We start from the raw sequence: 261,764 nt of genomic DNA on the forward strand, positions 1-261,764 counted from the left end.
ACCTTCTGGATTCAAGGGATTCTCCCACCTCAGCCTCTCAAGTAGCTGGGATTACAGGCACGCGCCACCACACCCAGCTAATTTTTTGTATTTTTAGTAAAGACAGGCTTTCACCATGTTGGCCAGGTTGGTCTTGAACTCCTGACCTCAGGTGATCCACCTGCCTCGGCCTCCTAAAGTGCTGGCATTATAGGTGTGAGCCACCACGCTCGGCCACATTTTGCTTAATTAAAATGAATCAAATTAGACACTGCAGTGTACTTGTTATCTAGGTCCAAGAATTATTAAAAACCTTTCTGTTTCTTTTATATATACACATACATATCTCAAAACATAGTTATTTTTACTTTTTAAGTTATATAAATAATATACATTTTCAATATAGGAAAATGGGAAGATACAGATAAGCAGTGGTCTTATATATATCCTTGCAGCTTTTTCCCTTCGGACATACATATTTTGTTACAGTAATTCCTGCATCTCAAAAATAATACAAAAAGTGAAAATAAGTTTAGACCAGCCTTAACCTTAGCTCAGGTGCTAATTTATATATAAATCTATGTGCATTCATTTCAATTTTGACTTACAAAATCTAAAGTGATGCTGTTATAATACTAAAAGATTCCACTTTAAACAGCAGCAGTTTCAGAATAATTAAAAATTTGATTCAGGCATGCGGCTGATAAAGAACGAAGTTTTACTTTTTTTCATTAAAATAAGTAGCTTTCTACTATTGCATCCTTTGAAGAGAAGAATGTTCTGCTGGTTTGGCCACAAGCTCTTTAGATGGTTACTTTTAGTAAACTCTTCATTCATCCTGGCATTCTTGAAAATATTCGTCAAACATAGAGGAAGACTCATCTTCACGTTCCTGACACAATGGAAACACAAAATAGAAAATATATTCATTTCCCCTCAGTCAGAACTAGTATGTGTTTATATATTTTTCAGGTAATACCCTATGTGGAACTAATTACCCAGCACCAGCTCCAGGTGCTGCTTATAGGTAACTGTTAATAGTAAGAAAAGGCATGATTGACAGATTTTTTTCCAGATATGTAGTAAATTAATGTGCTTCTATCCCAGAAGCATTTCTTATTTGAATTTACATTCAAGACGATTCTTGGCTAATTTCCTGTGATAGTGCTTTACTTCGCTGGTAGTCTAGTGGTCAGGAAAATAAAAAATAAAAAAATAAAAAAATGCTTAGCTGATACTATCATTAGTCTTCTCAATGACATACGTGAGGGCAGCCCAATTTCACCTCCTCTTTACACATACACCCAAGCTCTAAGTACACACAGGCTTCATCATACTGCTTCAACAAAAGTAGAGTAAAAGTGATACTGCTTGTGGAGTACAGTGTTAATTTCAGAGATCACCCAGAAAAGCCCAGTTAACTGCCATCAATAAGACAAAAAACTAATTTAAGGAGTCGCCTGGATTATGCAAGAGTCCAGTGAGTGCTGGCAAATATTTTTATCAAAAGCTAACAAACACCCCAAACAAGAAATTACCTTTGGTTCTTTAAATTCTAGGTCTTCTCCATATTGAATGGCAAAATCAATATGCTGCAATACAATGTTCATGCTTTCTTCATCTGACTGATCGTAAGGTAAAAATCGAACCATGCTGTAGTCATCAATCTACAAGTTGTGGATTTCAAGAAAAGTTCATTCTGAAGTTGTGCAAAATACATAATTTTCAACTTATATTTGAGTTTTATAACCATTTGTACTTCTGAATAAAAACACTGATGTGTTTACAGGAAGAGGAGGAGAAGGGATAGCTAGACACAGAGAGTAAATCATTGATTTTTCTGACTTCTGATCTGCTAGAACACTTGTTAGCTTATTACTTTAACTAGACACTGTTTCACGGCTATTTATCTGAATTCAACAACCACTGGAAATTTCACAGGAGAACAAACAGTCCTGAACTCTCCAAATGGCTTGAAATAATAAGATGTTAGTTAATTTATTGGCCACTACCAATAACTACTTCTAAATTAAACTGCTGACTGACCAGCCCATAGCCCTTTTCCCTCCTCCACTTTGCAGAAAATAGGGTTGAACTGTGCTTTTTATATGGCAAATGACTGGACACAGGCAAACACTTGACCAGGTGTTTAGGAAAAAAACCCAAAAAACTTCATCTTTTTTTTTTCTTTTTTTTTTTTTTCGGGGAGACAGAGTTTCGCTCTTGTTGCTCAACCTCCACCTCCAGGTTCAAGCGATTCTCCTGCCTCAGCCTCCTGAGTAGCTGGGATTACAGGCGTGCCCTACCATGCCCAGCTAATTTTGTATTTTTAGTACAGACGGGGTTTCACCATGTTGGTCAGCCTGGTCTTGAACTCCTGACCTCAAGTGACCCACCTGCCTTGGCCTCCCAAAGTGCTGGGATTATAGGCGTGAGCCACTGCGCACCTGGCCCCCTTTTTGTTTTTGTTTTTTTTGAGATAGGGTCTCTCTGCTGCCTAGGCTAGAGCACAGTGACATGATCTGATCATGGCTCACTACAGCCTTGACCTCCCAGGCTCAAGGGATCCTCCCACCTCAGCCTCCACAGTAGCTGAGACTACAGGCGTGCAGCACCATGCCTGGCTTTTTTTTTTTTTTGAGACAGAGTCTTGCTGTTGTTGGACCGGGCTGGAGTGCAATGACAAGATCTCGGCTCACTGCAACCTCTGCCTCCTGGGTTCCAGCAACTCTCCTGCCTCAGCCTCCCAAATAGCTGGGATTATAGGCATGCACCACCACGCCTGGCTAATTTTTGTATTTTTTAGTAGAGATGGGGTTTCACCATCTTGGCCAGGCTGGTCTCAAACTCCTGACCTCAGGTGATCCACCCACCTCGGCCTCCCAAAGAGCTGGGATTACAGGCGTAAGTCACCGTGCCTGGCCTAATTTTTTTTTGTTTTTGAGACAAAGTCTTACTCTGTCGCCCAGGCTGGACTCCAGTGGCATGATCTCAACTCACTGCAACCTCCGCCTCCCGAGTTCAAGTGATTCTCCTGTCTCAGGCTCCCGAGTACTAGGATTACAGGTGCACACCACCATGCCCAGCTAATTTTTTTTTGTATTTTTAGTAGAGACAGGGTTTCACCATGTTGGCCAGGCTTGGTCTTGAACTCCTGACCTCAAATGATCAGCCTGCCTTGGCCTCCTAAAGTGCTAGGATTACAGGTGTGAGCCACTGCGCCTGGCCTAATTTAAAAAATTTTTTTAGAGATAGGGTGTCACTATGTTGCCCAGGCTGGTCTTGAACTCCTGGACTCAATCTTGCTGCCTTGGCCTGCCAAAGTGCTAGGGTTACAGGCATTAGCCACTGCACCTGGCCAAAAAATCCAAACTTTAAAAGCTTACCAGTCCACATATAGCTTTAGTCAGTTTCTTGAATTTTTTGCTTCTTAAGTCACTTGTAGAATCTTCTAATAAAGAATACATGTCTGGATCTAAAAATCTTTAAAAGACAGAAAGACTGATGAATTCAGGAGACTAGGTTTATAAACCAGCCAAACTTCCCATCTAAATAAAACAGAAGGTTCATCTCTGCAACTGAGATCTGATAATAATGGAAGAACAGTGAACTCACTTCTCAATTTCCTTTTTTGCTTTTTTATTCAGCAGATCCATTTTTGTCATGATGTTGACTTGCGGAATTTCTAGAGAGATCATGGCACTCAGGGCTGCCAAGATGCCAGAAATAAACTGAAGGAGGAAACAGAAAAGGGAAGATGAACTGACTGTTGCCAACAAAATTACCTGGTCTGCATAAAGAGTCTTCTATTCCTCACTGGAACAGAACTGGCCTAAATAAAAGAAATGCAAGCTGGACGTGGTGGCTCATGCCTGTAATCCCAACACTTGGGGAGGCTGAGGCGGGCAGATCACCTCAGGTCAGGAGTTCAAGACCAGCCTGGCCAACGTGGTGAAACCTTGTCTCTACTAAAAATACAAAATTAGCCAGGCATGGTGGCATGTGCCTGTAATCCCAGCTACTCAAGAGTCTGAGGCAGGAGAATCACTTGAACCCAGGAGGCGGAGGTTCCCGTGAGCCAAGATTGCACCACCACATTCCAGCCTGGGCAACAACGGCAAAACTCGGTCTCAAAAAAAAAAAAAAAAAACAGAAATGCCAGTTCAGAACATGTGGAAAAGGCAAAATTATTTATATTTTATTAAAAGTAATGCTAGCCATATAGAAAAAAATGTTCCCAAATCATTGGGAATCAAATGCTTGATTCTTGGTTCCCAAAGGTGAGGGAAGATATAGATAACATACAGTGATCACAAATTTCAATTTAGTCAGCATTTTAATTTCCTTTCCCATCTAATATTCCTTAAGAGCTATTAATAAAAAATTTGATCTTGGTAGTTCATAAACTGGACAAGAGGTCCTCAGAAAATTAAAAATAGACTATTTTATAAAATAGCCATCTGCTTCAGTTTTTTCTCCCCCGCTACTTCCTCTTTTTTTTTTTTTGAGACAGAGTCTCACTCTGTCACTCAGGCTGGTGTGCAATGGTGCGATCTTGGTGATCTCGGCTCACTGCAACCTCTGCTTCCTGTACTCAAGCGATCCTCCCACTTCAGCTTCCCAAGTAGCTGGGACTACAGGCACGTGCCACAACGTCTAGCTAATTTTTATATTTTTTGTAGAGACAGGGTCTCACTCTGTTGCCCAAGCAGGTCCGAAACTCCTGGGCTCAAGCAATCCTCCTGCCTTGGCCTCCCAAAGTGCTAAGATTATAGCTGTGAACCACTTCACCCAGCAACCTCAGTTTTTTTCTTGGTAAGCAGTTCCTCCTAAATCTCTATGATATAATAATTTACTATTTTTGATTAACAACATGTTATAATTTAATAACAAAAGGGATAAAGTAACTCTGGAATCATTTGTGAAATGTTCAGAATCACACAATAATTAAAGGAACTGTCATCTGCTTGAACTCATAGTTTAAAAATCTTTAAGAGACTTTGGGAGGCCAAGGCAGGTGGATCACTTGATGTTTGAGGTCAGGAGTTCGAGACCAGCCTGGCCAACATGGTAAAACCCCGTCTCTACTAAAAATACAAAAATTAGCCAGGCATGATGGCACACACCTGTAATTCCAGCTACTCAGGAGGCTGAGGCCCAAGAATCACTTGAACTGGGAGGCGGAGGTTGCAGTGAGCTGAGATCACGCCACTGCGCTCCAGCCTAGGCAACAGAGTAAGACTCTGTCACACACACACAAAAAAATCTGTAAGAGATTTAGCTTCAGACCTTGAATGACTCCACCATGAACTGAGAATCAACAAGAAAAACTCCACAGACTCGGAACTCCCACTGCTCGAGCTGCTGGACCAGCTGTTTCATCACAGGCAGGTGAGTGTACAACTCAATCTGACCTACATGAAGAGTATTGCAAGAATTTTAGAAATAGCAAGTATGTTAAATCATCAAGTTAGAGGAAACAAATTTTCCCCATAAGATGGATAAAAATAAAAGCCAACACATTTTTAAGGGGCCCACAGCCTCTCAAAGCAATCATAAAACCTAAGGTACTGCCACCATAGGAATCCCTAACTATTAAGTTTTATGTAGAAAATGAGGTTCTCTGGTTGGGCAGGGTGGCTCATGCCTGTAATCCCAGCACTTTGGGAGGCTGTGGCAGGTGGATCACTTGAGGCCAGGAGTTCAAGACCAGCCTGACCAACATAGTGAAACCCCATCTCTACTAAAAATACAAAAAAATTAGCCAGGCGTGGTGGTGCGCGCCTGTGGGATGCTGAGGCACAAGAATTGCTGAAACCCGGGAGGAGGAGGCTGCAGTGAGCCAAGATCACGCCACTGCACTCCAGCCTGGACAACAGAGTAAGACTCTGTCTTTAAAAATAAAAAGAAAGAAAGAAAGAAAATGAGGTTCTTCACACTTTAGTTTTCTGCCAATCAATGTGAGTGTTATTGGCCAGATGCCATGGTTCACACACCTGTAATCCCAGCACTTTGGGAGGCTAAGGTGGGAGGATAGCTTGAGCCCAGGACTTTGAGAGCAGCCTGAGCAATATAGTGAGATCCTATCTCTACAAAAATAAATAAATAAGTGCTACAAAGATATCTATAGTTTGGGAATATTCATCAAGCTGTATACTTATGACATATATACTTTTCTGTGGGTATATGTATGGTCAATTAAAAGCAAGGGGAAAAAAGTGAGGGCCATAAATGGTCAAAGCCAGGTTAGGCTCAATTGAAAATTCACAATTTGGGCTGGAGGCGGTGGCTCACACCAGTAATCCCAGCATTTGGGAGGCCGAGGCAGGTGAATCACCTAAGGTCCAGAGTTTGAGACCAGCCTGGCCAACACAGTGAAACCCTGTCTCTACTAAAAATATAAAAATAGCCGGGTGTGGTGGTGGGTGCCTGTAATCCCAGCTACTTGGGAGACTGAGACAGGAGAATCACTTGAACCCAGGAAGTGGAGGCTGGAGTGAGCCAAGATGGCGCCATCGTACTCCAGCCTGGGTGACAGGAATGAAACTCAGTCTCAAAAAAAAAAAAAAAAAAAAAAAAAAAAGAAAATTCACGATTTGGCTTCAGAAGCCTTGATGTGCTATTATCTGTCTCCTACCAGTCACACCTCATGACAATTGCCTCTTTGTTTATTATGCTCCAGCCACACTGGCCTTTTCAGTGCCTTAAAACAGCTTTGTTCCTTCCTCCTGGGAGGTGTTCAGCAGGCTGTGCCCTCTGCCTTCCTCACCCTCAGCCTCCAGCCCAGCTGAAAGGCCGCCTCAGATGCCTCTCTAACCGCCATTATCTGTGTGATGATCTGTGCTACTCCTGTGGAATACTCAATGACAACTGAATATTAAATAATCATTTGGATGCTTTTTGTTTGTACTGTCTCGAGTTCTGCCAAATGTGAGCTCCATGAGGCCAGAGACCATGGCCATCTGTGCTCTATGGTATTCCCAGTGTACAAAGCAAGCACTTAATAGATATACTTTTTTTTGTTTTTTTTTTGTTTTTGAGACAGAGTCTCATTCTGTTGCCCAGGCTGGAGTGTAGTGGTGCAATCTTGGCTCACTGCAAGCTCCACCTCCCAGGTTCACGCCATTCTCTTGCCTCAGCCTCCCAAGCAGCTGGGACTACAGGTGCCCGCCACCACGCCCAGCTAATTTTTTGTATTTTTAGTAGAGACAGGGTTTCACCATGTTAGCCAGGACGGTCTCGATCTCCTGACCTCGTGATCCACCTGCCTCGGCCTCCCAAAGTGATGGGATTACAGGCGTGAGCCACTGCGCCCGGCCTCAACAGATATACTTAGTAAGTGACAGCCATTGAATAAGCTTGGTACTTTACTGCAGTATAGTTTAGAGCTACAAATACTCACTCTCCTTTCTCCTACTAAGGATGGAACTATCAAGACTTTAAGGAAGACAATGCATTCAAATTGTTGATTCACCTGGACAATCAAAAAGGATATAGTCATCCTCTACATGGCCAAGACAGTTCTCCAGCCAGTCAAAATTATTGGCAAAGTACTCCATGCAAAATACCAATCCTCCGTTGGGACCGAATCGCAGAGAATCATCCTCCATTACATCATCCACCTCGATCAGTTCCCGGATGTCTGAAAAGGACAGATAGGGCCCAGAATATATGTGTCCCTTCAAAAATTGTTATCCTTACTAGAAATAGAACATAAAAGTTAATAATTACATAAAAAACCCATATGCAGGAAATTATTTATGTACATGGCTTTTCCCTGTAGCAGTGTCCATCAATAGAGAACTGAGCAAATAAATTATTGTACAGCCCAACAATGGAATACTACACAGCCACAAATGGGGAAAATCTCTTTAAGTATTAATAATAATACAATCTCCTAGGCATATTGTTCAGTGAAAAATGCAAGGTGCAGAACTGTGTAAGAATGCTATCATTGGTGTTAATAAAAGACAAAAATTCACTACATAGACATAATACATATACATCTTGAATTTTATGTGCACAGGCTATGAAAGAACACACCAGAAACTGGTAACACTGGCTGCTGCCAGGGAGGGGAGCTGATTGCTGGGATGCAGAGCTGAGAGGAAGATGTTTTCCTGTATACTTACTCTTTAGTACTTTTACATTATGAACCATGTGAATATGTATTACCTATTCCAAAAAAGTACAAAACCAAAAAAAGAAAACAGATTACCATTTCTTAACACAATGACACTAAGGAAACTATTTCACCTCCTTGAGCCTCACTTTCCTTATCCTGGGTTAGAAGGATGAGAACTATGAGATAATATATCATAATCACCATCAGGGGCTGGGCGCGGTGACTCGTGCCTGTAATCCCAGCACTTTGGATGAGGCAGGCGGATCACTTGAGGTCAGGAGTTCAAGACTAGCCTGGCCAACATGCTGAAACCTGTCTCTACTAAAAATATAGAAATTAGGCTGGGCATGGTGGCTCATGCCTGTAATCCCAGCACTTTGGGAGGCCGAGGTGGGGGGATCATGAGATCAGGAGTTCGAGACCAGCCTGGCCAACATGGTGAAGCCCCATCTCTACTAAAAATACAAAAATTAGCAGGCATGGTGGCGCACGCCTGTAGTTCTAGCCACTCCAGAGGCTGAGGCAGGAGAATCACTTGAACCCAGCAGGCAGAGGTTGCAGTGAGCCAAGATCACGCCACTGCTCTCAAGCCCAGGCGACAGAGCAAGACTCCATCTCACTTTCCAACTTGGACCCAGCAGAATGGCTCCTGCAAAGAAGGGTGGCGAGAAGAAAAAGGGCCATTCTGCCATCAACGAAGTGGTAACCCGAGAATACACCATGAACATTCACAAGCACATTTATGGAGTAGGCTTCAAGAAGCGTGCCCCTCGGGCACTCAAAGAGATTCAGAAATTTGCCATGAAGGAGATGGGAACTCCAGATGTGCGCATTGATACCAGGCTCAACAAAGCTGTCTGGGCCAAAGGAATAAGGAATGTCCCATACCGAATCCGTGTGCAGCTGTCCAGAAAACGTAATGAGGATGAAGATTCACCAAATAAGCCATATACTTTGGTTACCTATGTACCTGTCACCACTTTCAAAAATCTACAGACAGTCAATGTCGATGAGAACTAATCACTGATCGTCAAATACATCAAATAAAGTTATAAAATTGAAAAAAAAAAGACTCCATCTCAAACAAAAACAAACAAAAATAGAAAAATTAGTCAGGTGTGCTGGCATGTGCCTGTAATCCCAGCTGCTCGGGAGGCTGAGGCAGGAGAATCACTTGAACCCAGGAGGCAGAGGATGTAGTGAGATGACATGGTACCACTGCACTCCAGCCTGGGTGGCAGAGAGAGACTCTGTCTCAGGAAAAAAAAAAATCACCAACAGGAGAGGCTTAAAAAATTCTGGTATGGTTACCTTACTAATTTTGGGGAATCAGTATATAGAATCTTCTACCTTAGGTTTTTACTTACTTTTGTGCTGAAACCTACATTCTCCATTCACAAAGGACTGAGCTTCATTCACAGTCACATTTATACTGACAACACCTTCCTACCCCCTCCCTCAGCAATCAATAACAGATAACTGATCCAAATTGGGACAATCAATCTGGCTTTCTTTCTTTTTAGACAGGGTCTCACTCTGCTGCCCAGGCTGGAGTGCAGTGGCATAATCATGGCTCACTGCAACCTTGACCTCGTAGGCTCAAGTGATCCTCCCACCTCAGCCTCCTGAGTGGCTGGGAATAAAGGCGCCCGCCAGCATGCCAGGCTAATCTTTGTATTGACTTGTAGAGATGGGGTTTCACCATGCTTCCCAGGCTGGTCTTGAACTCCTGGGTTCAAGCCATCCATCTGCTTTGGCCTCCCAAAGTGCTGGGATTACAGATGTGAGTCATAGCGCCCATCCTAAGTCCTCTTTTTAACTAAGCTAGCTTAGAGTGGTTTCTGTTTGCTGCAGCCAAATGGTTCCAAAGTAATACAATGCCTTTTTTCTCAAAGAAAAGCATTTGACATCTCCTCCTCTCCCTTCAATCTGCCTCCCCGCAACCTGCTCACTCATTAACAGAAATCAGAAGTTTCCCTTTGCACTTAGTGAGTACAAAGAGAACGTCCCCAAACCTAAAACGACCTGTCTCCCTCCACAGGAAATTATATCATACACTGAACAAAGCTGTAAGAGTCACCCTTGATTCCTTACTTTGCTATGCCTTCTTGGTTCAATCCCCCACAAAATGCTGTTAATTCAACTTGCAAAAAATATATTGAATCTGTCTGCTTCCTTACATCTCCACCATGACCACCCTAGTCCTGGTGTACACCTGGCTAACTACAACAGCGGCAGTGCAGGTTGTACTTCTTTTTTTAATTTTAAAATGGAGTTTTGCTCTTGTTGCCCAGGCTGGAGTGCAATGGTGCGATCTCGGCTCACCAGAACCTCTGCCTCCCGGGTTCAAGCGATTCCCCTGTCTCAGCCTCCAGAGTAGCTGGGATTACAGGCATGTGTCACCACACCCAGCTAATTTTGTTTTTTTTTTTTTTTTTTTTGAGACGGAGTCTCGCTCTGTCGCCCAGGCTGGAGTTCAGTGGCGCGATCTCGGCTCACTGCAAGCTCCGCCTCCCGGGTTCACGCCATTCTCCTGCCTCAGCCTCCCCAGTAGCTGGGACCACAGGCGCCCGCCACCATGCCCGGCTAGTTTTTTGTATTTTTAGTAGAGACGGGGTTTCACCGTGTTAGCCAGGATGGTCTTGATCTCCTGACCTTGTGATCCGCCTGCCTCGGCCTCCCAAAGTGCTGGGATTACAGGCGTGAGCCACCATGCCCAGCCATGCAGGTTGTACTTCTACTCTCAACCCACTAGAGTCCATTTTTCATCTGAGCACCTGAGTTATTTTTTAAAACATAAATCAGGCCAAGTGCGGTGGCTCATGCCTATTATCCCAGCACTTTCGGAAGTCAAGCTGGGTGAGTCGCTTGAGCCCAGGAGTTTGAGACCAGCCTGGAAATCGAGACCAGCCTGGGCAATGAGACCAGCCTGGGCAACATGGAGAAACCCCGCCTCTACAAAAAATACAAAAATTACCCAGGCATGATAGTGTGTGCCTGTAGTCCCAGCTACTTGGGAGGTAGGAGGATTGCTTGAGTCCAGGAGGTTGAGACTGCAATGAGCTGTGATCAGGCTACTATACTATAGCCTGGGTGACAGAGTGAGACCTTGTCTCAAAAACAAAACAACAACAACAACAAAAACAAAAAAAGGCCGGATGCAGTGGCTCACGCCTCTAATCCCAGCACTTTGGGAGACTGAGGCCAGCAGATTGCTTGAGCTCAGGAGTTTGAGACCAGCCTGGGCAGCATGGTGAAACCCTGTCTCTACAAAAAAAAAAAAAAAAAAAGTATAAAAATTAGCCAGGCATGGTGGCATGCATCTGTAGTCCCAGCTACTTGGGAGGCTGAGATGGGAGGATGGCTTGAGCTCAGGAGGCAGAGGTTGTGTCACTGCACTCTAGCCTGGGCGACAGAGCTGGACCCTGTCTCAAAAAAAACAAAAAAACCCCAAAACGTGTATCAAATGTCAATCCTTTCCTCTTCTTAAAACCCTCTAGTGGCACCCCACTGACAACAGGATAAAATCCCATCTTCTCATGTCCTGTTAGCCCCTACCCACTTCTTTCTTTCAGTCATTACGCTTTAGCTCACTGACATCTTGGCTTTCCTGGAGAATACCATATCCTTTCTCACCTCCAGGCTATTTATTTATTTATTTTATTTTTCAGAGATGGATCTTGCAATGTTGCCCAGGCTGGACTTGAACTCCTGGGCTCAAGTGATCCTCCCACATCAGCCTCCCAAGTAGCTGGGACTACAGGCACATGTCCCTGCACCCAGCTTGGCATATTTATTGATCTAAATGTTCTCTCATTTTGGAAGGACTTTCCTCAGCCTGAGGAGCATATTACCATCCTTCAGGTCTAGGCTCAAAGATCCCCTCCTCAGAGTCACCATTCTCCCTGACAATCCTAGCTAAAGCAACCTCTCCCAATGAGTACTTCTCATGAGCCTGTCTGCAGTCATCACATTCTGTAACATGTTCATCATGTTGTTTATTGCCTATTTCCTAAAGGGTTGGTGTGGGCAGGGATAATGTCTGTATTATTCTCTGCTATAACTCCGGTGTCTGGCGTAAAACAGGTGTTCAACAGACACTTGAATGAACAAATTAAAAGAATTTAAAAAAACAAACCCAGGCTCCTGACTTATAGTGATCAGCAATATACCACATGATTCACTACAGCAGGACTAAGGACAAAAGGGACAGAATGAAAGGGTGCTGAGGGAAGTGTCCATTTACTTTTTTTTTTTTTTTTTTTTTGAGATGGAGTCTCGCTCTGTTGCCCAGGCTGGAGTGCAGTGGCGCAATCTCGGCTCACTGCAACCTCTGTCTCCTGGGTTCAAGCGATTCTCCTTTCTCAGCCTCCTGAGTAGCTGGGATTACAGTCACATGCCACCACGCCCAGCTAATTTTTTTGTGTTTTTAGTAGAGACAGGGTTTCACCATGTTGGTCAGGCTGGTCTCAAATTCCTGACCTCGTGATCCACCCGCCTCGGCCTCCCAAAGTGCTGGAATTACAGGCGTGAGCCTCCGCGCCCGGCCCCATTTACTTTTAAATCTTACATCAAAGACCAAGAAAGGATACTGTCACACATATCACCATGAACAGATGTGACCAAATGACAAGCTCATGCTATTTACCATAAAACCAGGGATCCAGACTATAATAAGTATCTGTGCTAAGCAGCTAGTACTCACTGCCTCCCCAGCCCTTACTGTTCCTGAAGGTGGGGGGAGCCTTTGCTCAGGACTTACCAGCCATCACGGAGTAGTTGAAGTGTTCTGCTGCTGGATCCAGGTTTACAACTTGGACAGACCGGTTGAGGGCTTCACAGTGCTGGACCATGGTGGCACAGTAGGTGCTCTGTAATGTCACAAGGCATGAGAGATTAAAGCAACAGGTAGTGTAGTGCTACCTTCCATACTCTGGAATACTATCCACTAAGGTCAAAACTATGCCTTCATCAACCAAGAGGCTGACTGACAACAAGGGAAAACGATACCTCACTGGGCTGCAGATTCAAACCTGACTTAGACTCATGGGTACCTCTGGGGAATTTACTTCTCCACTCTGCCCCTCAATTTTCTTGTTTCTAACTAGGATGTCCTCCATAATCACTAAGGCTCCTTACTGTTCTAAATGTGACAAGTGGTATTTAAAGGGAAGAGTTCTGGTTACATAGTGTAACACCTAACACAGTGTCTCTACCAGGACTTGTACAGTCCAAACAAAGCTTTAGGTAGGATGGTCAGGGATGATGTCTCTGAGTAGGGGAGATCTGAGTATATGAGAAGGAGTTTGCCAACCTAAGGGGAAGAGCATTCCAAGATGAAAGAACGCCAAGATCAATAAATAGTCTGGAGGTGGCTATCAGTTTGTAACTTTTGGTTTAGATAATTCTTTATCCATTATATAGTTGTTACCATACTATGTTAACATCTGGGGCTGGGTGCAGTGTCTCACATCTGTAATCCCAGTACTTTGGGAGGCTGAGGTCAACGGATCACCTGAGATCAGGAGTTGGAGACCAGCCTGGCCGACATGGTGAAACCTCGTCTCTACTAAAAATACAAAAATTAGCTGGGCGTGGTGGCGTATGCCTGTAATCTCAGATACTCAGGAGGCTGAGGCAGGAGAATCGCTTGAACCCGGGAGGCAGAGGTCGCAGTGAGCTGCGATCACACCACTGCACTCTAGCCTGGATGACAGAACAAGACTCCTGGCTCAGAAAAAAAAAAAAGTCTCTAGGCTACTTGTCTGTGTCATACTCTGTTTAAAGGCAGAGATGTGTCTTATTCAGTTTCCCAAGCACAGGGACTAGCACAATACCTAGTACATAATAAATACTTGATAATTGTTTCTAATTGACTTATTATGTTTAAAGATAAGCTCCACAAGGGCACGGATTTTGTGTGTGCGTGTTTTTTTCCCCACACAACCCCCAGGGCCCAAAACAGTGCTTGGGATAAAGAACGTACTCAAGGAATGTTTCTGATAGTAGGCATCAAAAGCTTATAAAGATACTTGTTTAACACAATCAGCCCAAAAATTAAAATAGACTATAGAAAAAACATCCATCATGCTGTCCTCTCAGTGCCTTTACACATACTGTTGTCTCTGTCTGGAATGCCCTCTCCATACATCACACACTGTATCTTTTTTTTTTTTTGCAAAGGGTCTCACTGTCACCCAGGCTGGAGTGCAGTGGCACCATCATAGCTCACTGCAGCTTTGACCCAGGCTCAAGCGATTCTCCAGCCTTAGCCCCCCGAGTAGGTGGGACTATAGGCTCTCGCCACCATGCCCAGCTAATTTTTGTATTTTTGGTAGAGACAGGGCTTCACCATGTTGCCCAGGCTGACCCTGAACTCCTGGGCTCAAGTGATCTGCTGGCCTCAGCCTCCCAAAGTGCGAGGATTACAGGCTTAAGCCACCACACCTGGCCACATCACACTGTATCTTAATTGACAGGTCATCTATTTGTCTTCCCCAAAAGACTACAGACTCTGGGTAAGTTAAAGGCCATAGGTATCTTAGTTACATGTACATGTTTTTACCCAGAATAAGTCAACAGCTTAGAACAATGTGTTTGTTAAAGACTGAGGCCACACAACACCTCCACAGACTCTAGTGTTTCCACACTTTTTTTTTTTTTTTTTTTTTTTGCGACAGTACCTCTGTCACCCAGGCTGGAGTGCAGTGGCACGATCACCACTCACCACAGCCTCAACCTCCTGGGTTCAGGTAATCCTCCCACTTCAGCTTCCCGAGAAGCTGGGACTACAGGTACCTGCCACCAGGCCTGGCTAATTTTTGCATTTTTTTTGTAGAGACAGAGTTTCGCCGTGTTGCCAAGGCTGGTCCCAAACTCCTGGGCTCAGGCGATCCGTCCACCTCCATCTCCCAAAGTGATAGGATTACAGACGTGAGCCACCACGCCTGGCTATGTTTCCCACACATATGTTATTTGATCCATATCTTCACCATTCTCACTGTATTTGAATGTTCCTAACATTCCCTTAATATTTGTTTACAAGAAAAAATTTTATCCCTACTGTAAACTGAAAACCACTTATATTTGACATAACGTGAAATTAGACATAAAATTATATAAAATCTTTAAATGTTCTTATTTTTAGCTAAATACAGGTGCCTACTAAAAGCTCTGAGACTAAGAACTGCTCTCTGAAAACACTTGGGGATTAAAGAAGTGCTGAAGATACATACTAGCACCGAGCACAATTTCTCCTAAATGCGAAGTTGAGAACTGAAAGAGAAATGAAAAGGGAACAATTTCCCCAATACATTATCTGATGCTCCTTAATGTGGGGTCCATGTACCACCTAAAAGCACCTTAAATACCAAAAGTCCATGTCCCAAGTTCTGAGAAACAGTAATTAATGAGACCCTACTTTACCCTCCTGGGAGCGAGACAGGGCCGGATTCTGGAGTTGAGACAAAACTGGATTTATATTTTTTTGCTGGGCAAAGAACTTAATTAACCTTTCTGTGTCTCGTTTTCTGTAAAATGAGAAAAATGAGATCTCTCTCACAGGGTTGTTGTAGAAATAAGCGAGACGTTTCATCTGCTGCCTGGGGCTTAAGTATACAATAAATATTAACAACTACCATTATTTCCCTTTCAAAACAACAACAAAAAAGAACGTGAAGCCAGACAGCAGAAATGAGTTGCGTGGGGTCTCAGGGTTCCCAATACACACACCCGCCGGCTCACTCCCTCAGGACCCAATCTCCCGCCTTCCACGAACTCCTACTTTTCTCTCCTTGTCCCCGCAGATCCTCACCTTCCCGCTGCCCGCGGGGCCCATGACCAGCTGCGCATACCGAGGCATGTTGGCTCCTGGAGCCGCCCGCCACACTCCCTTAGCCTTCGCGCGACGCCCACCGAGCTCCGGGAAAGTGAAGTGCGAACCAATCGCAATCCACATTCTTTCTACGCCTCCAGTTCTACCACACCTCCTACTACGGGGCAGCCCGCGGGCCAAATCCCGTGAGAAACGCGTCCTGAGAAAAAAGGGGAGGGGTGAGGGAGAGGATATGCGCGTGCGCAGAAGTAGTTGTTGGAAATCGGCCGTTGGGATGCTAAGCTTGGATACCTGAGTAATAACGGACAACAGATAAAGCTCCGCATCCTTGCGCCGCGTGCTTCGGTCCGTGGTTTGCGTGCAGACGTTTGACCTGTATGGTGACCCTCGCGATTTGCGAATGTGCTGAGGATCTGGAATACTGAAGTGGAAGGCACCTCTTGTTTTGGGGAGCATGTATATTTCCCTCCTGTGACGCACTGCTTCCACAGAGAGGTGCAAACGTGCAAACGCTCAGCGACCGCAGCGCTCCTGCCCCTCCCCCACCGTAACTCCGGGGTCGCGGATCTGCCCGCCCCGCTCTCCCGAAGCTGTTCGGGCAGTGTCCGAACGGCTTCGGAGGGGCGAGAAGCCGGCATCTGAGCGGCCTCTCTGGAATACCAGCAGCCTGACGCACGCGTGCTGTCGGCGGAGGGACGCTGGGACAGCTGCTCCCGCACACGGCTCGCGGTCTCGGCGCCGCGGAGATGCCCGGCCAGGGTCCAGGGTCCGACTGGACGGAGCGTAGCTCTTCTGCAGAGCCGCCCGCAGTGGCCGGGACCGAGGGTGGCGGCGGCGGGTGAGGTTGGGGGCCCCGGGGTAAGGGTGGCAGCATGGGGCCCCCGGGTCGTGGGGCCCCCGGGTCGTGAGGCCCCCGGGTCGTGAGCCCTGTGGAGGAGGGCTGCGGCCGACCTCTCGTCTCGGGGGCTGGCCCCGGTGCCCTCAAGTGAGAGGCGGGGAGCAGTTGTGTTGTGGACAGGAGGGCAGAGGGGAGGACTGCCTCGCGGTTGAGGGAGGGTCTCTGAGGGAAGCTTCGGAGGAGCGTTTGGTGCAGTGGCCACGAGGTGACTGCGACAGTCGCCCGCGTGCATCTCTCTGCCCCGAGGGGGCGCTGCGAGCCCTGCTGGGACGTTTGCTGTCTGGCACAGGACTGTGTGTCCACCGAAAGGCGAGGCGGCGGGGACAGAGGAGGAAGATGTCCCCCGGTTCAACTGGGGGCATCCAGGCCCATAAACCAGTTCCTTCCCTCTAGTGATATGAGCCACCTTCCTGTCAAACGGGGATTTCTTTTTCTTTTTTTTTCTTTTCTTTCTTGTTTTTTGAGAGCGAGACAGTCTCGCTCTGTTGCCTAGGCTGGAATGCAGTGGTGCGATCTCAGCTCACTGCAACCTCAGCCTCCCAGGTTCAAGTGATTCTCCTGCCTCAGCCTCCCGAGTAGCTGGGATTACAGGCGCCTGCCACCACGCCCGGCTAATTTTTGTATTTTTAGTAGAGAGGTGGTTTCACCATGTTGGCTAGGCTTGTGTCGAACCCCTGACCTCAAGTGAGCCGCCCGCCTCGGCCTCCCAAATTGCTGGGATTACAGGGTGAACCATTGCGCCCGACCTCAAACGAGGGTTTCTAATCGCCAATGAGACCAATGACTGAATATCCGAGGTGCCTTGATCTTGACATTTTCTTCACACTGAAGTTCCTTTTTTCACAAATCTATTTCGTTTTGAGCAGGTTTTTACACCTATTTCCTAGATAGTGAAGACAGCGAGCTGTTGAAGTCACTGCTGGAGACTCTACCTCCTCTTCCTCTCCCTACTTTATTCCCTAAAAGCAAGAACTGCGATATGTTTGCCGTTCAGTGCAACCCGCAGTCAGGGCCCCTGTTGCACCCATGGCCATCCTTTTTGTTTTTTTTTTGAGACAGAGTCTCGTTCTGTTGCCCAGACTGGAGTGCAGTGGTGCCATCTCAGCTCACTGCAAGCTCCGCCTCCCGGGTTCACGCCATTCTTCTCCCTCAGCCTCTGGAGTAGCTGGGATTACAAGCGCCTGCCACCACGCCCGGCTACTTTTTTGTATTTTTAGTAGAGACGGGGCTTCACCGTGTTAGCCAGGATGGTCTCGATCTCCTGACCTCGTGATCCGCCCGCATGGCCGTCCTTTTTGTCTCTGGTGCTACTGAAGACTTCTTAAAGATGGGATGGAGTCTTGGGTTTCTTTTCTGTTCTTCACAGTCCTTGACCGACTGCAGGATCCTGGTGTATCAGGAGATACGTGAATTTTTTTTTTTTTTTTTTTTTTTTTTTATTGAGACAGAGTCTCTCTCTGTCACCCAGGCTGGAGTGCAGTGTCACGATCTCAGCTAACTGCAACCTCCGCCTCCTGGGTTCAAGCAATTCTCCTGCCTCAGCCTCCCAAGTAGCTGGGACTACAGGTGTGCGCCACCACGTACCTGGCTAATTTTTGTATTTTTAGTAGAGATGGGCGTGAGCCTGTAATCCTAGAAGGTTCTATTATGATCCCCACTTTATGGATGACAAAACAGGCACAAAGAGGTTGTTTGTCCTTTCATCTCCGCCTGTCGTTCATCTCCATGCTTCCTTTAGTTTATCCAAACTCTTAAAAATACAATAAAAAAAAAAGACAGTATGCCCTTCATTTTGGTTTAAGGAACCCCATTAAAAAACACAAACCAAGACTAATTTATGAAAAGCTTATATTCCCAGAAATACAAAATAAAATTTTCAAACTAGAATCAGGTTTATTATGCTACATGATACAATGTTGGCACTGGCAGGGGTCTTAAAAATCATCAATTCCAGTCATATTTACTAATCTGAGAGGGGAAGTAATCTGCCAAAAATCCCATTATTAACTAATGGGAACTCCGGAACTCCTTACTTTTTTTCTTCTTTTTTTTTGAGACGGAGTCTCGCTCTGTCACCCAGGCTGGAGTGCAGTGGTGTGATCTTGGCTCACTGCAACCTCCGCCTCCCAGGTTCAAGCGATTCTCCTGCCTCCTGAGTAGCTGGGACTACAGGCACGTGCCACTACGCCTGGCTAAGTTTTTGCATTTTTAGTAGAGAACGGGGTTTCACCATGTTAGCCAGGATGGTCTCGATTTCCTGACCTCGTGATCCACCCGCCTCGGCCTCCCAGAGTGCTGGGATTACAGGCGGGAGCCACCGTGCCCAGCACTTTTTTTCTTTAAAGTCAGGTTTATTGAGGCATAATTTACACAAATTAAAGTCTTACTTTTTCATGTATAATATGATGGGTTTTGACAAATGCACATGGCTATGTAAGCACTGCCACACTAAAGATACAGAGCAGCTCTATCACTCCTTCAAAACTCCCTCATACCCTATAAAGTCAACCTTTGAGAAAGGAAGCCACAGGAGGGTTGCCAGCAGAGAAGTGATGTGATCTTACTTTACTTAAAAAGGATCACGCTGGTTGCTAGTTGGAGAATAAACTAGAAGGAGCAAGCGTAGAATTAAGAAGTTGGAATACAAGAAAACGATATGGTGGCTTGGAATAAAATAGCAAAGGAAGCGGCGGTGAAAAGTTCATAACAAAAACTTTATAAACTTGGCGCCTGGCCCATGAACTCTTGGTCATTGAATAAATTGCAGGATGAGGATCAGTTGTTTTGTCTTAAGTTTAGAAAAGAAAAAGAATTTGTACGAAATTAGAAACATTACAGACCAACTTATTAGTTCTAGCACACCTTAATTACTATTCAAAGAACAGTCTTTCGGCATGGCGTGGTGGCTCACACCTGTAATCCCAGCACTTTGGGAGGCTGAGGCGGGCGAATCAGTTGAGGTCAGGAGTTTGAGACCGGCCTGGCCAACATGGCGAAAACTTGTCTGTACTAAAGATGGAAAAATTAGCCGGGCGTGGTGGCGGGCACCTGTAATCCCAGCTACCGGGAGGCTGAAGTGGGAGAATTGCTTGGACCTGGAAGGCGGAGGTTGCAGTGAACGGAGATCACGCCATTGCACTCCAGCCTGGGCAACAGAGGAAGACTCTACCTCAAAAAAGAAAAAAGAAAAAAAAAAAAAAAAAAAAAGAACAGTCTTTTCAATACCCAAATCACTTCATTAAAAATAAAGACAGCAAGATAATCACATGGATAGCCCAGGAGCCCCAACTACTTTATTGAGCTCACTGTAGGAATGAGATTAGGCAGCTATAAAATTAAGACCCAGGATAGGCATGGTGGCTCACATCTGTACAAAAATTAGGCGTTGTGGTGCACGCCTGTGGTCCTGGCTACTTGGGTGGCTGAGGATCGTTTGAGCCCAGGATTTTGAGGCTGCGGTGAGCTATGATCGCGACACTGTACTCTAGCCTGGGTGAAGGAGGGAGACCCCATCTCTAAAAAAGGAAAGAAAAAAATCTTGGAGCCATTAGGATTTAACCAGAATTATAGGAAAAAATTTGTAAGACATTATTTCTGATGGAAACATGAAAAGTAAAAATAATATGCAACACTATCGTTTTTTAAAATTTGAAATATGTTGGCTGGGTGCAGTGGCTCACACCTTTAATCCCATCACTTTGGGAGGCTGAGGCAGGCAGATCATCTGAGGTCAGGAGTTTGAGACCAGCCTGGCCAATATGGTGAAACCGTCTGTACTAAAAATACAAAAATTAGCTGGGTGTAGCAGTGCTAGTCCCAGCTACCTGGGAGGCTGAGGTGGGAGAATCACTTGAAACTGGGAGGCAGAGGTTCCAATGACCTGAGATCATGCCACTGCACTCCAGCCTGGGTGACAAAGTGAGACCCTGTCTCAAAAAAAAAAAAAAAAAAAAAATTGAAATATGTTGTTCAGTGCTTGTAACATTGTAATTATTACATATTATTTATATGCTTTATTTTTTCAACAGATCAGCTGGATACTCTTGTTACCAGAATTCCAAAGGTTCTGGTGAGTAGTGCATATAAAGCAGATAATACTTATAAGTAACATGGTTCTGAGAAGCCTATTTGTCTGTAACTACTTACACAATAGAGTTTTTTTCTTTTTTCTTTTTTTTTTTGAGACGGAGTCTCACTCTGTTGCCTGGGCTGGAGTGCAGTAGTGCGATCTGGGCTCATTGCAACCTCTGCCTCCTGGGTTCAAGCGATTCTCCTGCCTCAGCCTCCTGAGTAGCTGGGACTACAGGTGCATGCCACCATGCCTGGCTAATTTTTCTATTTTTAGTAGAGACAGGGTTTCGCCATGTTGGCCAGGCTGGTCTGGAACTCCTGACCTCAGGTGATCCACCTGCCTCCGCCTCCCAAAGTGCTGGGATTACAGGCATGAGCCACCACACCCAGCCCACAATAGAGTTAAAAATAGATTGTATTAACATCCTTGGTGAACTTAGTCTTTAAGATTTCAAAGAGCAATCAGGGAGGTTTTTCTTGTCTGTTGGTACAGTATATTTTACATCAAGCATTTTTAAAATTAGCAGTGAATCCTAAAAGAACTGTATTTATAGCTGACGTTGGTTGAAAAGCACAGAGCACAGCCTGGGGTTTATACATGGATAGAAGAAAAAAATTCTAAATTGAATAGCTTCAAAGAATACAAAATATTTCTCAGGGCTGATGTTTTCCTCTCACTTGAAATAAAGAATAGAGCTTTCAAAGTATTCACCTCTTCTCTGCTGGAGTTAAGAGAGTAGGTTAAACAATCCCCCAAAGGTCTCTCACTAATTGCTTTTTTTCCCTTGGGAGAGGAGCTGGAATTAACTGACTGTAGGAGTGTGTGTGTATGTATATATATTTTAAGTATAGTAGTTATAATAGGTTTTAAATGTTTCATTTAAATTCAGCGATACATAAACCTGGGTTCACTTTGCTTTTCCTTGGTAAATATATAGTCATTACAGTTACCCGGGAAAAAAATATACAGACATATATGTGTGCATATATACATATATAAATAAATAATATGGCCATTTAAAAAATGTGTTGCAGTCTGGGTTCATTAATTTAGATTCCTCACCAAAATTCTTACTGAATTATAGTTCAGTGTAAAAAAGAAAGGAAACACAAAACAATATAATTATTAGTAATATATTCCAGATGTGGAGGGAAATAAAGAAATATTAACAATTATCAGTATATTAGATTGACTTAGTTATATAAAAGAAAAATTTCTAAACAAATATATGCCTAGTAAAAACTCTGAAAGGCAATATGTCAAAGTGTTTTAAAATAATTACTACTAGGCTGGGCACGGTGGCTCACACCTGTAATCCCAGTACTTTGGGAGGCCGAGGTAGGTGGATCACCTGAGGTCAGGAGTTCAAGACCAGCCTGACCAACATGGTGAAACCCCGTCTCTGCTAAATATACAAAAAAATTAGCCAGGTGTGGTGGTGCACGTCCGTAGTCCCAGCTACTCGGAAGGCTGAGGGAGGAGAATCACTTCAACTCAGGAGGCGGAGGTTGCAGTGAGCTAAGATCATGCCACTGCACTTGAGCCTGGGCGACAGAGCGAGACTCTGTCTCAAAAAAAAAAAAAAAAAAAAAAGCTGGGCGCCGTGGCTCACGCCTGTAATCCCAGCACTTTGGGAAGCTGAGGCGGGCGGATCACCTGAGGTCAGAAATTCGAGACCAGCCTGACCAACATAGAGAAACCCCGTCTCTACTAAAATAAAAAATCAGCTGGGTGTGGTGGCGCATCCCTATAATCCCAGCTACTCGGGAGGCTGAGGCAGGAGAATCGCTTGAACCTGGGAGGCAGAGGTTGCGGTGAGCCGAGATTGCGCCATTGAACTCCAGCCTGGGCAACAAGAGTGAAACTCCATCTCAAAAAAAATAAATTAATTAAAAAAAATTACTACTAGATTGTGGAATTAAAAGTTTTTATTTTCTTTTTATACACTTAGTTTACTTCACTAATCTGCAGTGAACAATGTGTATTGCTGTTTATAATTGGAGGGGAAAAGGGCCAGTATTCAGCAAGTGCTTGATTGTCTTCCTCTATAGTTGAACTTAAGGATTCATTCTATTATTTAAAATAAACACGATAGCCAACTACTGGCAGTGACTCTAGATATTACTGTTATTATTATTTTTGAGACGGAGTCTCACTCTGTCGCCCAGGCTGGAGTGCAGTGGTGTAATCTTGGCTTATTGCAACCTCGGTCTCCCAGGTTCAAGCGATTCTCATGCCTCAGCCTCCCAAGTAGGTGGGATTACAGGCACACGCCACCATGCCTGGCTGATTTTTGTATTTTTAGTGGAGACGGGGTTTCACCATGTTGGCCAGGCTGGTCTTTAACTCCTGACCTCAGGTTATCCTCCCGCCTTGGCCTCCCAAAGTGCTGGGCAGGCATGAGCCACAGCGCCTGGCCCTCTTTATTCTTAAATACTTCCAAGTATGTATTTCCTTTATTTATTTATTGTAAGACAAGGTTTCACTTTGTCTCCCAGGCTGGAATGCAGTGGTGCAATCTCAGCTAACTGCAGCCTTGACCTCCCTGGCTCAAGTGATCCTCTCGCCTCAGCTTCCCAAGTAACTGGGACTTCACCCCTGGCAAAAAAAAAAAAAAAAAAAAAAAAAGTGGGGGTATTTATCTTAGCTATATTTTTTACTCTATCCCCCAGGCAGGAGTGCGGGGATACAATCGGCTCACTGCAGCCTCCACCTCCTGGGCTCAAGTGATCCTCCCACCTTACCCTCCAGAGTAGCTGGGACCACAGGCATGCGCCACCACACCCAGCTAATTTTTATATTTTTAGTAGAGATAGGAGTCTTGCCAAGTTGCCCAGGCTGGTCTCAAACTCCTGGGCTCAAGCAATCTGAACACCTCGGCCTCCCAAAGTGCTGGGATTACAGGCATGAGCCACCACGCCTGGCCTATCTTAACTACATTTATTTATCTCACAAAATAATTATCCAAATCAAGAACTTGAAATACTGTTATCTATAGACCTTATTAAGATATCGTTTATTGTTTCAATAATATCCTTTATAGCCAAAAATTAAAAAAATCCAAGTTTATGAATAGCATTCAGTTGTCAATGTTTTTTTTTTTTTTTGAGACGGAGTTTTGCCCTGTCACCCAGGCTGGAGTCCAGTGGCGCGATCTCAGCTCACTGCAAGCTCTGCCTCCCAGGTTCACGCCATTCTCCTGCCTCAGCCTCCCGGGTAGCTGGGACTACAGTCGCCCGCCACCACGCCCCGCTAATTGTTTGAATTTTTTTTCTTTTTAGTAGACATGGGGTTTCACCATGTTAGCCAGGATGGTCTCAATCTCCTGACCTCGTGATCTACCCGCCTCGGCCTCCCAAAGTGCTGGGATTACAGGTGTGAGCCACCGTGCCTGGCCTAATGTTTTTATGTTTCTTAGCTTTTTTCTTTTTTTTTGAGACGAAGTCTCACTCTGTCGCCCAGGCTGGAGTGTTGTTGCACAATCTTGGCTCACCGCAACCTCTGCCCCACCAGGTTCAAGCAGTTCTTGTGTCTCAGCCTCTCGAGTAGCTGGGATTATAGGCACATGCCACCATGCCTGGCTAATTTTTGTATTTTTAGTAGAGACAGGGTTTCACCATATTGGCCAGGCTGGTCTCAAACTCCTGACCTAAAGGATTTGCCCACCTCAGCCTCCCAAACTGCTGGGATTACAGGTGTGAGCCACCGCGCCTGGCCGACATTGATATTTTTGAAGAATACAGGCCTGTGGGGTTTTGCTTGTTTGAGACAGGTTCTCACCCTGTTGCCCAGGCTGGAGTGCAGTGGCACAATTACAGCACACTGCAGCCTCAACCTCCTGGGCTCAGGTGATCCTCCCACCTAAGCCTTCAAGTAGTTGGGACTACAGGTGTGAGCCACTACATCTGGCCCAGGCCTGTTCTTTTGTAGAATTTCCCTAAATTTGGGTTTGTTTGATGTTTCCTCCGATGAGATTCAGCTTATGTCCTTCTAGCAGGAATAGCACAGAAGTGGTGCTGAGTTTGTCCTGGTTAATCATATCAGGAGAACCCTGCTGTGCATTAGTCCCTTACTGACAATGTTGTCATGGTTTGGTTCAGGCAATGTCTGCCAGCTTTCACCACTGTAAAGTTATGATTCTTACCCTTTGTAAAGGTAAAAGTATATGGGGATATACTTTGAGACTTTGTATATAGCCTATTACTTCTCAAACTTTCATCCATTAGTTTTATCATCCATTCTTTTATTTATTTATTTATTTATTTATTTATTTATTTATTTATTTTGAGACGGAGTCTCGCACTGTCTCCTAGGCTGGAGTGCAGTGGTGCAATCTCGGCTCACTGCAAGCTCCGCCTCCCGGGTTCACGCCATTCTCCTGCCTCAGCCTCCTGAGTAGCTGGGACTACAGGCGCCCGCCACCACACTCGCCTAATTTTTTTCTATTTTTTTTAGTAGAGACGGGGTCTCACTGTGTTAGCCAGGATGGTGTCTATCTCCTGACCTCGTGATCACCTGCCTCGGCCTCCCAAAGTGCTGGGATTACAGGCGTGAGTCAACACGCCCAGTCTTGTCATCCATTCTTGACTAAATCCATTATGATTAAGATGGCTAGAAATATGTGCTTTTTCTTTTTTTTTTGAGACAGAGTCTCCCTCTGTGGCCCAGGCTGGAGTGCAGTGGTGCAATCTCGGCTCACTGCAAGCTCCGCCTCCCGGGTTTATGCCATTCTCCTGCCTCAGCCTCCCGAGTAGCTGGGACCACAGGCCCCCGCCACCACGCCCACCTAATTTTTTTGTATTTTTTTAGTAGAGACGGGGTCTCACTGTGTGTTAGCCAGGATGGTGTCGATTTCCGGACCTCGTGATCCACCCGCCTCGGCCTCCCAAAGTGCTGGGATTACAGGCGTGAGTCGCCGTGCCCGGTCTTGTCATTCATTCTTGACTAAATCCATTATGATTAAGATGGCTAGAAATATGTGCTTTTTCTTTTTCTTTTCTTTTTTTTTTGAGACGGAGTCTCCCTCTGTCGCCCAGGCTGGAGTGCAGTGGTGCAATCTCGGCTCACTGCAAGCTCCGCCTCCCGGGTTCATGCCATTCTCCTGCCTCAGCCTCCCGAGTAGCTGGGACCGCAGGTGCCTGCCACCATGCCCGGCTAATTTTTTGTATTTTTAGTAGAGACGGGGTTTCACCATGTTAGCCAAGATGGTCTCGATCTCCTGACCTTGTGATCTGCCCACCTCTGCCTCCCAAAGTGCTGGGATTACAGGCGTGAGCCCCCGTGCCCAGCCATATGGACTTTTTCTAATTCCATCATTGATTCTACATTTTTCAGATGGCTTTCTAATGAAGAGCTTCCCTTTCTCTACCATTTTTCAATTTATATATTAATTATATAATTGTCAACACATGGATTCTTATACCATCTAATAGGTTAAATACTTTACTTTAAATCTGTTATTTATTTTGATGCTCAAATTATCCCAGATTTGGCCAGTGGGAGCCCTTTAAAGATGGCTCTTGTTCTCTGTCTCCATTATCCTTTGAAAACTTTTATCTTTTAGCACAAAACGTTGTACTGTCCCTGTTCTACCCTTGATGTCTGCCATTTCTCCAAAGAGCCTGTGGTAGGCAGCATGGTCCCCAAAGATGTTCACACTCTAATCTCTCTAACCTGTAAATATGTTATGTTACATGGCAGGAGCAATTTTGCAGGTAAAATTAAGTTATAACCCTCAAAAGAGATGTTATTTTGAATTTTCTGGGTGGGCCCAGCCTAGCCCAAGGCAGAGGAGTTTCTCTGGCTGAAGTCAGACAGATGTGGGGAAGAGGAGCAGTTAGATGTGAAAGGAGAGATCTTAACACCCCATTGTTGGCTTGAAGATGAAGAGAGCCACATGTCAAGGAAATAGGGACTTTGGTTTTGTAAGGAACTGAATTCTGCCAACAACCTGAATGAACCACTACAGGCTCCAGGCATCCCAGTCCAGCCCAGGCACCCCGATGCCTTGATTTTGGCCTTGTGAGATTCTAAGCAGAGAACCCAGTGGATTCATGTTATACTCAGTCTTTTGAGCTATAGAACTATGAGACAATACGTGAGTGTTGTTTTAAGCCGCTAAAGTTGTGTTGTTATGGCAGCAAAATGAAACTAACATAGAGCCCCTTTTTAAAAAATTTTATATATTTAAGGCCGGGCGCGGTGGCTCACGCCTGTAATCCCAGCACTTTGGGAGGCCGAGGCGGGTGGATCACGAGGTTAAGAGATCGAGACCATCCTGGCTAACACGGTGAAACCCTGTCTCTACTAAAAATACAAAAAATTAGCCGGGCGTCGTGGCTGGCGCCTGTAGTCCCAGCTACTCGGGAGGCTGAGGCTGGAGAATGGCGTGAACCTGGGAGGCGGAGCTTGCAGTGAGCCTGGGCAACAGAGCGAGACTCTGTCTCAAAAAAAAAAAAAAAAAATTATATATTTAAAGTAGAGAAGAGTACGTAGAAACCAAGATCTGGGTGCTAAGTGTGCTTATTTATAATATATTTTCATTGCTTCTAGACTTTCTCCGAGGACAGTGCTGGGAAAGAAATGTGTGTGCATTTACCTGTGAGCACATACATACCCATACATATCTATTTCAATATTTCTACTAACTCCAAATTCCAATCCAACAAACAGGGTTTATTCTGTGCTTTCCTCTTTCCATATTAATAGGTAACTCGTCTCCAAAAGTGTGAGACCTGCTTCTTATTAACTACAATATATTATTTGCTTCGTCCTAAGATGTATAAAAAAGTAGTTTCTAAAGTGCTAACACATGCTTCTGAAAAAAAAAAAAAAAAAAAAAAGAAGCTAGTAGGCTGGGCGCGGTGGCTCATGAAGGTCAGGAGATCAAGACCATCCTGGCTAACACAGTGAAACGCCGTCTCTACTAAAAATACAAAAACTAGCCGGGCGTGGTGGCGGGCACCTGTAGTCCCAGCTACTCGGGAGGCTGAGGCAGGAGAATGGCGTGAACCCGGGAGGTGGAGCTTGCAGCTTGCAATGAGCCGAGATGGTGCCACTGCACTCCAGCCTGGGCGACAGAGCGAGACTCCTTCTCAAACAAAAACAAAAACAAAAACAAAAAAAAAGAGGCATTTCATGATTTAATTGTCAGAGACTATTTTTCCCAAAACTGCTAGTGAAGCTTATACCCTAAATTACTAGTCTCAGTATGTCTGAAACTGAAAACCAGTTCCCATTCTTCTGGGAATATGTTTCAACTTTTATTTTTTACTAAAAGGTTATTCTTTTATGCTGTCCACAACTGTTTTTAAAACAATGAAATACGCTGGGCATGGTGGCTCATGCCTGTAATCCCAGCACTTTGGGAGGCCAACGCAGGCGGATCACCTGAGGTCAGGTGTTTGGGACCAGCCTAGCCATCATGGTAAAACCCCATCTCTACTAAAAATACAAAAATTAGCTGGTAGTGCATGCTTGCAATCCCAGCTACTTGGGGTGCTGAGGCAGGAGAATCGCTTGAACCTGGGAGGTGGAGGTTGCAGTGAGCTGAGATTGTGCCAGCGCTCTAGCCTGGGCAATAGAGTGAGACCCCATCTCAAAAACAAACAAAAATCAACAACAAAAAATGAAATAACTGAAACTATGTAAAAATAAATTTTGATAAATTTCTGCAGTCTTTCATGTTAATACTACATCTCCAAAGGGATAAAATTTGTGTTACTCTAGTCTAATACAGAATAGAATTTTAAGGCTGAGTGCAGTGGCTCACACCTATAATCCCAGCTACTTGAGAGGATTATTATCTCTTGAGCCCAGGAGTTTGAGGCTGCAGTGAGCTATGATTATGCCACTGCACTCCAGCCTGGGCGTCAGAGATCCCATCTCTTAAAAAAAGATTTAAAAAACTATATACTAAAGTTAGGCCGGGCGCCGTGGCTCACGCCTGTAATCCCAGCACTTTGGGAGGCTGAGGCGGAGGATCATGAGGTCAGGAGATCGAGACCATCCTGGCTAACACGGTGAAACCCCATCTCTACTAAAAATACAAAAAATTAGCCGGGCATGGTGGCAGGTGCCTGTAGTCCCAGCTACTCGGGAGACTGAGACAGAAGAATGGCATGAACCGGGGAGGCGGAGCTTGCAGTGAGCCGAGATCGCGCTACTGCACTCCAGCCTGGGGGACACAGCGAGACTCCGTCTCAAAAAAAAACAAAAAACAAAACTATATAGTAAAGTTAAATGATAATAAAATATTACTGTAAATCATTAAAGCACAAATCCTGCGTGTATATTTTCTCTTTAGTATGTTTCTGACATGATAATGTTACTGTCAACACTTTGCATCTTAGCTGAGTTCAAAATAATGTATTATATATACATAAAATATTTATTTACAAGTATCTTTGATGTTGTTTGTGTGCTCTAAAACCAAATGGCATATCATACAGTCTCTTCAAATTTAAGTCTGAGTGAAGATATTCAGTACTACTCCAGGATAATCACTGACACATGTAAATATCTAGATCTTTTTTTTTTTTTTTTTAGACGGAGTCTCACTCTTTCGCCCAGGCTGGACTGCAGTGGCGCTATCCTGGCTCACTGCAAGCTCCGCCTCCCGGGTTCACGCCATTATCCTAAATTTTTTGTATTTTTAGTAGAGACAGGGTTTCACCGTGTTAGCCAGGATGGTCTCGATCTCCTGACCTTGTGATCCACCCGCCTCGGCCTCCCAAAGTGCTGGGATTACAGGCGTGAGCCACCACACCCGGCCTAAATATCTACATCTTAATAATTCAGTTTGTTGAACTGATCTTTGCCTCTGAAATTCACATGATGTCTTTGCCTACAGATAGAATCAAAGATGGATACAAAGTGAACTCACACATAGCTAAGCTGCAAGAGTTATGGAAAACTCCCCAAAATCAAACAATCCACCTCCCTAAATCAATGATGGAGGCGTCCTTTTTCAAGGTATGCTAACAGGGACATATTTAAATACCAATACTCTTTGTATTCAGAGCCGAACTTTTTACTGAAGATCAGCTGCTTAGAGGGTGAGATACTGCAGATGACAAGGCATATGCAGTATAATTGTCTAGGAGTCAATAAATATCTTTGAGTAAACTCATGAATGAATGTAAAGATTATACATTCTTTATCATAAGAGTTATTTCATGGTTTTATGATACTTCATATCTAATGTATCTTTACTGAGGGGAAGCTTAATGCCCCAACCACAGAGATGCTCAAGAAAAGTTCCATCTTTTCTTGAAAATAGAAACCCAACTTCACACATATTTTACTCAAGGACTACAAAATTAAGAAGAAAGCAGGTAAAGAAAATGGCAGTAATTAGCTTGCAAGTAGGATTTAAAAAAAGAAAAATAAATAAAAGAAAATGGCAATAAGGATTTTACAATGATTACCTGTATCCCATTAATGATCGTAACTGCTAAAAGTATCTCTAGAGCAATGTGAATTAGGGTAAATTTTTCTAACATTTTGCATTTTCTTTGAACTTACCATGTATTCAGTAAAGTAAATCTTGTATATATAGTGGAATCATACATCTTAAGTGAACATTAACTTCTAAATCAGCAAGTGCAATGAAAATCTCAAGTCAAAATTACTTAGAGACTAACATACTATCCCTCAGAATATCCAACACAGTCAGTTATTCTTCTGGTGCTGGAAAAGAATGTTTCTTCAGTTGAGACTAAGTAGAGTAATTGGGTTGATTTTAGGTACCATGTTATACCTCAAAAATCATTTTGAGAAGGCAAGATGCCCACACTGAGAGGCGCACAGCAAGTAACACTTGACAGAACAGCAGATTCACTCTTTCCTTGTTCATCTAGAGCAATGGGTTCTCAGACTTCAAAGGGCATCTGAATCACCTGAGTGGAATGGCAAGCAGAGCCACTTGCACTGTTTAATTGGCCATTTCTTTCTCTTTTGTCAAGTTAACGTAGTTGAATTTGCTAAAGTAAAATACAGTTGGCACAACTCTCTTGAACATTCATCTCTTCAGATAAGGAATATTGCCAACTTCTCTAATACAATGCAGACTATAAATCCTCTTATTCTGTCTTTTAGCATCCAGACCTCACCACAGGCCAGAAGCGTTACCTGTGCAGCATTGCTAAAATCTATAATGCAAACTATCTGAAGATGTTAATGAAGAGGCAGTACATGCACGTACTTCAGCACAGCTCACAAAAGCCAGGCAGGTGCACCTCCAGTTGTCTTTTCACTAGTTTTTACAATTAGTGAGAGGGTCTTTTAACAGGTGATTTGTATCACAGGTGTCCTCACTCATCACAGAAGCCGCCTTAGCTCCCGTTACTCACAGAAACAGCATTACCCTTGCACTACATGGCGACATCAACTGGAGAGAGAGGACTCGGGGTCTTCTGATATCGCAGCTGCATCTGCACCTGAAATGCTCATACAGCATTCCCTTTGGCGGCCAGTGAGAAACAAAGAAGGGTCTGTTTCTTAGTGTAAAAGGGGGCAAATGCATCTCAGTTTAATTTTTTTTTTTCTCAGACAGGGTCTTGTTCTCTCACCCAGGCTGGAGTGTAGTGGTGTGATATAGTTTACTGTATTCTCAAACTCCTGGGCTCAAGCAATGCTCCTGCCTCAGACTCCCAAGTAGCTAGGGCTAAAGGCACAAACCACCATGCCCTGCTAGTTAAAAAAAATTGTTTGTACAGAAAGCATCTCACTATGTTGGCCAAGGTACTCTCACCTCCGCCTCCCAAAGCACTGGGATTACAGGCGTGAGCTACTGTGCCCAGCCTTCCCCATCTCTTTTGAAGGGTAGCTAAGTGATATTAATGCTTGTGTTCCCTAATATATTCACTTTGCTAAATTCAGAATAGGCTGGACTTTTAAAAAGCAGAGATACTTTTTTTTTTTGAGACCGAGTTTCGCTCTTGTTGCCCAGGCTAAAGTGCACTGGCGCGATCTCGGCTCACCGCAACCTCCACTTCCCGGGTTCAAGCGATTCTCCTGCCTCAGCCTTCCTGAGTAGCTGAGATTACGGGCATGCGCCACCATGCCCGGCTAATTTTGTATTTTTAATAGAGACGGGGTTTCTCCATGTTGGTCAGGCTGGTCTTGAACCCCCAACCTCAGATGATCCACCCGCCTTGGCCTCCCAAAGTGCTGGGATTACAGGCATGAGCCACCATGCCTAGCCGAGAGATATTTTCATACTTTTTCTTTACTGCACTGATAAGAATATGCCACTTCTTTTAGAATATATTTTGTGGAATTATAAAAATTTATCAGATAGAGTTATGGATGACTGCCCTTTTCAATGTAATTCCCACTCAACCTCAAAATAATGCAAATACTTTCAAAAGGAGAAGAATATGGTTGGTTATGCACAGGGGAATACTATATAACAGGGAGAGGAAAAAGATTAAGCAGCATGAGTATTGAAATTGCACTGCAGCAGCTTTACATGTCAGGGTTAAGAAATTACAGGAGAATCTGGGTGCTGAAAGGGTCTTTTTGGTGATGTTGGCAGCTAATAAAACAAATTTGTGTGGTCTTCTACATGCCCTAGGCAGCTGTTCACTTTGCTGGCTCCAACTAAGATACTTCCCTTTCTTATAGGATAAAAACTGGATATGCATCTAAAACAAGATGTAAGTCACTGAAGATTTTTAGAAGACCAAGGAAACTGTTCATGCAAACAGGTAAATGTGGAAATTTAACAATATGCATTTTTTAAGATCTTATGCTTAAAAATACTATACCAAATACAATTTCATTTCTATTATGAAGATATTAACAAATTTAGAATATGATTTGCTTTTATTGTCACAAACAAAAAACCAAACATAAAATATAGTTTATGCTTGCAATTAAAAGAACATACTGGGCCAGGCGCCACGGCTCACGCCTGTAATCCCAGCACTTTGGGAGGCCGAGGCAGGCAGATCACCTGAGGTCAAGAGTTCGAGACCCGCCTGGCCAACATGGCGAAACTCCCATCTCTATTAAAAATACAAAACTTAGCTGGGCGTGATGGCAGGCGCCTGTAATCCCAGCTACTTGGGAGACTGAGGCAGGAGAATCGATTGAACCTGGGAGGCGGAGGTTGAAGTGAGCTGAGATTGCGCCACTGTACTCCAGCCTGGGTGACAGAGTGAGACTCCATCTCAAAAAAAAAAAGAAAAGAAAAGAAAAAAAGAACATACTGCTCAAAAGAGTAAGATTCAAGGTATTTCTAATGCTAAAGATACTTACAATATCAAGGTCAAAGACTTAGTAGAGAATGAATTCGTCTGAACCCAGAACCACAAACATGACTTTCTCAAGCAACAGCACTTCTTTTATGAGTTAGTGCTATTTTTGGATGAACATATTTTGTATAGCATCTATTAGTTTACAAAGTGCTACATCTCTTATAGTAGGCCCTTCTTATCCATGGGGACTATGTTCCAAGACCCCCAGTGGACGGCTGAAATCTTGGATACTACTGAACCCTATACTTTGTTATTTCCTAAAAAACACATATCTATGATAAAGTTTTAATTTATAAATTAGGCACATAAAGAGATTAACAACAATAAAAGAACAATTTTATAACAATATACTGTAATAAAAGTTATGTGAATGTGGTCTCTCTCAAAATATCTTATACTGTACCTTGGAAAGCAAAACTGTGGATAAGGAGGGACTTCTGTATACCATTTTGTTTGATATTCAACAAAACAGTGGAGGCAAGCCAAGCAGGTGATATTATCAAAATTTTACAGCTGCAACTCAGACAAATCCAGACTTTGGAAGGATCAGCATAAAGGATCCTTCTACCACAAGAACAAAATACTGCAAAATGAAAAAGGGAAGACAGACCGAATGATCAGAAGTATTCCTCAGAACTGATAATGTTAAATCATGTTAAGTAGTTTCCTAGTTATCAGCATAGTGAAGTAGGGAGGTGGGTAAGAAGTAGGGAAGTTGGCCAGGCGCAGTGGCTCATGCCTGTAATCTCAGCATTTTGGGAGGCCAAGGCTGGCAGATCACCTGAGGTCAGGAGTTCAAGAGCAGCCTGACCAACATGGAGAAACCCTGTCTCTACTAAAAATACAAAATTAGCCGGGTGTGGTGGCACATGCCTGTAATCCCAGCTACTCGGGAGGCTGAGGCAGGAGAATGGCGTGAACCTGGGAGGCGGAGCTTACAGTGAGCCAAGATCACGCCACTGCACTCTAGTCTCCAAAAAAAAAAAAAAAAAAACCAGAAGTAGGGAAGTTAGGCCTTCTGAATTGATATCCCATCACTGTATGACAGTGTTAGCCAGCTTTGCTGTAAATATCGTACCATGCCTATCCAAGAAATGAGGGAAAGGGCAGGAGAGAAGGGGTAAGTCAGGTTCCAAAAGGTACAGTTAGCGGAAACTGTAGGGGGGAGAGTCCCTGTGGTCCCCAATAGAAGAGATGAGAAGGAACTAAATGAAAATGCAGAGATTCTGAAGATGTAACTGACCACTTTAATTTCCCCCAACTGAAAGATTTTGAAAATCAATGGTAAAACAGGACTTAGTAACAAGAGAATTTGCTGTACAGTAACTTGGCTAGAATACAGTATTGTGTATCTTAAAGAGTAAGAAACTTGGGGGAAGGATGAGGTGACTAAGAGCCTTGAAAATTGCAGGCAATTTGTCTTTACTACAGGCTTATTAATAAGCCAGGTCATTTTGAAAGTTGTACTTAGAGCTTTATTTCCAAAACAGACAATTGTAAATTCTTATTTTTCCTTCAGTTTCTTCAGATGATTCTGAATCATACATGAGTGAAGAAAAAAAGGAAGAAGATTTACTAAATAAGTTTATGCAATCAATGTCAATTGAAGAACAGGGAGAACATCTGATGTTAACTTGACAGTCTTGTCTCGTGTATTGAATTCGTGCCAAAGGTGAGGGTAAGGGGTTGTGAGTTGTGTCCTGTATGTTTAGGATGGTATTGTTATTTATTAAATCATTAAGTAATTTTGGTTTGTTCAGAAACTTAAAACAATGTAATTGGTCTGATGTAGTTCCATGTACCAATGACAGTTATGTACGAAAATTTACATGTAACATATACTTGTACTTCTAGCTAGATACAATTAAAACTTTTCTTGCATTCAATATTGAATTACTTTTCTTTAAATCTGACAAATGCATCGTATTTCTTCTTTCTGTGTTCACAGTAAGTCCTAAAACAGCAATATTAGAATATCCTACAAGGGCCAGGCGCAGTGGCTCATGCCTGTAATCCCAGCACTTTGGGAGGCCGAGGCGGGTGGATCATGAGGTCAGGAGTTCGAGACCAGCCTGACCAACATGGTGAAACCCCCGTCTCTACTGAAAATACAAAAATTAGCTGGGCATGTTGGTGTGTGCCTATAGTCCCAGCTACTTGGGAGATTGAGGCAGGAGAATTAGAATTGCTTGAACCTGGGAGGCGGAGGTTGCAGTGAACCGAGATCACACCACTGCACTCCAGCCTGGCAACACAGCGAGACTCCGTCTCAAAAAAAAAAAGAATATCCTACAAGTATTTTTTTGATTGGGCTAAGGGAAGCTTGGAAATATCCAGATACAGAATAGCATTTGACAGAGATAATGCTCTGACTTACAAAGTAGGTGATCAATAAATATTTGCTATTTGAATACAACTTTAAAATGTAAATACACATTTTCCCTATCTTATGAAATTACCACATAAATAACTTGGGACTCTCGGACTAGATTAGGTTGGGAGTAGTTACACTAACAAGAGGATTCTTTACGTTATATATTACTCTAGCATGCTTCCTTGCTAAATTTGTTTTTTTTTTTTTTGAGATGGAGTTATGCTCTTGTTAACCAGGCTGGAGTGCAATGGTGTGATCTCGGCTCACTGCAACCTCCAACTCCAAGATTCAAGTGATTCTACTGCCTCAGCCTCCCGAGTAGCTGGGAATACAGGCATGTAGCACCATGCTGGCTAATTTTGTATTTTTAGTACAGACAGGGTTTCACCATGTTGGACAGGCTGGTCTTGAACTCCTGACCTCAGGTGATCCACCTGCCTCGGCCTCCCAAAGTGTTGGGATTAGGGTGTGAGCCACTGTGCCCGGCCCCTAAACTTGTATTTTTAAAACTTTTATTAAACCTTGAAAAATGGAAATAGCAACAGTTTGAAGAATCACTGTTAATGTCGGCATGGTATATTATTTAGCAAATAAAATCTGAGTCCAACATTATGACACAATATAAGAGAAGAGCTCTGAAAGGTCATCTCGTCCACTTTAATATTTATATCCGTAGTTTCACTTGGTTCCTCATTTTTATGTTTTTTTTTAAATTAAATACAGGTTATCAAGAAAGTATAAATGAAAGGTAATTGTTTATTACTGGAGAAGAGAAAAATGTATACAAGAAAGTCTAGATTCTTTCTCCACATGCACTACTTTTGGAATAAAGTTCCAAATATCAACTTTGAAGATACTTACAAGGATAAATTTTTCTTAACAAGTGACCAATTACTGTGTTGTGGACATTTTTTCATAGAATCCATATACTGTAAACTAAATATATTCTTATAGTTTACAGGAAGCTTGGAGCAATTATGTATTAACAGAGAAGATGGTATATTTTACTGCAAAATATTATAAAAGTGATACAATTTTGTGGCTCTTAAATGTTTAATTACTTGATTTCAACAGGACAATGAAAAAAAAACAAAAATCATCAAGACAGGCCTGGCTTTAAGATTTTTTGTATTCGATTCGTTCTACTTTCACATCATCTCCAATTAGCTGATACACATAGGTGACCACTGTAGAAGCCTGGATATCCATCAACACAAATGATGGAATAATGTTTCTAGAAGAAAAAATAAATAATGTCAGTGTTTTGTAGCACAAAGCAGCAGCACTATAAATTTCAATTTAAGATGACTATTTGGATTCAGAGAAATCTGTTACATATCACATGAACAGTTACCAAAAGATTGCCAAAATGGCTAGATTTATTTAAATGGTCACGTGGCTGGGCACAGTGGCTTACACCTATAATCCCAGCACTCTGGGAGGCTGAGGTGGGTGGATCACCTGAGGTCAGGAGTTCAATACCAGCCTGGCTAACATGGTGAAACCCCATCTCTACTAAAAATACAAGAATTAGCTAGGCGTGGTGGTGGGTACCTATAATCCCGGCTACTTGGGAGACTGAGGCACAAGAATCACTTGAACCCGGGAGACAGAGGTTGCAGTGAGCCAAGATTGCAACACTACACTCCAGCCTAGGTGACAGAGCAAGACTCTGTCTCAAAAAAAAAAAAAAAAAGTCACATTTATTTTTATTTATTTATTTATTTATTTATTGAGTCTCCTTCTGTCACCCTGGCTGGAGTACAGAGCCTCAAACGTGGCTCACTGCAGTCTCAACCTCCTAGGCTCAAGTGATCATCCCACCTCAGCCTCCTGTGTAGCTGGGATCACAGGTATGCACCACCACACCCAGCTAATTTTTAAAATTTTTTTGTAGAGACAGGGTCTCACCATATTGTCTAGGCTGGTCTCAAACTCCTGGGCTCAAGCAACCCGCCCTGGTCTCCCGAAGTGCTGGTATTACAGGCATGAGCCACTGTGCCCAGCCACATTTCTTTTACGAAATGTCACACATGCAATTATTTTACTAAAACCCCCAAATTCCCAAATTCTATACTACTCACGTTTCCAAGGCATTATATGCCCCAGTGGCAGAACCTGGATTAATGTAGAATTTATTTTCATGCTCAAATGCTTCAAATTTGTGTGTGTGTCCCGAGATAAGAATGTCCACATCAAATTGCCTCTGCAACAGGGCTAAGCTGGCCATATCTCCCCATGGAATAACTTGATGTCCATGGATCAGACCAATTTTGAACTGTCCAACAGTCACAACTTTCTGTTCTGGATAATTCAGATTCTAACATAAGAAAAAGACATAAGAAAATATGTATTTTAGAGATACTGATGTTTAAAAAAATCAGTTTGCTTAAATATTCAATCTCCTATGGATGTTTTGATGTAGTACCCCACGACACACACATTTATACATTTTTTTTTTTTTTTTTGAGACAGAGTGTTGCTGCGTTGCCCAGGCTGGAGTGCAGTGGTACCATCTTGGTTCACTGTAACCTCCGCCTGCCAGGTTCAAGCAATTCTCCTGTCTCAGCCTCCCAAGTAGCTGGGATTACAGGCACCCGCCACCACGTCCACCTAATTTTTTTGTATTTTTAGTAGAGACAGAGTCTCACCATGTTGGCCAGGCTGGTTTCAAACTCCTAACCTCAAATGATCCACCTGCCTTGGCCTCCCAAAGCGCTAGGATTACAGGCCTGAGCCACTGTGCCCACCCCACATTTATAAATATTTTATTTCTTCTTGGTCTCTAAGGCTGCATCTATATTTTAAAACATAACTTACTCAATATAAACTGGAATTTATCATGCAACCCCTTTATTGTGTTTATTCCTATAGAATATGGGTTCTTCTGTGCATGCTGTAAATAATTATTCCCCCCAAACTTGTGATTTTCCTTTACCTAAGGCATGTAAGTTAGGGTGTGTTCAAATTATAGCTTAATGTAGCCTTAATACTTTTATAGATAGCTTAAAATAATGAGAGCTAACACTTACATAGTACTTAGTATGAGCCAGGCACTACTGTAGGGGTTTTACAAATATCAACTTAATTAATACAAACAATCCTAGAAGGTTCTATTATGATCCCCACTTTATGGATGATGAAACAGGCAAAGAGGTTGTTTGTCCTTTCATCTCCCCGTCTTTCACCTCCATGCCACCTTTAAATTTATCCAAACTCTTTTTAAAATACAATAAAAAGACAGTATGCCCCTTCAGTTTGGTTTAAGGAACCCCATTAAATAACACAAACCAAGATTAATTGATGAAAATCTTATATTCCCAGAAATACTATATGTATAAACTTTTTTTTTTTTTTTTTTTTTTTTTTTTGAGACAGAGTCTCACTCTGTCGCCCAGGATGGAGTGCAGTGGCGCCATCTCGGCTCACTGCAAACTCTGCCTCCCAGGTTCACGCCATTCTCCTGCCTCAGCTTCCCGAGTAGCTGGGACTACAGGCGCCCACCACCATGCCCAGCTAATTTTTTTTGTATTTTTAGTGGAGACGGGGGTTCACCGTGTTAGCCAGGATGGTCTCGATCTCCTGACCTCGTGATCCACCTGCCTCGGCCTCCCAAAGTGCGGGATTACAGGCGTGAGCCACCGCACCCGGCCTAAAATAAAATTTTCAAACTAGAATCAGGTTTATTATGCTACACCATACAATGTTGGCACTGGCAGGGGTTTTAAAAATCATCCATTCCAGTCATATTTACTAAGGATCAGAAAGGGGAAGTGATCTGCCAAAAATCCCATTATTAACTAACGGGAACTCCAGAACTCCTTACTTTTTTTTTTTGAGATAGAGTTTCACTCTGTCGCCCAGGCTGGAGTGCAGTGGCACAATCTCAGCTCACTGCTAGCTCCGCCTCCCAGGTTCACACCATTCTCCTGCCTCAGCCTCCCAAGTAGCTGGGACGACAGGCGCCCAGCACCACACCTGGCTAATTTTTTTGTATTTTTAGTAGAGATGGGGTTTCACCGTATCAGCCAGGATGGTCTTGATCTTCTGACCTCATGATCCACCCACCTAGGCCTCCCAAAGTGCTGGGATTACAGGCGTGAGCCACCGTACCCGGCCCAGAACTCCTTACTTTTTTTCTTTAAAGTCAGGTTTATTGAGGCGTAATTTACACAAAGTAAAATCTTACTTTTTCATGTATAATATGATGGGTTTTGACAAATGCACATGGCTGTGTAAGCACTGCCACACTAAAGATACAGAGCAGCTCTATCACTCCTTCAAAACTCCCTCATGCCCTATAAAGTCAACCTTTGAGAAAGGAAGCCACAGGAGGGTTGCCAGCAGAGAAGTGACGTGATCTTACTTTACTTAAAAAGGATCACGCTGGTTGCTAGTTGGAGAATAAACTGGAAGGAGCAAGGGTAGAATTAGGAAGTTGGAATACAAGAAAATGATACGGTGGCTTGGAATAAAGTTAGTAGAGGTAGCGGCGGTGAAAAGTTCATAATAAAAACTTTATAAACTTGGCTGAGTGTGGTGGCTCATGCCTGTAATCCCAGCACTTTAGGAGGCTGAGGCGGGAGGATCACCTGAGGTCACGAGTTCGAGACCAGCCTTGCCAACACGGCAAAACGCCATCTCTACTAAAAAAAAAATAGCTGGATGTGATGGTGTGCGCCTGTAGTCTCAGCTACTTGGGAGGTTAGGCAGGAGAATCGGTTGAACCTGAGAGGCAGAGGTTTCAGGGAGCCAAGATTGTGCCACTGCATTCCAGCCTGGGCGACAGAGCAAGACTCCATCTCAAAAAAAACAAAAACAAACAAAAAAAACTTTATAAATTAAACGACAGCATAAAACAGTAACAAAGCCACTTTTATTCAGTATCTATTTAGTTAGAATAAGTATTTAATGTTTACTAGGTGATCTAAATCAGTGATTTTCAAATAGTAAGGGAGGGGCATGATGTATAGTAATTTTACATTTGGAAAAGAAAAAGGGAAAAAAAAAAAACCTTACCAGTTGAGAAACCCTGGTCTAAAGATAAAGCTTATGTAAGTAATAATCAAGAAAGGGAGATACTTGAGAAGGGAAAGGGAAATACATCACCTCATCGAAGTCTCCTCTCACAATATGAACATCACCAGCCAGAGTCTTGAGATAGTCATAACTCTCTTTGGTGCAAAGGTTTCCTGTGCAGAGAATGTGCTGAATTTTTCCTGGCACCAGGAGTTTTTTGAATTTAGCTGGCAAACTGTTGCACCGGTGTGGGATGTGCAGATCTCCTAATACCAACACCAACTTTAAAGTGTCAAGGTGAGATAAAGCATAATGTTAAACACAATATCAAAACAAAATAGTCTCCTCTTGTAAGCCCCCTTTTAAGTCTCGTAAGAGATCCCGAATCCCAGAAATTATTCATAGGGTTCCTATCATGACTATTTAATCTCAGAAGCTGAATCTGTACGTATTTTTCTTCAGGTCATCAGCTTTGGGATAGGTTTCATCATTGATTGTATCATGACAATTTAAACAGACATACTTATGGTAATGTACTTTGTTCTAAATCAATCTTATTTTGGTTGTAAACAGTTGCATATATAAAATACAGGTAATCATTCTATTTACCAAGAGTGAAATCAAGCATTCTAAAGTGATTCATTTAGAGACCTGTAAATACACTGAATTTTAAAAATTACAAAATGTAAAGTATACTACTGGGCCCTATAGAATTTGGCATTTTTAAAGACTGATATGATAATTCATATTTCTGCAGTTGTAACATGAAATGATATATTAATCCCAGAAATATTTAAGGAAATTGTTAATAGAGAAAAAAGTTAATTATGTAATTTATCTGTACTAGACTGACAACTATGTGCAAGCATAATAGCCAAAATTTGATATTTTTGTTACTTCAAACTATTAGGTGTACGTTACAGAGATATACAACAGCCTTCAGTTTCATCAGGTAAATGTGTGCTTTTGAATTATAATCTTTGATATCTTCACTTTCCTTCATTATTAGAAGTCCTCACTGTCATATTTTTATGGTCTGGATTAAATTGCTCATATATCCTCGGTATAGTTCCCCAACTTAAAAAAAAGAAAACATTTTCACAATCTTTCATGTATATTAGAGCATTAAAACAAAAAAGAGATCAGCTAAATAAGTGATAAATTTAGCATAAGGTGGTTTAGAGCTGCAACATAGTCTCAGATGACAAAAGTAAATTTTGCTTTTAAATATAAAAGAATATAAACCCCAATCCTGTAAAATTTTAATTTAAAAATTTCTTTCTTTCTTTTTTTTTTTTTTTTTGAGACGGAGTCTCACTCTGTCGCCCAGGCTGGAGTGCAGTGGTGCGATCTCGGCTCACTGCAACCTCCGCCTCCTGGGTTCAAATGATTCTCCTGCCTCAGCTTCCCAAGTAGCTGGGACTACAGGCGTGTGCCACCATGCCCAGCTAATTTTTGTATTTTTAGTAAAGATAGGGTTTCACCATGTTGGCCAGGCTGGTCTGGAACTCCTGACCTCAGGTGATCCACCCACCTCCGCCTCCCAAAGTGCTAGGATTACAGGCATGAGTCACCACGCCTGGCCTAATTTAAAAATTTCAAGATTTGAGAAACAACATTAATTTAGCCATTTAACAGAATACTGTTAGAAAGATCATTTAAAAATAGTATCTGTCTGGCCGAGTGCGGTGGCTCACACCTGTAATCCCAGCACTTTGGGAGGCCGAGGTGGGCAGAATACTTGAGGTCAGGAGTTCGAGACCAGCCTGGCCAACATGGTAAAACACTGTCTTTACTAAAAAGAAAAATACAAAAGTTAGCCAGGCACGGTGGCAGGCGCCTGTAATCCCAGCTACTTGGGAGGTTGAGGCAGGAGAATTGCTTGAACTCAGGAGGCGGAGGTTGCAGTGAGCTGAGATGGCACTGGCACTGGATGCCACTGGCACTCCAGCCTGGGCAGCAGAGTGAGACTCTGTCTCAAAACAAACAAACAAAAAATTAGTATCTATCCTCCAAAGGACAACAGAATCAATTTTTTTTTTTTTTTTGAGACGGAATTTTGCTCTCGTCGCCCAGGCTGGAGTGCAATGGTGCAATCTCGGCTCACTGCAACCTCTGCCTCCCAGGTTCATGCAGTTCTCCTGCCTCAGCCTCCCGAGTAGCTGGGATTACAAGCGCTCTCCACTACACCCAGCTAATTTTTGTATTTTTAGTAGAGACAGGGTTTCACCGTGTTGGCCAGGCTGGTCTCCAACATCTGACCTCAGGTGACCCACCTGCCCTGGCCTCCCAAACTGCTAGGATTATAGGCGTGAGCCACTGCGCCCAGCCCAACAGAATCAATTTCTTCATGTTGATCAGTATAAGCACCTTCATTCTATACAAAATGTTTTCCTTTACAGATATTGCATGCATAAATGTACATGCCCTTTAACTGCTTTTAAAGGCATGACTATTCTTTAATATTATCAAAGAAAACATTAAATAGCTAATAGGATAAAACAAAATAGTTTTGCCACTGCAGACTTTGTAAATGAAAATTAATCAAACAAACAAAATGTGTGAAATTAAAATGATTACCAAAAGAAGCTTGATTCATCTTGCAACAAAAATTAAAATTATTGCAAAGAAAAGGAACTGTTACCAGGACACAGAGTTATCGGGACATAGTTTGTAATCTCAAAGTAACACAAGGTTATGAAATTAGCACACTTTAAATTGTTAAGTAAGATTCTTCTTTATAAAGACTAGTTTCAGCAGGTATTTGTTGTATGACCTATATTAATTGTTTCAATGCAGATCTCAGTGGACAAAACATCTGTAAAACTAAAAACCACTATGAAGTTTCCACCCTCACTGGTAATCAACATAAAAGTACCTGGATATAGAACAATCTTCATTTTAGAGGGGGATTCCTTCTGATATGGATTGAAGTACATAGTTAGTATGGGAATCTTGCTTTGAGAAAAAGGTAAAAATAATAGATTTCTATATTTAAAAGAAGAAGAAGAACAACAACAACAACCACCACCCCAAACTCATAAAAGGGTATATGTCTACAACAGGTTGAAATGTTTGGTACTAATAATGAATGAGCTGTTCAATCTGAATGTACCAGAAAGAACATTAGTAAGACATGGTACTTTATAATGCTTTATGACCTAATTCTATAAAGTACTGTGGATTATCTCCAAGACTCAAGACTATTAGCAGTCTAAAGATATAACTGTATGAATGACCACACAATCATTTCAAATTAGTAGGGATCCTTACTAGGACAGAATCCTCTGGTTTCCTGCTGATGACAAAGTTATGGGGAAATAGTGTTACATAACACGGGTCATACTTTGAAACATGTTCCCACCCAAATTCCACACTTTGACAAATCGGGATAGACATAGATGATAGAGTCCTTTAAGAAAGCAAAAGATCCTGGAAATGGTAGTCTTATTAAATTGAAATAAAGAGCCAACCCAATCAAAGCATGGGAATTCGGTTACTTCCTTTCAACAGACCTTAAAAGGGTAAGAAATCCAGTCAGTAAACAGCCACCCAACCACCACTGTTAGTAGGAGCTAAGTGAAGAAACTTACTCTGTGCCCAGCCTTAGTGGAATGAAGAAGTTGATTGCAGACAGGGGGGATGAAAAAAAAAGGGTGAAACATGACCAATGTTAAAAGAAAGCAACAAAAAGAAACCCAAAAAAAAAAAAAGAGAACAAAAAACCCATACCAAATGAGCAAACAATTGTTAATGATTTCTGAGTGTTATGAAAGAAAATGTTAAAAATCAGCTGTGCTCAAAACAATACCAAAATAAATATTTGCTTTATTTTTGAACATGACACACACACTTTTTAATAAATTTGTCTTGTCAGTTTCTCCTACTTTTCCTAATCTTGTTCTGTACATCGACTTCCATCTCTGTTTTCCATTCTGTTTAGATTTTTATAAGATTTTATAAAATAATGAATTTAGATTTCTACAAGACACTGGAAAATTTATCATCAGTAATAGCTGAAAGGCTAACATTTTCTGGATTCTTAGGGTTTAATTATTCAAGTATATGGATCTTAATTATCTTACATTCAAAATTCTTGTAGCTGGAAAATTATGCTGCGGCTAGGTGATTTTTTGTAGCTGATGCAACACAGCACCATGAATACATTATCAAGTGTTGAACAAATCAACTAAAGGTGAAGACAAAATAATAAAAACAAACACATTTATTCAGGTAAAACTGGACCTTTCCCACACCTGAATTTGCTGCCCACAGACTCTGGACACTGTACTGAGTGTTGAACGTCTGTATCCTTTGCCAAATAAAATGCTTTTAATCATGAAAGAACTGGCTAATGTTAAATTTTTCCCAGTTCTATTTCATATGAAAAATGATGTTCCAGTACAACTACCCTAAATAAGAGGGATCACTTCTCAAACAACTTGAGAAACATTAATATTTTGAAACCATGGCAAGTAATTATGTCTTCTCCCATGGATAGGTGTCTCGAAATTACTGTAAACGGATTACTTTAAATTGGAGTCTGTTTAGAAGCAAAAATTAAAAGTGAGATTAAAGATTTTAAAGAAGCATGCACCATAAATCTCTGGCTGCCATGTCTGTAAGTCCCCCTCTTGAAAAGGCTGTTTGTCATGCAATAGTAAATCTTAAAAATGCATAGCTTCTTTGGTTTCCTTGTAAAAATAAAAAAGAATGCAATAAATGCCTGTCAGAGGTAGACGTCCCTTTACAGCCAACCTCCATCAACACAAATATGAAGATAATCACAGCTCCATTTCAAACAATTGATTTTTTTTTTTTTTTTGAGCAGCAGCAAGATTTATTGTGAAGAGCGAAAGAACAAAGCTTACACAGGGTGGAAGGGGACCCGAGTGGGTTGCCCCAAACAATTGACTTTTTAAGAGTCAAAGGCACCTTTGAAAATATGATTACAGGCCGGGCGCGGTGGCTCACGCCTGTAACCCCAGCACTTTGGGAGGCCGAGGCGGGTGGATCACCTGAGGTCGGGAGGTAGAGACCAGCCTGACCAACATGGTGAAACCCCGTGTCTACTAAAAATACAAAAATTTAGACGGGCTTGGTGGCGGGCGCCTGTAATCCCAGCTACTCGGGAGGCTGAGGCAGGAGCTGAGGCTTGAACCCGGGCGGCATTGCAGTGAGCCGAGATCGCGGCATTGCACTCCAGCCTGGGCGACAGAGCGAGACTCCATCTCAAAAAGAAAGAAAGAAAATATGATTACAGCTCTGAGTCCTCTCTAGTAGAGGCCCCCAGTTTTTATGTAGGAAGGTCTGAGGGGCACCAAACTACTGGGGGTGAAGGGGTGATTGCTTGAAGGTGGCTGGGGGAGACTAGGCAAGTCTCCAACACCGGCACTCTCCCCAGAAAAATGTGTATATTCACAAAAATTTCCCAACAGTTTCAATGAGTTCACACATCATTAAGGAATCCTACCCTAAAGAGGCGTAGCAACCCGTGGAAAGAAATAGTTCCAGCAATTGCAAGTGCCAAATCCCGCCCTCTGAGAGCACACCTGCTCATCTCAATGGCAGCTAGATGTTATTTCAGGAGCGAGGAGGGTGGTTTATTCCCTTTCCCTAGATGGCAAACTTAAACGGGTACGAAATTCTGCTCGCTACTTCCTGTTCTGCATCCGAGAGGCCAGCTTCCACCACTACACCCCAACCAGCGGGAGGTACTTTTTGCGGGAAACGAGTAGGAAACGTCTGGAAACGGAGGACCGTGCCCCTATCCCCGGAACATTCGAGGTAGAGGACCAAAGGCCTTCCCTGGCTCGGGCGTGCGTGTCTCGTGACAGGTCGGGCTGCTTAGAGGGGCCTTTTTACCTCTTGGATGGCCTCTGGCCCCTTGGGGCCGGGATACGAGACCTAGGCCAGCCGCACCCAGAGGTGGCCGCTCCCTTCCTTCCCTAGACCTCTTCTGGGCCTTTCCCAGGCCAGCGCCTGGGCCCTGACGCCGAGGCCTCCGGGATTTCCCAATTCCTCGCCCTGGGCCTCCCTACGGCTCCCAACAACGCAGCACCCCACCCGAGAGCCAGGCCTTGGTCGCCGCAGCTGCAGCCCTCACCATCCTGTCACCAGACTCCGCTCAGTCACCACCACCGTCGCCGCCCTCTTCCTCAGGCTCCTCGGCGACCCGCCCACTTAACCGCAACCAATGAGAGCAGAGGGAGACAGAAATTGCCGTACGGAGGCCCGCACGGACCCTTCTCCGCCGTAAAGCCGTTTGGGAACTTGTGGAGACGGGGTGGTAGAGTGCAGAGACGAGATCGCGAAGCTTTGAAAAGCGCGGGCAACATCCGGGCACCTGGGCCGTCGAGCTGAGGCGCGCCTTCTGAGCCTGCTTTTTAGGGCGGATGGCAGCCATGCTGAAGTGCGTGATGAGCGGCAGTCAGGTGAAAGGTGGAGCGGCCTTTGTTGTCTTCCCATTTAGCAGAGAGAAAAGCAGACGTTAATAGGTCGTCCCTACCATTGTCTAATTTTTCCTCTTTGCCTTTATGCGCAAGGACTGAGGACGCACGCCCTGGCCACAGCCCCACCCACTCAAGTCCCTGTTAACTTCTGAGGGGAGGATGAGGACCCATCTCGTGTTACTTAGAGGCAGATGTAATATGGGTGGTATCCGGGAAATAGAGTTGTACCATCGGGCCACAAACTCGGGATGCTGAGGACTGCATGGGGTAGAGTTGAGAGAAAAAAATAATGCTTGGACAGTAAAAGTATTTTTGTGCCAAGAGAACAGCATTAACCTGTTTTTTTTCCCCCCAGATTCTACCATTTTTAAAAATGTATGAACTTGGAAAAGTCACTAAATCTCTTTGGGGCTCAGTTTCTAAAACGGCAACAGGGGTAATGACAGCACCTTCGTCACAGAGTTTGTTTGGAGGCAATGAAATGGAAATGCGTGTAAAGAGCCCAGTAATAGATGGAATGTACAAGAACTATTAGTGTTGTAAACGGCGCTTTCAAAATGGAAGTTAGGCCGGGTGCAGTGCCTCACGCCTGTAATCCTAGCACTTTGGGAGGCCAAGGCGGGTGGATCACCTTAGGTCGGGAGTTCGAGACTATCCTGACCAACATGATGAAACCCCAACATGATGAAACCCCGTCTCTACTAAACATACAAAAATTAGCCGGGCTTAGTGGTGGGCGCCTGGAATCCCAAGCTACTGGGAAGGCTGAGGCGAGAGGATCGATTGAGCCCGGGAGGTTGAGGCTGCAGTGAGTTGAGCTCGCGCCACTGCACTCCAGCCTGAGTGTCAGAGTGAGACTCTGTCTCAAAAAAAATAAAAATAAAAAGAACATTAACAGTGTCATACGGGATCAGACTAGTGTGTTTTCCAGCCCTAAATGTGTTCTGTGGTGGGGAAATCTGGCTGCCCTCAAACATCAGAGATGTATGCTGAATATCCCTAATTTCTCTCTCATGACTTGTTGTGACTTGGCTATCAAGCTATTAAAACCACTTCAGATTATCTTCTCCATGCACTGTTTTCACAGTTTTTGGGGGGTCAAATACATTTATCTAAATCAAGTTGTAAAATACATTAGTATGGAAATTGGTTTGCCACAGTAGCTCCATGCAACACTGTAAACATATAGAAGGACAAATTTCGGTCAATTTTATCATTTCACACACTACAAATTTATTGAGCCCTGACTATGTGTCTGGCATTTTGCCAAGGGTATTATACTGTATTAAAGTAATATAGCATTAGTCTGTAAGATACTGTTATTTTTGAATTTCTCTTGAGTCCTCTGAATGCTGAACTAGTCTTGTGATTTGTTTTTATTGTTAGAGGGAAAGAATATAAGCATCACCTTTCTTTTTCTCCATAGTATTTGGGAAAGCAGTTCAAGCTCTATCACGAATTAGTGACGAGTTCTGGCTAGACCCATCTAAAAAAGGTGTAAGTAAGAAAGTTAACAGATCACGTATCAAGGCAAGAGGAGATGTTTAAAGATCCCAGTCCAGATTGAATGTTAACTAGGAAATCCAGAAATTGTAATTATCCCTTTCACTGTTTATCTTTATTTTACATATCTGAATACACTTAGAGCATGGTAAAGTTGAAAATATGCAGATAAGCTTGATTGATTTAAACTGGAAGTCACAAACTGGTAGTTAAGAGACTAGCTACGGTCTGCAGGAATGTTTGTTGGCCTGCACTGTTTTTGTTTTTTTTTTTTTATTTGAAATAATTTCCAACATTTAAAAATTGAGGCCAGGCGCGATGGCTCACGCCTGTAATCCCAGCACTTTGGGAGGCCGAGGTGGGTGGATCACCTGAGGTCAGGAGTTCGAGACTAGCCTGGTCCACATGGTGAAACTCCTTCTCTACTAAAAATATAAAAATTAGCCTGGCATGGTGGTGGGCACCTGTAATCCCAGCTACTCGGGAGGCTGAGGTGGGAGAATTGCTTGAATTTAGCAGATGGAGGTTGCAGTGAGTGAGCCGACATGGTGCCACTGCACTCCAGCCTGGGCAACAGAGTGAGAGTGAGACTCCGTCCCCCAAAAAAAAAAAATTGAGTCAAATTTTTCCTGCTTCTCTTGAAAATTCAGAAGACCTGACAGTTTTGGGACTGCATTCATTCCCAAGTGGAAGTAGTTGGCTGAAACTGAGTAATGGTTTCCCCCCTTAGACAAGGTGTGAGACCGCCAATATGCTGTAACTCCCTTATATATTGCAACTCCCTTATATATTGCCTTTTGCCATTTCACACATTAAGGTTAAGGCTCATGACTGGGTGTGGTACTTCACAAATGTAATCCCAGCACTTTGGGAGGCTGAGACAGGAGGATCACTTGAGCCCAGGAGTTCGAGACCAGCCTGAGCAACAAAGCAAGACACTACCTGTCTCTACAAAAAAATTTTAAAAATTAGTCGGGTGTTGTGTTGTGTGCCTGTAGTCCCAGCTACTTGGAAGGCTGAGAGGAGGGAGGATTGGTTGAGGCCAGGGGTTTGGAGGCTGCAGTGAGCTGCGATGGTACCATTGCACTCCAGCCTGGCCAACAGGCTGGTTTTTTGAAAAAAAGTAAAAAAGAAATTAAAGTTAAGGCCCCTGTAGGCATTTACTATTTTATGTTTTCAACATGTAAACTTTTAGATTTAACACATATATGTATTCAATATAATATACATATATGTATACACCTATATATACGTACATGCATGTATATATACATGTATGTACACCTATATGTATGTGTATATATAGGTGTATAATAAATTAACAGACTTGTCCTGAATGCCATTTAAACTATCAAGTATAGAATACAGGTTATGTCTTGTATATATTATAGGTGTACCTATATGTATATATATGCAAATTCAATACAGACTATATAGGGCAGTCCATAATTAACATCCCATGTTCTTATTTGAACACATTTAACTGTGATGTTAAACATAATGACGTTTTCTGAATCAAGCTATTATGTAAAGAAAGTTTATTTTCTCCTAAATTTTTTTAAAATAAAAAAATAGAGGTGGGGTCTTGCTCTGTTGGCCAGGCTGGTCTCAGACTCCTGGCTTCCATCCATCCTCCTGCCTTGGCTTCCCAAAGTGCTTGGATTACAGGTTCATGGGAGCCACCATGCGCAACCTCTCCTAAATAGTTTTTATCTTATTTTTCTAGCTTGCTCTAAGATGTGTGAATTCTTCTCGGTCAGCATATGGATGTGTCCTGTTCTCTCCTGTGTTTTTTCAACATTATCAATGGTCAGCTTTAGTGAAAATGAGTGAAAATGAACTTGACACAACACTGAATTTAAAATGCAAATTGGGAATGAAGGTAAATATAAGTGGCCCTGGTTTTCTCTTATTCTGTAGAAATATTCATTATATAGGACATAACCTGTATTCTATACTTAATAGTTTAAATGGCATTCAGGACAAATCTGTTCATTATTATTATTATTTTTGAGACAGAGTCTCGCTTTCTTACCCAGGCTGGAGTGCAGTGGTGCAATCTTGGCTCACTGCAACCTCCGCCTCCCAGTTTCAAGTGATTTTCGTGCCTCAGCCTCCCAAGTAGCTGGGATTATAGGCGTGTGCCACCATGCCTGGCTAATTTTTGTGTTTTTAATAGAGATGAGGGTTTCGCCATGTTGGCCAGGCTGGTCTTGAACTCCTGACCTCAAGTGATCTGCCCACCTCGGCCTCCCAAAGTGCTGGGATTACAGGCGTGAGCCAGTGCACCTGGCCAAGTCTGTTCATTTTTTTTTTGAGACGGAGTCTCGCTTTGTTGCCCAGGCTGGAGTGCAGTGGCACAATCTCGGCTCACTGCAAGCTCTGCCTCCCAGGTTCACGCCATTCTCCTGCCTCAGCCTCCCGAGTAGCTGGGACTTACAGGCGCCCGCCACCACGCCTGGCTAATTTTTTGTATTTTTAGTAGAGACGGGGTTTCACTGTGTTAGCCAGGATGGTCTCGATCTCCTGACCTCGTGATCCGCCCGCCTCTGCCTCCCAAAGTGCTGGGATTACAGGCGTGAGCCACCGCGCCTGGCCAAGTCTGTTCATTTATGAATGCATATACTTTTGTTTCTAAAATGAATCAACCATGTTAAGTATGTGCTTAATATGTATATTTCTGTTACAGTCAATTTTGCCCATCTTTAGATGTCTGAATTCCCTTGAAAGAAATATAGAGAAGTGCAGAATATTCACCAGATCTGATAAATGCAAAGTAGTTATTCAATTCTTCTACAGACATGGTAGGTACAATTAAAAGTGGTTTAAAATACTGTGTTTTTTTCTCAATAGTTTTCATGTTTAGAACATTGATATTTCATGTCAAGATTTCTCGTTACATTATTGCTTAGAGTGTGTGTAGTTAAGTGGTAGGGCAGTTTGAAGTACTATCCTTTTTTTTTTTTTTGAGATGGAGTCTTGCTCTGTCGCCAAGGCTGGAGTGCAATGCCGCCATCTCAGCTCACTGCGACCTCCACCTCGTGGGTTCAAGCAGTTCTCCCGCCTCAGCCTCCCAAGTAGCTGGGATTACAGGCACCTGCCATCATGCCCAGCTAATTTTTGTATTTTTAGTAGAGACGGGGTTTCACTGTGTTGGCCAGGCTGATCTCGAACTCCTGACCTCAGGTGATCTGCCCACCTGCCTCGGCCTCCCAAAGTGCTGGGATGAGCCACTGCACCTGGCCTGAGCCAGGCATGAGCCACTGCACCTGGCCTGAAGTATTATCTTACCTGTCACTGTAGAAGTATTGTAAGATGATCGGTATTATTTCTTTTTTTGACTTGTCAGTGGCACAAGCTTTGCCTGCATACAGCCTAATTTTTTTCAAATATCCGTATGAATTCAAGCAATTGGTTGTTCTAAAATTTACTAGCTGCTTGATTATATATATGTATATTATATATAATATACATATATTATATATAATATAATATGTATATATAATATATAATATATGTATTATATATAATATATAATATATGTATTATATATAATATATAATATATGTATTATATATAATATATAATATATGTATTATATATAATATATAATATATGTATTATATATAATATATAATATATGTATTATATATAATATATAATATATGTATTATATATAATATATAATATATGTATTATATATAATATATAATATATGTATTATATATAATATATAATATATGTATTATATATAATATATAATATATGTATTATATATAATATATATGTATTAAGTATAATATATATGTGTTAAATATATTATATATGTATTATATATAATATGTATAATATATACATAATACATATTATGTATACATATATACATAATATTATATACATAATGTATAATATATATACATATATATATTCATTTTGAGATGGAGTTTCGCTCTTGTTGCCCAGGCTGGAGTGCAATGGCATGATCTTGGCTCACTGCAACCTCTACCTCCTGGGTTCAAGCAATTCTCCTGCCTCAGCCTCCTGAGTAGCTAGGATTACAGGCATGCTCCACCATGCCCGGCTAATTTTGTATTTTTAGTAGAGATGGGGTTTTACCATGTTGGTCAGGCTGGTCTGAAACTCCTGACCTCAGGTGATCTGCCGGCCTTGACCTCCCAAAGTGCTGGGATTGCAGGTGTGAACTACCGCGCCTGGCTGTATTTCTTAATTTAATCTTACATTTATTATAATATATTTTTATTTCAGCATATATTTATAGTCTTTAAATTGTTTCCTATAAAATACTAATAATTTAACATTATTTTTTCCTTCTTTGAACTTCAGTTCATTTAATAGCAGAATGATTCAAAGAGCATGATTAAAAGCATAGCAAGCCTTGACATCACAAAGATGTGGGTGTAAATTCTTCTCCACTTCTTATTAGTTTTGGGACAGTGCATAAGCTCTCTGAATCTTCATTCCTTACTGTGAAGTGGAGATGATCATGCCTACCCACAAGTTACGGGGTGATTGTGAGGATGAAGTGAGATCACATATGTAAAGTACATACCGCAGTACCTGCCCCAGGGGAAGTACTTGTTAGTGATTGCTGTTACTATAATTATCCTCTTTCCTTATCTCCAACTAGATTTTAGACAGAAAGTGAATACTTGGTATTCAGTATCTCTCAAGTAGCTTACTTGAATCATGTCCAGTAAGTATTTGTGATTGGTTAATTATTTAATGGTTTTTATAGGGTAGTTATATGATACTATGCTTTAGGTTACAAGTAACAAATAAAAACAGACGGTCCAACTCAAACTAGCTTAAAAAATAAAGTATTGGCTCATGTAAACAAAAAATTCAAAATTAAGTCACAGGCATGGTTGTTTTTGTTTTTGTTCTTAATTTTTGTAGAGTCAGGGTCTTGTCATGTTGCCCAGGCTGGTCTCAAACTCCTGGGCTCAAGCAATTCTCCTGCCTTGGCCTCCCAGAGTGCTGGGATTACAGGCATGAGCCACCGCCATGGTTTGATCCAGGGTGCAGCTTCTTTTCTTTTCTTTTCTTTTTTTTGAAACAAAGTCTCACTCTGTCACCCAGGATGGAGCAGGATGGAGTGCAGTGGCGTGATCTTGGCTCACTGCAGCCTTGACTTCCCAGACTCAGTGATCCTCCTACCTCAGCCTCCAGAGTAGCTGGGATCACAGGAGCGTGCCACCATACCTGGCTAATTTTTTTATTTTAATTTTTTTGAGACGGAGTCTGGTTCTGTCGCCCAGGCTGGAGTGCAGTGGTGCGATCTCAGCTCACTGCAAGCTCTGCCTCCTGGGTTCACGCCATTCTCCTGCCTCAGCCTCTCGAGTAGTTGGGACTACAGGTGCCTGCCACCATGCCCGACTAACTTTTTTTTTGTATTTTTAGTAGAGACGGGGTTTCAACATCTTAGCCAGGATGATCTCGATCTCCTGACCTCGTGATCTGCCCTCCTTGGCCTTCCAAAGTGCTGGAATTACAGGCATAAGCCACCATGCCCAGCCCTAATTTTTTATATTGTTTGTAGAGATGGGGTTTCACCATGTTGCCCAGGCTGGTCTTGAACTCTTGGGCTCAAGTGATCTGCTTGCCTCAGCCTCCCAAGTGCTGGGATTACAGGAATGAGCAACCACGCCCACCACACCTGGCTAATTTTTTTTTCACACCTGGCTAATTTTTTAAAAACTTTTAATAGATAACAAGGTCTCACTGTGTTTTGGAAGCTGGTCTCAAACTCCTGAGCCAGGCAGTCCTCTTGCCTCAGCCTCCTAATGTGCTGGAATTACAGGTGTGAGCCACCATGCCCAGCCTGGGATGGCAGTCTAAGATGAAGGAGAAGTGTGAAAAAATACCGGTTGAGGGTGTCTAGTGTGTGCTTATAAGAAAAAAGGAAGAAAACAAGTAGCAAGAATAGAGCATTGCGGATGACAAAGAAAAGACACTTCTCAGCTTGCACATCCTCAGCAATACCAATATTCACTTGATTCAAATATTTGTTATACAGGTATAAACACACTTATATATGCATAGGTTATTTCTAAAGAACACCTAAGAAACTGGTAGCAGTAGTTGCTTCTGTGTAGGTTCTAGGTTGGCAGGAGTCAGGGATGGAGGGTGACTCACTCTCACTGTTCTTTTATATCTTTTGCATTTTGTCCCATGTGCATCTATTACCTATTCCACCAAAAGTAACTTGAAAATATTTTTTAAATACGTAAAATATGTCATCTTTTGAGCTTTGTGTCTTCTCAAAACAGCAGTCACAGTGATCCCTTTAAAATAGGTCATATTATGTCACTTCGGTGCTCAAAACTCTCCCAGTAGCTCCCCATTTTACCCAGGGTAAAAGCCAAAGATCTCAGAATGGCCTATAAGGTCCTCCATGATTCAGAAGCCCTGGCATGTTTCCTCCTCAGGGTGTATGCCCTGCTCCCTTGCCTACTGTTTTATTCATTTATTTTCTTGCTATCTATCTCCCCTCTGTAAAATGTTAGCCCTGTGAAGATAGATTTTTGTCTGATTTGTTCTCTGCTAGTTCCAGCTCCTAAAATAGTCCCTTATGTGGTAGATCACAAAAAAAATTGTCACCAATTATCTGCAGCCCCTCCCTTCAATACCTGGAGTATGTTTCCTCATTTTGAATTTCACCCGGCCTTAGATTTGCTTTGATACCGGTAGAATGCACCATAAGTGTTATTGTGTGAGTTCCGAGCTGAGTCCTGTCAGCTTCCACTGTTGCCCTAAGAACCTTTCCACCAGCATGAGAACAAGCATGGAATAGCTTTCTGGAGGATTAAAGAATAGGTGAGAGGCCTTAGCCATCTCAGTTGTCCCAGTTGAGGCCCCAGACATGAAAGTGAGGCCATCCTAGCTACCCCACAGGGATATTGTGAGGATCAGAGAGAATGTATGTAATATGTATGCTACAGTTCCTGGCACATAGGTTCATACTCATTATTGCTACCTCTCCTCTTCCTCTAAAAGGACAATAATTCAGCCTCGGCAACATGGAGAAACCTTGTCTCTACCAAAAATACAAAAATTAGCCAGGTGTGGTAGAGTGTGCCTCTAGTCCCAGCTACTGGGGAGGTTGAGATGGGAGGATCACTTGAGCCCAGGAGTTGGAGGTTGCAGTGAGTTGAGATCACACCACAACAGTCTAGCCTTGGCAACAGGTTGAGACCCTGTCCAAAAAAAAAAAAAAAAGAAAGAAAGAGAGAAAGGAAGAAGGAGGGAAGGAGGAGAGAAGAGGAGAGAAAAGAAAAGAAAAGAATTAACAAACCAGATGTTGAAATCTGTCAAAAGTCCTGTTTAGAAATATCAGTCCTGGATGGAGGGTACTGAAAGAGAGTAATAGAGATATGATCTGTAGTCTGCAATCACTATTTTACACGCAATTTAAGAAACTACCTGTATTTTGGAGATTTCTTAAAAAACTAAAAATAGAAGTACCACATGATCCAGCAATCCCACTACTGAGTCTTTATCCAAAGGAAAAAAATATATATCAAAGAAATACCTACATCCCTGTGTTTATTGCAGCACCATTTATAATAGCAAAGTTACGGAATCAAGCTAAGTGTCTATTAGTGGACTAATGGATAAAGAAAATGTAGTATATATACACAATGGAATACTATTTGGCCATAAAAATAATGAAATCTTGTCATTTGCAGCAACGTGGATGGAACTAGAGGTCACTATGTTAAGTGAAATAAGCCAGGCATGGAAAGTCAAGTATTGCATGTTCTCACAATGTGGACGCTAAAAAGTTGATCTCATGGAGGTAGAGAGTAGAATGGTAGATACCAGAGGCTGGTAATGGTGTGTGGGTGAGTATGAAGAGAGGTTGGTCAGTAGGTACAAACATACAGTTAGGTAGAAGGAATAAGTTCTAATGTGGGGTAGCAGAGTAGGGTGACTATAAGTTAGCAGCGGTGTATTCTGTGTTTCAATGTAGCTAAAAGAGAGGACTTAAAATGTTCTTAACACATAGAAATGATAAATACTTGAGGTGATGGACACCCCAGATATCCTGGCTTGATAATTACACAGTCTGTGCATGTAACAAAATATCTGTCACATGTACCCCATACATTTTTTCTTTTTTTTTGAGACAGAGTCTCGCTCTGTTGTCAGGCTGGAGTGCAGTGGCACGATCTCGGCTCACTGCAACCTCCACCTCCTGGGTTCAAGTGATTCTCCTGCCTCAGCCTCCCAAGTAGCTGGGATTACAGGCGCATGCCACCACGCCCGGCTAGTTTTTTATATTTTAGTAGAGACGGAGTTTCACCATGTTGGCCAGGATTGTGTCTATCTCCTGACCTCATGATCCGCCCGCCTCAGCCTCCCAAAGTGCTGGGATTACATGCGTGAGCCACCGTGCCTGGCCTTTTTTTTTTTTTTTCTTTTTGAGACAGAGTCTCACTCTGTCACCCAGGCTGGAGTATACAGTGGCACAATCTTGGCTCATGGCAACCTCTGCTTCCCAGGTTCAAGTGATTCTTGTGCCTCAGCCTCCCAGGTAGCTGGGATTACAGGCATGCACCACCATGCCCGACTGATTTTTGTATTTTTAGTAGAGACAGGGTTATGCCATGTTGACCAGGCTGGTTTTGAACTCCTGGCCTCAAGCGATCCACCTGCCTTGGCCTCCCAAAGTGCTGGGATTACAGGCATGAACCACCGTGCCTGGCCACATGTACCCCATAAATATTTTAAAATACCATGTATCAATAAAAATATATTAACAAAAAAAGAAGAAGAAGAAGAAGAAGGAAACTGCCTGTATTTCAAAGGAATCTGGGAACTCTCCTGCCTGATTGGTCAGAAGGTATGACATATTGCTTGGTGTCCACTAGGGAGCGATAAACACATTTAATTAAGGAATAGTGCTTCTCCAAGGTATATGCACTTGCCAGATAGTAAATGTTACTTTATTACTTTAATTTGGCTGTGAAACTTAAAGACTTCTTTAATTTGTTAGTTTTGTACTTAAAATTATTAAGAGGTGGCTTTATTCTTTTTAAGGTATTAAAAGAACTCATAATATATGTTTTCAAGAAAGTCAGCCTTTGCAAGTTATTTTTGACAAGAATGTTTGTACTAATACGCTAATGATTCAACCAAGGTAATGAGTTGTCTGTTGTCAGTTTTTTTCACCTGAATACAGTATGATCATGGAGTGAAGAATCAATGCCCTAGAGCTTTTCAGTCAGCACATTTTTTTTTTTTTTTTGATATGGAGTCCCGCTGTGTCGCCCAGGCTGGAGTGCAGTGGCGCGATCTTGGCTCATTGCCAGCTCCGCCTCCCGGGTTGACACCAGTCTCCTGCCTCAGCCTCCCGAGTAGCTGGGACTACAGGCGCCCACCACCACTCCCGGCTAATTTTTTTGTATTTTTAATAGAGACGGGGGGGGTTTACCGTGTTAGCCAGGATGGTCTTGATCTCTTGACCTCGTGATCCACCTGCCTTGGCCCCCTAAAGTGCTGGTATTACAGGCGTGAGCCACCACGCCCTGCCAGTACATTTTTTTTTAAGCTGAAATTTGACTTGGAGAAATCACCATACAGGGACAAGAGGAAACTTTGTTAAAGATAATAGTGGATAATAACTAATGGTAGCTATAATAATTTAGTGACCCAAGAAAGTTCTAAAAACACCCCATCAGTGGCTTTCTATATCAAGTTGCATTTATATGGTTCTTGTCTGAATCTTAAAACACAGAGCTTGAGGAAATTTTAACATTTTTTATGTGAAATGATTTTGGCCCTAAGTATTAACAGTGTTTTCCTCTAGATAATGAGTAAGGCATATATGTCTTGAAATTTGAAACTTGAAACCTGTTATTTGAAAGTGCATCCAGTTTTCAGTTCAGCTGTAGCATTAAACATTAATTAACATTACTTTGTGAGCCAAATGATATTTTATCCATATTGTTTTTATATTATTATTATTATTATTATTATTATTATTATTATTATTTTTGAGACAGAGTCTCCCTCTGTTGCTCAGGCTGGAGTGCAGTGATGTGATCTTGGCTCACTGTAACCTCCACCTCCTGGGTTCAAACAATTCTTGTGCCTCAGCTTCCCGAGTAGCTGGGACTACAAGTGCAAGCCACCATGCCTGGCTAATTTTTGTATTTTTTTGTAGAGACGGGGTTTCGTCATGTTGCTCAGGCTGATTGAGACAAACTTCTGAGTTCAAGTGATCCATCTGCCTTAGCCTCCCAAAGTACTGGGATTACAGGCGTGAGCTACCACATCTGGTCCCTTCCTTCCTTCCTTGCTTCCTTCCTTGCTTCCTTGCTTCCTTGCTTCCTTCCTTCCTCCCTTCCTTTTTGAATTGCACATTCATGTTGCCATTTTTTTTGTATCAAATTATTTGGTATCTTGTATAACTGCCCCCACTTAACACTGGAAAAGTTCCCAAATGAATTTTGTAGGTGTTCCTGACATTTTGATATCAAGAAACACCGTTAAACCAATGTCTAACATCAGATTAACACCAAGATTACATAAATTCTAAGAATTTTATTTTTATCTTAATAATATCTCAATGTCAAAAGGAGTGCAGAATTTATAATACAATAATAAAAAGACAACCCAGCTGTAAAAAATAAGTAAAGGATTTTAATAGTCATTTCTTCAAAGAAAATGTCAGTAAGCACCTGAAAAGATGCCCAACATCATTAGTCATTAGGGAAATGCAAATCAAACAATTTTCAATCTGTGAATTATGTCATATGGGAATTATATCTCAATAAAACTGTTTTTGAAAAAAGCCAGAATAAAAGGGCATTTGGGATGTCAAGAGAACCTTGAAAGCAACAGGTAACAGTCGAGGAAAGGAGCAAAGGGAAAGAATATAGGCAGCAGGCTGCTTAGAAACCTCTGCCCCCACATCTAGGTCTCCAGCATAATTCACCTGAGTTGTTTTTGAACAGCTTCACTTTCCAGTATCTCTCTTTACAGTATGATCTAGGGCATAAGTAACTGGGCATACAAAAACATATAATTAAAGATATTTTATTCTGGAATTTTGTTTGTACTGCAGAGTTCATGTGTTTTACTAAGGATATATTTTGCTATTCTCTTGGCCTTCAAATGAAGTTATAATTTTAAAATATGCTGAAAATATAGCAGCTATGTATAAGAAAGAAGGTAGGAGTTTGGGTAAATTTTTCTAAACCCAGGCCAAGTAATTATTTATTTCCAGATTAGAGATTTGAGTCCCAGTTAATAAGGTATGTCTTTCTGTTTGTTTTTCAAATAATGTTAATACTGTTCTTTACATTTTATAGATTGCTTGCTGATGCCATTGTTCTTTTTACATCAAGTCAAGAGGAAGTTACTCTTGCTGTTACTCCACTGAATTTTTGCCTCAAGAGTTCTAATGAGGAATCAATGGGTAAAGATTGTATCTGAAATGGTGTTTTGATGGGTTATTACTTCCTGTCTCTCAATTACTAACCATACTGCAAATATTAGTGACATAATTTTATTCCTGTCTAAAAAGCAGTAAGATGTAGAAAGGTTGGAAAAAGCTTTAAGAGATCCAACAAGTTTAACACAATCAGCAATTAAAATATTTGGCTTTGAAATTCAGGGTGTTTTAAAATTAGGAGAATGGGGCCAGGTGCTGTGGCTCACGCCTGTAATCCCAGCACTTTGGGAGGCTGAGGCAGGTGGATTACCTGAGGTCGGGAGTTCGAGACCAGCCTGGCCAACATGGCGAAAACCCATCTCTACTAAAAATAAAAAAATTAGCTGGGTGTGGTGGCTCAGGCCTGTAATCCCAGCTACTCAGGAGGCTGAGGCAGGAGAATCGCATGAACCCGGGAGGTGGAGGTTGCAATGAGCCAAGATTGCACCATTGCACTCCATTGCCTGGGCGACAGAGACTCTGTCTCAAATAAAAGAAAAAAGAAAATTTGCTACGGTCTTTTGGCACAACAAGCTGTTTGAGACTGACCTTAGATAATATGTTTTTGGTGACAGCAGTAAGGAGAGGATACAAAGGAAAGAACTATTATTTTAAAGTGAAAAACCAGGGCTTAAGTTGGGTCACATGACTTTTGTAGTGTTTGTGCCAGGTTCTGTTCTAAATAGTTTGCATTTATGAAGTCATTTGATCTTCATAACAACTCTAAGATGTATGTAGGTACTATTATTATCCCCATTTTACATATGAAGAAATTGAAAGCACATATAAAGCACATATGAAGCAGTTGGACACTTTGGGAGGCTGAGGCAGAAGGATCACTTGAGGGGAGTTACCAGCCTTGGCAACATAGTGACACCTCATCTTTACAAAACATAAGAAAAATAGCCAGGCATGGTGGTGCACACCTGTAGTGTCAGCTACTTGGTAGGCTAAGGTGGAAGGATTGCTTGAGCCCGTGAGTTTGAGGCTGCAGTGAGCCATGATTGTGCCACTGCACTCCAGCCCAGGCAAGACAGCAAGATCTTGTCTCAAAAAAAAAAAAAATTGAAGCACAGAGAAACTGTGGCTTGCCTGGTGTCACAAATTGCCTAGTGAAAGGGTCTGTTTTATGTACCATCATGCCATCTCTGAATAAAGATGGCCATTTAGTAGCCAGGAGAAACTGTCCCTTGTGAGTAGCTTTCTAATGAAGTTATAGTTACAGTTGACTGGCAATCTAGTTGTTTAATCTTATTATTAAACTTCTTCTATGCTAGTATATTAGGAGTGACATGAGCCTTCTTGTTGGAGATGAATGTATATTTAAGACATTGTTTGATCCTTTAAAAAATATATCATTTGGCCGGGCGTGGTGGCTCACGCCTGTAATCCCAGCACTTTGGGAGGCTGAGGCAGGCGGATCATGAGGTCAGAAGATCGAGACCATCCTGGCCAACATGGTGAAACCCCGTCTCTATTAAAATACAAGAAATTAGTGGGGTGTGGTGGTGTGCACCTATAGTCCCAGCTACTTGGGAGGCTGAGACGGGGGATTAATCACTTGAACCTGGGAGGCGGTGGTTGCAGTGAGCCAAGATCACGCCACTGCACTCCAGCCTGGCGACAGAGCAAGACTCTGTCTAAAATAATAATAATAATAAATATGTATATATATATCACTCAATCTTTGTTCTTACTACTTATATAATTGATATTCATTGAAGAAAATTAAAAATACAAAAAAAATTTTTTAAGTCACCTGATATCCCACTATACAGAGATAAGCACTTTTAATAGTTGGGTATATCTCCTTCTATACTTTAGATCTCACAACAGGAGATTGAGTGAAGATAATGAAATACTATGAAACTATTAAAAGTAACATTGGCCAGGTACAATGGCTCACCCCTGTAATCCTAGTGCTTTGGGAGGCTGAGGCAGGATTGCTTGAGGCCAGGAGTTCAGACCAGCCTGGCCAACACAGCAAGATCCCATCTCTACAAAAATAAAAAATTAGCCAGGTATGGTGGCATGCACCTGTAGTCCATGCTGCAGCAGCTGAGGCAAGGGGATCACTTGAGCTCAAGATTTCAAGGTTGCAGGTGAGCTATGATCATGCCACTGTATTACAGCCTGGGCAACAGAGTGAGACCCAGTCTCAAAAAAAATTAATGGGCCGGGCGTGGTGGCTCATGCCTGTAATCCCAGAACTTTGGGAGGCCGAGGAGGGCTGATCACCTGAGGTCAGGGGTTTGAGACCAGCCTGGCCAACATGGTGAAACCCTTTCTCTACTAAAGATACAAAATTAGCTGGACGTGGTGGTGTGTGCCTGTAGTCCCAGTTACTCAGGGGGCTGAGGCAGGAGAATCGCTAGAATCTGGCAGGTGGACCTTGCACTGAGTCGAGATCACACCACTGGACTCCAGCTTGGGCAACAGAGTGAGACTCCATCTCAAAAAAATAATAATAAAAACATTAAAGTAATGTTATATGTGTATGTATAAATACATTCCTCTCTCTCTGAGGGTATGTATCAGAGAGGTTTAATGAAGCAATTTTGTAGTGGAAAACACAAAACATTGACACACACACACACACACAAATAATTATAAAAATGTGCTTATTGACATGGAAAAATAGCCAAGATATATTGATATATTATTGGGTAGATTATGAAATGGTATGTAGGGTAAGATTGTACTTTCATTTAAAAATATGGCCAGGCGCAGTGGCTCACGCCTGTAATCCCAGTACTTTGGGAGGCTGAGGCGGGTGGATCACGAGGTCAGGAGATCGAGACCATCCTGGCTAACACAGTGAAACCCCATCTCTACTAAAAGAAATACAAAAAATTAGCCGAGTGTGGTGGTGGGTGCCTGTAGTCCCAGCTACTCGGGAGGCTGAGGCAGGAGAATGGCGTGAACCCGGGAGGCAGAGCTTGCAGTGAGCCGAGATTGTGCCACTGCACTCCAGCCTGGGCAACAGAGTGAGACTCTGTCTCAAAAGAAAAAAAAAAAGTTAAAAATGTGCATGTAAGTGGCACATGCCTGTAGTCCCGGCTATTCAGAAGACTGAGGCAGAGGATCACTTGAGCCCAGGAGGTCAAGGCTGCAGTGAGCTGTGATCATGCCACTGCACTCCAGCCTGGGCAACACAGTAAGACCGTGTCTCAAAAAGAAGAAAACAAAAAATTTATTAATTAACTTAGATAAGAAATCTGGTATTTAAACATAAACAGTTTAATTTATGTGAAATGGACTTATAGACCCTGAATCATTGGGTAGTTTAAGAGAAATGTAAAATATTAAATTTCTCTTTTGAACAAAGGCATTTAAAAATAGCATACAGATATCAGGTGGGGAAGTTAGGGTACGTAGGGCAGGAGGAAATGGGATGGGATTTGGGAGACCAGAAAAATTCTTTTTTCCTCTAAATTCATCTCTGGAACTAATTTTATTCTTTATTTTCCCATAATATTAAACAGATTTGAGCAATGCTGTATACAGTGAGATGTTTGTTGGCTCAGATGAGTTTGACTTCTTTCAAATTGGAATGGACACTGAGATAACATTTTGTTTCAAAGAATTGAAGGTAAATAAAGATTTGTATCAATTTAAAATTCAAATTTTCACTGTAAGTTTTTATAAGGATTTTAAGTTTTTTTCTTCTTTTCTTTTTTCAGGGAATACTGACATTTTCAGAAGCTACACATGCTCCTATATCCATTTATTTTGATTTCCCTGGGAAGTAGGTCCTTGAGAATTTTTCTGAGCTTGTTTCTTTTGTTTTATATCAATAACAAAACCTTTTGGATCACTTTGAAATTAATTAACACCTCAGGAATACCTAAACTTTACTATTAATACTTATCAAACTAAAATTTTGAAAGATGCTAAAACATGGCATTTAAAATTTTATTTTTTCTTTTTTCAGACGGAGTCTCACTCTGTCGCCCAGGCTGGAGTGCAGTGGCATGATCTCGGCTTACTGCAGGCTCTGCCTCCCGGGTTCAAGCAATTCTACTGCCTCAGCCTCCCAAGTAGCTGGGATTACGGGCGTCTACCACCATGCCTGGCTAATTTTTGTATTTTTGGTAGAGACGGGGTTTCCCCATGTTGGCCAGGCTGGCCTTGAACTCCTGATTTCAAGAGATCCACCAGCCTCGGCCTCCCAAAGTGCTGGGATTACAGGCGTGAGCCACAGCACCCGGCCTACTGTTTCTTTTTTGTTTTTTGTTTTTTTTTGTTGTTGTTGTTGTTGTTGTTTTTGAGATGGAGTTTTGCTTTTGTTGCCCAGGCTGGAGTGCCATGGTGCAATCTCAGCTCACTGCAACCTCTGCCTCCCAGGTTCAAGTGATTCTTCTGCCTCAGCCTCTTGAGTAGCTGGGATTACAGGCATGCACCATCATGCCCGGCTAATTTTTTTTTTGTATTTTTAGTAGAGACGGGGTTTCTCCATGTTGGTCAGGCTGGTCTCAAACTCGCAACCTCAGATGATCCACCCGCCTTGGCCTCCCCTGTTTCTTTTTAGTCCAGAATTAAGTATCATTTCTAATGTGTTTCTAATGTCCATCAGAAAATGAGTGTCACTGTTGCTCTGACTTGGCTTTTTTAGACCTCTGGCTTTGAGTATTGATGATATGTTAGTGGAAGCTAACTTTATTTTGGCCACATTAGCTGATGAACAAAGTAGAGCATCTTCACCACAGTCACTGTGTCTTTCACAGAAACGAAAAAGGTAAGACTGTGTTTTAACTTCTTTATTACTTGGGACAAGCCATCATAATCTTATTTTGAAATAATTCACTTGCATTCACTTAGGAAACAATTGAGGAGTGAAATATTAGTTAACAAATTTTGACTGAATACAGAAGAGCTGTAGTGAAACTTACCTGTAGCATAGAAACATCACCAATCTCGTGTCAGATATTTGCTTTTTCTGTTCTGTCCAGAATTGAACAAGACTGTCTGGTTTATCTGTGTTGTTTCCCAGAACTCAATTCCAATTTTTAGTTTTTGTTGTTGTTGTTGTTGTTGTTGTTGTTATTGTTTTAGACAAGGTCTCACTCCCATTGCCCAGGCTTGAGTGCTCTGGCACAATCTCAAGTCACTGCAGCCTCCATTTCCCTGGCTCAAGTGGTCCTCCCACCTCAGCCTCCCAAGTAGCTGGGACTATAGGCATGTGCCACCACACCCAGCTAATTTTTTGTATTTTTTTTTGTAGAGACAGGGTTTCACCATGTTGCCCAGGCTGGTCTCAAACTTCTGGGCTGAAGCCATCCACCTGCCTCAGCCTCCCAAAGTGCTGGGATTACAGGTGTGAGTCACCACATCGGGCCTTTAGTTTTTTTTTTTGTTTTTTTTTAGGGGTAATATAGTGTTTTCACAGGAAAGTCTATATTCACTTCCTAGAACTTTTGCTCAGATATAGGGATAGCCATTGCTTTCTTGCTTTCTTTTTTTTTTTTTGTTTTTTTGTTTTTTTGAGACAGAATCTCACTCTGTTGCCCAGGCTGGAGTGCAGTGGCATGATCTCAGCTCACTAAAACCTCCACCCCCTGGGTTCAAGCAATTCTCCTGCCTCAGTCGCTGGGATGACATGTGTGCACTAACACACCTGGCTAATTTTTGTGTTTTTAGTAGAGACGGGGTTTCACTATGTTGGTCAGGCTGGTCTCGAACTCCCGCGTCAGCCTCCCAAAGCGCTGGGATTACAAGCATGAGCCACTGCGCCTGGCTTTTTTTTCTTTCTTAATTTCTTTTCTTTTGGGGGAAGAATGATGCTTTATTGTAAAAGTTATTTCAGGAAATTTGGAAAATAGAGAAAAGTACAAAGAAGAAAATAAAACTTACTCATAATTGCATCACCCAGAGATAGCCACTGTAACATTCTGGCTCACTGCATTTTCTTTCAGACTTAATTTTGTGTATACTTGTATTTTCAAATTTAAAAAAAAATTTTTTTGAGACAGGGTCTCACTCTGTCACCCAGGCTGGAGTGCAGTAGCACAGTCATAGCTCATCATAGTCTCAACCTCCCAGGCTGAAGCATTCCACCTCAGCCTCCTGAGTAACCAGGACTACAGGCACCTGCCACCACACCCAGCTAATTTTTGTGTTTTTTGTAGAGATCGGGTTTTACCATGTTGCCTAGGCTGGTCTCTTAACTCCTGGGCTCAAGCAGTCTACCTGCCTCGGCCTCCCAGAGTGCTAGGATTACAGATGTGAGCCACTGCACCCGGCCTATCCTTGTATTTTAAAACAAGATTAGGATCATAGAGCATATACAGTTTTGGTATTGTGGGTATGTTTCAATATCACTGATAATGACTTGAAAACATGATTCTTTTTTTTTTTTTTTTTTTTTTTTTGAGTCAGAGTCTCGCTTTGTCACCCAGGCTGGAGTGCAGTGGCGCCATCTCAGCTCATTGCAACCTCCGTCTCCTGGGTTCAAGCAGTTTTCTGCCTCAGCCTCCAGAGTAGCTGGGATTACAGGTGCCTGCCACCACGCCCGGCTAATTTTTTTGTATTTTTAGTAGAGACGAGGTTTCACCATCTTGGCCCTGCTGGTCTTGGACTCCTGACCTCGTGATCCACCCCCCTTGACCTCCCAAAGTGTTGGGATTACAGGCGTGAGCCACCGTGCCCGGCCGAAAACATGATTCTTAATGACTGTACACAATTTTATCATATAGATGTATAGTAATTTACTTGGCTTTTCCCCTAACTTGCTCCTGTTACCATATCACAAGATATTCTATGCACAGTGAGTTGCTTTACTGAAAGATTGTCTGTCAAGAGAATTTATAAATGATCATATATATAAATTTTAACTTGCAACAATTTAGTTCCATGTATTTCAATATATTCCCTAATCCAGTGCTATAATTGTCATCCCACATTGTCCATTAGTTATATAAAAATATATTTCACAATAAACAGTTCATTCATTTAATGCCTATTAATACCTCAGGTCAGATTTGATTGAAAAAAAGGCTGGCAAAAATGTAACTGGCCAGGCCCTGGAATGTATTTCAAGAAAAGCAGCACCAAGAAGGCTTTATCCTAAGGAGACTCTCACAAACATATCTGCATTGGAAAACTGTGGCAGCCCTGCAATGAAAAGAGTGGATGGAGATGTCAGTGAAGTATCAGAAAGCAGTGTCAGCAACACAGAGGAAGTGCCAGGGTCTCTGTGTCTCAGAAAGGTAAAAGCATTGAGATTCAACCACATCTCAGTCAAGAATTCTCATCTGTCTCCCTTTGCAGTCTTCCTCCCCAATCCCCACCCAGCCATGTTCTGAAAATTGATTTTCTTATTTTTTGATAGGGGAAAAGTGAAGCTAGTCTGAATTATAGAATGAAGAAAAGTCTGATAGAGAAAAGTCTGATTTACAGAATATCAATAGAAAATAGTTAAATTGTTCAGTCAGTAATTTCTAACAAAGCATATTCAAGTAGAGGTTTGGGTCACTTGTTTCCAAGAATAAATTATGATTTTTTATGGTATATTCTATCTTGAATAGCGATAATATGCTGAGGTCATATAAATAATTTGTTTCCTAAAATGTTTCCTTCTAATTTTACTTTTCAAATTTGTTTGGTAAATCTTGTATTCATAATAGTACAAACATAAATTTCATCCCAACAAATATCACAAATTCCTTCATAGTGGAGTCCCAGTTAATAATATCTTATTCTATAAGATAGATGATAAGCTTCACAGAATGCTGTAGTGTTAAACCTTACGAAATCTACTGAACTGAAGGTAAGCAATGTATTAGAAACTGAAGTATCTCAAATATTGATAATCCTAATTTTACTTGTTTAATGTTTTGTTCAAGCTTGTTTTGCTGTTGTTATTGTTGGTTTGGAGATATGAGTTTCTTAGTTAGAATTAGAAATTTGAAAGCAAAAATAATATTTTTGAAAGTTACCATCACCATCTTGGCTGGGTGCAGTGACTCACGCCTGTAACCCCGGCCCTTTAGAAGGCCAAGGAGGGAAGATCTCTTGAGGCCACGAGTTCAAGACCAGCCTAAGCGACAGAGTGAGACCCCATCTCAACAAAAATTTAAATATTAGCCAGATGTGGTGGCTGTAGACCTAGCTGCTGAGGAGGTTGAAGTGGGAGGATCTCTTGAGCCCAGTAGTTCAAGGCTTCAGTGAGCTATGATCGCACAACTGCACTCCAGCCTGGGCAACAGAGTGAGACACTGTTTCTTAAAAAAATAAAAAATTCACCATATTACGCTGTATATGACTTTTAGGGCAGAATTTGATTAGCAAACTGGACTTAGTTTGATACCATAGGTGTTTATTGAGTACTTGTTATATTCCCAACACTTAGGGCAATTTTCTCTTCCTATATGTTACTAAGTTGGCCATAAAATGAAAACTGAAATCTGTGTTCTCATTGTACAAAAGCATTGTCCCCTCCTATTTTTCTAGTCACACATATTGTACTTACTTTTTCACAGGCAACAACAGAAATCATCTTCCTGCTGCTTCAGGTCCCTGAAATTCACTAAGATTGCCAGTTTCTTTGCTAGAGAAAATGACATTTAGAACTTTAATCTCCATGAGCACCATTACAGCACTCTTTACTCCAAATTTCCTATTGTGTCACCAAATTCTTGAAAGAAGGCTCTATTTTTAAAGGGAATTATTTGCCTTAATGTGGCAAACTCCTGCAAAGCTGAAATTACATTATGGGTAAATGATGTAGACCCTTATCATGTTCTGCCTGAAATTCCATGGGCTTCCTGCCATCCTCTGTGCCTCTGTTCTCCTTCACCCTGCTTCTCTTCCACAGTGTACTCATAGATTTTTGTCCAAACCTGAGGTCTACAGTGAGGCCCAGGGGTTCAGAGCCCTGGCTCTAGAGTTCAAATGCCAAGGTTCAAACCTCTCTCTTACCACGTATTAACTGCGTAACTTGGACAGGTTATTTATTTTGCCTTCAGTTTCCTTAGTAAAATGGGGGTAATAATAATTATGCCCACTAAATGGAATTGTAAAGATTGAGCTAAAGATGCAACAGGCACATGGTCAGTGCTTGATAAAATTTAGTTATTGGCTGGGCACAGTGTCTCATGCCTGTAATCCCAGCACTTTGGGAGGCAGAGGCGGGCGGATCACGAGGTCAGGAGTTCAAGACCAGCCTGGCCAAGATGGTGAAACCCTGTCTCTACTAAAAATACAAAAATAAGCTGGGCATGGTGGCGGGCGCCTGTAATCCCAGCTACTCAGGAGGCTGAGGCAGGAGAATTGCTTGAATCCGGGAGGCGGAGGTTGCAGTGAGCTGAGATCGTGCCATTGCACTCTAGCCTGGGCGACAGAGCAAGACTCCGTCTCAAAAAGAAAAAAATTATTGTTGTTACTTATCACTCTCTTGCTTTTAAAACTCTTAGATTGGCCGGGCGTGGTGGCTCATGCCTGTAATCCCAGCATTTTGGGAGGCCGAGGTGGGCAGATCACAAGGTCAAGAGATCGAGACCATCCTGGCCAACATGGTGAAACCCCGTCTCTACTGCGAATACAAAAATTAGCCGGATATGGTTGGCCAGGCTGGTCTCAAACTTCTGGCCTCAAGTGATCTGCCTGCCTTGGCCTCCCAAAGTGCTGGGATTACAGGCATGAGTCACTGTGCCTGGCCTCCACATTTAATATTCAGTATAACAGTACAATGATCATTTCATTGAACAAAAATCAGAAAATACAAATAAGAGATAATCACTTCAAATATTTTGATTATTACTCTGCCTTTAAGACTTTCTTCTTTTTATTTATTTGGTTTTTTTTAGACGGAGTTTCATTTTCGCCCAGGCTAGATTGCAATGGTGCAATCTGGTTCACTGCAACCTCCACCTCCCGGGTTCAAGTGATTCTCCTGCCTCAGCCTCCTGAGTAGCTGGGAATACAGGTGCCCACCACCACGCCCAGCTAATTTTTTTGTATTTTTTTTAGTAGAGACGGGGTTTTACCATGTTGGCCAGGATGGTCTCGATCTCCCAACCTCAGGTGATCCACTCGCCTTGGCCTCCCAAAGTGCTGGGGTTACAGGTGTGAGCCACTGTGTCTGGCCAATTTTTGTATTTTTAGTAGAGACGGGGTTTCACCATGTTGCCCAGGCTGGTCTCAAACTCCTGACCTCAAGTGATCCGCCCTCCTTGGCTTCTGAAAGTGCTGGGATTACAGGTATGAGCCACTGCACCCAGCCCGCTTTGTCCTTTACTTTGACATTTTAGTAGAATGTCCTAACTTTGGGTTTTTTCTGTGTTTCCTCATGATTCAATTTAAACTATGTATTTTCAGTAAGAATTCAACAGAGTAATAATGTTGGGTTCTCTTTGTACATTGTATCTGGAGGCACAGGTTGGTTTTTCTCCATATTGGTGGTGTTAATTTCCATCATATGGTCAAGGTGGTGTCTGCCGGCTCTCTACTATATAGTTACTGTTTTTCTTTTAGCAACTAGTAAGTATTTTGTGGAGAGATACTTTGATACTATGTCTCACTCTGTTGCCTAGGCTGGAGTGCAGTGGCATGATCTTGGCTCACTGCAACCTCTGCCACTCGGGTTCAAGTGATTCTCCTGCCTCAGCCTCTCGAGTAGCTGGGATTACAGGCGCCTGTCACCACACCTGGCTAATTTTTGTAGTTTTTAGTAGAGACAGGGTTTCACCATCTTGGCCAGGCTGGTCTTGAACTCCTGACCTCGTGATCCACCCGCCTTGGCCTCCCAAAGTGCTGGGATTACAGGCGTGAGCCACTGCACCTGGCCACACCCAGCTAATTTTTGTATTTTTTTGGTAGAGCCAGGGTTTCACTGTGTTGGCCAGGCTGGTCTCGGACACCTGACCTCAGGTGATCCACCTGCCTTGGCCTCCCAAAGTCTGGGATTACAGGCATGAGCCACCGCGCCTGGCCTGCTGTGGATTTTTTATTAAGTTTAAACTAGAAGTTATACACAGCTCTCAGGGGCATCAAAATAGGGACAATATGTATATTAGTAAAAAAAAAAAAAGATTTTATAATTCTCTTCCTACCCAACTCATATTAGACTTGAAGTTAATTTCTGGTTGCATGGGTGTTCTCAAGCTTCCTCCATTAGATTACTAGACATGGAGAAGGGCCCCATTATCCAGCCATATGAGACTTACAGGCTGAAGGTGGGGACAAGGGAGGGTAGCAAATAGCATTTACTCTAAGCCAGTAGCAAATTCAGGGCAGCTCTCAAAGATTAAAGAAAACCTCAGCTTTCAAGTCTCATATAGCACCACAAACATTATCAAGAGCTATTTGCACGTGATGATATACACTGAACAGACACAGGTGCTATATTTAGGTCTTTTCTAGCCTTAGGTTCTTGACCTTGGTGAAGACTAGACTCTTTAGAGGCAATTGAAACCATGCCTCCAATTGGTCGGGCATGGTGGCTCATGCCTGTAATCCCAGCACTTTGGGAGACCGAGACAGGCAGATCACGAGGTCAGGAGATCAAGACCATCCTAGCTAACATGGTGAAACCCCGTCTCTACTAAAAATACAAAAAACTAGCTGGGTGTGGTGGTGGGCGCCTGTAGTCCCAGCTACTTGGGAGGCTGAGGCAGGAGAATGGCATGAACCCAGGAGGTGGAGCTTGCAGTGAGCCGAGATCATGCCACTGCACTCCAGCCTAGGTGACAGAACGAGACTCCATCTCAAAAAAAAAAAAAAAAAAAAGAAACCATGCCTCCAATTATGGCCAGATCAGTATGTTAGTTTCCCAATGACCCTTTAACAAATTGCCACAAATTTAGTGGCTTGAAACAACATGAATTGAGTATCTTACAGTTCCGAAGGTCAGAAGTCCTAATTGGGTCTCAATGGGCTAAAATCAAGGTGTCATCAGAGCTTTGTTCCCTTCAGGAGACTCTGGGGGAGAATCTGCTTTCTTGCTCTTTCCAGCTTCTAGAGACCACTTCCATTCTTTGCTTTGTAGTTCTTTTCCAGCTTAAAATCAGCAACGGCCGTTTTTTCCACACAGCCGCACTCTGACCTTAAGTCTTCTCCCTCTTCCATTTCTATGGATCGCTGTGATTACATTGGGCCCACCTGGCTATTCCACATCAGCAATTAGAAACCTTAATTCCAACTGCTACTTAATTCCTCTTTGCAGTGTGACATAACATCTTCAGAGGTTCATGGGCTTAGTACATGGACCTCTGGGAACCATTTTCCTGCCTGCCACAGCCAATATCACGGCTATCTGGAGAGCAGGTTCAACAGCTGCAAGGCAAGCCTTGCAGAGGGCATCTTCACCTTCTGAGACGTGAGGATGACCCAAGAACAGGGCTCATTCATTTGTTGTCTTGTGGTACTGTGCAGCTCCAAGTATTTCTTGAGAGCTGTGTCCTAGACAGCCATGCGAGGGATACTACAGTGAACAAAATAAACAAGCTTCCTCAACTTGTTTAGAGACTAGAGCGGGTATCACGTATCGGGACTAGGGTATAGGTATAACATGACCAAATATATAATTTTTAAAAGGCTGTGTTTAGTTCAATAAAGGAGAAGTTCAGGGTGCTTGGAGAAGATTTAATGGTATGTACTGCCTTAATCCAGGTCAGAACGTCTTCCCCTTGAAACTGGTGTTTGAGCTGAGCTGGAAAGGATGAGGACACGGGGGTGGGAGTAGAGCTCAGGGAGGGCGGCCTGTGCAAAAGCCCCAGCAGGGGAGGGAGCCTGGGGGCTTGAAGGAGCTGAGGGATGGCCACTGTGGTTGGAGATCAGAGCCAGAGGGAGACAGTGGCACAAGGGAAGGCTAGAGTGCTTGGTAAGAGCCAGATCATGCTGGAGAGTCCTGGAAGCTGTGCAAGCGGCCAAAGTACCTGGGTATTTAAAATATTTGAATGGCTTTACCTGGGAGGGCTGACAGACTCAATGTTGACTGGATGACTTTAGCCGCTAGTGTTATATGAAAAACGGGCTTCAGTGAGGCAATAGTCACCCAATTGTAGCATCTGAGAGATGGTGATTACTTAGATGAGAAGTGGAGAGAGGCGGCTGAGATAGTTCATTTAGGAGCCAAAACCAGCAGGACTTGGTGATGGATTGGTTATGGGGGTTAAGGAAAAAGGTATCCAGGGAGGTCTTAGGTTTGGAGAAGTAGATTCAGGGCTTAGTAAGATCATGAATTCAGTTTTGGATATGTTAAGGGAATGCTAATTGCATGTAGCGGGTAAAGACCCGCAGTGCCGCCCACCATCTTCCTCCCTGCAGGACAGCTCTACACCAAAGACTCATAAGGCCTCAAATGGCAGCAGCGCTGAGGTTAAGAAACCCAAGTTCAGAGGCTGCTTAGAAGAGGGCAAGCTGGCTGAGCTGAGATTAGCCAGGAGAGTGCGGCATGAGAAAGATGTCAGAGTGAATATCAAGTGGGGAGGACTGAAAATGGGTCCTGACTTTAAGGATGTGGTAAATTCTGTTGACCATAAGTTTCTGTGATATGGGGGTCAGTGAGGGAGAAGCTTTTTTTGTTGTTTTTGTTTGTTTGAGACAGTCTTGCTCTGTTGCCCAGGCTGGAGTCCAGGGGCACAATCTTGGCTCACTACAACCTCCACCTCCCGGGTTCAAGTGATTTTTGTGCCTCAGACTCCCAAGTAGCTGGGATTACAGGCATGCATCACCACACCCAGCTAATTTTTTGTATTTCAGTGGAGACAGGGTTTCACCATCTTGCTCAGGCTGGTCTCGAACTCCTGAGCTCAGGTGATCCACCCGCCTTGGCCTCCCAAAGTGCTGGGATTACAGGCGTGAGCTACCGCGCCGGGCCTGGAGAAGCTTTTTTTAAGTAAAGAGTAGGAGAATGAGAAGATGGAGACAGTGGGTGTAGACAGCTCTACAATTAGAGATAAAGCAGTAACTGAAGGGGGAAATGGGATGAGGTTAGGCTATTTGTTTGTTTGTTTAGAGATGGAGTTTCGCTCTTGTTGCCCAGGCTGGCAGTGGCTCAATCTCAGCTCACTGCAACCTCTGCCTCCCAGGTTCAAGTGATTCTCCTGCCCCAGCCTCCCTAGTAGCTGGGATTACAGGTGCCTGCCACCATGCCCAGCTAATTTTTTGTATTTTTAGTAGAGACGGGGTTTCACTATGTTGGCCAGGCTGGTCTCGATCTCCTGACCTCAGGCGATCCACCTGCCTCAGCCTCCTAAAGTGCTGGGATTACAGGCGTGGGCCACCGTGCCTGGCTATTTCTGTATTTTAAAGATAAGAAGACTGAGCACAGTGGCTCATGCCTGTAATTCTAGCACTTTGGGAGGTGAAGGCGGGAGGATTGCTTGAAGCCAGGAGTTTGAGACCAGCCTGGGCCACGTAGCAAGACCTGGTCTTTATGGAAAAAAAAAAAAAAAAAAAGGCTGCGCATGGTGGTGCGTACCTGTAGTTACAGCTACTCCAGAGGCTGAGGTGGGAGGATTGCCCAGGAGTTTGAGGCTGCGGTGAGACGTGATCACACAGCTGCACTGCAACCTGGGCAATAGGGCAAGACCTGATAACAAATAAAAAGGTAAAGATGAGAGGCATTTGAGCATTTGAAAATGCTAACATTCCGAGGGTGCTGGGATGCAGAGATAGGGAGGAAAGGACTGGCTTTAACTTGGAAGGGTGGCTTCTGCCGTAGCAGGAGGGGAAGGGAGGAAGATGGATTAATTAATCCAGTGGCTTATGGAGGCTTCCTTGACCTCTGCCTCTCAGTTCTGGTGGAAGCTTTGATGGCTCAGGAGGGGAGTCAGCAGCAGACCATTGATCCCAAACTGAAGATTGTCATGTGCCTTTGAAGTCAGGGAAAGGTTTGGTTTTTTTGTTTTGTTTAATTTTTTGAGATGGAGTCTTGCTCTGTCCCCAGGCTGTAGTGCAGTGGCACGATCTCGGCTCACTGCAAGCTCCGCCTCCCGGGTTCACGCCATTCTCCTGCCTCAGCCTCCCGAGTAGCTGGGACTACAGGCGCCTGCCACCCACGCTCGGCTAATTTTTTTGTATTTTTAGTAGAGACGGGGTTTCACCATGTTAGTCAGGATGGTCTCGATCTCCTGACCTCGTGATCTGCCCACCTTGGCCTCTCAAAGTACTGGGATTACAGGCGTGAGCCACCGTGCGCGGCCAAGGTTTGGTTTTAGGACGTGTTGGACCAATAATGAAGGTTCTGGGTGTTCTGTGAACCATCACCAGCAAAGACAGGGATGTAATACTGGTCAGGTTTCTGAGGAGGGCTGTCACCTGGAGCATATAATGAGCAAACTTTCTCTTTGGAATCAACAGTGCAGTTCCTTTTTTCCCTCCAGTTTTCTTGCATGTTCTTTGGAGCAGTTTCTTCTGACCAGCAAGAACACTTCAACCACCCTTTCGACAGTCTGGCAAGAGCAAGTGACAGTGAAGAGGACATGAATAATGGCAGTTTCTCTATATTCTAATGCTTAATGATGGCTGAGCTGGCCCCCAGCCCAGTGACTGGCTCATTTGCCCCTCAAGCACGAGTTTGCATGTTTAGTGTCTAAAAGAGGTTGTCCAGGACTTCCTTTTAATGGAGGATGGGCTTTTAAACCACATCATCTTGTACAACAACCATATCTAGAAATAGCTGTTTGTCAAGTGTATGTAACTTGCTTTAAATCCATTATGCTACTTGTGAGGCAGAAGAGTTTTCTGTGAAGGAAAAGCCCATTAGAGTTCTTCAATTCAATGCACGTTCACCCTAGAGCTTTTAACATCTTTGCTAGTTTTATAAAGGTATTTAAACTTTATTCAACAGCCATTTAGAGTGCCATCAAGATGGCTTGAAATGGAATTTTGTGATTTGTAGTCAGGTATCTTTTGTATGTGATTGCAAACATTTGGATTTTAGTTTTCTCATGTAATACCATGGCCTTTTTTGTGCATTGTTTTTTATATTTTAAGACTTTAAGTAGAATAAACCCTGGAAAAAAGATCAAGAGTAAAAATATATAGTCACCTTCACTTGGTTTTTTTAGACGGAGTCTCACTTTGTCACTCAGGCTCAAGTGCAGTGGTGCGATCTCTGCTCACTGCAACATCTGCCTCCCAGGTCCAAGTGATTCTCCTGCCTCAGCCTCCCGTGCAGCTGGGATTGCAGGTGCGTGCCACCATGCCTGGCTAATTTTTGGTATTTTGTAGAGACAGGGTTTCGCCATGTTGGCCAGGCTGGTCTTGAACTCCTGGCCTCAAGTGATCTGCCCACCTCGGCCTCCCAAAGTGCTGGGATTACAGACTTGAGCCACCGCGCCCAACCTGGAGTGTTTTTACGTATTGTAAAATTTTATTTCCTAACCTCAAATTGTTCTGATTTTCAGATGTGATTTTTTATTTTGCAGTGTGCTGCAGGAAAGAATTTAATGGAAGCGATGCCAAATATTTCTGTATTATCTGACATAGAACAGTATCCTCCACTGCCAAGACAGCCTGAGTTTGGAGTGGAATAAGGTGGAAGACAAATGTCTCTGTTCTTTGGCCCTTTAAGAGTTAGCTTTTTACCTGCACAAATGGACTAAAAAATCTGGCACAAAACATTGTTATGTAATGTCTTATGATGTGTGCCTCTCCCTCCCCCAAACCTGTTTACAGTCAATTATAACCTGACAAACAAGACTTTTATAACATATTATTGTTACATCTTTCTGAAACCTTCAAACCGTAAGGAAGTGTTAACTGGCAAGCAATTGTACTTTAGACTTTGTGAGAAATTCATAAAGGTGGCTGAGTGGATTTGCATGCTTTAGAACTGTGAATAGAGTTCTAACTGAAACCAGAATTAATTTGGCTCTTGTAGCTTAGTAATGAGTCACAGCTACCCACAATAACCTAATAAAAACTCAAGTTCATCCCAAGATGTTCCTTAGTGAATGAAAATGGGCCTTAACCAAGCTTTTTGTGGTAACTGGCAATGCCCACATAATTTCAACTAAGTCCTTTCATCACATGGTAGGGGAAGATATATGTATCTTATGCTTACACTGATGATTAACACTGAATTTCTGGTATTTCTAACAAATGCAGATGCCTACACAGGGAGCTTTTATACACAAAAGTAACTCTGTAGGTCTCTTTGCTGAGGATAACATTTCTGGTTCATTCATTGAAGTAGGCAGAGGGGTTTAGGTCTTGAAGGCATCATCATCAGTAATAGCCTGGATGCAGCATTGGACTATTATAGTTAATACTGGCGGGGCGTAGTGGCTCATGCCTGTAATCCCAGCACTTTGGGAGGCCCAGGTGGGCGGATCAGTTGAGCCCAGCAGTTCAAGACTAGCCTGGGCAACATGGTGAGATCCCATCTCTACAAAAAATACAAAAATTAGCCGGGCACTTTGGATTTTAGAATTTGGATACAGAGTGCTAAGCTGAAATACAGTCATGTGCTGCATAACGTTTTGGTCAACGATGGACTGCACAGACAGTGGTGGTCCCATAAGATAATGGAGCTGCCCTATACAGGTGTACCATTTTTTTGTCTTTCATACCATAGTTTTGCTGAAACATTTCTATGTTTAGATATACAGATGCTTACTGTTGTGTTACAACTGCCTACAGTATTCAGTACAGTAACATGTTATACAGGTTTGTCGCCTAGGAGCAACAGGCTATCCATATAGCCCAGATGTGTAGTAGGCTAGACCATCTAGGCTTGTGTCAGTACACAATGATGAAATTGCTAAGGATGCATCTGTCAGAACATCTCTGTTAAACACGACTGACTGTACAGCAGGTTTTTTTTGTAGCTTCCCTCTATACTATATGGAAGGTGCAAAGCCTCAGCTGGGAAAATGTTCTATAATTTACATTTAATTGTCAGTCCATTTTGATGAATTTCTGAGGAAGCTAAACTGATGTAGTGAAGCAGCTGGAGCCAGTTAAAGTAGCAGCATATAATCAGTGCTAGAATGACTAGGAGGCTTGGAAATGAGGACCTGATAGTGACCAACAAACTCAATGTCAAGGGCTGGTGTCTCATTTAGTTACTATTCAAACCAAAAGAAGTACACAGATTAGTATAAATACTATATTTATTAAATATCTTTACAGTTTATTTAAATGTATTTACAGAACTATTCCTGCATAAGTTATAATTCAGACATCCAAATTCAGGTAATTGCCTCTTGGGTAATAAGACAAATAATGATAGTCTCAACAGAAAAAAAGCAGCTCATTAGTATACACACAGATTCTAATTTGCTTCATTATTTAGCCATCTTTGCCACAAACTACCTGCTAACAGTTAAAATTCTGACATGGACACGTTTTAGTTGAGAAGTTCAATTTTGCAAATAATTTAATTTTAAATAAATAGAATCCAAATATGTCCTGCTTCATGTTTTGTTTCCTAAGCAGATTTTGGTTTTTTGATACTGTAAAATTTTTAAAATGCAAAAATGTGATACAGTTTCCAGAGAAACTGAATGCTGTAGCTTCTACCAAAGATAGCTGGTATTAAGGTGACCTAAAGAACCATGAACTCATCCAAAGTACAATTTACAATTCGAGCCAATCTTGTTTACATTCTCTCAAACACTCAAAGCTGACTCAATAAATTCCCACGATTCCTGCCTAACTTGTTACTTGGTATGGTGGGCTAATGGTACTGAAGGTGGTTTCCATCTCCGGGCTACTGTCCTATCCAGAACACACGCAGCTGATATAGGAGAGGACGCTCTCCCATCATGCAAAGCTTGAAACCCAGTTTCTAATCTAGACACAGCCCAACCCCCAGACATGCATACCTGGAATGGATTCTTTTGTGATTTAGTACCCATCAACCATGTCAAGCAAGTACAGTAACTCAGGACAAATAACTTGTTCCCCCTGCATCCCATTTCTTTTAGTTTTTAGAGCCTATGGACTCTACTGCATCTCCATTTGGTAAATTTTTTTTTTTTTTGTGCGCAGGCAGCTTAAGTTCATAGGAAGAAATAAGGTTCTGATATGTTTAGAGTGCACATTTTAAAACAACAAAATAAAAATTTCAAGCATGTGATAAAAATATTGATTTTTATAATACAGTATTGCTTTATAAATATAGATGGAAAAGCTATAAACTTTACTGGTCTTTGGTGCATCCAGAGAGGGATAAATAATTTGCCATTTGTAAATTAGAAATCCAAATTTTTTCTTTTGTTATAAAAGTCCATTACATGAGGCGTGTGTGTGTGTGTGTTGCTTAAAATATAATTAACACACACACATCAGGTTCAGAATCAGACCCACCAAGTGGTACAGCACAGTAACAACCCATGGAAGCTTGGGTCTGTGACCTGGAAAATTCTACTATGGGTCCAACACAGCCTCTGACCACTGAGAGTAGGAGAGATACTTGTTAAGCAGCACTCCAGCTGACCCCCCGGCAGTCATAAAATTAAGTGCATAACACAAAAAGAACAGGGGAAAATAGAGAAAATATTTTATGTCACTAATCTATAGGCCAGATCCAAAGCCAATTCCACTGTGAAACTCAATTCTTGCCCCCACTACTTTCAGTATCACTGGAACAAACACATCGTCAATTTCTAACAATCGTTTCTCAAAAAGGTAAGCTGAGTAAATAAGTTGTATAAAACACCACCAATCTAGCTTTACAAAGATTGTGTTTGACTGGTTAAATGAGAGCAGAGAAAAACCAGAAACTTGACGAGCACTGCTCTTACCAGGAATTAAATGTAGGCGTTGGAAAATGAATGCAAAATATATCCAGATCATAAGGCTACATACTCTTACCAAAAATAATTGAAAACCTAAACAAAAGAGCTGAAGTTGTCAATCCTAATATAAATGTATTCATTCTAACAAAACCCTTCTGGATGCAACTTTCTTTACTTTTTAAATACACAGAGACTGCAAATAGTTTGTGCAAAATAAATACCCCGCCACTTGCCACTCATGCTTCTGTGTTTTATCATAGCATGATGATTTCTCCTTAAATAGAGACTCCGTCCAGACCCCCCACCCCGCCCCCACCGCGTCTACCAAAGAATTCTGTTTTGTCAAGTTAGGGTAGTTAAGGCATTCTGACATGTAATTAAAGGTGATTCAAAATAGATTATCTAACATTATGCCAATTTAGGAATAGTAGATAAATTACTGAACGGCTTACAAATGAATAACTCATTCTTATTATAAATGAAATGCCTGTTACAAGCATGATGCATTGAAATATAGTAATGACATGTACATGGTACATGTTAAACAATTTTAAATAAAAGCCTGACAGTTACTCAAATATACAGTACAAATTCACAAAACAAAATCTTTTAAAACAAGTTGAGGTAACCTCAAACATAAATTTTAATGCAATAAACCAGGGAGTCAGTATCTCCTTTAGAGAAAGACTTTCTATATTCTCAAGTAGATTCTCATCAGGTTTAATTGCATTCTCATCTATACACCAATGTTACCTGACTTATATATAAAACATGGCTTTAATTTAAGGATTTCTAAGTATATATTTTTTTCTACCACCAAGTTAATGAAGGAAAAAAACTGACCCAAAAATATATATCTTTACAGCAGTCAACTTGTACACAAAACTTAAAAATAAGTTTCAGCTTGCAGATAATGGGAAAACTGAATGCGGGGTAGTTTTGTAAGGAAACTATATACTGCAAAATGGCTATTTGGAAACTGTAAACATTAAGCTTGATTCAGAAACCCCTAAATTTCCGTGTGGGGTAATTGTAAATGTCAGATCATCACTGGGAGTTTTCCTCATGGACGTCTGTGCTGCTGCCGCTGCACACAGTGCTCTCTCCACATGGACTCACTGGATTTGGTGCATGCTCTATAGAAAGCAAGGCTACTAATAAAAGGTCTGAGAGTACAAGTATGGGTAGGTAGCATGACCACTGAAAGCCAACAAAATTCAAAGTTACAGCTGTCTGTTCTCAACCCTTCAGGCCTTGGGACCTGGAGTTCCCATTCAGGGGCATTCTATCAGACAACTAGGAGGAATTTCAGCCATAACAATTAAATTTCTAGGCTTTGAGGGGTTTTACAACCTTGAGTATTATTTCCATAAAAAAATACTGGTAAAGTGTCTCCCCTACCCCTCCTGGAGATCAGGCCTTAGCCTGTGATTTGGACTAATCAATAAACTGCCAAAACTTTAACCACAGGAACACAAACATCTTTTTAAAAGCATGAAATATTTCCATCCATAGAACTAAAATGGATTTTTCTCCCGATTTGTAACAAAAAAGCTTTGGGGATCAAAACTGTATAACCCAGAGCAATGTTTTAGAGCAGAATCATAAGCCCCTGAAAAATAGGAGTTTATAACAAAGACATAAAGCCACACCAATCATCATAACAAAGACTATGCCTGTGGAGTACACATGTAACATTTCTTTTGATGAATAATGTATGTTTCTAGTAGATGTATCATTACGTACAATTTGTGTTAGACTTGTACCATCCCTTTAGCATACTAGGGTTTTGAATTCACTTTACCAACATTACTCATTTTCAATACTTCAACTACTTTGAAAAGTAACAGCCACGGTGGCACTGAACACCTCCATTCCCATCATGGAAAGAACATCGAGAAATGAAGGCCAATCTTCAAATCTTGGATCTCTTCAATTGCTGCCGGCAGATATGAGCTAGTGAATGATAGTAGTGGTTCTCAACAAAGATCTCAACGGGTCTCAAGAAGACAGGCAAAAGACTTACATCACTGGCCATTGAGATCAGTGGCAAAGAAATGTGGTCCTGCCAGCAGGATCAGCACACATGGCAGGGGAAATTTGGGATGATGAAAGGAAAGGCAGGACTTGACACCTCAGCTAGTCTGTATACTCAGCCACTATTGAAAGAAGGACAGTGATGTCATCTGGCTTTCCACCTACAATGAAAATGAGAACCTATCAGTATATTTTAAAAGGAAAAGTCAAAAAAAAATGTGTACTTAAATAAGTACTAGGAGACAAATGCTTGCATTCCAGGCAGTTTTGGTTTGTCAGTATACCCTAGTAGAATAAAGAAAAAAATATTTGATAAAAAAAAAACAGTTAAACAAAACTCCAAGAAATTACATGAAACTGAAGCTTAAAAAAAAAAATCTTCCCTGCTCCTTTACAACAGGAGCTCTATTCAAACAGCCACCACACCCTCTGTTCACATCAATCACAGTGAATCTGACGAGAAAGTTACATGCTTCTATACCCACAATCCTAATTTAGACAGACATATCCAATGTTTTGAAACTAGGAATAGCCTTGTATTCTAATCTGCCAAACAGCTATGGCATGCACTTTTTCTATTTTAACATTTTTTGGAGGACTAAGAAATGTTTCACATGTCATAAAATTATATCAACAAGAAACTAATTCTACTAGCTCTGATATGCTAGCACCAACATGTCCCAGCCCTGAGACGGAGCCACTGGCCTGCTCCCAAAGTCACACATCATGCTGTAGATAGGACAAGTCTTCAGTCAAGGGCAGTTTCACATTGCTTCCCTCTTCAAACCCTGCTGTGGCAATTTGTCAGGCAAACACTGTTGAGTCCCACAAAGCCAGAGGAAGGGAGAAGCGAAATGTCAGACACGTGAAAGGCAGAATGTTAAACTGTTAGGAATGTCCACGCACTCTGGGCAGAGCTCAGAAGCCTTTTGGGCTCAGGTCCAAGCATTGCGGTGGCGGCAATAAAGGGCTTCAGGTTCCACCTGCCTCTGCCGCCAATGAGGTTCAGTTCTGAAGGGCATGCTGTGTGGGGAAGACATGACGAAATGCACTTGCTCTTGTCCTCCTGACCTTGCTGGAAGCCACAAGTGCACAGCTTGGGGGCTGGGAGAGGACACTTCCACAGTCTCACCCAGAGCCCAGAATGCTCCACTCTACTGACACCATGTCCCCAGTCAGTCCCTATGACCTTCCCAAAGAATGCTTACCTCTCACATTCAATCCATTGTCACATGCAAACTGTGCAAAAGGTGACATATAATTTGGGTCATAGGCCAGCTCATGAGCTTGCTCAGCAATGCTTCTGGCAGTCTGTTGTATACTCTCATAATTTGAATTCTAAGATAAAGCATGAGGAAGTTATTTTACCATAATGCTCAAGACAGTAACATTTATCTAACCACCTTTTCCATCATGTAAGTTTTATTCTAGTTAGAAAAGACATTAAAACATCATGCCCTGGCTAATATGAACAAGACTCCAGTGCTGCCTGCACAAGGTATCAATCAGAAAGTCCTTTGCTTTGGTGGCCTTAAGCCCTAAAGTTTGGATTTTCATTTTTGCTTTTTTTCCCATTTGAAATTCTTAAGGTATTCTTGCTAAAATAGGATGAACTGAAAAGGCAGATTCTGATAGCCTTTGAAGGATACCTCAAAAGCTTCCTTGCTTAGGAACACAGCCTGGCCAACCCCAGTTTGCTCTCCAAGAGCTACCAGTTGCTCTAGTGAAAATACCTTCAGAATTTTATATCAGGAAGAGATTCCTGTCTAGCTGTGAAATCTTGGGCCATACCTTTATCCTTGCTGCTCCAACTTCCTCATCTGCAAAACGGGGATGGGAACACGAGGTCCACTTCAGCTCTAGTTTCAGTATAATGACAGGTCTCTGCTTCAATGTCACCTCCTCAAAAAGGCCCTTCCTGACCAATCTATCTAAAGTAGTAGCAGTCCCTTCTACTCTCTATTCCCTTATCCAGCTTTGTTTTTCTTATTTAGCACCCACATTACATCATAGATTTACTTCCCTGTATTTATCTATTTTCCTCCACTAGGATGTAAGTTCTATACAGGTAGGGACTGTGTAGATTCTGCTCACCACTGTGTCACCACACAGAGCACAGTGCCTGTGACAAGGAAGCACCTCACACTGACTGCACTCCACAGACAAGGCGTGGCGCTAAGGAGTTCCTACACAGGGCTGTAGTTAATCCTCACTGCAACCCTATAAAAGAGGATCTTTAGGATGCCCCATTTTATATGAAGAAAATACTGCTTAAACAGTTTTAAGAAACCCTCAGATCTCAGCAACTTCAATAAATAATAAAAAAAAAGAAAGAAACGTACCCAAAGTCATACTGGTTAGAGGTAAAGACTCATGAGAAAAAGACTCATTTTTCCCAGAGTATGTTCACAAAGCCAGGAAAAAATTGAAAGCCTAGTTTTCACCTCCTTCCTCTATGGGAGAAACCCATACTATTTGGTTACTGGTGGCAGCTCAGGTCACACTGAGGCTTCCAGTGGCCTGCTGCCTTTGGCTGGCTCTGGCATGACTATTTCCTGTCTTTGCCTGATTCAACACCTGCTGGGTGTTAGAAGAATAAAAGGAGAAACAACCAGGACCCGACACCATTAAAATATAAATAAAGATACAAACAAGAAATGCCCTCCATCTAGACTTTTCCTACTTCTACCAGCCTATGAAAACCTTGGGTAGGAAGCTTCTTTTTCCAAGTGCTCTAATTATTTGAAAGACCAGAGCTATTATTATTTTCCTGAAATTCACAAAAGAGTTCTTTCCAAAACTACAAAGAGATAATGCAACTGAATCCATAAAACTCAGCTGTCCAGAGAGGGCCACTTTTCCCAAGAGCTAACCTTTGAGTTAATTACCTTTAACTTTTTTAGCTCCTGAAGGATCATATAATCAGGCATGTTGTCAAAGAGTCCATCTGTTGCCGTCAGGATAATGTCTCCTAGCTGGACATCGAAAGACGTGCTATCAGCAGCATCCGGACTGTGGCAAGGACAGGGGAGGGACAAAGTTAAGAAGGCCCTTTAGAGATGAGTTCAAAATGTCCTACAGGCACTATTTTACAATGTAATAAGCTTTCTGCAAGAAAAACTGATTTATTATAATGGAGTCAATTTTTTAAAAAAGTCATTCTGAAATTCCCAACCCTGAAAAAAGTTAATCGAAAACTCTAATATAAATGTTTCAAATTTTTAACTGAAACTACCGAGTAAAACCAAGTCTGATGATTAGTCACAAGTGGCTGAGAAGGAGGGAGGAAGGGTTCTCTTCTGAGTCAGATCTAACACACCTCTAAAATCCTAGTGGAAATGAGTCTTTATTCCTAATTCTTTACAGCCGAATTCCATCCCTTTTTTTTTTTTTGGAGACAAGTCTCGCTCTGTTGTCGAGGCTGGAATGCAGTGGCACGATATAGGCTCACTGCAACCTCTGCCTCCTGGGTTCAAGCGATTCTCCTGTCTCAGCCTCCCAAGTAGCTGGGACTACAGGCATGTAAAATAGTGCCTGTAGGACCACAGTCATGCACCACCACGCCTAATTTGTTTTTACATTTTTAGTAGAGACAGGGTTTTGCCACGTTGGCCAGGCTGGTCTTGAACTCCTGACCTCAGGTGATCCGCCTGCCCCGGCCTCCCAAAGTGCTGGGATTACAGGCATGAGCCACTGTAATCACCAGCCACCCAGCCCACCCCCTCTTATTCACATATTTCACTCATCAGTTTCCTTGAATATTTGAATCTGGGTCCTGGGGTGCCATAGTGAGGGTGGGATGATGAATACCTGTGGAGAACAACATGCCAATCTTTTTTTTTTTTTTTTTTTTTTTTTTTGAGACGGAGTCTCGCTCTGTCGCCCAGGCTGGAGTTCAGTGGCGCGATCTCGGCTCACTGCAAGCTCCGCTTCCTGGGTTCACGCCATTCTCCTGGCGCAGCCTCCCGAGTAGCTGGGACTACAGGCGCCCGCAACCATGCCCGGCTAATTTTTTGTATTTTTAGTAGAGACAGGGTTTCACCATGTTGGCCAGGATGGTCTTGATCTCCTGACCTCGTGATCTGCCCGCCTTGGCCTCTCAAAGTGCTGGGATAACAGGCGTGAGCCACTGCGCCCAGCCACCAATCTTATAAGAATTCATTCACTGCTGGGTGTGGTGGCTCACGCCTGTAATCCCAGCACTTTGGGAGGCCAAGGTGGGTGGATCACCTGAGGTCAGGAGTGCAAGACCAGCCTGACCAACATGGTGAAACCCCGTCTCTACTAAAAATTAAAAAATTAGCCAGGCGTGGTGGCACACGCTTGTGATCCCAGCTATTCAGGAGGCTGAGGCAGGAGAATTGCTTGAACCCGGGAGATGGAGGTTGCAGTGAGCCAGTGAGCCAAGATTGTGCCACTGCCCTCCAGCCTGGCAACAGAGTGAGACTCCATCTCAAAGAAAAAGAAAAAGGAAAAAAAGAATTAATTCACTTGCCAGTCGCAGTGGCTCATGCTTGTAATCCCTGCACTTTGGGAGGCCAAGGCGGGCGGATCACCTGAGGTCAGGAGTTTGAGACCAGCCTGGTTAAAACCCGTTTCTACCAAAAATACAAAAAATTAGCTGGGCGTGGTGGCACACGCCTGTAATCCCAGCTACTAGGGAGGCTGAGGCAGGAGAATCACTTGAACCTGGGAGGCAGAGGTTGCAGTGAGCTGAGATTGCACCATTGCACTCCAGCTAGGGCAACGAGAGCTAAATTCCGTCTCAAAAAAAAAAAGAATACATTCACTGGAAATAGCTACAGTATTTTGGCATAGTAAGGACTCTGTGTCTCCCAAGGGTCCCAAAGTGGTCATCATACATAGGTATTTATTAGTGTGCCTCATGTAACAGGTCTTCAAGAAATATCTTGATATCTTGACAAGGCGTGGTGGCTCACGCCTGTAATCCCAGCACTTTGGGAAGCCGAGGCAAGCAGATTACTTGAGGTCAGGAGTTCAAGACCAGCCTGGCCATCATGGTGAAACCCCATCTCTGCTAAAAATACAAGCGTTAGCCAAGCATGGTGGCGTGCGCCTATAATCCCAGCTACTTGGGAGGCCGACACAGGAGAATCACTTGCTTCAACCCCAAAGCTGAAGGTTGCAGTGAGCTGAGATGGCGCCACTGCACTCTAGCCTGGGCAACAGAGCAAGACTCCATCTCAAGAAAAAAAAAAAAAAATAGAAGAAATATCTGTTGCATAACTAAATGAATGAAGCAGCAAAATATTTGACTCTCCAAATTGGGGGAAAAAACTCTTCAATATACTGTTGAAGAAAGCAAGGTGAAGACAGTGTGTCGTATGTGCAACCATTTCCGTAAAAAAAAAAAGGCAGAAAGACACACAGACATGGATGCTTCTATATGCAGGGAATAGATCTGGAGAGAATCAAAGAAACTGCTCATAGCGGGCTGTGGGTGGTGGCTCACACCTGTAATCCCAGAACTTTGGGAGGCCAAGGTGGGCAGATCACTTGAGGTCAGGAGTTCAAGACCAGCCTGCCCAACATGGTGAAACCCTGTCTCTACTAAAAAATACAAAAACTTAGATCATGGTGGTGCACACCTGTAATTCCAGCTACTCGGGAGGCTGAGGCAGGAGAATTGCTAGAGCCAGGGAGGCAGCAGTAGCAGTGAGCTGAGATTGCGCCACTGCACTCCAGCAGCCTGGGCAGCAGAGCGAGACTCTGTCTCAAAAAAGAAAAAGAAACTAAAGAAACTGCTCATAGTGGCTACCTTTGAGGACAGAATATGTGGCTAAGGGCAGGAACAGGAGGCAGATGTCTCACTAAACTTTTTTGTGTACAACTCTTAAAAAAAAAAAACAGATGGAAGATCTTTTTCTCTGACAATGCCTGATGAAAACAGACATAAAAATGGGGGAAAACCCCGGGTGGGGAGAAAAGATCCTATATTCAGAGATCATGGCCTCCTGAGGCTGGTTCTTGGCGACTTCTTAAGGCCAGTTTCCCTCCTTCCAGGCCTCCCTGGGGAGGGAAAGGTGAGATCTGATAATCTGCCTTAACCTCTAATTAAGGAACAAGAGCCAGGAAAGCAAATCAGATACCGACCCGGAAGGGAGGCACCAGATCCAAAGCACCCTAAGCTCCACGGAAAAACCCCAACACTTGTGTAAGCAACATGTGACAACATTTGTGAAGAGAAAGCATAAAAACTAACAAAAGCACACATGCCTATGAGGATTCACACTAAATGCACTCAGAAAATTTCTGGTTCATCTTCACTTGACTGAGGAAAAAGGTGGCACATGTAAAGTTCTGCCATGTGCTGCTGCAGGGAACCGACTTTCACTTACATATTTAGATAATCAACATTTTGTAAAAATGTCTACTAAAGGAAAACCTGTAAGTTAAGGTTAAAATAATATTCTGTAGATAAGAGGGACCATTAACTAAGGAGATACATGCAGCATGAAAAAAAAAAAGGGAAAAAGACTGTAAAACTGGGGGAAATCAGGTCAATTCTTTCTGTGGAATAAAGAGAAAACAATGCAAGACGCTCTCATCTGCTCAGCCTTTGAAAGCTAATCAGATTCTAGAAGTTTAGATTAATGACCAGGTTGGCACTGAAGCTCTGTTTTATGCTGAGGTTTTTCTTTCCCCAGAAGTGTCCTTTGCTATTCTGTCTGTGAGAGTCTTGCTCCCATTGGACAGTTCGTCCTCTCCTAACAGTTACTCCCACCCATGAGCTTGGTGTTCTGCCAGCTGCAGTTTTGCCCATTTTGATTGAACATACTGTGCTGCTGGAAACTTTTGACCGCACTGAAACATGAGCTGAAATCACATGCTAGCGAGCTGTCTCTGGGCTCCAGGGGAAGCCACCTCCACCTCGCTGGCATGCCGGCAGAGTACTGCCCCAACCTGTCTGTCCCACAGACAGTGTGTGAGATATGGCAGGGCTGCTTTGGTGCTTGGAAGCCCAACAAGAAGAATCAAATGAAGAAAAAATTGAAGCACCAGTCTCCAAAAACTGTGATCTGAGCTTGGGCTCTAAGGAGGCCTTGGGGTTCAGAGTTCTCCCCACTCCAGTGTGGCTAACAATAATGTAGATTACAGCCAACTTTAGAAGGGCCTAGAATCAAATACTCTTCCAATTATGGTCACCCGCCTACTTTTACTTTTTACTTTTGGATTTAGACTGGTGACCATAATTGGAAGAATATTTAGACTTTTACCGGTAAAAGTTACTTTTACTGCTAAAGTTAATTTTTAGATGGGCAATGCTGAACATTTAATTATATAACATGCTCATTCCAGTTTAAAAGATGGCAATAATAATTCATTTTATCTTAGTTTGGACCTAAGAGATGGTTTAATGAGAGCTATTAAGTAGAGACAAGTACTTGCTAGAATGCTTCTATTTTTACAAAAGGTTCATTGTGCATTAATCAACATTTATGAATTGCCAGTGATGTTTGTGCCAGGTCTTATAAAGCTATAAGATTGTTAAAGACACTGAAATCTGAGGCTTTGCCTTACTCTGGACACTCATCTAAGAAAAGATAAACTGTAAAAGTCAACTCAAAAAAAGCACCGTTTTGGCTGGGCGCAGTGGCTCATGCCTGTAATCCCAGCACTTTGGGAGGCCGAGGCGGGTGGATCACGAGGTCAGGAGTTTGAGACAAGCCTGGCCAACATGGTGAAACCCTGTCTCTACTAAAAATACAAAAATTAGCCAGGCATGGTGGCGGGCACCTGTAATCCCAGCTACTTGGGAGGCTGAAGCAGGAGAATCGCTTGAACCAGGAGGCGGAGGTTGCAGTGAGCTGAGATCATGCCATTGCACTCCAGCCTGGGCAACAAGAGCAGGACTCTGTCTCAGAGAAGGGGCGGGGAAAAAAGCAGCATCTTGGAACGTTCTTGACAATTTAAAAGTGAACTGAGAAAAGATGTGAGAAAGAAAAAGAGAACACCTCAATAACATTATCAAAGAACATATCCAAGACCACTTTTTTTAAAAGACAGGGTGTCGCTATGTCACCCAGGCTGGACTCCAGCGATTTTCCAGCCTCAGCCTCTCAAGTACCTGGGACTATGGTCCTACACCACTGTGCCCACCTCAAGACCATTTTGGTTTTATTGTTTTGGTTTTTTTTGAGACAGAGTCTTGCTCTGTCACCCAGGCTACAGTGCAGTGGCGCAATCTCGGCTCACTGCAATCTCTGCCTCCTGGGTTCAAGAGATTCTCCTGCCTCAGCCTCCTGAGTAGCTGGGACTACAGGCGCCCGCCATCACGCCCAGCTAATTTTTGCATTTTTAGTAGAGATGGGGTTTCACCATGTTGGCCAAGCTGGTCTTGAACTCCTGGCCTCAAGTGATCCACCCGCCTCAGCCTCCCAAAGTCCTGGGATTACAGGCGTGAGTCACCGTGCCCAGTCACTTAAGACCATTTTGACTCCATTTCCTGCAAGTTCTATTTGAGGCATGTAGTAAGAGGTCTAGAGAATCAGGAAGTTACTCCAATAAATAACGCAGATGTCTGTTTGTGCTCTTCCCTAACAATGTATGCAAAATCTTGTACAAGCAATGGCATGCATGAACAATGACTCATTTCTCCAGCACAATTTAATAAAGTACTGTATGTACCATGTGGTGTTGATATGAAAAATTGATATTCTGTAAGCCTGAAATAGTATTTTCATGGTCTTGTCAAATTATTGGGTATTTATCAGAATTCCACTTAGCTAGATTATCTAGTTCCAGAAAAGTATCTTTCAAAGTTAAACTAAAAGGTCCTCTTGATGAGAACATTCTCAGTGTATTCTTTTCATGGAAATGCCTACCTCACTGCACTCAAGGGGGACAGGAGGGGACTATGAATGAGCCATGTCCTGCTCACACTTAATGGCTGAGAGGGGAGATTACCTGTCGCTCAAGACGACTCCCTCGGCTTCAGGGGGAGCGATTGAGAGCTGGAATGGAGTGTTGAAGTAATGCTGCTGCTCATCTGATCGGTGCACGACTTCACCACCCCTGACAACCAGGAAGCCTGAATCGCCCAGGTTTGCTGTGTGTAAGCGGTGGCTGGTTCTGTCCAGCACCACAATGCAGGCGGTGCTGCTACCTAGAAACAAAAATCATCTCCATTTATTTTTTCTTCCTAGGCTGCCTTTGCACACACATTTTAACACATGACCCCAAAGAGCAACACACCATAATTTGAATCTCCTTTGCCTAAACAGGACCTTTCTTAGTTATGCTCCACATCCTCTATGAATATCAATAAAATACTGATCAGGGTTAACACGGTGGGGAAAGAAAAAGGATTTGTATTATACATAGTAATTGGGCCACAGATGATCTGAATTCTTCCATTTGCATTGACAGAAAGCAATAAAAATGACTGGTATTTAATCACACTATTTCATTTCAACAGTGCTGTCATCTATGCCAAATGCTCAAAAACATGTTGTTGAGATACTAAGTTTTAATACTTCAATGCCAGAATGAAAATGTTACATTTTCCTGACATTTCTTATTAGTCATTGGCCACAAAATTCACTCACATTTAAGACAGGGCACATAACTACAATTTTAAACCAGATTTCCATCTGTTGAGGTCATGAAGAACTTTTATTGGAGACTAATGACTCACTCACTATGAGGTAACAAGACCAAATTTCTGCAGGCAGCTTGTGGAATCAACCTGTTCATTCGACAGAGACTCTGGGCAAAGAACTCTGCATAGCTTTGCTGTGCACGGGCCACAGAATCTTCCCTAGACTGAAAGGCTAATGGCACAACTAGCAGAGACCACTCTCAAGTACTAACAGTTAAACCTACCTACCTCCACCAGAAAAATGGCAACATAGAAAAACAGGCAGTTCACAAAGAAATAAGTGTAGATGATCTGTAAATATATGAAAAAATGACCACCTCACTAGTAACGCTTTTCACCTATTAGTTTAACACGAGTCAAAAGAAGATAAAGCATATTGTTGGTAAAGTGTAGGGAACATGCCCACTGCACAGAACATTCATTCTGCGGGAGTGAAAAGTAAAAGTAAACAACTTTCCTGGAGCGTAAGATAGCCCGGAAAAATGTACCTCCTTTCATCTAGCAATTCCGTCTCTGAGAATTTACGCTAAGAAAATAATTAGAAGGGCAAACAAGACTTAAGTACAAAAATATTACTTAAGATGAGAAAGAACTGGAAACAATCTAAACATCTAAAATAAGGGACTGGTTAAATAAATTACAGTACATCCATACAGTGCAAAGATATACCATCACGTAATACTCAGGAGTACAGGCTCTGGAGTCAGCCTGCTTCCTGCCTGTGTCTGAATCCTAGCTCTGCCACTTCCCAGCTCTGTGACGGGGCAAACTACTTAACCTCTCTGTGCCCCAGTTTCCTCATCCACAAAAACAGGGATAACAGTAAGTACCTCATAGAATTTTTCTAAGAATTAAAATTAGTTAAGTCATGTTAAACCCTTATAACAGATAGTGTTGGCTATTTTATAGCCATTAAGATTATGTAAAATATATTTGAAAGGAAAGATAACTATAAAATAAGTAGATTACAAACTCATATGAAAGTTTCCTTAACAACAACAAAAAAGATGATGTCAAAACCTGAAGAACTGTACACCAAAAAGAGTAAAGTTTACTAGAAGTAAATTTTTTAAAAAAAGCAATAGGCAAAGTCTAAATTATTAAAATGATGGTTAAAAGGAAAACAACACAAATGGGCCACGGAACCAGCCACATTAAATCCCAGTGTGCCATCATTTTCCAGCTATGTGACCATGGCAAGTCACTTATTCTCTCCAGACTTGTTTCTTCCTAACAAAATGGAGAATAGTTCAGGCGTGGTGGGTCATGCCTGTAATCCCAGCACTTTGAGAGGCTGAGGCGGGTGGATCACTTGAGGCCAGGAGTTCGAGACTAAGCCTGGCCAACATGGTGAAATCCCCTCTCTACTAAAAATACAAAAAATTAGCTGGGCGTGGTGATGCACACCTGTAATCCCAGCTACTTCGGAGGCTGGGGCACAAGAATTGTTTGAACCCGGGGGGCGGAGGTTTCAGTGAGCTGAGATTGCACCACTGCACTCTAGCCTGGGCAACAGTGCGAGACTCTGTCTCAAAAAAAAAAAAAAAAAAAGGTGGAGGGGAATAAAATTAAGTACCTATGTATTTACCTCATGGGGCTGTTGTGAGCACATAGTAGACTCAATTCAAGTTACCATTATTCTATGTACACATACACACAGAAAAAAAATCTGAAAGCATAATCACTCAAATATTAACAGTTGTTTTAGTGGGATCATGGGTAATTTTTATTATTAATTTTGTCCTAACAAAGTAATTTAAAAACACTTAAAAATATACATATCTTTCTCATGCTAATGCCCAGAAATTCCATTTCCTTGTTATCTACAGTATATGCGTTAGTACTAAACTCATACTATGCTAGCCATTAAGTGTCAACGAAAAGCAAAGCACGGGTACTGTAACTCACTGGTAGTGCTGTCAGATAACCCGCTCCATAGCTTACAGTAGGACAAAGATTGCCCATTACCTTTCCTTCCTAACTCAGTGCACATCAACTCTAACCTTTTATCATTAATAGATCACCACCCAAAACATCTTCTGAAAACTCATGGGATTATATTCTGAGAAAGAAAAACAACCCGAGTAGCACATCCTTGAAAATTCTGCTGCAAGAAGGACTCATGTGACTCCTTATTACTCACTGACGAAGCCAGGCTATCCTTTGCTACCCTGCGACAGTCACTCGCTGAGTTGGAATCAAAACAGTCCTGGTGAGTGACTGAGCTTCAGTATCCAAAGCAGCACCAACAAGTATAAGCCCAGCCTTACAGAACCATCTGGGCTTGGAGTGTACCCTCCTCTTTTGCCTCCTCAAATTCCTGATGTGTGCACGTGGCTCAGGCCCCAGCAGCCTAATATTGGGAGAAGAGCTAATCATTCTCACGTGTTTGGAGAGGCACAAGCAGGCAAAGATGAGTAAGAAAAGCGGTGCTGAGAACCACAGTGTAGGATGTTTAGACAAATGACCCATATAGACAGGAACCCAGGCGAGTCCCTCATGCTCAAATGGAAATACTTTTATCACCCAGCTCCTTATTTTGTAAACTACTACTAAGCCTTTTGTATGGCAGAAAAAGGGATAACTTTATTAGGAATAACCCCTCAGGTTCTTAAGATACGCTGGCTGCTTAGGACCTTATCAATCCATTTAAAGGTTTCTGAGGAAATCATATATGCCAACAATTAGTCTGTAATGCCCTTAGACCCAAACGCAGCTAGAAAGTCAAAGAAATAAGTGGTTACAGCTACCAGCTTGCCTTTTATATTGGAATTGCTTTGTAGGCTTTTTAGCAGTTGCTGGATTAAAAAAAAAAATTACCTAACTAACTTATCTGGTAAAGTTGTCATGATTTACAATTATATCTAGCTGAAGTTCAGTAAAACTCAGCAGCTTGTCTTTGTCAAAATATGCTTGAGTTTCATTACAAACAGCCTAGAGATGTGTAGATTTTGTGAAAAAAAGGTGTGTCAAACATGGTGATGAAAGATTATTTCAATGTGCCTTTTAGGAGAAAAAAGTAATCACAATATTCAATGTAAGAAAATATTATTTTCTCTAATATTAAATTTAAATGTATTTTATTAATATCTCCCAGTTACATGAGGGTGAACAGAAAGAAAGGGAAAGTAGGAATAGGAAAAAAAAAAGGCACAGCAAAAACCAAAGCTTCTAAAGTGTAAAATCAGGATGGTTACGTGTTTTGTAACCAGTTATCTCAAGTCAAAGTAAATGATCGGGGGTCAGAGGGTCAGCAGAGCCACTCTTGAGAACATGCAGGAGGCAGTCCCCTGGAATCTGTGTCTAGGGGCTCTCTCTCCATTTAACATGTGAAGCAAGGAGATCACAGGTTAAGTGGCTTGCCCAAAGTCACACAGCAAGTTGACAGAGAGGTGCTAGAAATAGCATCTAGAATGTTTCACTATGCCAGACAAGCTCCAGATTGCATGTCCAAAACAGGGAATTAAGACAAAGCAGTATATATTGAAACTGCAAGACAAGATCCCTTTTCAGTTTGAAGGAAAACAAGTTAGTTAATCACAGCACAAAGACAGAAGACAGCAGACTGATAAAAAGAACTCCTTACAAAGGACTTAAACTGAAAGCAAATTCTACAACAACTGTGGTGATCTCCATTAACACTAAACAGGGGCTGATTTTTTTTTTTTTTTTTTTTGGAGATGGAGTCTTGCTCTGTCGCCCAGGCTGGAGTGCAGTGGCGCGATTTTGGCTCACTGCAAGCTCCGCCTCCCAGGTTCACACCATTCTCCTGACTCAGCCTCCTAAGTAGCTGGGACCACAGGTGCCCACCACCACACCCGGCTAATTTTTTGTATTTTTAGTAGAGACAGGGTTTCACTGTGTTAGCCAGGATGGTCTCAATCTCCTGACCTCATGATCCGCCCACCTCGGCCTCCCAAAGTGTTGGGATTACAGGCGTGAGCTGCCGCCCCTGGCCGAACAGGGGCTGATTTTAAATGTCAATGGTGACTGGGAAGGAGGCCTTCTAGTAACTAGAAAGATGCTGGCTATGAGCAGAAACGTAATAATACCCTCTCTGAGAGACTGCTTAGAAGGCTGGGTAAGTTCCCAGGAAATCATGTAACAAACAAACGTAGAGGCCTGGCCAAAGGATGCTCCATTAGCATACCACATAAACAAACCCTAAATACTTGGTTTTAAGTTTTCTAATACAAGATTATCGGGGATCTAATTTGTGCCAAGTTATTTCACCGACTAATCACCTGTTAGCAGTGTGGGGTGACCAAACACAACTTGAACTCATCACAGGTAATGAATTGAATTTTGCAGGCCAGATCATTTCTTTTCTTTCCTCTTAATCTTCTTTCTTCTTTTACCAAATTTTAGAATCCCTCAACAATACAGTTTTAACTTTTTATGTTTCTAAACTTGAAATATATGGAATCAGACTGTCAGGTGGAATTCTGCAATGTTCTCTCTTCCCTTCACAACATGTTCCTGAGTAGAACATGCAGCTTTAAGTCGTTTCTTTTCACAATGCATTTTTCTACAACAGATAGACTTTTAGGTTGTCCCCAGTTCTCTGCTATTGGCAACATTTTGAGAACATTCTCATACCTATCTTTTGGTTCACGTATTGTGCAAGAGTTTCTCTAGTCTAGGGTAAACACCTAGAAGTGCAACTGCTGTGGCATACTATATGTTCATATTTAATACCAAATTGTTTTCCGAAGTGGCTGTATCTATCCACATTCCCCCCAAGCAGTACTACGTATTCTGGTTAGCCTATAGTTTCTCTTTTATTTTTTGGAGATGGAGTTTCACTCTTGTGGCCCAGCTGGAGTGCAATGGTGCCATCTCGGCACACTGCAACCTCCACCTCCCGGGGTTCAAGTGATTCTCCTGCCTCAGCCTCCCAAGTAGCTGGGATTACAGGCATGCGCCACCATGCCTGGCTAATTTTTGTATTTTTAGTAGAGACGGGGTTTCTCTATGTTGGTCAGGCTGGTCTCGAATTCCCAACCTCAGGTGATCTGCCCACCTCAGCCTCCCAAAGTGCTGGGATAACAGGCGTGAGCCACTGCGCCCAGCGGTTAGCCTATAGTTTCTCTATCACACTCTGCTTAGTAGGAAGAGCCTCAGAAAAAAGCTGGTCCGATAAATGATTTTCTTGGTTTTGTTTTTAACTATCTAGGGGGCTTCTTTAGAGGAAAACACATAAGATACCCACTTACCGAGCAAAGGGACTTTATTTTGCAGCAACTCACAGTAGCTTGTGGTGAGAATTCCAATGGGATTACTAGGTACGAACCGTCCTTCTTTTACTAAACGTTCACACGTCCGCATTAAAGTCCCTGAGAATTGAGATGGATCAACTCCATAGTCTCTCCAGCCTCCTACACCATCTGCAACCCCTGAAGAAAAAAACAAAAATTACAGTAAAAGAACAATCTTACCAACTTCTCAGGAATTCTTACCTCTGTTTTCTCCTAACAGTTAATTTCACTACATGCTACTACATACATTTACTCCAAAATTCAGAATAAAAAGCACTCACGTTTAATGTATTCCACACTAACACTCCTAAGCCACATTCGCTACTTAGAATTTGGCCTTTCATATATTGATGAATAAACTTTTGAGCTACCACAGGGTGGCATTGCCTACCAGCCAAGAGTTCAATTTCAGCAGGATTAGCATCTGTGTATAGACATATTTGTGTCATTAATACTTTGTCTTTTATAAGAATGAAAATTGATTTTTAAGCAAAGTGCTGATGCTAGTGACGATACAATTCAGTCAGAGCTGGAGATCACAAAGAACATCAAAAGTGGCAACCTTTTAACTCCAAACATTGGTCAATCGCTGGGAAATAAAGAACGAAACTGAGAACATATCCCATCCCCTCTCCTTCTACCCTGTAGAGGGCGGTACTGTACAATACAACAGCCATTCCTCACATGGTTACTGAGCACCTGAAATGAGGGAAGCCCAACTTGAGACATGCTCTAAGTATAAAACATACAGTGGGCCGGGCGCGGTGGCTCACGCCTGTAATCCCAGCACTCTGGGAGGCCGAGGCGGGCGGATCACGAGGTCAGGAGATCGAGACTGTCCTGGCTAACTCAGTGAAACCCCGTCTCTACTAAAAATACAAAAAATTAGCCAGGCGTGGTGGCAGGCGCCTGTAGTCCCAGCTACTTGGGAGGCTGAGGGAGGAGAATGGTGTGAACCCGCGAGGCAGAGCTTGCAGTAAGCCAAGATCGTGCCACTTCACTCCAGCCTGGGCAACGGGGCGAGACTCCGTCTCAAAAAAACAAACAAACAAAACCACACACAGTGGATTTTGAAAACTTAGTATGAAAAAAAGTAAAATCTCTTTGGGAGGCTGAGGCAGGTAGATCACCTGAGGTCAGGAGATCGAGACCAGCCTGACCAACATGGTGAAACCCCATTTCTACTAAAAATACAAAAAATTAGATGGGTGTGGTGGCAGGCAACTGAAATCCCAGCTACTCAGGAGGCTGAGGCTGGAGAATTGCTTGAACCTGGGAAGTGGAGGTTGCGGTGAGCCGAGATCGCGCCATTGCATCCCACCCTGGGCAACAAGAGTGAAACTCCATCGCTCTGTCACCAGGCTGGAGCAGTGGCGTGATCTCGGCTCACCGCAACCTCTCCGCCTCCTGGGTTCAAGGGATTCTCCTGCCTCAGCCTCCCGAGTAGCTGAGACTACAGGTGCGTGCCATCACGCCTGGCTTTTTTGTATTTTTAGTAGAGAAGGGGTTCACCGTGTTAGCCAGGATGGTCTCATCTCCTGACCTCATGATCTGCCAGCCTCGGCCTCCCAAAGTTCTGGGATTACAGGCATGAGCCACTGTGCCCGGCCCCCAAAATCTCTAATTTTTATATTCATTACTTACATACTGAAATCGTATTTTGGGCCAGGCATGGTGGCTCATGCCAATAATCCCAGCATGTTGGGAGGCCAAGGTGGGAGAATCACTTGGGCTCAGGAGTTCAAGACCTGCTTGGACAACACAGTGAGTCCCTGACTCTACTAAAAATAAAAAAATTAGCCAGGCATAGTGGTGTGCACCTGTAGTCCCAGCTACTCAGGAGGCTGAGGCGGGAGGACTGCTTGAGCCCCGGTGGTTGGGGCTACAGTGAGCCATGATTACGCCACTGCACTCCAGCGTGGGTGGATCAGCAAGACCTGGTCTCAAAAAATGAAACAGAAAAAGAATATTTTAGATATAACGCACCAAAGAGAATGCATTATCAAGACTGAGCTCACCTTTCTTTATTTACCTATTTTTTTTGAGACAGAGTCTCGCTCTGTCGCCCAGGCTGCTGGAGTACAGTGGCGTGATCTCAGCTCATGGCAACCTCTACCTCCCAGGCTCAAGTGATTCTCCTGCTTCAGCCTCCCTATCTGGGACTACAGGTGCTCGACACCACACCTGACTTGCATTTTTAGTAGAGACAGGGTTTTGCCATGTTGGCCAGGCTGGTCTCAAACTCCTGACTTCAAGTGATCTGCCCATCTCGGTCTCCCAAAGTGCTGGGATTATAAGCATCGGCCACTGCATCCGGCCAAATTTCACCTTTTAAAAAATTAACTATTATTATTTTTAGAGACAGTGGCTTGTTCTGTTGTCCAGGTTGGAGTGCAGTGTTACAATCACAGCTCATTGCAGTCTTGAACTCCCAGGCTTAAGTGATCCTCCTACCTCAGCCTCCTGAGTAGCAAGGACTACGGGGTCATGCCACCACACCCAGCTAGTTTTTGTTTGTCTGGCAATACAGAGTCAGGATCTCACTGTATTGCCCAGGCTTATTTTGAACTCCTGGGCTCAAGTGATCCTCCTGCCTCAGCCTCCCAAAATGCTTGGATTACAGGCGTGAGCCACCATGCCTGGCCTCTTTTTATTTTTAGTTAATATGAATATTAGGAAATTTAAAATTACATATGTGGCTCACATTATATTTCTACTGGATAGTACCAGTATAGAGATTTTCGTAGGCCCAAAGAGTTGCTGATGAGTTCAGAGTCTGCTTAGAGCTCCTTTATCAAGAGGAAATTAGTGTTTATGAAAGTCAATAAAATATCAAAGCCATCATACAATCTTCTACTCAAACTCTTGCAAAACACCAAGCTATTCTTTCCAACACTAAAACTAATTTCTATCTACTAAATTCAAAGACACTGAGAGAAAATGTCAAAAATATACATTATTAAGGCTTTAAATGGCCTTTCTGGAAGGAGCCATAAGAAATATTAGCAATGGTTGCTTTAGAAATAAGGAACTGAAAACGATCCATGAACAAAATGGGAATTTTTGCCTTTTACTTCATACCATTCTGTATTAATTTTATTTTTATCATGAGCATGTATCATATGATTTTTTAAAACAGGGATTTTTTAATTTTTAAAACTTTCTGAGCATGAAACATCCTTCCCATACACACATTTATTTTTTGTACATTCAACTTTAAGAATGTATTTGGTACAAAAGTAGCAGAGTGCCTATATATACATCCCTGAAAAATTGGCTTAACATGAATTGGACATGTGAAACTATTTCTCTGGGGATGGCAGTTAACAAAAAGAAAGGGAACACATCGTGAAAAAGTAAGAGGAAACAGAATTGGAAGACATAAAGAAGGCAACAAATAGTGTATCACCACTGGGACAGCAACTTTCCCCACCTATGTGACCAACCAATAAACCAAATTTCACGACAGGGCAATTCCAAATTAGCTAATTAAAGTAATAAAAACTCTGGGATTCGTTTCAAAATATTTAAGGGGTTGAAGGGGGAGTGACAGAAGCACAGATGAAACAAGACTGGCCATGAATGGATCGTTGTTGAAGCTGAATAAGAAGAACACCCATCTCTCTACTTTGATATATATTTGAAATTTTCCATAACACAACATTTAAATAATAACAATGATAACAAGTTTAAAAAGAAAAAAGACCCTTTTGCCTGCTGTGTGGAGAGCAAGAGCGGAAGGAGTTTAAGTAAGAGATCCATTTCATAGTCCACTCGCAATCTGCTGGCAGTGTGGTTAGAGGCGTGCAGACATTTGGTATCCATGAAACAGAACACGTGGATTGAGGGGTGAGGGAAAGAGAAGCAACCGGGCTAACTAGGGATCTATCTTACAAGGAACAGCACATTTCACTGTTTTTCAAGGAGTTGTGAAGAGGTTTGGGAAACTTATATTAAAAGAATTTAAGATCATTTCAATAGGAACTTCTTTGGAGAAACTCTTATTTTACTAGGAGTAAGATTTCACCACAATTTAAAACACAACAATTTATGTTAAAACACAGAATATAATTATAAGCCTTGCAACACTATCTGATGAATCATTCATTCTTTTCAAACCACTGCCTGCTTCAGGGAAGAATTTCTTCTTAAAGTAGTCTCTGGTACAACTACAATTAACTTTAAATACAAATTGGTTTCATCTGCAAATGCCCTTCACAAGAAAACCATTAAAATCTAAGATAACGTTTAGAGTTGATCCTCGATCCTCGCACTCACTAAATAATCTGTCAGCAGGTTGAGTCTGACCTGACACAGCCCTTCAACATTAATCAGATTTCTCCCAGAATAGAGCGCAACCTTTTGGGCACCTGTTTGCTTTTTTACACGGGCAAAGGATGCCAAGCAAAACACCACTGACCAAATCTCTTTAGGGGAGAGAGAAATTCAAAAAGCATATAAACTCTTCAATAAAGCTGCAGGGAAAAAAGCCTTAATACAGTGCATATATATAACTAAATTATATAAGGGGAAGAGTTGTATTTGGGATAAGAATCAGACTAAAACTAGAATAACCTACTACACGTACATATGAAACCTAATTTTATTCATATTAGGTGGCTGTTTCTACACAGAAATTAATATGTCCTCTATTGCATAAGCAAAAGCTTCAGACTGCAAAGAGCAAGAATACCCTTTAAACAGTGGAACTGATCCAGATATAAAGGGAAATTTCATTCAGAATACATTTCAAAGGTAAAGAAAACTGTTAAAGGAGAAATTGCTTAAGATCCCAAAGATGTCAGGAACACAACTATCAAACAGCAAAGGATAAGAATAAGAATACCCTAAGAGCAAATGGAGGCCACACGTGGACCACCACATTGTGCATGCTGCGCTAGGAAATAAGACGGCTGAGAAAGCCGGTCTCTGAGAAGCTCCCCTGCTAGTGGGGTGCTAGACTTCTCACAGAGAAACCAGACAAACGGCTCCCATAAACACTGCTGTAGGAGGGTCAACAGCCAGTGGTTAGTGCTTACGGACACCACGAGAATGCAGCGCCTCAAGAACAGTGCCAGCCTGCTCTGAAAGTGGCATTCGGATAGGCCCTGGCAGGGGTCAGCCAGATTTCCACGGCAGGGAAGGATAACAAGAGGAAAAGAAAGGCAGACAACTAGATGCTGGGGCTTGGGTGAGCAGGGAGAAGCTGAAAAATGAAGGGCAGCAGCGAAAGTTGTAGAAAATCAAGAATGCCAGTTCAAGAACTCTAAAGTTCTTTATGCTACTGACCTGTGCTGTCTGACATGGCAGCCACTAGCCACATGTGGCTATTGAGTCTAAAATCTCACTTGTTTGGATTGAGAAGTGCTTGCTATGAAGTGTAAAATACATTCTGGATTCCAAAAACTTAGTACCAACAAAAGAAAAACTAAAATGACTTAGTAGTAGTTTTGTTTTCTTTTAAGAGATGGGGTCTCACTCTAGCCCAGGCTGGAGTAGTGGCCTGATCATAGCTCACTGCAGTCTTGAACTCCTGGGCTCAAGTATTCCTCCCACCTCAGCCTCCTTAGTAGCTGGGATTACAGACACACCCTGATACACCCCGCTATTTTTTTTTTTTAAGTTTTTGTAGAAACAGGGTCTCACTATGTTGTCCAGGCTGGTCTCAAACTTCTGGGCTCAAGCAATCTCACACCTTGGCCTCCCAAAGTGCTGAGATTATGGGCATGAGCCACAGGATCTGGCCAAGTTTAACACATATATTAGGCATACTCAAGAGGTTAACAACGATAATAAAACAGAATAATTATAACAATATGCTATAATAAATGTTGTGTGAATGTGGTCTCTGTCTGTATTATTGTTAGGTAATGTGGGTATATTAGTCCATTCTCATGCTGCTATGAAGAAATACCTGAGACTAGGTAATTTATAAAAGACGGAGGTTTAATTGAGTCACAGTTCTGCATGGCTGGGGAGGCCTCAGGAAACTTAGAATCATGGCAGAAGGGGAAGCAAACACATCCTTCTTCCCATGGCAGCAGGAGAGAGAAGTGCTGAGCAAAAGGGGAAAAGCACCTTATAAAACCATCAGATCTTATGAGAACTCACTATCACAACAGCAGCATGAGGGTTTATGGGGATTATTATGGGAACTACAATTCAAGATGAAATTTGAGTGGGGACAATGCCAAAACACATCAGTGGGTAATTGAAACCTCAAATAAGAGGGAACTACTGTTTCTGGATTTGGGGAAATTAGAAAATATTGATTAGATTATTCTACAGTTGGCAAGGGTGTGTAAATGCCTTTAAAAGACATTTAATTCTGTCTTGGGTATGTCAAACTTCAGGTGCCAGCAGGGCATCTTTGTGGAAATGTTGTGTATAAAGTGAGGAACTATGAGTTTGCGGCTGGCAAGGCAAGTTGGGGCCAGAAAATCTGAGAATTGATACCTTAGTGGTAGGGTATCCAGTTTGTCAGAATGATATAATCTCTATGGAGGTAGAGAGAAGCGAAGCTAAAAAGTAGGCTGAATTAATGACTAGAAGGGCCTTGAATGCCAAGATAAAGAGGTTGCACCGAATATAGAAGCTATTTCCTTTAATTCACTGTAATCATCTTATGTCTCCATTAATAACATTCTGTGAGCACACATCTAGCTTAAGTGTTTCCCTTGACCCAAAATCCAATTAAAATCACTATTAGATTAAGATAATGGTTACATATCAGAAATAGCTGAGCAAAAGATTGAGAAGAGACCATAGGGCACAGAAAAATCCTTTAGTGTTTTTGTTTGTTTTTGTTTTTTGAGACGGAGTCTCGCTCTGTCGCCCAGGCTGGAGTGCAGTGGTGCGATATTGGCTCACTGCAACCTCCGCTTCCCAGGTTCAAGTGATTCTCCTGCCTCAGCCCCCCAAGTAGCTACCACGCTCGGCTAATTTTTTGTATTTTTAGTAGAGACGGGGTTTCACCGTGTTGGCCAGGATGTTCTCAAACTCTTGACTTCATGATCCGCCCGCCTCGGCCTCCCAAAGTGCTGGGATTACAGGCGTGAACCACCGTGCCCAGCCTAGTTTTATCTTTTCAATGGAAATGTCAGTTTTATGAAGCAAAATGAGCAATTAGAAAATAGTTACAGTATTTATGTTTTTACAAAGTATTTTATTAAGTTTTCCATAGACTGATGCTTTTTCCCTTTTTCTTTTTTTAACAGCATCCTGCTCTGTCACCCAGGCTGGAGTGCAGTGGTGCAAACACAGCTCACTGTAACTTTGAACTCCTGGGCTCAAGGGATCCTCCCACTTCAGCCTCCAGAGTAGCTATGACTACAGGAATGCACCAACACACACAACTCATTTTAAAAAAATTTTTTTTTGTAGAGATGCAGTCTCATTATGTTGCCCAGGCTGGTCTCAAACTCCTGGGGTCAAGTGATCCTCCTGCGTCAGTCTCCCAAAGTGCTGGGATTACAAGCACAAATCACCATGCCTGGTTTCTACAGTTAAGAGTTAAAAACGGAAGCAAAAAGAGTAATTCTGGGTGTCTGCCATCATTAAGTGTTTATAAGAAGAAAAAAATTTTTTTTTTTTTTTTTAAGAAATGGGGTCTCGGGCCCAGTGTGGTGGTTCACGCCTGTAATCCCAGCACTTTGGGAGGCCGAGGTGGGCAGATCACTTGAGGTCAGGATTTCAAGACCAGCCTGTCCAACATGGTGAAACCCCGTCTCTACTAAAAATACAAAAATTAGCTGGGCGTGGTGGTGTGTGCCTGTAATCCCAGCTTCTTGGGATGCTGAGGCAGGAGAATCACTTGAACCTGGGAGGTGGAGGTTGCAATGAGCCAAGATTGCATCACTGCACCCCAGCCTGGGCGACAGAGCAAGACTCAGCCTCAGGGGGGAAAAAAAAAAAAGAAATGGGGTCTCACTCTGTCACCCAGACTGGAATGCAGTGGTGTAGTAATAGCTCACTGCGGCCTCGAACTCCTGAGCTCAAGAGATTCTCCCATTTCAGCCTCCTGAATATCTGGGACTACAGGCATGTGCCACCATACCCAGCTATTTATTTTTTGTAGGGATGGGTCCTCGCCATGTTGCCCAGGGTGGTCTTGAACTCCTAGGCTCAAGTGATCCTCCTGCTTCGGCCTCCCAAAATGCTAGAATTACAGGAATGGGCCACTGAGCCCAGCCAAGAAGAAAATTCTTAAGCAATTTTCATTTTTCTAATTAACATGTTTTTGTCTTTGCCAAAATGGTATAACCATGTAAAATGGTAGTTATGACCAGGCGTGGTAGCTCATACCTGTAATCCCAGCATATTGGGAGGCTGAGGTAGGAGGATTGTTTGAGCCAAGGAATTCGAGACCAGCCTAGGCAACATAGCAAAACCCATCTCTACAAAAAAATTTAAAAATCAGCCAGGGATGGTGGCACACACCTGTAGTTCCAGCTAAACAGGAGGCTGAGGGTGGGAGGACTGCTTGAGTCCAGGAGGTCAATGCTGCAATGAGCTGTGATCACACTACTTGCACTTCAGCCTGAGCGACAGAGCGAGACCCTGTCTCAAAAAAAAAAAAAAAAAAGGTAATTATAACCAAATGATAGCTATCTTAAAAATCCTATCTTCCCAATTACACAGTCACCTAACTGTGTAATTGCAAAAGGCTTACTATAAGAAAGACTTCTGAACTAGTCAAAATCAGCAAGAGCGTCTCCAGTCCTGTCCTCCATTAACAGCCATCAACATGATGTTGCAATTATTTTAAACCCCTCCTACTGCACTCATCTTCAGACTGACATGCAGTTACCTACAAAGCAAACGTTTTCTAGAAGAACGCGATGCCTAGAGAATAAATACTAAATTTCAATTTTAATATAAGCATCAATGAAGAAAAACAATTTGATTTTGTCCAAAAATGTATTTAATGTACACTCTGGCAGAATTTCAAATATTAAGTAGTATCCAAAGGTAATAGCTTTATTCCTTGCATCTTTGATGATCTCAAGGCATCTTACATCAAGCCTCGCATTCCAAAGAAGCATACTGGCTCTACATGGATTGTCTTTCCATCAGTGAAACACATCTCCTGCCTACTAGGATGGGTACTTGATAGTGAGTTGAAACTCTAGAGGAGAAACTGAGTAAGAATCTGGCAGGATCACAAGAATTGAATAACAGAAGTATCAGGAGACCCTCTGCACTCTAAGGAATAAGGGTATCTGCTTTTACAGACTTTCTGCAGTAAGGAGCCATCTAATGAGAAAGGGGGCTAAGCAATATTTATTGCAGTACGACAGGCATCTTTTCAGATGCTGAGGCTTTAGTGTTCTCAGAGCCAGCCTCATTTGTCTAAAGACATCACAGCATGAAGCACTATAACTAGAAAAAAAATGAGATCAGAGTAGAAACTCAATTTCCTATCCAATGGAACAGATCACATTTATATCAACATTTCTTTTTCTTTCTTTCTTTCTTTTTTGAGATGGAGTCTCACTCTGTGGCCCAGGCTGGAGTGCAGTGGTGCAATCTCAGCTCACTGCAACCTTCGCCTCCCAGGTTCAAGTGACTCTCCTGCCTCAGCCTCCCGAGTAGCTGGTATTACAGGCACCCACCACCATGCTTGGCTAATTTTTCTATCTGTAGTACAGACATGGGGTTTCGCCATGTTGGCCAGGCTGGTCTCAAACTCCTGACCTCAAGTGATTGCCCCCCGACATAGCCTTGGGCTCCCAAAGTTCTGGGATTACAGGCATGAGCAACCGCATCCAGCCTGTATCAACATTTCTTAAACCTCAACTATTTGGGCACTTAAGAACGCTCCCAATGGGGTGCAGTGGCTCATGCCTGTAATCCCAGCACTGTGGGAGGCTGAGGCGGGTGTATCATTTAAGCTCAGGAGTTCGAGAGCAACCTGGGCAACATGGTAAAACCTCCGTCTCTACTAAAAATACAAAAAATTAGCCAGGCATGGTGGCACACACCTGTGGTCCGAGCTGCTTGGGGGACAGGGGTAGAAGGATCACTTGAGCCCGGGAGCTGTGATCGTGCCACTGTACATGAGCCTGGGTGACACAGGAAGACCTGCCTCAAAAAAAACCCCAACAAAACAAAAAACACTCCCCTGTGATTCAAGACTGTGAAATGTTGTATCTGCAAATAATTATCCCAAACGGAGAGTCGCTTGAGCCAGGAGGTTGAGGCTGCAGTGAGCTATCACTGTGCCACTGCAATCCAGTCTGGGTGAAAGAGCAAGACACTGTCTATATTTTAAAAATGAAAAAAATTAGCCAGGCCTGGTGGCGCATGCCTGTAGTCCCAGCTACTCGGAAGGCTGAGGCAGGAGAATTGTTTGAACCCAGGAGGCGGAGGTTGCACAGGGAGCTGAGATCGCACCACTGCACTCCAGCCTGGGCAACAGATTGAGACTCCATCTCAAAAAAAAAAAAAAAATTGCAAAATGAATGAAAAGCAGGATGACTGAAAAAATATATTCAACAAATATATTCTGTCAAGTTATACAGAAAAATGTCATGTGCTTTTTGACTAACAACAGTCCTTTCAGTTCTATGGAGGTAAAATTATATAGATTATGCTGCACTTCCTGTTTTAACAAGCCAGTGAAATACTCCCTTTGCAAGAAGTTTCCGGCCCAGTGCAGTGGCTCACACCTATAATCCCAGCACTTTGGGAGGCTGAGGTAAGCAGATCACTTGAGGTCAGGAGTTTGAGACCAGCCTGGCTAACATGGTGAAACTTCATCTCTACTAAAAATACAAAAATGACCCAGGTATGGTGGCGCATGACTGTAATACCACCTAGCTGGGTAACTGAGGCAGGAGAATCGCTTGAACCCAGGAAGCAGAGGTTGCAGTGAGCTGTGATTGAGCCACTGCACTCCAGCCTGGGTGACAAAGCGAGACTCTGTCTCAAAAAAGAAAAAAGAGGAAAAAAAAAAAAGAAGAAAGATGTTTCTGGCCAGGCGCGGTGGCTCATGCCTATAATCCCAGCACTTTGGGAGGTCGAGGCGGGTGGATCACCTGAGGTCAGGAGTTCGAGACCAGCCTGGCCAACATGGCAAAACCCTGTCTCTACTAAAAATACAAAAATTAGCTGGACTTGGTGGTAGGCACCTGTAGTCTCAGCTACTTGGGAGGCTGAGACAGAATTGCCTGAACCTGGGAGGCAGAGATTGCAGTAAGCAAAGATTGCGCCATTGCACTCCAGCCTGGGCGACAGGGTGAGTGAGACTCCATCTCAAAAAAAAAAAAAAAAAAAAGAAGAAAAAAGAAGTTTCCATTCCACATTAATCACAATGAAATCTGTGTCTTTTGATTCTCCAGAGATCAAGACTACGTCAAGAACAAGATCTCTAAGCAGAAGTTAATTCAAAAGTGAAGGTAATGAAGCTCAAAGGATGGACTGAAAAGTTCAACCCTGTAATAAAACATGTGAAAATGGCCGCATGAGGTGGCTTATGCCTGTAATCCCAGCACTTTGGGAGGCCAAGGCAGGTGGATCACCTGAGGTCAGGAGTTCAAGACCAGCCTGGCCAACATGGTGAAACCCCATTTCTATTAAAAATCAAAATTAGCCAGGCGTGGTAGCACATGCCTGTAATCCCAGCTACTCAGGAGACTGAGGCAGTAGAATCCCTTGAACCTGGGAGGCAGAGGTTGTGGTGAGCCGAGACTGCGCCATTGCACGCCAGCCTGGGCAACAAGAGCGAAAATCTGTCTCAAAAAAAAAAAAAAAAAAAAAAGTGTGAAAATGGAAACTATAGGCAAAACTCAAACAACAAAATCAAAGCTGGAGTAAGCGGTTCATTTTGTGTTTGAGAATTCCAAACAAAATAGTTAGCTATTCCTTGCTAGCTTAGTAATTATGAGACAACTTAAGAATTAATCAAATTAATGAGCCTCCACATACACTTACACCTATGTCTAGAATACTTCATTAACTAGAGAAGATAATTTCCAGACTATTCTGGGCAGTTGCCTTGTCTTAAAAAGCAGTGAAAAGTGCTGACATGAGGATTAGGAAACAACTGTGTGAAGGCAAAGAAACTTAAAGTCAACCTTTTAAAAATAAAAATGTTCTTCCTTTAACTTCAATAATTCTATTTAAATACCAATACTTAATGTGGAATTATCTATTCTGGCTCAACTGTGGCTTGGGAACTTGTGCAACTTACAGACTTGGTATTAATCACTGGTCTGCCTTCCACAAACTGCAGAGTTGAAGGTTAAGTTACTGAAAAGGTCACTTCACTCCTTTCTGGCCTGCAGCAGTATCTTCCTCAAATGCCAAATGCTGTTAGCAATATTTCTGGACAGGAGGAGGCAACAAACAAATCATCTGGGAGTTCATACTTATTGTAAGTTATGAATAGCAGAGGCAGGGCACTAATTATGTTACAGAAGTAAGGGCCTCTATTAAAGCTGTGGCTTCAGTTTGTTTTCAGGTGTTAGAAAATGTCACATAATACCAAATAATTCAAAAATTAAGTAAGGAAGTAACAAGCAATTAAAGACCAGCTATCTGATATGTGCCTACTTGTACTGGCCCTTTAGGCTGGGGAGAAGATTTTCCTTCTGTTTATAATTTACAAGATTAGATCTGGAATTCTTGTCAACCTGATATTTATGACAAGCCATATATCCTTGACCTAACCCCAAAGAAGATACTATTTACCCACTGCTTTCTTCACCCTCTATAAAAATAAGGGCTGGCCTTGACTAAAATAGGCACGCTCTGGGAGAGGTCTATAGTCACATGCGGCCTGGCACAAATGTAACTTTTTTTTTTTTCCTTTAAATGAGAACATCATTCCTTTGAATAGCCTGCCAAGTGTAGAACTGTCTCTTAATTTCTGAACACTAATTTATATACACATATATATACACGTATATATATACATATATACACGTATATATATACATATATACACGTATATATACACATATATACACGTATATACACATATACACACATATATACATATATACATACATGTTATATATATATACACGTATATGTATATGTGCATATATACATTGTTTTTTTTTTTTGAGATGGAATTTCACTTTTGTCGTCCAGGATGGAGTGTGATGGCACAATCTCGGCTCATTGCAACCTCCACCTCCTGGGTTTAGGAGATTCTCCTGCCTCAGCCTCCTGAGTAGCTGGGATTACAGGCACCCGTCACCATGCCCGGTTAATTTTTTGAATTTTTAGTAGAGACGGGGTTTCACCATGTCGGCCAGGCTGGTCTCAAACTTCTGACCTGAGGTGATCCACCCGCCTCAGCCTTCCAAAGTGCTGGGATTACAGGCGTGGGCCACCACGCCTGGCCTATATTTTTTACTCTATACATTGTTCAACTAAGTAATGATCTTTGAGTAGTAGGACAATGAGTACTTTTTTTTTTCTTTTTCATACTTTTTTTGTTTTGTTTCGTTTTTCAGACGGAGTCTCGCTCTGTCGCCCAGGCTGGAGTGCAGTGGCATGAACTTGGCTCACTGCAACCTCCGCCTCCCAGGTTCAAGCGATTCTCTGCCTCAGCCTCTTGAGTAGCTGGGATTACAGGCGCTTACCACCATGCTGGGATAAGTTTTGTATTTCTAGTAGAGACGGGGTTTCACCATCTTGGCCAGGCTGGTCTTGAACTCCTGACCTTGTGATCCACCCCGCCTTGGCCTCCCAAAGTGCTGGGATTACAGGCGTGAGCCACCGTGCCTGGCCCATACTTTCCAATTTTTTAGCAATGAGTAATGTTACTTTCATGGGAAGGATGACAAGAACTATTTATGTAAATCAGGTAAAAACCACATTCTATACTTACATTTAATATTAAAACTATTCAAAACATTCTATTGGACATTTACTGTATGCAAGACACTATGGTGAAAGGGAGCTAAAGATTTATATGTAATAAAATATTTCCTGCATATGGGAACTTAAAATGAAGTGATGATTTTGGTTGGGGAGGACAGTTTAGGGAGATTCAAGACATATGACTATAATAAAGCAAAATATGCACCAATAAAAACAAAAGCAAAGAAGGTCAGATTATGCATAGCTGAAGGAATCAAAAGGATTAATGAAGAAGTGTCTGAAATGAGCCTTGAAGGATGAAAGAAAATGAGTTGTAGGAGAGGAGGCTGACAAGACAGGCATTTTGAGCAATTCCCTAGGATTCTGACTTACATGAATAAAGTACAAGTCATAGCAGGTGAGGGTTCCAAGAGCAGGGAAACTTGACCTCCAGGTAAATGTCTATTACATTCATGCCAGGAACCTCTCACCATTAATCAGCGCAAACAATGCAGTGCAGAGCTTAAGGCATTTAGGAGGTCCCTGGAAGGAAAGGCTGGCCTGAGGCTACCAAACTCAACAAGGCTTGTTAAGTTTTTGTTTTAACTAATAGTTAACAGTTAAGCAAAACCCCTTAATTAAAACAAAAGCAATAGCTAATAACTAAGTAGAAGTCACAATCAGCCAAAATCACCTCCCTAAAAGAAAATCTAAAATGATCTTTTCTAACTGGAAAGGCAGTGTGGGATACTGAGCAAGGACACAGGCTCTGGAGGCAGATCTGGGTTCAAACTCCAGCCCCAGAACAAGATGTGCTAAGCATGGCCTTGGGCAGCTCTCTGAGCTTCAGTAGCTTCACCTGTGAATGGAGTCGTATCCTCGATTTCACAGGGCCGGTGTGAGGAACGAGGATAACCTCTTCAGAACACCTACCAGTGTTCCGCTCACAGCCAACATTCAGCAAGTTAGAGTTATGCCTATCTCTAAGAAAGGCCGGCGAGCAGCAAACAGACCAGCCTAGACTGCAGCAATCAGAAAAAAAAGAGTCTTTGACCCATGTTTGTAGGCTGCCAGCTCTACAAACACTAGTCTGTGGTCACAACCAAAAGACAATGCCTACTCAGAGATAATGCATAAAAGATAAGTAGTCCATTCAGCTCTTTCAGTCACACATCCATCACCATTCAATATTCCATTAAACATTCAATAGTAACATTTTCAAGTACTAATAAACATATATTTGTCTCCAAAAATAACAAGGAAAAAAGGATTTACCTGCACGTTGAAAAGAATATTTTCCCCAGAAGGACTCTGAAGTAACCTTACTTAGCAAATACTTCAGAGCCTGCTGCCTCCTGTGTCAGGATTCCAACTCAAAGATTTCTCATTTTACATGGGAAATCCTAAAACTATGAGGAATACATACATGGGCCTAACCATTTTCTTCGTCACTACAATAATACCAGTGCCTTTATAGCGATCTTCCCTTCTCTTTTCTTCCCCTGTATATTGTGAGCCTCCAAAGGGCTGAGTCTCACACAGCTAACCGTTGTTTCATCCCCACTGGCTGGCCTAGTACCTGGCCCAATGATTCCCCACCCTTGCTGCACAATGAGATTACCTATGGAACCCCAGCCCTACTCCCTGAATCGGTGTGGCCAGGGTGGGCCTAGGCCTCTCAGCACAGGCGATTCTAATGAGAATCAATGGTCCAGCTGGATGGAAGCATTCCACAAGCCTGATGGTTCTGCCTGTAAAATGCCTCTTGTACCAAGTAATCCCATTTTCTGTTCCCAAACTTGATCCTTCCTTTTGCATTTCCCACCCTAATTAATGGCAGCCCAGCTACCCATACATACTTCCAGGCTTAGAACCCTTAAGGCATCTTCCAAGTGCAAAACCTCTAACTCAATTTCCACTCCTCTTTCTCTTTCATCCTCTGACCAATTATCACCAAGCCTACCATGAGTCTGAAGCTCAACTACTTCCCACTGCCCTAGGTAAAGCCCTTTCTAGCTCAGACTATTTCAGTAGCTTCCTAACTGGTCTTTTGCCTCCTGTTCTCCCATTACACCCTCTGTATCGATTTGTTTTTTACAACACTGCAATGTCCATGTTACTCCTCTAGTCAAATACCTTCCATGTAATATGTATTTATTTGCTTGTATATGTGAAATATTCTTTAGAAGGATACACAGAAACTAGTAACACTGGTTGCCTCTTGAGAGGACTTTGTAGCTTGGAGACAAGGGTGGTGAGACTTCACTGTGCACTCTTGAATTCTGAACACCTTTTAAATGTGCTGCCTCTTCAAAAGCAAAGACCTCTTCTACAGCTTCCTCCCCACCTACCCCCCAAAAAACAAACTAAACCAAACAAAAAAACCACCCAATTCCTTAACATGACAATTTAGTCTCAGTCTATTTTCTAACATCAATTCTCAACACTGACCCCTATGCCGACCCTACCAGCCATGAAACAGCTGTAGTTTTGGGGATCTACTTTGCCTTTGCTGAGCCCTCAATCTGGAGTATTCCATTCTTCTCATTTGCCTCAGCTTACTGAAAAACCCATCTCTTAAGGCCTGACGTTGTGCCCCTACAATCTCATGCGTTTTTTTTTTTTTTTTGAGACGGAGTCTCGCTCTGTCACCCAGGCTGGAGTGCAGTGCCACGATCTCGGCTCACTGCAAGCTCCGCCTCCCGGGTTCACGCCATTCTCCTGCTTCAGCCTCCCGAGTAGCTGGGACTACAGGCGCCTGCCACCACGCCCGGCTAATTTTTTGTATTTTTAGTAGAGATGGGTTTTCACCATGTTAGCCAGGATGGTCTCGATCTCCTGACCTCGTGATCCGCCTGCCTCGGCCTCCCAAAGTGCTGGGATTACAGGCGTGAGCCACCACGCCCGGCCCTCATGCATATTCTTTCACACCAGTCCTGTGCATGTTTGCCTTCCCCACAGGACTATGAAACATCAGGGTTGAAGTCTGTTTTGTTCATTGGTCTTTAAAACAACTGTCAGGGACTAATAGGAAGCAACCAATAAACAATGAATTCAGCTGACCACACCGAAAAGTTAGAACACCAATATCTGGTATACAAACTTTCAGCCAAAAACTCCAAAGGGATTGAACCTAGTAATGGATCCTAGCGTTTCACAAGGTGTCATTCCCTGGGTCAGAACTCGCTACAAGATGTTCCTCTAACAGGCCATTCAAAGAGAAGGCTGCCAGGCAAGGTGGCTCAAGCCTGTAGTCTCAACTACTTGAGAGGCTGAGGCAGAAGGATGGCTTCAGTCCAGGAGGTCAAGGCTGCAGTGCACTACAACTACACCTGTGTAGAGAATAGCTACTGCACTCCAGCCTGGGCAACACAGCAAGACCCTGTCCCCGCCCCCCACCCCCAAAAAAAGCCAGGCGCGGTGGCTCACGCCTGTAATCCCAACACTTCGGGTGGCCAAGGTGGACAGATCACTTGAGGTCTGGAGTTCAAGACCAGCCTGGCCAACATGGTGAAACCCCATCTCTACTAAAAATACAAAAATTAGCCGGGCATGGTGGCGGGCACCTGTAATCCCAGCTACACGGAAGGCTAAGGAAGGAGAATTGCTTGAACCCAGGAGGCGGAGGTTGAAGTGAGCGGAGATCACACCACTGCCCTCCAGCCTGGGCGACAGAGTGAGACTCCGTATCAAAAAATAAAAAGTAAAAATAAATAAAAATAAAAAAAGAGAAAGAGAGGGCTGAGCTGATGGAAAGAGCATTAAAGAAAAGTCTGGAGATAACACTGCTCCCAACTTTCTTTGCCACTAACTGGACCTAAGACACTGGTCAAATCGTTTCTCTAAGCTTTAGTTTCCTCATCTGTGAAATGAGGGGCAGGAAGACACAGTCTCTCTAGAGTCCCTTTCTCGGATCCAAGACTGTGGGACTTATAAGTCACACTGCAGGAAAAAAAGAGCCAGTTTAAGAAACTTTATAAACAAAGGCTAACAAATAGGGCTATCCTGTCTTCATTCACTTAGGAAAAGAAAACAAAACAAATAGGGCTATACTTTGCATTTCACATACAATATTACATTCACTGCATGAACTAGTTTTGAAACAAAGCCTTAATTTCTGGCTTCCCAATTTATCTCTTGTCCTTATTGCACTGCCACATGTATATTTCCAGTGAAGTTTCAATAATGATTTAGAGAGTGGAAACAGTGCCCCTTGTCCTTTCACTTTAGTTTTAAACACCTAACTAAAATGTTGGCAAAGTTTTTCTTAAAGCCACTAACAAACACCTCAACCACTTTTCAATCTGAAATCCTAATAAAAGAATAAAAGATGATGGCCAAGCACAAGATCCTGGAACAACAACAACAACAACAAAGATGGTTATAAATTAGTATTAATTGACTTCACGAAGTCAAATGATCTATAAATATGTATAGAATTGTACAGTAATTATTGCTGCTCACCTCTAACTGTGCCTAATTTATAAATTAAACTTTATCACAGGTGTGTATGAATGTACAGGAAAAAACATAGCCTATATAGGGTTTCATACTAAAGAGTTTCAGGCATCCACAAAACATACTAACCTTGTTATTCAAAGACCATTGATTGTTTGGTGAATTGTGTATTGTAATAAGAAAAAAATGACAGGATCAAAATGGCCTCTCAAAACCAAGAGAAATGGATTTCTAAGAACAATGCATACATAAGGCATCCTTATTTAGACTTTCTAATTTCATAGAAACACTAATGGTTCCATCACCAATTAGTGGTCAACCTAGAGGCCATAAACAGTTTTCTAGCTCTTATGGAAATAGCTTAAATCTTATTTTCTTGCCCCAAATTGCTATTCAAACATAGCAGATATGAAAACAGAAGCACTTTTTGTTTGCCTCATTCAGCCCAGCCAACCTTTTGCATTTACCTCAAATGACAGCATAGACTAATTTTGGTAAGTCAAAAAACTTGCTAGATAACAGCATCCTCGAAAGATAACGTGGCTAGGTGCAGTGGCTCACCTCACACCTGTAATCTCAGAAGTTTAGGAGGCCAAGGTGGGTGGATCACGAGGTCAGGAGTTCAAGAACAGCCTGGCCAACATAGTGAAACCCCATCTCTACTAAAAATACAAAAATTAGCCGGGTGTGGTGGCATGTGCCTGTAGTCCCAGCTACTAGGGAGGCTGAGGGAGAATCGCTTGAACCCGGGAGGTGGAGGCTGCAGTGAGCCAAGACCACGCCATTGCACTCCTGCCTGGGTGACAGAGTGAGACTCCGTCTTAAAAACAAAAAACAAAAAACAAAAAAGATAACAATGTACAGAATAGTCCAAAAATAAATAAATTCCCTTTCTCTTCAAAATACTCTGTTAATGAATACGAGAACAGTGCAAATGTGTGTTGGAATTCGCCAAGTAAAAATAGTACTGGGCCCTTCAGCAGAAAGCACTCTTTGTAGGAAGTCACTTTTGTAGTCTCTGGCAAAGTTTTTGCAGTCATTTTGTAGTCCTTAGGATTCATACCAACAATTCAATCCATTCTAGAACTTATTCACCTCAAAAACAACTATTTAGGAACCTAGTAAATTTATAAATTCTTAAGTGAGACAGACTCAAGATCAACAATCAGCTTGCTGATGAGAGCAATTTCACCACAGTTGGGAAAGTAATATATAACCTTTCTGGAGGACCTATCGTAATCTTTTTTAAGTTTTTATTTATTTATTTATTTTTGAGACGAGTCTCACTCTGTCACCCAGGCTGGAGTGCAGTGGCATGATCTCGGCTCACCGCAACCTCTGCCTCCCGGGTTCAAGTGATTCTCCTGCCTCAACCACCAGAGTAGCTGGGATTACAGGCGCCCGCCACTACGCCCAGCTAATTTTTGTATTTTCAGTAGAGACGGGGTTTCACCATGTTGGCCAGGCTGCTCTCAAACTCCTGACCTCAAGTGATCCGCCTACTTTGGCCTCCCAAAGTGTTGGGATTATAGGCGTGAGCCACCACGCCCAGCCCTATGGTCATCTTTATATCAAAGGCCTTGCAAATGCTCATAGGCTTTGACCCAGGAATTCCTCTTCAAGGAATTACCCTGAGGAAATATTCAGATGTAAAGAGATACTCATTCTAATGTTATTTATAACAGAAAATTGGAAACAACCTAAATAACTACAAATAGAGGACTGGTTTAGTAACTGATGGGCTATACATGCAGGAGAATATGATGCAGTTATGCTTACCAGTATGGAAACATGCACTCCAGCATGGTTCTGGTGTCATACACTATTACAAACTCCATTTGCACACTGTTGCAACTTTTTAAAAGCTTTACAGAGTAGAATGCATATTAATCTAACGTGTATTCTATGTTTTTTAATAACATGTATACAATTATATACACAAAGGCTAGAGGGAACCACAATGACTATAGCTTACTATAGCTGAGTTATGATTTATAGGTGTTTTATATGGTACTTTTCTGAAGATGTGTTACTTTTATAAGCACTAAACATCCATTTATTTAAAAGCACTACACAGGCCAGGCACGGTGGCTCACACCTGTAATCCCAGCACTTTGGGAGGCCGAGGCGGGCAGATTACTTGAGATTGGGTGTTCAAGACCAGCCCGACCAACATGGAGAAACCCTGTCTCTACCAAAAATACAAAATTAGTCGGGTGTGGTGGCACATGCCTGTAATCCCTGCTACTCGGGAGGCTGAGGCACGAGAATCGCTTGAACCCGGGAGGCGGAGGTTACGGTGAGCCAAGATTGTGCCATTGCATTCCAGCCTGGGCAACAAGAGCAAAACTCTGTCTCTAAATAAATAAATAAATAAATAAAGGCACTACACAGGCTGGGCACGTGGTTCATGCCTTAAATCCCAGTACTCTGGGAAGCTGAGGTGGGAGGATTGCTGGAGCCCAGGAATTTGAGACCAGCCCGAGCAACACAGAGAGACTCTGTCTCCACAATAATTAAAAAAAAAAAAAAAAAAATTAAAAGCATTAGACATGCAAGCAAGAGACCTAGGTTCAAGTCCCAATATAATACTAACTATACCACCTTTACTTGATGTGTCAGTTTTATAGATGAGGAAACAGATTCACATTAAGTGGAGATAAGAGCAGCAGCTTCGTAGTTACAAAGATTAAATAAGGTAAAACATAAAAATGCTTTGCAACTTCTAAGGCACTATATAAAGCACTAGAAGGATGGGAGAATCATGTTTTGTGTCAGATACGAAACAACTGGCTTAGAAAAAAAAAAGAATGAAGCATTTTTACTCCTTAAAGAAAAGCTTCTGTCCTTCCCCATTGCCCAATCCTCAACCCCCAATCCTGTTGGGGATTTTTCCTGTTAGAGATTTTATTCAAAAACATTTAGCATCTCTTTTCTTCTCTAAAAACTTTAAACTAAATTGAAAGAGCTGTGCCAGTTGTCAACTCAAGTTGAAATGAATAATAAGTCGTGTGTTAGCCTAATGCCCTCTGCAATAGGTCAGCTTTTACAAAAAGTCTTGATTTATCATATGCAATTTTGTGAACTGTTAGGAAACAAATTATTTTAGTTCTCAGGGAGACAGAAAACTCCCTATCAGATTATTATTATTATTATTTTGAGACAGAGACTGGCTCTGTCATCCAGGCTGGAGTGCAGTGGCATGATCTCGGGTCACTGCAACCTCTGCTTCCCAGGTTCAAGCGATTCTCATGTCTCAGCCTCCCTAGTAGCTAGGATTACAGGCGCTCGCCACCATGCCCGGCTTTTTTTTTTTTTTTTTAACTTTTAGTGGAGATGGGGTTTCATCATATTGGCCAGGCTGGTCTTGAACTTCTGACCTCAAATGATCCACCTGCCTTGGCCTCCCAAAGTTCTGGGATTATAGGTTGTGACCCACCGTGCCCGGCCCCTATCAGATTTTTAAAATATATGACAACTCCCAAACAAGACAGACTCATAAATTTTATTACTAACAACAAAAATTAGGATCCAGGACATCACTTCTTAAAAAGAGATCAAAAGTTAACAACTAATTTTGAAAGGCAAACTCACATTATTTTTCATAAACTAAAACTTCCAGTTTGAAAAGTCAAATTTCTTTAGAAATAAAATACTGCTAACTTACTTTTGCAAAGCATTTTCCTAAAACTTCTGAACCTAAAGCCCCAGGCAAGACCTCTCTCTAAAAGGCATGGGAACATAAAATGAATTTGACATTTAGCTTGAACTTAACTTTAGCATTTGAGCTACTCAAAGGACATGGTTGTAGGTCACATTCTAACCCGGTGTAGTGCTTCTGGTGTCACACACTAGTACAAACTCCATTTGGATACTGTTGCAACAATTCAGGTTATGTATTGCCCAGTTTCACAAACCAGTGCTAAAGTTCAGGGTACAGCCTCCTCCCATGCAGCAACCCCACCTCAAAAAAAAAAAAAAAAAAAAAAAAGCTCCACAACAGCTTGCATCTGTAATCTACCTTCTGCTACAATTTAAAACCTCCTTAACAAACAGTTATGCTTCTAAAATTCAATTACTTGCACTACAAAAGGATTCAACCACAATCCTTTACAGAGACTGTTAACAAATCGAGAGATAAACTGTAAGTTAGGAAAATTTTAAACTAAGCTAGAAAATCTCAGAAGATTTGTGAACAAAGGAAAAGTAGCTCTGAAGCTATAACAAATGAAGAAATGACTTCGGCCGGGCGCGGTGGCTCACGCCTGTAATCCCAGCACTTTGGGAGGCCGAGGCGGGCGGATCACGAGGTCAGGAGATCGAGACCATCCTGGCTAACACGGTGAAACCCCGTCTCTACTAAAAATACAAAAAATTAGCCGGGCGTGGTAGCGGGCGCCTGTAGTCCCAGCTACTCGGGAGGCTGAGGCAGGAGAATGGCGTGAACCCGGGAGGCGGAGCTTGCAGCGAGCCGAGATCGCGCCACTGCACTCCAGCCTGGGCGACAGAGCGAGACTCCATCTCAAAAAAAAAAAAAAAAAAAAAAAAGAAATGACTTCAAAAATAAAGGTACCTTAATAAGTAACTTATAAAACTGCAACACACCTATATAGCAAAATGAGAAAAATACCAAGGAACAGAAGTTTAAAAAGCAAACAGCAAACCTCCTCTATCCATCAACCCTGTAATCTTATGTATTACAGAATGAAATACCACTCAGAATAGTCAGAAAGCCACTAGTCAGTGGCTTCCTAAACCCTGCTATTTCATTAGTCCTAGATGGCTCTTTTACTAAATCCACTCACACTTCCTTATTAATATTCCACAATTTTCTCTTGGAAGCACACAGCTCATTATGAAATCAGGCATATTTAAAGTACTGATTAATCTCAGAATTTATATATTTGATTGCTGCAATTTTTAAAGTATTTTCCCTTATATAAAATAATTATATGTATATTAATATTATATAGCTACATAAAAAAACAGCTATATTCCTCACAAAGTTAAACAGGGTTACAATATGACCCAGCAATTCTACTCCTAGGTATATATCCCCTCAAATTAAAAACATGTCCATACAAAAGCTTGCACACAAATGTGCATAGCACTATTCACAATAGCCAAAAGTAGAAACAACTCGATGGCCATCAACAGATGAATGGATCAACAAAATGTGGTATATAAATATAATGGAACATTATTCAGTCATAAAAAGGGCGGAAGTACTGACACATGCTCCAACATGGATGAACTCTGAAAACATGCTAAGGGAAAACATGCTAAGGGAAAACATGCTAAGGAAAAGGCCACATATTACACGATCCATTTGTATGAAATGTCTCAAACACAAATCCACAGACAGAATCTGCTTTCTGTTGCCAGGGAGATGGGGAGTGACTGCTAATGGATAGGGGGTTTCTTGGGGGGTGATGAAAAACATTCTGGAACTAGATAGTGGCAGTGGCTGTACAACTTTGTGAATGTAAAAACTACTGAACTGTACACTTTAAAAGGATACATGCTATGGAATGTGAATTATACATATCAGTTTTTAAAAATTCACTCAAGGGGCTGGGCATGTGGTTCACGCCTGTAATCCCAGCACTTTGGGAGGCCAAGGCAGGTGGATCACCTGAGGTCAGGAGTTCGAGACTAGCCTGGCCAACATGGTGAAACCCCGTCTCTACTAAAAATATAAAAATTGGCCAGGTGTAATGGTGGGTGCCTGTAATCCCAGCTACTTGGGAGGCTGAGGCAGAAGAACTGTTTGAACCCAGGAGGCAGAGGTTGCAGTGAGCCAAGATCGCGCCACTGCTCTCCAGCCTGGGCACAAGGGCGAGACTCTGTCTCAAAAAAAAAAAAAAAAAAAAAAAAAAAAATTCACTCAAGGTCATATTTGCTATCAACAGGTAGATGATGCTGGAATCTGACTTTAAGAAAATTATGGCATGTCCTGCACATGTATCCTGGAACTTAAAAAAAATAAAATTAAAAAAAAAGAAAAGAAAATTATGGTAATATAATGAGACTGGTGTCCTGACATGGCTTGAAATCTAGCTGAGGAAAATTCCAACAAGAACTTCTTGAAAGACTGAAGTCAGTGGGTGCACACACACACTCTGAAGGTGACTACTTTTTTAAAAGGACAACTCACTTTCAGAATAGAGGTTCTATAAGTACATTAAAATGATCATGACTGTTTGAGAACACCAAATTCTACCTCATCCATTCACTTCCTAAATATAATTTAGATCTTAATTTTGTTCATATGATCTTTATACCTTAAGACAACTACTTTTAAGACTGACATTACTCACAAAAACACTTCAAAATCCTGACCACGATCAAAATCAGATCCAAAGGCTGGGATATGAAATTATTTTAATTTCACTTTTAGGTTTCAAGTTTAACTAAGCTTAAATAAACATCCCACAGTTTCATAATAAATACTTTACAACTCAATATTCAGAGGTCAAAATTTATATGGCACAGACCAGGCTGCCATTTTTAAAATAAGTGGTTTCTCTAAACTGTGGTTTAGCATGCAGAGGAGTTTTTGTTGCACATCAGTTATGAGTCAGAGTGAATAAAGAAGTTATAAACATACACACATACACACACCCAGGAAAAGCATTCGAAGCACAAAAGTATCAGGAGACTGACTGGTTTTTAATTCACATATATCATCAAGAAAACTTGACCAGTGGTCTAACGGGGACAGGGCTGGGAAAGGGAGTCTCAGATGAGAGACTGAGATAGGTGTCAGCCTCAGTTCCACCAATAACTAGTAGAGTAACCTTGGGGAAGTCATCTGACTCTCTGGAGGCCTGTTTTCTCATCAGTGAGGTGAAAAAAACTAGACTCCAAGGTTTCTAAGTGTTACAATTCTCGACAGTCTTTGATTCTATTGTTAAGTAGCATAAGGCTGTGGGAAGCCCAGGTATTACAACATGCAGTTCTCATATTTTTGTGCACCTAGGAAGCCATGCCACATAGAGTAATAAGAGAACTCAGAATTAGCCACAGGGAAGAAGGAACAAGAAAAGTGTACACGGCTCCCGCTAGTACTGGTTTACTCCTGTTGGACCTAGTAAAGAGAAAGCACCTTTGACAATTTTCTAGAGAATGATAGGAGTGGTTCCTATGTCTCACCACACCCAACATAGTCAGTTTTTCCGAAAAGAAATACAGTGGGGACTATACAAAATGTTGTGAAGCACCAAGCACTATTAGTCACTGCATGACTAATAGGACAGATCAATTTTAAATTAAAGAAACAAAAGAGCTTTCTCTTTCTCATATAAAAAGAAAGAAACAGCTTTCATTCCAGTCAAGGAGTCCTAGATGACCACAGTGAATAATCTGTTACACGGATACTCAGTAATAAATATGGTGTCAATTCAAAGAAAATTAATTATCTACAGAACCAAAAGGTTCAAAAGCACTTAAGTTCAACGTAACGTTATTACTCAACATAGCCTTTTAATGTAATTCAGGTTGTAACTCCAACCTCTAGAGTAGACAGCAGTATTAAAGAGTCATTCAAAGTCATCACCTTAGCCAGACACTGTGGCTCACACCTGTAATCCTAGCACTTTGGGAGGCTGAGGCAGGTGGATGACATGAGGTCAGGAGTTCGACACCAGCCTGGGCAACGTGGCGAAACCTCATCTCTACTAAAAAAATACAAACAATTAGCCGGGTGAGGTGGCACATGCCTGTAGTCCCAGCTACTCGGAAGGCTGAGGCACAAGAATCGCTTGAAGCTGGGAGGCAGAGGTTGCAGCGAGCCAAAATCGTGCCACTCCACTCCAGCCTGGGTGTTAGAGCAAGACTCTATCTCAAAAAAAAAAAAAAAAAAAAAAAAAAAAAAAAAAGTCATCACCTTTTACGGTATCAATAAAATAGAAGTCACCATCATATGAACTGGTTCAGGACAGCCAAGGATCAAATGAGGCCAACTCATGAAGTTATTTCAGGTGGCTTCCAAGACTGCCGTCCGGAAGAGCTCCTCCACAACAGGACAGTCCTGGAGAACCTGTCCTTCACTGCCCCTATCCCCCACCATTTGCATATGTGCATGCTTGATCTTTGTCAAACATGGCTAACAACCACCTTTTGGCCACATCAGCTACCACTATCTGACTGTGTCTGCTGGCATTCCCTTCAAGGGTACAGAGCTGGGGTTCTTGATCTGATTCCTATGCATGGACCTCCAGGTGGTATCAGAGGAGTCATGGAGTCAGCAAAGTTCCTAAGAGCCCATGCAAAATTTTATCTCTGTGCACAGGGTCCTGATCCTCAGGGGTTGTGAATCAAGGAAAGCTAAAAACCACTGGTTTAGTGCTACATACAAAACAGGAATCTACTGAAGGTGCCCGTGACACCTGTCATTTGAGGTGCAGAACAAAGGGTGCCATCTATTCAAAGCAAAAGGAAAATATGGGCTGGGCGCAGTGGTTCATGCCTGTAATCCCAGCAGTTTGGGAGGCCGAGGCTGGTGGATCACCTGAGGTCAGGAGTTCGAGTACAGCCTGGCCAACATGATGAAACCCCGTTTGTACTAAAAATACAAAAATTAGCCGGGCGTGATGGCGTGCGCCTGTAATCCCAGCTGCTCAGGTGGCTGAAGCAGGGGAATCACTTAAACCCGGGAGGCGGAGGTTGCAGTGAGCCGAGATGGCGCCATTGCACTCCAGCCTGGGCAACAAGAGCGAAACTCCATACTCGCACCCCCCACCCACCAAAAAAAAAAAGAAAAGAACAAAAGAAAATGTGATATGATGGTCAGAAGCTGTAGTCACTAAGGGTCAGATCGTCCATTCCCTTTATCCCCTAGTCCAGATAAACCAAAGGAGACTCAAGAGAGGCTCTGCCCAAGACCACAAATCACAGAGCTACTAAGTGGCAAAGCTGAGCATCAAAGTTCACTGGATTTCCACCAGGATGTCAGGGCATGAAATTATGTTTATACTTTTTTAGAATGGGTTTGACCAAAATCCCCCCAATTCTTGTAAATATCCCACTCCATTAAGAAGGTAGCCTTCCAAAATTTTATTGTATTTTTTTTGAGACGGAGTCTTGCTCTGTTACCCAGGCTGGAGTGCAGTGGTGTGATCTCGGCTCACCGCAACCTCCATCTCCCAGGTTCAAGCAATTCTCCTGCCTCAGCCTCGCTAGTAGCTGGGACTACAGGTGTGTGCCACCACACCTGCCTAATTTTTGTATTTTTTAGTAGAGACGGGGTTTTGCCATGTTGGCCAGGCTGGTCTCGAACTCCTAACCTCAGGTGATCCGCCCACCTCCGCCTCCCAAAGTGCTGGGATTACAGGCGTGAGCCACCACGCCCGGTCTAGCCTTCCAAAATTTTAAAATCAAGCTTCCATATAGAATTTGACACATTTAAATACTCCCCAAATCATCAATCAAGTCACGGATCTTTCACAAAAGTCGCATACAGATTTTTTATTTTATTTTTTTTTGAGACGGAGTCTCGCTCTGTCGCCCAGTCTGGAGTGCAGTGGCACGATCTTGGCTCACTGAAGCCTCCACCTCCCCGGTTCAAGCGATTCTCCTGCCTCAGCCTGTTGAGTAGCTGGGACTATAGGCATGCGCCATCACGCCCGGCTAATTTTTGTATTCTTAGTAAAGACTGGGTTTCACCATATTGGTCAGTCTGGTCTTGACCTCTTGACCTCGTGATCCACCCGCCTCAGCCTCCCAAAGTGCTGGGATTATAGGAGTGAGCCACCACGCGCAGCCCAGCATACAGATTTATGAGGTGAACCTTAGAGGCTCATTATCCCCTACCCTGTTATGAACACAACTTTAAGAAGCAACACAGGGGCCAGGCTCACACTTGTAATCCCAGCACTTTGGGCGGCCGAGGCGAACACGAGGCCGATCACGAGGTCAGGAGTTCGAGACCGGCCTGGCCAACACAGTGAAACCCCATCTCTACTAAAAATACAAAAATTAGCTGGGCATGGTGGTGGGCGCCTATAATCCCAGCTACTCGGGAGGCTGAAGCAGGAGAATCGCTTGAACCGGGGAGGCGGAGGCTGCAGTGAGCCAAGATTGCGCCACTGCACTCCAGCCTGAGTGACAGAGGTAGACTCCGTCTGAAAAAAAAAAAAACGCAGCACAGGTCACAAGCTCATTGAGTGAGGCACTTCTAAATGTATCAGGGAAGACAGCCACTGACAGCTGACTTCGGGGTGGATTTGTACAATTTCAATCTGCAAGCTGCAGGACCTTTCTAAGTCTCCCTCTCATGTTAATATCAATAGCGTTGCCTAAACATTAAATGCTTTTTCTTCAACCCAGGTAATGGGGTCATTCATAAATTAAACTGAGAACAACCTTTCCAGTCCCATGTTCACAAACACTACATGTGGTAGAACCAAAGATACTAGGCAATTATTCTGAGATCAGATTAAAAAATAATTACTGTCATAAAAAAGTTACAGAATCATTTGTTCCAATGCCAAACTCTGCCTCAGCATATGAAATTTAAAGTAACCAAAAACTTAGTCTCACCTGGGAAGGGAAATCAAAGTGACATTTGAACCCAAGTTCAATGACAACACGTCCTTCAATTTCAAAGCGAGCGCATTGCTTTATTCATTCAAAGAGTTTTAACGGCACAATATCCCATAGCATACACAAAATCTCCTAAGGCGTACATTATGGTAAAGTTTCTGACTGCTTGTGAACTATATTTAGCCCTTTCTGCCAGCTCTCTCCGTAGTCTCCCACCCCCAAAAGGCATAACTGGAATAGGCCTCAGGGAGCACCTGTGGCCTGAAAAGGCTGTGACCAATTCTCAGAGCTTTACCGGCTGCAATCTACAAGTAGGCTCGACCATTCTATTTTGGATCAAGGAGACTCTGCCAACCCCCAAGTGACCGCAAGTGGACAAGATCAATTTGGGAGAAAACGCTGTGAGGGTTTTTTCGCCAAGCCAGCAGCCCCCACCGCCACACTCCGAAAAGGGTGAAGATTTGGTCACCATCCAGGCGGCGAAAGAATAGGGCCGGGCTGTCTGGGGGCTCACGACTGCCTGTCTGCCGGCGATCCCGCAGCCTGGGCCGGGCTGTGGTGTCGGGAGCACGCGAAGAGGCAAGGATCCCCGGGGCACGCGGAGAGGGAACCAGAACGAGGTTAGGAGCCTGCAGGTGTCGCCCAGGGAGGGGACGAGGTCGCCCAGGGCTGGCACGGCCGAGACAGACCGAGAGTGTGGCTCTGGACTCGGACAGACCGGTCACACTCTCGGGTTGTGACCTTGAGCACACGACTTGACCGCTGTGCGCCTTAGTTTCCTCCTCTCTAAAATGGGGGTCGTTCAAGCGGAAAACGCGCCTCGGAGCGCTTGGCACGGCGCCTGGCGCATAGTAAGCGCTCCCTCCATGTGAGCGCTCTGGCTCCTTTCGCCGCCGGGAGGAACTGGGGAAGCCCCGCGCGGGGAGTCCCCGGGAGGCGGATCCGAGGCTGGGGCGAGGGAACCGGGTCGGGGACTCACCGAGCACGTCTGCGGAACGGTGCCGGGCCACGAAGCACGCGTCGTCCCCGTAGCACGCGCCCTTCTTGAGGAGGCCCTTACGGAAGTCCTTCCCGAAGCCGCAGCCGGCCGTCACCAGCCCGTAGTCGCCGCCGCCGCCGCCGCCGGCCCTGGGGTCGGTCTGCGAGAGGCCGCCGAGCACGGCGCGGGCCACCAGCCGCCCGTACGAGAGGACCGAGAACATCGCCGCCGCCGCCCCCCCGAGGAGGCGGGGGGCCGGGGGAGCAGGAGGACGCGGAGGCCCGGAGCCGGCTCTCTCCTCAGCCGCAGTCGCGCCGCCGCTGGGGCGCTCCTCAGGGCGGCGCGCAGTGGCCGCCGCCGCCCCTGCCCGACGCGCGGGGCCTCGCACGCGCTCAGCCGCGCGCACCGGAGCCAGAGCGAGGTCAGAAGCGGCGGCTCCTCCGCCTCAGCCCAACTGAAGTCCCGGCTGCAGCGGCCGCCGCCGCCGCCATCTTCCGCTCCACTAGCGTGTTCCGGGCGGTGCCGGCAGCACCGCCCCCTCCCTGGCCCTGCCCCTAGCCCCGCCCCGATTCACCGCTCAGGCCCAAGCCCAGCCCCTTGGGCTCGCTGCCTTATGCAGTCACCAAGGTTGAACATGCGCAGAGGGTGCGGACGCAGTGTCTCCTGGGAATTATAGTCCCGGAGTCGTAGTCACTTTTGACTTGGCTGCCAAAGATTTAGGACCTAGGGGGATTCCTCAGACGCGGGACCTATGTTAAGTTAGTAGGAATTGCAGGTGGGCCACGTGAGGGTTTTCTACCCTGTTTTAACCGTATCTTTTAAAGCCTATTTTAAATAAATAACGCCACCATTCCTTTAAACAAAAACCTGCAAGAAACCAGAATGGAGTCACATAATGAGAAACAGAGGTACACAGATCTAGTGACACCTCCCCAAGTAATATACTGGAAGGATTTAGGGCGGCAAACTGTTTGGAAAGAAGAGACTTTTTGTAGTCTTTTAGGAAAAATTGAGAAAATGTTATGTGTCCCTATCAGAGTGGGAGGGGACACAGATGGTGTCATGTCCCTTTTGCTAACTGGCCTCTAGCCATGCTCACAGCTGTCTCAAGACCTTTGCCCTTGCTTTCGCTTCTACCCTCTGGAATGTAATTCGTTTATCCGAGGGTCCTGTGTTTTCTGTTGCTGTATCCCCAGAACACGTGAGCACACAGTAAATATGTGAATGAATGAATATTTCACTAGATTCTAAGTTTCCCAAGGACAAGGATCATTTGCTGCTCAATTATTAGAATCTAAAGCAATGCCTGGCACACAGTAGGAGAGTGTGTAAATGTCTGTGGAATAAAAGAAGGAATAATGGGCTGGGCGTGGTGGCTCACACCTGTAATCCCAGCACTTTGGAAGGCCGAGGTGGGCAGATCACTTGAGGTCAGGAGTTCAACACCAGCCTGGCCAACATGGTCTCTACTGAAAATACAAAAAAAAATTAGCTGGGCTTGGTGACAAACGATTGTAATGCCAGCTACTCAGGAGGCTGAGACAGGAGAATCGCTTGAACCTGGGAGGCAGAGGTTGCAGTGAGCCGAGATAGCGCCACTGCATTCCAGCCTGGGAGACAGAGCTGGACTCCATCTCACAAAAAAAAAAAGGAAGGAGTAATGGAATAAGAACCACAAATGATAAAAGAAAGTCATGTTTGTTGAATACAGGAATGATTGAGTGAATGGGGTTCACAAACAACAGAAAATGAGCTTTGGGGCAAGTAATCCAATTTAGAGTAATTTTTAGTTTGATTGAAACATATATTTCTCAGAAACAGCAGTCTTTTTCCAGTTCACTTTTAACAAGACCATTGTTACTTTGGGGATTCCCACCTCGTTTTTAAATGGTCCTTTTTTATGCTTTCTTAATATATTTAAAATGCTGCCAACTATCAACTCAACACATATTATTCCATTATCCTAATTACTGTCATCATTAAACACTTTTGCAGTTCACAGTGTGCCAAGTACTCTCTATATGTTTCTGTCTTTAAGAGCTTTCATCAAAATTGGACGGAAGAAATGACTTCACGTAGTGGCATTTTGTCAAATATACAGAACCCAGAAAATGTTCATTTACTGGATAAATGGTATAGTAATGACAATAATGCATTCACACCTTCCTTTTTTTTAATGGCACAAGAATTGGAGAGTGCCCAGAAGAGGGGGTAGTGCCTCTCGGAATCCTCTACTTGGCATTTATATTGCTGCCAGCTGTGCTAAAGGTAGCTCTTTCAAGTACACATACCACTACCAGATCCCAGTCAGTCTGGCAGGTAATTCTACCCCAAGGACAAACTTTTTAAAATAGCATGTCAACCCTATTTCTTGCCTCGTCAAACTCCTTCAGACTGCTCCTACTTTTCCTTTTCAGGGCATATATTACCTAATTTCCATGTCAGTCACAAGAACTGGTTTGATGGGATGAGTAGGAACCTAAAATGTGACTCTAAAGCCAGTAACTTCTGCTCCGATGGGGCCGCTGTTTTCATGATTAAGTGATACCAGTGCCTTGAGTTTCCGGCAAATGAATTTCCTGCAAGTGAGTTTCCTGCAAATGAGTTGCCCAGAGAAGCACGTGGCGAACAGAATCCTTCTCAAAGCTCCTTTGCAAGTTTTAAAGGAACAGGAGATAGGGCCTCGGGTTTTCTTGAATCATTTATTCCAGAGCCAGCTCTGAAGTTTCATCACCATGGGGGAAGCCAGGGAGGGTACTTTACAAAACACCTCCCTTCCCGTTCCCTCTCCCAGGAACACAATTCACGTTTGACATTTTGCTGGACTTTAAAAGGCCTGGGTTTTCTTCCTTAACAGAGTTACATTCTTAGCACTTCAGGGATTCCTGAGAGGTCAGTTGCCACTCTTAAAGGTGAACAAGTGTGGTGAAAATACCATCTGGGCTCCCAGGGCACCTCTATGACATTAGGAAAGAGCTTTGCACTAAAGTCAGCCTCTGCTCCTAAAAAAACCAAACAAACAACAACAACAAAAAGAAGGCATGACATTTCCCAGTGAGATTTTCTGCCAGACTGGTAGGTTGATCTCTTTGGGTTCCTTTTTGCTAACCTATTCACAATGAGCACTAATTAGCTTACAGCAAGGTGTCTCAAGCTTGACACTATTGACATTTTGGGCAGGATGATTCTTTGCTGTTAGGGCTGTCCTGTGCATGCGTTGGAGGGGGCTTAGCAGCATCCCTGGCCTCTACCCACTAGATGCCAGAAGCATGCCACCTCTGTGCCCCCGGGACAACCAAAACTGTCTCCAGATATTGCCAAATGTCCCCTGGGGGGCAAAATTGCCCCCTGACTTAGAGCCACTGTATTACGGCAATGCCATGCAAATGAGCAAATATTTGTTGAGCACTTATTATGTTCAAGTCTCTAGGCTAAGGATAAAAAAAATCAGTGATTTTGTGGCAGTCACAGTGCAGTAGGAAGGTTAAAATTAAGTAAATGTATTAAAATAATAATAACAGACTGGGTGCGGTGGCTAATGCCTGTAATCCCAGCACTTTGGGAGGCCGAGTAGGGGGTGGATCACTTGAGGTCAGAAGTTCGAGACCAGCCTGGCCAACATGGCGAAACCCTGGGTCTACTAAAAATACAAAAATTAGCTGGGAATGGTGGTGCACGCCTGTGATCCCAGCTAGTTGGGATGCTAAGGCAGGAGAATCACTTGAACCCGGGAAGTAGAGGTTGCAATAGGCCAAGATCACGCCACTGCACTCCAGCTGGGGCAACAGAGCAAGGCTCTGGCTCAAAGTAAATAAATAAAATAATAATAAGCACCACAAGCTGAAATAAAGGAGGGGTCTGGGAAGGGGAAATGAGACCCTCTGGGGTTAGAGAACACCTGGGGCACTTCACAAAGACATGACATTTGTGAGAGGCCTGAATGGACAGACAAGTCTCTCTGTCTGTCATGCGGCATAACCAGCTCAAGAGGAGGAAAAGGATATTCAATGAATGCAGAATGTGATTGGAGAAGAGCAATGCAACCTTAGGATCTGAAAAATGAATAATAATAAATGGTGGGGCTGGGCCAGGTGCAGTGGCTCACGCCTGTAATCCAAGCACTTAGGGAGGCCAAGGCGGGTGGATCACTTGAGGTCAGGGGTTCCAGACCAGCCTGGCCAACATGGTGAAAACCCATCTCTACTAAAAATACAAAAATTAGCCGGGCGGTAGTGGCGTGCACCTGTAATCCCAGCTACTCGGGAGGCTGAGGCAAGAGAATCACTTGAGCCTGGGAGGCGGAGGTTGCGGTGAGCCAAGATCATGCCACTGCACTCCAGTCTAGGTGACAGAGTGAGACCCTGTCTCAAAAAAAAAAAATGGTGAGGCTAAGAGCTGGGCAAGCTGGCAAGTGCCTGTAGTCCCAGTTACTTGGGAGGCTAAGGCTATAGAGTGTCAGGATGGAGCCTGTGAATTGCTACTGCATTCCACCCTGGACAATGTAGTGAGACCCCATTTCTAAAACAAACAAAATCAGTATTTTAAGGAGTCAGACACAAAATACCACATACTGTATGATTCCATTTATATGAAATGTCCAGAATAGGCAAATCCATAGAGACAGAAAGTAGATTAGTGGTTGCCAGGGACTTGGGGAAGGGACAAATGGGGAGTGACTGCTCATGGGTACAGGGTTTCTATTTGGAGTGGTGAAAATATTCTGGAATTAGATAGTGGCAATGGTTGCACAAGTTTATAAATATATGAATAATCGCTGAACTGTACACTTTAAAAGGGTGAATATGGCCGGGCATGGTGGCTCATGCCTGTAATCCCAGCACTTTGGGAGGCCGGGGCAGGAGGATTGCTCGAGTCTAGGAGTTCAAGACCAGCCTGGGCAACATAGTGAGACCTCTTCTCGATAAAAAATCAAAAAATTCCTGTAATCCCAGCACTTTGGGAGGCTGAGGCGGGCAGATCACGAGGTCAGGAGATCGAGACCATCCTGGCCAACATGGTGAAAACCCGTCTCTACTAAAAAATACAGAAAAAATCAGCTAAGCATGGTGGCCCGTGCCTGTAATCCCAGCTACTAGGGAGGCTGAGGCAGGAGAATTACTTGAACCAAGGAATCAGAGGTTGCAGTGAGCCAAGATTGCGCCACGGCACTCCAGCCTGGCGACAAAGTGAGATTCCATCTAAAAAAAAAAATTTGGCTGAGTATACTGGTGCACATCTACAGTCCCAGCTACTTGAGAGGCTGAGGTGGGAGGATTGCTTGAGCATGGGAGGTCAAGACTGCAGTGAACTGTGATCGTGCCACTGCACTTCAGCTTAGGCAGCACAAGTGAGACCCTGTCTCAAAAAACGGGGTGGGGGGATGAATATTATGTGATTTATATCTCAATTAAAAAATAATTTAGGGCCAGGCGTGGTGGCTCATGCCTGTAATTCCAGCACTTTGAGAGGCTGAGGTGAGCGGATTACCTGAGGTCAGGATTTTGAGACCAACCTGGCCAATATGGTGAAACCCTGTCTCTACTAAAATATAAAAATTAGCCAGGTGTAGTGGTGGGCGCCTGTAATCTCAGCTACTCGGGAGGCTGAGGCAGGAGAATCACTTGAACCCAGGAGGCGGAGGTTGCAGCGAGCTGAGTTCACGCCACTGCACTCCAGCCTGGGCGACAGAGTGAGACTCTGTCTCAAAAAAATAAGAAGAAGAATTTAGGACCTAATGCAGGGGGTCTTATATGCTAAGCTGAGGCTACTTAATGCTGCAGACAGCAAGGGGTCACCAAATGCCTTTAATATACCAAATAATAATAGTGGTAATGATAATAACAAGAATAAGAGCAATGGAGCCCATAGGTTAAGCATGTACCATGTGTTTTGCCTGCATCCGCATCCTCTTCTCTTTTTTTTTTTTGAGACAGAGTCTCACATTGTTGCCCAGGCTGGAGTGCAGTCGTGCGATCTCAGCTCACTGCAACCTCCACCTCCCGAGTTCAAGTGATTCTCCTGCCTCAGCCTCCTGAGTAGTTGAGACTACAGGCGTGTGCCACCATGCCTGGCTAATTTTTGTGTTTTTAGTACAGACAGGGTTTTACCATGTTGGCCAGGCTGATCTCAAACTCCTGGCCTCAAGTGATCTGCCCACCTCAGCCTCCCAAAGTGCTGGGATTACAGGTGTGAGCCACCACACACCTGGCCTGCATCCTCTTCTCTGATCACCTTTTTTTTTTTTTTTTTTGAGACAGAGTCTTGCTCTGTGGCCAGGCTGGAGTGCAGTGGCGTGATCTCGGTTCACTGCAACCTCCACCTCCTGCGTTCAGGTGATTCCCCTGCCTCAGCCTCCTGAGTAGCTGGGACTACAGGCACATGCCACCATGCCCAGCAAATTTTTTTTTTGTATTTTAGTAGAGATGGGGTTTCACCATGTTGGCCAGGATGGTCTCGATCTCCTGACCTCGTGATCTACCTGCCTCGGCCTCCCAAAGTGCTGGATTTACAGGCATGAGCCTCCGTGCCTGGCCTGATCACCTATTTAAATCACCCAATAGTGCCATCTGCATTTTTCTTCATAACACATAGTGCTTATTTATTTTGTTGAATGTTTGTCTCCTCTCTGACTAAATGATAAATGCCACGAGAGCAGGAAATTTTGTCTGTTTTATTCATGACTTTAGGCCAGATGCAGTGGCTCACGCCTGTAATCCCAGTATTTTGGGAGGCCGAGGCAGGAGGATCACTTGAGGCCAGGAGTTCAAGACCAGCCTGGACAATATAATGAGACCCTGTCTGTACAAAGAAAAAAAAAAAACCCAAAAACTGGCCAGGTGTGGTGGCATACACCTGTAGTCCTACTCAAGAGGCTGAGATGGGAGAATCACCTGAGCCAGGGGAGGTGGAAGTTGCCATGAGCTGTGATCATACCAGTGTACTCCAGGCTGGGCAACAGAGTGAGGCCTTGTATAAAAAAGAAAAAAAAAAAAGACTTTATATGGTGTCCAAAATAATGTCTGGCATATAATAGGTGCTAAATAAATAACCTAACAAGTGAATGCTGTTGAATACAAGAACCTGGGAAATCACATGTAACAAGCAACAAGCTGAAGAAAGCGTTGAGTAATATATTCAACTCGCTAGGCAGAGCTGGGTTGAACTGGAGAAGTGTCCCTGAGACACTTAATGCCTTCACTGCAAAGCCCTTTCGAAGTCACTAACCATTGGCTGTTCTTTCCCTTTAACTCATCTTGCTTTGCGTCATGTGTGATGGTCATGTTTTTCCCCCCTAGAATCCATTCTCCTGCTTCTCTGATTATTGTATTTTGATTTTCCTTGGAGGAGTAATCCAACACCCCCTAGGTTCATGCAGTTTATGTGGAACTGGACCAGGGCTCCAAGGATGAACATGTGGCCTAGGTCTGGCCAATCACAGCATTATATTCTGTTGCTAGCAGTGGTTGGTCCAGAGAGAAGGCACATGACCCAAGCCAGACCAAGGAAACTTCATTATGGGATTTTGCTGAAAGTGTTAGGAAGGAGAAATTATCACCAAGGTTTGTTTCTAAGCTGGTAGAATGCAAGCTTGGAGCTGCTGATGGCCATTTTTTTCTTTTCTTTTGTTGTTGTTGTTATTGTTGAGATGGAGTCTTGCTCTGTTGCCCAGGCAGGAGTGCATTAGTGCGATCTTGGCTCACTGCAACCTCTGCCTCTTGGGTTCAAGCAGTTCTCCTGCCTCAGTCTCCCAAGTAGCTGGGATTACAGGCAGCTGCCACCACGCCTGGCTAATATTTGTATTTTTAGTAAAGATGGGGTTTTACCATGTTGGCCAGGCTGGTCTTGAACTCCTGAACTCAAGTGATCTGCCCATCTCAACCTCCCGAAGTTCTGAGATTACAGGTGTGAGCCACCGTACCCGGTCTGATGGCCATTTTTGCTGATACTTGGGAAGAACCAGCCTGAGAATGAAGTCAATACAGAGAGAAGCAGAGCCTAGAGATGGTAAGAAACAGAGGCCTGGTAAATGTCAATCAAACCCTGAATCCAGCTTTGCCTGAGGGAGGATCAGTCTCTGAACTAATATGAGTTCCCTATGTTGCTTTAGCCACTTTGATTTTGCCTTGTAATGCAGTGAATTCTAACAAACACATCACGTGATCCAAGTACCATGACTACAGTTACTAAATCAAAAACAAATCCCGAAACCAAAAGCAACTGTTTGAAGGGAACTTATCCTCTACTTACTTATATAAGCAGAGAGGGAACTTCCGCTTTTCAATAGAGAAGCTACTGAAGGAAAACTCATCCCTTTCTCTGGTACCTCCATGAGTGAGGAGTGATTTGCCTAATAGTGGGTTTGGGAGAAGATGCTGAGTTTGTTGCCTGGTCCTTTTCTCTTTTTTTCTTTTTGCTATGGCCTGACCTTTAGACACTGCTGTTTTCCTCCTTCACCATGAGGAGCCTGTCCCTGTGAAAGACATTTGCAGTAACCCAGCCTGTGGCTGGGTAAATTAGTTTAATCCGGAGGGAAATTGCATGCACCACTAAAGCCACATTCTCCAATCAGCCTTATCCAGAAAACAAACTCTAGAGCTCTAGTTTCCTGATTCATATATCTTTTTCTCAGTGGATTTGGAATTTGGAAAGGCTAAGGAGGGTGCAATTAATTATCAGCCCCATGAAACCCCAACATGTTAATTTACATTTTTTCTTTAGAAAACTTTGAGAGGCAGTCCTGTGGAGATCAAATTTCTGGTGTTGTCAGGGCTCCAGGCTTAAAGGTAATTACGGGTCAAGTGTGTTCCTGACCCGGGTAGTTTGTGACAGTTACAGTGGTTCCACAGGATTTTAACTGGCTGGAGCCTGAGTACAAGGGCCTCTAGGGCAGGCCTTGACCTAACTCATGTGAGTACAGCCTTGACCTCAGCAGGCAGGTGGGACAGGGATTCGATTATTGGGGAAAAAGTCTTTCTGTCCCAGAGCAGGCTTACCTTCAAAAGGGCAGAACTTTAGTTTACCAACCTGTAGACTCCGGTGGGTAGATTTTTGCTTTTTGTAATACCTCTTTAAGCAACACTTGCGGCTGGGCAAGTTGACTTTGATTTGTGAATTGCATGAACTTTGATCACAGTTTAGCATTTGGAGAGCTCAGACTCTGGCTTTACCCATAGAATGGGGGTATATTTTATTAGTGAAAACAAATGAAAAGAACAGGGCCCTTATTGTATAGGAGATATGCTTCTTTGCGGGTGGAGGTAGATAAATTGAATGAAGACCCATGAGATAAGAAAACAGTGAGGCTTATGCTTGAAACTTTTGTCTCTGAGAAACAGGTTTGCTTGAGAAATCAAGGAGGACCTGGACCTGGGTTGTTTGGTTTTGGTTTTTTGTGGGTTTTTTTTTTTTTTGAGCCAGGGTCTTACTCTGTTGCCCAGGCTGGAGTGCATGGAGTGCACGGTGCGATCTTGGCTCACTGCAACTTCCACCTCCCAGGTTCAAGCAATCCTCCCGCCTCAGCTTGGCAAGTAGCTGGGACTACAGGCGTGAGCCACCAACACTTGGATTTTTTTTTATTTTTTGTAGAGACAGGGTTTTACCATGTTGGCCAGGCTGGTCTTGAACTCCTGAGCTCAAGCAGTCCGCCTGCCTCAGCCTCCCAAAGTGCTAGGATTACAGGTGTGAGCCACCGTGGCCAGCCTGGGTCGTGTGTGGTTTTTTTTTTTTTTTGAGATGGAGTCTCACTCTGTCACCCAGGCTGAAGTGCAGTGGTGCAATCTTGGCTCACTGCAGCCTCCGCCTCCTGGGCTCAAGCGATTCTCATGCCTCAGCCTCCCGAGTAGCTGGGGTTACAGGCATGTGCCACCACACCCAGCCAATTTTTAAAAATTTTTAGTAGAGACAGGGTTTCACCATGCCTCCGCTGCTGAAAGTGCTGGGATTACAGGCATTAGCCACCGCACCTAGCCTGGGTTGTGTTTTAAAACATGCTTCTGGGCTGGGCATGGTGGCTCACGTCTGTAATCCCAGCACTATGGGAGGCCAAGGTTGGTGGATCATCTGAGATCGGGTGTTTGAGACCAGCCTGGCCAACACGGTGAAACCCCATCTCCACTAAAAATACAAACATTAGCTGGGCGTGGTGGTGGCGCATGCCTGTAATCCCAGCTACTTGCGAGGCTGAGGCAGGAGAATCCCTTGAACCCAGGAGGTGGAGGTTGCAGTGAGCTGAGATTCAGCCAGCCTGGCCTGGGCAACAAAGTGAGACTCCGTCTCAAAATAAATAAATAAATAAATAAATATAAAAAAATATGCTCCTGTTGTGCTACCAGAACAGAACCAGCAGAAGAGTGAAAGACAAATAAAGGAAGATCTGCTGACTAAACTGGAGGAGGGTGGGATTTTTTTTAAAAAAAAACATGATCTTGCTCTATCACCCAGGCTGGAGTGCAGTGGCCCGATCATAGCTCACTGCAGCCTCAAACTCCTGGGCTCAAGCAATCCTCCCACCTCAGTCTCCCAAAGTGCTGGGATTACAGGGATCTTTTATAAAGAGCTAGAACTGTGATCTTAGTAGACAAGCCAAACAGATGTGGAAGAGAAGTGAATTTTTGAAGGCTTAACTAGGGGGATATATATACATATATATATATATATATTTTTTTTTTTTTTTTTTTTTTTGAGATGGAGATTCGCTCTTGTTGCCCAGGCTGGAGTGCAATGACACGATCTCGGCTCACCACAACCTCCGCCTCCCGGGTTCAAGCAATTCTCCTGCCTCAGCCTCCCGAGTAGCTGGGATTACAGGTATGCACCACCACACCCAGCTAATTTAGGATTTTTAGTACAGACGGGGTTTCTCCATGTTGGTCAGGCTGGTCTCAGGTGATCCACCTGCTTCAGCCTCCCAAAGTGCTGGGATTACAGGCGTGAGCCACCGCGCCCAGCCCGCTAGGTAGATATTAAGAGAAGAGACCCACAAATATACAACAACTTGAAAGGAAGTTGCAGTAATATTACAAATTACTGGAAAAAAATAATATACATATATTTTGAGACAGTGTTTTACTCTGTCACCCAGGCTGGAGTGCAGTGGTGCAGTCTCGGCTCACTGTAGCCTCTACCTCCCAAGCTCAAGTGATCCTGCCACCTCAGCCTCCTGAGTACAGGAACTACAGGTGTGTGCCACCACACCTAGCTAACTTTCTTTTTTTTTGAGATGGAGTCTCACTCTGTCACCCAGGCTGGAGCGCAGGGGTGCGATCTCGGCTCTCTGCAAGCTCTGCCTCCCGGATTCACGCCATTCTCCTGCTTCAGCCTCCTGAGTAGCTGGGACTACAGGCACCTGCCACCAAGCCCAGCTAATTTTTTCTATTTTTAGTAGAGATGGGGTTTCACCGTGTTACACACCTGGCTAACTTTTGTATTTTTTTTAATTTTTTTTACAGACGAGGTTTCACCATGTTCCCCCTGCTGACCTCGAAATCCTGAGCTCAGGCAATCCACCTGTCTTGGCCTCCCAAAGTTCTGGGATTACAGGTGTGAGCCACCGTGGCTGGCCAAAAAATAAATTATTTTTTAAATGGTGTGAGAACATTGGTTATCTCTCTGAAAAATTAAGCTGTGGGCTAGGCATGGCGGCTCACGCCTATAATCTCAGCACTTTGGGAGGCCGAGGCGGATAAATCACTTGAGGCCAGGAGTTTGAGACTAGCCTGATCAACATAGCGAAATCCAATCTCTACTAAAATACAGAAATTAACTGGTGTGGTGGCTTATGCCTGTAGTCCCAGCTACTCAGGAGGCTGAGGCAAGAGAATCGCTTAAGCCCAGGAGGCAGAAGTTGCAGTGAGCCAAGATCATGCCACTGCACTCCAGCCTGGGCAACAAAGTGAGACTCTGTCTTTAAAAAAAAAAAAGTTAAACTGGGTCCCAAACTCACATTATATACAAGAGTAAATTCCAAGAGTAAAAAGAAATATTGAAAAGTCTTAGAATAAAATATAGAATATTGGGATAAGAAATGGCAGCTTCAATAATATATAAAAGTGCACAAGCTGTTAAGGAAAATTTAGATCAACTTGACCACATTAAAAGATACAGTTTAGCTGGGTGCGGTGGTTCACACCTGTAATCCCTGCACTTTGGGAGGCCAAGGTGGGCAGATTGCTTGAGCCCAAGAATTTGAGACCAGCCAGGCCAACATGGTAAAATCCCATCTCTACTAAAATACAAAAATTAGCCGGGCATGGTGGCACATGCCTGTAGTCCTAGCTACTCGAGAGGCTGAGGTGAGAGGATCGTTTGAGCCCGGGAGGTTGAGGCTCCAGCCTGGGTGACACAGTGAGACCCTGTTTCAAAAAAAAAAAAAAAAAGTAATAAAAGTTCCTCAAAATTGATCAAAGATCTGTGTGTCAGAGCCAAAACTATAAAATTCTTAGAAAAAAAACAGAGGGAGAAAGCTTCATGACATTGGATTTGGCCGTGATTTTTTTGGATACGACACCAAAAGCACAGGCAACAAAAGAAAAAATACATCAGTTGGATTGTATCAAAATTTAAAGCTTCTGTGCATCAGACACAATCAACAAAAAGGCAAGCAACAGAATGAGGGAAAATTTTTGCAAGTCATATATTTGATAAAGGATTAATATCCAGATAATATGGCTCACACCTGTCACCCTAGCACTTTGGGAGGCTAAGCAGGGAGGATCGCTTGAGCTCAGGAGTTCAAGACTAGCCTGGGCAACTTAGCAAGACCTCATCTCTACTAAAAATAAAAAAAACTATCCAGGAGTTGTGGCACACACCTGTAGTCCCAACTATTTGGGAGGCTGAGGTGAAAGGATTGCTTGAGCCCAGGAGGATGAGGCTGCATTGAGCTGTGATCATGCCACAGCATTCCAGCCTGGGAGACAGAGGAAGACTTTGTCTCTACAAAACAAAAACAAAAACAAACAAACAAACAAACAAACAGAATACAGGCCAGGTGCGGTGGCTCACGCCTGTAATCCCAGCACTTTGGGAGGCCAAGGTGGGCAGATCACCTGAGGTCGGGAGTTCGAGTTGCCTGACCAACGTGGAGAAACCCCGTCTCTACTAAAAATACAAAATTAGCCAGGCCTGGTGGCACATGCTTGTAATCCCAGCTACTCAGGAGGCTGAGGCAGGAGAATCGCTTGAACCCGGGAGAGGAGGGTGTGGTGATGCGAGATCGTGCCATTGCACTCCAGCCTGGGCAACAAGAGCGAAACTCGGTCTCAAAAACAAAAACAAAAACAAAAACAAAACCCAGAAAATAAGAAGTGTTGGTGAGGATGTGGAGAAATTGGAAACCTTGTGCTCTGTTGCTGGAAATGTAAAATGGTAGTCATTATGGAAAACAGTATTGTGGCTCCTCAAAAATTAAAAATTGAATTACCATATAATTTAGCAATTCCACTTCTGAGTATATACCCAAAGGAATTGAAAGTGAGGACTTGGCTGGGCACAGTGGCTCATGCCTTTAATCTCAGCACTTTGGGAGGCCAAGGTGGGCAGATCACTTGAGGTCAGGAGTTTGAGACCAGCCTGGCCACCATGGCGAAATCCCGTCTCTACTAAAAATACAAAAATTGGTTGGATGTGGTGGCGCATGCCTGTAATCCCAGCACTTTGAGAGGCTGAGGCTGGAGGATGGCGTGAACCTTGGAGGCGGAGATTGCAGTAAGCTGGGATGCACCACTGCACTCTCAGCCTGGGCAACAGAGCGACACTGTCTCTCTCTCTCACACACACACACACACACGTGGGGATTCGGACAGATATTTGTTCATCCATGTTTGTAGCAGCATTATTCACAATAGCCAAGGCATGGAAGCAATCTGATTGTCCTTTGACAGATTAATGGATGAGGAAAATGTGGTCCATCCATACAGTGAATTTTTTTTTTTTTTTTTGAGACAGAGTCTTGCTCTGTCGCCCAGGCTGGAGTGCAGTGGTGTGATCTTGGCTCACTGCAAGCTCTGCCTCCTGGTTTCATGCCATTCTCCTGCCTCAGCCTCCCAAGTAGCTGGGACTACAGGCACCCGCCCCCACGCCCGGCTAATGTTTTGTGTTTTTAGTAGAGACAGGGTTTCACTGTGTTAGCCAGGATGGTCTCAATCTCCTGACCTCGTGATCCACCTGCCTTAGCCTCCCAAAGTGCTGGGATTACAGGCGTGAGCCACCGCGCCTAGCCCATACAGTGAAATATTATTTAGTCTTTTTTTGCTTTTTGAGGTGGAGTCTCGCTCTGTCGCCAGGCTGGAGTGCAGTGGCATGATCTTGGCTCACTGCAACCTCTGCCTCCCAAGTTCAAGTGATTCTCCTGCCTCAGCCTCCCGAGTAGCTGGGACTACAGGTGCGTGACAACACACCCAGCTAATTTTTGTATTTTTAGTAGAGACGGGGTTTCACCATGTTGGCCAGGATGGTCTCGATCTCTTGACCTTGTGATCTGCCTGCCTCAGCCTCCCAAAGTGCTGGGATTACAGGCGTGAGCCCCTCGCTCGGCTATTTAGTCTTAAACAGGAAGGAAGTTCTGATTGGGTGCTATTGCTCGTACTTGTAACTCCAGCACTTTGGGAGGGTGAGGCAGGAGGATCATTGTAGCCTAGGAGTTTGAGACCAGCCTGGACAACATAGCAAGTTCCCATCTCTCAAAAGAAAATTTTTTTTAACTTGGCATGGTGGTGTGTACCTATAGTTTTAGCTACTGGGGAAGCTGAGGTGGGAGGATCACTTGAGTCCAGGAGTTCAAGATTACAGTGAGCTATGAGTGTGCCACTGTCCCCCAAAATGGGTGATAGAGTGACACCTTGTCTCTAAAAAAGAAAAGAGAAAAAAAGGAGGAGCCAGGCATGGGGGCTCACACCTATAATCCTAGCACTTTGGGAGGCGGAGGTGAGTGGGTCACTTGAGGTCAGGAGTTCGAGACCAGCCTGGCCAACATGGTGAAACCCCATCTCTACTAAAAATACTAAGATTAGTTGGGCATGGTGGTACATGCCTATAATCTCAGCTATTAGGGAGGCTGAGGCAGGAGAATTGCTTGAACTCAGGAGGCAGAGGTTGCAGTGAGCTGAGATCATGCCAGTGCACACCAGCCAGGGTGACAGAGCAAAAAAAAAAAAAAAAAGAAAAAAAAATTTAAATCTTAACACAGGCTACAACAGGGATGTACTTCTTAAAGGACATTATGCTAAGTGAAATAAGCCAGTCACAGGCAGACAAATACTTTATGGTTCCACTTAAATGGAATTTGATACCTAGGGTAGTCAAATTCATAAAGACAGAAAGCAGAATGGTGGTTGCTAGGGGTTGGGGGGGCGGAGGAATGGGGAATTATTGTTTGATGGGTACAGAGTTTCAGTTTGGCAAGATGAAAAAGAATTCTGGAGATGGGCTGTGTTGATGGCTGCACAACAGTGTGAATTGTACTTACTACCACTGAACTGTACACCTAAAGATGGTTTCTGAAATTTTCTGTTATATATATTTTACCACAATTAAATCTTCTTTTTTTTTTCTTTCGTAGATGGAGTCTCGCTCTGTCACCAGGCTGGAGTGCAGTGGCACAATCTCGGATCACTGCAACCTCCGCCTCCCTAGTTCAAGCGATTCTCCTGCCTCAGCCTTCCAAGTAGCTGGAATTACAGGTGCACGCCGCCATGCCCAGCTAATTTTTTTTTGTATTTTAGTAGAGACGGGGTTTCACCATGTTGCCCAGGCTGGTCTTGAACTCCTGAGCTCAGGCAATCTACCCACCTCGGCTTCTCAAAGTGCTAAGATTACAGGTGTGAGCCACCGTGCCCAGCCAAAGTTTTTCTTTAAAGTGTGAGTTGTTAGAGGATTAGGCAAAGGGTCGGTGTGGCCAAAGTGTGTAGGGAATGATGGGGAGGTAGAAAATGAAATTAAGAAGGTGGGGAGAGGGCCAGATGCGGTGGCTTACGCCTGTAATCCCATCACTTTGGGAGGTGGAGGCGGGCGGATCACCTAAGGTCAAGAGTTTGAGACCAGCTTAGCCAACATGGTGAAGCCCTGTCTCTACTAAAAATATAAAAATTAGCTGGGCGTGGTGGCAGGCGCCTGTACTCCCAGCTACTTGGGGGACTGACGCACGAGAATCGCTTGAACCCAGGAGGTGGAGGTTGCAGTGAGCTGAGATCGCACCATTACACTGCAGCCTGGGCGACAAGAGCGAAACTCCGTCTCAAAAAATAAAAATAAAAATAAAGCATGACTCATTCAAATATAGAATGGAGGGCTGGGCATGGTGGCTCATGCCTGTAATCCCAGCACTTTGGAAGGCTGAGGCAGGCAGATGATTTGAGCCCCAGAGTTCGAGACCAGCCTGGGCAATAAGGTGAAACCCTGTCTCTACAAAAAATACAAAAATTAGCAGGGTATGGTGGTGTGTGCCTATAGTCTCAGCTACTTGAGAGGCTGAGGTGGGCAGATGGCATGAGCCCGGAGGTGGAGGTTGCAGTCAGCCAAGATCGCACCATTGTACTCCAGCCTGGGTGACAGAATGAGACCCCATCTCACACAAAACAAAAAACAAAACAAACAAATATAGAATTGACACGTCAGAAAAGTATTCTACTTGTCTAAGAGGAAACAGTCGGATGGTGAAGTTGGTTCAGAGAATGTTTGGAAGAAGTAGGTACTTGAGGAAGTGGGAATTTTAGATACAAAACTGGTTAATCTTCTGCAGGGTAATAAGAACTATAAGCTATGGGATTCTCTTTTGTACTGGAGAGAAATAATTCAAAACTCTACTGGACAAGGCCAGGAACAGTGGCTCATGCCTGTAATCCCAGCATTTTGGGAGGCCGAGGCAGGCAGATCACTTGAAGTCAGGAGCCTGAGACGGTAAAACCCCATCTCTACTAAAAAAAAAAAAAAAAAAAAAAAAAAAAATTAGCTGGTGGAGCATGCCTGTAGTCCCAGCTACTCGGGAGGCTGAGGCAGAAGAATTGCTTGAACCCAGGAGGTGGAGGTTGCAGTGAGCTGAGATCATGCCACTGCACTCCAGCCTAGGCAACAGAGTGAGACTCCATCTCAAAAACAAAAACAAACAAAAAACAACCAAAAACTGTACTGGACAAAAATCTGGGCCTTTAATCAATCAATACCTATGCAAACAAAGGAACAGTCCCTGGCCTATATAAGTAGTTGGTGGGCTACATCTGGCCTGGCTGCTTGTGTTTGTAATAAGATTTTAATTTTATTATTTTTAAAAATAAGAGATGGGGTCACACTATGTTGGTCTTGAACTCTTGGCCTCAAGCAATCCTCCCGCCTCGGCCTCCCAAAGTGCTGGGATTACAGGTGTGAGCCACCATGCCCAGCCTAAAATACAGTTTTATTGGAACACAGCCATACCCAATTATTTCTGTATCTCCCCAGGCTGCTTTTGCTGTACAGAAACTGTGGACCATGATGACCGATAGAGTTGAGTAGTCGACAGATAGGAACCAGCCACAAAGCCTAAAATATTTACTACCTGGACCTTTACAGAAAGAGTTTGCTGATCCCTGCTAGAGAATTAAGTAATCTTTGGGTGAGCTTGTGAAACAAAGTCCTTGATGACATTGAAAGAACTACACTGCCCTCTCTTGGTCTTATTTCCAAAATTTGGATAATTTTTCTTAAAAAGGAGATGTTTGGTTTAAAAATTGGTGGGGCATTTTGAATTGTTATCCGTGGTCTGTATTTCCTAAATCTTCCCGTTCACTCACCCCATAACCCTGCCACCCTCTTTCTACATTGGCGACAATGCCTCTTAGTATCTGTCAAACTTGCATAACGAGATTTAGAAAATATGATTAAGTACAGAGTTTATTCAAGTGCAAGGTTTGAGGATGATCACCTGCGAAACACAGACTCCAAAGGAATGGGATCAGTGTTGGAAAGAGAGGAAGCTAAGGTTTCACTTATATAGATAGAAACAGTTTCAGCTGAGTTGCAACATTTTCCATCCAAGGCCCATATGTATGTTACAGTCATTTGATTAAAACAGCTTGCTACATTTCAAGGAAGATGCTTTAACATTCTATGAAGAGGAGTAATGTCCTGAGAGGGTCTTATCTCTGGTGCTAGTGGGTCATTTCTTTCTTTTTTTTTTCTTGAGATGGAGTTTCCCTCTGTCATCCAGGCTGGAGTGCAGTGGTGTGATCTTGGCTCACTGCAACCTCCGCCTCCTGGGTGCAAGTGATTCTCCTGCCTCAGCCTCCAGAGTAGCTGGGATTACAGGCCTGTGCCACCATGCCTGGCTATTTTTTTTTTTTTTGGTAGAGACAGGGTTTCCCCATGTTGGTCAGGCTGGTCTTGAACTCCTGACCTTGTGATCTGTCTGCCTCAGCCTCCCAAAATGCTGGGATTACAGGCGTGAGCCACTGTGTATTGCCCAGGCTCAAGTGCAGTGGTGCAATCTCAGCTCACTGCAACCTCTGCCTCCTGAGTTCAAGCAATTCTTCTGCCTCAGCCTCCCAAGTAGCTGGGATTACAGGTGCCCACCACCATGCCCAATTTTTATATTTTTAGTAGAAACGGGGTTTCGCCATATTGGCCAGGCTGGTCCCCAGCTCCTGATCTCAAGTGATTTGCCTGTCTTGGCCTCCCAATGTGCTGGGATTACAGGCGTGAGCCACCGCACCCGGCCTACTGGGTCATTTCTAATCATTTACAGGACAAGCAGAAGTTGCAACTGCATACTACATGGCCACATTCCTCTCAAGGCTCAGAAGAAAGTTCCAGCAGCTTTAAGTTTGAATTATTTAATTTAAAATATCCCAGCTCTTGGCTGGGCACAGTGGCTCACACCTGTAATCCCAGCACTTTGGGAGGCCGAGGCAGGTGGATCACCTGAGCTCAGGAGTTCGAGACCAGCCTGCCAACATGGCAAAACCCTGTCTCTACTAAAAATGCAAAAATTAGCCAGGCATGGTGGTGGGCGCCTGTAGTCCCAGCTACTCGGGAGGTTGAGACATGAGAATCATTTAAACTTGGGAGGCAGAGGTTGCAGTGAGCCTATATTGGGCCACTGCACTGCAGCCAGGGCAACAGAGTGAGACTCCATCTCAAAATAAATAAATAAATAATAAAATAAAATATCCCAGCTCTTTCCTCTGAGGGTGGAACTTATGAAAGGCTCTTTTTAAGTGCAGGTAGGCCTGGAAAGCAATTGGTGGTGAGTAATGTCCTTTGCAACATCGTTTTTGCTCGAGAAGGCATTCTGTTTCTGACTCCTGTTAAGGCTTCTGTAATTGAAGGCCCATTCTCATGAAAGCTTTCCTTGGGAGGGCCCCTCAGCTCCTTAGAATGAAGCTCTAGAACTGCTGGAAGTTCTGAGAGGGCAATGCTGGTGCCTGCTTGATCACTGCTGTTTCTGGGTCCGGGCACATAGTAGATGCTCAGTAAATATTTGTTGAGTGAACTAGAGCCAATGAAAGAATAGCATTTTGTCCTCTGCTCCGGGTCAACCCTGTGAGAGGAACCAAGTTTTGGTGACAAAGGCTGCCATCTGCAGGGAATAGGTGAAATGGCATTATTCAGAATTGCTAAATCCTGAGGACCATACAATCGATTTTGAGGCAAGATTAACATATATTTTCTCCTTTCGCTTTCTGGAGAATTAACATCATCTTGTCTTTTCCAATTAAGGAAACCTGAATCCTGCACCCTTTCTCAAATAACATTTTTAAGCTTTTATTTATTTATTTATTTTTTAAGACGGAGTCTTGCTCTGTCACCCAGGCTGGAATGAAGTGGCGTGATCTCGGCTCACTGCAACCTCCGCCTCCCGGGTTCAAGCAATTCTCTTGCCTCAGCCTCCTGAGTAGCTGGGACTACAGGTGTGTACCACCACGCCCGGCTAATTTATTATATTTTTAGTAGAGACAGGGTTTCACCATGTTAGCCAGGATAGTCTCGATCTCCTGACTTCATGATCCGCCTGCCTCGGCCTCCCAAAGTGCTGGGATTACAGGCGTGAGCCACCAAGCCTGGACAGCTTTTGTTGTCTTTTAAATGGAGACAGGGTTTTGCTCTGTCACCCAGGCTGAAGTGCAGTAGCATGATCATAGCTCACTGCAGCTTCCAACTCCAGGGCTCAAGCGATCCTCCCATTTCAGCCTCCCGAGTAGCTAGGACTGGTGTGTGGCACCACATCTGGCTAATTTGTTTTTGGTTTTTTGTGGAGAGTCTTGCTATATTGTCCAGGCTGCATTTTAAAGCTTTTTGAGGGCTTAGTTAGCCATGCTGCATACTGTATACACCATGCTGTATGCACAAAACTGGTACCTAAGTACCACTATTTCCCTGTTTTATAGACGAAGAATCTGAACACAGAAAGCATGCCCAAAGTTATAGTGCTAGCAAGTGGCAGAACTAGGGATTTGAACCCAAACACTGTGACTTCAGAAAGTGTGCTCGTTTTCTCTTTTCTTTTCTTTCCTTCTTTCTTTTTTTTTTTTTTTAAGACAGAGTCTCACTCTGTCACCCAGGCTGGAGTGCAGAGGCAATCTCAGCTCACTGCAACCTCCGCCTCCCGGGTTCAAGGGATTCTCGTGCCTCAGCCTCCCAAGTAGCTGTGACTACAGGCGCCCGCCACCAGGCCCCAGTAATTTTTGTATTTTTTAAACATTTTTCAGTAGAGAAGGGGTTTCACCATGTTGGCCAGGCTGGTCCGGAACTCCTGACCTCAAGTGATCTGCTCGCCTTAGCGTCCCAAAATGCTGGGATTACAGGCGTGAGTCACTATGCCCGGCCCAGTAGACCTTTTTTTTTTTTTTTTTTTGAGACAGAATCACACTTTGTGGCCCAAGCTGGAGTGCAGTGGTGCGATTTTGGCTCACTGCAACCTCCACCTCCCAGGTTCAGGCAATTCTCCTGTCTTAGCCTCCCAAGTAGCTGGGATTACAGGTGCACACCAACACGCCCAGCTAATTTTTTTGCATTTTTAGTAGTGACGGGGTTTCACCATGTTTGCCAGGCTGGTTTTGAATTCCTGACCTCAAGCCATCCACCCATCTTGGCCTCCCAAAGTTCCAGGATTACAGGTGTGAGCTACCGTGCCTGGCCTAGATTTTATTTTTAAAAGCAGTTTTAGGTTCACAGCAAAATTGAGCAGAAGGTACAGAGATATATCCCCTGGCTCACACAGGCCTAGCCTCCCCCATTATAGAATGTGTGCTTCTAATCATTTCACTGTATTATCTCTCCATGCTTGATAGGAAAATATTTACATAAAACATATAGAAACATGGCAGATTGAGCCCATGCAGTTATCTCTGCTCTCTCCTGAAACACTCCTAAAATACTAGCAAAGGAATCAAAGAGGTATAAACCCACAAAGAATGGGAGAAGACTGCTCGTGAGAGATCTCAAATCCTTTTTAGAAGATAGAATGTAGATGAGTGGTTTACTTGGGAGGAGAAACCCTAGTTCTTGCAGGAGTTGCCAATGAGTAGCAAGGCACTTAGAGCTGATAAACCCCAGAAAGGCTCAGGAATTGGTTGAAGGCCCCTGTGCTGAGAGGTGGGACTGAAAACCAATAATTGATTGAATATAAATACCATCTGGGGGAAGCGTTAGACCCCTGATTCTCCTCCTTGTCACTCCCTAACTCCAATCTCTGCAGAAGATGAGATGTTTATTCCCTGGAGAACTTGAACCAGAGAAGTTCTGGGTCCAGGGATAGCAATCAGAGAAAACACTTGGAGGCGAGGCAACATCCTAAAAACAGAGGGATTAAATGAAAGTGTGCAGGCTGGGCACGGTGGTTCACGCCTGTAATCCCAGCACTTTGGGAGGCCGAGGTGGGCGGATCACCTGAGGTCGGCAGTTCAAGACCAGCCTGACCAATGTGGAGAAACCCCGCCTCTACTAAAAATACAAAAATTAGCTGGATGTGGTGGCAGGCGCCTGCAGTCCCAGTTACTCGGGAGGATGAGGCAGGAGAATCTCTTGAACCTGGGAGGTGGAGGTCACAGTGAGCTGAGATCATGCCACTACACTCCAGCCTGGGCAACAGAGTGAGACTCTGTCTCAAAAAGAAAGTGTGCAGCTAAAAACATTCTTAACATATTTTAAATAATCCTATGGTTGTGTGGTAGTATTGGTATCATTATTCTGTATTATTAGTATTGTTATTGGTATTGTTATTCTCTTTTATTTGGGTGGAGGGATGGAGTCTTAATTGGAAGCATCAGTATGATGGATTTTATCTTGAAGAATACATATTTCTGACCAGGGGCAGTGGCTCACGCCTGTAATCCCAGCACTTTGGTAGGCTGAGGTGGGTGGATCACTTGAGGTCAGGAGTTTGAGGCCAGCCTGGCCAACATTGTGAAACCCTGTCTCTACTGAAAATACAAAAATTAGCTGGGCGTTGTGGCATGTGCCTGTAATCCCAGCTACTTGGGAGGCGGAGGCAGGAGAATCGCTTGACCCCGGGAGGTGGAGGTTACAGTGAGCAGTGAGCCGAGATGGTGCCACTGCACTCCAGCCTGGGCAACAGAGAAAGACTCCATCTCAAAAAAAAAAAAGAAAACAAACAAACAAAAAACGGCTGGGCGTGGTGGCTTACGCCTGTAATCCCAGCACTTTGGGAGGCCAAGGCGGGTGGATCACCTGAGGTCAGGAGTTTGAGACCAGCCTGACCAACATGGTGAAACCCCGTCTCTACTAAAAATACAAAATTAGCCGGGAGAGGTGGTGTGTACCTGTAATCCCAGCTACTCAGGAGGCTGAGGCAGGGGAATCGCTTGAACCCGGGAGGCGGGGGTTGCAGTGAGACAAGATCACTGCAGTGCCTTTGCACTCCAGACTGGGCAACAAGGGTGAAACTCTGTCTCAAGAAAAAAAAAAAAAAAAAAGAGGAAGAAGAAGAATTCACTAACAGGCTGCCAGTAGCCAGTAAAAAGTAAGTGAAAGAGGAACTATCTGCAGGTCCCGAGGAAAGAATGAAAACATATTTACAACACAGAAACAGAAATAGCGGTGGAGGAGGAGAGAGCAGGGTCGCTCAGTGGGACCAGGAAGCCAGCTTACTTTCATTTTTTGAAGCTCCTTATATACAGAAAAAACAAATTTATTTTTTCATTTCACATTTGACAAATACTTTCAGCACCCCAAGATTAAAATGTAATGTAGATGTGCTGTCACCAGGTGATTGGATTTCTTTCTTTTTTTTTTTTTTTTTTTTGAGACGGAGTCTCACTCTGTCATTAGGCTGGAGTGAAGTGGTGCGATCTCAGCTCACTGCAACCTCCGTCTCCCAAGTTCAAGTGATTCTCCTTGCCTCAGCCTCCCAAGTAGCTAGGATTACAGGCGCCCACCACCACGCCTGGCTAATTTTTTTGTATTTTTAGTAGAGACGGGTTTTCACTATGTTGGCCAGGCTGGTCTCGAACTCCTGACCTCCTGATCCACCTGCCTTGGCCTCCCAAAGTGCTGGGATTACAGGCGTGAGCTGCCGCGTTGGGCCGTGATTGGATTTCTTAAAAGCCAGTTAATGAAACTGCAAGCAGAAGCCACCATACACCTATCAGAATAACTAAAAACAAAAATGAAAACAAAGGTGGCCATCCTAAGTGCCCGTGAGCATGGGAAACTGGGACTCTCATACCTTGTTATTGGGAAAGCAAATGGGCCAGTCACTTTGGAAAAAACTGGGCAGTTTCTTATATATTTAAACACATACTGACCATAAAACCCAGAAATCTCACTCCTAGGTATGTATACAAGAGAAATGAAACATATGTTTTATTTTTAACCACCAAAACCTAGAAAAACCCAAATTCCTTCAACTGATGAATGGATGGATAAATTGCAAAGGAGCCATTTTTGTAATACTTGCCACCAATAAAAAGAATGGACTGGGGCCGGACGCGGTGGCTCATGCCTGTAATCCCAGCACTTTGGGAGTCCAAGGCAGGTGGATCACCTGAGGTTGGGAGTTCAAGACCAGCCTGACCAACATGGAGAAACCTCGTCTCTACTAAAAATACAAAATTAGCTGGGCATGGTGGCACATGCCTGTAATCCCAGCTATTCGGGAGGCTGAGGCAGGAAAATCATTTGAACCCAGGAGGTGGAGGTTGCGCTGAGCCAAGATCATGCCATTGCACTTCAGCCTGGGCAACAAGAGCGAAACTCCATCTCAAAAAAAAAAAAAAAAAAAAAAAAAAAGAATGGACTGGGCCAAGCACAGTGGCTCATGCCTCTAATCCCAGCACTTTGGGAGGCTGAGGCAGGAGGATCATTTGAGGCAGGAGTTTGAGATCAACCTGGGCAACATAGTGAAACCCCGTCTCTACAAAAAATTGTAAAAAATAAAAAAATAATGAACTGAAAGAAATTTTTGCATATATGGCTAGAGGAGTTTCAACAAGCATGCCAAGACTACACAATGGAGAAAGAAGAGTCCCTTCAACAAATGGTGCTGGGAAAACTGGAAATCACATGCAGAAGAATGAAGCTGGATCCTTACTTTATACCAGATAACAGAAATAAACTCAAAATGGATTAAAGACCTCAAAATGTTAAGACCTCAAAACTCCTAGAAGAAAACATAAGGGAAAAGCTTCAGGATACTAGATTTGGCAATGATTTCCTGGATAAGACACCAAAAGCACAGACAACAAAAGAAAAAATAGACAAATGGAACCACATCAGAGTAAAAACTTGTGGATATCAAAGGTAAAAATCAACAGAGTGAAAGGCAACCCAATGGAATAGGAGAAAATATCTGTAAGTCACTTATCTGATAAGAGAATAATTTCCAGAATATATAGGGAACTCCTACAACTGAACAATGATACTAAACAACCCAATTAAAAAATGGGCAACTGACTTGATAGACATTTCTGCAAAGAACATATACCAATGGTCAACAAGCACACAAAGAGATTCACAACATCACTAATCATTAGGGAAATCAAAACCATGAAATACCAACTTATACCCATTAGGATGATAACTATCAAAAGAACAGAAAACCATAAGTGTTGACAAAGATTTAGAGAAGTTGGGATGCTTATGCACTGTGTTTGGGAATATAAAATGGTACAGCCATTATGGAAAACAGCTAATTTTTTTACTTTCATAGAGATGGGGTCTTGCCAATGGCCCAAACTGGCCTATGAACTCCTGGCCTCAAGTGATTCTCCCGGCTTGGTCTCTCAAAGTGCTGGGATTACAAACGTGAGCCACCTTGCCCACATGTTCTACATCTTTATTGTGGTTGTGGTTAATGTGACTGTATGTGTTTGTTAAAACTCATAAAACTAGGCTGGACATGGTGGCTCATGCCTGTAATTCCAGCACTTTGGGAGGCCAAGGCGGGTGGATCACTTGAGGTCACGAGTTCAAGACCAGCCTGACCAACATGGTAAAACCCCATCTCTACTAAAAATACAAAAAAAATTAGCTAGGCATGGTGGCACACGCCTGTAATCCCAGCTACTTGGGAGGCTGAGGCAGGAGAATTGCTTGAACCCAGGAGCCAGAGGTTGCAGTGAGCTGAGATTCTGCTATTGCACTCCAGCCTGGGCACAAGAGCAAAATTCCGTCACAAAAAAACAAAAACAAAAACAAAAAAACTCATAAAATTGAGCCGGGTGTGTGGCATGCACCTGTAGTCCTAGCTACTCTAGAGGCTGAAGTGGGAGGATCCCTTCAGCCCAGGGGTTCAAGGCTGCAGTGAGCTATGATTGCACCACCTTACTCCAGCCTGGGCAACAGAGTGAGACTCTGTGTCTACCCAAAAATAAAAATAGAAAAGGAAAGAAGAAATATTCATAGAATTGCCCACCAAAGAAACCTGTACCCTGATGTGTAAGAAAAACCTTACATCAAAACTATTACACAAAAAATATATACTGCATATAAATTATCCCTCTATAAACCTAAGAAGAAAGAAATGTGGAGCAAGCATGGCAAAATGTCAATTTCTGAATAATCTTGGAGGAGTACACAGTGGCCTTCTTTTCTGTGCCTTTTATCCTGTTTGGAAAATTTCTTTTCTTTTCTTTTTTTTTTTTTGAGAGAAGTCTCGCTCTTGTCCCCCAGGTTTAAGTGCAATGGCTTTATCTTGGCTAACTGCAACCTCAGCCTCCGGGTTCAAATGATTCTCCTGCCTCTGCCTCCCAAGTAGCTGGGATTAAGGCACCTGTCACCACGCCTGACTAATTTTTGTGTTTTTTAGTAGAGACGGGGTTTCACCATGTTGGCCAGGCTGGTCTCGAACTCCTGACCTCAGATGATCCGCCTGCTTCGGCCTTCCAAAGTGCTGGGATTACAGGCGTGAGCCACCGTGCCCGGTCCCTGTTTGGAAAATTTCAATCTGAAAAGAATAAAAACAAAAATGATTTTTTAGAAAGCTGAGTTTATTCAAACTGCAGTCTGGTTCAATAATAGGATGCAAGGTTAAAACTGTATGGTAAGCTGGGTATGGTGACTCATGCCTGTAATCCCAGCACTTTGGGAAGCTGAGGTGGGTGGATCACTAGACGTCAGGAGTTTAGAGACTAGCCTGGTCAACATGGTGAAACCCTGTCTGTACTAAAAATACAAAAATTAGCCAGGTGAGGTGGCAGGCATGTGTAATCCCAGCTACTTGGGAGGCTGAGGCAGGAGAATCACTTGAACTGGGAAGGTGGAGGTTGCAGTGAGCTGAGATTGGGCCACTGCACACCAGCCTGGGCAAAAGAGTGAGACTCCATCTCAAAGAAAAAAAAAAAAAAAGAAACCCAAAAAGAAAAAAAATAACAACTGTATGGTAAACAAGGAATTCTTATTTCATTCCTGTTGGTGAATGTCTGTGACTGTATGTATGACTTTGTTTTAGAAAAGGTCAAATGCAAACGTGAGACCTTTCAAGAATGTGAAGTCTGCTCAAATAGTCCTTCTGTCCCCGTAATGTTTCAGAAAACACTTAAAGAACAAGAATAGGCTGGGCGCGGTAGCTCACGCCTGTAATCCCAGCACTTTGGGAGGCCGAGGCGGGTGGGTTACTAGGTCAGGGGTTCAAGACCAGCCTGGCCAAGATAGTGAAACCCCGTTCTACTAAAAATACAAAAATTAGCCAGGCATGGTGGTGGGCACCTGTGGTCCCAGATACTTGGGAGGCTGAGGCAGGAGAATTGCTTGAACCTGGGAGGTGGAGGTTGCAGTGAGCTGAGACCGCTCCACTGCACACTAGCCTGAGCGACAGAGCAAGACTCCATTTCAAAAAAAAAAAAAAAAAGAACAAGAATAGTACTCAGTGGTTGATGAGGTATGTGGGGACTGGGAGAATGAGAGCAGTTGAGGATTATTTTCTTCTGGGCGTTGATCTGGAAATCAATTACCCGACTAGTTACTTCAGTCAAAATGGTAAAGCCAATCCTCCGTCTTCACACAGTCTTGATCCCTTTGTAGATCTAAAGCAACCCCTTTAGGAAGCTTGGTGACTCTGCCACCTCATTTGTGAAATGTTTGGGTGAGATGAATAAAAATAGATATACTAATCACTAGAAAAAAATTTCTACTTTTTCTTTTGAGACAGGGTCTCACTCTGTTGCCTAGGCCAGACTGCAGTGGTGTGATCATGGCTCACTGCAGCCCTTGACGTCCTGGCCTCAAGTGATCCTCCCACCTCAGCCTCCAGAGTAACTGGGTTTACAGATACGTGCCACCATGCCCAGCTAATTTATTAATTTTAAACAGGTTGGAAGCCATGACTTCAGCAATAACAAGAACAACAACAATAATAACCAATTCACCTCAAACCACACCAAAGAGCAAGACAGAGTGGTTGACACTACCTTATGAAGTTAGCCTTAGTTTTTTTTCCCTACTTACATACTCCCCCTATCTTTGATTTTTTTTTCTTTCAGGCTTCTCATATATGGCGGCTTCTCATATATGGCAGCTTCTCAGCACAGAATTCTAAAAAGCGGAATTGTCTTGATCCTCCCAATGTCGGCATACACTGTAAGGAATTGTGAATGCCAATAATCCTGGAGAAACAGATGGATATTTGAAATCACAAACATTTATGCACAAACCAAATGTTGAGGTTTTGGGCACAATACGGAGCTCGATCTTAGCCACTTTTGTGTCCTTCCATCCTAATGAGGGAACCTGCTAAGGCCAGGGACAAAAGGAAGGGAGAAAGGGTGTTCTGGGTTGAAAGATGAAAGCAGGCTGGCAGAAATGGGTCACCTGTGAAACGAAAAGTTCCAGTGTTCCTAATGTTTGCAAAATGTATCTGGGTAGGTGCAATCCTCATTCAGAGTCAAATATCATAAAATTACTTTGGGGCCATCTACCAAGTGTTTGTTTGAGATTGGACAAAAGAGGCGGTGAAATTGGCAAATCATATCATAGCAGGTCCTGGTTGGAATAATGGGATATCAGACTTGAAGAGGACCTCAGAGGTCCTATAACCATAACAAAAATTATAAAACTGGATGGGAGTGGTGGCTCACGCCTGTAATCCCAGCACTTTGGGAGGCCAAGGTGGGCGGATCACTTGAGGTCAGGAGTTCAAGAACAGCCTGGCCAATATGGTGAAACCCCGTCTCTACTAAAAATACAAAAATTAGCTGGGCTTGGTGGCGGGTGCCTATAATCCCAGCTACTTGGGAGGCTGAGGCAGGAGAATCACTTGAACCTGGAAGGCAAAGGTTGCACTAAGCCGGGATCCTGCTACTGCACTCTAGCCTGGGTGACAGAGTGAGACTCCATCTCAAAAAAAAAAAAAAAATTATAAAGCTAAAGGATGAGTTATCAAAATTTAATCCAGCAGTCTAAAATTTCAAAACAGAAAATAGAACAAAATGGTTCACAGGTATTAAGGAATAGGAAAGAAAGTAGAGGGCTGGAAGTAAAGAGGTTTAAAAAGGAAAACAAACAGGCCCTGGTTTTAGAAGTTATGAGATGAAGGTTTGGAAAATATACTTTTTTTTTTTTTTTTGAGACGGAGTCTCGCTGTGTCACCAGGCTGGAGTGCAGTGGTGTGATCTCGACTCACTGCAACCTCTGCCTCCCAGGTTCAAGCAGTTATCCCGCCTCAGCCTCCTGAGTAGCTGGGACTACAGGTGCCCACCACCACGCTCAGCTAATTTTTGTATTTTTAGTAAAGACGGGGTTTCACCATGTTGGCCAGGGTGGTCTCGATCTCTTGACCTCGTGATCCACCCGCCTCAGCCTCCCAAAGTGCTGGGATTACAGGCGTGAGCCACCATGCCCGGCCTACTTTTGGTTATTTTTTTAAAAGGGGAAGCATTTAATCAGTTATTAAAAGCAGTCCAGAATTTCAGTCAGATGCTAAAGCAATCCTTCGCAGAAAAAAAGAAGTATCTGTCTTACACATTTGAGTGATTCAATTATATTTTTATACACTGTCTCTGGAATGCCACAGGAAGGTGCTAAAGATATCACTTTGATGATTTAGTTTTGCTAAATACATTTAATAAACTAGATATATATACTGTTTGACATTCTTTTGAATTTGTATATACATTTCTTGAATAAATACTGTGTTATGTTTAAGGTTTTTTTGTTTTGGAGTGCAGTGGCACTATCATGGCTTACTGCAGCCTCAAGCTCTCCGGACTGAGGCGATCCTTCCACCTCAGCCTCTTGAGTAGCTGGGACTACAGGAATGTGCCACCATACCTGGCTAATTTTTGTATTTTTTGTAGAGATGTGGTTTCACCATGTTGCCCAGGCTGGTCTCAACTCCTGGACTCAAGCGATCCTCCCAAAGGGCTGGGAGTACAGGTGTGAGCCACTGTGCCTGGCCATGTCTAAGTACTTCGACATCTACTTCTGAACTGTATGGAGATTAAGTGTCAAAGGTGCAGCCAACATCCTCGGGCTTGGGTACCTCCTAAATAAGCCCATTCAGAATGGAGAGGCTTTCCTAAATCTTAGGGTCTCCAGGTCGTTTTGTAGCATTACAGTGGATTTGCTTTGTTTTCCCCTTTAATATGTCTAAATTATTTTACTTAATTTTTGTAAAAGATTTTTGTCTTTAAATAGGTTCTTAGGCCTGGCGTGGTGGCTCATGCCTGTAATCCTAGCTCTTTGGGAGGCTGAGGCGGGAGGATCACTTGAGGCCAGGAGTTTGTGACTAGCCTGATCAACATAGTGAGACCCCCTCTCTACAAAAAATAAAAGGTATTAAGTGTTCATTTGTCCCCTTTATCACAATACAGCAGACAGAAGTTATCTGGCAACCTCGTGAGATGCAGCTAAAATAAAAAGGTGAAGCCAGTGTTGACAGAGTCTGGGATAGAGAAAATTCAGAGACAGTGATCTCACAGATCCCTGTGCTCCTTCGAAACACCCAGTTAGTGGCGTTGGGACGGCGCTTCCTAAATTTCCGTCCAACTCATCTGCTTGCGTCGGGACATTTGTTAAAAATATTTATTCCTGGCTGGGAGTGGTGGCTCACGCCTGTAATCCCAACTACTCAGGACTCAGGAGGCTGGAGCAGGTGGATCACTTGAACCCAGGAGTTCGATACCAGTCCGGGCGACGGAGGGAGACCTCGTCTCTACAAAAAAAAAAAAAAAAAAAAAAAAAAAAAATTAGCTGGGTATGGTGGCGCGCGCCTGAGTTCCCAGCTACTCAGGAGGCTGAAGTAGGAGGATTGCTTGAGCCCCAGAGGTAGAGGCTGCAGTGAGCCGAGATCGCGCTACTGCACTCCAGCCTGGGCGACAGAGTGAGACCCTGTCTCAAAAAAAATCCCCCAAAAACTGATTCCTGGGTCCTGCCCTAGACTAACTGACTCAGGATCTCCTGAGGTGGTACCTGGAAATCCGTCTTTTTTTTTTTTTTGGTTGAGACAGAGTGTCACACTGTCGCCCAGGCTGGAGTGCAGTGGCACGCTCACGGCTCTCTGTAGCCTTCACCTCCCGGGTTCAAGCGATTCTTCTGCCTCAGCCTCCCGAGTAGCTGGAACTACAGAAAATCTGCATTTTTTAAGCAAGCGCCGCAGACCGGTTGGGAACCACAGCCGGGATTTACACGCCCCTCGTTTACGCCAGCTTCACACCCGCTCACTAGTGCTCGCCCCTCTGCCTGCCATCGCTGCCTCACCCAGGCTCCGCCCTCCGGCCTCATCCGGGATCCGCCCCCTGCCTCATCCAGGGTTCGCCCCCGTCAGTCTCCGGCAGCTTCTCGCGGCTTCGCAAGCCCCTTCCCGTGATGCCCCGCGCCTGGCTGTTGCGGTTGCCGGGCAACGCGCGGTCCATGTCGCGGGCCTCGCTGGGACTCCCTGGGAGATGAGGCCGCGAGGTCTCCCGCTGCTCCTGGTGGTGCTCCTGGGCTGCTGGGCCTCCGTGAGCGCCCAGACCGAGGCCACCCCGGCGGTGACGACAGAGGGCCTCAACTCCACCGAGGCAGCCCTGGCCACCTTCGGAACTTCCCCGTCGACCAGGCCCCCCAGGACTCCCAGGGCTCCAGGGCCCTCCTCCGGCCCCAGGCCTCCCCCGGTCACGGACGGTGGGTACCATGTGCCAGCTCCTGGGGTCCACAGTGATCCAACCTCAAGGGGACAGCCCCGGTGAGGACGTAATAATGATAGCTAACTCTTATTGAGCACTTACTGTGTGCAGACACTGCTGAATGTTCCATAAACGTCCATTCTAAACAATAACCCTGAGAAGTAGCTGTTACTATCACTGTCAGGTAAATGAGAAAACCGGGTCTCAGAGTTTAAGTGGAACGGTATCAAACCTTTGAAAATACTTGAAGTGGTCCCAGACAACAGTGATGCAAAGAGCAATAATGAATTCTTGCAGCCCAAGACGAAATTAAGTCGAGACAATGGTGGAAATTAGTGCCTTGGCTGCACTGAACTTTCACTTAAAGAGAGGCCAAAGGTCTATCTTACTAAATGTGACTATGTTAAGACCCTTCTCTGTTGACCTGAATTCTAAAAACCCAGGATTCCTCCTGTGTTGAATTGGAGGTGGAAAGCTATTGAGGGAGGGGTTATGCTCACTTCTTAGGAGTCATATGTAGGGATAATTAACATTTTTTTCAGAAAATGATTAATTCTAGAATTACACATTTAGTGGAAATATTTTATAATCTAATTTGACGTTTGGCTGGCGCCGTGGCTCACGCCTGTAATCCCAGCACTTTGGGAGGTCAACTCGGGTGGATTGCTTGAGGTAGGAGTTCAAGATCAGTCTGGTCAAAATGGCGAAACCCAGTCTCTACTAAAAATAGAAAAAATAGCCGGGCATGGTGTAATCCTAGCTACTCGGGAGGCTGAGGCAGGAGACTCGCTTGAACCCAGGAGGCAGAGGTTGCAGTAATTACCACTGCACTCCAGACTGGGCGACAGAGCAAGACTGTCTCAAAAAAAAAAAAATTGACATGGATGACTTCACTGAATGACTGTGACCCGCTAAGATTGAGTGCAAAACTTTGTGAATATGCCTTTTCCTGAGATGAGAGTTCATAGCAGCTGATTCTTAAAGTGGTTCATGATCTCAAAAAAAGTTTTTAAAATTTTCCGATTGTGTGAATTGAGAGTAACCCCAATAGATATGCAGTACTTTTAATCTTTTTCTCATTCTTTTTTTGTTTTTGAGACAAGGTCTCGCTCTGTTACCCAGGCTGGAGTGCAGTGGCGTGATTATATCTCACTTAAGTCTCAATCTGCTGGGCTCAAGGGATCCTTCTGCCTCAGCCTCCAGAGTAGCTGGAACCACAGGCGTGCTCCCCCAGCTTGCTTTTTTTATTTTTTTATTTTTAGTAGAGATGAGATCTCGCTATGTTGTTCAGGCTGATCTCAAACTCCTGGGCTCAAGTGATCCTCCCACCTTGGCCTTCCAAAGTGCTGGGATTACAGGTGTAAACAACTGTGCCCGGCCTATCCCTTCTTAAGAAGATCTTTTCTCAAATTGATTAAGGCTCAGTATTAGTAAGTAAAAAAGTCATCAGCTGAGATCTTGAACTCTAGGACTTAACTTCAGTTACTGAACCTTTATTTCTCCAAAAGCTCTCCTTTCTGAATTACGAGTAATCTGAAAGAAAAAGTACAGAGAAATATATTTGCTATTTTAATATATAAACAGAGCTCTGTTTTATATTTAAATTGTTGATTTGATGAATTAGTAGGGAAGTTAAATCAGTGATAAACTGGGACAGAATAAAGCCAAGTATTCAATGCCCGAAACTCTAAAGTTTTTGGACTGGATTGTCTTTTATTCATGTAAGTACTCCATCTGTTAATGCATTTTCTCTCCAAAATAAAGCTATGCTTGAAACATCATTATTATAGCATGTGTTCAAGGCTGTTTTTCCAGTATAGGGGATGAATTTGTGCTTGTCCTCACACTTTATTTTTTTTTTTTTGGTTACAGGGTCTCACTCTGTCACTCAGGCTGGAGTATAGTGGCATGATCACAGCTCACTGCAGCCTCGACCTCCTAGGCTCAGGTGATCTTCCCACCTCAGACTCCCGGGTAGCTGGAACTACAGGTGCTGCATGCCACCACGCCTGGCTAATTTTTTGTAGGGACGGGGTTTCACCATGTTGCCCAGGCTGGTCTTGAACTCCTGGCCTCAAGTGATTGCCCACCTAGGCCTCCCATAGTGTTAGGATTACAGGCTTGAGCCACTGCACTCTGCCAGTCACCTGTCTTCACCTTTTTAAAGGACCTCTCATTAGACTTGTGACAATAATACCTCATTTGTTAACTGTTCACTGTGTGGCAGGCACTGTGCTAAGCATTTCACCTATGATGTATCTCATTTAATCCTTACAACAACCCCATGATGAGGGTACTGTTATCCCCATTTTTCAGGTGGATAAATTATTTGCCTAATTTTAGGACACACAACTTGTAGATATCGGAGCAGGAGGCTGACTCTGAGTGGAGAACTGGTTGGAAAATTGCAGGTGGCTTCAGGCAGTGTTGGTGGAGAAGAGTGATAACCCTTCATCTTGAATCTGGGCTCTGTTCATTAGTACCCTGCTCTACAAGCCAGGTGTGCAGATGCGATAGGAGGCAAGAGCAGCTGAGTGCTGCTTAGACCTGACAGGGGCTCAACAGCTACTTGGTGGATGATTAAGTACACTCGCATCCTGGGTAGAAACCTTTTTCCTAAGTGGAGTTATTAAACACTATTGCTTCGTCCTTAGTAGTCTTATAGCTGCCTATAAGGGCTTTAAGTTTTGAAAACAAAGCAAGATAGTAATTTTAAACATACAGGGAACCTAAAGCACTTTTAATTTTTTACATTAGCGTGCATAAGTTGTGTCATTTTACTAGGCACATAGAAGAGTTCTCAACTAGAGAGAAGCACTGTAAACTTTAGGGGGAAAGCTTTTGTGTCTTAGACTAAGAAATCATGGCATATTAACAAAACCTTCTCCTTCACCTCACACATTTTTTTTGCAGAGTGCATTATACCTTTTACGGGGTACTATTTTTTTTTTTTTAATCGCCCAGGCTGGAATGCAGTGGCGCAGTCTCAGCTCACTGCAACCTCCACCTCCCAGGTTCAAGCGATTCTCCTGCCTCAGCCTCCCAAGTAGCTGGGATTACAGCCGCGTGCCACCATGCCTGGCTAATTTTTTTGGTATTTTTAGTAGAGATGGGGTTTTACCACGTTGGCCAGGCTGGTCTCAAACTCCTAACCTCAGGGGATCCACTCTTCTCAGCCTTCCAGAGTGCTAGGATACAGGCGTGAGCTATGGGATACATTTTTCTTTTCTCTTTTTCTTTCTTTCTTTTTTTTTTTTTTGAGATGGAATCTTGCCCTGTCACCCAGGCTGGAGTGCAGTGGCACGATCTCGGCTCACTGCAAACTCTGCCTCCTGGGTTCAGGCGATTCTTCTGCCTCAGCCTCCTGAGTAGCTGGGACTACGGGTGTGTGCCACCATGCCCGACTAATTTTTGTATTTTCAGTAGAGACGGGGTTTTACCATGTCGGCCAGACTGGTCTGGACCTCCAGACCTCGTGATCCACCTGCCTCAGCCTCCCAAAGTGCTGGGATTACAGGCTTGAGCCACTGCATCCGGCCGCTGTGGGGTACATTTTTCTAAAGCTCCTTTTTATCGTGAAAGAATTCATACATACAAATAAGAATGTTGGGTGGACACTAGCAGCATTTGCTTCAGATTCCTTTTTTGTTAATTTTGTTTTTTGGCTTGAGATCTTTTTTTTTTTTTTTTTTTTTTGAGATGGAGTCTCACTCTGTCATCCAGGATGGAGTGCAGTGGTGTGATCTCAGTTTACTGCAACCTCTGCCTTCTGGGTTGAAACGATTCTCCTGCCTCAGCCTCCCTGAGTAGCTGGGATTACAGGCGCCCACCACCATACCTGGCTAATTTTTGAATTTTTTTTTTGAGATGGAGTCTCGCTCTGTCGCCCAGGCTGGAGTGCAGTGACGCGATCTCGGCTCACTGCAAACCCCGCCTCCTGGGTTCACGCCATTCTCCCGCCTCAGCCTCCCCAGTAGCTGGGACTACATGTGCCCGCCACCACACCCAGCTAGTTTTTATATCGTTAGTAGAGACGGGGTTTCACCGTGTTAGCCAGGATGGTCTCAATCTCCTGACCTTGTGATCCGCCTGCCTTGGCCTCCCAAAGTGCTGGGATTACAGGCGTGAACCACCGCGCCCAGCCTAATTTTTGTATTTTTAATAGAGACAGGGTTTAACCATGTTGGCCAGGGCAGTCTCAAACTCCTGACCTCAAGTGATCTGCCCGCCTCCCAAAGTGCAGGAATTACAGATGTGAGCCACCGTGCCTGGTTTGAAATCTTCTTTTGAAAAAGAAAACGTTACAGATAAGATTGAAGGTTGATCTTACTTCTTCCCTTCCAGCAATAATTGCAACTATAAATTCATTCTCTATTTTTTAAAAGGGTTTTCTTGTCCTTATTTGACAGAATAAAATAGAGAATTAAAAATCCAGATAATCATCTTTGTTACAAAGCGGCAAAGAAAAATCATCCTTATTAATGATTAAAAGTTGACCAGGAGTGGTGGCTCACACCTGTAATCCCAGCACTTTGGGTGGCTAAGGCTGGCAGATCACTTGAGGTCAGGAGTTCGAGACCAGCCTGGCCAACATGGTGAAACCCCGTCTCTAATAAAAATACAAAAAAAAAAAAAAAAAGTTGGGCATGGTAGTGCATGCCTCTAATCCCAGCTACTCAGGAGGCTGAGGCAGGAGAATAGCTTGAACCCAGGAGGTGGAGGTTGCAGTGAGCCAAGATTGCACCATTGCACTCCAGCCTGGGCAACAAGAGCCGAAACTCCTTTAAAAAATAAATAAATAAATAAAATAATTAAAAGTTGTGAGGTGGGGGAGATTCCTACCCCGCCCTCATACCTTATTGTCTAAATCACCAAAGACATTCTGAGCACCTGAGCCGGTATGATTCTTGGCCAAGGGTCTGTGAATATGAGTTCAGCTTTAAAGCAGCAGGTTATACGTGAAGAGGGGGCAAGATTGAAAAGTCTCTTTCCTGAAGGTTTAAGTGGGCCCTTCCTCTGAATCGTAATCTCTAGAGAAGGGGCTTAAGGACTTTGGAGTTTTAAACTGGTGGTTCTTATGGTCAGGCAAATGGTTTAGGGGTGCTTGTTCTTAAACTTGTCTAATTATAAGCATCACCTGGAAAGTTTCTGAAAACTGCAAATGCCTGGGTTTCATATTCAGCTTACCAAATCAGCATCTCTGTAGGCAAAGCACTAACAGAACTTTCCAAGCGAGTCAGATCATTAGACACTTTGGGGAAACCTCTGATTGTGGGATGCTCAAACTGACTCATTTCCACTTCACAAATTTCCCCCAAAGTGCAACAGGAAAAATAAAATGGACCTTTTTTATGAAATTGACTTATGGTACACTGTGGTGGCAGGGGGCAGTCACCACCTGCTGATGGTGATGTTCTGGATCCTACCCCTCTTTTTTCTGCAGTTGCTGCTCTCTGTGTCTGTGACTTATCCCCAGCACAGTGTGACGTCAACTGCTGCTGTGATCCCGACTGCAGCTCCGTGGATTTCAGTGTCTTTTCTGCCTGCTCAGTTCCAGTTGTCACGTAAGTTTACGTATGACACATGCAATTTTGAAAAAATTTGACCAGGATAATACAATTTGGAGAAAGGGAAAACTTTCCCAGGCTTAAAAACCCAAACCTGATTTCCAGTGTTTTGCATCGTTCTGAAGCCATACCGTCCAAACAAATATGTAAAAAAGTAGCTATCCCTGGCAGGGCGCAGTGGCTCACGCCTGTAATCCCAGCACTTTGGGAGGCTGAGGTGGGTGGATCACGAGGTCAGGAGATTGGGACCATTCTGGCTAACACGGTGAAACCCCGTCTCTACTAAAAATCCAAAAAAATTAGCCGGGCGTGTTGGCGGGCACCTGTGGTCCCAGCTACTCGGGAGGCTGAGGCAGGAGAATGGCGTGAACCCGGGAGGCAGAGCTTGCAGTGAGCAGAGATTGCGCTACTGCACTCTAGCCTGGGCGACAGAGCGAGACTCGGTCTCAAAAAAAAAAAAAAAGTAGCTGTCCCTTATTTGCATTCAGCCAGGTGACTGTGCAGGCAAAAGAGAAGAGAGAATATACATTAAAATAATGTAATGAAACCTCTGTGTTTGAAGATTGAATTACATTTCAATTTGAGTTGTAGACAGTGGTCACATTTTTTGTATCAGTGAATTAGTATAGCCTAGGGTGAAAAGTGCATTTTGATTTCACAGCTTTTGTTGTGGACATAGTATTTGTAACAAAAAATTAGATAAGAAATCTGTACTTTTCTGATATGTAAATCTACCAGGAATTCTCACAGTTCGCATTGTATAGAACAATGAAAAATGACATTTCCAGCTGATTATAAGGTAAATAAATAATCTGTTCTGAATGATCTCTTGTAATTGAGGTTTCAAGCCTTCTTTTTTTTTTTTATGAGATGGAGTCTCGCTCTGTTGCCCAGGCTGGAGTGCAGTGGTGTGATAGTGGCTCACTGCAACCTCCGCCTCCTGGCTTCAAGCAATTCTCTTGTCTCAGCCTCCTGAGTAGCTGGGACTATAGGTGCACGCCACGATGCCTGGCGTATTTTTAGTAGAGGTGGGGTTTCACCATATTGGTCAGGCTACTCTCGAACTCCTGACCTCAGGTGATCCGCCCTCCTTGGCCTCCCAAAGTGCTGGGATTTCAGGTGTAAGCCAACGCGCCCAGCTTCAAGGCTTTTTGAAAAACTAGCAGCACTTAGAAGAGGCTCATTAATTCAGGATGGGACCAACTTAGTATTCAGAGATAGCTAATTTAAATTTAGCCTTATAGCAAGTTTTAGCAATTGATACTTGATAGGTGAACCCTTTTAAGAAGTACAATGGGTTTTTCCTGTGAGAAACTATTTTATTGACCAATGGGATTTTGAGCCTATTTCTAGTATTGTAAAAATGCTCAGAGAACAGGGCAATGTAGTCAGATTAATTTTCTGGCTACCTGGCCTGTAGCATGTTTCAGTATTTGTTGAAAGTCATTCTGTTTTCCTCCCTTTAGTAAATACAGGAGCCTGAAAGTGCTCCAACTTGGGGCTATTTTTTTTTTTTTTTGAGACAGAGTCTTGCTCTGTTGCCCAGGCTGGAGTGCAGTGCCTCCATCTCGGCTCACTGCAACCTCTGCCTGCTGGCTTCAAGCAATTTTCCTGCCTCAGCCTTCCAACGAGCTGGGACTACAGGCGTGTGCCACCATGCCCAGCTAATTTTTTGTATTTTTAGTAGAGACAGGGTTTCACCGTGTTAGCCAGGCTGGTCTCGAACTTCTGACCTCGTGATCCGCCCACCTCGGCCTCCCAAAGTGCTGGGATTACAGGCGTGAGCCACTGCGCCTAGCCTGGAAGATCTCTTTTCTCCTTAACCATTAGTACCTAGTAGAGCTCCTGCCACATAGTGGACCCTCATTAAGAATGAGTTGAATTGGCTGGGCATGGTGTCTCACGCCTATAATCCCAGCACTTTGGGAGGCTGAGGCATGTGGATCACTTGAGGTCAGGAGTTCGAGACCAGCCTGGCCAAGATAGTGAAACCCCGTCTCTACTAAAAATACAAAAATCAGCTGGGCGTGGTGGTGGGTGCCTGTAATCCCAGCTACTCAGGGGGCTGAGGTGGGAGAATCGCTTGAACCTGGGAGGCAGAGGTTGCAGGAGCCAAGATCGCACCATTGCACTCTAGCCCGGGCAACGAGCGAAACTCCATCAAAAAAAAAAAAATAATGATAATGAGTTGAATGGATGAATGAATTTCTCCCTTCCACCTCTAACTGATTTCCTAGTGTCCCTTGTTGACTTCCTCTACCATTAGTCTTTTAGGCCGACACCAGGCCAAAAACCTGGAGGCTCCCCTGACCCTTGCCTCTTCCTTTCCTTTTCCTGTCTCAGCAGTCTTTCCTTTCTCCCGACCTTTCTTGAGCACCTCCTGAATGCCAGCACCAGGGACATAAAGATGAGTTAGGCACTCTCCTGCCTTCAAAGAGCTTACCGTCGAGTAAGGGAGACAGAGGAGTGGATGGCAGTTTCTACATCAAGCATGATGAGAAGGCAGAGGAATGGCATCTAACTCAGCCCCACTAAGGAATGCTCCCCAGAAAACAGGAGCTGAGCTGAGTCCTGAAGGACACGTGGAAGATGGTCAGCATGGACTGAGGGGAAGGGCATTCCAGGCAGAGGGAACTGCGTGGACAGAGATGGGGGGATGCGGGATGGCCTGCTTAACTGCAGGTAACTCAGTGTGGCCAGAAGAGGGGTGGGGTGAGAGGAGTGTAGGAAAGAGATCAGGGGTCAGGTCCCCAGGGGCCTTGTGTATATGCTAAGGGGTTTGGACTCTGTCCTGAAGTCCACAGGGCCTGGGTTGTAAGAGGATCAGATTCCCATCTTATGTAATTCTGCAGCATCATATGCAGTGGATCACAAGGCCAAGCCTGGTGGCAGAGAACCAAGTAAAAAGCTATTGCAGATACGGATTAACGGTTTCCCTCCCCATCCTCCCCAAAAGCTGTGACAGTGGGGCTAGGGAGAAGTATCTAGATCTGATGATGATACTGAAATACTGCACAGGATTGGGGAGGTGGCTGACTGGAGGGGAGTAAGGAATCCCATTCTGTGGAGCCTTCCATCACTCTAGCCCTCGTGGTCGTCCATCCCTGCTCCTGCTTTATGAGCTCACACCTCATCCTGTCAAGCACTCACTAAAAGACCTTCAGAAGTTCTCATTATCTATAGGCTTCTTAGCCTGGATTCAGATTCATTCCCACCTTCTTTCAGAGCCTATCACCTGCTACCAGCCATCTCAAATCCACTCCAGCCCAACCTTGGTACTCAGAGTTTCCCAAAGACCATGAGTCGTTACCCAGCCTTGGCCATTGCCGTTCTTGCACTTGGATTTGCTTCCCATTCCTACTGTCTGTCTGATTTCTACTTATCCTTTAAGGCCCAGTAAAAACGGAATGATAATATCCAGTCTTGGCAAGGGTACAGGGAAATAGGCACTCTTACTACAGTGTTGGTGAGAATGTATATTGCGCCCTTCTAGAGGGCAATCTGGGAGTGTGTCTCAGAAGCTTTAAATAATGTTACCTGCCTTTTGGTTTAGCAGTTCCAGTTCAGGAAACATATCCTAAGGAAACAACTGGAGACAGTCATAAAGATGTATGTATAAGGATGTCATTATAGCATTACATATAATTGGGGAAAATTAGAAACCTAAACCTAAACCAACGATCATAGCTTGCTGTAACCTTGCTCCTGGGCTCAAGCAGTCCTCCTACCTCAGCCTCCCAAGTAGTTAGAACTATAAGCATCTGCCAGCATGCCGGGCTAATTTTTTCTTTGTTTTCTGTAGAGATAGGGGTCTGTGTTGCCCAGGCTGGTCTTGAACTCCTGGCCTCAAGTGATCCTCCCCAGCCTCCCAAAATGCTGGGATTACAGGCATGAGCCACGGTGCTTGGGCTGTACCATATCCATATCTATATTGGTTAAACAAATTGGGGTATTAATAGGCTGGTATACGATGATGAAGCCACTTATAATATTGTAAGTGCATATTAGGCATTATATATTAAGTGAGAAAAGCCTTAAAACAGTATGTAGAATATGGTCCCATTTTTATTATGACTATCTCTATACTGTTATCTGTCTGTCCAGCTATCTGTCTATTTTTTTTTTTTTTTTTTAGAGACAAAAATCTCACTTTGTGGCCCAGGCTGGTCTTGAACTCCTGGCTTCAAGTGATCCTCCTGCCATGGCCTCCCAAAGTACTGGCATTGTAGGCGTGAGCCACTGTGCCCAGCCTCTATGTTTTTTTGAGATAGGTCTTGCTCTGTCACCCAGGCTGGAGTGCAGTGACACGATCATAGCTCACTGTAACCTTGCTCCTGGGCTCAAGCAGTCCTCCTACCTCAGCCTCCCAAGTAGTTAGTATTACAGGCATCTGCCAGCATGCCGGACTAATTTTTTCTTTGTTTTTTGTAGAGATAGGGGTCTGTGTTGCCCAGGCTGGTCTTGAACTCCTGGCCTCAAGTGATCCTCCTCAGCCTCCCAAAATGCTGGGATTACAGGCATGAGCCATGGTGCTTGGCCCGTATCTGTATCTATAGCAAATTGACTGGGATTTGTCAAATCTGGGATTGGTTGAAGCCTTAACTCATAACTTCTTTTTTTGGGAGAGAGAGTCTCACTCTGTCGCCCAGGCTGGAGTGCAGTGGCACGATCTTGGCTCACTGCAACCTCCCAGGTTCAAGCAATACTCCTGCCTCAGTCTCCCCAGCAGCTGAAACTACAGGCACATGCCACCACGCCTGGCTAATTTATTTTTGTATTTTTAGTAGAGACAGGGTTTCGCCATGTTGGCCAGACTGGTCTTGAATGCCTGACCTGAGGTGATCCGCTCACCTCGGCCTCCCAAAGTGCTGGGATTACAGGCATGATCCACTGTGCCTGGTCCTGTACCATAACTTGTAAGCACTAAACCTTCCAGATGACTGATCTCAGGTGATCCACCCACCTCGGCCTCCCAAAGTGCTGGGATTAGAGGCATGAGCCACTGTGCCTGGCCCTGTACCATAACTTATAAGCATTAAACCTTCCAGATGACTCCACATTTTCTTATTCTCACAGCCCTTTGAAGACAGCTTTATTCTAAAGACAAGGAATTTGGATCTATTCTGGGTACTTTTAAACAATCTGAAGGTCTGCAAAATTTTATCTAATTGATGCTATCAGAGTTTATAAAGTTCACTGACATAAAATTATACCCTGATCTATGTTCTTGACAAGATTTCCTTAAAGGTTATTCTACTTGTCTCAATTTTGTTTTTTTCTGTTAGAGGAAAAAGTTTTAAATGCCAAGCTTTTTCTTTTTTAAAAAGAGATGAGGATCTCACTATGTTGCCAGACTGGCCTCGAACTCCTAACCTCAAGTGAGCCTCGCATCTTAACCTCCTGAGTAGTTGGTAATACAGGTGCATGCTACTGTGACTGGCCCAAATGCAAAATATTTCAACACAGAATAAACTAAATAAAAATGGATTCAGTCAGGTGTGGTGACTCATGCCTGTAATCCCAGCACTTTGGGAGGCTGAGGCAGGTGGATCATCTGAGGTAAGGAGTTTGAAACCAGCCTGGCCAACATGGTGAAACCCTGTCTCTAATAAAAATACAAAAATTAGCCAGGCATGGCAGTGCACACCTGTAGTCCCAGCTACTCGGGAGGCTGAGGCAGGAGAATCACTTGAACCCAAGAGGCAGAGGTTGCAGTGACCCGAGATCGTGCCACTGCACTCCAGCCTGGGAGAGTGAGACTACATCTCAAAAAAAAGGATTCAATTTTTTTTTTTTTTTTTGAGATGGAGTCTCACTCTGTCACCAGGCTTGAGTGCAGTGGCGCGATCTCGGGTCACTGCAACCTCTGCCTCTTGGGTTCAAGCGATGTTCGTGCCTCAGCCTCCCTAGTAGCTGGGATTACAGGCACCCACCACCACGCCCAGCTAATTTTTGTATTTTTAGTGGAGATGGGGTTTTACCATCTTGGCCAGGCTGGTCTCCATCTCCTGACCTTGTGATCCGCCTACCTCGGCCTCCCAAAGTGCTGGGATTACAGGTGTGAGCCACCGTGCCCAGCCGGATTCAATTCTAATATGCTTTCTTTTTTCTTTCTTTCTTTTTTTTTTTTTTTTGTGAGACAGAGTCTTGCTCTGTTGCCCAGGCTAGAGTGCAGTGGCGCGATCTTGGCTCACTGCCAGCTCTGCCTCCTGGGTTCATGCCATTCTCCTGCCTCAGCCTCCCAAGTAGCTGGGACGTCATGCTTTCATAAATGTCCTCCACGTAACTGTTAACATAGTATAGTACAAGCATCTGACAGTTTTAAAATAATTTTGCTAAGATTGTGTGCTTATGTCTTGTAACTTTGTATTATTATTTTTTTAATTTTCAGGGGTGACAGCCAGTTTTGTAGTCAAAAAGCAGTCATCTATTCATTGAATTTTACAGCAAACCCACCTCAAAGAGTATTTGAACTTGTTGACCAGATTAATCCATCTATTTTCTGCATTCATATTACAAACTGTAAGTATTTGACATTGATATATTTTGTGAAGCTCTGGAAAATTTTTCTCAAAGTTATGGAAAAATGTGTCAGATTTATTCTATGATTATGATTATGGTTTTTTTGAGACAGAGTCTTGCTCTGTCACCCAGGCTGGCCTGCAGTGGTGCAATCTCGGCTCACTGCAACCTCCACCTCCCAGATTCAAGTGATTCTCCTGCCTCAGCCTACTGAGTAGCTGGGATTACAGGTGCCTGCCACCATGCCTGGATAATTTTTGTGTGTGCGTGTTTTTTTTTTTTGAGACGGAGTTTCGCTCTTGTTGCCCAGGCTGGAGTGCAACGGCTCGATCTCAGCTCATCACAAATCCTCTGCCTCTTGGGTTCAAGTGAGTCTCCTGCCTCAGCCTCCCAAGTAGCTGGGATTACAGGCATGGGCCACCATGCCTGGCCAGTTTTGTATTTTTAGTAGAGACGGGGTTTCTCCATGTTGGTCAGGCTGGTCTCGAACTCCCGACCTCAGGTGATCCACCTGCCTTGGCCTCCCAACGTGCTGGGATTACAGGTGTGAGCCACTGTGCCCAGCCCTATTATTACTATTTTTTCTTTCTTTCTTTTTTTTTTTTTTTTTTTGAGGCAGAGTCTCACTCTGTTGCCCAGGTTGGAAAGCAGTGGCACGTTCTCAGCTCACTGCAACCTCTGCCTCCCGGGTTCAAGTGAGTCTCCTGCCTCAGCCTCCCGAGTAGCTGAGATTACAGGTACCTGCCACCACACCCAGCTAATTTTTTATTTTTAGTAGAGACAGGGTTTCACCATGTTGGCGAGGCTGGTCTCAAACTCCTGACCTTAAATGATCCTCCTGCCTCGGCCTCTCAAAATGCCGAGATTACAGGTGTGAGCTGCCTTGTCCAGCCCTCAGTTAGATTTAAAGCAATTATTCTGTTTTGCTATATGTATAGTGTATATCTTTAGAGACCATTTCACAGGTAATAGGAAGTAACTTTATAGACCTGTGGGCATGCACATTTTCTTTAAAAGTAATTATGATTGTGTAGTTGTCTTTCGAAACCGTATACTTATCTCAAAAGTGTTTATAATATGCAGACATACATAGGAATCTAGGTTTCTATATATACATGTGTTTTTTTAACTTTATTTCCTCCTGGTTTAATGGTTGAAAATCAGGCTCAGCTTTGAACATTACCTGTGGTTTCTATTTCCTTTTTTCTTTTATTTTTACTAAGAATATTTGCATGAAAACAGGATCTTTATTTTTATCTGAGCATTTAGCTCAAATATATGTCTAGATCCAAAGTACATGTACATGTAAAATGTTATCAGGATATCAAAGATCAGAGACACATTTATGCTTTTATTTGTCAAATTCTGTCATATTTTCAGAATATCTTTATAGATTTTGGTTTTGTTCTCTTGTGATTGAAAACAGGCAGATGCTCTGTGTGATTTGTAATCTGAAGTGATAACTGGCCAGTGACTGTCAGGTTCTCTGTCGTAACACCAGCCCAGTGAACATGCCAGCCTGCTTCCTTCTCTCTCTTCTGTACACAGCACGTTTTGCTCCAGGACTTTCACGGTGGCTGTGTGAGAGTAGAAGTCGGATTCTTTCATTCCCATAGCCATCCGGAGAGAGCTTCTCCTTACAGGTTGATACAGCAAACTCATCAGTCCAGGGGCTAGAGAAATAGACAGATTATTATTGGCTTCTGTTTACTGTTTACTTGTAAGTGCTACAAACTATTACTTCCCCATTATTAGAAGAAGCAGGCTGAGTCTGGAGGTCCTGTTTGTTTAATAAGCTTTAAAAAATCCTGGGAGAAGTGAATATGGAAAAATACACTTTTTTTTTTTTTTTTTTTTTGAGATGGAGTCTCACTGTGTCACCCAGGCTGGAGTGCAGTGGCGCTATCTCAGCTCACTGCAACCTCTGCCTGCTGGGTTTCAGCGATTCTCCTGCCTCAGCCTCCTGAGTAGCTGGGATTACAGGTGCACACCACCATGACTGGCTAATTTTTGTATTTTTAGTAGAGACAGGATTTCACCGTGTTGGCCAGGCTGGTCTCAAACTCCTGACCTCAGGCAGTCCGCCCGCCTTGGCCTCCCAAAGTGTTGAGATTACAGGCGTGAGCCCATGCGCCCAGCAAAGACACTATTTGTTTTTTACATCAGCCTTGATGCTATTAAAAACTTTCCAAAACCTTTATATAGGTCATACATATTATACATATATTTTATACCGATTTAAAATACTGTTTTTTTTTAAAAACAGATAAACCTGCATTATCCTTTATTAATCCAGAAGTACCTGATGAAAACAATTTTGATACATTGATGAAAACGTCTGATGGTTTTACATTGAATGCTGAATCATATATTTCCTTCACAACCAAACTGGATATTCCTACTGCTGCTAAATATGAGGTGAGCCTGAACTTGATTGATTCTTTTCATCCCATCACAAATATCTTTCCTTGTAAGTTAATTTTCAAGGTTACCAGGAAAACTGGGTTCCCTGAGACAGAGTTGATATTATAGACTAAAAAACTTAATGTTCATGCCTACAAATCAAAGATCATGAAAATTAAAACTGAATATTTGAAGATGGATTAAAGACTTAAATGTAAGACCTAAAACCATACAAACCCTAGAAGAAAACCCAGGCAATACCATTCAGGACATAGACATGGGCAAAGACGTCATGACTAAAACAACCAAAAGCAATGGCAACAAAAGCCAAAATTGACAAATGGGATCTAATTAAACTAAAGAGCTTCTGCACAGCAAAAGAAACTATCATCAGAGTGAATATGTGACCTACAGAATGGGAAAAAATTTTTGCAATCTATCCATATGACAAAGGGCTAATATCCAGAATCTACAAGGAACTTAAATAAATTTACAAGAAAAAAACAACCCCATCAAAAAGTGGGTGAAGGATATGAATAGACACTTTTCAAAAGAAGACATTTAAGTGGTCAACGAACCTATGAAAAAAGGCTCATCATCACTGGTCATTAGAGAAATGCAAATCAAAACTGCAGTCAGATACCATCTCACGCCAGTTAGAATGACGATTATTAAAAAGTCAGGAAACAACAGGTGCTGGAGAGGATGTGGAGAAATAGGAACACTTTTACACTGTTGGGTGGGAGTGTAAATTATTTCAACCATTGTGGAAGACAGTGCGGCGATTCCTCAAGGATCTAGAACCTAAAATACCATTTGACCCAGCAATTCCATTACTGAGTATATACCCAAAGGATTATAAATCATTCTATAAAGACACACGCACACGTATGTTTATTGCAGCACTATTCACAATAGCAAAGACTTGGAACCAACCCAAATGTCCATCAGTGATAGACTGGGTGAAGAAAATGTGGCACATACACAACATGGAATGCTAAGCAGCCATAAAAAAGGATGAGTTCATGTCCTTTGTAGGGACATGGATGAAGCTGGAAACCATCATTCTCAGCAAACTAACACGGAACAGAAAACCAAACATCGCATGTTCTCACTCATAAGTGGGAGTTGAACAATGAGAACACATGGACACAGGGAGGGGAACATCACACACAGGGGCCTGTCGGAGGGTGGTGGGCTAGGGGAGGGGATAGCACTAGGAGAAACACCTAATGTAGATGATGGGTTGATGAGTGCAGTAAACCACCATGGCACGTGTATACCTATGTAACAAACCTGCATGTTCTGCACCCGTTATCCCAGAACTTAAAATATAATAATAAAAATAAAACTGAATATTTGAATTCTGAATAGAGGATTTAAGGTTGTTTATTCTGTGATAAACTTGTATTTTGTCTCTTCAGAGTTCTTTGTTCTCCTCAACCTTAAAAGATGCAGCAAAATGCTTGAGGCATGTTGCTGAGATCATGGAGTAGATTGGTTGGTTGTCTGGTCATCTTCTCAAAATTGTATTTACTTTTACAGATTTTGGAAGATGTGTGCTGTTTTATGTCTATTCAGTAGTACACCTTTAAATGGGACACATATTAACTGAATGAACCTTAACTCTTTTGGAAGCATCTTTTTAAAAGCAAAGTATAAAAGCAACATGTACTAGTTCTAAAAGTTCAACGTATAGAGGCATATAAGTAAAAGTTGAAAGATCCCTGTATCCATTAATATTCATACTGCAAATCACTTTGAAGAGATTGGTGTGTATTCTTCCTGATTTTTAAATATGTCTATTATAATGTATATATGGTGTTGTATAGAAGTGGGATTTATAGGTATCCACATTGTTCTAGAAAATTCCTTTTTCAGTGATGATAAATCATGTGCGTCTTCCCATGTCAATATAAAATTTACCATTGAGCATTTTCCATGTGCCAGGCACTGTGAAGAGCTTTTCAGGCATTACTTCATGCACCCCCCTGGGAGGGATGCACCATTGTCTCCATTTACCTGATGAGAAAAACTTAGGCACAGGAAAGCAACTTGTCAGAACTAGTGATAGAGCTGCATTGTTGTTGTTGTTGTTGTTGTTTTTGAGATGGAGTCTTGCTGTGTCGCCCAGGCTGGAGTGCAGTGGTGTGATCTTGGCTCACTGCAACCTCCGCCTCTCAGGTTCAAGCAATTCTCCCACCTCAGCCTCCCAAGTAGCTGGGATTGCAGGCACCTGCCATCATGATCAGCTAATTTTTGTATTTTTGTAGAGATGGGGTTTCACCATGTTGGCCAGGCTGGTCTTCAGCTAATTTTTGTGTTTTTGTAGAGACGGGGTTTCACCATGTTGGCCAGGCTGGTCTTGAACTCCTGACCTCAGGTAATCCGCTCGCCTCGGCCTCCCAAAGTGCTGGGATTACAGATGTGAGCCACTGCACCCAGCCCTAGAGCTGTAGTTTACAAAATATTCTTGGCTGGGCGTGGTGGCTCACGCCTATAATCCCAGCACTTTGGGAGGCCGAGGCAGGCAAATCACTTGAGGTCAGGAGTTCCACACCAGCCTGGACAATATAGTGAAACCCCATGTCTACTAAAAATACAAAAATTAGCTGGGCGTGGTGGTGCGTGCCTGTAGTTCCAGCTACTTGAAAGGCTGAGGCATGAGGATCGCTTGAACCCAGGAAGCGGAGGTTGCAGTGAGCTGAGATCATGCCACTGCACTCCAGCCTGGGCAATAGAGCAAGACTCCATCTCAAAAACAAACAAACAAACAAAGCCAAAATATTATTTTCTGTGTATGTATCTGAGCTGTTCCACTCTTAACAGACATGTTTCCAGTTTTTGCTGTTATCCACAATGAACATTCTCATATATACCTACATTTTTGTACACTTCACTGATTAAATCCTTAGGATACATTCCTATAAATGAGTTAGTTTGGTAAAAATGAATGGAAAATTTAAATATTGATACCAGATTGCCCTCCAGAAAAATTGCAGTGCTTTACACTCCCAGCTCCAGTGAGTGGGAGGAGTTGTTTCCCATACTCCTGCTGGCACTAAAGCATTTGGATAAACTTTCAAGTTCGAGGAAATTGGCTATAAGCCTAATAGCTATTAATCTGGGTTTTGAAGATTGGAAAATAATTTTGTGGGTTTGGTTTTGGGAAAGAAGGCATTCTTTCATAAAACTGATTTATAAAAAATTGATTTTTATGATTTTAATGTATACTGTATATGTTATTTAAATAATTAATGCTAGCAAAAAATAATTCTCTCACCCCTGTGTCCAGCCACCTAGTTCCTGTCTGCAGAGGCAGATCGTTATGTCATTGTCTCATGTACCCTTCCAGAGGAATTCCATGACTAAGAAGCCTGCAAATACAGTAACATGCACATACAGAAACACATCCTTTTAAAAATGGCGACACAACTAGATGTGAGCTTCTTGAGGGCAAGGACCACATCTGTTTTTTGCTCATCACTGTGTCCCTGATGCCTGCAGTGCTGCTTGGCACATTGTGGGTGCCCAGTAAGTGTTGAATGAATACTTTAATTACACCATAACGACTGTTGGTTGTTGTGTTTGCAGTATGGGGTTCCTCTGCAGACTTCAGATTCGTTTCTGAGATTTCCTTCGTCCCTGACATCATCTCTGTGCACTGATAATAACCCTGCAGGTAAGAAAGTGGTCGTTCTTCTTTCCTTAGACATTTGCTGTTATTATTAGGTTGGTGGAAAAGTAGTTGCGGTTTTTGCCATTAAAAGTAATGACCAAAATCACAATTATTTTTGCACCAACTTAATACTTTACATTTGTAGTAGTCATAATTAAACAGGCCTCGTAACTAAAAACAGAATCTTCGGGTTAAAAGAGGCCTCAAAGGTCATGTAGTTCAATTTCTCACCCAGGGCCAGTCTTTTCTACCACATGCAGTCACTGCTTGAGCACTTGTAGTGATGGGGAACTGACTACCTGAAAACAGCTCACTCAATTGTTTAACACTTCCAGTTGTTGGAAAGTTCTAAAGCATATCAACAGCTAACCATTATTAAGCACATATTGTGTGCTGGGTATTGTGTTAAGTGCTTGTATGTGTTTTCCCTTAAATACTCTCTGTAATCCCTTGAGGCCAGGTTAGTATCTCCATTTTTTAGAGCAGGAAACAGAGATGTACAGTTTCTTGTTCAGGCTCACTCAGGTGGTGGTGGAGCAGGAATGGACCCCATGCAGTTGGCCTGCAGCCTGTGCTCCCCTATGCTCCTCTCCATTCAGGAGCCTCCAAGAGTTTGCAGAATGGCCCCCTAGGCAGTGGAAGGCAGCAGGCTTGGCTCTCCCATCCCCAAGGGGCCTCACTATGAAGAAGCTAAGTAATGGACGATAGGAATGTATTCTGTATTCTGCTGAAAAGACAAATGTATTCTGCTGAAAAGACAATCTTGCACACACGAAGAACAGTGTAAATTAAAACCAAACCAAAGGCTGAGTGTGGCGGCTATGCCTGTAATCCCAGCACTTTGGGAGGCTGAGGTGGGCAGATTGCTTGAGATTAGGAGTTTGAGCCTGGGCAACATAGCGAAACCCTGTCTTTGTAAAAAATACAAAAATTAGCCAGACATAGTGGTGCACATCTGTAGTTCCAGCTACTCAGGAGGCTGAGGTAGGAGGATTGCTTGAGCCAGGGAGGTGGAGGTTGCAGTGAGCTGAAATTGCACCACTGCACTCCATCCTGGGTGACAGAACAAGACCCTGTCTCAAAGAAAAAAAAAAAAAAAAGAAAAACCAAAAACAACTCCCCCTCCCCTGCAACAAAACCTAAAAACCAAACTGAGATACCATTTTACCCTGTCAGATTGGCAAAACTCAAAAAAACTGAAGCTGTGGGGAAATAGGCAGTCCACCTACATAGCTGGTGAGACTGTAAATTGGTACAACCTTGGTGAAGGGCAACTTAGCAATTTGTATCCAGATTAGAAATGAATGTGCTCTTCAACCCAGCTGTTCTACTTCCAGGAGTTGATCCTACAGAAATGCTGGCCAATATGCAAAATAATAGATTGCAGCATTGTTGGTGGTAGCAAAGATGGAGACAACTTAAGTGTTCATTAATAGGGAACTGGTATAATAATTATGCCACATCTATAATACTAATTATCCCCAAGAAAGGAGGAGCTGCTTCATGTAAAGACAGGCCAATCTCCAAGATATATTGTTCAGTAAACAAACTGAGGGGCAGAATAGTGTATATATTGTACATTTGTTTCCAAAAGGGGAAAGAAATAATAATAAAAATATATGTATGTTTTTTACACACATATTTGTTTTTATTTCCATAGAATATTTCTAGAAAGAGACACAAGAAGCCTCATGCCAGTTGCCTCTGGAGAAGGGGACTGGTGGTAGCTGGGGGGCAGGACAAGAATTGGAGGGGGATTTACTCATTATCTTTTTGTGCTTTTTGAATTTTGAAACTCATGAATGTATTCTTTTTGAAAAGTAATTTAAAACATTGTAGGCCAGGCATACTGGTTCACACCTGTAATCCCAGCACTCTGGGAGGCCGAGGCGAGAGGATCACTTGAGGTGAGGAGTTTGAGACCAGTCTGGGCAACACGGTGAAACCTTGTCTCTACTAAAAAAACAAAACAAACAATAACAAAATTGTATATCTGTGTTGTAACTTATTTTACAGTTTTACCTAGATTAAAACTTTTTAGTTGCCATTGGAAAATTGAAAAATTTCTTCTCTTTTGTATTTTTTTTTCCTTGGGAATGTTAATGATTTCTAGCGTTTCTGGTGAACCAGGCTGTTAAGTGCACCAGAAAAATAAATTTAGAACAGTGTGAAGAAATTGAAGCCCTCAGCATGGCTTTTTACAGCAGCCCGGAAATTCTGAGGGTAAGAATTATTTTGAAGTGGAACTTACTCATTAGGTATGTTTCTGTTCTTTCTGCGCTTTTAAAATATGACAAGTACAGAATAATTTCAGTACATGATTGACACTCGAGTTTAAATTTCTCCAGTACTTTTATGTCAGTGATTATTGAAATAATCCTTTAAATAATTTTTTTTTTTATAGTTAGCTCATATTTTGCTTTTGTTGATTTTTTTCTTTCATTCATTTTGATGGTAACCAATATCTGTCTCCTGAATAAAAACAAATCTTTACGAATAACTAAAAACTTTAGAAATCATAAAAACATCTTCATGTCTGTGACAGAAATAATCTTATTAGCCCCAAAAAGGGCTCCCTCTCAGAAACAGGCCAGAAAAGAAGAGGAAATCCACTTTCTGGTTGGCAGATGACACAGGCAGTCAGGAAAGAACAGGAAATGGGAGAAGTGGGCATAATGGTGAAGGGGCCCCTTCTCTCTGGTTACAGTGACTGAACCCTAAACTGAAGAAATGATGAGGCCACTGGCCCACATGACAGATGAGATGGAGGGTGGCAAGGGAAGAAGACCTTTTTCAATGATTAAAAACCATATGATAGGCTGAGGCAGGAGGATCACTTGAGGCTAAGAGTTCAAGAACCAGCCTGGGCAACATAATGAGACCCTGTCCCTACAAAAAATAAAAAAAAAAAAACCTTTTGTGTCATGGTTGTGCACACCTGTGGTCCCAGCTACTCAGGAGGCTAAGACAGGAGGATCACTTGATCCTAAGAGGCTGAGGTTGCAGTGAGCTAAGGTTGCAGTGAGCTATGATCGCACTCCAGCCTGGGTGACAGAGTGAGACCTGGTCTCTAACAAAACAAAACAACCCCCCCGCCAGAAACATACGATTATTGTCAAAGGGGTCCCCTTCCCAATTTCCTTTTTATGAGGGGTACAGGGGTAGGGTGGTTCATGGCACCATTATTTATCTGGACCTCAGTTTTTAGGATAAAATTTAACCTTTCCCTCTCCCCTCATTTTCTCTCTCCCTCTCTTGTGTAAGTCAGCCATCTAGGCTTGTGAATTCTTCTAGTTAGCTTGAGCTCACAGTTGTCTTGAAGCAATTCCTTGGGCATCCAGGTACAGTTCTCTTTCAGCACAGGTCTCTCCAAACAGGTCTATTTGTCTCCCTCCCCACGTTTCTCAGTGGGCCCTTCAGAAAGAAAGCTGCAGCTCTACTGGGGAGGCAAGAGCTTGTCATTGAGGAGGCTTGGGCCAGAGGCAGGAAGACCAGTTAGGAGGCTGTGGAAATCGCCTGGGCAAGCAATGGTGGCCTTCCAGCAAGGACAGGTGCAGTGAGAGTGACCAGGAGTGCAAGAACTGTGCTTCCCACAGTGCTTATGGCCGTGAGACCATGTGGAAATATACAATAATGACCCTGGAGCATGGAGCCTTCCTGAGACTAGCTTGGTGAGCTTCTACCTGGAGGAAATGAAGATAGAAGGAAAACGCAATGTGACCTCTTTGATTAGGACATAGATTCAAACACATGCAGATGGGGAGTCTTGATCAAGGAAATTCTGTTTTCTTCTTTGTGAAGCCTTTAATAAGATGAATATACTCTTCAACTCGAGATCTGAAAAAGCAATGAAAATACTTCTTTTTGTTGTACTTAACACAATTTTTTGTGGTTTCTTTTTATCTAGGTACCTGATTCAAGAAAAAAGGTAAGAGTATTTATTTATTTATTTTTGTAATAGAAAGTAGGAAAGTTTATAATACTGTCTTATTTCTGAGCCCTTTTAAATGAATACAGTTACAATTAGAAGGGGACCTTGTTGCTAATAGCAAATACATTTGCCAAAAAGCAAGCAGAAGTGCAATAGGGAAACTCCTTAGTGGGAGTCACACTTCTGGGCTTCCCAGCTGCCTCTGTTGTTGTGGTTTTGTACTCTTCCATGGTTCAGTGACACCACTGTCGTGACCAGCAGTGGGTATGATTGACTTCTGGACATTCAGGCTGTCCCTTGCTCCCTTCTTAGTCTCTTGTTAAGAAAGCTGTCCAGCTCCCAGGATGCTGCCCGTCTAGGGCAGAAGCCATAAGCACTTTGGCCAGTGGGTGTCCATACCGCGTGGGAGGCGTGCCCCGTGGTATACCTTCAGGGCTTTATTTGAGGGTGGGTTCTTTTCAAAGCCTTATCGCCCCAGCCCAGGGTTCTACTTGGTTGTGGTCACAATGCCAGGGTCTCTTCGTGGCTATGTCAGAAGGCATGTGGATCCCTCACCCCTTATTCTAGGGTTTGCACCCTAGGTCTGCCTGTGAACACAGTCCCCATGGAGGCCTGAGTTGGTGGCTTTGTCATAGTTTCCCACCCTGTGGAACTGGCCAGCCTAGGTTCAAACCTCAGCTTTGCCATTATTTTCTTGTCTGACTGACACCGTGGTCTCCCTTTGTTGAGTGGATGGTAAGCGTCCGTGCAGAGGCATGACACAAGGCCAAGTGGGAGAAGCACATGAGGTGCTGGTGCAGCATCTGCGCATGGGATGCACTTGGGATGGGGATGCACTGGCTGTGATTGACTTCACTGATGCTCTGCACACAAACATGTTTGAGGGAGATGTTTGAAAGGAAATAGCCATGTGACTTTGGGTCTCACACAACGGTGTGTGAGGCTGGATCCTGTCTTCTGTGAAGGGTGGGAAGACCTATTATGAGGAATGATGGATGTTACTTGTGTTTTCAAACTTGTTTTAGTTATAGAGACTCTTTCTTAAATGCAGTCTGAAGTGGAACCCTCCCTAGAGTGTAACACAGACTGAATGTGGAGCTGTGCTGGTTGGAGCAGGGATGGGGCCTGAAGCCCTCCACCTGCCCAGTCTCCTTCTCTCTCCTCTTTGGTCCCAGTGAAGAACCCTAGGGCTCCCAGGAATGCAGTGTGAAAGTCATGCAATGGGCTAGCTCTCACCTCCCTCCAACCCCTAGAGAGTGCTTGGATTTTACCACTCAAAACTGGAACCGTCTGTGGGGGCAGCAGCCCTATCAGCCTTGTTCATGATATATCCTTATTTCTAACGCAGCGTCCAGTAGGTACTGGGCACTCAATGAGTTACGCATTTAGTGATGAATGACTAGGAAGAAGGTGGGTCCATTCAGGGTGGGAAGACCTATTATGAGGAATGTGATGGATGTTACTGGAAGGCTTGGAGCAGGTGCCAGGACTGTTCTAAGTGCTGTATGTGTCTGACGTCTTTGAATCCTCTTGGCTGTCCTAGGAGGTAGGTTCAGTTACTGTCACTCTCTGGCAGATGAGTCACAGGAGATGAATGAGCTTGCCCATGGCTGCACAGCTGGGAAGTGGCAGAGCTGGGACAGGGATCTAGGTGATCTGGCCCCAGGGACCTTATACTTTACCACCATACTGGGCCAGCTCTACTCTGTGAGCCCATGTGACAGGCTTCACACACCTTCCTTCTTTGCATCCTGTGGCCACACAGGACGTGGCAGACTGGGACTTCCAACTTAGGTCTGTGTGACACCAAAGGTTGTGCTCTAAAGGACAAGCATGTAAACTAATAGTAGAAATTTGTTAAAAATTTTCTTAAAAAGCAGATTTTAAGGTTAGAGGATCAGGAGTATAGAAATTGGGTCTAATCTCCCCACTAAGTGAAGACTGTTATGATTGCCTGGAATAATTGTCAGTATCTGTGGAGCCATCAGTGAAAGATTCCAGGGTAGCCCTGTAGTTTCATTGAGTATGCTGGAGTTCTTTACCAGTGTGTGTGTGGTTTGGGAATGGTATGTGGTAGAAGAGGAATCAAGGAAATCAGCACAGCGCTACTGTTTCCTTCTCGTGACAGTTGAGTGAGCTGTCGAGATGAGGGCAGCTCCTGCCATTGACACCAGGACTCTCCAAAGCTCATTGACACTGAATCCTTCGGTTTTTGCCAATTCCACGCACACACCATGGAAGTGGCTCCAGCAGAGGCTGGTATGGCAGGCTATGCTCTTTCTTGGAACCCGGTGTCATTGCTGAATCGGGGGCCACTATGCTCAGAGTAAGGAACCCGGGGTTGCCCTTGTGTTAAACAAGAGCTAATTGAATCACAGCCTAGGACCCCCTCCATGCTGAAACCCCTTGGAGCGGCATGTTATGCAGAGGGCCTCACAGTGACTAGCATTGCCCTTCTGCCATTCTCGTCACATGACAGCTCACGTCTTTGTTACTGAGTCATGTCACTTTCTTCTATGAGAGGTTTTGACTCGCACGTCTTCTTGGTCATGGGAGCAGACACATAAGGACTGCTTATTTATCTCTAAAATAACTGCTTAAATACTTGGTCATTTTGAATTATAAACAGCATGGTGCATGATTGAGTGCAAGTTCAAAGTGGTATAAACAACTGTTAATAGATACATGAGGCTCCTTCCTCAACAGTGGTTTCTAAGAATTGAAGTTTAGAGCAAATGACAGATTCATCCTATAGTACGAGGAGGCTCAGCTACCTTTAGAGGATGGCTTGATGCCTTGTTACTCTGCTGGTGGTGGCCATGAATGCAAAATGTCCTTTAATAGCACTGGGATAAGCAGGGCTTCCCTGGTGCTGCTGAAAATGTTTGTCTGTGTCTGTTTTTTGTTGCTCATAATCCCACCACCCAGAGAAACCACTGTGTGTGTGTGTGTGTGTGTATGTGTGTGTGAGCATGCTTGCACTTGTATAGAAGTTGTGTATAAATTGGGTCAAATGAATATTCGGGGGTGTGTGGGGGCTTAAGGATATATATCCTGGGACTGCATGTGAATGTGCATGTGTGGGTATGGAGTGTGTAGGAGTTGTGTTTTGGAGGTGAGGATATATATGTGTGCTTGACAGTGTGATGGAGTTTTGTGTATATTTGAGATATAATTCATATACCATAAAACTCACCATTTTAAAGTATACAATTCTGTGGTTTTTAGTATAGTCACAGGTTGTGCAACCATCACCACTAATTCTGGAACATTTCCATCACCCCAAAAAGGAGCCTTGTGTTAGCAGTCACTCCTCATTCTTCCCCAGCTTTGTCCCCCATCCCCTGGCAACCACCGATCTACTTTTCGTCTCTACGGGTTTGCCTATTTGGACATTCCGTATAAATGGAATTAGAACTGTGGCCTTTTGTGTCTGGCTTCCATGACTTAGCATGTTTTTAAGATTCATCTGTACTGTGGCATGTATTAGTACTATTTTTAGGGATGAGTCATATGCCTTTGTAAGGCTAGACTTTGTATTTATCCATTCATCAGTTGATGGACATTTAGGTGGTTTTTGGTTTTAGCTATTATGATAGTGCAGCTGTGAACATTTGTGTACAAGTTTTTGTGTAAACTTTATGTTTTCAGAGGTAACTACTTTTAAAGTTTTGGTTATATCCTCTCAAGTATTTTCTTTGTGAATGTATATATGTTTATTACTTTTGCAAATGTGGATCATAGTATATACACTGTTGTGTAGCATGCTTCCCCCTACTTGGCCATATATCAGGGGAGGTTTCTTTCCAGTTCGTTGGTTATTTTAGCCCATCCTCCCTGGGTAGAGCATCTTCAACACTCCAGGTCTTCACTCTGCAGGTCCCTATCACTGTTCAGTCCATCGTCATTCAGTCTCTAAATAAAACACTCACCCGACGGGAGGACACTGATGTGCTGCAGCCGACTCTCGTCAACGCTGGACACTTTAGCCTTTGCGTGAATGTTGTTCTTGAGGTAGGTGCCGAATTTGGCTTCGAGAGCTTGTCTGTGGCAGACTTAAGCCTCCTGTCGCGCCGGGGTAACTGGACGCCCTCCGAGGACGCTCTGTCCCAGCCCATGGTGTGGCTTTTCTTGGCTCAGCTGCCTGCTTGTCTTTCTGCTGTCTCATCAAAGGACACCTCTTGTCTCCACAAACTTAGTGACTTGCCGGAATACATCAAAATATTTTTGTTGTTGCTGTTTTTGTTTTAACATGTTTCCTCTGCAGAGATAGGCTTATTGCATTCTGCTTGGACCAGCTTATGTGGAACTTCTGTAATTGGGCAGAGTGGCTCAGATGACCCTGTCTGCTAGGGGTGGTGCTGAGGGAACACCTCTCATAATCCAACTGGACAGCAGAGCAAGGCTTCAACACATGGAGAAACAGGGAAAGATTTGCTATCTATGGGTGTTTTCAGTTATTCATACAGCTTCTGAAATGTAATGGAACAGGTATATTTGGAGTATCATTTTGTTTTTAGGTAAAGTACAGCCTCACATACACAGATGCAGGTGAAGTCACCAAAGCTGATCTCTCATTCCTTCTGGGGACAGTTAGCAGCGTAGTGGTCCCACTGCAGCAAAAGTTTGAAATTCATTTTCTTCAGGTAAGGTTGATCAATTTGGCATAAGTATTTAATTGCCAAGTTAAAAAGAAATAATGACTTCTCAGTGGATAAAACTGAATTTCTAACTATTACATCCAAGCCTTTGTAGTGAACAGAGGGCTTTGTGTAGCCTGTGCATTTGTAATGAAACCAAGCATTCTCCTTGTATCTTTTTTCCTTTTGGGAAAAGATTCCCTTCCACATTAGCTTGTTCTTTTACAGTATGATGTACTCCTACACCTGGCAGATGTATTTATAGTTCTGAGTAGGGAGGGAGAAATTCTTTTATTGGTTGGTAATTCCATATTTTATTATGAAAGAAGCATTTTTCTTCCTGCCATTTCCTTATTAAAATGAGAATTATTTGGGGGCATTTCTGCATTGTCTTTCAGGAAAATACCCAGCCAGTCCCTCTCAGTGGAAACCCTGGTTATGTCGTGGGGCTCCCATTAGCTGCTGGATTCCAGCCTCATAAGGGATATCCTTTTTGGTTCTGTAGAGGGTGGATTTATTCCTCTCTCCATGTGCGTGGGCTGCACTGCTCTTTATCGCTGAGGCTCCCCTGGGCTGCTTGTGGGAAGGAGAGAGCAGTCCAGGCCGAGCTTCCTGCAGGCGGCTCTGGTGGGCGGCCAGTCTGGCTACACAGCAGGTGGGCTGGGGGGAGACTGGCAGTTGGGGGTGAGACAGCACGTCCTGGGAAAATGTCAGTGTTTTTTTTTTTTAATCTCCTTTTTTTTTTCAGCCTGCCATTAAGCCACAAAATATGTCAGTGTTTTACAACGAAAATCTTAAGAGAGAAAAGTTGACATTTAAATGTTTTTAATTTCACATTTAAACAGACACTCCTAAACAGATGTAGTGATTTTGAAAATTTAGAATTTCAAAGGGCCAGTTTCTGAGAATTTTTCTTCTGAGAATCCATTTATTAAGGAAAATAGAACTGTTTTTTTGCCTGCTCCTGGGAAATAGCTGTCAAAATCCCAGAGGCCCAGAAAAAGTGTATTTGGGTCTCCCTCATGTCACACAAGTGACACTGTCTTCTTACCTGAGAACCAGGCTGCTCCAGCACTAGGCAGTTGTCCCTTAACTGTCTGTGAATGTCTGGGATTATTCAGACCACAAATAGATATGGACAGCTTACTATTCTTCATAGCACAACTGAGCAAGACTGCTTAGCACTGGAGGGGGTCCGGACCCCAGTATTATTTGGTTACACTATGCAATCTGGCTGTAAACTAAGGTAAAAGAGTCACTTGTTTCTGTTTGAACTTGTGCTGATCAGAAAACAAAGCATTCTCACTTTTCCCCATTTTAATCAAATCTCTGCATCAGCTGATGAGCTCACATGAAAGCCACATATAGTATATCATCATGCATGAATAGTAGCAAAACTGTTACAATCATTTTTGTTATTAAATACGGCAAAGCAAAAATTTCAAGGCTTTGTATGTTTCTTTTTCTTTTTTTAAGAGATGGGGTCTCGCTCTGTCTCCTAGGCTGGAGTACAGTGGTGCCATTATAGCTCACTGCAGCCCTGACCTCCTGGGCTCAAGGGATCCCGCCTCAGTCTCCCAAGTAGTTGGGACTACAGGCATGCACCACCACATCCGGCTTTTTTTTTTTTTTTGAGACAAAGTCTCCCTCTGTCACCCAGTCTGGAGTGCAGTGGTATAATCTCAACTCACTGCAACCTCTGCCTCTGGGTTCAAGCAATTCTCCTGCCTCAGCCTCCTGAGTAGCTGGGACTACAGGCATGTGGCAACATGCCCAGCTAAATTTTGTATTTTTAGTAGAGACGGGGTTTCACCATGTTGGCCAGGCTGGTCTCAAACTCCTGACCTCAGGTGATCTGCCTGCCTTGGCCTCCCAAGGTGCTGGGATTACAGGTGTGAGCCACCATGCCCGGCCTAATATTTTTGAATTTTTTTTTTTTTTTTTTTTGTAGAGACAGGATCTCACTATGTTGCCCAGGCTGATGTTGAACTCCTGGGCTCAAGCAATCCTCCCATCTCAGCCTCCTAAAGTGCTGGGATTACAGGTGTGAGCCACTGTGCCTGGCCTGTATGTTTCATTTTTAAGGTTGTTTAGCATTTGAGTTCACAGCAAAAATATTTCCCCTGACAATATTTCTTATGTTTCTCAATTTTAATATACACAGCACATCAAAACCAGTGAGAGGAAGCCTGAATATGATCTGTTTTTATCTTATCAAATATGTACATAATGTAAAATATCAAACAGCGCTGCACGGCTTGTTATAAAAATAGTTCTTACCCTCATTTGCCCCACCTTGGAGGCAACCACTTTCAACTCTTGTAGCTGTTTTTTTCAAATTCTACCCCCAAATCTTGAAATAACCTGCATATAATGCTACTTCTTGATTTTTTTGGTTTTATGAATTTTTTATTGTTTCCATTAAGGAAGACAAAGGTTTGGCTCTTTCCCCTTCATCCCCTACCTCATGACCCACACACTTCCCGCATCTTCCCAGGGTCATTGGATCATTATTTTGGTTAGACCAATATTTACCATTTACTTATATTATTTTTTGAGACAGGGTCTCCCCCTGTTGCCCAGGCTGGAGTGCAGTGGCGTCATCAGGCTCACTGCAGCCTTGGCCTACAGGCTCAAGCAATCCTCCTGCTTCAGCCTCCTAATAGCTGGGACCACATGCGGGTACCATCACACCTGGCTAATTTTTAAAATTTTGGTAGAGACAGGGTCTCCCTTTGTTTCCCAGGCTGGTCTCGAACTCCTGGGCTCAAGTGCTCCTCTTGCTTCAGCCTCCCAACATGTTGGGATTACAGGTGTGAGCCAGCACATCCAGCCACCATTTACATTATTAGTTCTGATCCATTTAGACCAGCATTTCTCAAAGGGAGAGGGTTCCATGGAATACATTTCCACAAGACATCAGTAGGGGTAGGTCCGTGGTCCAATACGTTTGGGAAACACCAAATTAAAGTTAAAACAATGGTTCCTTCCTGTATTACTCATCAGAGCCTTTAATAGGCAAATGTGCCTCAGGAGGGACATGGGGATGTGGAGGTTCAGTGCTTCCCCAACTTTGGCCATGAAACCCTTCTTGTACAGATCTTCAGTGGAACACAGTTTGGGAAACACTGTTTTAGACTCATCATCTCACAGGTAAAGATTTTGCAAAGTTAGAGACTCTTTAGCTTCTGTCAGATAATCCCTCATTTGGAGAATGAGAAGATAATGAAACTGGGAAGGAATGGAACTGCTGGTGGGGCTGAGAGCAGTGGCTCACGCCTGTAATCCCAGCACTTCGGGAGGCTGATGTGGGCAGATCACCTGAGGTTGGGAGTTCGAGACCAGCCTGGCCAACATGGTGAAACCCCGTCTCTACTAAAAATACAAAAAAATTAGCCAGGCATGGTGGTGGGCACCTGTAGTCCCAGCTACTCAGGAGGCTGAGGCAGGAGAATCACTTGAACCTGGGAGGCGGTGGTTGCAGTGAGCCAAGATTGCCTCACTGTACTCCAGCCTGGGCAACAGAGCAAACTCCATCTCAAAACAAAACAAAAAAACCAAAAATCAAAACTTAAAAAACAAAAAACTGCTGGTGGGCTGGGTGTGGTGGCTCACTCCTGTAGTCCCAGCACTCTGGGAGGATTGCATGAGCCCAGGAGTTTGAGGCTGCAGGGAGCTATGATGGTGCCACTGCACTCCAGCTTGGGCATCAGAGTGAGACCTTATCTCAAAAATAAATAAATAAAGGGAAGGGAAGGAAAGGAAGAAGAAAATAAAGAAAAACTGCTGGTGGATGAACAACAGCCTCATTCAGTTGACTTCTTTTTCCTTCACCAAGACTGACTGGAGCTCTCCCGTGTCAGCTCGTAGCACAGAAGGTGAAGAGCCTGCTGTGGGGCCAGGGCTTCCCAGATTACGTGGCCCCTTTTGGAAATTCCCAGGCCCAGGACATGCTGGACTGGGTGCCCATCCACTTCATCACCCAGTCATTCAACAGGAAGGTAAAGGGGAGAAGGTACAGGTTCCATGCTAGCGGTCTCTGTCTTCCAGGTGGTGTGATGAAGGCAGCCGGGGAAGCCAGCTGTTAAGGAGGCAGGATGGCCCTGAGTGGGAGCGCGGGCTGAATCTTGGATACTGATTTTTGCCCCTTGTTAGCAATGTTGCTTCTGGCCAGCAGTTTTATGGCTTTGAGCCTCTGTTTTCATCTGTGAAATGGGAACGCTAGTCAATAGTGAGTGAATGGCCTCATGGGGCATTGAGAGGGTTAAGTGAGGTAACATTTATGTGGCCCTGGGCATGGTGCCTAGTGGTCCATAAATGGGAACCACTGTGATCCTCATCCTGTTGCTACCATCATTGTGATTGCTGGTGTCCCCCGAGCCCTCTCCAGGCATCTCATGACACGATAGACGAATGTTGAGTCCTGTATCAAAGACTGAGACTGACTTCCGTGCATGTGGCTCTCCCACCCATTGTCCCCTGTTCTACACAGGCAGCCCACACCTGAGAGTTTTCACTGCCACAGTTCCTCACAGAGTTGAATGGAAGTTGACAATCCTACAGATAGGTTCCCAGTCACACATGATGCTTCTGCCCACCTTTTTCTTTTGTCTTAGCAGTCAGCGTGTGGGCCGGCCCTGGCCCAGGGGCGTGCTCTCCATCTTAGCCTGTAATTGCCCAGCTTGTTCCTGTCACGCTTTCTTCAGACCTCTCATTATCCGCTCCGAATATTTCTAGCATGGGCATAATGGGGGTGAGGACTGCTCACTTCTCTGATCCGCCCTCCCACCGAGGCCAGCAGAGACCCGGGATTACTCAGTCCCTGCCGTTCCACTGCGAAATCTTGGCTCAACTCTCCCACCAGAACCAGGCACATCGCTTCTGGCTTCTTGGCCATGGGTGAAGATGTGCAGTTATTACTCCTCCTCAGAAGGGAAGACATGGGTTGGGAGGAGAGGCAGCAGTGCGCACATGGCACTGTCAGGGTCTGTGCTGATCCTGGGTGCTCAGAGGGCCTGCAGCAGCAGGTTTTGTACCAACTCTGCCGGCAACCCAGGTAGAGGCAGGCACGAGCACCTGCTAAACTCAGTTTCCACCAGCTGCATGCTGCATTGTCTCCTAAGAACAGGATATTCGAGAGGATTGTTCAGTCTGCATGGTTTTTAAAGGCGGTTCCAAGCTAAGGAATTCCATCAGTGCTTTTTTTGCAGCCACCAAATTTAGCAGGCCTGTGAGGTTTTCATATCCTGAAGAGATGTATTTTAAAGCTTTTTTTTTTTTTAGTGAAAAAATGTCAGACACACACAAAAGTAGAATAGTACCATGGAGTCCCCACGTACCCAGCCTGCAGCTTCAACAGTTACCACATTTGCCAACTGGAGAGACTGCCAAGGCAGGAAAAAGCCCTGGAAAGCCCACGGCCCCTTTTTCCCTTGGGTCAGAGGCCTTAGAGCTGGCTGCCAAAGCAGCCAACCAAAGGGGCAGCTCAGCTCCTTCGTGGCACCAGCAGTGTTCCTGATGCAGTTGAAGAGTTGATGTCTTTGACAACATACGGACACTGCCTGGATACCCAGATGTCACATCTTAATTGCCAATTGATGAAATTAGATAAATGAAAAGAAAGCACTTAAATTTCCCCTTAGAGCATTTTAACATGACATGCAATCAGGTTTTGTCTGCTAATAATTATTTCTCCCCCTCCATCCCTCCCACCAGTTTCTTTCCTGAAGTCTGTGAGGCCGCTATAAACAGGTAGATGAAGTTAGAGCAGTTATGGCCCTAAATGGTCCACAGTTGGGTATCGGCACTACCGCAGTTTCAGGTGATGTTGGCATTTTTAGAAATAGGAGGAGATGAAAAAATTACGCTTCAGCTGTTAAAAATATTTTTGGGGCATTGAGTTACTTTAAAACACGTATATTCTCTAAGCTGTTTTTATCTGAACTTGTAGAGTCTATTCATTTTCTTGTTCAGAACATTTTGTAATATGTGAAACCTTTTATAATTAAAACTCTGAACTGCAGATTAAGTCTGACTTGCAGTTTTGTAAGATTCTAATGGATTAACAGCATTTTGTTTTGCAGGATTCCTGCCAGCTCCCAGGGGCTTTGGTTATAGAAGTGAAGTGGACTAAATACGGATCCCTGCTGAATCCACAGGCCAAAATAGTCAATGTAACTGCAAATCTAATTTCATCCTCCTTTCCTGAGGTAGGCCTAACCTAGTTTAAAGGCATAGGTTAAGACAGAAGTCTAGACACAACTCAAGTGTGGTAGGTGACAGGTATTACTTTGTGAAAAAGATTATAATTTAAACCATGGGGGTTCATAAAATATTTCAGCAGTCATTCTTTTACTTAGAAACACTGACGATGGTTCTATTTACATTAGCATTCTGGTTCAGATTGGATCTTTAAAATTCTCATGAAAATTATGATATTCACGTGTTAATCAGACACCCTGGTAAAATTGTTTCTCTCATCCAAGTTAATGGCCAATTAGTGCTCCAGGACCTATCAGATTCATGAACTGACAGTAGTTGGGTGAGGAAGAGAATCAAAAGTGTCTCATTGTTGTCATTCTGGGAGCACACTGGAGGGTGGGCCTTGCATCTCTCTGTTTATTACAGGCCAACTCAGGAAATGAAAGGACGATTCTTATTTCCACTGCGGTTACTTTTGTGGATGTGTCTGCACCTGCAGAGGCAGGCTTCAGAGCTCCACCAGCCATCAATGCCAGGCTGCCCTTTAACTTCTTCTTCCCGTTTGTTTGACGTAAGTGAGGAAACTACGCCCCTCCTCTGAGGTCATCCCCTTTGGAAAGTGTGCACGTGGGGCTAGAAGTCCCTAGGGGATACTGCATTTTATACTTTTTGAGGGTCTCGCTTTGCTGCCCAGGCTGGAGTGCAGTGGTGTGATCATGGCTCACTGCAGCCTTGACCTCCTGGGCTCAAGCGATCTACCCACCTCAGCCTCCTAATAGCTGGGACTACAGGTGCACACCACAACACCTGGCTAATTTTAATATAGTTTGTAGAGATGGGGTCTTGCTGTGTTCACCAGGCTGGTCTCAAACTCCTGGGCTCAGGTGCTCCTCCTGCCTCGGCCTCTGAAAGTGCTGGGATTACAGGTGTGAGCCACCATGCCTAGCCTTATTATACTTCTAACCTTTGAGGTTGCCTCCAAACCAGCACACTGCCCTTCTCCACTCCCTTCCCGCCTTTTTTCCTTTTGGAAATGTTATTCTGTCTGTCTGACTTTTGAATGGGGAATATGCTTAACACATAGGTCATAGATGATAGAACCCAAAAAGTCTTTGGGGAGATGGTAAAGAACATGAACAGGACTTGAAGCAGCAGAGGCAAGGGGGATTTGGCCAGTTCATTCATCCCCTGCTTTGAGTTAGTTATTTTAAAAATACTCAGTTCAGGTTTTTTCCTTTTTGGGTCCGGTTGAAATGAGTACAAAAAAATAGCAAAATATTAGATAAAATCATGCGAGAAGAGTACACAGCCCTTACAAGGGGATCTTCCCCCAAATACCTTGTTAATTATAGTGGAGTCTTGGGTCTAATTGCCATTTCTGCACCAGGCACTGTAGCTAGCTTGCTCTCCGACTGGCAGGCTGGTATGGGTGCCACAGAGGAAAGAATACAGTAGGAGGGTCCAGGGAAAAGAGAGTTTATTTTATACAGTAGTTGTACAGTAATTGAGGAAAAATGTTGTCAGGTGGCAGAAAACAATGGAGCCACCTAGAAGCTGGCTGATGCAGCTGGGGCACACAGAGGAGGGGCCTGGGTACCCCTTTTGGGGAAACTGAGACAAGGGAAGCTATTTAGAACAGCTTGAAAATAAGAGACTTTTCTAGAATGGGGTGACAGCTAAAGTAGCTTCTTTTTCTTTCTTTCAGAATGCTCAGATGCATCAGTTCCTTAATATACACGTGAAATTTGAAAACTACATTCGGTGAGATTAAATTTTATATACAACTAGCAATTGTCCAGCTTTGTTGCTCATTTTCAATTAAGGCTAAAGTGTTCAACATGAGAAAATGTGATACATTTGATACAGTGTGGGGTGGGAGTGGATGGGCAGCTCTTGGTGGTACTGGACCTTCCACAAGGCTGTGTCCACCCAGAATCCATGCTGGCAGTAGGGAGGCAGAGGTATCAAACCAAACCTCTCACCAAGCGGCCCAGGAGGGGCAGCTGTTCCTCTCGTGACAGCACAGGCCCATGAAGCAGTGTCTTCTTTTTGAGGGGAGCTGGTCCGGGTCTAGTTCACTTCACCAAGAAGTCCATGCTGTCGCAATAGTTTGTTAAGTCTTTCAATTTCTTGTTCCTATTGCAAAAGCAGACAAACACTGGAATTTACTTTGAGCCTCGCCAGGGATGTGACAATCATTCAGTGAGCCCCAGGCACAGGACCACAGAGATGAATGAAAGCTACGCTGTTTGTGGCATTCAGTCTGCTGAGGAGACTGCTACAATCAGATAGGCTTCACTGAGCAGCAGTGACAGCAGTGAGAAGACAAACGTGGGGGACCTGGCAGAGCCCTGGGATGTGGGGGTGGGCACAGCTTCAGGGAGGATGTGACGCCTGGGCTGGATCTGAAAGGACAAGGCAGGCTCAGCCCAGGGAAGGGCGCTCTAGGTGCATGAAGGTGCATGAGCAGCGCTCTGCTGCAGGCGGGTGCTGCGGCAGAGGCCAGCTTCCCAGATGTCTTTTTTTTTTTGAGACAGAGTTTTGCTCTTGTTGCTCAGGCTGGAGTGCAATGGCGCGATCTTGGCTCACCACAACCTCCGCCTCCCGGGTTCAAGCAATTCTCCTGCCTCAGCCTCCTGAGTAGCTAGGATTGCAGGCACGTGCCACCATGCCCAGCTAATTTTGCATTTTTAGCAGAGACAGGGTTTCTCCATGTTGGTCAGGCTGGTCTCGAACTCCGAACCTCAGGTGCTCCACCTGCCTTGGCCTCCCAAAGTGCTAGGATTACAGGCATGAGCCACCACGCCCGGTCCCCAGATGTGTCGTCTTACCTTCTCAGAGCAGCTGAACTCAAGGTGTTGAATCTTGGCGGCCAATTGTACATTCATCTGTTTTAACCTTAAGAGTTGCCGTTCTGAACGTGTCTTAACTGAGATGATAATCCCTGAAATAAAATTGGGGGTCTCAGTGATACTGGTTTCTAACTTAACCACTCAGGAAAAAAATCTGTATTCTTACACCTGTGTAGAGTTTGGAGGAGTGGTGACAGACACGCAAGACAGTCATCACTTTAGGGCATCAGAACTGGGAGGTCAGGGTTTCGTGTCTAAGCTACTTAGTACCCAGTTACACAGTATCTCTCTTTAGCTGGCATGGCTGAGAAATCCTTAAAAATAATCACTGACAAGATGAGCATTAGGATTCTTAACCTAGAACCTGTTCACAATCATGTGGGTGCATAGCAGCGGTGTCCATAGATGCCACGAAAGCACAGGCTGGGAAATGCCCCCTTTCCCCATAACAGGCATCTTCTGTAGGAACTGAAAGGCTTTTTTTTCTTTCCTTTGACAAGAGTCCAGTTTTTTTTTTTTTTTTTTTTTTTTTTTTTGAGATGGGGTCTGGCTCTGTCACCCAGGCTGGAGTGCAGTGCACAATCTTGGCTTATTGCAGCCTCCAAATCCTGGGCTCAAGCAATCCTCCCACCTCAGCCTCCCCAGTGGCTGGGACTACATGTGTGCACCACCACACCCAACTGATGTTTGTATTTTTTTTTTTGTAGAGATGGGGGTTTCACCATGTTGCCCAGGTTGGTCTCGAACTGCTGGGCTCAAGTGATCCTCCTGCCTCAGCCTCCCAAAGTGCTGGGATTACAGGCATGACCACTGCACCCAACCTGTTTCATTTTATTTGCTTGACGTAAACCTGCTTATAACCAGCTCCTAAAGGGCTGAAGAGGAAGAAAGGAGGAGAGGGAGGTGAGGGGGCAGAGGGGAGGCCTCCATAACAGGAGCCACTGTGAGCTCAGGCACCCAGAGTGACTGCGCAGTCAGGCCTTGGATGTATGCCTGGGCCCCTACTCTCCATCCACAGCCTGGGAGTGCAGGAGACGTACCATTGATGATCCGGGCCACCCGCCACAGCCGGAGCAGAATCAGCAGGCCCAGAGCCTCAAACTCGTGCTCGTGGAACAGGAGGACAATGTCGAGGATGAATGAGACCACCACCACGACGGCATCCAGGATCTCAAACTTGTGGTGAAAGAACTCCAGGCGGAAGACAAATAATTTAAAGATGATCTCCATCATAAAAAAGACCAAGATGGTGATGCTCATGTAGTGGAATACCTGAAGGGGACAAGGAACCACAGTCAGGGGAGATTGGGCCTCTGGGAGGTCAAGCTGCCCTCACATGCACCTGCCTGGTCACCAGCAAGAGAATTCATCTGTTGAACAAATCCAGATGCCCAGTGCTGGAAACACAGCTGTGAACACCACAGATGAGGCACCTGCTCTCTAAAGGGCAATTAGGCAATGTCAGAATTAAAGCATCCTCCAGACCCTTTGGACCAGCAATTCCATGGCTAAGAACTTACCCTACAGCTGAGCTCCTGTGTGCACAGGGACTAAGGATATTTACTGCAGCACTGTTTGCAGAACAAATACTTTCTTCATTGTAAGACAACAGAAATGTCCATTAGACAAAAATGTCCATTAGAAGTTACTCTTGAAATGAATGGTGGCACCTCCATATGGGGCCCTAAGGACACACTTGTTAAAAAGATTAAGCTGGGTGTGGTGGCTGGAGCCGATAGTCCCAGTTACTCAGGAGGCTAGGTGGGGCCTCCTGCCAAGAGCCCAGTTTGAGGCCAGTCTGGGCAACATAGCAAGACCCCATCTCTAAAATAACTGAATGAATGAATGAATGGAGGCAGATCCATATGTTCCAATTAGGAGTGATCACCAAGGTAGGTGTAAAGTGAAAAGGGTTCCGAGATCTTGATCTAGTCCTGGCTGGGCACAGTGGCTCATGCCTGTAATCCCAGCACTTTGGGAGGCCAAGGCGGGCAGATCACCTGAGGCCCGGAGTTTGAGACCACGTTGGCCAACATGGTGAAAACCTGTCTGTACTAAAAAAATACAAAAAGTTAGGCATGGTGGTGCATGCCTGTAGTCCCAGCTGTTTGGGAGGCTGAGGCAGGAGAATTGCTTGAACCCGGAGGAGAGTTTGCAGTGAGCCGAGATTGCACCACTGCACTCCAGCCTGGGTGACAAGTGAGACTCTGTCTCAAAAAATAAAAATACAAAATAAAATATAAAATAAAATAACCAGTCCTCACACCAAGATAACCATTTCCAGATCTGAGGCAGGGGAGGTACAATGTGGGCAAGGACGTCTTTTGCCAGCAAGGAAGTCTTCAAAGACATCACAGAGTCATGTCAACAGGACCCAGCAGTCAGCTTGAAGAGGCTCACAGTGACAACATTTGGGACAATCTGAACATTGAAAAGAATGACTAAGATTGATTGTAACACAGTGAATAAAAAAATTCACAGTGCGGCACATATACCCATGCACACATACATACACACGTGGGAAAACAGGGAAGTGCTTTTTTATAGAAGAGTACCTACTACTAAATGTAGAAGGAAAGACAGAAAATCACCATTTTGCATTCCCTAGTGTAGTCACTGACTCAGGCAAGGATCACCAACAGATGCCAACTGGGGAAGAGGATATTTGCATGCTACCAAAGCAGTACCAGGCAGATCATTTACCACTGCAACGGGAAAAATGCCCCTGGCCAGTGGAGCAGTCCAGCATTTACTACCTAAATCAAGTGACCCAACTGAGTGGGACCCCTGGCGTGGTGTGCCTCCTGAAAATGCCACATCCAGAACATCGCCAGCCAATGAAGACTCCCTGCTGATCAAGCCCTGGACCTAACCGTGGTGTGCAGGAAATGAAGAAACAAGGCAGGAGACCTCAAAAATCAGACAAATCCAGAACATGGGACATTCTACTGGCTGGGCTCTTCCAAGAGTCATTGTCATGAAGGAAAAAGAAAAGCAGGAGGATTTCTCTAGATTAAGAAAGCCCAGGGAGGCCGGGTGCGGTGGCTCACACCTGTAATCCCAGCACTTTGGGAGGCCAAGACAGGAGGATTGTTTGAGCCTGGGAGTTCAAGACCAGCCTGGGCAACACAAGGAAACCCTGTCTCTACAAAAAATTTAAAAATTAGCTGGGTGTGGTGGTGCATGTCTGTGGTTCTAGCTACTCAGGAGGCTGAGGCGGGAGGAAGGCTTGAGCCCATGAGATCAAGACTACAGTGAGCTGTTAGGTGCTCCTGCACTCCAGCCTGGGTGACAGGGCAAGACTCTGTCTCAAGTAAAAAAAAAAAATTAAAAATTCCAAGGAGACATAACCAAATAGAATATTGGAATTCTCTATCCTAGTTTGAAAAAAACTGCCATTAAAGACATTCTTGGGCTGGACACGGTGGCTCTTGCCTGTAATCCCAGCACTTTGGGAGGCCGAAGTGGGCAGATCACTTGAGGTCAGGAGTTCGATACCAGCCTGGCCAACATGGTGAAATCTCATCTCTACTAAAAATAAAAAAATTAGCTGGGTGTGGTGGCGGGCACCTGTAATCCCAGTTACTCTGGAGCTGGAGGCAGGAGAATCGCTTGAACTCAGGAGGCGGACGTTGCAGTGAGATGAGATAGTGCCACTGCACTCCAGCCTGGGCGATAGAGACTGTCTCAAAAAAAATAAAGAGAGACATTTGGGATGAGTGAATAAAAGTGGTTGTTAGGTGGGACTATTGATCTTATTTTAGGTCTGATGGTGCTCTCATGGCTCCATGGGAGAAAAACCTTATTAGGCACGTTGAAGTATTTAGGAGTGAAGGGTTGTGAAGTCAAATGGCCAGACGGAAACGTGTGTGCGTCCGTGGGGATGTATAGTGACAAAGCAAACACAGCAAAATGTGTCTTTGCCATTTTTCATAAAAAGTTGAGAGAAAAAAAGACAATAAGTATGGCAGGTATGTTAATGGATTCTATTAAAAATAGAGGAAGAGAGCCAAGTGCAGTGTCGCACGCCTGTAATCCCAGCACTTTGGGAGGCAGAGGTGGGTGGATCACTTGAGCCCTGGGGTTCAAGACCCAGTCTCTGAGAAACATGAAAACAATTATTTAGGAGCAAACAGATGGACAGGGAAGATTCTCCTCCTATGCTGGCATAGGAGATGTCACAGGGCTGCCTCTGGGAAAGGTATCAGGAAGAAGGAGGAAGTTTCATATTCTGCCGTTTTCACCACTTGCAAAGACATACATTTGCATATCAATTCCATTTTGTTTTTCCAAAAAAGGGCATGGCGGGGGATGGGGGGGGGGAAATGCTTTTTTTTTTTTCCTGGAGACGGAGTTTTGCTCTTGTTGCCCGGGCTGGAGTGCAGTGGCGCTATCTCGGCTCACTGTAGCCTCCGCCTCTGGGGTTCAAGCGATTCTCCTGCCTCAGCCTCCTGAGTAGCTGGGATTACAGGCACGTGCCACCACGCCCAGCTACTTTTTTGTACTTTTAGTAGAGATTTGGTTTCATTATGTTGGCCAGGCTGGTCTCGAACTCCTGACCTCAGGTGATCCACCCGCCTTGTCCTCCCAAAGTGCAGAGACTAAAGGTGTGAGCCACCATGCCCAGCCAGGGATGATTTTAACTCTTGATCTCCGCCCTTGGCACTGAGACAGGGTATGTCCACCACCCTTTGGGTGAACATCTGGGATGGGCTCAGTAACTGAATCAGTGAATAAACAGCAGATCCCCTGATGGCCCAGCAAGGGGACCATGCAGAGCATCAACAGAAGACAGGAGGAATGCCCCTCCTGACCCAGAGATGGCAGAGTGGATCCACCCCACATGCTCCAGCTCACTAGCCTAGCATCGCCCAGGATTCCAGCCATCATGTGAAACAACGTTTCCGGCTTGTAGTAAATGCTAATCCATATTCTGGAAAGGAAAATGAAAACACCTATCAAAACTACCACAGACCTTGCTACTCCAAGTGGGTTGTCAGCTGCTCCACTCTGCACCCCGTCTGTGCAGATAACACAAGCAAAACATATCAGTAAGACCCCAGAAGAGCTGTCAACCCCTACCATGGCAGCATAGTTATTCTTGTCGGGCTGGATGATCTTCAGGTCCAGGATGAGCTCAGCAAGCACCAGGAGGGCATCCAGAACCACCAAGCAGATGATGATGACCTGTGGGCCGAGGGAAGGTGCCAGAGATCATGAGACCCCCCCAGAGGCCCTCCCTCTCCCATCATTAAGAGCTGGCTTGGAAGCACGTGGGTGAAACCACTGGGCAAAGCCATTAAGGATGGGAGGCTACTGCTATAGCTTGCCAGAGGCCCCACCAGGATGGAGGCTGTGCAGGGCCAGCTCCTCTCTGATAGAAGCTGCCAGCCTCCTTCCCGCCACCCTCCTGGCCTGCTCTGCCTCTAGGCGCTGCCCACCTTCCCTGCCCTCCCAGAACATCTCTGGCTCATTTTCTGACCTTTGGTCACTGTTTCCCAAATACCACCTCTCAAACCAAACTGCCCATACCTAGATGGCAACAAATAATCAGTTTTTTTTTTTTTTTTTTTGAGACAGAGTCTTGTTTTGTCACCGAGGCTGGAGTACAGTGGCATGATCTCGCCTCACTGCAACCTCCACCTCCTGAGTTCAAGCAATTCTCCCACTTCAGCCTCCTGAGTAGCTGGGATAACAGGCACGTACCACCATGCCTGGCTAATTTTCGTATTTTTAGTAGAGATGGTGTTTCACCATGTTAGCCAGGCTGGTCTCGAGCTCCTAACCCCAAGTGATCCACCCACCTTGGCCTCCCAAAGTGCTGGGATTACAGGCATAAGCCACCGTGCCCAGGCAAGTTTGTATTTTTCTGTTCCTGGGGACTGCTGTTGCTGGGGTGCTCACAGAACAGATGCTCAATAAATAATTCAACACAGCCCTGCCTCGGCAGTCCGAGTCCTGGAAGGGACCTTGGGGACTGCCGACTGCAGGTTCCTCGGCTACAGGGACGGCTGCTGTGCTTACAAACTAGCTTCTGCCTGGAGATGCGAGGTGCCTGCCCCAGCTCACGTGTGCTCATAGTGGGTGAAGATGGTGAAGGGGAGAGGAGTCCTGGTGTCCTGGAGAATTCAGGAGAGCTGCTATGGGAAACACAGCCTCCTGGGCTTTGTGATGGGCTGACAGAGGACAGGTGGGGAGCAGTGTGGAGTGGGTGGGTGGTCTCACTGATGGTGGCTGTGGGAAGCAGCTGGTGGTGATGGCAGTCACGGTGACAGCTGGTGATGATGTTGGCGAGGGCACTGATGGCAGGGTGGAGGTGACAGTGTTGGGGTTACCATAATGGCAGTGGAAATGCAGCAGTGGGAGGAGCCCCAAAGGACCTCGAGTGACCCTTCTCTTCCCTTGGAAATTCCAGGCCATCACCGTACCCACCCCCCCGCCAGGGCCTTGCCGCTCACACTCTCAGATCAGTAGATTCTGGCCTCTGAAAATTAACCTGCCATTATCTTGACAATTTCTGCAGTTTCAGGTTAAAATTAAACAAGTTCAGGCCTCTGCAAGAACAGACTATTAATCCTTTGATCCTTTCAACTTGTAGGTAATTATTTCAGTAATTAAAGTATTATGATGTGGTTTCTTGTGAAAATTGCATGGCAAATTGCTTTGTAATGAAGTTTTCACACATATTCAAATTCAGCAAGCTTAATAAAGGTGCAAGCCTCTAGTAGGGTTTTTCTTGTTGTTTTTCCTTGGTTTTATTTTGGAACTAAAGGGATCTGAGAGCTCATGTGAGGTAAAACCAAGTCACAGAGCTACAAGGAACAGACCCAATATTCAGCTATGAAAAGGATGAGGTTCTGACCCCCGCTCCTATGAAATCGTCATTCTAAGTCAAAGAAGGCAGACAGACAAGATCACACATTATATGATCCCATCTAATGAAATGTCCAGAAATGGCAAATCCAGAGACAGAATGCAGGTTCACAGGTTGCCCAGGGCTAGGGGAGGGGGAATGGGGAGTGACTGCTAATGGGTACCAGGTTTCCATTTGAAAATCTCTGGGGCTGGGCACGGTGGCTCATGCCTGTAATCCCAGCACTTTGGGAGGCAGAGGCGGGCAGATCACCTGAGGTCAAGAGTTCGAGACCAGCCTGGCTAACATAGTGAAACCCTGTTTCTACTAAACATACAGAAAATTAGCTGGGCATGATGGTGTGTGCCTGTCATCCCAGCCACTTGGGAGGCTGAGGTAGGGGAATCGCTTCAACCTGGGAGGCGGAGGGTGCAGTGAGCCGAGATCGCACCATTGCAGTCCAGCTTGGGCAACAAGAGTGAAACTCCATCTGAAAAAGAAAAAAGAAAAAAAAAAAAAAAAGAAAATGCTCTGGAACTAGATAGTGGTGACTTGTACAACACTGTGAATGTGTTAAATAAATGCCACAGAATCATTTACTTAAAAATGATTGTTATGTGAATCTCACCTCAATTTAAAAAAGAAACAGTGCAAAAGAAAAATGAGAGACAGACCAACCTAAGGTCACAAAACTACGATGCCAGGATAATAACCCCAGCCTCTATGAAAACTCATCCCTGGGGCCCTGAATCTGCCAGTTCACAGGGAGTGTTGCTTCTTAGGGGAACCAGGTCACAAGGAAAATTGCTGAGAATTCAGAGAAGCTGCTTCATTCTAAATCCTCACCCTGGCAAAGACTGCAGAGTCCGTGCCGTGGGGCGGCCAGTCCTGGGCTCAGCTCCCAACTCCCCCATCTGCCTGGACCTTGGACACATCTCTCAATGCTGGAAGCTTCAGCGTCCTCTCGGGGAAAATGGGGTGGGCCACATTTTCTACCCCAGAGCAACAATGGGAGCATGACGTGAGTGAAGTATGAAGGGCGCTTAGCACACGGCTGGCCTGCGGTGCATGGGAATGAAAGTGAAGCTCCCTGACTCCTGGGACCACTTTCCCTTGGCTCCACTCTGTCCTGTCATTCATGGCTTCCTTGGGCCCTGAATCACCCTGTATTCTCTCCCTTGGTTGTGCCATCCCATGTAAGAAGGGACCGCAGTTAACTATTAATATATCAAGCACCTTGGCCATCTCAAACCACCCAAGAAAGGGGTCCCAGGAGCTTCCTGGATGCCGATCCTACCTGCAGAGACTACAACCCCTGAGCCTCACCACCTACTCCAGTGTGGCCTCACTGCTGCCACCAAGTCCCTCCACAAATCTGATCTCCCACCCACACACTTAGAGCTTTCAAAGGCAGCCCATGACCCGTGGATGACCTTCCCTGGCCTCTTCTCTTGCCAATTGCCTGCTGGCGACACCCACACCCGATCCACGTGCAACCTTCTCAATTCCTCCAATGCTGCAGGTCCTTGGCAAACGAAGCCCCTCTACCTGGAAGCCTCCCACGCCATCCATCCATGGGGCTCATTCCTGCTCAGCATGCAGGTGTCACCTCCTTCGACTCCAGTCCCTGATCAGGTCCCCCCACCCCCAGGACCTCTCAGAGCCCCCCTCCTCCCTGCGGAGGGCTTCTCTCCATTTGTAACCAATGTGTGTCTCGGTGATGGCTCCCGTCATTCCTGCCTTTCTGCAGCCTGCCAAATCCTCAATGAGGGCAAAGATGTGTCTGCCACATTTGTCACTGTACACAGCAGGTGCTCAATAAGTGACTGTTGGGTGGGTGAATAAACATCTCTACTCACTTTATGACAGGCATTCGTCTTTTTCCCCAGCAGGAGTATCTGGGTGTCCCAGCTCAGGGGCCAGTCCCCAGCCCTAAGCCCAGGCAGGAGGGGGATATCCTGATGGGGCGGCCCAGGGCTCCCCTTGCAGCTGCAAGGAAGCTGTTTCCTTCCTTCTGCTCCTGAAATTGAGGGTTTGGGATTTCAAACCCAACAACTTAATAGCATGTTTCCTTTCCCATCACAGCCACAGAGAAGCTGGGTCGCCAGGCGCTCTGGCATGTCAGCTGGCTTGCTTTGCTGCTTTCAGCTTTGCTGCTTTCAGCCACACAAGAGAGTGGGGGAAAAAAAAGACCAAAATAAATTTTTTTTCTCTTTTACCCTGGAGCAAAGTCAGCAATGGAAGAGGCAAGGGCTACATTTCTCTGCTTCCAGAAGAGGGACAGGCTCTGTTTCAGCCACACAAGAGTGGGGAAAAAAAAGACCAAAATAATTTTTTTCTCTTTTACCCTGGAATAAAGTCAGCGATGGAAGAGGCAAGGGCTACATTTCTCTGCTTCCAGAAGAGGGACGGGTCTATTTTGTTTGGGGACACCTGCAATAGCATCCCCCAAATGCCCACCTTTGAGAACTGTGTGCTTCCCTGTGGTCCCCAGACCTGTGCCCTCCTGGGACTTGAATGTGTTTCCAGGCACCCAGACATAGGCTCTGCCATCTTGGGGATGGGGATTGGGTCCAGAGAGGGCTGACCAGACTCCACTTGCATTTGTCCCTCAAAATCAGAAATGTCCTTCTAGACTCTGTATGGTGGCTCACGCCTGTAATCACAGCACTTTGGGAGGCCAAGATGGGAGGATCACTTGAGGCCAGGAATTCGAGACCAGCCTGGGCAATATAGCAAGATCCCATCTCTTAAAAAAAAAGCCCTTCTAAATGGCGGGACATGGCCAGGCATAGTGGCTCACGCCTGTAATCCCAGCACTTTGGGAGGCTGACACGGGTGGATCACTTGAGGTCAGGAGTTTGAGACCAGCCTGGCCAATGGTGAAACCCTGTCTCTACCAAAAATACAAAAATTAGCCAGGTGTGGTGGCAGGCACCTGTAATCCCAACTACTTGGGAGGCTGAGGCAGGAGGATAGCTTGAACCCAGGAAGCAGAGGTTGCAGTGAGCTGAAATCATGCCACTGCACTCCAGCCTGGGTGACAGAGCAAGACTCTGTCTCCAATCAATCAATCAATCAATGGCAGGACAGTTGGCCGGGCACGGTGGCTAATACCTGTAATCCCAGCACTTTGAGAGGCTGAGGTGGGTGGATCACCTGAGGTCAGGAGTTCAAGACCAGGCTGACCAACATAGTGAAACCCTGTCTCTACTAAAAATGCAAAATTAGCCAGGCGGGGTGGCAGGCGCCTATAATCCCAGCTACTCAGGAGGCTGAGGCAGGAGAACTGCTTGAACTCCACAGAAAGTTCAGTTCCCTTCGCTCGTCTGTGAGGACCACCCCAGCTCTGCTTTCTCCCTGCAACCACACCTGGAGACTATCAACAGTGGGCTAAGGCCAGGACAGGCAGGTATTTTGGGCATCACTCCACAAGAGAGACTGAGGCCCCCAGCGTGATGGGTCTCCATGAGGCAGGGGAGCCTCTGGCACTGAGTGTTCGCAGAGTGAACAGATGAGTGTTTTTTCTGTCTCCGTTATTTACCCTTTATTTACTTTTTTTGTGTGTGGTAAAATTTGCATAACGTAACATTTACCATTTTAAAGTTGGCGTAAAATTTAGTGGCATTCAGTCCATTCACAAGGTTGTGTAACCATCACCACTATAATTCCAGAACATTTTCATCTCCTCAAATGGAAACACTCCCACCTGTGGCAGCCGCCAATCTGCTTCCTGTCTCTATGGATTTGCCTGTTCTAGACGTTTTGTATCAATGGAATCCTACACTCTGGCCTTTTGTGTCTGGCTTCTTTCCCTCAGCACCATGTTTTCAAGGTTCATCTACATTGTGGCATGGATCAGCACTTCTTTGCTTTTGATGTTGGAATCATATTCCACTGTATGGATAGAACACATTCGGTTTAACACTCATCCATTGGTGGACCTTTTACTTTTGGATCATGGCTCTTTTCTACCTGACAACTTGAGATCTGCCTACCGCATTCCCAGCACGGTACAGGGTCCCCGGCACGTGGTAGGTGCTGGGCAAACACTCGTAGAATGAATGAGGCAGTGGCCAAATGGGCTCAGCCTGGCCGCCTGCCTCACATTCCCTGATGGCTCTCCTGCCAGCTCTGGGTATCCCGGACTCCTGCCCCACCTACCTGAAACCTGTGGGAGCTGAACAGTTTCCTCAACGTGCCCCTGAAGTCAAGGGGGGCCCTGGGTGCGGGGCCAGGGGCAGGGGCAACGTCAGGGGCTGCAGCTCTGCCTTCCTCGCCTGAGACTGGTGTGGGTGGCGGCTGCTCCTCCTCCTCCTCGTCCTCTTCATTCTCCCATTTCTTGTAGTTGATGTTCCAGGCATGGTAGTCGTCTCCCACGACCGTGAAGTGCCTTAAGAACTTGCTCATCCTCTCAGCGGGAGCCACCTTGGCCCTGCGGGTGACTGCCTAGAAGGCGGGGACAGAGAGCAAGAGCTTCAGGCAGTTGGCCACTCAGAGCCCACATGGCCCAGGCCGGGCCAGGCCACTGCAGGTGAAGATGGTCCCGGGTGCTTAGAACCCCCTGCAAGCAGAGACCATGAGGTCACGGTGGTTTCTCGTGCTTTTATTTTTGGAATCCAGGGTCTCAGTGTCTATGAGGCAACAGGAAACTCCTGCCCCCAGCAGGCCTGTCACTGTGGTCTGGTTGGCAGTAACCAACGGAATCAGTACTGCAGCCCGGTCCCAAAACACCCGCCACGGGCCCATGTGTGAATACCGGAAGGGCCGCCCCAAGGTTCAGAGACATCACAACCTGGAAACTGGAGGGGCCAGTGGGCAGGGTGTGGGGAGGAGAAGCCAAAAGTAAAAGTACCCAGAGTTTCATAGAGAAGTCACGAGATCCCCACCCATCACGCCACACATCCTGACAGGCGCGTGGCAGATGGACATTTTCCAAGTTCAGCCAGTGCTATTCACACGGACAGTTGTTTAAAGCAAAAGCAAATATCCCTGTGCCCTCTCTCCACTTTACCCAACTTGCCCTACCAGGTATCAAATTTACATAAAGTTAAATAATTGAAATGTATAGGTATGAGTGCAAGAGCAGGCTACATGACTACTGGAACAGGAAGAGAGAGCCCAATGGAGGAGAGAGCCCAATGTTCCTGAGGGAGCCTAAAGGAGATGGGGTGGCCGTCCCGACTCACGGGAAAGAAAGGCTGGAGAGGCTGGGACACCTGGCTTTGTCAATAGGAAAAAAAAATCCATTCCCCACCTTGCCCCCCACACAGAATACATCTGAGATGCACTTACATGAATGTGTAAAGTGTATTTAAAAAGGAACAACTTAAAAAGTCTTAGAACAAAATACAGGCCAGTAACTTCATGAGCTTAGGATAGGAAAAGATTGCTTAAATAACACAAAACACCACAAAATAGGGTGCGCATGGTGGCTCATGCCTATAATCCCAGCACTCATTCCATGGGCTAAGGCAAGTGGATTGCCTGAGGTCAGGAGTTTGAGACCAGCCTGGCCAACATGGCAAGACCCCATCTCTACAAAAAATACAAAAATTAGCTGGGTATAGTGGCGCATGCCTGTAATCCCAGCTACTCAGGAGGCTGAGGCCCCAGAATCGCTTGAAGCTGGGAGGCGTGGGTTGCAGTGAGCCAAGATCACGCCACTGCACTCCAGCCTGGGCAACAGGTTGAGACCCTGTCTCAAAACACAAACAACACAAAAACAAACACAAAATACATAGATTTGACTGCATCAAAACTAAAAGCTTTACTATGACACACCGCCCCCCCCCACACCCTACAAAGTTAAAAGACATACTACAGACTGGGATAAATATTTGCAATGTATGTGATAGACAAAGAGTAACCAGAATATATAAAGAAATCTTATAAATCAAAGAGAGAAAGAAAAACTCCATGGAAAACTGGGCAGTGGACGTTAACAGGCAGGTCATGTAAGAGAAAACTCAAATAGCCAAGATGCTTATCCCCAATAATACTCAGAAAAACGCAGAGTGAAGTAACAATAGCACATCTTTTCACTCCTCAGGTTGGCAAGAGTCTTAAAGTCTACATCAAATATCGGTGAGGGCGTGAAGCAATGGGGTCTCTTGAACACTGAAGACAGAAACAGGCACCAGCACCATCATTTTGGGGAGAAATTTGGCATGATCTTGTCAAGTTGAAGTGGTGTGTATCTTTCTGAATGATTTAGTGATTCTATCCCTACATAGGGTCCAAAGAGAAACTTGGGCACATGTGCTCAAATTGGTGACATGTTCAAAAATGTTCACTGCAAATATTCACCTAGTTGGGCAGGTGTGGCAGCTCACACCTGTAATCCCCACACTTTGGGAGGCTGAGGTGGGAGGATTGCTTGAGCCCAGGAGCTGAGACCAGCCTGGGCAATATGGCAAGACCCTGTCTGCAGAAAAATAAAAAAAATTAGCCACGCATGGTAGCACACCTGTAGTCCCAGCTACTTGGGAGGCTGGGGCAGGAGGAGTGCTTGAGCTTGGGAGGTCGAGGCTGCAGTAAGCCATGTTCTCCAGCCTGGGCAACAGAGTGAGATGCTGTCTCAAAAAAAAAAAAAAAAAAAAAAAAAAAAAAAAAAAAAAGAATAAAAAAGAAAAAAAATTTATCTACATGTGGGAGATAGAGGAATGAATATTCTCTGTTCATGTAATGGGACACTATACAGCAGTTAAAATGAATTAACTGCGTCTCAGTATGTCACTGGTGATGCCCATGTGTACCCACTCGGCAGCACTGAATACAGTAGAACAATCACTTCTTTCTTCAAATGCTTCCTTCATTGGCTTCTGGGATGCCACAGTCTCCTGGTTTTCCTCCTACCTCAGTGGTTGTTTCCTGTTAGTTTCTTTTGGCCAGTGGATATCTTAGAGGAAGACCTTACATTTAATTTTCTTTTCTTTTTTTTAAAAAGAGGATCTCACTTGTCACCCAGGCTAGATGCAGGGGTGCGATCATAGCTCACTACAGTCTTGAATTCCTGTGCTCAAGCAATTCTCCTGCCTCAACCTCCCGGGTAGTTTGGACTATGGCACACTATAACGTGTCTGGCTAATTAAAACAATTATTTTTTTAGAGATGGGGTCTTGCTATGTTACCCAGGCTGGTCTTAAACTCCTAGGCTAAAACAACCTTCCAGCCTCAGCTTCCCGAGTAGCTGGGATTACAGGTACATGCCACTGTACCTGGCTTACATTTAAGTATTAAGTACAACGGTATACCCAGCACCTAGAAAAATGCCTTGCACTTAACAGACACTCAAAAATACTGAAATGTTTGTTAAGCAACAATGAATCCAGCAATGTGGATAGCTCCTAAAAAATGTTGACTGTAAAAGAAAGATATGGAAGAATAAGAACAATGTCACACCACTTAAGTAAAAATGTTAAATATATGGAAAATATTATATATTGTTTTGGAATGTGTAAAAGCATGAGTGTAAACATACACAAGAATGAGATTTCTGCTTCTGGCCTTATTACACTATAGAGTAACTAGTAACAGATTATCCCTCCTGCCATAACCAATTATAAAACTGGATAAAATATGTGAAATTTACTGTGATCCCTTAGAGAAGAAAAATGAATGAGGCAAACCCTACAATCACCCTGGCTTTGTGCCTGGAGGTACTTTCTGGACTGTGAAGGCAAAGACTATAGTTCAAAGCTATTGAGTCTCCCTCCCCTTGTGAATCTGCTTGGCAATGTACCAGAAATAGGAAAGGTATGCAGAGGAGGAGACCCCAAAATATGGACTTTGGCTGAGTCCTAAACATCGTGTGTGTGGAACAAGATTTCATGAGGCAGGGAAAAATATAACTTTCAGGAAAAAAACTCCTTGGGGTGCTGTGAGCTGAACAACTACCGGAGATTACATAGGACTGGGTTGGGAGATATGTGAGTTCCCAACAGCCAGAGTAGAGAGACCTCATTGAACACCCTAAGCATTCAACAGAAATCCCAGAAAAATCATGCCTTATGAGTAGACCTAATCTAGCTTTATAGGAAGGGCCACATTACACTCATCCCAACAAAGCTTAAAAATAAGGCTTGAAATGAACAAACTGATCCCCAAGTAAATTTACTGCCTGTTGGAACAAAACTCAATACTTTATTAGGAAGACAACAACATAAACTCAACATCATAGATACATACTGTCTAGCATACAATTAAAATTACTAGACAGATAAAGCTGAAAAATGTGGCCCACAACTAATAAAAAAATCAGCTAATAGAAGATTCAAAATGGTTGGGTGCAGTGGCTCATGCCTGTAATCCCAGCACTTTGGGAGGCCGAGGTGGGCAGATCACCTAAGGTCAGGAGTTTGAGACCAGCCTGACCAACATGGAGAAACCTCGTCTCTACTAAAAATACAAAATTAGCTGGGTGTGGTGGCACATTCTGTAATCCCAGCTACTTGGGAGGCTGAGGCAAGAGAATTGCTCGAACCTGGGAAGCAGAGGTTGTGGTGAGCCGAGATCATGCCATTGCACTCCAGCCTGGACAACAAGAGTGAAACTCCATCTCAAAAAAAAAAAAAAAAAAAACTAAAAATGTACAGAGATAATAGAACTGGCCAAGAAAGACTTGAAAACAGATATTACAAATATATTCAAGGATTTCAAGGAAAACATAAACTTAATGAGGGAACAAATAAACATCTTAATACAGAAATGGAATCTACAAAAAAGATCCAGCTGGCTAGGCATGGTGGCTCACTCATGTAATCCCATCACTTTGGGAGGTCGAGGTGGGCAGATCACCTGAGGTCAGGAGTTCAAGACCAGCCTGACCAACGTGGAGAAACACCATCTCTACTAAAAATACAAAATTAACTGGGCATCGTGGCACATGCCTGTAATCCCAGCTACTCAGGAGGCTGAGGCAGGAGAATCACTTGAACCCAGGAGGTGGAGGTTGCGGTAAGCCGAGATTGCACCATTGCACTCCAGCCTGGGCAACAAGAGTGAATCTCCATCTCACAAAAAAAGAAGGAAAAAAAAAAAAGATCCAGATGGATATTTTAGAACTGAAAAGTATATATACGAAATGAAAAATCACTGGATGGGCTTAACAGCTGATAACATATTACCAAAGAAAAGATCAATGAGGCTGGGCACAATGGCTCATGCCTGTAATCCCAGCACTTTGGGAGGCTGAGGCAGGCGGATCACAAGGTCAGGAGATTGAGACCATCCTGGCTAACATGGTGAAACCCCATCTCTACTAAAAAAAAATACAAAAAAATTAGCCAGGCATAGTGGCCAGCGCCTGTAGTCCCAGCTACTCAGGAGGCTGAGGCAGGAGAATGGCGTGAACCCAGGAGATGGAGGTTGCAGTGAGCCGAGATCGTGCCACTGCACTCCAGCCTGGGCGACAGAGTGAGACTCCGCCTAAAAAGAAAAGAAAAGAAAAGAAAAGATCAATGAACTTAAAGACAGGGCAATAAAAAACATCAACTGGAAACACAGGGAGAAAAAAAAGCTGAAAGGAAAAATAAACAGAGCCCCAGGGACCATATCTACTAGTTTAACATGTGTACTTGTAGTGCATGGCCCTCCAGGAACTGGCATCTCTCCTTCCCCACAGCCTCCTCGCCACACTCCAGCCACCCTTCTGTCCCTCTGATGCTCCACACTGAGCCATCACACAGGCTGTTCCCTCAACCTGGAATACTCTTCTCCCCAATCCGAGCTTCGCTTACTCTTGCTTATGCTTGAAATGTCAGCTAAAATGTCAGTTCCTCAAAGAGGCCCTCCCTCACCCCTAAAATCTAAATCAGTTCCCCTCCCATTTATAACCTCTCCTCCCACTTTTCCTTCGAGAGCCTTCATCCTAGTTTCTAACTAGAAACTGTTATGTGCAGCCACATATTTTTATCCCTCCTAGCATTTACCTCACATGAAGGCAGGGTCTGTGTCCCCTGAGTCTTGTGTGACACCTGACCTTGAGCAGAAGCCCATCATGCACCTGTTGGCTGAGGGCACTGGTACCTCATCTCCCATGCTGGGCTCATCTCGGCTGGACCAAACATCTCTGGACTCCCAGGGCTGGCCAGGGCCAGCGCCAGGGTATACTGAAGTGCGCCAGGGTATACTGAAGCTCTCCAGGCAGCCACTGGCCATAATTCCTTTCTTTTTGAGACAAAGTCTTGTTCTTGCTCCCCATGCTGGAGTGCAGTGGCGTGATCTCGGCTCACTGCAACCTCCGCCTCCTGGGTTCAAGTGATTCTCCTGCCTCAGCCTCCCGAGTAGCTTGGATTACAGGCGCTGCCAACACACCTGGCTAATTTTTGTAATTTTAGTAGAGACAGGGTTTCACCATGTTGGCCAAGCTGGTCTCGAACTCCTGACCTCAGGTGATCCGCCCGCCTCTGCCTCCCAAAGTGCTGGGATTACACGCGTGAGCCACCGTGCCTGGCCATAATTCCCTTTTTCGAGATAGGGTCTCGCTCTGTCACCCAGGCTGGACTGTAGTGTGCGATCACGGTTCACTGCAGCCTTGACCTCCCGGGATCAAGCGATCCTCCCACAAAAGCCTCCTGAGTAGCTGGAACTATAGGCACATACCATCACGCTCGGCTAATTTTTTGTATTTTTTTGTAGAGGCAGGGTTTTGCTATGTTGCCCAGGCTGGTCTCAAACTCCTGGGCTCAAGTGATCCACCCGCCTCGGCCTCCCAAAGTTCTGGGATTACAGGCATGAGCCCATGCCCGACCCCATACTTTCCTTTGGAAACACCTTACCTGGCAGACAAGAGCAGCCTGTCCTATTTCTCAGTAGTGTGGGAACCTCAAGGTACTTTGCAAAAACCGTATTTATATTTTACAGAAGAGGAAATTTTTCTTTCTGAAACCTTGCAACTGGTGAAGAAGCAACTTTTAGTAATTTGGGATGAAAATATCTAGGGCACTCAGCAGAGCAGAAAACATTTCTGGTTTTCAGTCAAAAGTCTGTCATGCCAGAAGCAGAAAAGCTCCAGAAAAGGGCAAAGATAGGGTTGATCAAGAGAATGTGGTGGGCCTCAGCAGCTTCACCATGCACCCCAGACTCCTAGCATTCATGGACAGACTGATCCTGCCACCACGCCCGGCTAATTTTTGTAATTTTAGTAGTGTGGCGTACAGAGCACCTGCCTCGGTGCCTGGCTCAGAGCAGCCCCCAGCTCTGGAAGTGCCAGCTATGATCATCCCTTAACAACAAAAACTCACCTGGGCATGGTGACTCACACCTGCAATCCCAGCACTTTGGGAGGCCAAGATGGGCGGATCACTTCAGGTCAAGAGTTTGAGACCAGCCTGACCAACATGGCGAAACCCCATCTCTATTAAAAACAAACAAACAAAAATAGCCAGGCGTGGTGGTGGGCACCTGTAATCCCAGCTACTTGGGAGGCTGAGGCACGAGAATTGCTTGAACCTAGGAGGCAGAGGTTGCAGTGAGCCAAGATCATGCCACTGCACTCCAGCCTGGGCGACAGAGTGAGACTGTCTCAAGAAAACAAAACAAAAAACCCCAAAACTCTTCTCCTCCAGCTTCATCACCATCCTTGGATATTTCATTTCTCTGCCCACTGCCTGCCTCTGCATCCCTCAGGCTGTTAAGTTACATGAGCTGATACATCCGCTTTGTGGCTTAAGTGACACTGAGCTGTGTTTCTGTCACTTATAACCCCAAAAGTCTACAGGTGGAGTTGCTGATGCGGGACACCCCCACAGCTCCATCTCCCATGCAAGAATCCTTGCTGTCCCCACTGTACCCTGATGCTCCTCTGCGGTCACCTTTCCATATCAAAACCTGTGACCGTGGCTCCAACCTGCCTGACTGTCCCACACTCTTTGACGCTGTTGAATCTGCTCTGCTTGGCAATCTCGCCCCCTGCTTCTCCTGCTATCTCTGGCCACCCTCCTCAGCTTCCTGTACCATGTCCCTGCCCCATACCAGGAGTCCTGGAGACCTCAGCCTTGACCCTGTCCTTGGGCCAGTGACTCTCTCTTTGGGGGCCTTAGCACAGCTGTGTTCTCGGTGCCGTTCACGTTCAAATCAAAGACTCCAGTCTGATGTTCAAGATCCTGCTGGGTCATTGGTTTGCTGTGACCCAACTGACCTGATTTCTTACCTTTCTCTCCCAGTCCACTCCTCCTTCCACATCCCCTAGGGCACGCTGTCACTTACCTGGCTGCCCAGGCCAAGAACAGAAAATCATCCTTGGCTCCTCCTTCTCCCTCACACCCCATCGGTTTCACTTCCTGAACCTGGCTGGCACTCCATCGTCCCCTCTCCCTCACCAGAACCTGCCCTGACCCTCCCTCCACCTGCCTGCAGCCAGGGTCCTCCTTCTCCAATGCCAACCTGACTGTGTCCCTGCTGTGCAGCGACCTCCATGCCCACAACTGCCTTCAGGATCAAGTCCCAGCTCTCTTGGCTTCCCCAGGCCCTGGTCTCCCTGCCAGCCTTATTCCTTCCTAGCACCCTGCCTCTGCCAGCCTCCAGCCACATGGAACTTGCAGTTCTAGAGCGGACCACGCTCTCTTGCTTCCAGGACTCTGCATGGCCTGTCCCCATCCCATCTATCTTCCAGGTCTTACACCTAGATTTTACCTTCCCTGGGAGGCCTTTCTTAATTCTTCCTCACCCCAGTTGGGGTGTACGTCACGCTGTCTTAACAACCACTGAGACACTGTCCCCACCACACTGGGCTGCGAACGCTGGGAGGGCAGAGACTCTTCCTCAGTCACAGGGAGAGGCTCAAGAAGTGGTTAAGAGGCCGGGCGCGGTGGCTCAAGCCTGTAATCCTAGCACTTTGGGAGGCCGAGACGGGCAGATCACCTGATGTCAGGAGCTCGAGACCAGCCTGACCAACAGGGTGAAACCCCATCTCTACTAAAAATACAAAAATTAGCCAGGCATGGTGGCACATGCCTGTAATCCCAGCTACCTGGGAGGCTGAGGCTGCAGTGAGCCAAGATTGCACCCCTGCACTCCAGCCTGGGTGACAGAGCGAGACTCCATCTCAAAAAAAAGAAAAAAGAAATGGTTAATAAATGAATGGATTAACAAAATCTTAGGCACTACTCCTTCAAGGTAAACATATTGCTGACCTCTTTTACAGGTATTAGACCAGAAAAACTACCATCTGGGAGAGAAGGGGAAAGTAAAAAGACAGACCTAGAAGCAAAGGAGAGAAAAGCATTTTGTGGATGCCTATTTTTACAGGCTCAGAAGCCGCCATCTGTGGGAGGGGGAAAGTCCCTAGTTCATTGTTATCTGACAATCGGAGAAAAAGGTACTTTTTAAGAAAGTCAGCCAACTCCCAACTCCCATGGCCTGATGTCCCTTCAGTTTGCATTTCCCTGTTCCCTCCCAGAGCTATTTTGGGGGACTTGATTTGCATATTAACCACCCTCACCCCAAAACTCTAAGACACAATGGCAGCAACGTGTATTACTATGGTTGCTTATTTTATCATACCTCATATCATCTCAGCATGCTGCTAACTTCCTTCCATGCACTATTTCATTTCAATTCCTAACAACCCTGAGGTTGAGGCCATCCTTTAGGGTCCTGGTGAGGGGGGGCCTTGTCCAAGGTCACACACTGTGGGGAACTGGAAAAGCAGGATCTGCCCCTGGGTTCCATGACTTGGAGACTATGTTCTAGAAAACACAGCTGACAGAAAGCCAGGCAGCCAGTGACCGGAGAGCCACCTGCTCAGAGGGTGGAGTAGGTGGAATTGTGCACACCCCCCTAACAATTCCTGTCCCCCTGGACCCTTAGAATGTGACCTTATTTGGAATGTAGGTCTTTGCAGATGTAACTAAAGATGATAAGACGAAATCATACTGGATTTAGGGTGGGCCCTAAATCCGGTGATTGGTGTCCTTATAAAAAGAGAAAAGGGGCCAGGCGCGGTAGCTCACGCCTGTAATCCCAGCACTTTGGGAGGCTGAGGTGGGTGGATCACTTGAGGTCAAGAGTTCAAGACTAGCATGGCCAACATGGCGAAACTCCGTCTCTACTAAAAATATAAAAATTGGCCCGGTGCAGTGGCTCATGCCTGTAATCCCAGCACTTTGAGAGGCCAGGGTGGACAGATCGCCTGAGGTCAGGAGTTCAAGACCAGCCTGCCCAACACAGTGAAAACCTGTCTCTACTAAAAATACAAAAATTAGCCGGGCGTGGTGGTGGGTGCCTGTAATCCTAGCTACTCTGGAGGCTGAAGCAGGAGAATCGCTTGAACTCGAGAGGCTGCAGTGAGCCGAGATCGTGCAATTGCACTCCAGCCTGGGAGACTGAATGAGACTCGGTCTCAAAAACAAAAAAGAGAGAAAAGGACACACAGAGGGTAAGGTCACGTGAAGGTCACAGAGGTCAGAATGATACGTCCACAAGCCAAAGACTGCAGGCAACACCAGAGGCTGGGATGGAAGAGGCCTGGGACACATCTCCCCATCCCAAAGCGTCCAGGAGCCAGTCCTGCCAACACCTTGATTTTGGGCTTCTGGTTTCTGGAACTGGTGAGAATGAGTTCCTGTTGTTGAAGTCCCCCGGTTTGTAGTAGTTTGTCACAGCAGCCACAGGCAACCAGGACAGAGGGTGTGTGCCTGAGTTAGCCAGGATGGTCTGTAGGCCAGGTACTGTCTTTCCCTTTATCTTTCCGGGCCACACATTTGTCCTGGACTCCAAGGAGAAAGCCGACTTCTTCAGGGCCCAAAACCACTTGGAGAAAGCCCGATTCTGCAGCCAACAACAGCGACAGCGGCTCCTTTTGCTCAGAGCCCACCGGTCACATCACCTGCTGTCGCTTGATACTTTTAATGCTCCTAAGAAGTAGGCAGGAAGGGTAGGTGAAGTCTCTCCATTTTGCACAAGGGGAAACTGAGGCCTAGGGAGGCGAGACCGCTTGCCTGAAGTCACACCGTGCCGCACATTTTGGCAGGGTGACAGAGGCAGAGGGAAGTGGGCACTCCTGTATGCCAGCTGTTGGGCATGTAAATGGGTGTATTCTTCCTAGGAGGGTAACAGGGCAGTTCCTTTCATCTTTTGAAAAAATATTTGAGTCTCTCTGATGTGCCAGGCTTGGGGACAAAGGAGGCGATTGGCCCTAAACCAATTTATATCAAAAATTTATTTCCTTTTTATTGAGATGGGATCTCATTTTGTTGTTCAGGCTGGAGTGCAGCCGCAAACTCCTGGGCTCAAGCAATCCTCCCGCCTCAGCCTCCCAAGTAGCTAGGACTACAGGTGTGTGCCACCATGGCTACCTTGGTTTCTATCAACATTTAAAATGTCCTTATTGCTTGACTTTACAAGAGACTCCCACGTGCACACAGGTGCTTGCTCCAGTCCTGCTTCAAGAGCCCTAAACCGGAAACCACCTCAAAGTCTGTTGCCCAGGACACCATGGAAGACCCACACCACAGAGCACCACACCACTCTGTGGCAGGCCTGTAGACCTCACACACCCACAGGGAAAGGGGTCCTCAATCTACGATTATGGGAAAACTGACAAAATCAACCCCAACTCCCAGGAGGAGAGAGGGACTGGGTTGGTGAGTGAAACTTTGCATTTTTTTTTCTAATAGGTTTGGCTGATACCAAACCTATTAGATATGATTTGGTTTGGCTGTGTCCCCACCCAAATCTCAACTTGAATTACCTCCCAGAATTCTCATGTGTTGCTGGAGGCACCCGGGGGAGGTAATTGAATCATGGGGGCCAATCTTTCCCATGTGATTCTCATGATAGTGAACAAGTCTCACAAGATCTGATGGGTTTATCAGGGGTTTCTGCTTTTGCTTCTAATTTTCTCTTGCTGCCGCCACATAAGAAGTGCCTTTCGCCTCCTGCCATAATTCTGAGGCCTCCCCAGCCATGTGGAATTGTAAGTCCAATTAAACCTCTTTTTCTTCCCAGTCTCAGGTGCGTCTTTATCAGCAGTGTGAAAACTAATACAGTAAATTGGTACCAGTAGAGTGGGACATTGCTGAAAAGATACCTGAAAATGTGGAACCAACTTTGGAACTGGGTATCAGGCAGAGTCTGGAATAGTTTGGAGGGCTCAGAAGAAGACAGGGAAGTGTGGGAAAGTGTGGAACTTCCTAGAACTTGTTGAATGACTTTGCCCAGAATGCTAATAGTGATCTGGACAATAAGGTCCAGGCTGAGGTGGTCTCAGATGGAGATAAGGAACTTTTTGGCAACTGGAGTAAAGGTGACTTTTGGCATGTTTTAGCAAAGAGCTGGCAGCATTTTGCCCCTGCCATAGAGATTTGTGGAGCTTTGAACTTGAGAAAGATGATTTAGGGTATCTGGCAGAAGAAATTTCTAAGCAGCAAAGCATTCAATGCCTGCTGTTAAAGGCATTCAGTTGTATAAGGGAAGTAAGGCATAAAAGTTTGGAAAATTTGCAGCCTGATGATGTGATAGAAAAGAAAAACCCATTTTCTGGGGAGAAATTCAAGCCAGCTACAGAAATTTCCATAAATAGCAAGGAGCCTAATGTTAATCCCCAAGACCTTGGGAAAATGTCTCCAGGCCATGTCAGAGACCTTCACAGCAGCCCCTCCCATCACAGACCCAGAGGCCCAGGAGGAAAAAGTGGTTTCATGGGCCTAGGGACTTGGTGCCCTGTGTCCAGCTGCTCCAGCTGTGGCTGAAAGGGGCCAACATACAGCTCAGGCTGTGGCTTCAGAGGGTGGAAGCCCCAAGCTTTGGCAGCTTCCACGTGGTGTTGAGCCTGCAGGTGCACAGATGTCAAGAATTGAGGTTTGGGAACCTCTGCCTAGATTTCAGATGTTTGGAAATGCCTGAATGCCCAGCCAAAAGTTTGCTTCAGGGGTGGGGCCCTCATGGAGAACCTCTGCTAGGGCAGTGCAGAAGGGAAATGTGGGGTGGGAGCCCCCACACTGAGTCCCTTCTGGGGTATCACCTAGTAGAGCTGTGAGAAGAGGGCCACAGTCCTCCAGACCCCAGAATGGTAGATCCACCAATAGCTTGCACCATATACCTGGAAAAGCCACAGACACTTAATGTCAGCTCATGAAAGCAGCCAGGAGATGGGTTATACCCTGCAAAGCCACAGGGGCGGGGCTGCCCAAGACTATGGGAACCGACCTCTTGCATCAGCCTGACCTGGATGTGAGACATGGAGTCAAAGGAGATCATTTTGAAGCCTTAGAATTTGACTGCCCCACTGGATTTCAGACTTGCAGGGACCCTGTAACTATTTTGTTTTGGTTAATTTCTCCCATTAGGAACAGCTGTATTTACCCAATACCTGTACCCCCACTGCATGTAGGGAAGTAACTAGCTTGTTTTGATTTTTACAGGCTCATAGGCAAAAGGGACTTGGTTTGTCTCAGATGAGACTTTGGACTGTGGACTTTTGGGCTAATGATGAAGTAAGACTTTGGGGGACTGTTGGGAAGGCATGATTGGTTTTAAAATGTGAGGATATGAGATTTGGAGGGGTCAGGGGCAGAATGATGTAGTTTGGCTGTGTCCCCACCCAAATCTTAACTGGAATTATATCTTCCAGAATTCCCATGTGTTGTGGGAGGGACCCAGGGGGAGGTAATTGAATCATGGGGGCCAATCTTTCCCATGCTATTCTCATGATAGCAAATAAGTCTCACAAGATCTGATGGGTTTATCGGGGTTTCTGCTTTTACTTCTCTCTCATCATCTCTTGCTGCCACCATGTAAGTGCTTTTCGTCTCCTGCCATGATTCTGAGGCCTCGCCAGCCATGTGGAACTATAAGTCCAATTAAACGTCTTTTTCTTCCCTGTCTCAGGTATGTCTTTATCAGCAGCATGAAAACAAATACAAGGTTTATCCCTAAGAAATTGCCATTTTTGGAGTGAGATCCAGCCTGCAGGGAGTTAAGTGGTGAATGAAGTATTTAGTGGAGGTGGGAAGAGAAGGAACCAATATACTCATAACTGGAATCCCTGAATAAGGAAATGAGATTAATAGACTAGAACAAAGATATAATTCAAGAAAACTTTTCTGATATAAAAGAGGACTTAAAAATGCCATCTTTGTAGATAAAAACTAGAAGAAATTGATAATTTCATATGATTCAACCTAATATATACCTGTTTGCTGTTTTAATTTATTATGCTATACATATGTTCATGTAGCGTTGTTAAAAAACAAACATAAAGCTGGGTGTGGTGGCTCATACCTGTAATCCCAGCGCTTTGGGAGGCCAAGGCTGGTGGATCACCTGAGGTCAGGAGTTCAAGACCAGCCTCACCAACGTGGGGAAACCCCGTCTCTACTAAAAATACAAAAATTAGCCAGGCGTGGTGGCGCGTGCCTGTAGTCCCAGCTACTTGGGAGGCTGAGGCAGGGGAATTGCTTGAACCTGGGAGGCGGAGGTTGCAGTGAGCCAAGATTGTGCCACTGCACTCCGGCCTGGGTGACAGGGCAAGACTCCATCTCAAAAGAAAGAGAAAACCAAAAATAAAATAAAATCATAAGTAAGTGATAAAGCCAGCACAGGAACTCAAGTCCACTAGCTTTGTTCTTTTCTCTGCCAATACAGAGAAAAAAATGGCAGAAAAGTAGATTTTTTTTTCAGCAACAAAAATGACATTTTAGAGATGGGACTGGGAGTGGTGGCTCATGCCTGTAATCCCAGCACTTTGAGAGGCTGAGGTGGGTGGATTGCTTGAGCCCAGGAGTTCAAGACCAGCCTGGCCAACATGGTGAAACTCTATCTCTACTAAAAATACAAAAATTAGCTGGGGGTGGTGGTGGTGCATGCCTATAATCCCAGCTACTTGGGAGGCTGAGGCATGAGAATCACTTGAACCTAGGAGGCAGAGTTTGCAGTGAGCCGAGATAATGCCATTGCACTCCAGCCAGGACAACAGAACAAGATTCTGTCTCAATAATAATAATAATAAAATAAATAAATAAGAGATGGGATCAAGGTTCTGAGATGCAGTCTTACCTCCCTTAGCAGAGGAGCAAACTGAAGACTGCAACATGGTAACCACCACCTGTCAGTGGACAGTCCACAGACTTGCAGCCAGGTGTGCTGCTTCCTGGTCCAGGGTCTTAACACCACCCAGGCAGGGCCAGAGCGGCTGTCCCCAGTCCTAGCTTCACTCATCCTCCCCTATAGCCCTGTCCAGCATTAAGCCTGGTGCATTTCAGCAACTAAATGACCCCTGATCTGCCACCTACTTCCCCCACCCTCTGCCACTGCCCTGGCCAACCCCCTGCCTCACTTGGAGGCTGTCGCAGCTCCTCTCTGCTCTCTCCTTCCCTGCTGCATTCTCCATCAGCTGCAGGAGAGCATCCCTCCAAGCATGACTACATCACTCCCTGTGCAGAAAAGGGCCAGCCCAGTGGTCCCGAGGCTGCCTTCCTCAGACAGGCCTGCCTGGCCTCCACTGGCATCTGGGAACTTGGACTTCTGGAAAATTCCCACCATTCCCTGATAAGAGTAGCTCATTGTGCCTAGACTGCTTGTGGAAACAGCATGGTTTATGCTGAACTCCTACTTTCGTTTGGAGAGTATGGAATTTTTCTAAGTGCCAGGCAGAGGGTACCTCTGTGCCCAGCTCCAATGAAAACTCTGGGCATTGGGTCTCTAAGGAACTGCTCTGCTTGCAAACACTTCACACATCTTGTCACAACTCCCTGCTGGAGGAAATAAGTGTGACCCCAAGGACCTCTGCCCCCATCTGGAAGCTTGTGCCAGGTTTCTTCTGAACTTCACCCCACGTGCCTTTTCCCTTTACTGATTTTAACTTCAATCCTTTTGTGGCAATTAATCTGAGCCAGGAGCACATCTGCATGGGAGTCCCACAGGTCCTCCTAGTGAGTCACTGACGCTGGGCATAGGGTCTCGGGAACCCTGACACACTCCCTTATTTAAAACTTTTGGCTGGGTGCAGTCACTCACACCTGTAATCCCAGCACTTTGGGAGGCTGAGGAGGATCACTGAGTTCAGAAGTTCAAGACCAGCCTGGGCAACAGAGTGAGACTCCGTCTCTACAAAAAAATCTAAAAATTAACCAGGTGTGGTGGTGCTCGCCTCTAGTCCCAGTTACTTGGGAGACTGAGAGAGGCGGATCGCTTGAGCCCAGAATGTCGAGGCTGCAGTGAGCTGTGATCGTGTCACTGCACTCCAGCCTGGGTGATACAGCAAGACCTTGTCTGTTAAAAAAAAAAAAGGACACCAATGCCTCCCAGAAGCCCACTCCTGTTTTGCACGCTCTATCTAGCCTCTGTCTGCCCATCTTCTCACCTTCCCTCTCACCTCTCTCCCCACTCTGGCCACATTGAGCCTTTCATACTTGGCTGGTTTCTCCAACCACAGGACCTTTGCACACGTGACTTCTTTTGCGTAGAATGTGCAACCCCCTTTCACCCTGTCCTCTATCTTCTTCTTCATCTCAGCTCTCAGGAGCTGGCCAGGCCTTCCCCATCACACTCTCATGTGGCCCAGCTGTTCACAGCATGACCTCTGTGCCTGGCAGACCACAGGCTCCTGCTAAACATACCTCCTGGATGGTGGAAGGTGGAATGAAACCCCTGAGCAAATCTCTTCTCTGTGGGGAGGCAAGAGGACTCCAAGCAGCAGGCTCAGCTGCCCCCAGCACTTCTCCCCTCCTGCCCCAGGGGATCCGTGTTCTGAGGAAGGCCTATTTTTAAAATCAGGGAAGTCTTTAAATAAGTGTAGAAACTTTTCCTTCTCTAGGGTGGGGAGGAAGTCTGAGGTTCATGAAAACAACCACCGTGACAGCTGATCAGCTCTGGCAGGAGGAGCTGCTTACAGGCTGAGGGGCTTAACTGGCAGCCCAGGTTCCCCTAAAGCCATGCTCCCCAACTGTCTCCTTTTCTATAGGGTTAGGAACCCTCCTGCCTGATAGATGAGCCGGTCAGCCTGGTGAGATGATGGCAGGGCTGCATACAGACTATATGGGACATATTTACAGGAGTAGGAACTGTAATCATTCCAATTATCTCCAGAATACCTGCTATTTAATATTTTCTGAGCTCTGTGCAAAGACCTTCATTAACATACTGTAACAAGCCCATGAGGCGGGGACTGCAATGTCTCTGTTTATGGATGAGGAAACTGAGAACAGAGAGGCCAGTGACTTGCCCCAGGTCACACAACCAGCGAGAAGCAAGGCTAGGATTCCAACCCAGGCTGCCAAGCCCAGCTCCCCCTCCTCCTGCAGGACCCCTCATGAACACTGCCCAGCCCTGCACCCTCCTCACAGCTGGGGAAGCCCCATGCTGGGAAGGGAGTTTGGAGCGGTGTTTCTCAATAAGAAATCACATTTCATACCCTGCATCTCAGTACACACTGACTTGTGTACACACATTCCATAACTAGCACTGAAGTTACTATGTGAGGCGCTCTTATTTTCCATTTCATTCTATTTCTTTTTTTTTTTTTTTTTTTTTGAGACAGGGTCTCACTCTGCCACCTAGGCTGGAGGGCAGTGGCATGATTAGGACTCACTGCAGCCTCAACGTCCTGGGCTCAAGAGATCCTCCCACCTCAGCCCCAGAAGTAGCTGAGACTACAGGTATGCACCACCACGCCTGGCTAATTTTTTGTATTTTTAATAGAGATGGGGTTTCTCCATGTTACTCAGGCTGGTCTCAAACTCCTGACCTCAAGTGATCCACCTGCCTTGGCCTCCCAAAGTGCTGGGATTACAGGTGTGAGCCACTGCACCTAGCCCTATTTCATTTCTTAAAAGGTCGACTGTAGCCCACTCAATGGATTTCAGGACTCACCAATGCATTGAGTTTAAAGACACAGTTTTGGGGGGACACGCTCTGCCTATTTCCTGGGAATGACTGAGAGGGGAGTCTGGTCCAAGCCTGTGACTTCAGTCATGTCAACCAGGAGCAGGGGCTGTGCTATTTGTTTTACAAAAGTGTAGAAAGAAAAAAGAAAAAGTTACCCAGGTAGAAATGAAGAGCTGCCACCTGTGTGACTAGGTCACCTGAGCCAATATCTACTGATGCTTTGGCCATGGAAACCACAGGACACAGAGCTCAGCTATCCCTCTTTCCTCCTTCTGCAGAGGGAGGGGCTGCCTAGGCCAGGCTGCATGTTGGAATCACCTGGCAGCTTTAAGGCACCCCAAAACCTGAGTCCTGGGCTCAGAGCTTCCAATTCAACCCATCTGGGTGTGGTCTGGGTGCTGCGGTGGTGGATGTGCAGCCGAGGTGGGTAAGGAACCCCAGTTGCACCAAGGGCCTCTGCATGCCTCATGCGAAATAAGCCCAGGAGCTGCAGGGATTTCCACACACACCTGGCTCTTAAGTTCCCCAGAGGTGGCTGCTGAGTGCAGTCACCTGTGCCGAGGAACAAGGTCAGCTGAGGGCTGAAAAGCCAGTTCATCCTCATGACAGAGCCAGCAGCTCCCATGTCTTAAATGCAGGCTCGAGCCAGGCACCCGGCTAAGTGTTCTCCGCATGCAATCTTGTTTAACCCTCACCTCAACTCTGTGAGGTAGTGTGATAGTTCCCATTTTACAAAAGAGGAAAACTGAAGCTTTGGGAGGTGGCAGGGGGCAGAGAGGGGCTCTGAGGAGGGCCGATGAGGCTATCTCAGCAGAACTGCAAGCCAGGTCTGCACCATGGCTACAAAACCCCACCAGTTTCTCTCCTAACACAGCTGTTTTCCTCTCAGAAATGAGGAGAGCTGACACTCAAAAAGCTCTAAAAGCAATCTCATTAAGACAACTTTTTTCCAAAACACAATTAATTCCATAAGGGCAGATCATGAAAAGGAACATGTTCTTCAAACCAGTAAGAGGCTTATTTGCCACAAGCGGTCCTGGCTCTTTCCCCAGCCCCCCAGCAATGTCCTCCTGACAACACCCTCTCAGGCTAGCCTCTGTGTGATAACAAACAGGCTCCAGGTTCCAGGCCCTGGGAGTTCCCCAAGGTGTGTCCCTGGTTCTGCATTGCAATCCCTACTTCCCTTGCTGTCTCTATGCCCTGGTATGGGCTTCTGACAAGGTCCTCACCCACCAACTCATTCCTGCAACCCCCAGCCTCATTTGGAACCCCCAGACTCAAATGCATATCCCCAGCTTGACCTGCTGCCATTTACCCCATGAACAGACCTATAGCCTTGATCTATTTATTACTATTGTGAAAAAAGGAACAAAAGAAAGGGAAATAAATTCATAACAATCCCTGCACACCAAACTTATGTATCATCTACCCATCTACCTCTTTCTCTCCCACCTGTCTTTATCTTTTACAATTATAATCAAAGACAGTGGGCCAGGTACGGTGGCTCATGCCTGTAATTCTAGCACTTTGGGAGGCTGAGGCAGGTGGATCACTTGAGGCCAGGAGTTCGAGACCAGCCTGGCCAATATGGAGAAACCCTGTCTCTACCAAAACTACAAAACAAAACAAAAAAAACTAGCTGGAGATGGTGGCGCACACCTGTAATTCCAGTTACTAGGGTGGCTGAGGCCCAAGAACCATTTGAACCCAGGAGACGGAGGTTGAAGTAAGCCGAGATTGCACCACTGCACTCTAGCCTGGAAGACAGAACCAGGCCCTGTCTCAAAAAAACAAAACAAAAAAAGACAGCAGACAATTTTCTATCTTAATTTTTACCACTATATGCGTCAGATTCACACCTGTTCAGAGGCCAGGAAACTTACCAAGGAGTCAAATGATCTCATTATTGCATTTTGCATGTTTTTAAACCATTTTGGATGGTTTTTAATCCAATTCTAAGACCACGTTTTCTCACATTTTAATGTCTCTGAAATCTGGCTGGGCCTGACAATTGATCGGTTTCAGCCTTGTGTTACTTTTTATCACAGTAAATGGCAGCACATGGTTTTGCTTTTTTTCTTCATAGTACATAAAATAAGGTGCACGCACAGTGTTGTCTCATGTGCTAAGAAACATGGTGCCATAAATTGTACTTTTTCTTTTTTATGGGTTCTTTTCCCATAAGTGAGATGACCAGGCTTGAATATGGATATCTTCAAGATTCTTGATACACATGGTCAAATTTTGTGTCTAGAACAGTGGCATGGGTTGACCCAGTCCCCCGTGATATGTATGAGTGAGCTGGTTTCATCACAGTCTAATCAGCATTAAGCATTTCCAAATGTTCTTTTTGGTTTGCCTAATTTAATAGGGAACTACAAATGAAGGAAAAGCATGAACAGTTCCCACTTAACCTTTCTTCCATGCTGACTCTCTTATGAAGGATACCTGGAGCTCCTGGGGCTCCTAACTCTTACAGTTACCAGGGTCATCAATTTGATGAAATACACAATCACCATCATCATCATCATCATCCTGTGGTCATTCTGACCCTCACATTTGCTTCTCAGACTCTGCCCCACTCACCCCTGCTGCTGCCCTGAGCTTCCTGCTCTGCTCTCGCCAGCTTGGCCTGGCTAGGCCCCCAGAACCTCAAGATGAACAGCTGATGTGAAAGTCAACACTTCCTTTCTACCTTGCCCCCAATCTTCACAACCAATGCCCCCCAAATCCAACAAACCTGCACCTCACATATCAAAGACACAGTCTATTTCCTACTCGAGATGGCCATAAGATACAGGAGGAAAGCATTTCCTCTGGAGTCAGGCCAGGTTGAAATCCCAATTTCTGTTTTTTTTGGAGACGGAGTTTTGCTCTTGTCACCCAGGATGGAGTGCAATGGTGCGATCTTGGCTCACTGCAACCTCTGCCTCCCAAGTTCAAGCGATTCTCCTGCCTTATCCTCCTAAGCAGCTGGGATTAGAGGTGTGCGTCAGGATGCCTTGCTAATTTTTGTACTATTAGTAGAGATGGGGTTTCACCATGTTGGCCAGGCTGGTCTCAAACTCCTGACCTCAGGTGATCCACCTGCCTCGGCCTCCCAAAATGCTGGAATTACAGGCGTGAGCCACCGTGCCTTTGCCTCCTAAGTTCAAGCAATTCTCCTGCCTCAGCCTCCCTAGTAGCTGGGATTACAGGTGCATGTCACCACGCCTGGCTAATTTTTGTATTTTTGTAGAGATAGGGTTTTGCCATGTTGACCAGGCTCATCTTGAACTCCTGACCTCAAGTGACTTGCCCACCTTGGCCTCCCAAAGTGCTGGGATTACAGGCATGAGCCACCATACCTGGCCTAAAATCCCATTTCTGCCACTTTCTAGCTGTGTGATCTTGAGAAGTGACTTTACTTCTCTGTGCCCAAGCCCTGTATGGGCTCAGTACTTGCCTAACATTCTGAGACCACTGTATTATCAAATCTTCCCGACAATCCTGCAAGGGCAGGGGTGGTAAATAATCTTTTCACTATTTTCCAGATAAGGAAACTGAGGCTCAGGGAATTGAAGGGCACACAGTTATTTTGTGCCTAAGGACACATAGTTATTAACATGCACTGTTCGAGACCAGCCTGACCCACATGCAGAAACCCCATCTCTACTAAAAATACAAAGTTAGCCAGGTGTGGTGGTGCATGCCTGTAATCCCAGCTACTTGGGAGGCTGAGGCAGGAGAATCGCTTGAACCTGGGGGGCAGAAGTTCTGGTGAGCTGAGATTGCACCATTGCACTCCAGCCTGGGCAACAAGAGTGAAACTCCATCTCAAAACAAAACAAAACAAAAAAAACGCACATAGTTATTAACATACAGGGCTGGGATTCAAATGGTCTGATGTGGAATATCAGGCTACTTGGAGGTTTTGTGAAGTCCTTTTACAGCTTTTCATCATTTTGATTTTAAATATTTCAGTATAGTGGAAACACCTGAACAGGGAGTTCTCCCTCTCCTGTTTGAAACACCAAACAGAATTATCCTCTCAAGGCTGGGATATCCTCTAATGCTGCAAGACCACAGAATCCATTACCTTTTCGTCCCAGGTGGCCATGTCCCTGTTGCCTCTGGATCTGAAAAATAAAAAGACATTTGTCCAGATCTATCACCTTGCTGCCATCTACCTTGGTATGTGCTCTGTAATCCTTTCTTACAAATTAGTTTTAAGTTAGTTTAGTTTTAACTGTGCCCAAAATTAGTGTAAAGTACAAAGTGTATGTAGGAGGGCATACATCCTGGATATAGAGCCAAATGAACTGAAACAGGGACTCAAACAAATACTTATTTGTACACGAAAGTTCATAGCCTTTCACAGCATTATTCTCAAAAGCCAAAAGGTGGAAACGACCCGCTTGTCCATCAATGGATGAATGGATCAACAAAATGGGTCTGTCCACACAATGGAACGTTATTTGGCCATAAAAAGAAATGAAGGGGGCCAGGTGTGGTGGCTCACACTTGTAATCCCAGCACTTTGGGAGGCCAAGGTGGGTGGATCACCTGAGGTCAGGAGTTTGAGACCAGCCTGGCCAACATGGTGAAAACCCGTCTCTACTAAAAATACAAAAATTAGCTGGGCATGGTGGTGGGGACCTGTAATCCCAGCTACTTCGGAGGCTGAGGCAGGAGAATTGCTTGAACCCAGGAGGCAGAGGTTGCAGTAAGCCGAGATCGTGCCACTGCACTCCAGCCTGGGCAACAGAACAAGACTCTATCTAAAAAAAAAAAAAAAAAAAAGGAAAAAAAAAAAAGAGAGAGAAATAAAGTATTGATACTTATTACAATGTAGATGAACCTCAAAGATACCATGCTAAGTGAAAAAAGCCAGACATAAAATGTCACATATTGTATGATTCCATTGATATGAAATGTCCAGAACAGGATATGAAATGTCCAGAACAGAACAAGCAGATTGGTGGTTGCCAGGGGCTGGGGGCAGGGAAGGATGGGGAGTGACTGCTTAATGGATTAGGGGGTTTCCTTTTGGGATGATGAAAATGTTCTGTGCAGCTAACAAGGTATTTTTTTAAAAAGCAAAATGATATATTATTAATTTTAATACAAAGAAAAACAGTGAAAATGTTCTGATAGAGGTGAAGGCCACACACTGTGAAATGTACTAAATGCCACTGAATTATTCACTTTAAAACGGTTAGCTTTACATTATGTGAATTTCACTCCAATTGAAAAAAGACAGACATTACAGTGTTGGGGTTGCTCTGAAAAACAGTAAAACCTTCTGAACACCCACCACCAGCTACATCAGTGAATGCACCTCTGAGCAGCAGGAGCTGCTAGTGCTGTTGAGTATTCACATATGGACGTGGAAAGACGCCAGCCACAGAGCAAACAGAGGAGTCACATTACGGCAGTCTACAGGATGACCCCATCTAAGTCAAAAGAAATACAGATGCTTTTCTTTGGTCCGTAAGGATCACTCTTCGCAGTGGTTATCTTTGGAAGAAAAGGGAGTGATCTGGGTGTGGGGCTTTCCTTCTCTGCTTCTGGGAGGCGTGAACTTTTACAATGAGTAGGTGTTACTTTAAAACGTTATTTTTAACATAGGTGATGTATGCATGTAGTAAAAAATTTAAATTATACAAAAAGATATTCTATGACAAGTCAGTCTCCCCTCTACCCATTATCCTTCCCAGAAGCGGTTGCTCTGACCCTCTGACCAGTTTCCTACGTCGCCTTCTGGAGTATTCTATGCCCTCACAAGCACATGAGTAGATACTCTCCCCCAACCTTCTATTTTTTTTTTTTTTTTTGTAAACAAATGTGAACCCACATACTGCTGTGAACCTTATTTCCCTTTAGGGTGTGGTAGGCAAAATAATGCTCCCCTTCAAAGATGCACATACCCTAATCCTTGAACTTGTATATTACTTTACGTAGCAAAAAGGATTTTGCAGACATGATTAAGTTGCAGCTCTCAAGATGGAGGCAATGATTTTGGATTATCCTAGTGGACCCAATGTCATCAGAGGGGTCTTTGATAAGTGGAGGCAGGAGAAAGAAGAGATTGTGAGGACAGAAGCAGAGGCTGGAGTCAGAAAGATCTGAAGATTCAGTGCTTTAAAGATGGAGGATGGGGCCTCAATCCAAGGCATGTGGGCCCCTCTAGAAGTTGGGAAGGCAAGCAAACAGATTCTCCCCCAGAGCCTGCAGCAGCAACACAGCCCTGCCCATATCTTGACTCGAGCCCACTGAGACCAATTGTGGACTTTTGACTTCCAGAACTGTAGCATAATAAATGTGTGTTATCTTAAGCTGCCAAGCTTGTGGCCATTTGTTACAGCAGCCACAGAAGACTAACACAGTATCTCAGAGGTGGTTCTATGCCAGTGTGTCCTGTATGAAGTGCACGCCTTGTCACGGCTGCACATGAGTCCCCTGTAGGAATGTGTTTAATCCTACTAGTGATGGACACTTACGGTTGTTTCCAATCTCCTCCCACCCCAGCGCTTCAATAAATAACCCTGCACACCCTTTTTTTGTTGTTGTTTTGTTTTGTTTTGTTTTGGAGTTGGGGTCTCACTCTGTCACCCTGGCTAGAATGCAGTGGTGCGATCAGAGCTCACTGCAGCCTCAAGATCCTGGACTCAAGCGATCCTCCCACCTCAACCTCCCGAGTAGCTGGGACTATAGGCACACACTACCAAGTCCAGCTAATTTTTGTAGAAAGGGGGGTCTCACTATGTTATCCAGGCTGGTCTCAAACTCCTGAGTTCAAGTGATCCTCCTGCCTCAGCCTCCCATGGTGTTAGTATAATAGGCATGAGCCATTGCACCTGATCCCTCTATGTAACTTCTATAATTTTTTTTTTCCCCTGAGACAGAGTCTCGTTCTGTTGCCTAGGCTGGAATGCAGTGGTATGATCTCGGCTCACTGCAACCTCTGTCTCCCAGGTTCAAGCAATTCTCCTGCTTCAGCCTCCTGAGTAGCTGGGATTATAAGTGCCCACCACCACGCCCAGCTAAAATTTTTTTTTGTATTTTTAGTAGAGACGGGGTTTTGCCATGTTAGCCAGGCTGGTCTTGGACTCCTGACCTCAAGTGATCCGTTGCCTCAGCCTCCTAAAGTGCTGGAATTACAGGCATGAGCCACCGTGCCTGGCCTAATTCTAAAAAATTATTTTGAAATAAACTTTCAAGAAAACTTTAAAAAGGTTCTTTCTCTCCCCACAGTTACATGCTGAGGGTGCAAGGGACTCTTAGACTTTCTCGCTGGTTGACTGGCAGAGCAACTTCTGGACCCAGCAGAGTTCAGCTTTGCATGTCCCTATACCAGCCCCCTGGGATTCTCAACCTGCTCTCACGAGAGGGGCTCAAGTGGAACCATCACCACAAGAGGAGGTGAAGGGAAAAATTAAGGTGCCCTGGAGATTTCCTACCTTTGCAAGACAGGAGCTAGAACTAGCACACACGCAGAGGAACACTCAGCTTCAGCAATTCAAGCAACAGAAACTTTAAAACTACCATGCCCTTCTCCATTAAACTAGCCAAAACAAATAAAAAGGATAAAAACCAATGCTTGCAGAGCTGCAGAGAAATGTGCACACATTCCTGGGGATGATTTTTCTAAATAGCTACCTGGTCACAAGAGGTAAGTGCTTCCAAAATGATCCCACCCTTGACTTGCACACCTTGGTTAGGAAACTGTATCTCCAAGAAGCCATTTGATAGCCAAAAACATGCACAATATGGACAATGATATTTATAGCTAAGTTGAATAGTATGGCTAAAACCTGGAAGTGGCCCTCAACCCCCAAGCCCTACTTTAGGGAAAAGCTGAGGAAGGCAGTGGGCTCTTGGGAGGGATAATTCTGAAGTCTATGTAGAAACGGGAGAAAAAATGCTGTCAAGCAATGAGAAGAAAAATAGGCTGATGGCTGACACATTGCCTGCAACTGTACAAAAGTATCTGAGCCATTCCTAGGTGCCAGGCACTGATTTCCCAGGTTCTGGGAAATCCAAGGTGAAGAGGCAAGGGCAAGATCACGATCCTGGTAGACTGACATGTTACCTGGGGAGACAAACAAGGAAGCAAGGAAATATACAAGACAGACCACACCCCCACCCCCCAGCTAAGCACTGGGAAGCCAGCCAGTCAGAGTAAGGGGCCAGGGAGCAGGCGGGGTCTCCTTAAGTGGGGTGGTCAGGGACAACTCGACATTTATGGTGTGCCCTGAATTACAAGGGAGTATGTCACAGATTGCAGAGAAGAGCATTCCCGGGAAAAGGAAGAACACGTGTGCTGTGCACAGCCCCTGAGAGAGCGGAGTACTTAGGAGGTGGCGGCTGGGGACAGCAGTGGACAGGACAGTGGCCAGAGAGAAAAATTGAGAATAATCACACAGGGCCTGATCATGGAGAGGGCTTGGCATGTGATGCTGGGGATTTGGATGGAAGTGAGGGGTCCAGCGTGATGAGGCGGCAAGAGATGCTGGCGGCCTGGTCTCAGGGTGGAAGTAGGGGGTGGAGGGGTGGCCGGATTCAGGATATGCTTTGGGTTAGAACTTGTCGCTAGCCTAGACTGTGGGGAAGGGACGAGGAGGGGGGTGGTGGATGACAGCTCCCAGGGCCCAAGCCCCAGTGACTAGCAAAGGATCAAGTCTGGGGACAAGAACACTCTGGCTTTCTCCTTCTTGCTAAACCTGTGTCGGGGAGCAGCTCTGGACCTTGTGCAAGCCTCAGCCCAGAGATTTTCAAAACCCTGCCCTTATCAGCCTTTCCCTCTGGGGAGTCAGCCAGAGAAGTTGCCGCCCCCTCACCTTGGTCTTACTCAAGCAGCTCCTAGTTGCTGGTGGGGCTGTCCGGAAATCCTGCAGATCTCAGCCCTGAACAACCTGAAGTTAAAGGTGCCCAGGACAGAGAAGTACTCTCAGAGGGGCAGGACGGAGGGTGGAGGAAGCACTGGAACCATGAACTTTTGGTAGTAACCTGGTGCCAGGGGCTAAGCCTGTACACCAAGCATCTTATATCATCTTCTCAGCAATCCTGCGAGGTAGGTACATGCTTAACCTCATGGGACAGATGCGGAAACTGAGGCAGAGACAGGCCAAGTCACGAACTGAGCCTGCAAGATCCCCCACACCCAGCACTGGTAAAAGTGGTGGGGACAATGTTCCTGGAGGGAGTTCCAGTGAGGAACTGCTCTCCCCTCTCTGTCTTGGCGTTTACCCTGGCCCCAATCACTCTTGTTCCTCAGCATCTCTGTCTCCAACAGGTGGGTGCTTTTAAAGTGCTTCTAGGGAAGGGTTTGCTGCCCCGGGGCTCCTCCTTCAGGGATGGCTGGGCCTGCTCATTGCAGCCTTCTCCCGGGACATCCAGCACTGCCTCAGCCCCTGCTTCTCTCCTACAATCTCCCGGGAGGGCAGCGGGGCAGGGACGATGCATCCGAGGACTTAGGGGACACAGACCTGGTTGTGAGTTCTGGCTCTGCCTCCTTTGGCTGTGTGACCCAAGGCAAGGGGCTTGGCCTCTCTGCGTCTTGGTTTCTTCACCTGTTAAGAGGGAGACGACGATGGTCACCTGCGGCTGCTGCGCGGAGTGTGAAGAACTGAAGGCACCTGGCCCAGGGCGGCGCGCACCACCAACTTTCCGGGATCGGGGGGTCACTAGGGCCGGCGTCTCCCGCGTTCCCCTCCCCTGGACTCCAGTCCCCGCCGAGGGGAAGCACTGCCCGCCCGCGCCGGGACACGCCAGAGCCGAGGGCAACCGAGGGCTGGGGTCCTGCTGGGGCTCCACGGCGAGGCCTGGACAGCGGAGATGCGGGGGGGTCCCCTCTTCTCGGAAGGATCGGGCACTGGGGGTCTTGTAGAAAGGGCTGCACGCCAAACGGGGTACGCCCCCCGCCCGGCCCGAGCACTTACCCGGCGCCCCACCCGCCCGCGGTCACCGCTGCCACTGGGAGCCTCAGAGCAGGTCCGGCCCAGCCCGTCCCGCCCCGTACCGTACCAGGCCCCGCCCCCGCCCGGGCCGCCCCCGCCCCCGTCCCCGCCCCCACAGCCCGCAGACCCCCAACGGTCGGCGGGCTTCTAGGCCTCGGCCCGGGTCTCAGTCCCCTTGTCCCTGCCTGTGGTCAGTCCACCCGTTCGTCCCTACCTCCCTCACCCCGGCTGCCTCCCGCCCCGCAGGGTGGGCCTGTCCTGGGCCTCCCGCAGTTACAAAGGTCCCGCCCGTGGGAGCGAATCGCGGATCACGAGAATCCTGCCCCGGGCCAGCCTAAAGGAAGGGTGGGCGGGGGAACCACTTCCTTCCTCCGCCGGCTGGAGCGGGGCGAATCCACCCCGCCAACCCCTTTCGGGGAGCTTCTGCTCCATCCCACCGTCTCCGGGCCACCCCTGCCTCTGGGTCTCCTGATTCCTTGGCCTCGTCCCCTGCACAGTTTCTGCCATGCAGGGGTGGAGGGTGGGCAGCATGCTCTGACGAATGAGCAACCTCTCAGCCCTCAGAACTTCCCTTGGTCGAGGGCGCTGAGGCTGCTCATGGGATGGTACTGGCAAGAGGGAGCCTTACCGCGTGCAGCCCCTGCCTGTCCTGGGCCGCCTTGCTCCGGGCCAACTCGTACGGCCCCGCAGGCGCAGGCCCAGCTCTGAAGTCCCTCCCCTGTGGGCCCTCCCAGCACCCTGTTCACACAGTCGAATCAGTTCTGTTAGCTTCTGTCTTCTCCCAGAGACCATTTGTCCCAAACGTCCTGCAAAGCCGTCTTCTGCACACCTCTCCCTTCCGGTTGAGTCGGGGCTGTGGGGAGAGGCTCACCTCCTTGGGGTTGTGTTAGTTTCCTCATGCCGCTGTTAACAGATCACCACAAACCTAGTGGCTTAACACAAATGTGTTATCTTACAGCCCTGGAGGCCAGAAGTCTCAGATGGGTCCTACAGGGCCAGAATCAAGGTGTGGGTGGGGCTGTGCCTTCTGGAGGCGCCAGGGTAGTGTGTTCCTTGCTTTTCCCGGCTGGAGAGGTGCCTGTGATCCTTGGCTGTCTCAATCCGACCTCTGCCTCCATGGTCACAGCGTCTTCTCCCTTCTAAGGAGCCCTGTGATTATATGGGATCCACCTGGATAATCCAGGCTAATCTCTCCAGCTCAGGATCCCCTCACATAGCCACACGTGCAAAGTCCCCTTTGCCACTTAAGGCAACATACAGGTTTGGAGGGGTTAGGATGTGGATATCTTGGTAGGGGGGTGCATTCTTCTGCCTCCCATAGGGGTATTGTCTGCTTCAACTGACTCGGCTTTCCCCAATTCTGCTGGGCGGCTGGCTTTCTTTTCTTTTTTCTTTTTTTTTGGAACGGAGTCTCACTGTCGTCCAGCCTGGAGTGCAGTGGTGCGATCTTGGCTTACTGCAACCTCCGCCTCCTGGGTTCAAGCAATTCTCCTGCCTCAAGCCTCCCGAGTAGCTATGATTACAGGCCAGCATCACCATGCCTAATTTTTGTATTTTTAGTAGAGATGGGGTTTTACCATGTGGGTCAGACTGGTCTCGAACTCCTGACCTCAAGTGATCTGCCTGCCTTGGCCTCCGAAGGTGCTGGGATTACAGGTGTGAGCCACTCCACCCAGCAACAGTCTCACTCTGTGGCCCAGGCTGGGGTGCAATGGCATGATCTCGGCTCACTGCAACCTCTGCCTCCTGAGTTCAAGCAATTCTCCTGCCTCAGCTTCCTGAGTAGCTGGGATTACAGGTGCCTGCCACCACGCCTGGCTAATTTTTGTTTTTTTAGTAGAGACAGGGTTTCTCCATGCTGGTCAGGCTGGTCTCGAACTTCTGACCTCAAGTGATCCGCCTGCCTCGGCCTCCCAAAGTGCTGGGATTACAGGCGTGAAACACCATGCCTGGCCTGCAGCAGGCTTTCTTTTTTCTTTTTGAGGTGGAGTCGCGCTCTGTCACCCAGGCTGGAGTGCAGTGGCGCGACCTCGGCTCACTGCAAGCTCCGCCTCCCAGGTTCATGCCATTCTCCTGCCCCAGCCTCCTGAGTGAGTAGCTGGGACTACAGGCGCCCGCCACCACGCTCGGTTAAATGTTTTGTATTTTTAGTAGAGACGGGGTTTCACCGTGTTAGCCAGGATGGTCTCGATCTCCTGACCTCGTGCTCCGTCCTCCTTGGCCTCCCAAAGTGCTGGGATTACAGGCGCGAGCCACCGCGTCTGGCCAGAAGGCTTTCTTAAAAACATTTTGGTCAGATCTCCTGACTTCTCAGTCATGTATTATTACAACAGTCCCATGCCAGTTCCTAAGGCATAGTCTGGTCCATTTTCAACTTCAACTTCCTTATATTTTATTAAAAATTCTCCTCCTCCCCCAGGGCCAGCTAGACAGAGTGGAGAGGATGTGGGGACTGCTCCCAACAGCCCCTCCTCTGTGTTCACTCCCCTCTGGTTGAGGAAGGGAAAAGGGAACAAGTACCCCGTCCCCTAGTTGCACACCTGGAAGTTGCAGTCCTCTGTCTTAACATCTGGTCTTGCCTGTAGTTAGACCCTTAGTGCAGACAGGTGGTGACCTCAACAGACCCTGCTAAGGCAAGGCAAGGCTCAAACCCTGGCCTGGCTCGATCCCCTGGCTGCCTTCCTCCATCCCTTCCCCTACAGAGGCATCGCTCAGTCTTCTCCCCGGGTACTTGCCTCTGCTCCACGTTGCAGTGGTCCTGGGAAAGTCTGCAGCCCCCAACCTTACTGATGGCCTGGAACCTGGGGCCACCAGCAGGGACCTATGTCCATACTTTTTGGGAACCAGGATCCCAAAGGAACACTTCAGCAAGTCTGGAGAATTTGGTGATATTCTCAGCATTGTCGTGTTTACTGAAATCCTGCTACTGCTCAGGCATTTCAGTGGACAGGAAAAGATCTCAAATGTGTTACACTGTTATCCCCAGGCACAGGATTTGACCTGCAGTAGGTACTTTACATTCCTATTGCATAAATTAATGAGTATTGAGCATAATAAGATTGGGGTGCCCTCCATCATTGCTACTATTCAACATTTCACTGATGAGCTCAGTCAATGCAATAAAACAAGAAAAAAGAAATACAAAGATTGAAAAGAGAAAGACTATTATTTGCAATCGAAGTGATTGTCTACCTAGAAAATCCAAAAGACCTAACAGACTAACACGTGACCACCTACTGTGTGGTAGGCCCTTTCAAGGTACTAAGTATAAGATGAAGGAACAGCCTTTGTTCTTAGTGAGCTCCCATTTTAGTTGGGAAAGTGAGGCCAATAATACTTAAAGGAGAAGGCCGGGCATGGTGGCTCACACCTGTAGTCTGAGCACTTTGGGAGGCTGAGGTGGGAGGACTGCTTGAGCCCAGGAGTTCAAGATGAGCCTTGGTGACAGAACAGTACCCCATTTCTATAAAAAATGTTTTAAAAAATTAGCTGGGCATGGTGGTGTGCCCCTGTAGTCCCAGCTACTCAGGAGGCTGAGGTGGGAGAATCCCTTGAGCCCAGGAGTTCGAGGCTGCAGTGAGCTACGATTGCACCACAGCACTCCAGCCTGGGTGACAGAGCAAGACCCTGTCTCTTAAAAAACAAAAACAAAACAACTTAGGGAAGAGTAACCTGAGGTCCACAGAAAGAATCCAGGAGGTCTATGAACTTGGGTGGGAAAAAAATTGTCTTTATTTTCATTAACCTCTAACTGAAACGTATTATTACTTTGTTTGTTTAGAGACAGGGTCTCACTTTGTTGCTCAGGCTGGAATGCAGTGGCTCGAGCACAGCTCACTGCAGCCTCAAATTCCCAGGCTCAAGTGATACCCCTGTCTCAGCCTCCCAAGTAGCTGGGAATACAGGCACATGCTACTGTACCCAGCTAATTTATTATTTATTTATTTTTATTTTTTGTAGAGATGGGGTCTTGCTTTGTTTCCCAGGCTGGTCTCAAACTCCTGGCTTCAAGCAATCCTCCTGCCTCAGCCTCCCCCAATTTTTTTTTTAAATTGGGATAATAGACATGAGCCACTGGCCTTTAACTGAAATTTAATATTTCCTTCAATTATGAATGTAGGTAACAAATTACAGTTGCATTAAAAACATCACTAACTGGCCAGGCGCGCGGTGGCTCATGCCTGTAATCCCAGCACTTTGGGAGGCTGAGGCCGGTGGATCACCTGAGGTCAGGAGTTTAAGACCAGCCTGGCCAACATGGTGAAACCCTGTCTCTACTAAAAAATACAAAATTAGCCGGGTGTGGTAGCGCATGCCTGTAATCCCAGCTACTTGGGAAGCTGAGGCAGAAGAATCGCTTGAACCTGGGAGGTGGAGGTTGCAGTGAACTGAGATCACGCCACTGCACTCCAGCCTGGGCAACAAGAGCGAAACTCCGTCTCAAAAGAAAAAAAAACGGAAAAAAAACCCCACTAACTTTGTCATCAGTCAAAATCACAGATGTTTTTAAACCACAGTATAGTTATTGGAGATATCTCAAAATATAACTTATATGTATCATTACTTCAAAATTATAGTAGTTACTGAGCCAGCTGTTCTTATAGTTTAATGTGTACTATAAGAACTCCATCTATTTATTACAAGTAAAAAAAAATTCAAAACTTCAATGCAAGATAGCTGGCATCATTTGCAATACGATGCATTCGTTCTGTTTTATGCATTGAAAAACATTACTCTTGGAAGAGGTCCAGAAGCTTCCCCAGATGTCAAAGGCCCCAGATTACAAAAAGATTAGGAACTGCGTTAGATGAAGGACTTGTTCCGGTTTGGGCAATACCAAAGCAGTTCTCTTACACAAGGCAGTCCTTGCCCCACCCCCGGTCCTCCGCATTTCTTACCAAGCAGTGAGCCCAGCTTGCTTGAGTTTTCTGGGTGTCCTGCCTTTTGATGTTCGTGGAGCGTGTACTTACTTATTTAGGGATGGGGTCTTGCTCTGTCGCCCAGGCTGGAGTGCAGTGGTGCAATCACTACCCACTTCGGCCTTGACCACCTGGACTCAAACTATCCTCCCATCTTAGCCTCCTGGGTACCTGGGACCACAGGCATGCATCACCACACCTGGCTAATTTTTATTTTTTTGTGGAGACAGGGTCTCACTATGTTGCCTAGGCTAGTCTCAAGCTCCTAGGCTCAAGGGATCCTCCTGCCTTGGTCTCTCAAAGTGCTGGGATTCTAGGCATGAGCCACCGCGCCTGGCCACATGGAGCATTTTGAGGAAGATCTGAGTACAGCCCTGGGGGACTGGGCCATCCCTGGGCTCCAGGACAGCTGGGGCCGGGTCAGGGCAGTGGCCAGCTCTGGCTTTCCCCAGCTGGAAGAGAGAGGGCTGCCTCTGCTGGTTTTGGTTCCTCCAAGGCAGTTATCAACGGCTGCAGTTGACCACTTCCCTTCCTAGGGCAAAAGCCCTGTCCTGGCTCTGGTAGAGTGTGAGAAAACGGACAGAGGGAGAGAAAAGTAGATGAGTTCTCAGCCAGAGACAGGGTGGGGGTTCTGCTGGGATTTCTTAGAGTGACATCTGTTGTTTAGGCCCAGAGGTGCCTTTCCCAGCAGATAAGATTTATCTACAGCAGTGACGGCCACACGACGGGATCTGCACAAGGCCTGGGCACCGATGCCTGATGACGCAGCTATGTGAAAAGGGCACGGTCACCTCCAACTCTCTTCTCTGGCACTCGGCTCAGCCTTCTGCCTCACAGTTCAGAGTCACACAGAAGAGTAGGAAGAACACAGGCATTGCATCAGAGGCCTGGGTGTAAATCCTGCCTCAGTGGTTTCCCTTGCCCGCTGGGTGATCTGTCATCAATTCAGCAAAGAGTTTCTGAGTGCCAACTATGTGCTAGGCAGAGAACACAGAGTTGAGTAAGACAGGCAGGTCCTGCCTGCCCTCATTAAACTTAGTCTATATAGGGAGGCACACAAATACTAAACGACAAATTACAAAGTGGTAAGCATTGAAAAGGGGCTGGGTGCGGGGGCTCACGCCTGCAATCCCAGCACTTTGGGAGGTTGAAGCAGGCAGATCACTTGAGGCCAGGAGTTCAAAACTAGCCTGGGAAACATAGTGAGACTCTGTCTCTACATACATATATGTATACACACACACACACACACACACACATAAACATTTCTATAATTATAATTGTATAATTATAATTGTATAATTACATATATTTTGTTTATTTTGTGTACACACACACACACACATGACCTAGCCAGGTGTGGTGGTGCATGCCTGTATTCCCAGCTACTCAGGAGGCTGAGGCCAGAGGATTGCTTGAGTCTGGGAGGTCAAGGCTGCAGTGAGATGTGATCACGCCACTGCACTCCAGCCTGGGTGACAGAGTGAGACCCTGTCTTGAAAACAATGAAGTATTGCAAAGGAATGAGCTGGGGGTTGTGGTGGAGATAACAAAAGGTGGAGACTGAGATGCGGATCCACTGAGGCAGGACAGCAGGGAAGGGGTCTCTGAGGAGGTGACATTTAAACAGACACTGAAAGCTGAAGTAGAAGCAGCTATGAAGAGAGAGGGAAAACCTTTTCAGAAGAGCTTCAGCATGTGCGAAGGGCCTGAGGTGGGAAGAGCTTGGCCTTATGAGGCCAAAAGGAGGCCAGGATTGTGGATGCACAGAGGAGGGTGAAGAGAGTCATGAGAAGTAAGGCTGGGGAGGAGGCCGGAGGCCCACAGAAGGGGCTGGAGTCCATGCGGAGCACAGGAAGCCATGGGAGTTCTAAGCAGGGGAGGGATTGTTTGATTTTTTTTTTTTTTTTTGAGATGGAGTTTCATTCTTGTCGCCCAGGCTGGAGGGCAATGGCGCGATCTCAGCTCACTGCAACCTCTGCCTCCCAGGTTCAAGCGATTCTCCTGCCTCAGCCTCCTGAGTAGCTGGGATTACAGGAGCCTGCCACCATGCTCAGCTAATTTTTTTTTTTTCAGTTGAGATGGGGTTTTGTCATGTTGCCCAGGCAGGTCTCAAACTCCTGACCTCAGGTGATCTGCCCACCTTGACCTCCCAAAGTGCTGGGATTACAGGTGTGAGCCACTGTGCCCGGCCAGGACCATTTGATTTTTTACAAAAAATGTAGTAAAATACACATAACATAAACGTTACCATTTTACCCATTATCAAGTATACGGCTGGTGGCATTTAGTACATTCACAATGTTGTGCAAGCTGCACTGCTATCTAGTTCCAGAACCTTTTCATTATCTCAAAAGGAAACACTGTCAAAGGCCTCGTACATAGCGGCATGCACCTGGAATCCCAATCACTTTGGAGGCTGAGGCAGGAGGATTGCTTGAGCCCAGGAGGTGGAGACCAGCCTGGGCAACATAGCAAGACCCCATCTCTAAGGAAAAAAAAAAAAGGAAACCCTGTACCCATGAAGCAGTTCCTCCCATTCCCGTCTCCCTCCAGCCCTAAGAACCTGCTAGTCTACTTTCTGTCTCTATGGATTTGCCTGCTATAAATGGAATATCATCATATATGGTCTTTTGCATCTGGTGTCATTCATTGAGCACAATGTTTTCAAGCGTCATCCATGTTGTAGCATGGTCCTTCATTCCTTTTATGGCCAAAGAATACTCCACTATATGGGTCTACCACATGTTGCTTATCCTTCCATCCACTGATATGGTTTGATTAAAAAAGATAACTCTGGTTTATATAATAAACCAGATAAATTTGGGATTAGATTATAGGGAAGATAAAAATGGAAGTGTAGAGGAGAGATAAGGATGGCTTGGACAAGTCTGTTGGGAGTAGGGAAGGAAAAAGGGGCATGATTCCAGATCCATGTGGGAGACAGAAAAGACAGGGGGGAACTGTGGGTGGCCTGGACATGTAGGGGAGAGGAAGGGGCAGAGCACCGGAGTGCACTGTGGTGCCCTCCATCAAGCAGAGAAGCCTGGGATGGGGCCAGGTAGAGGATGTCCCCATTTTTGATAATGTTTTGTTTGAATTGTCAAAGTGGAGGTGTCACCTGGGCAGTAGGATCTGAGTCAGGAATTTGGCAGAGAGGCTTGGGCGTCATCAGTGCACAACTGGTATTGACAACAAGGCCTGGGCTGCGATCCCCTTCCAGAGTGTTGACAAAGGGGTTCAGGACCAAGCTAGGGCCTGGGCAGGTGAGGAAGAGGCTGCAAAGGAGACAGAAAGAGTAGCCAAGAGGTAGAAGGAAAAACCAAGGGCGTGTGGGATCCTGGAAACCAAGAGAGGAGCGTTTTGAGGAAGAGGAAGGAATAAGTGGTGTCAGATGGAAACTGATAGGGTGAACAGCGCAGAGAGGGAGAGAGTGGAAAGGAGATACAAAAGCACTTGAAGGGAGCAGAGAAATGGGAGGACAGCTGGAGGGGCCCACACTGGAGTCCCCCCAAGACTAGCACAGCACCTGGAATGCAAGAACACCCATTGATTCAGTTCTTACTATATGCCACTCACCGCGCTAAGCATCTTTTTTTTTTTTTTTTTTTGAGATGGAGTCTTGCTATGTAGCCCAGGCTGCAGTGCGGTGGCACGATCTCAGCTCACTGCAACCTCCGTCTCCCAGGTTCAAGCGATTCTCCTGCCTCAGCCCTGCCTAGTACCTGGGATTACAGGTGCACACCACCACGCCTGGCTAATTTTTGTATTTTTAGTAGAGATGGGGTTTCACCATATTGGCTAGACTGGTCTCGAACTCCTGACCTCATGATCTGCCACCTCGGCCTCCCAAAGTGCTGGGATTACAGGCATGAGCCACTGTGTCTGGCCATTAAGCATCTTGTCTCCATTTCACAGCTAAGGCTGAGACTCAGAGAATTATTCACAAGGCTACACAGCTGGTAAGAGGCAGAGCTAGAACATGAACCTGGCTCCCAATACAGGATTCTCAGTGGGCTCCTTCTCTGCCCGCAGAGACAGAGTGGGTGCTGCTACTGTTCGTGGGTCAAGTTCTCCAGTCCTTTAGGATCTTTCTTGTCTGCTTTGTATTATTATTTTTTTGTTGAGTCAGGGTCTCACTATGTTGCCCAGGCTGGTCTTGAACTCCTAGCTTCAAGCGATCCTCCCGTCTTGGCCTCCTAAAGTGTTGGGATTACAGGCGTGAGCCTCTATGCCCAGCCTTTCCTGTCTGTTGAAGTCGGTGAGACTTAACATTGGGAAGATGGAGGCAGAAGACACTAGAAATATGTTCTAACTCACTTTAGTGAGCAGAGCCTTACACTCAAGGGTTTAGCAGCATCCCCTTGTTCCACCTGCTGGTTGCTAGTGGAAAGTGCTCTCCACACCTCGGTTCCGCCCTCCAGGCCACCTAGAGGCTTCCGCAGCCGCTGCAGCAGCCGCTGCAGCACTGGAGCAGAGCCGAGGTGGGAGGACTCCTGGCGTCTCCACCACCGGAGTCTACATTGAACTCCCCCGCACCCCTTGCAGACCTGTTGCAGCAGAGGTCATGTGATCATCAAATGCTCTGGCCAGGGGGACCTGAGCGCTGTCTGCAGGGACTTCCAGGAGTTTCCTCCTCCTGCCTCTCCTTCCTCTGGACAAGGCCCAGTGCTAAGTCACTCTGTCCACTGGCCCTGGGCAGCCCCCGCTTCCCTCCTTCCGTTTTTGAGAGGAGTGGACCTGTTTACTCATTGTTGGGTCAGGGTGTCTGGTGCTTACTGTCAAGAACACACAGCCAGCCGGGCACGGTGGCTCACGCCTGTAATCCCAACACTTTGGGAGGCCAAGGCGGGCAGATCACTTGAGGCCAGGAGTTCGAGACCAACCTGGCCAACATGGCAAAACCCCATCTCTACTAAAAATACAAAAATTAGCCGGGCGTGGTGGTGTGCATCTGTAATCCCAGCCAGTCGGGAGGCTGAGGCAGAAGAATCACGTGAATCCGGGAGGTGGAGGTTGCAGTGGGCTGAGATTGCTCCACTGCACTCCAGCCTGAGCAACAGAGTGAGACTCCATCTCAAAACAAACAAACAAAACACTTACAGACTTGGCCAGACTTGACCTTTGCTGGGCTTTGCTGGGCTTTGCTGGGTCTTGGCTGCAGCCCAGGGCACATTTCATGTTCTCGGCACACTCACTGGGTCCCTGGTGGAACTGCTCATCCAGGCATCCCCCTCTTCCTGCCAAGGGGTGGGCCTGGAACGGGAGCCAATGGGAGAGAGACAGAGCCATGGCGAATGGCCACATGCACTCCTGTTGGGGTGGGCTCCTGCAGCAGAGAAGCTCCTAGGCCCCCCCACCCAAGCCAGGGTTTCTAGGCCTCCGTCATTCTATGGGGGCCCCACTGCCTTCCAGCCATCTCCTGTTTGCTCCAGTCAGCCTGAACTAGTTTTGTTGTCTGCAGCCTAGGAGCCCAGTCCAGGACCTGAGGGAGAGACAGAGAAGACGAGGTCCTTTCTGGTAAGGGACACACTCGAAGTGCGGGAGGCAGAGCCAAGAACAGCCAGATTGAATGTGAGGCTGAAGAGTGAAGTGGCCAGTGATGATGATAACGGGGAGATAATAACAGCGCCGCTGCCCCTCCTCTCCTGGCCGTGTGCCAGGCGCTGCGCCAGGCACATGATACACATCTCTTCTTCTAGTCTTCACAATGGCCATGAGGTAGGCCCTCCGATGAGTTAGGATTATGTTCTGCGCAGTAGAAAGTCCAAAATATCAGTGGCTTAAACAAGCCAGCACTATTTCTCATGCCACAGGCTGGAGGCATGAAGTCCAGGGCTGTAAGTTGCCTCCGTTCCACAAGGTGGCAGGGACCCCCCGCTCTGCCAGGCTTAAGGGCCTTCTTCCTCCTGGTCCAAGAGGGCGGCATCTGCATTTCAGGCAGGAGGACCCAGGAGGGGGCGAACAAGATTGGGACCATAGACACGTGCCGGCCACCTCTCCGAGGAATTGCCCAGAGTGGCCACACGACACTGCTGCTCCCAGCCCGTGGGCAGCACTTAGTCCCATGAACAAGGGAGACAGGAATTGTGGCCTTTATTTAGGGCACCACATGCTAAGCTAAAAAGTCTGCGATTGTTGAAGAAGTGGAGAAGAGATCTTTGGGAACCTGCCAGTTATGGTACAGATAAGAAAGACAAGGCTCAGAGAAGTGAAGCTGTTTGTCCTCGTCGCCCAGCCATGAAGCGGCAGGGTAGGACTCCAATAGGACTTAAACTCTGAATCACACAGAGGACAGCAAAATCGCAGGGAGCCAGAGGAGGCCTTTGGGGCAGTGGCGTTTAAGCTGGGTCTCCTGGGCTAGGAAAAGGGGAGAAAGGACATCGAAGCAGCCAAGTTGTAGAAGACTGAGTATCTTTTGAAGAAAACCGCTTATCTCGGGGTGGCATTTCTGGGCCACTGCCTGACTATCTCCAGCAATGGGGAGTTCACTTTCTGTGAGGCAACTCATTGTACTTGGGACTATTTCGATCTCTCTCTCTCTTTTTTTGTTTGACAGGGTCTCACTCTGTTGTCCAGGCTGGAGTGCAGTGATGCGATTATGGCTCACTGCAGCCTTGACCTCCCGGGCTCAAGTGATCCTCCCGCCTCAGCCTCCCAAAGTGCTGGGATTACAGGCATGAGCCACCACACCCGGTCTACTTGGAGATATTTATAATTGGAGTTTTCCCTCAGAGAGTGTGACTGCTGTCTTCTGTTTTTACCTGCTTGGCATCTCTTGCCCTTCTTCTGGTACCATCGACTGTCCGATAATTTCAGTCCAGGTGGTTTGAGAGGCTGACCTAACCAGGCCAGTGGGGCTCAAGAGTGGAACTCCAGCTGGAACGCTTAGTGGAGAAGTCTCAGCTGGGACTACTATTTGCAAGGATGGATGGGCCCAGCCCTGTGGGGCATCACATGGGGAAGGCCCGCCTGGAAGTTAGACCAACACAGAGCAGAGAGCAGGGCCACAGGATGGAGAAACAGAGGCCGCATCTGGTCTCACTGAGGCCTTGTATCCAGCTGCGCCCAGTGCTACCCTGGACATGTTAGTTGTACAAGCCAGCAGATTCCCTCTGCGCTATGGCCAGTTTGTTTCTGTCACTTTCACCTGAAGAGCGCTGACTAATGGAGGTAGAGCGCTCCGGCCTGTTTTTATCACCATCTAGAGGGAGCTGGGGAACACCTGTGTGTTTTATAAAACTACTAGGGCCTAGAGCAGTGTTTTTCCAAGTGCAGGCCACAAAAAAACAATAGCAGCATCACTCTGATACTAAACTTGATGAAAATGCACATTCTTGGGCCCCAACTTCCAAATCAGAATCTTGGGCAGTGAGGCCCAGGACTCTGCATTTTGTCTAGCACTCCAGGAAATCTTCAGGGCACCCAATTTGAGAACCAGTGGCTGAATTAGGTGACCTGGGATCCAATCTAGCTCAGAGCCTGCCACCAACTTGGATATTAAAACAGGTCCCTGAGCTGGGCGAGGTGGCTCAAGCCTGTAATCCCAGCACTTTGGGAGGCCAAGGTAGGCAGATCACTTGGGGTCAGGAGTTCAAGACCAGCCTGGTCAACATGGTGAAACCCCATCTTTACTAAAAATATAAAAAGTAGCTGGGCATGGTGGTGCACGCCTGTAGCTCCAGCTACTGGGGAGGCTGAGGCAGGAGAATCACTGGAACCCGGGAGGCAAAGGTTGCAGTGAGCTGAGATCGTGCCATTGCACTCCAGCCTGGGCGACAGAATGAGACTCTGTCTCAAAAACAAAACAACAAGAACAAAAAAACAAACAACAACAACAACAAAAAAAAACACACACAGGTCCCGGTAGCTTTTCTTTTTTCTTTTTTTTTTGAGACGGAGTTTCACTCTTGTTGCCCAGGCTGGAGTGCAATGGCACAATCTTAGCTCACTGCAACCTCGCCTCCCGGGTTCAAGCGATTCTCTTGCCTCAGCCTCCCCAGTAGCTGGGGCTACAAGTGACTAAAACTTGGTCTAACAAATCACAGGCACACATATATGCTTGCAAATACAAAGTAATGATCTAGAAGAAGACAGAAGAAACCAAGACTGAGGAAGTCTTGGCATCAAAATGGCCCTGGTTTCTGGTTCTAGATCAGCGCGCCCCCCCCCCACCCCTTCTGGTCTGGGCCTGGTCTATGTGGCCCTGAGTCAACCTTTGGTGAGCACGCAGGTACTTACCAGGGGCTTGGGGCCAAGTGGGGCCATCTGTGACACAGGGTTAGGAAGTTAGATGCTTGCAAATAAGCATTTCAGATGAGCCAGTCTACTTTCAAATGCCATTGGTGTGAAGTAGGCAGCGTTCTCTTTGGAAAACAGGGGGCAAGACAATACAATAAACTATTTAATTTATCATTATTATTATTTTTGAGACAGAGTCTTGCTCTGTCACTCAGGCTGGAGTGCAGTGGCATGATCTCGGCTCACTGCAACTGCTGCCTCCCGGGTTCAAGCAATTCTCCTGCCTCAGCCTCCCAAGTAGCTGGGATTACAGGTGCACGCCACCATGCCTGGCTAATTTTTGTATTTTTTTTTTTTTTTGAGATGGAGTTTTGCTCTTGTTGCCCAGGCTGGAGTGCAATGGCGCAATCTTGGCTCACTGCAACCTCCGCCTCCCGGGTTCAAGTGATTCTCCTGCCTCAGCCTCCCGAGTAGCTGGGATTACAGACATGCGCCACCATGCCCAGCTAATTTTGTATTTTTAGTAGAAATATGGTTTCTCCATGTTGGTCAGGCTGGTCTCGAACTCCTGACCTCAGGTGATCTGCACGTCTCGGCCTCCCAAAGTGCTGGGATTACAGGCGTGAGCCACCATGCCCAGCACTTTTTGTATTTTTAGTAGAGTCAGGGTTTCACCATGTTGGCTAGGCTGGTCTTGAACTCCTGACCTCAGGTGATCCGCCTGCCTTGGCCTCCCAAAGTTCTGGGATTACAGGCGTGAGCCACCGCACCAGGCCCAGTAAACTATTTTAAAAAATGCAAGGCTTGGTGCAGTGGCTCCCAGCGCTTTGGGAGGATCATTTGAGCCCGGGAGTTTGAGACCAGCCTGGGCAACATAGTAAGGTCATGTCTCTACCAAAAAAAAAAAAAAAAAATTAAAAATTAGCTGGATGTGCTCTGGTGCATGCTTGTAGTCCCAGCTACTTGAGAGGCTGAGGTGGGAGGATTGCCTGAGCCCTGAGGGTTGAGGCTGCAATGAGCTGTGATCCCACCACTGCCCTCCAGCTTAGAAGACAGAGTGAGATCCTGACTCTAAAAAAAAAGGAAAAAAAATTAAAAATTAAAAAAAATTTAAAAAATCATCTTGTGGCGATCCAAGCAGAAATATTTATACATAAAATGGTATCTAAGCCTTCAAAATAACCATATTGGGCGAGTGCCGTGGAGATGAAACAAATTTGGCTCCAACTTGATGCCTGCTAAGGCTGAATGATAGGAATGTGGGGCTTCAGAAGTACTCTTCTACTTGTGTATATATTTGATTCTTTTTCAGAGTTAAAACAAATAAAAACGACCACCCCACTTTGTTTATTTATTTATTTCCCCCCCGCCTCTCTCTTTTTTTTTGAGACAGAGTTTCACCTCATCGCCTAGGCTGGAGTGCAATGGCATGATCTCGGCTCACTGCAACCTCTGCCTCCCAGGTTCAAGCGATTCTTGTGTCTCAGCCTCCCAAGTAGCTGGGATTATAGGCGTGCGCCACCATGCCTGGCTAATTTTTGTATTTTTAGTAGAGATGGGGTTTCACTATGTTGGCCAGGCTTCTCTCGAACTCCTAGCCTCATGTGATCTGCCCACCTCGGCCTCCCAAAGTACTGGGGTTACAGGTGTGAGTCATCACGCCTGGCCTATTTTTCTCTTTTTAAAAATGTATTGTTTCTCTTATTAAAAATTTTTTGGGACCTCTCCAGTTTGATTGACAATTTGACTGCATGAAATTTATCCAACAGAGATCACCTAAGTTGAACATGTGTACGCCTAAGTATGGGCCAGGATATTCACTCTGGCATGATTTATAGTAGCAAACAAGGGCAAACAACCTAAAAGTCCGTCCATGGGGGGTAGTTAAATAAATGATGGTAAAGCCATACAAAGGAATATTGTGTGGCTCTTAAGAAGAAGGTAGCAATATGTACACATAATACAGAATAATCCCCAAGATTTATTATTTAGTATAGGTTAATATACTTACTTAAATAGAAATGTAGAAGTGTATACAAAAAATAGTGTGGGCCAGGCATGGTGGCTCACGCCTGTAATCACAACACTTTGGGAGGCTGATGCGGGCAGATTGCTTAAGCCCAGGAGTTTGAGACCAGCCTGGGGCAACATAGCAAGACCCTGTCTCTACCAATAATTTAAAAAAAAAAATTAGCCAGGTGTGGTAGTGCGTGCCTGTGGTCCCAGCTACTTGAGAGGCTGAGACGGGAGGATCACTTGAGGCCAGGGGTTGGAAGCTGCCGTGAACTATGATTGTGCCACTGCACTCTAGCCTGGGCATCAGAGTGAGACCCTGCCTCTAAAAAGAATAAAGTTAAAAAACAAAAATAGAACACACCTCCCCAGGTAAACAAATGCAGGGGTAGTAGCTAAAGCACTGTCACTATAAATGAACAGCCACACCTGGTGACTAGTAGGCCCCCAGGTATCCCCCTGGGCTGGGTTTCAGGGATGGGGCCCTGCCATTCCTTCTGGCACAATCCTAGAGCTGGCCTAGGGTCCACTGAGCTCACTTGCCTCTTTTGGCCCCGATGCAGTGGGCACTTCTCCACCTGCACATGTTCACCTCCAGGAGGCAGGCTGGGAAAGAAGCTTGTTACAAAGAACAAACGTTTCCAGGTAAACACTGTCAGCTGTGCTGGCATAAAACAGGTCCCCATGTCTGATCATACGGTTTTTTTTCCCCACACACGTTTTTTCTATTGTCCTTTTGGCTTCACGCTTCTCTATTTTCAACGAAGTGAAGAAGAACCTTATTTCAATAAGCTTTTTGAAAAATTAGAATCAGGGGCTGAGTTGAAAGAATAGAATGAAATAGAGCTCTACAATGTATTAATATGGGAAATCTACAAGATACAGTAAGTAATGAAAACAATGACTCGATGTCATTTGTTAGGAAGATAGGTACTTATACACGCTGGCACAAAAAACAAACAGGGACAGTTTCCTCTGGGGAGGGATCGGGGCAAAGGGACAATTTAATTTCACATTTTAAAGTGTCTGCATTTTTGTTTTAAAAGACTGTTTTCCAGCCTGGGCAACATGGAGAGACCCTCATCTCAGGCTCGGGAGGCTGAGGTGGGGGGATTGCTTGAGCCTGGGAGGTTGAGGCTGCAGTGAGTCGTGATTGCACCACTGCACTCCAAGCCTGCGCAACAGAGCAAGACACTGTCTCAAAAAAAAAAAAAAAAAAATTGTTTAGAGTGCTTTTATGTTCATGGCAAAATTGAAAGGAAGGTACAGATATTTCTCATATACCCTTTGCCCCCACTCCATGCATAGGAGTATTTGGATCTTTAAAACATGATTTACATGCTATAACATTTATTAAAAAATTAATTTAAAATGTTAAAATATGCTAAAAGAAAAGAAAAGAATCTGGGAGGCTGCGGTGGGAGGGTAGGAGGATCGCTTGACATCAAGGCTACCGTGAGCTGTGAGTGCACCAGGGCAATCCAGCCTGGGAGACAGAGTGAGACCCTGTTTCAAAAAGAACCAGTAATTGATTTGTTGACTGCATGAAATTACTTTCCTGGCTGGGCGCGGTGGCTCACGCCTGTAATCCCAGCACTTTGGGAGGCCGAGGCAGGCGGATCATGAGGTCAGGAGATCAAGACCATCCTGGTTAACACGGCGAAACCATGTCTCTACTAAAAACACAAAAAATTAGCCAGGCGTGATGGAGGGCGCCTGTAGTCCCAGCTACTCGGGAGGCTGAGGCAGGAGAATGGCATGAACCTGGGAGGCGGAGCTTGCAGTGAGCCGAGATCGTGCCACTGCACTCCAGCCTGGGTGACAGCGAGACTCTGCCTCAAAAAAAAAAAAAAAAAAAAGGAAAAAAAGAAATTACTTTTCCTTCAGTTTCCTAGTTGGCTCTGTGTTACTTCTGGAAAGCTTGTGGATCTCTGTGGAACAGAATTTCCTAACTGTGCTTTTAGCGAACTATCAACTACATGATGGTAGGGGGATGGAGTTCTTGTTTTGTTGTTACTGTGTTTTACACCTTTCATCGATGCTACCTGGATTTGGTGGCAAGAAATAGTCAAACAATAAAAATAATACCTAATATTTGCTGCCTATTATGTGTCTGGGTTCTTTCCATGTATTAATTTATTTAGTCTCAGAGTAACCATTGATATAGATGCTGCTATCCCTATTTTTTTATTATTATTATACTTTAAGTTCTAGGGTACATGTGCACAATGTGCAAGTTTGTTACATAGGTATACATGTGCCATGTTGGCTTGCTGCACCCATCAACTCGACATTTACATTAGGTATTTCTCCTAATGCTATCCCTCCCCCAACCCCCCACCCCCCGACAGGCCCGTGTGTGATGTTCCCCACCCTGTGTCCATGTGTTCTCATTGTTCAACTCCCACTTACGAGTGAGAACATGCAATGTTTGGTTTTCTGTTCCTGTGTTAGTTTGTTGAGAATGATGGTTTCCAGATTCATCCACGTCCCTTCAAAGGACATGAACTCATCCTTTTTATGGCTGCATAGTATTCCATGGTGTATATGTGCCACATTTTCTTAATCCAGTCTATCACTGATGGACATTTGGGTTGGTTCCAAGTCTTTGCTATTGGGAGTAGTGCTGCAGTAAACATATGTGTGCATGTGTCTTTATAGTAGAATGATTTATAATCCTTTGGGTATATACCCAGTAATGGGATCACTGGGTCAAATGGTATTTCTAGTTCTAGATCCTTGAGGAATCGCCACACTGTCTTCCACAATGGATGAACTAATTTACAGTCCCACCAACAGTGTAAAAGTGTTCCTATTTCTCCACATCCTCTCCAGCACCTGTTGTTTCCTGACTTTTTAATGATCGCAATTCTAACTGGTGTGAGATGGTATCTCATTGTGGTTTTGATTTGCATTTCTCTGATGACCAGTGATGATGAGCATTTTTCATGTGTCTGTTGGCTGCACAAATGTCTTCTTTTGAGAAGTGTCTGTTCATATCCTTTGCTCACTTTTTGATGGGGTTTTTTCTTGTAAATTTAAGTTCTTTGTAGATTCTGGATATTAGCCCTTTGTCAGATGGGTAGATTGCAAAAATTTTCTCCCATTCTGTAGGTTGCCTGTTCACGCTGATATTTTATTTTGCTGTGCAGAAGCTCTTTAGTTTAATTAGATCCCATTTGTCTATTTTGGCTTTTTTTGTTGCCATTGTTTTTGGTGTTTTAGTCATGAAGTCTTTGCCCATGCCTATGTCCTGAATGGTATTGTCTAGGTTTTCTTCTAGGGTTTGTATGGTTTTAGATCTTACACTGAAATATTTAATCCATCTTGAGGTAATTTTTGTATAAGGTGTAAGGAAGGGATCCAGTTTCAGCTTTCTGCATAAGGCTAGCCAGTTTTCCCAGCACCATTTATTAAATAGGGAATCCTTTTCCCATTTCTTGTTTTTGTCAGGTTTGTCAAAGGTCAGATGCTTGTAAATGTGTGGTGTTATTTCTGAGGCCTCTGTTCTGTTCCATTGGTCTATATATCTGTTTTGGTACCAGTACCATGCTGTTTTGGTTACTATAACCTTGTAGCATAGCTTGAAGTCAGGTGCTGCTATCCCTGTTTTAACCAAGGGAAGCACTGAGGCACAGGGAGATTAAGGGATTTGCCCAAGGTCACACACAACCAGAATGCAAGAGTCAGGATTCCCACCTGGGCCACTGGCTGCAAACCCCAGGCTTTAACCACTGCCCAGTATGGCCTCTCAAGAGAAGCAACAGCTTCCAGAAGCTGCCCCTGTGGGCTTCTGTAGACTGGGGTGCCAGTTTAACTAGCTACATGAATCCACCAACTCACTACAGAAAGGGGTACCCTGCTTCTGTAACAGCTAGGTTGAGCTGCATAGTTTGCAGAAAACCTTAGTATAGTTTTGAGTTAGTTTCCTACTTCTTTACAACAATTGGCTCTTAAAGGAATAGAAAGCTTAAATGGAATCTCACCCATCTATCTATATTGTTTAGAAACTATTAGCAACTCAGAAAGTTCTCTCATGGCTGAAAGATATATATGACTCCAATGTTTATTCATCAAAACAAACACATGCACAATGAAAATATTACAGTTATTACCAATGGGATCTCCATTACTCTTGGCAAAACAATTTTCTCCTGAGAATTCACAACCAGGATCTGCAGGTTTGTGGCCTAATTTCATGAGACTTGTATGATCTGAAAAATGTCAAGTGGGTCTGGGCATGGTGGCTTACACCTGTAATCCCAGCACTTTGGGAGGCCAAGGTAGGCAGATTACTTGAGGTCAGGAGCTCGAGAACAGCTTGGCCAACATGGTGAAACCCCGCCTCTAATAAAAGTACAAAAATTAGCCGGGCATGGTGGCAGACACCTGTAAATCCTGCTACTCGGGAAGCTGAGACAGGAGAATTGCTTGAATCTGGGGTGGAGGTTGCAGTCAGTGAGCTGAGATCGCACCACTGCACTCCAGCTTGGGTGACAGAGCGAGAGTCCATCTCAAAAAAAAAAAAAAAGAAAAGAAAAGAAAAGAAAAATGTCAAGTGAGCAAGTGAGGATTTAAAGAGTCTAGGTTGATACTGCCCCAGTCTACCAGCAGAGGCAAACTCTGATCTTCTCTGGAGGAGCTCAACTTCAATTCAGGCCACAGAGAATCCCATGGATAAAGATGTGAAGAAAATGGGCAACTCTGTCAAAAAATCACAACACACACAGAGAAACAACTATGAGGAACAATAGAAACAACAGATGATAGAAACATTCAGAAGAATGGCAAAACCCCCCACAAAAACACACAAATGATAGATACAAACCCACAAACACTTCAGATATTGGAATAATCAGATAGAACATAAAATAACCATGTTTATTATATTTAGAGAAATAAAACTTTTTTTTTTTGAGACGGAGTCTCCCTCTGTTGCCCAGGCTGGAGTGCAGTATCGCGATCCCGGCTGACTACAACCTCCACCTCCCAGGTTCAAGCAGTTCTCTGCCTCAGCCTCCCGAGTAGCTGGGATTACAGGCATGCGCCACCATGCCTGACTAATTTTTTGTATTTTTAGTAGAGATGGAGTTTCACTATATTGGCCAGGTTTGTCTTGAACTCCTGCTCTCATAATCCACCCACCTCGAGCTCCCAAAGTGTTGAGATTACAGGCATGAGCCATGGTGCCCGGCCAAAAAACGTCAGACCAGAAGGCCATGGGGTCAAATAATTTTTTTTTTTTTGAGACGGAGTCCCACTCTGTTGCCCAGGCTGGAATGCAGTGGTGTGATCTCAGCTCACTGCAACCTTTGCCTCCCTCGTTCAAGTGATTCTCCTGCCTCAGCCTCCCCAGTAGCTGGGATTACAGGTGCCTGGCTAATTTTTGTATTTTTAGTAGAGATGGGGTTTCACTATGTTGGCTAGGCTGGTCTTGAACTCCTGACCTCAAGTGATCCACCCGACTCAGCCTCCCAAAGTGCTGGGATTACAGGCATGAGCTACTGCGCCTGGTCAAATTTTAAAAGTTTTAAAAAGATTAGCAAGAAATAATAGACAATGAAGAATGACCAAGTGGATTGTGAAAAACAAAAAACTCCAAAAAAAAAAAAAAAATAAGGGAAAACAAAAAACCCAATAGAACTTGAGATAAAAATGCAGTAATTAAAATTTAAAAATTCAGTGCATGGATTAGATTAAGCACAACTGAAGAAAAAATTAGTAAACTAGAAGATAGAGCTGAGGACATTATCAAGAATGCAAACCATAGGGAAAGAGATGGAAAAAAACAAGATGTTAAAGTGAAATGAAAGACAGAATGAGGTCTAATACACCTCATTATATTTCCCAAAGAGAATAGGAAAAAGGGCAAAGATAACCTCTAATATTAATAATGCAAATTAAGGCCAGGTGCAGTGGCTCAGGCCTGTAATCCCAGCACTTTGGGAGGCCAAGGTGGGCGGATCACCTGAGGTCAGGAGTTTGAGCCCAGCCTGGCCAACATGGTGAAACCCTGTTGCTATTAAAAATTTCAAAAATTTTCAAAACAAAACAAAAATATTTTTGTTTTGAAAAACAAAAAAATTTTTGTTTTGAAAAACAAAAAAATTTTTGTTTTGAAAAACAAAAATTAGGCTGGGTGCGGTGGCTCACACCTGAAATCCCAGCACTTTGGGAGGCCAAGGCGGGAGGATCACGAGGTCAGAAGATTGAGACCATCCTGGCTAACATGGTGAAACCCCATCTCTACTAAAAATACAAAAAATTAGCTGGGTGTGGTGGTGGGCGCCTGTAGTCCCAGCTACTCAGGAGGCTGAGGCAGGAGAATGGCATGAACCCAGGGGGCAGAGCTTGCAGTGAGCGGAGATTGCACCACTGCACTCCAGCCTGGGCGACAGAATGAGACTCTGTCTCAAAAAAAAAAAAGAAAAAAAAAAAATGCTTGCTGGGTGAGGTGACTCATGCCTGTAATCCTAGCACTTTGGGAGGCTAAGGTGGGTGGATCACTTGAGCTCAGAAATTCAAGACCAGCCTCGGCAACAAGGCAAGACCCTGTCTCTCTAAAATATAAATAAAAATGTTTAGGCCGGGCAGGATGGCTGACGTCTGTAATCCCAGCACTTTAAAAGGAGGCTGAGGCAGGTGGATCACTTGAAGCCAGGAGTTCGAGACCAGCCTGGACAACATGGTGAAACCCCGTCTCTACTAAAAATACAAAAATTAGCCGGGCATGGTGGCATGTGCCTGTAATCCCAGCTGCTCAGGAGGCTGAGGCAGGAGAATTGCTTGAACTCAGGAGGCGGAGGTTGCAGTGAGTGATGGTGCCACTGCATTCCAGCCTGGGCGACAGTGAGACTCTGTCTCAAAATAAAATAAATAAATAAATAAAAATTTTTAAATGCTGAAGGAAACCGTTTACAGAAATACAAATATTTCTCTTTCTATGAAGCTCAAAAATTGCCTGGTACTGTGGTTTGCACCTATAATCCCAGCTACCTGGGAGCCCGAGGCAGGAAGATCTCTTGAGGCCAGGAGTTCCAGACCAGCCTAAGCAATATAGCATGACCCTGTTTCTATAAAAATAAATAAATTGGCAAAATTTAACAGTATATTGCTTAGGGATACAAACACAATGAAGAAAAGTAAGGAAATGATTACTTTCAAATTCAAGATCATGGTTAACTCTCGAGGGAGATGGGTAAGTATGTAACTGGGGAGGTACGCACATGGGCTCTTAAGTTATTGGTAATATTCTACTTCTTAACCCAGGCGATGGGTATGTGGGTGTTTTATGTATTCTTTTGTATTAAGACATTTCATTTAAAAAATACACTAGCCAGGGGCAGTGGCTCATGCCTGTAATCCCAACACTTTGGGAGGCCGAGGCAGGAGGATCACCTGAGGTTGGGAGTTCGAGACCAGCCTGACCAACATGGAAAAAACCCCGTCTGTACTAAAAATACAAAATTAGCTGGGCGTGGTGGTGCATGCATGTGGTCCCAGCTACTTGGGAGGCCGAGGCAGGAGAATTGCTTGAACTTGCGGGGCGGAGGTTGCAGTGAGCCGAGATCGCACCATTGCACTCCAGCCTGGGCAACAAGAATGAAACTCTGTCTCAAACAACAACAAAACAACAACAAACCATTAAAAATACAGTCACATGCCACCTAACGAGTTTTCAGTCAATGATGGACCGCATATGTGATGGTGGTCCCATAAGACTATAATACCATATTTTTACTGTAGCTTTTCTATATATTTATATATGTTTAGATACAGAAATACTTACCATTGTGTTATAATTGCCTACAGGGTCCAGTGCAGGTTTGTAGCCTGGGAGCAATAGGCTCTACCGTATAGCTTATGTCATCTAGGTTTGTGTGGGGACACTATGGTGATTTGCACAATGATGAAATTGCCTAATGACACACTTCTCACAATGTATTCCCATCGTTAAGTGACACGGGACCATATATATTATATAAAATAACATATAAAATGACAATATACCTTATAGATACACACACACATTGAAAAACAGACACACAGGCCGGGCGTGGTGGTTCATGCATGTCATCTCAGCACTTCGGGAGGCCAAGGTGGGTGGATGGCTTGAGGTCAGGAGTTCGAGACCAGCCTGGCAAATGTGGTGAAAACCCGTCTCAACTAAAAATACAAAAATTAGCCACGTGTGGTGGTGGGTGCCTGTAATTCCAGGTACTCGGGAGGCTGAGGCAGGAGAATCACTTGAATCCGGGAAGCGGAGGTTGCACTGAGCCAAGTTAGCACTAGTGCACTCCAGCCTGGGCGACAGAGAAACTGTCTCAAAAAAAAAAAAAAAGGGGCACTGAAATCCCCTTGATGAAAAACCCTGGTCTCCTAAAGGATGCTTTGTTCAAATCTGCAAAATGCTTTTCTGATCTCCTGTGTCTGTTACCACAGTGCTAAGAAATGAAAACCAGGCCAGGCGTGGTGGCTCACGCCTGTAATCCCAGCACTTTGGGAGGCCAAGGCGGGTGGATCACCTGAGGTAGGGAGTTCGAGACCAGCCTGGCCAACATGGAGAAACCCCATCTCTACTACAAAAATACAAAATTAGCCAGGCGTGGTGGCATATGCCTATAATCCCAGCTACTTGGGAGGCTGAAGCAGGAGAATTGCTTGAACTTGGGAGGTGGAGGTTGCGGTGAGCCGAGATTGCACCATTGCATTCCAGCCTGGGCAACAAGAACGAAACTCCATCTCAAAAAAAGAAAAAAGAAATGAAAACCAGCAAATAACTTGGAAAATGGTAGTTACATGTTGACTTTCTTTTTTTTTTGGAGATGTAGTGTCACTCTGTTGTCCAGGCTGGAAAGCAGTGGCATGATCTTGGCTCACTGCAACCACCACCTCCTGGGTTCAAGCAATTCTCCTGCCTCAGCCTCCTGAGTAGCTGGGACTGCAGGCACACGCTGCCACGCCCGGCTAATTATTTTGCATTTTAGTAGAGATGAGTTTCACCGTGTTGCTCAGGCTGGTTTCGAACTCTTGAGCTCAGGCAATCTGCCCACCTCGGCCTCACAAAGTGTTGGGATTACAGGCGTGAGCCACCGTGCCTGGCCACGTGTTGACTTTCTACTTGGAGAATACTTGGATTGAACTTCTTAGCTATTTGGATCTTAGACAAGGCATCACAAAATCAGGGAAGGCTCTACCTAATAAGTTGTACTAACATCTTACTAATGCTGGTCTACAAACACAGGCCTGTATGTAGCAGCCAATATTTTTCCTAGAGCGTGGTTTCAATCTTTGGAGGTGGGAGCTGTTCGGGGACAAGCAGCCCCCAGCCCCTGCTTTTAACAGAGCTGTTCTGATTTTATTCATTTTACATGAGGCCTCCAATATTATTTTGTCTGATGGGTTCCACCTGTCAAAAAAGTTCGACCAGCATTGTCTTAAGAGGAATTCTGGTTTTCTGGAGTGGAGAATGCAGATCACTTTCTCAAAACTTTCATTCTTGTGCCAGGCGCAGTGGCTCACACTTTGGGAGGCCAATGCAGGCGCATCACCTGAGGTCCAGGGGTTTGAGACCAGCCTGGCCAACATGGTGAAATCCTGTCTCTACTAAAAGTACAAAAATTAGCTCGGCGTGGTGGCGGGCGCCTGTAGTTCCAGCTACTCTGGAGGCTGAGGTGGGAGAATCGCTTGACCTTGGGAGGTGGAGGTTGCAGTGAGCCAAGATTGTGCCACTGCACTCCAGCCTGGGTGCCAGAGCAAGACTACAACTCAAAAACAAACGAAAACAAAAAAACTTTCATTCTAGCAAGATTATATTGACCTCAGCAAGATTATGGCTTCTAAAAATAAAAGTATAAAAACACAGCATTCATGGCAACCCAAATGTGCACCCAATGAGTAATTTGCACTGCAGCAAATCTTAAGATTGCCTGCTTGCTCTCCTCTCCTCAGTCCACCCTCCTAAGTAATACCCAATGGCCCTAGAACAGTGAGAGGAACATGGGGCAGATCTGAAACCAATCTAAGCCAAGCTAGTGAGTAAAATCCAGCTAACCCTGTGATCCACGCTGAATCTGGGTCCTTCACTTATGCTGGACAGCCTCCTGAGCGGAGGACCATGTGAGTCTACGATCTGTCCATTCCACCTCTCAATCTGAAGGGCAAGCACTAGAGAAGATATGTGGTGTTTGTAGGTCAGTAATCAAAACTTGGGAAGGCCTGTAATCCCAGCACTTTGGGAGGCTGAGGCAGGCGAATCACTTGAGGTCAGGAGTTTGAGACCAGCCTGGCCAACGTAGTAAAACCCCGTCTCTACTAAAAATATAAAAATTAGCTGGGTGTGTGGCACACACCTGTAATCCCAGCTACTTGGGAGGCTGAGGCGGGAGAATCACTTGAGCCCGGGAGGTGGAGCTTGCAATGAGCCGAGATGGTACTACTGCACTCCAGCCTGGGCGACAAAGCAAGACTCTGTCTCAAAAAAAAAAAAAAAAAAAAAAAAAAAAAAAAAAAAAAAAAAAAAGGGAAGTGATTTCATTATGGTAACTAACAGCAGGTATGGAACAGGACTCCTTGAGGGGCTCGTGGAGCTGGTGAATGAGCAAAGCCCCATCAGATGGTAAAAATCTTCTGCCAACCTCAGCAAAAACACCCTTTATCCCACCCACTCCCTCTGCCACACCTACCTAACTTGCCAGGGAAAGGTCAAGCCAGTCTGTCCAAGAATATAACGACTAGTTTACTGTTCTCTTGTTCACCAGCCCTGAACAACTGGTGTGTGGGATGGTCCTCTCTGGGAGACATGGTGTTTGATACTGTGCTAATTGGGTGGCTAGAAAAAAAAAGGAATACGCACTTTTAAGTGACATTTTAGAATTGTTTCAAGAGTTGCACCAAATATGCATTTTGGCTGAATGAGTATTAAAATCAGTATTTGGTGGTCATAGCTAAATATCGCTATTAGGGAACTGATTGTTTGGAACACAAGAATGAATTTGAAATTCTATCAAAAATTATTTTTTGAGACAGGGTCTCACTCTGTCGCCCAGGCTGGAGTGCAGTGGCACGATCTCAGGTCATTGCAACCTCCGCCTCCCAGGCTCAAGCGATCCTCCCACCTTAGCCTCCCAAGTAGCTGGGACCACAAATGTGCGCCACCATGCCTGGCTAATTTTTTGTATTATTATATTTTTAATAGAGACGGGGTGTCACCATGTTGCCCATACTGGAAAAAAATTTAATTGATACCATTTAATTATTACAATCATCAGAATTCTCCCAAGTTTGACGCTGGGCTGGTATGCTACTTTTTTTCTTTTTTGAGATGGAGTTTTGCTCGTTGCCCAGGCTGTAGTGCAATGGTGCGATCTCAGCTCACTGCAACCTCTGCCTCCCGGGTTCAAGCGATTCTCCTGCCTCAGCCTCCTGAGTAGCTGGGATTACAGGCATGTGTCACCACCACGCCAGGCTAATTTTGTATTTTTATTAGAGATGGGATTTCTCCATGTTGCCCAGTCTGGTCTTGAACTCCTGACCTCAGGTGATCTGCCTGCCTTGGCCTCCCGAAGTGCTGGGATTACAGGCGTGAGCCACCGTGCCCGGCCAGTATGCTACCTTCTTAGCACCACCTGTCGCTTTATTGCTCCTGCGGTATCTGCACGTTTGTAATACTAAATAGATGCTCACTTTGAGGTTGGTGGAAAGGCAAGTTGCTTTTTGGCTGGTCCTACCACCAAATTGGTTGTTCCATCCCAATAGCAAGGTAAAGACTTATGTCTTCCTTCTCAATTCCTAGACTTAAAAAATCTGGTTGATGCCAGTGCCTTTACACAACCCCTCAATCTCAAGCTTTGGGCAGTGCCTCAGGATGCTTTCTGAGATGCACTTAAAAGACTTGCTGTACTGATTCATTCCCGATATTTTGCATGCCTTATATTTTAAAATTCTTACAAACTTTTGTTAGTTCAAGAGTATAAAGTTCTTGAACTTATGTAGGTAACATTCTATTTCCCTATTACTGCAAACTTTCTTTAACTTTTTTTTTTTTTGAGAGTCTCGCTCTGTTGCCCAGTCTGGAGTGCAGTGGCAGAGTCTTGGCTCACTGCAACCTCTGCTTCCCAGGTTCAAGCAATTCTCCTGCCTCAGCCTCCCGAGTAGCTGGGATTACAGGCATGTGCCACCACACCTGGCTGATTTTTGTATTTTCAGTGGAGACAGGATTTCACCATGTTGGCCAGGCTGGTCTCAAACTCGTGACCTCAAGTGATCCACTCACCTCGGCCTCCCAATCACGCTGGAATTACAGGCATGAGCCACTGCACCCAGCCTAGTTTTAACTTTTTGATTACAAAACTGTTTACATGATTAACTGAAGTGCTTTAATCCTCTAACATATTTATCTTTCAAATAACTGACATAATTCTCACAACTGAAATACTTACCTGTGTTTGAAATTATTGGAATACTTGTAATACATCTGGATGACAAGTCCGTTGGAGCTACAGCTGATCAGATGGGATGGCAGTCACCTCTGTGATCACACAACTATGAACCACCCACTAATTGAGGGATGCACTACTGCAAGTACTCAATTCTATTTGAGTCGTAGGCTGAAGGTGTTGATAGTCCATCATTTCCACTCTTCTGAAGCTCACACGTCGGCAAGGATGAATGAAAAGTGACTTCTGCCTGTGCCTGGCCCAAGTTTTCCTAATCAAAGTTCCTGTGTGTTGCCATTGGTTTAAATCTTAGGGCTATTCATTGGTCTTATACCAGGGCTGTTTCCTGAATGCTTATGACTAAGGCAAGTTGTAGATTTTTGGTGGGCTAATCCTCACAATCCCATCGGTAAGTATTCTAGTTATTCCTATTCTGTGGGTGAGAAGGAAACCAAAGCCTGGGGCAGAGGGTGCCATGTTCTTCCAGTCTGGGCTGATGCATACATCTGATTTGCAGGACTGAAAGTTCTTACTCATCAAAACCACCCCTGCAGATTCAAGCCAGCTGGTACATGAGGTTGAGTTTTGGGTCTTTTCCTCAAGATAGGAAAATGGAGACATAGCACTTCAAACCCACTTTAAGAGTCTCCCTCTGTCGCCCAGGCTGGAGTGCAGTGGCGTGATCTCGGCTCACTGCAAGCTCCACCTCCCAGGTTCACGCCATTCTCCTGCCTCAGCCTCCTGAGTAGCTGGGACTACATGCGCCCATCACCACGCCCGGCTAATTTTTTCTATTTTTTTAGTAGAGACAGGGTTTCACCGTGTTAGCCAGGATGGTCTTGATCTCTTGACCTTGTAATCCACCCGCCTCAGCCTCCCAAAGTGCTGGGATTACAGGTGTGAGCCACCATGCCCAGCCTCAAACCCACTTTCTGGAAGTTTTCTTTAATGTCTTCTATAGACCCAAACATGAGGAAGACATTCCTTCTTTGTTCTGATGCAGATCCTCAGCTTTGTCCCTTCTACTAATTTCAGGTGATACTTGGATTACATGGCCCTTGTCTCCATGTCTCAATTCACATGGTGTCTGCAAACTGCCAAAATAAACCTAAGATTTTTCATGCAGCACTTCCCTGCAATGGTTCCTTTGTGTTTTTTGGTATCATGATGCCTTAACTTGGTAGCTTGTATCTTCACTTCCCAGCAAACTGAATTCCCTTTCAAACGCTCACCATGGACTCACATTGAGAAATTTGATTGATATTCCTTTCCATCAGTTTAAATCATGTGCCTTCTTCATGGCTCAGCATTCAGTAATTTTTTCCTAGTCCCTGTGTTCCATATCCCATTTATGTGTATGTTACTTGAGAACTCTGGCCTTAAATCAAGGTACTTCAAGAACAAGGGTTATATGTGAGCATCTGTGCTGTCCACTGCAACTAGACATGGGCAGGCCTAGTTTGTGTACCAAATCAGCAATTTCTATGGGAGGGTATTACATAGATGATTGAGCGACTAAGGATGCCTAGCACCTGCCTTTCTGTATAGTTTTGTAATGGTGCTGTCATCTTGTGACCCAGAATACTTGACAAAAACAAAACAAAACCAAAACACTTAATAGAATAGTATCACACTAATAATTACAACTTCCTCTTTCCTAGTTACTTCTTTTGCATATGCTGAAAACATCCATGATGGTGTTCCCTTATGCAGTAAATGCTCAGACATACTTAGCTATCCATGGCTTGGTATCAGGTGCAAAGCAAAGCAAAGGCAAGTGACACTTCAAACTCAGCCAACCGAGATGTGCAAAGACACGAAAGAAC

General features: G+C 44.7%; 8 protein-coding genes and 1 non-coding gene across 38 annotated transcripts; 4 read left to right on the top strand and 5 right to left on the bottom strand.

The window, feature by feature from the left end:
• Nucleotides 1-324: 324 nt before the first annotated feature.
• GPN3 (GPN-loop GTPase 3) lies at nucleotides 325-16,394 on the bottom strand. Of its 2 annotated transcripts, XM_034934466.3 has the most exons (8): nucleotides 15,918-16,394; nucleotides 12,867-12,975; nucleotides 7,454-7,621; nucleotides 5,269-5,393; nucleotides 3,595-3,710; nucleotides 3,366-3,462; nucleotides 1,518-1,646; nucleotides 325-871 (listed from the first exon to the last, which is right to left on the bottom strand). In XM_034934466.3, the coding sequence occupies exons 1-8, from the start codon at nucleotides 16,392-16,394 to the stop codon at nucleotides 809-811; spliced, it is 1,284 nt and encodes a 427-aa protein (XP_034790357.2). In that variant the 3' UTR covers nucleotides 325-808. The 2 variants fall into 2 exon arrangements, with proteins under 2 accessions (XP_034790357.2, XP_054952110.1); XM_055096135.2 differs by lacking the exons at nucleotides 3,366-3,462; nucleotides 3,595-3,710.
• Nucleotides 8,675-9,174, top strand: LOC106635400 (large ribosomal subunit protein eL31-like). The gene has a single exon (XM_034934470.3). The coding sequence runs from the start codon at nucleotides 8,747-8,749 to the stop codon at nucleotides 9,122-9,124; it is 378 nt and encodes a 125-aa protein (XP_034790361.1). The 5' UTR covers nucleotides 8,675-8,746; the 3' UTR covers nucleotides 9,125-9,174.
• FAM216A (family with sequence similarity 216 member A) lies at nucleotides 16,196-35,057 on the top strand. 3 transcript variants are annotated; one of them, XM_063593658.1, is made up of 7 exons: nucleotides 16,196-16,283; nucleotides 20,865-20,905; nucleotides 29,760-29,881; nucleotides 31,007-31,136; nucleotides 31,216-31,399; nucleotides 32,537-32,619; nucleotides 34,691-35,057. In XM_063593658.1, exons 3-7 carry the CDS (start codon nucleotides 29,858-29,860, stop codon nucleotides 34,807-34,809), a joined length of 540 nt encoding a protein of 179 aa, XP_063449728.1. In that variant the 5' UTR covers nucleotides 16,196-16,283; nucleotides 20,865-20,905; nucleotides 29,760-29,857; the 3' UTR covers nucleotides 34,810-35,057. The 3 variants fall into 3 exon arrangements, with proteins under 3 accessions (XP_063449728.1, XP_003832531.3, XP_063449727.1); XM_003832483.4 differs by lacking the exon at nucleotides 16,196-16,283 and adding an exon at nucleotides 16,359-16,776; XM_063593657.1 differs by lacking the exons at nucleotides 16,196-16,283; nucleotides 32,537-32,619; nucleotides 34,691-35,057 and adding an exon at nucleotides 16,359-16,776 and having other exon boundaries at nucleotides 31,216-31,427.
• Nucleotides 35,058-36,281: 1,224 nt separating this feature from the next.
• On the bottom strand, nucleotides 36,282-46,803 carry VPS29 (VPS29 retromer complex component). 2 transcript variants are annotated; one of them, XM_003832486.5, is made up of 4 exons: nucleotides 46,671-46,803; nucleotides 40,655-40,846; nucleotides 37,630-37,865; nucleotides 36,282-36,779 (listed from the first exon to the last, which is right to left on the bottom strand). In XM_003832486.5, the coding sequence occupies exons 1-4, from the start codon at nucleotides 46,671-46,673 to the stop codon at nucleotides 36,662-36,664; spliced, it is 549 nt and encodes a 182-aa protein (XP_003832534.1). In that variant the 5' UTR covers nucleotides 46,674-46,803; the 3' UTR covers nucleotides 36,282-36,661. The 2 variants fall into 2 exon arrangements, with proteins under 2 accessions (XP_003832534.1, XP_034790366.1); XM_034934475.3 differs by lacking the exon at nucleotides 46,671-46,803 and adding an exon at nucleotides 46,038-46,430.
• LOC112436797 (small nucleolar RNA SNORD50) lies at nucleotides 40,991-41,060 on the bottom strand. Its single transcript, XR_003025488.1, has one exon. It is a non-coding gene; the product is annotated as a small nucleolar RNA SNORD50 (small nucleolar RNA).
• A 16-nt stretch (nucleotides 46,804-46,819) lies between the features above and the next one.
• On the top strand, nucleotides 46,820-78,336 carry RAD9B (RAD9 checkpoint clamp component B). Of its 5 annotated transcripts, XM_003832482.6 has the most exons (12): nucleotides 46,870-47,005; nucleotides 48,443-48,513; nucleotides 50,246-50,401; nucleotides 51,209-51,323; nucleotides 57,583-57,682; nucleotides 59,859-59,965; nucleotides 63,466-63,572; nucleotides 63,664-63,728; nucleotides 64,596-64,718; nucleotides 66,954-67,188; nucleotides 75,307-75,415; nucleotides 76,354-78,336. In XM_003832482.6, the coding sequence occupies exons 1-12, from the start codon at nucleotides 46,960-46,962 to the stop codon at nucleotides 76,407-76,409; spliced, it is 1,290 nt and encodes a 429-aa protein (XP_003832530.1). In that variant the 5' UTR covers nucleotides 46,870-46,959; the 3' UTR covers nucleotides 76,410-78,336. The 5 variants fall into 5 exon arrangements, with proteins under 5 accessions (XP_034790362.1, XP_063449720.1, XP_054952108.1 ...); XM_034934471.3 differs by lacking the exon at nucleotides 75,307-75,415 and having other exon boundaries at nucleotides 46,820-47,005; XM_063593650.1 differs by having other exon boundaries at nucleotides 46,822-47,005; nucleotides 75,307-78,336.
• On the bottom strand, nucleotides 78,025-128,269 carry PPTC7 (protein phosphatase targeting COQ7). The gene is made up of 6 exons (XM_034934473.3): nucleotides 126,386-128,269; nucleotides 96,547-96,726; nucleotides 90,637-90,835; nucleotides 84,597-84,720; nucleotides 82,917-83,046; nucleotides 78,025-81,869 (listed from the first exon to the last, which is right to left on the bottom strand). Exons 1-6 carry the CDS (start codon nucleotides 126,606-126,608, stop codon nucleotides 81,811-81,813), a joined length of 915 nt encoding a protein of 304 aa, XP_034790364.1. The 5' UTR covers nucleotides 126,609-128,269; the 3' UTR covers nucleotides 78,025-81,810.
• A 28,891-nt stretch (nucleotides 128,270-157,160) lies between these two features.
• TCTN1 (tectonic family member 1) lies at nucleotides 157,161-228,203 on the top strand. 13 transcript variants are annotated; one of them, XR_008620500.2, is made up of 17 exons: nucleotides 157,170-157,909; nucleotides 163,355-163,475; nucleotides 169,870-170,000; nucleotides 172,267-172,418; nucleotides 175,998-176,085; nucleotides 178,196-178,305; nucleotides 179,990-180,010; nucleotides 183,893-184,027; nucleotides 184,534-184,659; nucleotides 188,492-188,668; nucleotides 190,737-190,862; nucleotides 191,281-191,425; nucleotides 192,560-192,615; nucleotides 204,380-204,593; nucleotides 206,612-206,751; nucleotides 213,707-213,880; nucleotides 222,041-228,203. XR_008620500.2 is itself a non-coding variant. In XM_034934478.3 (15 exons), the coding sequence occupies exons 1-14, from the start codon at nucleotides 157,919-157,921 to the stop codon at nucleotides 191,422-191,424; spliced, it is 1,596 nt and encodes a 531-aa protein (XP_034790369.1). In that variant the 5' UTR covers nucleotides 157,173-157,918; the 3' UTR covers nucleotide 191,425; nucleotides 192,560-192,641. The 13 variants fall into 13 exon arrangements, 9 of the variants coding, with proteins under 9 accessions (XP_054952112.1, XP_034790371.1, XP_034790369.1 ...); XR_004665432.4 differs by lacking the exons at nucleotides 204,380-204,593; nucleotides 206,612-206,751; nucleotides 213,707-213,880; nucleotides 222,041-228,203 and adding exons at nucleotides 185,052-185,137; nucleotides 185,759-185,899; nucleotides 199,287-200,428 and having other exon boundaries at nucleotides 157,176-157,909; nucleotides 188,492-188,654; XM_034934478.3 differs by lacking the exons at nucleotides 204,380-204,593; nucleotides 206,612-206,751; nucleotides 213,707-213,880; nucleotides 222,041-228,203 and adding exons at nucleotides 185,052-185,137; nucleotides 185,759-185,899 and having other exon boundaries at nucleotides 157,173-157,970; nucleotides 188,492-188,654; nucleotides 192,560-192,641.
• Nucleotides 192,315-233,029, bottom strand: HVCN1 (hydrogen voltage gated channel 1). Of its 10 annotated transcripts, none has more exons than XM_014347326.4 (8): nucleotides 232,957-233,013; nucleotides 231,858-231,941; nucleotides 226,466-226,505; nucleotides 204,724-205,008; nucleotides 198,789-198,893; nucleotides 194,747-194,978; nucleotides 193,686-193,798; nucleotides 192,315-192,990 (listed from the first exon to the last, which is right to left on the bottom strand). In XM_014347326.4, exons 3-8 carry the CDS (start codon nucleotides 226,484-226,486, stop codon nucleotides 192,925-192,927), a joined length of 822 nt encoding a protein of 273 aa, XP_014202812.1. In that variant the 5' UTR covers nucleotides 226,487-226,505; nucleotides 231,858-231,941; nucleotides 232,957-233,013; the 3' UTR covers nucleotides 192,315-192,924. The 10 variants fall into 10 exon arrangements, with proteins under 10 accessions (XP_014202812.1, XP_008956141.1, XP_008956140.1 ...); XM_008957893.5 differs by lacking the exon at nucleotides 232,957-233,013 and adding an exon at nucleotides 232,552-232,691; XM_008957892.5 differs by lacking the exon at nucleotides 232,957-233,013 and adding an exon at nucleotides 232,543-232,654.
• Between the last annotated feature and the right edge of the window lie 28,735 nt (nucleotides 233,030-261,764).

This window comes from Pan paniscus, chromosome 10 (assembly GCF_029289425.2).
Source record: "Pan paniscus chromosome 10, NHGRI_mPanPan1-v2.0_pri, whole genome shotgun sequence".
Classification (NCBI taxonomy): domain Eukaryota; kingdom Metazoa; phylum Chordata; class Mammalia; order Primates; family Hominidae; genus Pan; species Pan paniscus.

What these genes read in the sequence shown, in the direction of transcription:
- VPS29 (XM_034934475.3), bottom strand. Translation starts at nt 46,124, where the DNA reads ATGAGCAGGTGTGCTCTCAGAGGGCGGGATTTGGCACTTGCAATTGCT. An exon ending in GGTTGCTACGCCTCTTTAGG is followed by an intron (nt 40,847 to 46,037) that starts GTAGGATTCCTT and finishes GACACTTTAAAG; the next exon opens with TTGGTGTTGGTATTAGGAGA. An exon ending in GCATATAATGCCTTGGAAAC is followed by an intron (nt 36,780 to 37,629) that starts GTGAGTAGTATA and finishes TTTTTCTTCTAG; the next exon opens with AAACATTATTCCATCATTTG.
- TCTN1 (XM_034934476.3), top strand. Translation starts at nt 157,690, where the DNA reads ATGAGGCCGCGAGGTCTCCCGCTGCTCCTGGTGGTGCTCCTGGGCTGC. An exon ending in TACCTGATTCAAGAAAAAAG is followed by an intron (nt 180,011 to 183,892) that starts GTAAGAGTATTT and finishes TTCACTCTGCAG; the next exon opens with GTCCCTATCACTGTTCAGTC. An exon ending in TTGAAATTCATTTTCTTCAG is followed by an intron (nt 184,660 to 185,051) that starts GTAAGGTTGATC and finishes ATTGTCTTTCAG; the next exon opens with GAAAATACCCAGCCAGTCCC.
- RAD9B (XM_003832482.6), top strand. Translation starts at nt 46,960, where the DNA reads ATGGCAGCCATGCTGAAGTGCGTGATGAGCGGCAGTCAGGTGAAAG. An exon ending in TAGACCCATCTAAAAAAGGT is followed by an intron (nt 48,514 to 50,245) that starts GTAAGTAAGAAA and finishes TTATTTTTCTAG; the next exon opens with CTTGCTCTAAGATGTGTGAA. An exon ending in TTCTAATGAGGAATCAATGG is followed by an intron (nt 59,966 to 63,465) that starts GTAAAGATTGTA and finishes AATATTAAACAG; the next exon opens with ATTTGAGCAATGCTGTATAC.
- HVCN1 (XM_014347326.4), bottom strand. Translation starts at nt 226,486, where the DNA reads ATGGCCACCTGGGACGAAAAG. An exon ending in AGAATAACTATGCTGCCATG is followed by an intron (nt 194,979 to 198,788) that starts GTAGGGGTTGAC and finishes TGTCCCCTTCAG; the next exon opens with GTATTCCACTACATGAGCAT. An exon ending in AGTTCAGCTGCTCTGAGAAG is followed by an intron (nt 192,991 to 193,685) that starts GTAAGACGACAC and finishes CTTTTGCAATAG; the next exon opens with GAACAAGAAATTGAAAGACT.
- PPTC7 (XM_034934473.3), bottom strand. Translation starts at nt 126,608, where the DNA reads ATGTTCTCGGTCCTCTCGTACGGGCGGCTGGTGGCCCGCGCCGTGCTC. An exon ending in CCGTTCCGCAGACGTGCTCG is followed by an intron (nt 96,727 to 126,385) that starts GTGAGTCCCCGA and finishes TTTTTTCTTCAG; the next exon opens with GGGTTGCAGATGGTGTAGGA. An exon ending in AGGAGCTAAAAAAGTTAAAG is followed by an intron (nt 83,047 to 84,596) that starts GTAATTAACTCA and finishes GCTTTATCTTAG; the next exon opens with AATTCAAATTATGAGAGTAT.
- LOC106635400 (XM_034934470.3), top strand. Translation starts at nt 8,747, where the DNA reads ATGGCTCCTGCAAAGAAGGGTGGCGAGAAGAAAAAGGGCCATTCTGCC.
- FAM216A (XM_003832483.4), top strand. Translation starts at nt 16,685, where the DNA reads ATGCCCGGCCAGGGTCCAGGGTCCGACTGGACGGAGCGTAGCTCTTCT. An exon ending in CCAGAATTCCAAAGGTTCTG is followed by an intron (nt 20,906 to 29,759) that starts GTGAGTAGTGCA and finishes CTTTGCCTACAG; the next exon opens with ATAGAATCAAAGATGGATAC. An exon ending in GCACAGCTCACAAAAGCCAG is followed by an intron (nt 31,137 to 31,215) that starts GCAGGTGCACCT and finishes TTTGTATCACAG; the next exon opens with GTGTCCTCACTCATCACAGA.
- GPN3 (XM_034934466.3), bottom strand. Translation starts at nt 16,394, where the DNA reads ATGCTCCCCAAAACAAGAGGTGCCTTCCACTTCAGTATTCCAGATCCT. An exon ending in TATCCTTTTTGATTGTCCAG is followed by an intron (nt 5,394 to 7,453) that starts GTGAATCAACAA and finishes CTCTTCATGTAG; the next exon opens with GTCAGATTGAGTTGTACACT. An exon ending in TAGAATTTAAAGAACCAAAG is followed by an intron (nt 872 to 1,517) that starts GTAATTTCTTGT and finishes CCATTGTGTCAG; the next exon opens with GAACGTGAAGATGAGTCTTC.